At 34.6% G+C, this 288,358-nt stretch overlaps 7 protein-coding genes and 1 long non-coding RNA gene across 12 annotated transcripts; 4 read left to right on the top strand and 4 right to left on the bottom strand.

Annotated features, from left to right (window-relative positions):
• Window positions 1-29,040: 29,040 nt before the first annotated feature.
• Mon1 (vacuolar fusion protein MON1 homolog) lies at window positions 29,041-44,840 on the bottom strand. Its single transcript, XM_085942751.1, has 9 exons — window positions 44,417-44,840; window positions 42,367-42,539; window positions 38,921-39,121; window positions 36,214-36,384; window positions 34,854-34,926; window positions 34,345-34,520; window positions 33,008-33,128; window positions 32,299-32,667; window positions 29,041-29,934 (listed from the first exon to the last, which is right to left on the bottom strand). Exons 1-9 carry the CDS (start codon window positions 44,741-44,743, stop codon window positions 29,794-29,796), a joined length of 1,752 nt encoding a protein of 583 aa, XP_085798877.1. The 5' UTR covers window positions 44,744-44,840; the 3' UTR covers window positions 29,041-29,793.
• Window positions 44,841-57,788: 12,948 nt separating this feature from the next.
• Window positions 57,789-61,806, bottom strand: Prp38 (pre-mRNA processing factor 38). Its single transcript, XM_085942986.1, has 2 exons — window positions 61,116-61,806; window positions 57,789-59,252 (listed from the first exon to the last, which is right to left on the bottom strand). Exons 1-2 carry the CDS (start codon window positions 61,796-61,798, stop codon window positions 59,045-59,047), a joined length of 891 nt encoding a protein of 296 aa, XP_085799112.1. The 5' UTR covers window positions 61,799-61,806; the 3' UTR covers window positions 57,789-59,044.
• A 6,319-nt stretch (window positions 61,807-68,125) lies between these two features.
• Prosalpha5 (proteasome alpha5 subunit) lies at window positions 68,126-80,814 on the top strand. The gene is made up of 5 exons (XM_085942750.1): window positions 68,126-68,213; window positions 70,051-70,307; window positions 73,478-73,656; window positions 79,601-79,713; window positions 80,383-80,814. The coding sequence occupies exons 2-5, from the start codon at window positions 70,051-70,053 to the stop codon at window positions 80,563-80,565; spliced, it is 732 nt and encodes a 243-aa protein (XP_085798876.1). The 5' UTR covers window positions 68,126-68,213; the 3' UTR covers window positions 80,566-80,814.
• A 36,228-nt stretch (window positions 80,815-117,042) lies between these two features.
• LOC147075241 (putative methyltransferase-like protein 25) lies at window positions 117,043-131,526 on the top strand. Its single transcript, XM_085942901.1, has 10 exons — window positions 117,043-117,339; window positions 118,858-119,101; window positions 119,402-119,426; window positions 121,664-121,937; window positions 124,677-124,861; window positions 125,886-126,074; window positions 127,097-128,075; window positions 128,310-128,495; window positions 129,184-129,293; window positions 130,101-131,526. Exons 1-10 carry the CDS (start codon window positions 117,168-117,170, stop codon window positions 130,569-130,571), a joined length of 2,835 nt encoding a protein of 944 aa, XP_085799027.1. The 5' UTR covers window positions 117,043-117,167; the 3' UTR covers window positions 130,572-131,526.
• LOC147075239 (uncharacterized) lies at window positions 118,487-215,500 on the bottom strand. Its single transcript, XR_015070070.1, has 2 exons — window positions 212,369-215,500; window positions 118,487-118,523 (listed from the first exon to the last, which is right to left on the bottom strand). It is a non-coding gene; the product is annotated as an uncharacterized LOC147075239 (long non-coding RNA).
• On the bottom strand, window positions 135,305-145,829 carry HLH3B (Helix loop helix protein 3B). Its single transcript, XM_085943136.1, has 4 exons — window positions 145,398-145,829; window positions 137,646-137,835; window positions 136,819-136,976; window positions 135,305-136,137 (listed from the first exon to the last, which is right to left on the bottom strand). The coding sequence occupies exons 2-4, from the start codon at window positions 137,811-137,813 to the stop codon at window positions 135,393-135,395; spliced, it is 1,071 nt and encodes a 356-aa protein (XP_085799262.1). The 5' UTR covers window positions 137,814-137,835; window positions 145,398-145,829; the 3' UTR covers window positions 135,305-135,392.
• Window positions 165,062-239,399, top strand: LOC147075238 (uncharacterized). Of its 3 annotated transcripts, XM_085943131.1 has the most exons (15): window positions 165,062-165,197; window positions 167,343-167,519; window positions 200,999-201,164; window positions 202,677-202,764; window positions 205,539-205,720; window positions 210,913-211,085; window positions 220,050-220,162; window positions 224,528-224,696; window positions 228,113-228,381; window positions 229,744-229,944; window positions 232,176-232,305; window positions 232,411-232,535; window positions 234,411-234,643; window positions 236,732-236,915; window positions 238,684-239,399. In XM_085943131.1, the coding sequence occupies exons 2-15, from the start codon at window positions 167,423-167,425 to the stop codon at window positions 238,828-238,830; spliced, it is 2,277 nt and encodes a 758-aa protein (XP_085799257.1). In that variant the 5' UTR covers window positions 165,062-165,197; window positions 167,343-167,422; the 3' UTR covers window positions 238,831-239,399. The 3 variants fall into 3 exon arrangements, with proteins under 3 accessions (XP_085799257.1, XP_085799258.1, XP_085799259.1); XM_085943132.1 differs by lacking the exon at window positions 165,062-165,197 and having other exon boundaries at window positions 167,306-167,519; XM_085943133.1 differs by lacking the exons at window positions 165,062-165,197; window positions 167,343-167,519 and adding an exon at window positions 178,573-178,762.
• A 23,235-nt stretch (window positions 239,400-262,634) lies between these two features.
• LOC147075237 (spliceosome-associated protein CWC27 homolog) lies at window positions 262,635-281,214 on the top strand. Of its 3 annotated transcripts, XM_085943130.1 has the most exons (11): window positions 262,635-262,780; window positions 262,994-263,102; window positions 264,674-264,774; window positions 266,349-266,499; window positions 266,719-266,914; window positions 267,263-267,393; window positions 267,839-268,067; window positions 269,807-269,998; window positions 277,801-277,956; window positions 279,193-279,384; window positions 280,244-280,272. In XM_085943130.1, exons 1-10 carry the CDS (start codon window positions 262,739-262,741, stop codon window positions 279,365-279,367), a joined length of 1,482 nt encoding a protein of 493 aa, XP_085799256.1. In that variant the 5' UTR covers window positions 262,635-262,738; the 3' UTR covers window positions 279,368-279,384; window positions 280,244-280,272. The 3 variants fall into 3 exon arrangements, with proteins under 3 accessions (XP_085799256.1, XP_085799255.1, XP_085799254.1); XM_085943129.1 differs by having other exon boundaries at window positions 279,193-281,214; XM_085943128.1 differs by lacking the exons at window positions 277,801-277,956; window positions 279,193-279,384; window positions 280,244-280,272 and adding an exon at window positions 270,790-272,030.
• The last annotated feature ends 7,144 nt before the right edge of the window (window positions 281,215-288,358 follow it).

Genomic DNA, 288,358 nt, shown 5'->3' with positions numbered 1-288,358 from the left:
ATTCCGAGTGAATAACTCTTAAAAAGCTAATTTATTCATATTTTCTTAAATTCCGAGCAAGAAATATTAAACCAAGGACAAACGGAATAAATCGTTCGGCAAAATTGACACAAAAATAAAATAATATTGTTACCTACTTCTTACATTTTTAATTAGGTATGTTTGATTATAACTCAAATTTAAAGCGTAAATTTCAAAACTGTGTAATTTTATAGACGAATATAAAGTAGGTTGATTAATTATCAAATTGGCCTTTCATCCAGGGGCTCTGGGTTCGACCTCGGTGAATTCACAATATATTTATGTAATTGTCTCAAAGCTTTGTGTGATTATTTTATTTATTTTCAATTTATTTATTTTTAACATATTGTGGTCATTACAAATTATAAGTTTAAGACATTCACAACATGACATTTAGAAATAAATAAATATAAAACCGTATTACATAAAAAAGAGATAGATCAGTATAGAGGTAGATAGTAATTTATTAAACAGTAGAAATGTGTACATTCAAAAAATATAAATTATATAGGTACAAGGAAGTACACCGGATGAGTTAAGCAGACCCTATTTTAAGGAATTTATAAAACAACGTCCACCTATACTCATCCTCACGTAGGTGGAATATATCAACACCTGAAGCAGTTTCGTTGAACATAGTTATCGCCCTCCCAATTGGCATTACCAGTGGCAGGTTGGTTCTGCACCTTGGGAGAATAAACAACTGATGCTCTCTATTTCTAAGATAGTTATCAGGGACACACAGGTCAACACTTCCCAGAATGGTAGAGTTCTCATGTATACCTCGTATAAGTCGAAAAAAATACGTAGCTAAATAAAGATTTCTTCTAAATTGCAGACTGCAGTATGTAAGCATGCCTAAGAGAAAGTCAGTTGAATAAAGCCACGTATAGTATCCATACAACCTCAAGTAAAGGAGTCTCCATAATTTCTTCTGAACCCTCTCCACCATAAGGCCATACTTCAACAGATGCGGTGCCCAAACAATAGACCCACTCTCAAGTCTGCTTCGAACTAAAGAATTAAATAAAAGTTTTAATACCGTAACATCCGAAAAGACCCGGGAAGTACGCATGACGAAGCCCAACATTTTAAGCGCCTTGTTACAAATGGTAACTATATGGCTAATAAATGTGTTACACTACTTCCATTGGGCCTCGTGGCTTGTTGTTAGTTTTAAAAAAATATATATATAACTTATATAATTTATTATTTTGGAGGCTACAGATTTTATTGCCTCCAATCGAGAAGCCTACTCTACAACAAGAAAATCTGTATTCGAATATTTGAAAATATTCAAATTACATAATATCTATGTTGGTATAAAAATATTTACATCATATAGGTAATTGTTATGTTTTCGGCAACGGAAATCCTTACCAACGGGCCCCGATCCTTCATGTGGTCCAGTGGAAGGTTTATGTCAGTAATAAGACTCGATGGATGTTAATCTTCAGAGATGTTTATTCGTCAATACTCAATTTACAATTACATTGTGTATAAATAAAAGGGAAAGAACTCATTAGAGTTTGATCCGCAGTGAAACAACTCGGTGAGCAGAGCTGAATTATGTTTGAACAAGTTGAATGGTCCGAGTTGAATGAATCCAAGGATCATTTACAATAGTTTTAATATAAAATAGTAAGTAAGTAATATTAGTGACGCTTAGCTCATGTACAAGGGTTTATATGTGTGTAGTAACACAGCTAGAAAGTGTGGATAAATTGGGGTTGATCAATAATATAATATTGAGTAGGTACATTGTAATAGTCTAAATCACACCGATCGAATATTCTTAACAATAGTACATTATTAGTAACTCGATGAATCAAACAAAAGACAGTTTATTGTCATTGGGGAGATATTATACAGAGGGGAGTTACAGATCCATAACATAATTATAAAGGAACCCATGAAATGTAATCCATTATAAGAACTAAAATGCTTGTAAACTTTCGTTTAAAACAGTTGCGTATTTTAATCCTTTTCCACACATAAACATAATATTGTATGTGTTGATGTCAAAACTGCCCCTAATTATTGTTTAATGATATGTAATTTAAACTCGTGCCTCAGTAGTACCCACAGAACAGATAATAAATAGAATACCGATAGGCTATATTCAATACGCCGCATCTTGATGCAGGTTTTTGAATGTGTGAGTGTCCTACGAAAATGAAGCACGCATTATGCACGTGCAATAGTGTGTGTAATACACCAATGTTAAATGAGCGTAAATGGATAAACCGAGAGCAGTTTTCAGTATTCGACGTAAAATGTATTCTTGACATGTGTGTAAGTTTAACTCGGATTCTTTCTTACTCGAGTCGGTTACCTGCTATCGCCTTACCCGTAATGTATTTCAGTTCCCATTATTTCTGAGTTCCCTGGTAGTAGGTACATCAATAAATTATAATTATGATTAATATTACCCTCACAACAGAGAAGAAGAAGAAATAAAAACACATAAACAATGTTATACAATAAAATTAAATTTCAAAAACAAAATACACATCACATAATTGAAAATGTCTCTAGTCTTGCACCCCTCGCTAATGGTGCCTGATAAGGTTGCCACGAGGATACGGTATTGACCCAGAATAGATCATGGCTGCAACCACGTAGGTGATTGACATATGCATTTGAATTCAAATTCTTTAGAACGCCGGGATTGGAAACCATCCCTCGTGATAGCAGGCAAAAATGTCTCCAGAGCAGAAGTGACCTACGACAGTCAAGAGAGTGAAAAGCGAGCATGACTTGAAGAAAGGCATTCTGAAAAATGTCTTCTATATATCCACCAGTATAAGTTGTCCACTGAGTGAGGGCGCCACATGCTAACGTTTGACATACCATTGAATATGTTTTATACTGCGATAAGCTTAGTTCTAAATTCGAACACCTTACAATCATTTATAATGGTATATCACAACTACCTACAAACATATATATAGAATGGAAGGGGGAGCCACTTTCAAAAACTAGTCAATCGAGGGAATGGGACAACTGGACGCCAGGACAATTAGACGCCGTACTGTCGTATATACGTAAACAGAACGTAGACGGTACTGTTCGTTTATTAGGAATACAGCGTAAAACACATTTTGAAAATACCCGATATACTGGATTATTTGTTAGTTTGGGTTAGTTTAGGTTAGGTTAGGTTAGGTTAGGTTTGGTTCGGTTAACTTAACAAATAATCCAGTATATCTGCTATTTTCAAAATGCGTTTTCCGCTGTATTCCTGATAACCGAACAGTACCGTATTTTTTTGCGGATTGAGAATTACCATGCCTAAGGCTTTATATAAAAATTAAAAACTCCTTTTTCGTTGGAACTTAACATATGCACGATTAAATCATTATTTACATGTGCATATTTAAATTCTCATGAATTTATCATAATATAATAATTGAAATGTAAATAATAATATTAAATATTTATAACGTCTATTTCTTTTCGAATTGCGTGGCGTCCAGTTTTCCCGGCGCCAAATCGTCCTAGACCCCCAATCAAGACTCGCGACTGGACAGAATCTGACATTCGATTGACGTTTTCAAAATGGTTTCCATATGGTAGTTCGTAGTTCCATTTTTGACCGTTCTTTAGATAAATTTGTAGGACTGTACCAATATAAGCATGCGTACAATCGATTTGAAAATCGAACTGCTTTCAAAGTTACTAATTCGGAATGATTCATATTTAAAGTCCAAAGTATTTGATCTGCCATCATATCGTGGTCATTGATTTCACAATTAAATTTTTTTTTTTAAATACAATGTAAATCCAATGGTTCTCAAATTCTGCACGAATAACAAATCCAATTGAGTAACATCGTGGCTTTTTTCTTTTATTTATTCATTTATTATTAGCGAGAAGCAAAGGCGCTTTTCTACAGCACCGTGGAAATGCCCCAGCGATGCTGCATCTTAATTATTTTCCCGGCCATTTATCATTTTGCCCTAATGGCCAAATCGGGTGAGCGAGCGCAACAAACTCACTCGTGTTATGTTTTTTCCTGATTTTTTATCTCTTGTACAAGGGGTATTTTATAACATAAGAAATTAGTCGAGGCATTAAATGTCTGAGAGTACGTTAAATGAGGACATTCATAGAGTACATAACATAAATTCTTTGTATGGGATTCTTTAGATATTAATACAATACTTTATTTTTATATTTTCTTACTCTATTATCTATTGTATTGAGGTCTAGTAGATACCAATGGCGAAAACTTCATATTAGGCGACTATTATTTAAAGCCTAACTTCATAATCAACATAATATTTAATTACATATTAATTGACGTATTTAAACAATAACTTATATTCTATAAAAATAATTTTATTTGCCAATGACATCTGTCGTGTATATATAGAAGTATATTATAAAATATACAGATTACAGCACCATCTGCCAAAGGTTTAAAAAAATATGCCACAGCGTGCAATCTATCTTCAGTATTGTATGATTACGATTATTTTGTTAAGAATTCTGAATTATTTTATATAATTTCCAGGTCACGTGACCTCAGCCTCGCCTACCGAAATATATGCAATATGATAGGCTCGAAAGGCGAAGCCTAATACCTTTGCGGATAATATTATTGTCTCTGTCTGCAGCTTTGTCCAAAATGATTAATAATTAGATATTATGTAAAAAAATAAATTTATATTTACTAATGTCATTTGATCACATATTAATAAATATAATAGGTTGTTTTTATAAATAAAAATAATTTTAATTAATGATGTTTGATGTGCATAAGTGTTTAGGAAAAAACATAATTTAAACTCATCGCTCAATTTTGTATCGTCAGTGAGGTATTGAATTTTCATGGATTTAGTCTTAGTGTGTGTCGTTGTCATTAGTGTGTATTCATCAGTAGTAATATCGTATTATCTTGTTATTTCCCATAAGTATACCTGACAATAATTAGTGTGCTCTTTTTTCTCTGATCTCCACTCACAGTCTACCTCTTTCCAAAAGTCACCCTTCGTCACTGGCAGATAGACAAGTCGATTAATAATATTAAATAATTTACATCATTATTTGACAGCATTTTTAGCCATCAGTAAATTGAAGTATTTAATAAACTCTGTGTTACTACCCAAAAATATTGAAAACTTCTATAAGTGAGCATGAATGTATAAAATTGAAGCAAAAACAGAACCGCTGGTCCACATATGAAATTAGCTTCAAGTGACCTCGCTTTCCCGGTTCATTTACAAAGAACTTCATACTACTCCTATGACATTTATTAGCCAATTTCTAGGGCGTATAAAACACAAGCCGTCGCGATGATCACAATGAACATAAAAAATGGTCGCCATTTTGCGTGAATAAGAAAATCGGAATGGCAGCTGAACGATGTTAATATTTGTAGAGTTTACCAATTAACCATTATTCACATTTAAAAATCTTTAAAACCATCGAAATTGCGGTCATGTCGCAATCAACTTCATTCTTTTATCCTTCCCTCACTCAAGCTGCTGAAACATTTTGACACACGCAATAAAGATTCATCTTTCATCTTGTCAGCGTGACGTTTTACATAAAATTGTCTGTGCTGTCATAGGTTTTTTTCATAAATTCATAAAATATGATATTTTATATTTAATTCACCCAGTTTATCTCCTGAACATAATTATATCATGTTATATATTTATATTAGTAGAATTTTTTTATATAATTAGTGTGTATATCACTGTTTTCATTGTATTATATTTCTTATGTCATGTTGTGAACGTAATGAACATGTAATTTGTCACTCGTGTAGATAAATTAATTTTAATATAATCATTATAAATTTGTTTAATTTAATATGCGGTACGTCACTTAATGAGTTTTACCTCAATTAAGCTAATTTGACGATTATTCTCTTTATAATGTATGTAAAACAGCAGGTGGTGTATCTATCAAAGGGTACCTTTTTAGACTGGGTATTTCAGAAGTTCGAAAAGTCATAATGTCTCTTTCAAAGCTTCTGTTAATTTCCAGGCGTTGTCAACGTCTACGTAGAGACGCGTCAAGCGGAGGTATTATAGGTGCGAAACACCCGGGCGGCAGAATTGAGGAGGCGATAAAAATCCGAAAAATATTTTTAATTAATTTATTAAATATTACATGTTAATAAATTAGAACGCAAATCGAAGAAAAAAAGCGAATTATACAACTATTACCTACATTTAAATAACCGATGTATGACTAATATCTACAATATCGCAATTGGATACAAAATATCAAAAAGCATTGTTTCAAAGTCTCAATAAGATAGGATACTCAGATAGTAGATATCATAGTATATTAAATAAATTGTTTCTGCAAAAATATTATTCTTTCATGAATATGCTTCACAAATCGTATCAATCAGTATTTTTTATAAATTGAAGGGTTGAAAGTCTATAGGGTCTAAGTGCCAAAAATTATATAATAAGTTTTTTACTGCAATACAATCTATATGCCAAACCTAATGATATTCTGAAGGGTCTAAGTTCCTAATTCTACCATTTTTTTTCACACAAATACATTGAAATATGGGCGGGGTCAATGTACCCCTACATACCTCTCTACATAGAACGTTTTAATATTGTCCATGTTTAAATATTTTATCTTTAGAATTATGTAAACTTATCATGTACATACCTACAAACTTATCTAAAGAATGTGATGGGGGAGCCACTCTCGAAAACTACCCAATCAAGACTCGTAACTGGACAAAATCTGATATTCGAATGATATTTTCAAAATGGCGTCCTAAAGTAGTTCGAAATTCCATTTTTGGCCATTCTTTAGATGAGTTTGTAGGTCTGTACTGATGTTCTTCTGTAACTTTGTAAAAATAAAAATTTAAGTTTTCATATACGTATGGTTTTTTTTTGTTATGTCTCAGTTTCACATTTTTGGCACTTAGACCCTATAGACTTTCAACCCTTCAATTGTGCTTTCGTACTCCATAGAGACATGATGATCATTTCAAGTCGCTTCATTCAGAATGTTATATATTATTTATGTTATAATATAAATATTTTGATGACGATAAAATATTTTATTTCTTTATTCCGCTAAAAAATATTTTTCTAGTTGGGGCCGGCTATTTTGGTTTGCACCCGGGCGGCAGTCAAACTTGACGCGGCCCTGCATCTACGCATCACTGGTGACCTCGTCCTAGTAAGTCGTCGGTCTTTCCGTGAAGGAATTATTAAGCGCAAGTGATTTTTCAGATTTAGGCTCGCGACTCAGCCAGCAATAGACCAGGGCCATTAATAAAAATAAAACAGCAAAAAAAAACAGAAGAGAGTTTCTACTAGCAAAAGTAATATAGCGAAACTCAGCAGTGTGCGCAAACTATTTACTCACTCTTCGTCAGTGGAGTTCCGGACTTCCATGCATTCAGCGTTAAACTATAGCAGGGCCGCCGCTAGGAGTAGAGCCGCCATTATATGAAAATAAATATAGCCATATTTTTTTATAACTAACAAAGATCGTATAATAATACATGGTGAATTAATAAATTGGTTAACAATAATAATAATAATAAAAGTGTAAAGCAAAGTAACAATGAGAAAATGTGTAAAATTAGATGACATATAATTTATAAAATAATATTTATAAAATCATCTGTATCCTAAATTTCCCGGTACAATTTACATTTGTACGTAAAACATTTCACCGTGGTACAGTTCGCCATGAGCTTTCTTATCGGAAAGAGATGACCGTATACCTACTGCACGGTCTCCAATTTTATTAGATTCAATATGAACTTTATTTCAATTTTCATAGCTGATTTAGGCAAAATTCATGAATTCAAGAATGAAAACCTAACCTTACAAATAATCCAGTATATCGGCTAATTTCAAAATTTGTTTGCTGCTAGCTTCTTGTAAAGTGTAAACCGACAAGAACCGTGTTTTATTTAAACATGAATTTTATATCAGTACAACCCAAAGAAGTTTAACGGTCTTTAATATACGGCCATATATTTCAGATACAACATTTCACGGTGACGTGTGATACGGCCAACTGCATACGTACAAGTTACCGGACACACAGTTTCCTCAGTATATAAAATATCTCATCCATTCCACTGACTATCTTAAAAGAGTATCCAAAACAGCGACTGCATTACCTCTTTGGATTTCTATATTTATTCGCTGTCTCTGGTACTCAGTTGAACTGTACTCTCCTGTTTTATCAGTCAAGCGACAACCGATTCCAGCCACCGTTTTCAAAGCAGAGGGTCCGCAAAGCCTAAATGTCTCCAAACCCAGGATGTGACAAACGATAAAATTTGGTGAAAGACAGTCTTAGTGTGAGGCCTCAGTGCCAGCGTTCGGCACAGCGTTGAGTGTTTTGCGCAACTCAAACGTATAAACGTATAAATGTATAACCAAAAAAAGACATTGTCTACGAACATTTTCACACACGGTTATACGTTTGAGTTGCGCAAAACGCTCAACGCTGCGCCGAACGCTGCCACTCAGGACGTACACTTATGCTTTGTTAGGCTTAGCTAAAAGAACTGCTGAACCTCACGATTCAACTGATTTATTCAAGTGAGATGTCGCGAGTGTGACCACCACAGTGGCATCCTAAACCATACATTTCTATTCCCTCCATGGAATCATCGTGATACCATCAGGCCGCTAACCATTTTGTCGACAGACACCAAGAGGCTTCTGCCCTGGCGAAACTCCTGAAGATACCAAAAAAAATGACAAATCACATCATATTATATTGGAATATGCTTACTTATTGTATTTCAAAGTGGGTTACATTTAAGCATTATAGTCGAACTCGGCTTTACGATCACGGACGTATCGAGATCTCGGATGTAATGAGGAAACATTCTTTGACATTTTATTTTATGATTTTCTCCATACATTTATTCACTTTTATAACGACTACTTCTCGGGCATACCGAGCAAAAATATCATCATTGAAGTTAATCCCTCCAAACCAAAACCCGCCACGCACCACACGCGGTCTTAATCGGGCGTATCACGTGACCCTACATTGGCGATGTGAAGCATCTAGTTAAGTTTTAGGCCGGGAATGCCCTAGGAGGAGAGACCCAGGACTAGGGTTGCTACGCTCAGAGTGAGCTCTGACTGAATTTAGAGTTACTTTCTAATGCAAAGTGCCGGGGAGAGAAGAGCACAGGGAAATTATGAAAATAAAAATGATTCTAGTGTATATATAAAACAAAATAATGAAGCTAATCATACGGACAGTAAAAATTATGTGAAGAGATCTTCACGCCCGCAGTAAGACGCCGCAAATTTTTTAAATACAAGATAATTGGCCTTAGTAGCAACCAAATCGGGCGGCACGATGGGCCCAACAGCTGGTTGGACCGACCTGAGCATCTCCTCCCGTTCGGAGCACATTCTAAGACATTCCCAGAGGATGTGGTTGGCATCCTGAATCTCCCCTCCGCATGGACATGTCGGACGGCTTACAAGTCCAAGCTCAAAGAGCTTGCCAGCGAACCCACCGTGTCCAGTCACAAATTGACTGGTGTGATGGTCAGGAATCAGATATTTGGTTATCTAATATTTGGAAAAAAACATATATGTGTGCCGGCCCTTGGTTGATTCATCCCACCGTCGCTGCCAGGTCTTCCACGCCGCGTCAAGCGTCATGAGACGTATTGTCCCCTTCAACGAGGTTACTTTTTCAGCAACAAGCCGAGGAGGCGGGGCTAGGTGAAAGTCACCAACAGCGGCCTCCTCGCCTTTGAAGAGCATCGTTGACGCGCCGCTGACCTGTATGTGCAGATCTAGTGGGAAAATACCGACCAGGACCGGGAGCGCGGCCGTAGAAGTTGTTCGGTAGGCCTTGGTTATGGAAAGCAGTGCGCTGCGCTGTCCGCTTAAAAGAGTGCTTCTAAGTTTGACACTTTTTGGGATACACAAGCACCACGCACTAGCAGCGTAGGCGGCGATCCCCATATAAATGGCGCCATAGGCAATCTTAAGCGCCCTTCCTTTTAAGCCCCATCCATCACCAGCCATACGGCCCACCTTCTGGAAAGCCCTCCCAGCCTTATAGACTTGGGTAAAGGCATGATGATGTAAATTTAACATAGTGTCCATTTGGACACCCAGGTAGGTGACGATCTTTGACACTTTCACTCTCGTGTCACCGAAGCGGACTGTGGGTGGCCGCTTACAGTTTAGTCGTCCCGGTCCTTTCAGGACAATGGCTTCTGTCTTGGAAGGTGCGAAAGATAGTCTGCTTACTTTACCCCACGCCTCAATTGACTTTAAAGCTTCGCCAACGGCACTCTCAATCTTCGCCCTGCTGTCGGCCTCCACCAACAGCAGCGCATCGTCAGCGTAGGCGATGACAGTGCAATCGATTGGAAGCGGGATCCTAAGAAGATCGTCGAAGAGCACGTTCCAGAGGAGGGGCCTGAAGACAGAGCCCTGGGGGCAGCCCATGCTGGTGCGCCTCTCTATTGTGGTAGAACCAACACGAAACTCGATCGATCTATTCGTGAAATAACTCTGAATCGACGCGAACAAATTTCCTGGTAGTCTCTTGAGCCGAAGCTTTTGAAGTACGAGTATAAGAGGCCAGGATGCACTATCAAACGCACCTGCAATGTCCAGAAAAACTCCTAGGACGTATTTACGGCGAGAATTTTCAGCGATGGCAATCACGTTTCTTATGGCGTCTGTCGTTGATTTGCCTCTTCTGAATCCAAATTGCTTATCAGAAAGCGGCGCATGCTCTTCCAGGTGGGCTTCAATCCTGTAGCACAGAAGTTTCTCCAGCACCTTACCGAGAGCCGGCAAGAGTGTTAGAGGACGGTAGGCTTTGGGGCTTGACGGTTCTCGACCGCCGGCTTTGGGGGTTACCTTCAGTAATCCCCGCTTCCAGCAGTCGGGGAACGTGCCGCTCTTGATGCAGTCACTGAAAAGTTTGGTAATTTCTGGCGCGGCGATGGCCCATGTGCGTTTGACAAGTATATTGTCAATGCAATCCGGGCCTGGGGCCTTGCCAACAATCAACGTTCTAATGATGCGATTGATCTCCTGTTCAGAGGGCAACGATGAATGGTCCGTGTCGATAGGAAGAGAAGCCTTAAAGCGGACCATACTCATGGTGGTATCGTCCCTGGACTCATCATCCAGGGGGATGAGTGCCTCGAGCAGGACCGCAGCCGTTTCAGACTCGGTACTGGTGTATCCGCCACCCGGTTTCTCGATACCGCACAAGAGGCTCGTCGGTCTGAGACCAAGCTTTAATGCACGGTATGGAGGACCCCACGGGTCCGAACCCCCCTCGATGGTGACGAAGTTCCTCCAGTAGTCCTTCTTGGCTTGAGTAATTGCTTGCTTGAAACGACAAGAAAAATATCATCATAAATTTTCTTTGTTGTCGTGCTTGTCGATCGTTCAAAAACATTTTCGACGAAGAAACGAAGTTCTACGTAGTATCAAAACCCAGAAACTACAGTACATTATGAAAGGACAAAAGTACAGCATTCCCCAACTTGTCATTCAATGAAAGATCAATGGTAAGCGTAGCAGAGGACGGCGCCGCATTTCGTGACTTAAGAACCACTGTGATTGCTACGAGTGCAGTTCCACTGAACTGTTCCGGGTAGCAGACGACAAAGATAAGATCGCCTTGATGGTGGCTGACCTCCGCTAGGGGATGGCACAATAAGAAGAAGAACCAAATTTAAGTAACAAAGCAAACAACCTCTACTCGATATTATAATAAGGAACAATAATTTTACAATAAAAACATTTATTTATTATTGGGATGAGAACTGCTGATATTATTTTTAAGAAAATCAATAAAATGTTTTGTTAGGATTTTCAAATAAAAAAAATATCCACCCCTGTGTCCCACGCTTCTGTGTTTCCCAACTGTGAACGTTTTTCACAAAACGTCACTCGGTAACTGCCAACTTTCCTCTCGGAATGATAATTGGTTAAGTATGTATGTTATTCGTACCCAGACAATTTACCGCGTGGATAATTACACGCATAGATAGATTCACAATCTTTTTTCAAATAACTATATTTAAATTTACGACATAATACAATTTGTACGAAAAATGACGACAGTATCTAGTAGTCCATCGAGTCATTCATAATATGTGGAAGAGCTTTACATGATATATGTGTGAAAAGGGGTACATACGTACCTAATTTAATTAAAGTGGTTGGAGGAAGCCAGGACCCAGCGACGTCCCTATGCAAAGTGCTGCCCTTAAACAGACTTAGAATGCCGTTCCTTTTCATTTTTTATTCTAAACAGACAAATATGACAAATCTAACAAAAATCTTGAAAAAAATACATAGGTACATAATAAATTATCATCTACTAAGGTTTACAGAATTTTCACGAAACAAGCGGTTCATCATTAGTAATATCGTATTATCTTCTTACCTGACACTTATTAATTGTGCCCTAATACAGCCTACCTCTTTCCAAAAGTCACCCTTCGCCACTGCTCACTACTCTTCTTCTTCTTCCACCCTGTCACGACCCAGCAATGGGGCATAGAGCAAGCACAAGTTCGCGCTACTTCCCTCGGTCCATCGCCAACTCTTGCGCTTCCTACCATGTCAGACCTGCAGCACGTAGGTCACTCTTGTAGCACCGCTGCAGGGTGCGGTAGGGCCGGCCACAACGACTAAACCTTGAGGTTGTGTCACAAGGGTATGAAGTGTCGCACTCTTTGGCGGCACTCGGAACACGTGTCCCAGCCACGTAAAGCGTCTCTTCGTGATAACTTCAATCACCGAAGGCTGCTGTGTCTGCTCACGGACACGGGTGTTTGTAACGCGGTCGTACCAATGTACCCCTAAGATTCGGGAACATTAATTCGCAAAGCTCAAAAGCCGAAACTTTTGTTTGAGAAGCTTAGTAAGATGCCATGTCTCACAGCCAACTGTTCACTATGGATAGGGACATTTTGTGAAAATAGTAGTTGTAGAAGGAAGCAGAACCTACACCGGATTGTCGTGCTCCAAATGATGATACTAATGACAACAATAAAATTGTGCAATAATACATTTGAGAACCACTGCTTAACGGCAGAGAAGCGATATATAAAATAATCTTATCTCTAAATTTCTCGACAAAACAAATTGCAAGGCAGACGCGATCTTTTATAAATTGAGTCAAATTGTTTAGGACGGCCTGAAATTATTATTGTAGCAAAAATGTTGGCGTCCGCAAGCCGTTTTTCTAAAAGAAATGTCCCATAAAACGGACAGCCTGTATTTATATAATATATAACAAAGATCAGTGATTTAGAAACTGCCCAATGGATATAAATATTTTCCCTAACAATATCCAATAAAATATCTTTTTTCAGCCATAGATAAAAATGTCACAGTCTGTCGGATATGCTTTACGATAGATAATATTATCAGTACCCACATGGTGATCAAATAACAATCCATCGTCGATAATAATTATTATAAACGACGATAAATTATAATAATTTTTCCTTTACCATGGTGCAGAAATTTTCATGTAACGCTTTTTATTACAGGTTCCAATCTCGCTTACTGGATATTTTTTTAAACTAATTATTAGACAACCACCCCCAGGCACTCCTATAAGAGGAAGTCGACTAACCATGGAAATATGGGGTAGGAATAAGGACGAGGGTAGGTGAGATGGAAATGACAAGACTCATACAGGGTTGCGTGTACCCAGTTTATTCCCCCATAAATATTATTACAAAAACGAAAATATAACGGAAAAAATACTTTTAATAACAAATAACTACATTAGAAATAAACTGAGTTTACTTCAGCTAGTAACTTAATAAAAATGAGAAAGATTGGAAAAAAACAATGCTTCGCACATTTAACAAAGTAATTCCACCATGATCTCATACGTTTAACGGCAGTTTCATATTTGGCTGACTAATTAGATTTATGAAGCGGAAAGGCCATAAGTATACCATGATTATTTGCTTTACTATTTTAAATCTCGCTAATCCATTCATTAAGTCTTTACTATCAGAAACAGCAATCTCATATTAAATTCACATTATTATTTATATTACAATATTATTTACTCCATTAAACTTATGTATTTCCAAGAATAAACGTATGCAATATTAACAATAAATATCTTAATTGTATATATTTTTTTTATATTAATAATGGAAAAAATGTCAATCCCGGGATTGTCAAACTGTAATCCCGAAATCCCGGGATCAGAATTTTGGCTCAGGATTGGATTCCCTAGTTCTGTGGATGTGAAATTGTTTCGCCTGAGAGCTAACGTCGCGTCCAGCCTCATTAATGGAAGTTTATAGATATATAATTAGAGATTTTAATTAAAGTTAGGTAATACTATTGTCGACCAACGTACATACTCAAAATCAGTAAACGCGCCACTGAGTTTATTAATAATTGCATTTAACATGAATGCACAATACTACATACTTTATTAGTACTGATTTGTGATAGATTGAAATTGTTTACGATAAATTCAGAATATGATGTCTATGCGCAGGATATTTTACAAAAGCCCTTATCTTCTTTACAATGACATGAGGCCATTAGTAAGTCAGAGTATTCACCCAAAATATTCACTGGATGGTTAGCTTAATCTACTCATCTTTGAAGGGCAAGCTTTTAGATGTCTTCTTTTTGATTGATTTATTACGGAGGTATGTTTATAATCCTACAAATTCCACCCTAAAAGAAATGGTGTCAGAAGTACTTACACAATTACGTAGTTCAGTAGGATGGCTCACAAACGCAAAAAGTATTCCGGACAAAAAAGTTTGTTGACCACTCTCACTGTTGGATAGCATCTTTTCGTTTAATTTGACTCTTCATTTACGGAGATTTTTCAAATAAAAGACAAGAGAGATAAATTTCGCAGCGCAGATTCCACTGGCACTGCCGTTAGTTATATTTGCTCTACTTCAGTGACGTGCGTACAAATGAAATAATATTATCTTATTACAAATAAATAATAATACTAAATAGGTACGTAAAAAATATAAATGTTTTATTGCATACACAGGTACTTCATTCTTCTTCGTCGTGTCGGGTCTTCAATAGCTACGATGTGTCGCTCCGGAAATTGGCGAAGGCAACACCATTTTCCTCGGCTTGTAGGATCTCGTCGGAATTGCAGCTTACTGGGCAAGCCTTGCATGAAAAAAAGTGCTCCATGCTTTTCATTTCACCACACTCGCAGGTTTGGTCATTGGAGAACCCCCTCTTCACCATGTTGTCTCGAGTGCGCTCTACCATGGTTCTCAGTATGCTTAGGGCTTTCCATGTACGGTACCCGAAACTGGCTCCAGGTGGGAGATGCTCTGCTGGCTTTATCCAATCTTCGAGACCCTCAGAGGCAGGTTCGCTTCCCATGCGGATAGTCAATATTCTTCAGCTGTGAGGGTCAGAGGTATGGTTGTCGCCGTAAAGCTTCTTCTGGATTCATTATAACTGTAAATTGGATTAGCTTCAGAAACACACCTTTCAAAAAAATCGAAATAATAATGTATTTATCACATTTACTACTGACTAGATTATTACTTTTTAATTACCACATTTAAATAGCATGCTAATTATATTGATTTTCTACCTAATCGTTACGCGCTAGGTGCGTCTTTAGCGTCCGATGTATTAAGAATACAAAACATTGTGGATATAAGAAATCTAAATTCAAGACGTACACAACATGATAATCTTGTACTGAGAGGACAAACACGCTGTCCGATTACCGCGCAAGTCATTTAACTAATTCATACCTATTAGCAATTATTTAAGTGCTATCCAAACAGAGTTTTTAAGAACTACGCTATCTAATGTTTTCAAATCCTGTCAATAAAACAGCTTTATTTTTAACAAAGTCCTTTTTTGGGCTACACACTTAGTCCAACAATATTTTCCATTTTTTTTCACCGTCTGAAAAATAGGTTGTAGTCCAACTTAACGAAATGACATCCTGGTTATACTCACCGTGCCATTTTTTTTTTAAATTCGTGAACAGGAAAAGGTCACACGGGGTCAAGTCATGGGAATATTTATTTTTTTCCGACCATTTCCGATCCTAATAGGATCATATGGGCCTCCACAGAGTAGAGGTTTGTATTAACAGATTTTATTTTTTTTACGAGAAATGGATGTCAGCCACTTGCTCAACCTATTAGGTCCATACCCTGACTCACACACAAATTGAAAAACCATATGTGAACTTGCCAGACCCAGGATTCGAACCTGGGACCTACGACACTATAGGCCGATGCTTAAACCGCGCGGTCACCTTCATTAATATAATTTTTAGACCATGGCCGATCCTAATAAGAGCATAATATGGGGCTCCACAGAGTGGAGGTTTGTATTAACCGTTCCGTAATCACCCACATGGGAATATAGTGGATGAAAAATCAATCCTAACCCCGAAGGTTGATGTGTGGAACGGCGCGTTGTCCAACTCATGATATTCATGACCATAAACTTCTTCAAATAAAAATATTTTACAACAGTACATAAAAGTAACTTCTTCTCACATTGCTGCGGCAAATACGAAAGTGTATGATTCAGATGACTATCCATACCGTTAGAAAAGTCGTTTGAAAAATAATACTTGTCAGCCTGCAGTGATTTTATTTTATAAATTTTGACACCATCTCATAGACATTTAACAAACTTTTCAAACTGCCGTCGTATAGTTTGATACCTATATGGCGAGGACCAATGAAAAACAAGCATCTGCTAAGATAATAGATTCTTGGGTTTCTACCGCGTGTACTTCATCCTTCTTTCCTCGACGTTTCGGGCTCGTTGCAGAGGCCATTATCAATACGAGAGGGCATACAGACTAAAATACTACACAATGTCAGCAATTTCCCAGCACTCAATGGATACAGGACACAAATTTGACTTCGTAACCAAGATACTAAGTCGGAATAAGGGATATTGCTCGCGATTGGTAAAGGAGGCCATCGAAATCCATAGAAACCCTGAAAATATTAATAGAGATGATGAAAACGTCATGGCTTCCGGCACTTTCAGCAAAATCCAATATTCGATCCGGTATCTCTGGTCATAACGATTGACACATTACTCCAGTGACGTCCCGAGGGGGTAGGCAGATTGAGCGTCGCTTGGGGGCGGCAATTACTTAAAGGGCGGCAAATCGAGGAGAATCATTAGGTATATATGGAAAAGCTACATAAACTTAGTAATAACGGAAATATGTTTCTATTTAAAAAATCAGCTCATTGGTTGGAAGCAAAATGTATTAATTAGGTAGGTACTATAAAAGTTTTAACAGAACTTTATTTTTTTGTCGGGTTCGCGATGTCTAGTTTACTTCCGAAGATTCAAAACTCTCCAACTTCATAAAACTCCAGAGGCTAAACTGGGCAGGCCATGTCCATCACGGATACCGAAGAAGATCCTCGAAGGAAACCCAGGAGGGAAAAGGCCAGTGGGAAAGCCACGCACACGATGGGGTGATAATGTTACAAAAGATGCCAACCAGATACTAAAAATCAGGAACTGGAAAAGACGTGCGGAAGACCGTTCCGGCTGGAGGACAGCGGTGGAGGAGGCCAGGGCTCGACTTGAGCTGTAGCGCCATCGAAGAAGAAGTTTACTTCCGTTGTTCTTGGACGCCACGTTCTTGGTGAACAGCAATGACACATGCATACCTAATTTTAAATTTATCCAAATATATTTTCCAGTCACTCGCGAGTTTTGGAAGTTGTAAAATGTATTTTTAAATGTACCCATCTGAAACCGTAGACTCGCAATATTTTCTATTGAACCAGAGATGCCATTTAAATTAGATTTAGTGGTAGGTATATAATATCTTGTTAGTAATGTAACCATAGAACATATTTCTTAGATATTTGAGTCATAAAACTAAAGGATGATAAAAAGTTCTGTATAAAAAAGGTGGCGGCCTTAGATTATAGAAAAATGTGGCGGCATTTAGGCACTGCCTAGGGGCAGGATTTTGTGTAGGGACGTCACTGCATTACTCTGAGCAACGTTTGCTCTTAGCAAATCGAATTCCTGTTGGCATTCTTATTGTGATGTTTGCATCCATATACCTACACTACACTTCATCATAACACATATCTCTAGATAATGGCCTCTGCAACTATCCTCCTCATGACCTAAAATTACTTTTCGTTTACATACTTATAGTATTATTTAAATCAGACTTTGTACCGAGAAATTCGTTACATTTCAATAAATAAGTAAAATAAATGGATAGCTGACGCCTCAGTACCATAGCCTAGGCCAGAGGATATTAAACAGTGATTCAATCTAGGCACTAGCATTTTATGTTGAGCTGGCGCGCTGGTTCTGTGTTTGCGCACTGGTAAACGGACGGTTCGGATTGTCACTCTCGCGGTTTCGCGTGTGTTTTGCGATAAATGATGATGGCAAGTTCAGTATGGATGATAGATGCGACGTTCGCTCAAACCATATTAGATTTAGCACAACTAAGGTCGAACAGATGCGTTTTGAATCAGTCAATCTGTGCTTAACGCGGCTTCGGTCTTAGCTTTAACAAGCCTAGGCGCGTCCGCTGTGTTGAAGTAACTGAATGTAATTGCCTGTTCTACAATCACGGTCGACTTATGACCCGTAACCGCTGGTCACCCTGACTTGTGATAATATCTGGGGATTTGAGGTAGGTGGAAAAAAACGACCATAATTGCCCCAACCAGATAGGTACCGACGGATGGTAAGTGACAAATACGCAGACTATTTTTTTGACAAACAAGATGATTAATTAAAAAGGGTTAATTAATTGTTTAAAAAATATCCAGATAATTATTTGACAAGCCACTGGACATTGCTTACTTTCGAGAGGAAATTTACTGCTGGACTTTGTGGGGTAGACTTGGCTACATTCAAATGAAAAATGGCATTTTTTTTTTGTTTCTTTGCAAACTATTGTCCCCAGATTTAAAAGTGTGTCACATAATTTAAATGAACCTTCGCAGTTTTTATTTTGTTACACGCTCTATAGCTACCTATCTACTATCTTGCTGTCTGCTTTTAGTGAGCAGTCCTCCATTATCACAGACCGTGACGCTTTCCCACGGAATATTATAATCACGTTTCCCTCGAAAACTTTTGAAATAGGTTCTACTTTCTCTTTTACTTGTTTAATTGTATTAAATTTGGGTACTACCGTATTTCCCCATCAAGATGTTAACACTATTATGACCGAGGCATTGTTACAATAACGAGCTCTTTGTGTTACAAACAGGCGCAGTGACGTCCCGTGGGGGTTGACATATTGAGCGTCGCTTCGAGGCGGTAGTTACTCGAAGGACGGCAAATCGAGGAGAATCATTAGGTATATTATAGAGAAATAGGAACTTTTATTTAGTACCTAATAACTAAAATATTTTTCCATTAAAAAAATTCAGCTCACTGGTTAGAAACAAAATGTATTAATTAACATAAAAGGTTTAGCAGGACCGTATTTTTTGTCGGGTTCGCGATGTCTAGTTTACATCTGTTGTCCTTGATGACCAGCAATGACACGTGTAGATTTGCGAATTATATTTGAATTATAGGTATGTACCTATGTACTTACCGAATTATTAATAATTTATCCAAATATTTTTGCCAGTCACTCGCGAGTTTTGAAAGTTGTCAGGTGTATTTTTAAATGTATCTGAAACGGATGAAAGGATGATAAAAAATACTGGGATATAAAGGATGATAAATGGGGCGGCATTTTGTCTAGGGACGTCACTGAACAGGCGCGCACACAAGGGGGGTTCTCGGGTCCAAACATAGAAACAGAAAAAATATATTTAGGCAACTAGAATACCTATTACTTATCGTGTTGATATCAATATTACCACGCATATTTTCTAAAATACGGGATAGCACAGCGCGAACAATACAAACGGTGTTAATAATAATTAGAACCGTTAAGTGATGATAACCACTTGTGGATGCGATAGGTCACGGCAACATCTTACCAATGTTGTTCATCGTCAGAATCAATGTTCAGAGTGTCTGGTCATGGAGGATATACCCGGAAAACTGCAAGGGTCTGCGGTAGAAGCGATGAAGTAGCTGTGGAGTTAACATGTTTCTGTGTATGCGCCTGGCTCCAAGAACCTTGATTATAATTATCAGCAGTGCTACAACTAGGGTTACTAACTGTTTCAGTTTATCCGTGATCGTCCCGGAATTGAAACCTTTATCCGGAATACCGACCGGAGCTTACCTAGGATGCAAAATATCCCGGTTTAAAAAAACCAATAAGCGGAAATTCTTTAATTTACCAGGAAAAAATTTGGCTGGAAACCGGAATTTCGGGAAAATTTCCCGGAATTTTCTGCTAAAAAAAGTTAGAAACTTTAGCTACAACACACGATGGGTCCTGGTTTCCTTCAACTACAGTCTCCATCCGTCCTTATCGGTGGCTGCTTTTTAATTCGGTAGGTACCGCAATCTTTCGCCAGTCCTCGGAAGCTTTACTTAACCAGCGAATTTTTGGCCTGCGTCTTCTTCTGCACTCTGTTGAATTGTTCAAAATTGCTCTAGTTATAACCTTGCACTATGAAATTGATTAAAATCGCAATCTTGGATGACTAGTCAATAGTGAGCTACCAAAAAGTCAACGTTATGAACAAGTCAGATGAGCGACGTAGTGTTGGTAGACACAAGCTTCACTAGGTGTACAGAATCACCGTCGAGTATTCGTTCATACCATGGTTTCCTAAAGCCAACGCAACTGCCTTACTTTAGGCGCTGGAGGCATCTGGAGGGCGTTGCTGTGAAATAGGGAAGCGTTGAGGAGAAAAATAGTAATAATAATATGCTAATAATTTTACATATTCAAAGATTAATTTATTTAAAAGAGAAAAGGGTGTTTTTCCGCCACCTAAGATGGATTTAGTGCGGTCACGAGTCTTTACTAAAAACAAGAACCTACTGCAAATAGTTGATTTGAGGATGCTGTTGAAATTTATTTTTATATGGACTACGAGGATTAACAAATTAGTGGCACAACGCCAGGCTAATCTTTCTCATTAGTTAAATTTTTAGTGTAAATCAGTAAGACTGGTTTCCCATACCAAGGAATCCAGTTTTGTTTCCCGATGACGTCATCATAATACATCTAGCTATGTGATTTTCTCAAGAAGCTTTTGCGTGTTTCTGCCATAATTATTGTGCATTTTGAAATAGGTACAATCCAATTCTTCATTTTCGAGCTACGAAGTTGACCATATGAAATGACATCTTAAGTGGGGGGGGGTAATATTATAATGCAGGTGTAGTCAACCTTTTTATACCTACCGCCCACTTTTGTATCTCTGTTAGTAGTAAAATTTTCTAACCGCCCACCGGTTCCACAGCAATGGTGATTTATAAAGTAGGGATATAACTTTACTTTATAAAATTTATAAAGCAAGTTACAGCAAATTAAAGCATATAATAATAATAATTACTTACCAAATACTTTATGTCAAACGTTCGCTAATTTTCGCAGAATAAATCTTTATAAAACAACTTACTGTAGTTAAATCTATCTTTTTATACTTTGCATACACAGAAGCATGAAATCTGACGAAATTAAATTTTGAATGAAAACATAATGAAAATGTTTTTAAAACATTACACACTATATCGTCGTGGGTCCCAGGTTCGAATCCTGGGTCTGACACACAATTGTTTTTCAATTTGTATTGTTCAATAATCCAGTATATCGGCTATTTTCAAAATTTGATTGCCGCTGTCTTCCTGTAAACCGAAAAGAACTGTGTTTTATTTAGACATGAATTTTATTTCAGTACTATACGATCTAAAGAGGTTGGACCATATATTTGGCGAACTGTATACGTATAAATTTCTGGACAGGGTTAATACAAACCTCTACTCTGTGGAGCCCCATATTATGATCTTATTAGGATCGGCCATGGTCAAAAAATTATATGAATGAAGGTAGAGTTGGCTAACATCGACAGTGGGTATATTCTTACATCTCCTCCACATTGGTCACTACAAAACAACATGGGAATGGGAAAAAAATAATTAAACATCTTGATTGGAACATTATAATATGTATTGTATTTGAACAATGAATGCTACACGGTAGCAAATTTATTTACAACAGAATCTTTTATAAATCATTTTTTTACAATTTTCTTACAAGTATAATATATTCATAATAATATTATGAAATAACATGTGATTGATCTAGCTATTAATGTATTAATAATTAGTATGAATAATATTTTACATACATACAAACACTTTAACAATACTGAACATTTTTGACATGATTTGCAATCATAGCGATAAATTTGGAATATTTTTTATTTCGAGTACAAAATACTTTAAATTTGAATATACAATGATTTTTTAAAAGCATTTTCTTACATGGCTAAACAACATATCAACATTTATTCTAATCCCTTTTTTTGTATACATCAATTCACTTAAAGCAGAGGTCGTGGAACAGGGCTAAGTTACCCCAAAAATGGTGTAAATTTGAAAATTTTGGCGTTAATGAGGACCAAAAAATACGAATAATCTTTTTAGCCCTATATATTTACTTGAAAATAATAAACTGAATCGGTTGGACACGGCAGACAGTATCCAAATTGCTCTGACATCCAAAATCCACAATACTAATGTTATTTTACTAAAAATTAAATACATACACTATTTACCAAAACCGGAAGGTTTGAAGAAGTATTTATTTTGAATGTAATATTTCACTACTTCAATCAGTTTTATTAATATAGTATGTGTGCTTTTTAAATCTTTCATGAATTAATCTTGATTATTGGACTAGTAAATTGAAAAATTTATTACAAGGGCAATTTTTCCATTTTTAAGCATATACGGGGAGTAATATCACTTAAAACGAATGGATTTTGAGTAATATCCAAATACCTCTCTCAATTCGTGTCTTAATTAAAGTACAGTCGAGCTCGGTTATTACAATCACGGATATAGCGAGATCTCGGATGAAACGAGGAACATTCGTTGACATTTTAGTTTATGATTTTCTCCATACATTTATTCACTTTTATAACGAGCTCCTTTTCGGTTATACCGAGCTAAAATATCGTCAAAAATTTTCTTAAAACTGTTAACGTGTGAATCGTTTAAAAACATTTCGACCCTAAGCAATAAAATCCGACTGACAGGATGCCGCCGGGTTCGGATTACGTTTATGACACTAGTTAAGTGTCTAAGTACCTACCTAATTGGTGTTTATGCAGACAAGATTTGAAAAAAACATCCAAGGATTGTGAAGTCAGTAGGTACCTACCAGCGTTCATTACAATAAACAACTTCTTTTGTAGTTTATGAATGCCATGCTTGTTTCGGGGAAAAATTCTAATTGTGTATTTTTGTTTGAATTGCGACTTTTTGTGTTATGTGGCCACTCATTTAAAAATAACTATTCTCTTCTAGCAAATTCAGTCGGTCCCATCTTCCTCGTAATAACCAAGTTCGACTGTACAACATTATATAACTAGTAATTTTTTGGAAACAAATCTGTTAGTATAAAATGTATTTTCCTCATCAGCTAGAGTAATCACTATTAAATGAAAACCTCCCCATAGATGGTATTTGGACATAATACATGACACTATCTAGGAGGGTTGCTGTGTAGTTGTACCTGAGTTTTCCTTCCTGTATACAAAGATCTCTCATTTTGAGGCACCAGAATTTCACCTTTCACCTTTCTCTCTAAACCTCACTTAGATATAGACTGTCTGAATGAACCAGGAACAAAGCGTGGATGCTAGAGATGAGATTTGTTGGCTACTGTTTCTTGATCAGATAGTGTCTCAATATTTTATAGAAATATGTATTCAACTATAGAAAGGAAAAGGGGCATAATCCTCAGTTTTCTCAAAATAGGTTTTATCGCATAATAACGTTGTACACGACTAAATACACGTTGTGTCCAAAGCATGTAAGCTACAAATGCCGATTTATTATCTAAATTTAGCTAGCAATTAAAAAAAAAAGGGTGGAAGTGACGTGGGAAAAACGACTTAACCATCATTTTTGTAGGTTTTTTTTTTAACAGATTAGAGATATAAAAACCAAATTATTGATTATCATGCACTTCAAGGTTATGTCTATTTTGTATTTTAACTTTGACCGAAAACCATAACAAAGACATTTTTGTACCTCCTGTAAAACTTGATTTGTGTGGATTACGCGCTTTTTCCTTTTCACAATTGAATTATCTATTATTGGTATTAGTACACTTCAATGAAGCCATGGACAACCTATATAATAGCCTAAACCATTTTTTTGTACCTACTTTTTTGTACTTGCCAGAAACGGAATTTATATTTTAAATTATTCAAAATTTGTTAACTTCCATGTTGACCTAGATTGCTGGAGACTTTCACAGTTATTTAATATTTTTTCAGGTTATAACGTTGAGCCCAAATACCGAAAAAGATTCCACATAACCAGAGTGAGATAAATCCATACCGTGTGCATGTAACCTAAAGATACCGGTAAGCAAAAATCGATCCAAAAAAATATCAATATAACTCAATATCAAAGTTTACAATTTATTTCAGATAATTTTAAACAAAAAAACTAGTTCGTTTCTTCTGAAAAGTATCTAGAAATAAGATACAAGGTATTGCTTTTTAAGTGACGATATTTTTTAATACTTTTAATTCTTGAATAAAGATTTAATGTACTTTAATACCATATAATAATCTCTGATTAATAAGTAATTAAAAAGCTTGGCCTTTTTCAGGAGTTTTATAATTCCTATAGCTCTATAATTTTTTAAATTAATTTATAAACATTTTTTTTACCATTGCAAATTTTTTGTTTTAATAACCTTTTCTATGCCTCACGATATTACTATGGCAGTGTCTGACAGGCTGCAGATTGTTAACAACATACGTTAAATGTAGAGCGAAGCTACAATTACAATCAATGTAATACCAATAATTTGTTGCGTGGTATTTCATAATTATTGAAACAGATGTCACTGTGTTTAATTTTTTAGATTATGCGAATCAATCGACAATGGCTAGTATTAAAGTCGGACGAGATAACTCGGGAAATTTGTTTGTGCGGCCTGTCGATCACGGCCTCATAGAGCGAGAAAACTCACTGAAGGCATATCGGAAGTTTACATATTACTTATCATAAAGTTGTAATTACAAAATAATTACATTCAATACAGATACATGAATATTATTACAAATACAGCAATGCCACTTAACTCTAATACAATATTTTCCTTATAGTAAGTAACTTGGGGAGGCCTACATCGAGCAGGATAATATAATAAAATCATTACAGTACATTACTTTATATTTTAATAACTATATAACGTTAATAGGCTTGTTCCAGCAAACTTTATGAATGGTTTATTAATATTTCGTCGCTGTATATTAAATATCTCCTATGTGGTTTGAGTCATATTCTGAGATAATCGAAAAAACTGTTTTAAAAAACGATCGTAAATGATATATATTATGTTTTAACATTTTTTGTAGATCCTAATCATAAATTAAAATTGGATAATATATATTTTTTTTATAATACATCTATTATTTAATAGAAAAATCGTAGCTTTTTCCATGTTTTTATCACATAGGATTAATTCTATATGCACCGTGTTGAATACGTTGAATCATGTGTAACCATGCCGTGTTCACATAAGATTTTTTTAATACTGATCTATTGTGGCAGACGCTCACATAGGATTAATTACGGTGCATGATTTTGGATGCTCTCACATAGTATTAATTTAATATCGATTTTATTTGGAATCACCACATTTGAGGTATTTAATATAGTGACGATAATACAGATGGTAGAGAAAGAAAATGGACATCACGTCTTATCAATACCTAACTCATTTTCGTCAAAATCACCAAATAGGAGGTATTTAATATACGGCGACAATTTATCAATGCATATTTCCGGTCAAACAACTTGCCAAAGTAGCCAGCTAACAATAATTATTAAGGTTCAAATACATTATGATGTAGATCACGTACTGCCACATGCTCGTACGGCAACAAATTTAGTCTATGGTGTCGACATTCCACAGAATATTTTGAATGATCACTATCTTTATAAATTCAATGATGAAGAGTGCCAACTCTAATGTATTAGTATTTTGAATTATTATTCATTATTGATGCTAATTTCAATTAATTTTTATTAATTAATTTTTAATAATAAATTAAAATTAACAGAACCCAACCTGCAGACTATAGATAATAAACAATATTCTTATAGAAAATACATAGTACCAACCACTATACACAAAAAAACACATGTGCCGAAAATGTGTAGGCATGTAGAAAATGATAAAAAACGTTCATTGATTCATGCGGGTGTCGATGTAGCGCAGTACGCGTGAGGTGACCTCATTGTTATTCTGGTGATTTCGGTAGATTTTGTTAGCTGACAATGTTCGTTTAAATGTTCAAAATGTGCTACGGGATGGGAGCATCAGTCTGATAACATTTTAAATACCAAGAAAAATGATGTTTCACACTTTTTTCCCGTAACGGCAGCTTACTATGACAGCATGTGACAGCACATAACATTATCATAATATTATATTTGAACCTTTAGAGTCATCTTTATGGTAAAATCATATGACAGCTGATACAACGTCATATTCCGCTTTTTATATGTTTTCAGCAAAATCTAGTCATCCATAATTATTGACTTATACAAGGAAGGTCGCTCATGTAAAAATACAAAATATTAAAATTGATACGTTAGCAAAATAGGTCAAAGAGATGACCACGAATATGCGATAATCAGCCCAATTGCAATCTAGGTAGAACTTATTAATTATTAACTACATTCATACCGTATTTATCTTTGTAAAGAATAAAATTTGTATGAGTAGACCCAGATGTCTACGAACAGGATTGTTTACGAGGACCCTTTTATTCTTTAAATGCTGCATCTATTAGTAATTCAATGTTCGCAGTAATATTTGTCAAACTGTCCGGCATGTTGTGTACAGAAAAATTCCAAAATGGCTCAAACCTGTGGTACAGACCTATAAACTTATCTGAAGAATGGGATGGGGGAGCCACTGTCGAAAACTACCCAATCAAGACTCGTAACTGGACAAAATCCGACATTCAAATGACATTTTCAAAATGGCGTCCTATGGTAGTTCATAGTTCCATTTTTGGCCATTCTATAGATAATCTTGTAGGTCTGTATGTTTAGTTTTGGGAACAAACCTATTGACATTACATTGAAATGTTGCCATTATCACATATATTTTTACCCTACACAAAATTCTCTTGAGCAATGTTTTTTTTAATTAAAAGATTTTCTATAACTACTCCAATAGGCGATAAAATTTTAAAACAAAAAATGAAGAAGTTTAATTTAATGAAAATCTCTCAATAGAACATACCAATAGATAATTTACATAAAATCGAAACAATCAAATTTACCATCAATTTATTTGACCATTAAAATTCAATACTTTTACGTCATACCAGTCTTCTAGTTTAAAATACAGAATATCTGGATATTTATTTACATATTGTATTTATTATAACTTCTACAAATTATTTACAACACAACATAATGTTGAATGACAGCGCATTTGGTGCAATTCCATAATTATTTATTATTATAATCCTAAAACCTAAAAAAAACATGGAAGGATTTTTTTACCTTTCTGGCAAGGTACAATATTGGAAGACAGTAATATCTTCTCAATACAATGTAAAATTAACATAAGGTGCTGAGGGTTGAAAACAGGCGCAAGTGACTCTCCGACTATGCAAAGAGCCTACTGCGTGATAGTAAGGAGAAACTACTCGGTTTAAAGTGCGGTGATTCACATCTTCTCTTTCTCTCACTCCTGCTGGAGGCCATGAGTGATGCAATATGATTCAAATAATACGGCGGGGCCACACGAACTTCTTCACGGTTAAATTGAAAAGAACTGTCATGTAAACTGGTTCAGGAAACAATAATAAGAATGGGGAATGCTTCCTTTTCAAAATCTCAATGAATTCATTCTATGGTGCGATCGACCAAAATCCATCCAGCGATAGACGCATAGCGCATAATAGGGAACCTTATGAAATATTAGTATTAAAACACTTGTTGGCATTTCTGGAACAATTTTAGTGAGGTTAAGTAATTGATAGCCAAAATTAGTATTGGAAAAAAATGAATCCAAAATACATTGAAACATGGTAGCTTGTTTATAATAAATGAGCCATCATCATTGTTGATTTTATGACTATTCAATTAATTCGACAAATATATGATTGGCCTGTAAAAATGTTAGGAATAGAGACTGAAAACTTTAATGTGAGGCCTGGCGGCGGCGCTCGTGTTGATCTTATCTAAGGTTTTCGATTTCGAAGTATTGTGAGTATTGCCAGGATTAGAAGATATTATTTCCCACTTCCTTAAATACGTATTTATTTCCGCAAATTCCAAATAATGGTATACATTTTTTCCTAATTATTTAGGATAAATTTTATATGGCAACATTAACATTTTAAGTGTGTTTTGTAGCTATCATCGCGGCAACTCTTTCAATAACGTTGTTAAGAACCGAATGAGGTTTTTCTTCTTCACAGTAGGAGATAAGATGACTTATAAACTTCCTGCTGTCACTTTTCAAAACTTTTGCCATTATTAACACGTTTAAATGACTGATACCGCGCACTTATAAGAAACGTCAAATGCGTTCAAGGTGAGGGGAATGAATACTGAAACGCGAGAGGAGGGGATCTAGTTCTCCAAGCCGCCGCCCACCACCGTAAAGTTTTCGCACTGTACCTGCACATATCCTGCCAAATCCGTGATCTTAGCTAATATAAGAACAATTATGCTCCAATTCAATTCTGTCGAAGAATCTAGGTATATTCTCCAGAAGAAATTAAACAAATAATGTACTGAATATCTTCAAATATTATATTATAATATAATTTAGCGTGTTTTTATGTACTGTTCTGATTTTGTTTTTGAATACCTTGTAAATAAAACAGGTTTTATTATTTTTTTCTTTATGGGTCGTTCTATTTTGCCATAAATTATGAAATATGACATAATATATGCAAGTCTTTCGACAAAATTTTGGCATATTTTTTGAATACGTATTTCGGTTAATTTTTTCGGAAATGTTGTTACAATAGTTAAATTGTTGCTGGCTTGTTTGTGTAGACCCATTCCTTTAAGTAATCCTGAATAATTATTGATGCCACTAGATTTTGACATAATTTGTCCAGGAAATTCTTTGTGTAAAATTTCCATCATAGCGCAAACTATTAAAACCACATAATTATGCAGTGGGCCATGCAGAAAAAATTGCAGCATCATTCAACATCGATCAGTCACTCTACGGCGATAAAATGATAGATCATTAAAAATTAATTTTGGGCTTTCCGTTTCCCATAATCGGCTATTCGCGATTAGAAGAAATTATGGTCTTATTTTAATAACTATAACACGTTATTACAAAGTAAAATTCTCCATAATAAATTGCCAGCGTTTAGTGTGGATAAATAACAGTAAAATTAATCGCAATGTCTCCAACGAAATTGGCAGCAAAACAAAACATAAAACAGTACATAAAAAAACACGTGTTATTATCTAATTCAATATATCTCTGTGCACTATGTAATATAACTACATATTCGTTTATAGGACTGAAAAGTCTCTGAGTATTTTAATTTGTTCAATTGGTCTCTTCCGTGCTGACACTCCTGCTTATGGAGTGTTTGATGAGGTTGCCAAGAGATGGCACCCCAAATCTCGTATGCTAGAAGGTTGGCGCGTTCATAATAAATATCCGATCCTCTTCTTTCTTTATCCACTTGAGAAGTTTGTCTACGGCTGCAATTGCAGCATATTTTTCTATCAGAGGATCGAACGTGACGTATAATTCGAACCCTGAAGTAACCTGTAAGTAAGAAGAAATGTAGCAAACCAGTTAACTATTTTAATTATATATCTTTAGAAGCTAATTCTGAACAATCTGTATAATTTGTAGGAAAGATGTATACATATACGAGGGTGGGTCAATAATTCCTTAGAAAAAAGCATTAAAACCGTTTTTATTTTTGTATTTTTTTTTTATTTCTCAACATAATCTCCTTGGAGCTCAATACACTTGGTTAGACGTTTCTCAATTTTTTTTAAACCGTCAGAAAAATAAGTTTTCGGAAGGTCCTCAAAATAAGCATTTGTCCGATCGATGACTTCTTCATTTGAAAAAAAACGTTGTCCACTTAGCAATTTTTTAAAGTTTGGGAAAAGGAAAAAGTCACTGGGGGCTAAATCTGGCGAATACGGTGGGTGGTCGACCAATTCGAACTTCAATTCTTCAATTTTAGCCATTGATCGTAAACATGTGTGAACACGGGCATTGTCCTGATGAAAGAGGATTTTTTTCCTGTTTAAATGAGGCCGTTTTTCTTCAATTTCGTTTTTTAGCTGGTCCAATAAAGATGCATAATAATTCCCTGTTATTGTTTTTCCTTTTTCCAAATAGTCAACGAAAATAATTCCACGTGCATCCCAAAATACAGTAGCCATAACCTTACCAGCTGATTTTACGGTTTTCGCCTTCTTTGGACATGGTTCGCCTTTCGCAATCCACTGCTTTGACTGTTCTTTCGTCTCGGGAGTATAGTGGTGTATCCATGTTTCATCTACAGTCACAAAGCGACGAAACTATTGCGTTTATTGTCGACTGTGAGCAAACGCGGCACCCATCTTGCAGAAACTTTTTTCATGCCCAATTTGTCATGTAAAATAGAAATGACGCTACCTTTTGAGATCCCTGTAACCTCAATTATCTCACTCAACTTTAATCTTCGGTCACTTAACACCATATCGTGGATTTTATTGATCATTTCTGGTGTAGTCACCTCTACAGGACGTCCTGAGCGTGGTTCATCCTTTGTTGATGTACGACCACGTTTAAATTCATTTAACCAGTTATAAATAGTTGCAAGTGAAGGAACAGATATACCGTGAACTAAATCCAACTCATTTTTTATTTCCTTTGCTGTTAACCCTTTTATATTAAAATGTTTAATAACAGCTCTAAACTCAATTTTCTCCATTTTTGTAAACAAGCAAATTTTTTTTTTAAATGTACGAAAATAAAAAACAACAACCCGACCAATCTGATTGAAACTTCGCAGCATACTGAATCGGTAGTGCCGCTGCATGAAAACAAACCGCTTACAGTACTAGTCGCGCCACCTGTCGGCTTTTCTAAGGACTTATTGACCCACCCTCGTATCATTATGATGCCTTATGAATGAACCATGAGATAATGATATATTAAAGTTTAACAATTAATCCATCATAAAATAGAATTATGTTGAATAATGTGAAAAAGTGTTAGAAACTAGACAACAAATGTACCAAAATATGGTTTTATGGTAGATTTTCAAACAATGACATTTACAGTAATACTTTTTATAGTATTTTGGGGACGATGAGGTGTGTGGAGATAAAGTTGTAGTTGCTTGGAAGTTTCGAGGAGTTAGTTCATTTATCGATACAAGAACAAATAAATACAATAATAAAGATGACAGAGTATATGTTATAATCACGGGTACGGATCTATTGATGAGATTGATGTTATTGAGAGATTAATAGGACCGCAAGACTGGACTCGAGTGAATGACGGTTGACTGTATTGAGTGACGGACTCAAGTGGAGTAGTGAGTCGAGTGACGGACCCAAGATGAGTGGTGAATCATGGATCGTCCTTGCTATTTATACAAATGCAGTCCATACATTACAAGAGACATTGTCTTAATTAAATAAATCATAATAGACACTGTTGATCTAGGTTATGATTGAGGAAATGCTGACAATCGATTCCGCCACTCTGGTTTTGTTTTGACAACAAAACATAAATATAGAAGTGTGTCACCCTTGTAATGCTGAGTGGTATGATTGATATAGTACATATTAATATATTTTATCATGCCTTGACATGATATGACATGACTTTAAAAAATATCCTTTAATATTTGAATCAAAATAAATAATAACACAGTAAAACTTTGATTATCCGAACTAATTGGAAATGATGATAGTACAGATAATAATAAATCCGGATAATATAATATAATAAAACATCTATTTTACTTTCAGAATAAACCTTTTTAATGGCATGTTTTTAAAAAACCGTTGATTTTCACTAATTACGTATTATAAATGTAAGTACAGTTTTATTGCAAACATACCAAACTCATGATCAATCATTGAAGTTTTCTTTTAAGTAAATTAAATGAAATCATACCCAAGCAAGAATAGTCGTTTCCGAGTTCACCCTATAAATAAGCTGAGCAGGCCTCGCAGTGCAGTGTATCTGTCCACAAACCGTGCGATAGTCATCTAGGAAATTTGTATCAGGCAATTTCCAATTGTCAGGTTTATTGCCATCCTCGGATTTTAATGAATTCTTCTCGGCATCACAGATCTCCTGGGCTCTGCTCGTGTTGTGCTCCATGATATCGGAACTAAACAGTTGCGCCGTGGATCGGCATTTGTATATAAAATGTCGCATTTCCGGCACGCCGATGTGCCGTAACGGTTTGCTAGTTGGCAGAGTTCTGCTTTGTAGCATTGCCTCATTGATCGCTTCAAGACAATTTGTTCTCCGTAGTTTCTGAAACATTAAGTATTAGGTCACATGATTTGCTGCAAGTTATCGTTTGCTTTTATCGATACAAATATGACATGAATATTCTACAATTTCATGCATACAAAATCAAGTGCAGGGATAACACACTGAAAATTGGATAACTCCAAAAGCCAGCTATAAATATAAAGTCTCTAATACTATTACTGTGCGTCAAAACTGTCAAAAGTAATCTATACAATGAACCGTTTACAGCTGCCATCTTTTACAGAAATACACTACATACAGAATACTAATTTGACTAGACTAAGAACAATGTAGAATTGCAAATGACTGCTTCAAGTTATAATCCAAACTCTGGACATACCTCTGTAATGGTGTGCTTGGCTTGTGAAAGAATGTAGAAGGCGTCTCGCTGGACTGTAAGCAGCATCAGACACGCTTGGCAATCTTCCGACAAGTACGACACATGACCATGAAGGAACCCGCTGCAAAACATCAATAAAATAAAAATAATTACGCATTTTTTATTACGTATGTACATCACTTTGCCGATATATAAGCAATTTATGTCAAAAATTTTAAGCTATTTGTTTCCTAATCATTTAGGGCCCAATGCATAGTAGTACTTATTTAAGTCAGCTGATTTTCGGATAAATAAGAACTAATAACTGACAACACAACCGCTGGCAAAACATTAAAACATAACAAATAGCCGCTATCAAATAATTGCGTTTTGTAAACAGATATAGTAAATATAGTTTCAGACAAGTTTCAGGAAGATTGTATTGGTACTGATTATCTACACAAATACCGACCGAAAAGGAATGAATAATTTGCAAGATGTATTTAATCAATGGAGAATTTTTTCAATAATATTAATGAACACCATAATAAATAAAAAATAATGCTAGAGATAGTTCATCTGTAGTGCATTTATAATTAAAGCACTAATTAAAGCAATCAATAAATTATGTTTACATTAATTATTCAATTTACATTGTGCAGTTTTTTTACATTTACCATTGCATGTTGATTAAAACACATGGAAAATTATAATTTAAACACTTCTAATGCAGGAAGCCATGTTATCATGTTAGTCACAGTTTTTCTTATCTTTCATTCCACTTTTATCTATACATAGCATTCTTAACTAGTTAATTTTATATAATGTCAACATTCTATGCATTAGACCCCTAATATATTTGTTATTGGATAAATGATCATGATTCCATATTTTTATGTAAAGCAAAGTTTACATTAAATCACTATATTAGAGATTATATTAAAGAGATTACATGGGCCTTCACAGAGTGGAGGTTGTATTAACAGATTTTTGTTTTTACAAGCAATTTTGATGTTCACCACTTGCTCACGTATTGAGTCCAAACATACATTTTAAAATAAGATGTGAATTTGCCAGACCCACGATTTGAACCTGGGACCCACAACATTATAAGCTGACATGTTACCGCATGTCATCGTGAGCAAAAAAAAAAAGGTATTCTCAAATGAATGAAACAAATGTATTATCACACCCTCAGCAATCCTTATTTTTGTTTTTAATTATTATTAATTTTGTGTGTTTTATAATAATTGATGGTGTCTTATAATTGATAAAATATAATATAGTCTAATGACATGATATAATAATATGTATCAAAAAGATAAATAAAACAATTTATAATACAATTAATTAATTACCTTGGATCAAACTTGGGGAGACAAATAGGTGTCCAGCTTTCAGCTGTTTTGAAAGACTCTGAACTCTTGACAAGATTAAAGACCAGATGGATGTCTGAAGGATGGAGAGTGTACTTCTTCATTCGAACCAATGCAATCAGTTGATTGCCTGCCATTAGAATTGCAAATACCAGGTCCTACAATATAAAATATCATAAATAATTAATTCAAACAATTGAGTCCACATTCCATTTTCAAAATCTATCACATGATTACATCTGTCTGCTGTCTTATACAAAAGATTTTTTTGTAGGAAAGGAGCCAAACCATTTAAACAATGTATAAGTAAATGACAAACAACCATTCTATATAAACAGTAGTCTTTTAAGCTCTGCTGTGAGGGTAAATGGTATGATACTATTTTATTTTTACCATATCATACATACATTTACGGATAAAAATTACTGACTACATAATATTTTAAGAACAAAATAACAACATTAGTAGATAATGAAAAGATGACAACGAACCTTTATTTTACTACACGCCGACACTATTGCACTTGTTATATTGTCCCGCATGTTTGGAGCCAATGGTAAGCATCTAAAAATTAATACATGATAAATTATGTACCGGTAAATATTGTAGTGTTAAGGCAAGGGGGAGTGAGCCCAATTAACGGGTGGAGAGCGGTTTATATTTTCCAAATCAAGACAGACAGCATACAGTTTATAATATTTTGTCTATAAATTATCAATGTGAATTTCCATGAATTAAAATCAAGCGTCTCGTCTTGATAAGGGATGAGATTCGAATGCCGCAATATCGCGTTGAGGCGTTACCAGCTTTGAATTCTCAAAATATGTGGCCAGATAAAATATTTGTTACACTCCTTATAACTAATTTTGGACATTCATAAAGACTTAATTACATTGGCAGACGCGCAGACCTAACCCGATCCAACGATCCACGCCGACCGTCGTGGCCAACGTTTTTACACTATTTGCAATTACACGCAACGATTCAATTGCGTTGGTCCTTGTTTTTGATCGGTATAAATAAACATAGTGTTGCTATTATAAAAAATATAGGTTGACCGAAAACTATTTCTTCGATAGATTGGTGGCAATAGTATTCCCGCGCAAATTTATATCAAAACTGAGCTGTCAAACCTAGTGGCCGGTGTTCGGATATTTTCGTACGTTCTAAGCAATCTTCACTTGGATCGGGACGACGGAAAATAGAATTTATCCCACTTTACTCACGATCGCTCCCTGAAAACCATAGAGAATAGATTTTGACAGTCGTGGCAGACGATCAGACCAGACGCAATCTGCCAATGTAATTTGAGTTTAACACTATTTAAATAAAATCTAATATTAATATTTGTCTGCGTTGCAGCCAACTGCTTACCGTCAGAAGTCAGTCTTGGCCTAATCCCCAAAGGGGGTTAATTTAGTAGATATTAGTATGTAGGTTGATTCTATTAAGCTCACCCATCATCTATCCCGTCTTCTAGGGACACCTGATTCAATCACGAGGCGTAAAAAATTAGAACCATTTTAGGAGCAACAGTACAGTTTAGGAGCAACTAACTAATAAACAACTAAACTTAAGTGTGCTTACTGAATTTATTATAGTTTAATTTCATTATGTTAATAGCAGAGAAAACAGATCAAAATTACAGTCAAGCTGACTAAGAGAAGCAGTCTTTTCGCTCGATAGACCCAGCAGTTATTTGGACTGAGAAGAGTATCTTTTCTCTTTTGGTACACACTTTAGGACATTCCCAAAGAAAATGGTTAGCATCCTGTAAACACAGCTACGCACAGTAAAGTAAGGTGTGAGGAAAGAGGAAGAATAATTATGTAATTTATTATTTTTAGTTACCTTACAGCTCCTAGTAAAAAAGTCGGATCTCGTTCCATAAAATTAAGCAAATGATCTATTAATCTTTCAACACCGGAGAGGAGCTTCCTGAGATCATAATTACGTCTTTGTTCAAAAATCCTGGTCAATTGTGAAAGTGTCAATAGAGAGACAATTTGATTAAAAACATACCTGAAAATACAAAAAATGCATCTAAATATCTTAATTAAATAAGCAACAGGCAAAAACAGTTTCATAGTATTTGTGGACATTGAGAAAACCACCAGCACACTAGGATTTCTCTTAGGTATGCTTACATACTGCAGTCTGCAATTTAGAAGAGAACTTTATTTAGCTACGTATTTTTTTCGACTCATAAGAGATATAAATGAGAACTCTGCCATTCTGGGCAGTGTTGATCTGTGTGTTTGTGATAATTATCTTAGAAATAGAGAGGCATCAGTTGTTTATTCTCCCAAGGTGCAGAACCAACCTGCCACTGAAAATGCCAATTCGGAGGGCAATAACTATGTTCAACCAAATTGCTTCGGGTGTTGATATATTCCACTTGTGTGAGGTGAGTTTAGGTGGACATATATTTTCACTGCTTTTGTATGTTTATATTATATTCTCTTTTTATATCTTCATTTTTATCGCTTTTATTACTTTTTTTTTTTCTTCTTTATAATAATGTTTCATGTCATGTTGTGAAAGTCTTAAACTAATGGCCACAATATGTTAAAAATAAATTGAATTTAATTGAATTAATGTGGAAAAAACAAAAATATGGTTGTGTCAAGAGGACTGGACAGACCTCGTGATGCTTTCAGGACGCACAACTGTGCTTTTGAGAAGGTCAACAATTGTATGTACTTGTGAGACCTACAGTGAGAGTAGTCTAGAAATCTAAATTTAAAAAAAGAATTGTGCTAAGTTAAAAATGTTGCTTCGGTTTAATGAGGCTGCTACGTTCAAGGACATTGAACTGACACTTGAAATGCACCTTGTACAAAACACTAATAAGACAGTTGTCATGTATGGCTCGGAGATCTGGTGCATGACAAAAAACATGGATAGTGTTGTGCTCATTTGAATAGGACATGCTGCATGGTATCTTCAGACCCATCAATGACACACAGTTGGTGTGGAGACAAAGATACAATTACGAGCTGTATACTTTGTACGGGGGCCTGCACATTGTACACTCCTTCAAATTGGGCCGCCATAGATAGCTAGGCCATGTACACATGATGGACAAAGGAACCCGAGAGGTAAATAAAGACCAAGTCAGCCTCATGGCTTAACAGTAAAGAATATATCGAGTGCTTAAAGTCAGACAACGTTATCTACAAAAAAGGTTTTTTTTTTTTTTTGAGATAACGTTATTTTACATTTACGGCTACATGATAGTCAAACAACGCTGTGTCAATCTTTTCTAATTTATTATTAAATCGTCAGTAAAGTTTAACGCTAACTACATAAGTTACCCTTGTTTTCATGTTTTTTAAAAACTATCCCTATAAATTTTAACATCATCATAAGCAAGATAAATGTACAATACACAATAAATTATAAAATTAGGTTTTAAATAAACATTTCCCTTGTTGAGTAACAAGAATCTAAAATAACGATTTTTGGCTCTCCTGTAAAGTTGCACTTTTGTAGATAGTGTTGTTTGACACTAAGCCCTCGATATTGTCTATTCAATTCAAAACTATCCTAAACGCCAAATCATAAAATGTGCAGGAAAGCGAAATTTAGAAATTATGAACCTATACTTAATTCGATTCAAATCTGTAATATCGAAATATTAAAAAATCATTTTTTGTGTTTCAAATTACAATAAATTTTGGGGAATTTTTTCCAATTTCAAATTTATGAAAAATTCAATACATTGGCAAATAATGTCACTTAGGATACTTAAGAAGTGGCATGAAAATAATTGTTTCTTAAATTCAGTATAATCCTATGCATTTAGGTTTGCATGAGAAATAGCGACGCGATAAAAAAAATTCAAGGCATCACAGAGGATTTACTTTGGTCATTATAACGTACCCATATAATATAATGTTAACGTTCAAATTTTGCCACAAATTGATTACCAGCCAGCCCCACCATACTTTTTCGCCATACTAGCCTGCTTCACCATACTTTCATATAACCTGCCGCCCCTAGGAAATTTCATAGAGAATCGATTGATGTAAAAAAACGTATTTTGAAAAATTGGCGTTTAGGATAGTTTAGAATTGAATAGACGATAAATTTTGTATGACTTAGTGAGCTCGCACATAGATACTCAAAGCAATATAAACTTGTTGGTTGTATCTATGTGATTTAGTATTAATACACAAAATTATATATTACTTGTAGAATCATACACACTGAGTCGAAATACCATTGTTTATATTTTTTAACTTTATAATAAAACACTGCTTTATGCAGCCATCAAACATGTTTTTTTTTTTTTCGGCCATGTCCGATCCTACCGACCCTAATAGGATCATATGGGCCTCCACAGGGTGGAAGTTTGTATTAACATCATAAAATTGACATCATTACTAATGGCATTTTATTCGTGTTTGTACTTTTATCATGTATTAAAAAGGTTTGAAGATGCCTGGAGAGAAGAATAGCACATTTTTCGAAATTATTTTTATGTATTCTTTTAAGAATTGCATGAAAAAATACGCGATACAAAATAAACACAATGTTCTAATAAATTACTTACGTTAACTGTAAAACTAATTGTGTTTCATTCTCCTTGGTTTTAGAGACTGCCGCAAGAATTAATGGACCTTTCATTAAAAAAACCACTATACAGGAGGGCGTGTGAATAGACCTCATCGTGTCCTCTCCGGAATTGTGGACTACATTTACTAAAGCCTGAATTATCCCGCACAGCCCAGCCAATTTATCTTCATTGCCGTATCTAAAAAATACAGAAAATTAAACATATCGATAAGTCATTATTAAATCCATCGTGAACCTTTTAATTCAACTGTAAAGTAATGGTCTGTACGCTCAGTTATTAATTGATGGGTCAAATTGACAGAGCACACTGCAAGAGGCCGAGCGATGCGTAAACATTTGCTTTTCACACTACGCTGTGTGCAAAACACGAGCTTTTTACGCCACATAAGCATCGCATGACCACTAGCAGTGTACTTTTTGGCCCAAAGGTTTAAATCCGATGGCTAGGTTAAATTCATAATGTGTTTGATAATTTTTCCATTAATATGTTTACTTACCACAAACTAAATGTCGATAAACCTCTAGCTCTAAAAAAAAATGATAAACTACTTAGGTAACCCATAAGCCAGCCTTATCAATGGCACTCAAATCAAACGTGGCAACAACTACGTCTATGAATTAAGTTTTTTCATTTACTTGGTAGAATTCCACTATAGAATAATTACAAGATAAAAAGAACTTTTTATATACGTTTTTAAATTTTCTGTTGAATCATATAAACTTGACTTGACTAGCTTAACACATTGATCGCCAACTAGTTTTATATAAAATAGTTAAAAAATGATTATTTGTTTCTAAGGTATTATTTGATAGGTTATGAAAGAATATAATGTTTTTTTTTCATTTTGATGATTTTTTTACGTAAATATTGGTTTTTATGATGTGCCGGCCACATGTGTCCGTCGCGGCGCCAACAAGTTAATTTATTCTATTGCGCCGGGCCGGCCATTTCGCCGGTCAGCTGTCCATATGTGTTGACGAGAGCATGGTGCCATTTCGCGGTTGAATTATATTTAGATTTAGATAGTATAATAAACAGAAAAGGCACAAATACGGAATAAAAGTTTTCAAATTGGGTAGTATAACACCTGGATACACATAACTGGAAATATACGTATACATACCTTATAATCATTTTTGTAATTCTATTTTTTTATTATTTACATATTTTTTATAACTTACATTTTTATAATCTACTTAATTTTTATTTTTATATCAATAAAAACACATTTACAATTTAAAAGGAAAACTTTTTTTTACATTATGTACACTCTTTACATTAGTGAGCCTATATTTTGTGACTGGGAAGACATATTTTCAGGCCAAGTGGCAGTAATATACAGAAGGGCCATGCCGGTCACCGCGTATCGAAAAATGCACTGCGCGCGTGCCCGCCGGCGCTGTAGAACAACTCTAAGGCAGGTCTTCTTTGCCGGTCACCGGTGACCTCCATGGCCCCCTTAACGTAATCCAATGCCGGTCACCGGTGACCCCCATGGCGATCGACGTGTTAAACGATCAAAAAAATTTGTACTTGATAGAAATAATACTGAAATGTCATATTGACATGTCATATTGATTTCCATAGTAACCATTGATATACTACTGGATGAATCATATGCTTCTTAAAATGACGCCCGATTTTCAGCGACTCGGCCAGTGTTAAAACTTACTGTTTTAATATCAGCGGACTTAACTCGATATAAGCTCACTTAAAATTTGTCTCGAAAACGACCTTGCAATAATTATGAGTAAGCCCGATCTAGCTTGCATCTTACTCTAACTAATAGTCAGCGCATGACGACTTGCTCTATCCGCTCAGACATGAATTTTTGGTAGCTTGCAAGCTTTGGGTTGCAGACACCCTTAGGGTCACTATTCCAAGAATGCAAATTTAGTTTTACAGCCAGGGCAATACGGGTGAAATTCGGGAATCCATGTTAACGGTCTTAACGCATTATACCTACAAGAAAATATTATAAGACGATATTCGTAATCTTCTTTTGTGGTACATTTTTAAAATGACACTTGTATGGAAACTCCTCATCTAGTAGTATATCAATGATAGTAACGCACGTATATATTAATAATTTAGTTACTAGGACCCCAGACCCCTAGAAACCAATAATGATGTCGAAATAACTTTTCATCCAAAACAGAATTAACTGAAAATGAATTCAATTCTACTTAAAGATGGCTAAAAGTATTTAAAAAATGCATTGGCATTGTGTTCTGATATATTCTAAAAGTTTCAAATGTCTAGCTAGTCGGGAAGTTAGTTAAAAATCGATTGCAAGATTTTTACCGGACAAAGAACCACCGGATAAATAAGAATACGAGCTAAGAAAAACGTTGTAAAATGATGATATAAATATAATTGTAATAAATTCTACATGTTGATTTATCAGTTAAAAGTTAATTTAGTTGTCATAATATTATCAAAACTACTTGTACGTCTATCTTTGACAAAAAATTAACATCAAAAATTGTGTAAAATAATTGTCACGTACATTTGTATAAAGAGACTATTACCAAAACCGAACTGCCTAAATAGTATCTTCAAAAGTGACCTCTCATTGCACCTAAACGGTAAAATGTTCAATGTTGCCGCCAGTGTTAATCTAGTGTCACCTTCGAAAGGGGGGGGGGGCGTAGGATGATGCGCTGGACACCCCTGATGATGTAAGGTCACGGTGATCATCTGCTGGCATCTTCTTTCGGGGACATGTTTATTGATTGACAACGCAGAATTACAGGTGAAAACAGGGCGTTTTATGTTTGTTTTAGGGACTGGGGTAGCCTCCGAAAATTAAAGTAGGTAATAATAATACATAACAAATAACTCACAATCCTATCACTGAAAAATGACACAAAGACAGCCTTTACACCCTATGTACCTGGCTTATAGGTATATAAATAGACAACCAGACCTTTTCCAGGTATATGCTTTGAAAAGGGGCTGTGCATTTGTTGGCATTATTATTACTGCATTAAAATTACAGCTTGCTTGTATGTTTAAAATTGAATAAGGATAAAATTTATAATGACGCTAGGTTTTACTTTGCTTGCTTCTAGAATTAATGTAGGCATAAAAAAATGCAGGATTTTACATACATTAAGGGCTAGAATGATTTCATTTGTTGAAGTTGCAAAAGGATCACTATAAATTTTCATACATTTAAGCTTACGGGCTAGAAATTTGTCTCGCAGTCGATCTGCTCATGTTTGCATGAATCCGCCCAACGATGATTCAGGCCTCATGGCATTAGATCCTCTGAGGATGCCATGGTTTAGGCGGTAACAGTAGGCATATGAAACATAGACTCTTAATACACTTAAAAAGAATTAAGAATAGCGCAATATGGCATAGACAGGTGCATGTTGCAATGTGATTGAGGTTAGTTATATATAATTTATAATCACCTAGAATAGATTGGTTTCCCGGCATTACTGAGTATAAAAACATGTTTATCTTTTCCCAACCACTCCACGTTGTGAAGATAATCTTCTCCGTTCAAACTTGACTCAGGACTGCTGTTTTGCTTCTCTTCCGTTGACTGTAAGCTTACATCACTTAGGGCTCTCGGTAGGTCTGCCTGAAATATTGAGTGATGATGAAAAACAGCATTGTTTTAGTTCTGAAGACACTTGGGCCACATTAAAAATAATAAAAGAATTGTCTTCATTGAACTAAAAATACAAATTGGAGGTGGAATTGGTTAGTTTTTTAAATTTAAGCTTATTGAGATAATCCAAGGCCGTTGTTTAACGTTTAAAATTGTTTGTAGAAAATGGTGACTATTGCATAAATGGTAATAATTTGAATAAATTATGCAAATCAAAAATCTTCATTTATTGCAAACAGGTTACCGCATTGCATCAAAGATAATCAATACCTACCAATCAAGCACTACCGTCGCAATTCACAATTCAATGCCACAGCCTGAATATAGTCGGCCTTGAAATAATCATAATGCTAAACAAGTCATAGAGCTATTTTTTTTTATATAAGACAATTCGTCATACGACTCTGCCAGTCAGTGCAAATGATATACTAAAAATTATCGCATTTTCAATCGATCTATGCTCTGGACTTTGTTTTAACCGGATGGCTGCCAATGACGTCTTAAGACGTCCGACTTTTCCGTGAACGGAACGCCGCTCATACAAAAATGACGTCTCTGGACGTCCCGCTTTAAACGGGAAACGGTGGATAAATCGGGGGAGGTAAATCTATTATTTTAAACATATAAATATGTTGAACACACGAAGACATATATTGGGAATGTCGTCACATACTCGAATTGAAACAGAATTCGTTTTTACCACTTGAAACGTAAATTGATTTCCGGCAGTAAAAAGGTTATTAACAATCTATAGAATGAACAATGATAGAAACTTTGCATAGCAAAACTTAAAGTTTTTGAAATACGGTTAAAAAAAGTTGTGTATAAAAATAAAATTGTTATTAAATACTTAAATCATGAAATAAACAATTAATATACATAATTTCAAAACATCTGATGCATATACACACTAGAAAAATTCATTTTGTAGAAAAAAATGTGATACCCGACGGGATTTGAACCTGTATCTGCTGGATTCACGCCAGTATGGTTTTCCAATTAAGCTACCGGCATCTTAGTTAATTACGACAATATTAACTAGTGGTTGTTGAGATGTTTTCAAATTATGTATATTCAATATATAGAATGTTACATTCTCAAGTCATGTGTCTTATTCGTTGAATAAAAAATATTAATTTATTAAACAAAAATTATAGGACGAGTTGAAAAGTTTTTGTTTGTCACATACTTAAACATAACAGAGAATTCGAGAAATTCTGATGCCCTGGTTTAGCGAGTTGCGAGTATACAACGCAAGACTACATCCATAGGCTAATATCGCACACTGAGATCTTATATTATTTATATTATATAGATTATACTTACTACGTCCCTCGCTTCACGTTATTATGATTTGCTGTGATTGAAGTACCAACATTTTACGGAATATTAAACATCGACAATATACACAACTTTTAAACGCAATGAAATAAGCAATGGGGAATATTCGCACAACCCGCGATTTCAATTAATTCCATTTTTCAAAATTGTGGTGTTTTGACGTACTATACTTTTTTAATAGTATGCGGACGAAAATAGTACTTTTTTAACAGTATGCGAACCAAAATGTACTATAATTATAGTTCGGTTGGCAACACTGCGCTCACTGATAGATGACAGCGAGCGGTGGCGGAGAACCAGTAAAAAGACCCAAGTTAACTTATAGAGAGGCAGAGGCGTACAACTGTGGGGCTATAACACGTAAATAAATAGACAAGTTATACTTAAGTACGTGAGGAATTTAAAACGATTTTTTTTATTATTTCATATATTAAAATAGTCAAATTTTCGCCAAAAGCAGACTAAACTATTTGCTGTATGTATTTAAAAAAACAAAACAATCTTACGTCGTCATTTTTTGTTTCGGTTGTCGCTCCGTCCTCCTTGTTCTCTGGTATTATACTGTCAATACCATTGCAGTCTTTGACTTCACTGATTTCTTCCTGTATTTCACTGATTGTATTACTAATCCGCAGCATTCGATCATCTAAACTGGTACTCATTTCGTTGGCAAACTCCTCGAAAGAATCCGTCGTTACCAGCATACTCTCCTTGCAAGCTCCCGGCTCTATCGCAAGCTCCCCCTCTGGTACACATTCCTCTACTAAGATGGGCTTGCTATCGCTTTGCGTGGAATCCATTATCGTAGATAACGCTGGCGATTCCTTATCCATAACGATAGAGATAATAATTAATGAAAATTACTTATCAGATCTGTCACATTACTGTCGTACGTTAATTTTGACATTTCATTATAGTGTTTCTAGCAATAAAAATATTACTTTTTATAATGTTGCCATCATTGCCAATAAGTCCAATATCAAACCAATCTTGTACTTTAATTAATACAAAAGTGAAGAAGTCATTTTTTTATCATTTTTGAGTTAAGTATGCAGATTTAAATGGGTATTTACGTTCTCTTAATGCTGAAAATTTGGGAGTCCAATATCACATGGTTTTCAAAATACTTAAGATGAATCGGGGTAAGTGTAACTTTGGGGTAAGTGTAGCTACTAAGATATCTCAGTATCTACTACAAATAAATTGGATGATGCCTTCTATGGAAAGGTGATAGCAAAGTCACTGATTTATAAAAATAATCAGAAATGTTGTCGATAACATGTTTTTTGAGGTGACTACATGGATTATTCTCCAGACGACATTTTGAAGTCGACGAGTGAGACGGTAGCTGTTACTAAACTATTTTTTAAAACACGGAAATCTGCACATTATGGTTGTAAAATTTGGTGAGTATATATTGTGTTTTGATACCCTGATTCACGTGTTGTTATCGTTATACTTATTGATAAGCATTTTAAAGCTTTAATCGAGTAGACACACTTCCCCCACGAAAGTAAACGCGTGGGGTAAGTGCGCCTTTGTTTTATATCACACTTCCTCCTTATATTTTCTATGAATTCGCATAGTCATTATTTTAACTAGGTGATGGGACACGATCCATTATTTTTATCGATCGAAAAAATGATCGTATTTGTAAGTAGGTACTCGGAAGAGTGCATGTGTTTTAATTTAATACATAAGTTTTTTTTAAATAAGTGCTTATCTACCATAATATGATAATTAATGTGCATTTTCCCACATGTAAATATAAACGAAAGACAGATAAAGGAGCTAAGGACCAAGGAAAATTACAAAAAACAGTTAAATGTGTAAAAAAAAAATCTATTGACAGGATATGAAGCTGCGAGAAAATACGGGATCCACGATCTACAATTATTGCTCATGTTTTCGAAAGAAGAGAAGACAGTTTTAGCAGAAGTACAATATTACCCAAAGAGATTGAAACAGCTTTGGAAGAAAATTTGCATACCTACGTTGGAAAAGCATGTCTCACAAAAAAGTAGTCCTCGAATTAATTGGACAGTATATTAAAGAAAATAATATTAAGACACCCAGTGGCGCACCCAGGGGGGGCAAGGGGCCCTGGCACCCCCCAAAAACATTGAAAGCCTTTGCCATTGCTTAGACAAATAAAAACACGGCAAAAAAATTTCAAATTCACCAGCACCCTCTTTAGAAAAATTTCTTAGATATTAATTTCTAACACAAAAATTTCGAAACACTAATGACGGGTTTTTTTAGAAACCCAATCTCAAATGGAAATGTCATAAAATTCTTGGTGTCCACCCGAATTCCGTAGTGGTGTACACCCAAGAATAAGTTAAATGCAGTAATACTTTTTTTCGATTTCAAAATAATATTTTGGAACTTCACTCTTAAAAAATCCAAAATCAACGATAAAAATTCGGTGAAAAGAACGACTAGCCCATGGCTGACATGACCACCATGGGCTGACAGGGCTAGAGCCTGGGTGCCCGGGCTTAAGAGGGTCCGGCGTTGCGGCTCGTAAAATTGTGAGATAAACACACACCAAAAAATTTTTATATCATAAAAAAATCGCATGTGGCGCTATACTACTTCATCAAATTTTATGGCAATTCATAGAACTTAAGAATGAATAATTAATAATCTTTTTTCCAAAATTAAGGATGGATAACAAAGTATGGATGATTTTGTAAAACGTCTTCAGAATGATGATGATTGGTGTTGTAACACGGCATATTTAGCAGATGCTTTTAATTAAGTACTTTAAATAACATTAACACAAGCATTCAAGGAAAGACGATTTGTATTTTGAAATCTACTCACAAATTGACAAGATTTCGAAAAAAATAACTCTTTGGAAAAATCGAATAATAGGGGAAAATAAAGTAGATATGTTTTCTTCACTGAACGAAAACATTGCCGTGGGAATTATTACTGCTATAACAGAACATTTCAGTTTATTGAAAGAAAAGATTGCATATTATTTTCCTTGCTTAAATATAGAAAATTATGACTGAATACGAAATCCATTTGCTACGATTGATACATCGAGTTTTTAATTTTCGTACCAAGAGAAGATGAAGAATTGGTCACATTGTCAACGAATCGTACTTTGAAAATATTTTTTCTGAAATAACTATGGAGGAACTTTGGATTTTTGGCCAAGATGAATATCCAGGTCTCTACATGAGGGCACTGAAAATCTTGCTATAGTTTTCAACATCATATTTGTGCTCGGTTTCTCAACAATAACTAATATAAAAACTAAAAAACGAGAAAGTCTTATAATTTTAGATGAAGAATTGAAGGCCTAATCATTCTGAAATCTGCAAAATCCGACAAGCTCAGGTATCACATTAATTTTATTGACTTTCACATCAAATAAATTCCATTTTGTTAAGGGTAATTTTAGTTACAGTTTTTCCATATATATTATGTAAATATCTTTTCTTTAATATTTTTTTTACTGTTATGTAATCTGTTTAATTTGTAATAAAAGTTATGTCCGCATATTTTCTTTGTTTTCTGACCGTTTGATTTTGGTGCACCGCTTTTTTTTCTTATGATCAAAAGTGCACAGTGACTTCAAATAGGTTAAGAACCACTGCTCTAGACCAAGCGGATAGAACGGCCGATATTATTTGAGTAATGGTTTAGCATGCTAGGCGCACATGTCCAGCATGGTTGCTGTTAGTCACTTATAATCCGCCAGTCGCTGATGACACGTTCAGCGGTTATCGCCACTATGCCTCAAATTTAATAAAAATGTTTTTGAATCCTTGCCAACGAAACTTGTGACATTTTGACAACGCAACAATTTTCTTTGCTTATTAGATACGAGGATGGGTCAATAAGTCCTAGTTGCTTGTGGAAAATGGAGAAAATTGAGTTTAGAGCTGTTATTAAACATTTTAATATAAAAGGGTTAACAGCAAAGGAAATAAAAAATGAGTTGGATTTAGTTCACGGCATATCTGTTCCTTCACTTGCAACTATTTATAACTGGTTAAATGAATTTAAACGTGGTCGTACATCAACAAAGGATGAACCACGCTCAGGACGTCCTGTAGAGGTGACTACACCAGAAATGATCAATAAAATCCACGATATGGTGTTAAGTGACCGAAGATTAAAGTTGAGTGAGATAATTGAGGTTACAGGGATCTCAAAAGGTAGCGTCATTTCTATTTTACATGACAAATTGGGCATGAAAAAAGTTTCTGCAAGATGGGTGCCGCGTTTGCTCACAGTCGACAATAAACGCAATAGGGTGGTGGCCTCTAAAGCCCTGTTGTCGCTCATGCAACGCAATCCGGATGAATTTTTTCGTCGCTTTGTGACTATAGATGAAACATGGATACACCACTATACTCCCGAGACGAAAGAACAGTCAAAGCAGTGGATTGCGAAAGGCGAACCATGTCCAAAGAAGGCGAAAACCGTAAAATCAGCTGGTAAGGTTATGGCTACTGTATTTTGGGATGCACGTGGAATTATTTTCGTTGACTATTTGGAAAAAGGAAAAACAATAACAGGGAATTATTATGCATCTTTATTGGACCAGCTAAAAAACGAAATTGAAGAAAAACGGCCTCATTTAAACAGGAAAAAAATCCTCTTTCATCAGGACAATGCCCGTGTTCACACATGTTTACGATCAATGGCTAAAATTGAAGAATTGAAGTTCGAATTGGTCGACCACCCACCGTATTCGCCAGATTTAGCCCCCAGTGACTTTTTCCTTTTCCCAAACTGAAAAAAATGGCTAAGTGGACAACGTTTTTTTTCAAATGAAGAAGTCATCGATCGGACAAATGCTTATTTTGAGGACCTTCCGAAAACTTATTTTTCTGACGGTTTAAAAAAAATTGAGAAACGTCTAACCAAGTGTATTGAGCTCCAAGGAGATTATGTTGAGAAATAAAAAAAAATACAAAAATAAAAACTGTTTTAATGCTTTTTTCTAAGGAATTATTGACCCACCCTCGTACATAGACGATTAAATAAACAAAATTTGTGAACAATTCATTCAATTTGTTCCTGTAACAAGCACCACAGGAGAAAGCTTGTTGTTATGTTCAAAATGTACATAACTAACTTTCATACCGTTGGCAACCCCGATTATTATCTATGGTCACGTCGATGGAGCGTACGCAATTTAACAGATCGTCGCTATAGGATTTGTTTCCCGAATAGACCAAATGTCAATTTTACAGGAGACGAAAAACAAATTTCATTGTCGTATATTTTAATATCAGTAGATGTATCAATCATTCTTTCTACACTGTATGATTGCAACATTATCTAAGAATAGATTCCAAGAATAATAAACTGGTATAAATCATTAAATGCACAGAAAATGCGTTTTATTTACAAGTACTCACTGTGGATATTCGGGAAATTTTTAGCGCTCTCTCAGAATAATGGATATTCGGGACAAAACATGGACGTTCGGGATTTAAGACCGTAGCGTATTGCTGCACGGCCCACAGATTACTGAGTGGTCAAAAAGTACGCGCCTCAAATGTTATATTTATTTACACGATAATTGTTAATAATTACCTCTACTATTTAAATACTTAATGATCGTAATTACCCAAGTTTGTATGTAATAATAACATGCGGCAATCGCTTTTTCGATTTTTTTTTCGGATTAAGTAATTAAATAGTTTTTAAGTAATTAACTATTTTTTTATTGAACGAATAATTCACAAGATTTAAGAATGTACCATTTTAATAATTGAATATACTTACATAATTTTTTAAATCACTTCTGAGAAAATATATTATAAGGTATCTACTACTTCAATTACTAACCGACGTCACGGTCATTTCTCCAATATTTTATGATGGTACTTACTCGTACTTGCTAACAATTTTATATTAATACTTTTTCCAAAAAAAAAAAAAAAACTATTTATATATATATCCGTATATTATTATATCTATATATTTCTATAATTGACAATTAAACTTATTACAAACCACCAAATAAATATTATATATTTACCATTGTAAGGAATAACAACACAAAATAATAGCATGTATAAATTAATTACCATTAGCTGCTAATATTAGGTAGGTATCAATATCCTTAGTATATAATATCCACCAAATAAATAGTTACTAACATACATATTAAATTAAATTAACTATCAGCGCATTCAAAAATAAATAATAGCATCGCCTTTATTTTCATAGAAATACCTAGATTAAAAGTAAAATAAAGACAAACAATGTTTGATTAAAAATAATTTGAAATAATAATTATTTTTTACGTCATAGTAGTTGCCGGGTCATACTGTAGAATTCATATAACCGTTGGGATTTTGTGTCATTTATCAAAACAAAATGCAGTTATTTAGGTAAAAATACTCACTTCCACAACTCTACTGTAAGTTCAGGGCGAACTAGAGATGTATCAGCTATGAATGATCTCTTCAAATTTGATGAATTCACTATTAAAACAATAGTAATGTTAAAAACAATATCAATAAGACGAAATTTGAAAGAAGTCTCCGGACGGCCAAAAAATATGAAAGTGGGCGTGATTGTTTTAGAGCTAGACAGCATGAATGTGGAAGCGAGATGCACGGCGTGAGCGCGGTTTGATTGGCTAAAGTCATATTCGGGAAATAAACACTCAGCCAGAGATATATTTCGACCGAAATTAACTTGGATATTCAGGTACGAATAGTTGGACATTCGGGAGAACACCACGGAGTAATTGTAACTTAACATGGCGTATTCGGGTTTTTTAAAAAAATATCTCTGTTCCTAGATAAAAATATATTTGTTTTATAAATGATTTCGGTAGAGTTCGATAAAAGAAATTGAACTGCATTAAAATGTCGATTTCGACAAAAATGGATATTCGGGAAACAAATCCTATAGCGACGAGATGTCGCAGACGGAATTTCCGGCAACAACGGAGGTCGCGAGGTGTGGAACAAGCAACTTGGCTTTTTGATTCTGACTGTCGTCTAGTATAGTCGTGCTCCGCTTGAGTTTTACCCAACATTTATAATGGACGTCACTTAACGGAGCACGATGCAGCCGCAGTGTTTGAAGCCTCTGATCGTTCCAGTTTTTTTTTTTTAAACTATTATTTGATTCACAACTCTTCCAATGTTTCTTTTCAAACTTAGCTGCTTGTATTTATTTTAGTACTTATTTCCAAATTTCAGTATCGAGCCGCTTAATAACCTTTTATTATATTTCTACTTTCTTGCTTTTGCTATAATATAGTTTCTGTCAAGTATATAAATTGCTCTTTTATTTATTGTTCCCACTTTATTCCAAACTGTTAAATATTTATTATCTTTCACGGTCTTAAGATGGCGTAATATATATAAATAACTTTAATGTTGAAATGAAAAAGCGGCGAACTACATCGAAACAAACATTGAGGTGTAATGTTCCAGCCAGGGAACTCAGAAATAATGGGAACTGAAATACATAATGGGTAAGGCGATAGCAGGTAACCGACTCGAGTAAGGAAGAATCCGGGTTTAACTAACACACGTGTCAATAATACGTTTTACGTTGAATACTGAAAACTGCTCTCGCTTTATGCATTTACGCACATTTAATGTTGGTGTATTACACACACTATTGCACGTGAATAATGCGTGCTTCATTTTCGTAGGACACTCACACATTCAAAATCCTGCTTCACCATGCGGCGTATTGAATATGGCCTATCGATATTCTATTTATGATCTATTTTGTGGTTCCAGCTGATTCAGTAGAAGAGTATTTCAGAAGAAATATCTTTGTTCAATTTATTGACCAAATATTAAATCAGTTCAATGAACGTTTCATGCGACATCGCAAAGTACTGAAAATAGTTTATAACTCTTCCACCAAACGGAAAAGATGCTCCAACTGAAATAATTTCGTGAGCTGTGCGAATTTTATGACCGTGCTATGCCTTCTACAAATCTTGCAATTTTAAATGCCGAATTGAAATTATGGTAAAAAAAGTTCGATAAATTAAATGCAGTCACTCCCTGCAGAAATGCTGTTGATCAAAATGCGACAAAACGGTTGACCCAACATCTTTTAAAATATGTGAAACACTTATGGTCACAACATGCGTCAGTGAAAGATCATTTTTAACCTTACGCCTTTTAAAAACATACATAAAATATACATAAAACAAACCTTATATAAGGTGTACGTGGTACATACATAAGGTGACATACCATGACGTAGTCAAGATTAAATGGACTGGCCTTACTTTTTTATATACACAGAGAGATTAAAACACATTGACTGCTGACTAGATAATTACTTTTTAATTACAACATTTAAATAACATGCTAATTATATCGAATGACCACCTTAATCGTTACGCGCTGGGTGCGTCTTTAGCGTCCAATGTATTGAAGTAACCACGGCCGAAGTAATTATAATAATAACTTGATTTTGTTCTGTAAATAAAATTTTCAAATCCTACTAAATGTTTTTTTTTCATTTGCATGAAAACTATATTTAACCCTCCTACTTGCCCCCCCCCCCCCCCCCAATAATAAATCCTGGGTGCGCCACTGAACACACCGTTTAAAAACGAAGTACCCGGAAACAATTGGTTTATAGGTTTTATTAAAAGAAATAAGTCATCATTTAAATATGATGGTTTCTTAAGCCCTGACGGCTAAAATTATTAAACATGGAACATGCTTTGCCCACTAATTCTCTGAATGTTAGTTGTCCAAATTCGAAGGAAAATAAAATAAATTGCGGGGCGCGGGTCACACGTCGTTCCCGAAGCGCCGTTCACGGCCGACCAGTGTTGCCAAGTCAAAATTTTAATTTCAGTAGATTTTGACAAAAAATTCAGTAGATTTCATAAAATATCAGTAGATTTTGGAAAATGTCGTATATTAGATATGATTTAAAACTAATAAGAATAACAATAACTAATAATATTAATTTATTGTAAACAATGATGATATTAGTGAGTGCTCGTGGGTAGAGTTACAATGCTTTCTACGTCAATTTATAAGTGTAACACACCAAAAAAGATCGTGCGTAAATCATTTCAAGTTTATTGTCAAAAGAATCATCAGTTAATTTACAATTATGGAGAAACACAAATATCAGTAGATTTCTTGAATTTCGAAAAAAAATCAAAAATTCAGTATATTGGCAAAAAATATCAGTAGATTTACTGAAATTTCAGTAGACATGGCAATACTGCGGCCGACTGAAGCGGGAAGCCACTCCGGCCCGCGCCGCTCTACTTTCTTGACTTTATTTTTTTGTTTTCGTTACCGCTGCCTGTGCGATGTTTTCGTAACGAATCTGCCCGGGTGGTCAAGACAAAAACATGTCCCATGCTAAAAACTGCAAGCCAAAGAATATGTTCGCAAAAAAAATACGATCCTTTTGTAATCAATTGGTAATATAACTTGTCTTATTTAACAGTACAATCATCAACCTGAATTTAAAAGATTGTCCACAAAGCATATTATTTATAATGTTGACTGTCAACTTGACATAACAAGTTTTTCCCATGATTTTCAAAAAGTAAACTCCTTAGTGTCATCGGATTTCCGTCAACTACCTACGTTAATTAATAAAAAAAATACATTGTTTTTGTTTCGGGACATCACTAGCACTTCATTCATAGTATGACACACTTACCCCAAAAAAAATGTCTTAGTCCATTTTTGTTGAAATTCCATACTGTAGTTTTAACTCAAGACTCAATATCCATTAAATGAAATTTTACCTTTCTATGCATGTAATACGTTATGGTTTTGAACTACTTTTGGATTAAAGATGAATTTAGTGACACTTACCCCAATATTGGGGTAAGTGTAACAAACTGACTAGTGATCAAAAATCTTTAAAATGTCGTATCATAGTAAGATATACAGTGGGATCCTTCTGTACATATTAATTGTAATGCTTTTGTAGATCTTACGGTAAAGTTTTCAACTGTTTAAAACACACCTATTCATCATGAAACAGGTTGAAATTCATCTCATTGAATTATATGTCACACTTACCCCGACTCACCTTACTTCTAAAACGACGATTGTCCAATTGAGGCGTCTAATTACAAAAAGCGACAAGTCCACAATTCGATATTTGCGGGAAACAACGTTTTTATGTTTCAAGCTTCAATTATTTGTTTTAACGTATAAACTCTTAAATGTAATAAATATAGGCAAAATAAATTGGACGTAGCGCTACTTGTACCTCACTTTTTAATTTATTCCGCATAAGGCACATATTTCCGTGGCACTGTCATGAGTTTACCAGATGCTACAGCATGGGAGACGCCATTTACAATAGTGAATGTTCTCTCATTGGTTGACTTAAATACGCGCAAAATCAACCAAGCTTTAAATAATATGAAACACGGACTTGGCGCTTTTTGTAATAAATCGAGACTTAAAATATTTTTTTTCGTAAGGTTTTGTCGCGTTTTGGAATTTATAGATCAATACGTATTGTGTAAAATAATACAAAGAATACGTGCGTATTTTTTTCTCGATTTTGACGAAATGTGGACTTATCGCTTTTTGGAATTAGACGCCTCAATTATTATAGTTTAGAGCTGAAAGAATGGATGTCCAATTTAAGTAATTTTTTCGTTAGGCTAATAGCAAGAGGATTAATACTGCAAAAGTGCGGTCCAAAGTCCGACATACGGAGTTTTAGTCCGAACGCGAGTATTTTAACTAGATTAGCTGATTAACTATGTTAAAACTGCTCTCCTTCAAAATATTTAATGTGACTTCCAGACTTTTCACTCTAAGCGCTCAGCCGTAGTGGTTTGGCGGGCGCGGCGCGGCGGCGTGAAATGTTCGTAGACAGTGTCTTTTTTGGGGTATAATACACACGGCTATACGTTTGAGTTTCGCAAAACGCCCCCGCGCCGCGCCCGCCAAACCACTACAGCCGAGCACTGATACAGAACTAAAAACAAAACAAACTATTTTATGTGATTTCATTTATTTATTTGAGAAATAGTTTAGGTACCTACTTAGGTATATGTGAAAACTAATTTCCAATAATGTTAAAGTTATTTTTTTGTGAATTTTGATTATTACAATGTGCGATTAATTCCCACATTTAGAAAGATTTTTTTCTATTGGTTTTAATATATTTTCTCAGAAGTGTTTTTCAAAATTATGTATGTTCAATAATTAGAATGGTGCATTCTTAAATCTTGTGAATTATTTGTTGAATAAAAGATATGGTTAATTATAAATTATTAGCAAAGTAAATTACATCATAAAAATATTGGAGAAATCCGTGACGTCGGTTAGTAATTAAAGTAGTAGGTATCTACTTTGATTTAATAAACTAAAACCGATTGCCAAAGTAGCTTGATTAGGCCAATAGTCAAAATTTTTCGCAATTAGTATGTCACCTTGTATAGCATAGAGGATAATGCGCGGACAAGGCGTAAACCAAAAGATGCATGGTTGTGTGCAAGTGTGCAGAAGTAGGCTGCGGCAGGCTGTGGTTTTTGGGACAGTTGATTGTTCGGTCAGACCCTTTAAGGTGGTCTCCCGTGGGAGACCTTCATCTGGTATCAAAATCATACGTCGAAACAACTGCTCTCGGTTATGCATTGACGTTCATTTAATATTGGTGTCTTTTATTTTGTTAACTGTCAATTCATGGTGGAACTGCATTGTATTGTTGTTTTTATTTAATAAAACGCAATTTTTTTAATATAGTACTTATTCCACTTTAATTAATACATTAGGACCGGTTTCGTCCGCCTCAGTGGGACATTTTCAACTGATATGAAAATGTCCCACTGAGGCGGACGAAACCGGTCCTAATATATTAATTAAAGTGGAATAAGTACTATATAAAAAAAAATTGCGTTTTATTAAATAAAAACAACAATAATATTGGTGTATTAAGGCGATACTTCAGTGGGACGGCAAATAATTTTCAACTATAGGCGCGACGAAATTTTGGACTCGCTGGCAGTCTGAGATCGCTCTCAATCGAGTCACATCAATCAATCACGTCGAGGTGTCAATACGTCAATTTGTTTCGTGATGGCGACGGGGGTATTAATTCTTAAATCGTGTAAAGATGACTAAAAACGTTACCCATTTACTTTAAAAAGAAAACATGTCAATGAATATATTATTATTGTTACTAATAGAACAATAAACAGAACATTAAATGGACGCATGTTGGATTTATATGAGAAATTATATTTCGGTCGGCATGCGTCATTTGCACCCGCGACCCGCAATCCGCGCATCGCCTAGCCACGATCTTTTTAGACCATGCCTCAACTGAGGTATAACCTTAAGCCGGCGCTCCATTGGCACGCAAGTCAGACGATTTACAGTCAGTCAGACTTTTTTTTTCGCGTGGAGCACCCCAGATCTGCAGACTTTTTACCCGCAGACCAGGCTTGTTAGATTTCAAACATGTTTGATATTTTACTCTCCGAGTTGCCAGATGAGATATCCAGGGTTCCAGTGGCTAGCTCAAGCGTTGATCGAACCCCGGATTCACAAAAAAAGTTAAACGATTGGAGTGGAAATAAAACAAGGTCTTTTGTGTTCGTAACGTGTTCTTGTCTTATATTTTTTTTTTGAATTTTAGTTTCACAAATTTATATCTGGGTTTTTACAATAATTATAGTCGCAGGTCCGTACATATTGGAAATGGGACGCTTACTAACTTTCTTTTTTCTCTTTTTAAATTCCCCGTACCCACGCCGACCAGCAAAAAGGACTCTCGTGATTGGCCAAATTTTATCGCGTGATCCTTTTGATTTGACGAATCACGAGGACCACCTCGGCGCAGGTACGCGGAGATTTTAATGTTGCCGGCAAAATTTATTAGATTTAAATACTTATATTTTATACATTATATTTAGTCTTAAAATTATCTCTTTCATCCATCATCATTTATACTTTTTAAATCAAATTAAATTTATCTTAATTACACCTCCACCCAGTATATGATTTTCACACATCGGACGAAGGCCTTTACTTATGAATAAAAAAAAAATTACATAGTTGAGTAAGGAATCAGATTAGATGTTTTATGAAGCCGTTTCTAGAGGTCAGGGTTACGTTTCGACTTATGACTACTAAATGATTATTTTACACCGGGAGAAGCCCGCCTGTAACAGGGGTGTATCACAGACTTCGTCCATCGATCACTACGTAAATTCGATTAATACGCAATCATTCGGACCGAAAAAAAATCTGTAATTGTTTTAAATATATTTATTGATTGATTTGTCAATTTACACATTAGAAAATGAGAGATTTATCAATTATTTTTTTACTTGTATATATGAAATTCATAAAAGAAAACGTAAAACTTGTGTTGTTTTCATTGCTCTATTATTTTATGCAAGTCTACATATAAATAACACAAAATTGTAGGATTATCGGAAGACATTACAATAATCGCAACTTTTGACTTTTGACAGCTCGACTTTTTTATTCGTTTGTTGATCAGTAGCAGAGCATAGACAAGTCGGATGATTTATTGTCCTCAGACTTTTGGCTCGCCAACGGAGCGCTGGCATTACACACACTACTGCACATATTGATCATTTTCGTAAGACACTCACACATTCAAAACCCTGCATCAAAATTTACTGTATTGGTATATAGCCTATCGGATTTCTATTTATTACTTCTAAGAAATGTCCCCTTAAATTTTTCTATTGTGTTTAATTTACAGGGTCCAGTTACTTTCACTATAATAATTAAAGGGAACATTGCTTCTACAGTGTGCATGTCAATGAAATTTATTATTATGGAGGAACATAATAAAATAATGTAGGTACTGTTGGTTCGATTATGTGGTATGACGACAAGGATGTGAGAATAGAGGAAATATTAATAAATAGATAGGTCATTGAAAAACAGTTTTATTAATAGTCAATTAATATTCACACATCTTATCTTTTAATTTGTACAATGTATTTAACTTAACTATAATAGAAAGGAGGATGATGCTTCAATAACTCACCAAAATGAATTGAAATTTGAACATTACATTTAGATTATTTCAGCGAATTGAGAAGATAACCATGAATGATCTCACAATTTAATTGAATGATTATTGTAATTGGTTATTCTTTGGGTGTGCAAATATTAATATCTCTCTCATATTAAGCTTAGTCCAGACCTATATGCATCTGCCCCAAATGAATATTCAAAAAAATGTATAAAAATGTTTTTATTTATGATCATGTTTTTTTAAATATTGCCGTGGATGGAAAACATGGGAAAATCCATTGAAATATAAACGATCGTAAACATGGTAAGGTGGACCAATAGCTTAAGGCACAAGAGCAGTCACCTCGGTAGTGAAAAGATGTAAGGTTCAAATCCCACTTGGAATTATGTATTTTCAAGTGTGCACATATTGTAATACTTTCACTGGAAGTAGCACAACGCATGGTATTGTGGGGTGTTACGTAATAACCCTCGTAACATTATTTTTATCAATCTAAGTTACTCGAAATCATGATAAATTGTCGTCGTAGGTGTCAAGGTAGCCAGTCCACAAAATCATATTGCTGAGAAACAGGGGCGCAAAGATTTTGTGTGACAAAAAAAGTAAGATTTTTTTATTGAATTTTATTGTTTTTAAAGATATAACGGCGAAACTTTGAACATAGAATATACTTTGAGTTGTTATCTTTTTATTATTTCGAACAAATAACTAAAAAAAATAGTATCTTAGAAGTTATGTGTGTTATATCTCTTGACCACTGAATATTGAAATGTACAGTTGGCACACGTGTGAGGTAGTCAAACGAGTTTTGTGGCTTAAATCCATTGACCACTGCATCTTTGATGATTTTAAAATGTTTTTGTGTACTTTACTCATTTTCGCCAAATTTGTGGCTTGGCTCCCTTGACATCTACGGCGACGAAATATGCTAGGATGTATTCCAAGTATTAAGTACACATCTCGGCGAGTGTGAATATGTGCTAAGTTGCAAACAATTAATGTTTGTTTACTGGCTTTAGTGACAAAAATTTAAAACCATTTGTGGGCAGATGTATGCTTGAATGAATGTAACAAAATTATGAAAATCTTATTTGATATCTTGATAGAAGTATCGTTAAACTGTACTTAGTTATTAGTAAAGTTAATAGTTAATGCCGTCTGTCTCTCTCTCTTCTCCTGTGATCGATTTCATGTCTGTCTGGAATTGGTCGATGATGCCTGTCCCTCTCCCGTTCTCGTTCCCTTCTCCTATCTCTTTCTTTTTCTCTCAGCCTATCCCGGCTTCTGGATCTTTCTCTTTTGCGTTCTTTTTCGTCTTTTCTGTCAGATCTTCTGTCGCGTTCCTTTTCTTTTGACCTGAAAGAACCAAAATCATTTTACAAACTACATACATGCGTTATTCTACTAAATCAGTGTTTTTCAACCGATATGCAGCAGGTGCCCTCCTAATATGCTGCCAAATTTAATTTAAACAATATTAAAATTTCTTAAGCCGCACCCTTGACCACCTCTTACTAAACTTGAAACCAAAACCCAAAACCTAACACAACCTACAAATTTCTGGGTAACAGTAGGTTGTATTAGGTTTTGGTTCGTTTTTAGGTCTCACAAAAGACCACTAAAACCAAAACGATACTATCTCTATAAAATCAATTAGGTATGGAAAGTGCCGGCTCTAATTTATTTGTATTTGGAATTATTATTCATTGGTAACTTCAATTTATTTAAACAGTTTCGTAATGTGCGTTAAAATTACTTGCAATAGTGCATCCATAGATAATATTTTGAACAGAACCCAACCAGCAGACCATAGATAATAGATGTAAACACCAGACATCGATAATAATTTATAAAAAATCCACAGAAAAAAAATAACAAAGAGCACGCATTTTGACGTGAGTCAAAAATGTGTAGGCATGCAGAATATAATAAAAAATGTTCATTGAGTCATGCTGTTGGCAATTTAGTGTGATACGCGTGAGGTGACCTCATTGTTGTTCTGGCCATTTTGGTAATTTTTTTTAAGTGACAAGGGTCAAAATGTGCTACGGGATGGGAGCATCAATCTGATAACATTTTAAAAACCAAAAACAACATTAAATATTTTTTCCCGTAGCGGCAGCTTTCTGTGACAGCACATATCGTGATGACAATGAAGCTCTTCGTTAATAGGTATACAATCGCGAGTACTAAAAATGTTGGGTCTTGTGACTAGTTCTCCTCCCTCGTGCGCTGCCATCCTGTCAGTGAATGCAGTGTTGCCAACCGAATTATAATTATAGTACTTCGTCAGCTGAATGCAGAACTATTCTAACTTACATTTGAAATTTTTGAGAGAATTTTTTGAAACAACTTACTGAAATTATTTATTATCTTTATGGATAAATGGATACAAAATATTTCAAATGTGAGTTAGAATAGTTCTGCATTCAGCTGACGACGTGTACTATCATTTTGGTCCGTGTACTATTAAAAAGGTATAATACGTCCAAAATACCAAAATTTTGAATATCGGTAAAAATGTATTTTCATGTTAACGATTTAATTTCGACATTTAAATATATGCCAAAAGTACTAAAATTTCGATATTTCCTACTATGAGTTGGTGTAAAAAACTCGACGGAGGTAATAAGTCCTCGACTTGATTTAAAATGGAATTAATTGAATTCGCCGGTTAGCATTTTCGGGTTATAAGAGGTGTTTAAATAAAGGGCATCGGAATTTCTCGAATTCTTCGTTATGTTTATGTGAGAAACAAAAAAACTCTTACATTTTCAACACGTCCTATATTACCGAAATGGGCCTTTGGGCCGAAATACTATAATTTCTTGGACCGCGTACTATAATTCGATGACAAAAAGATACCAACACTATGATGGAATTCAACAATGGCGTCTGACAGCTTATGACGGCGGAGAACTAGTGACAACCACCAAAATGTTGAGGATGAAAGGCCATTGGGCTTGGTGCATCATATTTACCAATATAATATATCAGTGGCGAGGGGTGGAAGTAGGCTATTAAGATCTGACATAAATAGTGTGTCAGTCATACTTATCTGTTATCAATGAACTAAGAATACAAATTTCAGATGTTGCTGGTTAGTTTTATAAATTCAATACTCTAGTCTTTCCAAAACTCAGAGATGCCTCTGAAGTAATAATTGAAGAGAGAATTTATAGTACTTTAATTTACAATTTTTTTAAATAAAATGATTACCTTCTTCGCCTATCTCGATCGCTTTCCCTCAATCTGACGACTTTCTCGGCGACTCTCGACGGTTTCTGATTTACCTTTCTATCAGGATCCTTTAAATCGTCATCAGACTGATCATCATCCAGGTCATCGTCAAGCGCCGAAATCTTTGCCTCAAGCTCGTTGTTTTCCTCCAAAACGTGTCGCTTTTGAATTCTAGGCAGAATAATATCGCAGAGACGCTCCTCTCTCAGCAGTTCATCAATGAATTCATCCACATGGACGAGTTCAAATAGCGCGTTTCGATTTTGCCGCCTCAATTTGCGGTTATCGTTGAACAACGGCTCCAGATATTTATAGCAGTCAATAGAGCTACCAGTGAGCCGCATGTAGAACGCGCCTAGCGCCCTCACATATTTAAACTCTTCGTTTTTAATAAACTCGACCACTATCTCTTTCTCTGGTTGAATTTGGAGCATTTTTAATACAAGACACAGAAACGGTGTGGGGTGTATGTGACCGCCGTGTACACCGCCGATAAACCGTAATTCCATCGCTTTGTCGACGAGAAGCTCTGCGGTCAGGGCGAAACATTCTTCCTTCCAATATTTGCAGTCATAAATTCGAGATCTAATAATCTTTTCAATTAAATATTGCGGATTTGTACCGCGAACGGACTTCGCATCCTTCACGGTGCGATTCGCCATTTTTATGTTTTGAGTGTTTTGACATTTCAGGTTTGGTGTTGCTGTACTTGGAATTTATTGTCTATTATACATGTATATCATAACCTAAAAATAAATAATATATATTTAGTAATGCGGAATATATTCGCACAATTGAATAGACTGTTTTCACAAAGCGCTGACAACATTTAAAAAGATGTTCGTCACATCGGAAATGGATGATATTCACAAATCAACTACAACACTCAAATGATCGATTTGCACTAAGGAAAAAGTAGTCTTCACGTATGAATGTACTATTGTAACCAATTAATCGTAAAATAATACAAACACTATGAAAATTAGGTTCAACGATTTTAAACAATATTTTGGCAAAACATAAGTATGTATTAGGTACCTACTTTCAGATTCAAATAATACAATAAATACCAAATCTCTTTGATAAATACCTATTTAGAAAGTGACGTTAATTAAAACTTAGGTAATTGTGCCGCAGATGCCGTCATGAGCTTTTATGATTTTTGTTACGAAAACAGTTTATTTCAGTAGACAATTATAATAAATACATTTTTCTGTCGGCATATGGGTTTTTCGATCCAATAATTGTTAATTTAAAATTTGAAATGCTCATAGATTTTGATACTTCATTATCACAATCTAAGATTATATGATTAGGTACCTAATATTAGGTTGGGGTAGGTTAGGTTAGGTTAGGTTGGATTAGGTTAGGATAGGTCAGGTCAGGTTAGGTTGGGTTAGGTGAGGTTAAATTGGGTTAGGTTAGGTTAAGTTATATTAGGTTAGATTACGTTAGAATAGGTTAGGTTAGGTTTAGTTCAAAAATGATACTTATACAATCTCATAACGGCATCTGCGCCACATGTAAATGTGGCGCAGATGCAGAAATTTATATCGATGAACCGAAAAAGATATACCTAGGTGGTGTTATTTGGTTGTAGATTTACATCAAATAATATATGAACGATAGCAGCACGAATATACACATATTTATATTACTGCGTTAAACATTAATTATATTGACACCTAAGCATCATTTTTGCGATTGCCTTCTAATAAATTGTGTTGCTGCTACAATTATTAGTTTGACATTTGTGAATTTCTACCTTTTCTTTGTGACGAACAATTTTACAAATGTGTGCAGTTGTCAAAATTGAGTGAATTTATATTTACAATGAGTGATTTATGATTTTTGTTTTGTGAAACAAACTATTTTATGTGATTTCATCTATTTGTTTGTGAAATAATTTAATATATGTGAAAACTACTTTCCAAATGTTAAAGTTATTTTTTTTGTGAATTTTGATTATTGCATTATGCGATTAATTCCTACCCTTTTGTAATAGTTTGTCAATTTATGTCTACGGCCGTATGTTATAGCTTAACCACTGGGGAATGCCAAAAGAAATGGCGTTTTTCAAAAAAACACTACCTTATTCTTAGGTCAATAATTTTATTATTATAAAGCAATCATTATTCGTAAGAAGTTTATCACACTTGAATGGTCAAAGACATAGCTTATAATCAGTATCCTTAGAATTATCTTCAAATGTGTTAATCTTGACCATTTGTTGAATAATAAAATGCCTAATTCTTGTCAAATTTGGGATCACAGAGATTATCAATATAATTTTTTATCGTAAATGTTTCACTATAATAATGTCGATATAAATTATACCAATGGTTTTATTATATTATTATATTAATGCGTTTAAAAATTAATAAATGTAAAAAATCACTGCACATTTATGTACTGAAATATGATTATATTCTAAAACATTAGAGCGAGAGGTTTAAAAGAATACTATTTTATGTAATAAAAATACTTTATGCAGTCATCAAATGTTTATAATAAATATAAAAGATAATAAGCCTTCAAAATTACACAACTAAATTATCTACAACGTTTAAAGTATGTCCAGGATCATGCTTTGAAAATAGAAAAAAAGCTCAATTTTGACCCACGCTGAGCAAGTCCACCCTTAATAAAAAACTGGGGCGAAAATTTGTTACCTACTTGCAGCTAGGTACATCTTATATTTTAATTTTGATAGGATTGCAGTAACACCTTCCAATGATCATCCACAATATTAAAATGATACCTTTTATTCGAATTTGACTTTGACTATGAAGTCCTTGAGATAGGGTTTGCTCTTTCTTCTTCGCGTGAGGTTATATTCTACTAATTTATATTCCTTTTTCTTGTTGTTGGTCATTCCTCCCTTTTTATTTACTGGTCGTACCTGCGGGTCCATTTTTTATGTAGGAAATTTGGGACCCCTTTGTCTTCATTCTTGATTTGGATTTCTTACTGTTTAGATGTTGCATCTGACATTTAATTTCTAACTATCGAAAAAAATTATCTTGGAAAGGAAGCTCCTACAATTCACGTGTCTCCCGTTCGTGCTGTCAGCCGCTTCGATTATGTTTGCATTCCTGACCAATTGGGTCGCCGAACGTCTACGAAAGAATGGCTGAGAATATTCACCTTTTTCCTAGACGACTTCTTAGTAGCCAATCAATCCGAGAAACAGTCTCGGTTCAGGTGGAATACAGGATAACCTTCCTACAGTCTTTTGGGTGGTTAATAAATATAAAAAATCCTGTCTGATCCCAAGCCAACAATGAGGGTTCCTGGACATCACGTGGGACACACACAACAAGCGGAGGTTTCTGTCGCGGGAGAAGTGTGTAGCACTCCGTCACCATCTGCTAACGCAGGTACAAAAAGGCAGTTGGTCCCTCAGACAGGCACATATCCAATCCCTTCTGGAGCGACCCAACTGCACATCCTACCTCCACGAGGAAGGTCGCATTGCCGACGGCGACAATGCTCCAGTCATCAATATGGCCGAGGTCCCATCCTCGCCAATTGATGACAAACCCACCACAGGCCCAACAGAACATCAGGTGGTGGCTCTAGGCGATATGATCCTCAGAGTTGACACAACGCAGGTACAAAAAGGTAGTTGGTCCCTCAAACAGGCACATGTTCAATCCCATCTGGGGCGACTTAACTTTGCATCCTACCTCCACGAGGAAGGTTACATTGCCGACGGCTACAAATCTCTAGTCATCAATATTGTCGAGGTCCCATTCTCGCCAATATACGACAATACCACCATAGGCCAAACAGGACATCATGTGGTGGCTCCAGGTGATAGGATACTCAGAGTTGACACACAGAACGACATTCAATCACTTCCTGACGACAGACGCAGCCGACACAGGCTGGGGAGCCAACTGAATGAACACCACCTATCAGTACGTGGAAACAAGACCAGTTAGCATGGCATGGCATTCCAACAGGAAGGAAATGTTTGCAATTCAATCTCGGGTACAAGCAATCATAGGATTAGATCTGCTTCTGCAGACAGACAACAAAACAGTATTGGCTTACATCAACAACGAGGGCGGCACAAAATCTGTCACTCTCCTAAACCTATGCCAACAGATACTAGTATTTACCAGTCGAGCCAACATCACGTTACTGCACAATACCTCCGCAGAAATTACAACTGCGTGGCAGATCATCTCTCCCGCAGATAACTCATTCCCGAATGGCACCTCATCAACACCGTAACCACCCCCCTGTTTCAAAGATAGGGAGCTTCCGGGGTGGATTTATTCTCAAACGAAATAGCGCATGTCATTGCAACGTATGTCTCACGAGACGTTACAGACGCCTTCAGCCGAGTATAGGACTTCAGACTGGCGTGGATATTTCCCCCACCAAACTTACTTTCACGAGTCCTAGCGCACCTGAACTCAGCAAAAGGGAAGTACTTACTAGTGGCACCAAGCTGGAAACAATGCTTTTGGGGAGCACTTACATACGACACTAGTAGGTACGGAGACCAACCGTCCACCTCCAAGGATCCAGGACCTATCCCTTTAACTATGGATAATTTCGGGTGGGGTGAAATAACATCAAACTGAATGGTGGAAGAAAGGGCACTCCTTACTTCCAGATGGCGGCCTTCGACTCTAAAAACTTACAAACCAGCTTGGAACAAATGGAAGACAATGACAATATGGTGTACCTAATGGATCATTATAGCCCTCAACCGATGGAATTGGCCAGATACCTAGGCTACTTGCAAAACATGGAGGGTTTGTCGTACAACACCATCCTGGTGCATAAGTCAGCCATAGCCACATTTTGCAAACCGATTATCTTTGTAGATATCAGCATCAACGCGCTAGTATAACACAATATGTTACAGGCAATTTCGGTACATAAAACGAAACCCGTCAAACTACCGGTTTGGGATCCAGGACGAGTGGTAGATCATCTTAGGAAAACAACATCGGTGGAGTACAACCTATTCGAAACGTCTCGCAGGACAGCTACCTACTCGGCTGCTTCTCGCATCGGGACGAAGGGTTCATGACCTCACACTACTCAGTAATAGTAGACAATGGATTAGTGGATAAAGGTGACCACATAATTGTATGGTCAATGTTTGGCACAAAGACAGATACCGCCAAGCATCGTCAATCGGAATGGAAGCTAAGCGCTTCCACGTGTCAAAACATCAACCCAGTATTTTGGTTACGGAAACTCGTCTGCATGTCAAACCCAAGGAGAGAGGAAGGTGGGGATATTTCGGAATTATTTATATCTTCAAGAGGACCAGCAAAACCAGCCACCAGGACAGTCATAGGGAATTGGATAAGGTCAGTATTGTTGGAAGCAGGGGTACAAGAACCACCAGGCAGTGTCCGCTCAGTGGTGGCTTCCTTAAACTGTAAATATACCCAATAGATGATATCTTAAAGAGAGGTAACTGGCGCAGTGAGTCGACATTTCACGACAACTACCAGAGAACGATGGACACACCGACATCAGAAGGGGAAAAGAACCCATAACCTTCTTTATTCAACCATATACTGTCATTTTTATAGAAAAACGTTATACATACCAACGCCAATAACTTCAACTATAGTCTAAGTGCCTCAAGCAAGTCAAAAAAATACAGCAAAATAATTAAACCTGTCGACGATGTATGTCCGTTGGCGTGTTTTATTTATAATGGTGTAAGTAGCACTGCAGTGGTCAGCGGCATTCAATATAAAATAGCTGACGATAGTGTGTTGACACTTGCAAGTTCTTAATACCTAAAATTTTAGAAACTGCCGTGATTGCTTCATAGGTACTGTAAAACTACATTTTTCAAAAGGTCTGCTTCATGAAATTTTACTGCAATGACTCGGTATTTTGTAACTACAGGCGATACTACGTTTTGGTACTTAGAGCCTTATTTAATACACGTATTCAATTATTGTCACATACAGGAATTTGGCATACCCAACACCAGGTGATAACAAACAGATATCTCAAGGACTTCAAAGTCAAATTCGAATAATGAAAGGAGTTTTACCTACCAATAAAACTCTTATTATTCATGTTGACTTTGAAGTCCAGGTAACTTCTACCTGGTTCCTTGAGCCATATCATAATGAAGACAAAGGGGTCCCAAACTCCCTACATAAAAAATGGATGCGCGGGTATGCCCAGTAAATAAAAAGGAAGGAATGACCAACGACAAGAAAAAGGAAAATAAATTAGTAGAAAACCTCACGCGAAGAAGAAAGAGCAACCCTATCTCAAGGACTTCAAAGTCAACATGAATAATAAGAGTTTTATTGGTAGGTAAAACTCCTTTCAATATCAATGTAAACATATTGATTCTAGCAGATGTTTAGAATAGAATACCTAGTATCACTTCCCTCCATTTTGGTAAGAGAATTTCTCAACTGTCACTTTTTTTTTATCGTCTGTATTTGGGATGAAGGTGGATAATTAAGGCACCGGAATTGTGATGGAAGCGGCGAGTTTATTTACGTTTATTATACTATATGGTTACATTTTTTAATAATTTAATTCTACGGAGGGCGAAATGTACGCGTTCGCGATTTTGCTGCTTGTCGCGATCTGCGCGCCATCTTGAAAAAACATTCCCAACGGTTTTTTTTTCTTGGGCGACGTTGCATATCTCCAACGGTCAAAGACAATGTTGCCGGCCGACTTTTAACATTATTTATTTTCGTAATCAGCGCTTTATTATTTGTTGGCTTTGATACCGATTCGGGCGTCTCCAGATACACAAAGACATCCCCAAATGGGGACCATACGGGGGTGTCACACTAGGTATATTTTAATAATTTGTTGCCCTTAAAATACCTAAATGTCTTTCTTTACTGCCACTTAGTTTCACGTAATAAATTATTTGTATTATAGAGGTATTATATAGATATTACATAGATATCTTTATTTTTTACAACATATTTGTTCGTTGTCTATTCCGTAGCTTCGATTCTTTGACCATAAACTAAGATACTTCGTTTCTCGTTTGACTTTTCTAATTTCTGCTATTCATCGTTAGCAAGTTAAAGATTGAAAGTTGTAGTAAAGGTATATTATTTGTTTATATTATTAAAATTCACAATCATACATTATTAATGCTTTCGTTAACGTACATGTCGGCATGGCAAATTGTTGATCGCCTTTTCATTTATTTTGTAATTCCTGCAACATCATCTACCAATATTAACCTAGAAACGCTACCGGTGAATATAAAGTCAGTTTTAATCACCAATCATAATTAAAAATCTGTAATCCAAATATTACAGCATGTATTGTGTTTATAAACGGGAACTTGATGTCGCAGAATTCTGCAATATTTGAAGACTTATGAATCATTATTATAGTTTTCATAAAAAACAATACACTGGGCATTTTTTAGTATAATGGAGCTATTCATAAAACGAGTCGAAGAGAATGGACATTAACATCGCGAATAATAGGGTAATCGGGGCCTTTCAAAAACTCAGTTTGGAGATCTCTAGGAAGTAGATGTATAGACAGGAATAATTGTCTTTAATTAAGCAGATTTTTTGAAGGGTTCCTTAAAAAAACTTTCCGTTCCTATATTATATTGATAAATGACAGTTCTGTGCCAAACCAGCGTCAATGTGACATATTCCTATCCTTAAAAAACATGATTTGAAATTTAGTCGCCCTTCTTTTTTATTTATTTTCTTTATTATGACATGGCTTGTTGTCATGGACCCCACTTCCTTAAGCGGGCCCCCAGGCTAGGATGTTTGGCGCCCCCCCCCCCACCTATTGCTAAGGGTAAAGATAGTGTGACGCACTGCAGTAGCGTTCTCCATATGGCGTACGCGGTAAAATTAGTGTATTTTTAGCAATTTTTTGTAGTTTTAATATGTACATCCATTTGAATTATGTAGTTGTCGAGTATCGGCACACAGTTAAAAATTGCATCGTAAGACCAATTTTTTAAAATTATTAATATTATTGAAGCAACATAGCTTTTTTTTACTATTAGTGATCTGTGTTTATCTCACTTATCTGGTCGACTCATCACGCCGGGCCTCCAGGCTAGAGCCCTGTCAGCCCGCCCTTTGTGGGGGCCATGCTTGTTGTAATCAAAAAATGTTATAGGAAACATGAAGTTGGGGTATGAATATGATGAAAGTGAACCTCAAAGATTGGTCACTATGACTTGAGTGATATTAATTTAGCTGCAAGTCATTTCATGTTGCATATTCATTTGTATTAAACTTAACACTTGTGCTCAGGAATTTATATGCCATGACCGTCTTAGAACTGTTCCCTTTCCATCAATCTGACGAGTGTACTTTGTAGTTGTAGTAGCGGGAACCACGCTAATTGTCATAGCTGATTTTGGGCAAAATTCATGAATTCAAGAATGAAAACTCAAACTAACCCAACCTAACAAATAATCCAGTATATCGGCTATTTTCAAAATGTGTTTGCTGCTGGCTTCCCCATAACCGACTTATACCGTTATTTTTGTTATAATGCCGCAGATAACCGCATGACCACTTATCATTTCATGTCCTCATATCATGTCCATCTAGACAAATATATTAAATATCTTTTTCTGTCGGCGGAGATGCTTTTCGATCCAATAATTGTCAATTTTAATTTTAATATTTTCATACATTTCGATGCATCATTCCACTCACATCATACATCATTACACTTACATCATACACACTAAGATTAAGTTAAGTTAGGAAGGGTTTGGTCTAAAAAAAAAGTTATAAAATTTCATGAAGTCATCTGCAGCACTATAACCTTATTATTCGAAAGAGAAGTAAGGGGAGGGGGTATAGAGATGTACTAGAATGAGGTCATCTTTATTTCCTTAGATGAGTCGGTCACAATATAAGTAGATGTCACACTATTTAATTTGTTTCAGATGTTTCTCACACGTTCAGAATACGATAGAGGAGTAAACACCTTCAGCCCTGAGGGAAGGCTCTTCCAAGTGGAGTATGCCATCGAAGCCATCAAGCTTGGCTCCACAGCCATCGGAATCTCTACATCCGAAGGGGTTGTTCTCGCTGTCGAGAAGAGGATCACCTCTCCTTTGATGGAACCCACCACTATCGAAAAGATTGTTCAGGTCGATACACATATTGGATGTGCTGTATCAGGACTGATGGCGGATTCTAGGTGAGAAATATTATGCAGTTACTTATTTATTTTTTAATGGTGTCACTTGTTCTCCTTCGGTTCTCGGCACTTTAATTGCAATCCGATTTAAAAAATCAGTACCACATACTTATTATATACAATGTTATTGGCATAAATAAAACACTCGTTCATGATGGCTGAGCGGTTACAAATGCGCCGGCTTCAAATGTCAAGGGTCCCGAGTTCGAATCCCGGGTCTAGTGAAAAAATCTCATGATTTTCTATGTGTGTTTGGACCCAGAATATGGCCCTAATAGATTGAGCAAGTGACATAACTATTTCTTGTTAAAAAAAATCTGTTAATACAACCTCCTTCCTGTAGAGGCGAAAACTCGTATGATGTTATTAGGTTCAAATATGGTAAAAAAAAGGCAGTTACATATCTCGGAATCGTAGTAACCTCACAATTATCGCACCCTACTACATGCATACAAAATGTAAACAAATACACTGATGACGTCATTTATAAAGTTTATTCAAAATTTTATTGGTGAACCAGGTATTTTTTGATAAGTTTACAGTATACCAGAAAAATAAAACTGTGTTTGAAAATAACGGTATGATGGTCCACTGGATAGAAAAATGGACAATATACACAGCTATAATATTCTGAATTCTTAACGTTTTTTTTTTTATTGTCTCTACAATCAATATGTGGATCTGAGTTGCCCCACGAAGAGGTTTCTCAGCAGATTTTTGCTTTTATGAGAAATATATGTTGGACACTTGCTCTACCTATTACATTGGTCCATGGTCTGGATTCCAACACACATTGCAAAAACAACCTGTGAATTTTCCAGACCCAGAATTCGAATCCAAGCCCTCGACTTTATTTGCCATCACTTTACCGCTCGGCCATCGCGGGTTTTACTGAATATTTGTAAACTTTAACAAAATTGGAGAAAAGGGGCGGTATGACAACAGGTCATGGTCAAAATCTCTGTTTTAAAAACTAGTGTTGCTTAACCTTTTCTATGCCTCACGATATTACTACGGCAGTATCTGACGTCGCAGTTTTTTAACAACACACGTTGAATGTAAAGCGAAGCTCTTAATACAATTTCTGTAATACCGATAATTTGTGTCTTAGTATTTCATAATTATTCAAACAAATGTCAGTGTGTTTAATTTTTTTGATTATGCAAATCAATCGACAATGACTAGTAATTTGAGTTTAAAGTCAGGCAAAATTTGTATGTGTGGCCTATCGATCACAGCCTCATAGAGTGAGATAACTCGCTGAAGGCATAGAACTAATTAAGAAGATTATAATATTATATGATTACTAGCTGACCCGGCAAACGTTGTTCTGCCATATAAATTATTTCTAGTGAATATTTTGGTTGTTAAATAAAAAATAACGAATGTATCGTAAGTGTGTGTGGATGGGATCTATGACAGAAAGAGGAACGGAGCGCTGTAGATGATGACCACCGATAAAAACAAAAAAACACCAACCATTAATTTTCTCAATTCAAAATGAGTAATGATGTTCATAATGAATGAATTACCTGTGGCGGGATCTCATTGTTTAATATTTATGCAATATCCGTCTTGTTCCTTCCAGAAAATTAGCGGATATTGGAGAGCGTCGTATGAACGGTGTGTGTCAGCGATGAACTCCAGATTATTGTTTCTTCTTCGAATCACGATTTCTCGCGTCGATGTGCGGTCGCCAACCATGATTCCAGGAATGTCGTCAACAACAGGCGCATTGAATCGACGCACATGCTCTCCAGCTGGTGTTTTATCAGGATTGATGACAATAGCGTGATTGTCACTTTGCAATTCGTGCATGTGTGCTTTGAAGAATTTCAATAATTCATTGTACTCATTCGACGATGCGCCTGGCATTAGGCGAATTGAGGTTATTGTAGCCGCAACGTGCATCCACACGATTAATGTCCTCACCGCCCATGAATTAGATTTGTAAAAATTTATGTGGTTCGTTTGGCATTGGCAGCAATGAGCCTACTTTGTGGTATACTTGGCCTTTGATTTTTAACGTAGAATGGAATTGTTGACCATTTGCCGCAGTATTGTGAACTATTTCTGTTGCTCCGAACGAAGTCATTTGGAAGCATGAATTGAATGTGCGAATGGACTTCAGGAATAGGTTTGAATCTGGAACCGTTACGATGAGCAAGCCGTTCAATGGTTCTGGTGGTATCTCAATTTCTGGTAGTTGCACTTTTCCGGATGCGCAACACGTCCCGGCTGACTCATGTTTGAATTTGAGCGCTTGATAATGGGGACATTCATTGTCCATAGCACCAATCAGCACTTTCGGATGAGCGGAATATTCAATATCTGGCTCGTACTCGAATGCGAGACGAAAGAACAAAGCAGATGTAAATGCTCGATGTACTTGTTGGCGTTGTCAGTCATTTGCTCTGCGTGTGTTAACTACGAACCGGCGTGCTTGGCTCCGTTCCAATTGTCGTTGTTGATTTCGTTCAGCTCGTGCCTCTTGTGATTGAGATACACGCAATTGCGACATGCTCACACGCACGTTTTTGTTATATTGTTGGATTTGTTCGTCTGTTCTTTCTGCTCTACTATATCGCATGTTTGTTGCTTTATTCGTTCGACGGCCCAAATGGCCTCCCTTGCGTCTTGCTGGCATTGTGCACTGTAATACACGCACACAAAAATAGATAAAATAAATTGTCAAAATGACGCGACGCTTCTCTTGAATTCTTCTCGGACATAGCGCCATCTGTCATTCAACAACATAAATAATTTCGTTCTGTTTGAAATACGAACGACGGTTAAATTTGTTCATACAAAAATAATAAAATCGCGATTAAAAAATGGGAGGGTGGGGGTGGGAGGGTGAAAATTTGGAGTTATAGGTATTTTTTGATGCCAAATGATAAAAAAAATACAAAAAAAAATTGTCAAAAAAATAAAAGAAAAAATTTTCTGGATAGAGATACCCAAATCACTTAGCGGTATGAAATATACTTGTTGACCTATTCTCATACCTAACAAATATACATAAAAAAATTCATAAAAATCGGTCGAGCCCTTTCGGAGGAGCGCGACCACAAACATCGTGATACGAGATTTTTATATATATAGAGATAAGATATGTTCTTTGGGTTAGATTCATTATAGGTTCTAAAATATGGTCTTTTTATTTATAGAACATTGGTAGAGAGGGCACGTGTGGAATGTCAGAACCACTGGTTCATCTACAACGAGCGGATGACTGTTGAATCGTGTGCGCAGGCCGTCAGCAATCTGGCCATTCAGTTTGGGGACAGCGATGAAGACAGCGGCACTGCCATGTCACGACCCTTCGGTGTCGCCATCTTGTTTGCTGGTCAGTAAAAAAATTATTACTTACTTTGTTCATTTTCCATAACACATTTTTTGCGTGTTCAATCAGACATTTTTATTTTAATGCTTTGATCCCACTTTTCATTGTCATAGCAAACCAAATATGTATACATACTATTTATATGAACCTTGAAAGGAATACCATCGATGTATGGCTGATATTTTTTTACTCATAGTAGTGGTGCACAACTCGCAGCTCAGAAGCCGGATTATATTTTAAACCTCTGTGACAATTTTGGCGAAATCGTTTTTTGTATTTTCTGTTCTTTTAATTAAAACCTGGGAGAACACATCACGGTAGATGGCATTTTGCAGAGAGAGCTCGCTATCGGAAAGGGAATGGCTGGAGCAACATTCAACTCGATGCGTAGTGTCTGGGACTCACGATTGTACTCGGTCAAAACCAAATGCCGCCTTTCCGACGCTTGCATTCTGATGGTGCTGCTTTGCGGTAGCGAATCATTGCACCTTACGAAGGCTCAGAGCAACCGTATACTGAGCTTCAGAAACAGATGTTTGCGATGAATACTGGGTGTGTGGATGACTTTAGGAGCAACGAGGAGATAAGAGAATGCGCCAAGCAGCCTCTCATCACGCTAAGAGTGAAGAGGCGACGTTGGACCTGGCTCGGCCACGTGTTGCGGATGCCAGAAGAGAATTTCAACCTGGCTTGCCTGTTTTTCAAGCGAACCGGATTCCGGCGTCCTGGAAGGTCGTTAAATACTATCTATAGAGTGTGTATGGCGGAGCTACGGGCAATGTTCCCTGTAAGGTGTATACACTGACCAAAATGTGTCTGCACACATGTTTTGATCCCCCACACAGTCCTCACACAAAAATATTGTAAAAGAAAATTTCATTTGCATGCACGAAACTATCACATGCACAATTCTTCGACTCATTTCTCGGAAGGCGATGGTCAAGTGCGACTAACGACTAACAAGCATGCAAGTGAAATTTTACAAGTGGGATATTTATTTCAAAAATTATCATTGTTAGTGTTATTATTATATAAAATCACTGAAATTAATAAATATCTTAAAAATATGAGTTTTAATGAAACACATTAAATTGGGAGTTAATTTACCGTACCGGGTGACGGCCTCTCACTGACGGGTGACATCAATCCTAGTTACGCCACTGCTCAGATGTGTTGATGAGACCCGCACACAAAATAGAAAAATTAGAGGGAACGTTGGCTACGGGATGCTGGTTTGACCTGGAACGATGCAAGAAGACTGGCAAGCGACGGATTCTTGGAGACGCCTAGTGGTGTCCATATGCTCCAACTAAGGGACGGATATGGCCGAAGAAGAAGTTTTATATTACATGGCATAGTTGAGTAAAATCCCCAATGATTTATATGTGATTTATTGCACAACTTCTGACGGCACTTACCCACATACATCACCCACGTAGTATATTTTCTCCTTTCAAAGTTTCATAATTTTGACCACTATTCGTTTTTGACGTAATAATTAGTTTCATCAATGACATGCCTTTTTTAGAACATATAGATTCAAATTTTTTCAAGAGTAAAAAAATATTTATCGTAATAACAAATGGAAATGCCGCAAACGTCCGTAAGCACGAATTGCATGTACAATGCCGCAAACTTATCTGAAAATTGATGGGGGAACCACAGTCGAAAACTACCCAATCAAGACTCGCAACTGGACAGAATTTGACATTGGAATGGTGTCCATATGGGTTCTAGTTAGAGGTGAGTTGGAAATACTGTCACCAGTTTGTGTACTTAAGTTTCGGATGAAACTACCCATACTAAGTATTTGTGGCCCAATAAACTTGTTTCAAGAAACTTGAAACGTATTAGATGTTCGAATTCGAACGCATTCGATGATATCATCGCCGTGACTCGCCATTCCGTGATGCTGGTTGACTTTCAACGCTATTGATATTAAATGCGCGCGAGCGAGATATCATGATACACGTATGTTTAGCCGTGATATTATACTCAACTGTCATTGTTCTCCCTTTCTCCTCTGTTGTAAAGTTGGTATAGTGAAGGACAGAAATGGTCACATGTTCGTTTTATAGTAATACTATTTGAGTTCGCCTTAGTTTTAGTTTTAAGAGTTTTAGTTTCAGTTGAGTATGAGACTTTATCGAGTCCCGGAGTTCGACGCATGGTATGAGATCTCGCCGTCCGCTAGCTAGTTCGTAGTCTTGCTACGTATGAAATCATCACCTCGGACGTCGCGACTCGCGTATGTTTAGTAATACTACGGAATTAGTTTCAGTTGAGTATGACATTTACATCGAGTTGACGTCAGTCGCAAGTCCCGGAATAGCGGAGTTCTGATAACGCTAACTGACTACGCGTTTATCTGGTTTTGTCACGTCGAGTTTCTCGATTTTTTAGTGTTATAATTGGAATTTATAAACATAAACTGAATTCAAATTGTATGCATGATTGTATAAATGGATAATAATTATATTATACTTAATAAACAATTTGTGATTTCTTTTATTTTGTTAACTGTCAATTCATGGTGGAACTGCATTGTATTGTTGTTTTTATTTAATAAAACGCAATTTTTTTTATAGTACTTATTCCACTTTAATTAATATATTAGGACCGGTTAGTTGAAAATGTCCCTCTGAGGCGGACGAAACCGATCCTAATATATTAATTAAAGTGGAATAAGTACTATAAAAAAAATTGCGTTTTATTAAATAAAAACAATTTGTGTTAAAATGTGATACACCCCTGTTACAGGCGGGCTTCTCCCGGTGTAAAATAATCATTTAGTAGTCATAAGTCGAAACGTAACCCTGACCTCTAGAAACGGCTTCATAAAACATCTAATCTGATTCCTTGCTCAACTACGTAATTTTATTTTTTTTTATTCATGAGTAAAGGCCTTCGTCCGGTGCGTGAAAATCACTTACTGGGCGGAGGTGTAATTAAGATAGATTTTAAAGTATAAATGATGATGGATGAAAGAGATAATTTTAAGATTAAATATAAGTACTTATTCATATATAATAAATTTTGCCGCGCTTGCCGGCAACGTTCAAATTTCCACGCGCCTGCGCCGGGGTGGTCCTCATGATTCGTCAAATCAAAAACATCACGCGATAAAATTTAGCCAATCACGAGAGTCCTTTTTGTTGGACGGCGTGGGTACGCGAAGTTTGAAAAAGAAAAAGAAAGTAGTGAGCGTCTCTTTTCCAACATGTACGGACCTGCGAAACTTATTGTTAAAACAAAATATGTAAACGTGTAAAAAAAATGTAAAATATAAGAAGATTACCAAGTTAAGCACGAGACAGACGTGGTTTCATTTAATTTCTCCTCAATTTAAAATATCTTTTTTTGTGAATCCGGGGTTCGATGGACACCTGAGCTAGCCGCCGGAACCCCGGGTATCTCAAATGGCTACTAAAAGGTTAAGTTTCGTGTGGAATCGTTCCAAAGAAATAGTTACAAATTATGCCATCTGTAATATTTGTAAAATAAAAAATTCATACAAGTCAATGTCAAATTTGAAGAAATTTTTACAGCGCAAGCACCCAACTATTCATATTGAATTTGCCAGGCAAAATATAGCTCCACCTGTAAATGAAAATGCTTTACAGATAAATGAAACCAGTGCTTTTAATGCTTCAGTATTTTCTACTGAAACAGGAGTGACTAGTGCCATACTGCCGTATTCATACACTTTTGAACCGCACTCAACGTAGTAAGCGGTTTATCGGCCGAATAAGAAACCTATAAAAAATGAGATCCGCACAGGAATGCGCACGAAAATGAAACATGCGGTCCACCTCCTGTCAGTTTGACACATGACAGGAGCATACTTATATACGTAAAGAGTCGGCAAAAATGAATTCATTACAAGTTTTTTGTTGGTTAGAATTGTCATTATACTATAATATATGTAATACATATAATTATAATTAAGAACCCATCAATTTTGTAGATTCGGTAGAGCATTTGCGAACTTTAAACAGTAATTGTGCCGTTTAAAAAACACATCATGAATTTTAATCCATAGTCTAGATACAATGCTCCCGTGGTTCGATCACTCACTACAGACGTCATAAAAAATGCAGTATTTTCCATGGATAAGATGGATTTACGTAACATTACGATAAAATAGGTACTACATAATAATATCAGCCTACTAGTTACTGCTTTATTTAAGATATTATATATGCAATTGGAAGCAGTCTGCATTGTTTCAAAATATCACCTAAACTGAAATAAACAAGATTAAAATCTCAAACACACTGGTAAGACTGTCATAGGTTGATTGGTATAAATTATAAATGAAAATAATTAGATCCGTTTTCATTTCATTAGGACTTCATCCATTTCATTTCAGTACATTCGCAGTCAATAACACGTCATCTCATAACATAAATGAAGTTAGCTGCGAGACAAAAGTGTGGCCACTCGATTCTTAAATAAATATTTATATTGTTAGAAGTATAAAATAAATATGATGTCATAACTAATAAATTATTTTTAAGTACATGATAATTATTCATTTATGATTATTAAATTTATATGGTACCGTTTGGACATTTTTACACCAATTCACAATTTCAATATTTTAAATTAATTATCGGGGAATCAAAATTTAAAAATTGGTAACATTAGTCTCGGCATGACGAGTATTACGTCAGAGACGTGATGTCACTATTCAACTGATGCTATTTAGGTTTATGCATGCAAATTTGCATTAAATAGCTTGAATGCAGTTAGCTGTTATATGCATACGCCAGATAGTTTCAGCTGTACCTATCTCGAAAATGGGACTTTTCGAAAAGCGGATGTATTTTTAACGATTCTATTATAGCCGATATTTCAAATACTAGTATTTTGGAACAAGTTTCGATACTAAGTATTTTTTAATACTGGTAGTAAGTATACTTAGTCTTCAAAATCGACCAGTTTTCCCACCTCTAGTTCTAGTAATTCCATTTTTGACCATTATTCAGATACGTTGGTTGGACTGTATGTCGTGTACGGCATAGATATTATGGTATATCGATACGCGTGGTCAGTTTGGACTATCTACTGCCACCTATTGTTGGAATATCAAAGTAATATTTGGCGAGTGCATGTATAGTGTATGCCGCGTAATTTAAACCGATTTACCAAAAGACAGCATTATCTCGATGACGCTCATTTTCCGGATATGGTCTCAATTGTAAGTTTTGTATTCTGTGGTAAATCAGGAATGTTTTTAAATTTTGGTTTGTTGAGAATTTACAGGCATTTTGCTAAAATTTAAAAACATCCAAAAACATGTAATCTAATTTAGCACAGAATACCAACCGTACAAATAGCTGCCCTGAGATTTGATGTTATGTATTAGACGTATACGCGATACACGGATATAATGATGAATAAGCACTAAATAGTGCGTTTCAGAAATAAACAGTATTTTTCACTTTCTCTCTACTTCAGAGATGACATACGTTTTTCATTTATAATTGGATGCACCCAGTTTCAAATAGCTGTATCTCCTTATGGCTATACCTCAGTTGAGGCATGGTCTAAAAAGATCGTGGCTAGGCGATGCGCGGATTGCGGGTCGCGGGTGCAAATGACACATGCCGAACGCAATGTAATTTGTCATATAAATCCAACGTCCATTTAATGTTCTGTTTATTGTTCTATTAGTAACAATAATAATATATTCATTGACATGTTTTCTTTTTAAAGTAAATGGTTAACGTTTTTAGTCATCTTTACACGATTTAAGAATTAATACCCCCATCGCCATCACGAAACAAATTGACGTAGTCACACCTTGACCTCAGACTGCCAGCAAGTCCAAAATTTCGTCGCGCCTATAGTTGAAAATTATTTGCCGTTACACTGAAGTATCGCCTTAACGATTTACAATTCCATGTTCTAATGTAAAATTGTTTACTTATAATACTTTCAGGTATTGGCGTGAAAGGACCGCAATTGTACCATATGGATCCCAGTGGAACTTATGTCCAGTTTGATGCAAAAGCCATCGGTTCCGGTAGCGAAGGTGCTCAACAGAGCTTACAGGTAATGTTTTAAACCATATTTTCAATAAAAATAGTTTGTTAGCTTAGTGGTCCTAGTGCATGAAGTCACTAAAGTGGCACTATGGCTACACCTGAGTTCTTAGTGACGTATCAAACGTTGACTCATTTTTTTAATTAAAAATAACTTAAACGTCATCATATCAAATAAACAAATTGAATGGTTGAAGATTAAACAGGTACATATTTATGTGTGAGGCAAGATTGTTGTTTGAAGAAAAGTTGTTAGAATTTTATTCCTAATTTGGATAAAGTACATTCCATGGATTCATTTATATAAAATGTTGTCATTATTTTGACAGCAACGTGTCTAATTTGAATATTTTGTTTAATTATCTTATCCTCCTTCAAACACTTCCGATGTTATAGAAATATCAATATTTTACTCAACTTGATAATTGGCGCGCTTGTATTCATTCAATCCGCAGCACACATTTGAAAAATAGGTGGCCAAAATTAATTACCCCAAATTTTATTTTAAGAGTTTATTTTGTCGCCCAATGTATATAATTATTGGGAAATCCAGTATTTTTTTTTCTATTGCATGTTCACGATTAATTTTAAGTTTGAGCTGATATGATATTGGGTTTTTAGCATGTTATTCTATCTTTTACTAGCCAAACTGAAGTGAATTTCATTGCCATTATTCTAGGAAATGTTCCACAAATCAATGACACTGAAGGAAGCTATCACCTCGGCCCTTACAATTCTCAAGCAGGTGATGGAAGAGAGGCTTTCGGAAAACAATGTTGAAGTAGTCACACTGACTCCAGGAAATCTCTTCCACATGTTCACAAAAGAACAACTCACTGAAGTTATTAAGGATATTCCATAAATAGTAATAATATTATAAAGCATCTGGGGAGGAATTTTTTTTTGTTGTTGCAAGTAAGAAGAGTGTATGCATAAAATATTCGATTGAATTTTCCAAGGCTGTTTATTGAAGTCTAGATGATTTTTACAGCCAGTAAATAATTAATTTGAGGTATTGAAGAAGAAACTGAGTCCATCTTATTATTTTCGTTGCAACGTTGTCTTTTTAATATGTATTTTATATTATAATAATAAAAAAACCAAGTCAAAATTCTTGTTTTCTTAAAAATTTACCATTATTATTAATACATAGTGAATTACAGTCGAGCTCGGTTATTACGATAGTGAGATCTCGGATGTAACGAGGAAACATTCGTTGACATTTTAGTTTATGATTTTCTCCATACATTTATTCACTTTTATAAAGAGCTCCTTATCAGATATACAGAGCTAAAATATCAACAAAAATTTTCTTAGAACTTAATGTGTGGATCGTTTAAAAACATTTCGACCCTAAGCAATAAAATCTGACGGACAGGATGCCGCCGAGTTCGGATTACGTTTATGACGCTAGTTAAGTGTCTAAGTACCTACTTAATTGGTGTTTTCGCCGACAAGATTGAAGTATCCACACATATGGTTGAAAAAAAATCCAGGGTTTGTGAAGTAAGTACCTACCGGCGCTCATTACAATAAACAACTTCTTTTGTAGTTTATGAATGCCATGCTTGTTTCGGGGAAAAATTCCAATTACGTATTTTTGTTCGAACTGCGCTTTTCTGTGTTATGTGACTGCTCATTTAAAAATACCTATTGATACACCCCTGTTACAGGCGGGCTTCTCCCGGTGTAAAATAATCATTTAGTAGCTATAAGTCGAAACGTAACCCTGACCTCTAGAAACGGCTTCATAAAACATCTAATCTGATTCCTTGCTCAACCACGTAAGTATTTTTTATTCATAGGTAAAGGCCTTCGTCCGGTGTGTGAAAATCGCATATTGGGCGGAGGTGTAATTAAGATAAATTTAATTTAATTTAAAAAGTATAAATGATGATGGATGAAAGCGATAATTTTAAGACTAAATATAAGTATTCAAATATAATAAATTTTGCCGCGCATTGTGCGTGAAATCCTCGCGCGCCAGGGTTAGGCTCGTGATTCGCCGAATCAAAGATCATGCGATCAGATTTGGCCAATCGCGAGAGTCCTTTTTGCTGGACGGCGTAGGTACGAGGAATTTAAAAAGAAAGAAAAAAGGAGTAAGCGTCCTTTTTCCAATAGGATAGGACCTGCGACTATAATCGTAAAAACCCAGATATAAATTTGTGAAACTAAAAATCATAAGAAAATATAACACCACGTCACGAACACGAAAGACCGAGTTTTATTTATACTCCAACCGTTATTTTTTGTGAATCCGGGGTTCGATGGACACCTAAGCTAGCCGCTGGAACCCCGGGTATCTCACTATTCTCTGATATAACGAGCAAATTCAGTCGGTCCCATCTTCCTCGTAATAACCAAGTTCGACTGTATGACATAGATATGTCGTAGAAAATGGGAGCTAAACTGCAATAGCTTTGTTGGAAATCCGAGGTTATTCTTTATTAATCGAAATCCAGAAAACATCCAATGGAACATCGGCGAAGTTCAGTTTTAGTGTCCAGTCATTCTTCAATTCAACAAATTCCTCTTGAATTTGTAGGGAAAGCGCTTCTATAGAATATTCGGCGTCGGTTGCAAAAAGATACCGTATCCAGTCATATTACTCCATATTGATTGCATGAAAGTAATGATTAAATTTCTTTTGCAACACAGTTAAATGTTTTTGAGCGTGATCCAACATTAATTGCTTGTATGCATTTAATCGTGGTCTGGTAGGTCCTTTGATATATTTGTAGAGATCTTTGTCTTAACTCCTTCAGGCCAACGTTCAAGTTTATTATTGAATCTTTCTGATTTATCGGTGCTAATACATACAGATTTAATACAATATACCGCGGCACACTGGCTTAGAGCACGAAGTTATGAAAAAATCACAAAATGAAGAAGTAGAAGAGTGCATGTATTTTCATGTCGTTCATTCAAAAGCAATCATCTGGACAGCCAGTATCTGATTCATTATGTGAAAAGGCTAGATTTTTTAACACGAGAGTGAAAAGAGATTCAAATATGAAAACTAGTTCAGGTTGGCTCGAAAATTTAAATGGCGACATGGTATTAATGAACTGGAAATTCAGGCATAAGCTTTCAGCTGAGATACCTCCAGCAAACACTTTTAAGGACAAGTTAACCTTTAACTTAGTTTTTTGGAGAAAGAAGAATACGACGAAGAGATTGCTTGATGAGAGCTGATGAAACAGGTTTATTATACATAATTTTGAAAAACACTTCTATATATTATAACCAATAGAAAAAATCTTTTTGAAAAAAGTAAGCCACCCGGCTGGAATCGAACCAGCATCTCTTAGGTTTACGCCCCCCGTCCGCGCATTATCCTCTTATGCTGCGAGGCGACATACTAATTGCGACAAATTTTAACTATTGGCTTTTTAATACCTACTTATCAGCGCTCTTCTAAATCAAGCTACTTTGGCAATCAGTTTTTGTTTATTAAATCAAAGTAGGTACCTACTACTTCAATTACTAACCGACGTCACAGAATTATGTATGTTCAATAATTAGAATGGTACATTCTTAAATCTTGTGTATTATTTGTTGAATAAAAAAAATAGTTAATTAAAAACAGGTTTAAATTAGAAAAAAAACACCAAATCAAATCTTTCGCATCAAGACATGAAAATACTGCACCGGGTAGAAATTGCATTATATTGTGATGCAATCGACCCTGGATTCCAAATTTTGAGTGAGGAAATAATTGAAGAAATATCTGCCTCAGAGGAATAAGATCAAGACAAAGAGGAGATTCTCGAGAAAGGAATTATTCTTGATATGAAACCCCGTGAAAAGTAAAGAAAGACTGTTTTACAAATGGTGTTGGAGATTGTGTAAAAGGTGATGGAAGTATCTGCAGTTGGTTAGTTCTGGTAGTCTCGGCAGCATCCTTTTTTTTACAAAAACTGACATGGAGGTATGCAGAAGGGTGTGGATTTTTTCAGGTGATGACGTGTTGGCAGTGATTATTGTTAAATGAAACAAGATAAGGTATATCATAACTTCCCGCTTTGGAGATTTATTTAACATACAGTAATACAACAGTGACATTGAGACAAGAAGACTTAGGGCTTGAACAGACAGAGCGGTCAGGCGTTCGTTGTAGTGTATGGACTTCAGCAAAACTGTGCACACAGCAGGCAGTCAGACTGCGCCGGTCCACACACTACAAAGAACGCAGAACGCCTGACCGCTCTCTGTCTGTTCAAGCCCTTATGGTTACATTACACCAAGAGTTCAAACGCATAGCCATACTTATTAAAGTGAAATGGGAACGTGTCTTATAACACAACAATGAAATATTGAAAGACAAGAATATATTACTAATTACTTATTTATGTGGAACTTATTACTTAACTTATGGTTACATTACAACAAGGGCCCACATGCATAATACATCGTCGCTATAGGATTGGTTTGTCGAAATCAACCTTTTTATGCAAAATGATTTTTTGTATCTAAATGGACCAGAACCATTCTTTTCTTTAAATTGCTTTGTAATGAATACAGCATGCATATGCTGTAAAAACAACAAATTAAATACCTACATGTATTTAAATATAGGATAATGAAATTTGTTTTTGACGAAATTTGATGACATGTCAAAGGAAAAAGACATCTGGTATCGGTATAGAAAGTATTGATTCTTCACAAAGTATTGACACTTTTTGACATCCGTATCCATAAGTAGGTATACATAGAGCTTTAAAATGCCGAGACCTTCTTGAATAGACTGATAGAAGGGCCTCACAAGAAACCTACACTATTTGTCAACAAAATTTAATATACTAGCGCAAGGAAGCTAGGCTCCGTCATAAGATGATGATCCACCCCCTCCCCACTCAATTACAGGTATGTTTGGAAGCCCTAAGACCCGTCCAGCGTAGGCGCGTTCGGCAGAGCGTTGAGCGGCGTGCGCAACTCAAATGTATAAACGTATAACCAAACAAAAACATTGTCTACGAACATTTTCACACACGGTTACACGTTTGAGTTGCGCGCGACGCTCCGCCGAACACGCGTACGCTGGACGAGCGCTAAAAGTTAAACTAGGTAGCTTTAGAATGTTATCAGAATGAGACAAGGGCTCAAAGCCCAGGTGAAAACTAAACTTGTAGAAAATAGAAAACGGGGTATACCCCCTAGGGACTGGGCGAACAGATGTTATAAAATGATCCACATAAGATCATAATTTCTCAAGCCGAACATCCCGCTAAAGGATGAACTTTTTGTTTGTTGGACCCATAAGGACAATATTCGGAAGAGGGTTTTTCTTAATTGTTTTCCCTCGAAAGACTTGTTTGAAAAGCGAAGGTAAATGTAAATTCAACAGCTCAATACTTAGCTAGATTACATGTGGGAAAGGGCATTAATGTACTCACAAGACCCAACCCTAGAAATATTAGTCAGGAAACCGAGGTCTCCCTCTCGGACCTCACAAGGTCGCAGTTAAAAGAAAAGGTAGGAAAAAAAAGGTAATTGTGCCGCAGAGGTGGCCATGAGTTTTTATATTTTCTTTTTTACGAAAACAGTTTATTCTATGTAGACAATTATTATAATAAATAACTATTTCTGTCGGCGCTTCGGCTTTTAGATCGAATAATCGTTATTGAAAATTTGAAATTTTCATATATATTTTGATGCACCATTTTCACAAACTAAGATTACATGAAGTAATATTAGGTTGGAGTAGGTTAGGTTAGGTTTGGTTTGGTCTAAAAAGAAAGTTGTAAAATCTCATGGCCACCCCTGCAGCACATTTACCAAAAAAAAACCAAGTCACTAAAACAGAATATTATAGAATAGTACAAAAATCTTATCAAATATATCTATAATTAAATTTATATGTTAATATATTATTTTTTACTTTTATTCATATGAAATATGCACACCCAAAAAAAAAATCGTGTGATGTTATTCATTCACCATCAGCACTACTACTCTTGGCTACTTCCAGCAAATATCTCCGCTCTTGCATCTTCCGCAAATTGTATCCACTTCCTCAGCCACAGGAATAATGTCCCTCTTTCTCCAAAGAACAATCACTGACCCCTCTTCAAGTTAGTTACAGGCAATTGCATTTAGTAACCAAGGTAATAAACAACAAAATAATTCTAGCGCAACACATTCTACCTGCGGGTGGCTACAATGCAATAAAGGAGTTGGTCTACCAAAGAGGAGCTTTTTGGATGATTAGAATCCAGTAAAAATTTAAAAAACTTATTACATATTATAACAAACAATTTTTTAAGACTTATTCATAATAATTAAAATTAACCCTAATACGTAATATTTATTCCACATAATTTAATATCGACCAGGATCGTTTTCATTAATTTTCAATAGATATTTTCTTTTCTATAAAACGGACAGAGTGATTTGGGTAATATATTCCTGGCGATGATGTCAGTTCTACGGTACATCCATCGCTTCTTAATAGATCTTCATTAGTCAATGGAATGTTTAAATGATAACAGTTTTTTACGATAACATTCAATACGTCTACGTTGACATGTTCTATGTTTATCAAGTCAAGTGTCACCAATTTCTTCATATTCGGTCCTCCAAATAGTTTCATTAACGTTGATGACCTAAATGATTTGTTATTCTGCAAAAACACAGATTTCAAGTTCGGGAATCGAGACATATCTCTTAGAGTGAAAAAAGTCATCCTATTACATTCGAGCATAAGTTTGGATATTTTTCGGCATTTCATAGCATGCCACATTACGAAATCATCGTATGACTGGAACAAACCCAAAGTTGTTAAGTTGTTCCTTTGCTGTATCAACAATTTTATTATATTTTCTTGAGACACGGTGTCGGCCTTGCCTGAGTAAATAAAACTCTTTAGTTTTTTACACATAAGAAGCTTCTTAAAATTTCCATCACTCAAACCGACATCACAATTTAAAGTACTCAATAGGGGAAGCCGACTGAAATCAATATCACACTCAAATTCATCAGAATTGGATGTCTTTACGATAGTCAACTCTACCAAAGCAGCGAACGACTCAATTTGTCTACATACTCCATGATCTATGTGACATCCAATCAGAACAAGCTTAGTGAGTTTAGAACATTTGCCTAAAATGTATTCCCGGTGTTCAGTATTCTCAAGCTTATGAAATGTAATGAATTTGACAGATTTCAAATGGTTGCCATATCTACTTATAAAACTCGGGAAGGCGAGATCAGTATCATAATAAACAGGCCTCTGATCCCAAAGATTGAGACTTAAAGTGACGTCTTGCCACTGTTTACAAACTTTTTCTGCTTGCACAACAGAATCATACGGAAGGTAGCCGAAGATTTTCATTAACATTTCTGGTGGTAGACTGTTGATATGCATTGTGCTTCTTGATTGATTATTGCCCATAATTTTTGGTGGTGCAACGGTTTTTTAGCTGTTAATCCAATGTCGTCTTTATGTTTGAGAAATCTGAAAAGATAAAAAAATTATAAATTAAGTAGGTAAACTTAAAAAAAAGGTACTTATTTCAAAACAATAATAATGAATTCTTAAAATGGATAAAATGTTGAATTGTATAAGGGGAATTGCCTAGAAAAGAATAATTGCCTGAAAAATTATCTTATTGTAGGCTTTAAACTAAGGTTCCACAAACCAAAGAAAGACATTTGCGACCTGTGCGATAGACTTTGCTTTTTTTCGGATACATGCGGTGGGCAAAACCACAATATCACAGTGTGTGCAATGTTTTTAATGACACTAAAAATCTCACTGTACCAAAGGATTGATCATCGCTTTTTTGAACCCAGACACTCCCAAAAGGAGTGTGATTCAGTGCACCCCCGCAGATTGAGAGAACATCAAAGAATATCGATATCTTTAATACATCTGGTTGGCGAGCAGTGGTTTCGATATCATCAAAAGGTGGAAAGTACGCTGTCAATGAACTTGACACAACGGAATTTATTGCCAAAAAAAGATTGACTCAAATGGAGACCAGGGAAACTGGTTAAAAATTTCTTGGTTACAATACAGAAATGATGAACCAAATAATACTTCAAGTAAGAAAAATCTAGGCAGGAATTTCGCAGTATACCGATACAGCAGCACCTCAGTGCAAGACAGAACCCAATTGAATTTAATTTCATCCAGGCTTATTAATAGACCACAACCAAGCCAAAGAAAAAATCATTATTTAATGACGCTCTGTCAGAGCAGTGTAATAAGACAGCAACACCACCAGTTTTGTTATAATTTCATAAACTGTTCGTGGTGATATTCGTGAGAATAATAGTGAAAATGAATCAGACTGAAAATTTTATATCCTAAACAAAATATTATTTAGTGTACGTAGGTATTGTATCATACAAAGGCCCACCGTGGGGGTGCTACGTAGGATGCGCCTTCGTACACTATAGCTACATTTTTTTATATTTTTATGATTCAATTTATTCTTTTTTTCTTATATGGTTTGTATTAAATTTATAATCAAATAAATTTTTAACATTTATCATCAACCTGAACTGTCGATTCTACCTTTTTTAAAATGTCTTCCATGTTTGTAATCTTAACATAACATTGTGATTGTATTAATTTGTTTCTCTGTTTATTGAGATTCATGTTTTTCCATCTAAATAAAGTTTCTATTAATCTGTATGAACCAAAATTCCATAAGTATTATGATAAAATTATTTCGAACAGGTCTATTTTACCACGTTTTCCTTAGCTCGTATTCTTGTTTGTCCGGTGGTTGTTTATCCAGTACAAACCTTGCAATCGATTTTTAACTAACTTCCCGCCTAGCTAGACATTTGAAACTTTTAGAATATATCAGAACACGATGCCAATGCATTCTTTTAATATTCTTAGCCATCTTAAGTAGAATTGAATTCATTTTCAGTTACTTCTGTTTTGTATGAAAAGTTATTCGCCACCCCCCCCCCCCCCCCAATCTATCAAAAATTACGCGCCCGAATTCCGATAATCACCGGAACCCGAAGGGGTCAGCCCAGTCAAAGTGCAATGAAAGAGCCTTGCCCTAGGGCTAAGTAACCGCATTAAAACCACCACACGACATCTAGCAATGATTTTAAAAACTAAATAATTTTTGAAACTAGAAACAAGTATATTAATATGTAATTAATACAAATTAACAAAATTGTCAGTCTCTATTTGTTCCAGATAAATAAGTTTCAATGCAATAGTATGAATATACTTATTAATATGCCCACCACCGTAGAATTAAATTAGCAATAGACAATATTATACCACAAACCTGTACAAGGTACCTATTTAACTTGATTACATACAGTCGTATAATACAGAATAAAAGTTTATAATTTTGCATAGATTTAAATATCTATTATTATATTTAATATAAGTTATTTTTTCTTGTGAATTTTGATTATTGCAATGTGCGATTAATTCCCACCCATATATTATGTCGTATTCTTAATTCGACGAAAACAAATGAATATGACTAAAAAAGTGTGCACTATTGTTGTCGGATCGCTAATAGCATATTAAACTATTATGGTTTGATTTGGCAGGGTTTAATTAAATTTTAAAACTTAACCAGCACGATCTGCATATTGTATTCGCAGTTCAATGAAAACAAATAAAGTATAACTGACAAAGTTTAGTGTACACTATTTATGTCGAATCTTAATAGCCTACTTCCACCCCTCGCCACTATTACGTATTAGTTAGCATTATTAACAAACGTGTAAGTATATTTGCTGCATTTATATAGGTAGGTACCCAATTTCCAATAAAATCTATTTAGAAAATGGCAGATCCAAATTATCATACTTGTAAATTAGATCCATACCTACCCAAAGACCAATGCCTTACGGCTTACGCATTGGTTAACTGCTAATTATTAATTAATTGAATAATTATATAACAATAGACTACTGTAGAATTAAATTAACAATAGAAAATATATTACAAGCCTCAGATGTATAAATATTATTTATTTTGATTACCTACCTTCGTATGTTACGGATTAAAAGTTCATAATTTTGCGTAGATCTTAAATACCTACTTAGATATTATTTCTGTAGATTGCAAATTAACTTACAAATTATATCTACATATTGACATGAGTGGAAACCTGTATAAAAAACAAATCCGTTATACCCACACAGATTGTGGATAATATTTATTTTAGCAAGTACACATTTTTGTTTGAACTATAATAAGTGTGTTGGACTTCTATTAATTTTATGAATGGTCAAATCATACTTTACTACTACATTATTGTAAAAGGGTTACCGACACCGTTGTATAATCGTTACATTCGTTATTGGTAGTAGCTAGATATAAAATAATTAATGTGCATGTTGTTTTACCTATTTAATATTGTACATAATTAAATTGAATTTGTTTTGATTTTTATAAAACTTAATAAAAAATAATTGTCCAAGTTATAGATAATCTACGAGTAGGTACATACTACATTCTAATTTTATTCAATTACACCCAATTTCTAATAAAAATCTATCAAAAAATGACAAATCCAAACTGTCATACTAGTAAATTAGATCCTACAAACCTACTTATTTTTTCGAAAAACCGTTGGCAATGTATGCACGGAAAGATTTTATGAAACCTTCAACCTGAATGTACCTATAAAAAAGGTGCACAATCCAGTTGGCAAAGAAATAAGATTCGATCGCTTGCCTCGTCTCGTAACCATGAAACTATATGTTAAAAAATACGGTAGTTCGCGAACTAGGTAGGTAACTAGTTCGCCGGACTCGTTTTCATGAAACTACATATGAAAAAAATAGTCGAACTAAACTATGGCAGTGCTCTTCCCACCCACGTTTCTTCCTATACTGCGCGCGCACTCTCGCCAATCTAGTTCAACGGAACGACATATTCAGTTCGTTTGGCAGCGTGGCCTTCGCACCCACGTTTCTTCCTATACTGCGCGCGCACTCTAGTTCAACGGAACGAAATATTCAGTTCGTCTGGCAGCGTGTTCTTCGCACCCACGTTTCTTTCTATACTGCGCGCGCACTCTAGTTCAACGGAACGAAATATTCAGTTCGTCTGGCAGCGTGTCCTTCGCACCCACGTTTCTTCCTATACTACGCGCGCACTTTCGCGTATCTCGTTCGCCTCGAACGACATATTCAGTTCGCCTGGCAGCGTGTCCTTCGTACCCACGTTTCTTCCTATACTGCGTGCGAACTCTCGCGAATCTCGTTCGCCTCGAGCGACATAAGCGCCAGGTGACACGGGACCGATTTGTTCGCTGGTTCGATTAGTTTAAAAAGATACGTTCGTTCGAGAACGACGCATGTCTACTATTAAAAAAGTATAGTACGTCAAAAATACCACAATTAAAAAAATGCTGTCGGCACTTTATGAAAACAGTCTATTTAATTGTGTGAATATTCCCCATTGCTTAATTCATTGCTTTTAAAAGTTATCTAGGTATATTGCGATGTTTAAAGTTCCGTAAAATGTTCGTACTTCAATCACAGCAAATCGTAATAACGTGAAGCGAGGGACGGCGTATAATATAAATAATATAAGATCTCAGTGTGCGACATTAGTCTATGGACGTGGTTTTGCGTTGTATACCTACTCTAAAAAACTAACGTGACAGTTAATGACGGCGGCCGGTGTTAGCATTTTTCGGTCGTAAGAGGTGTTATAATTAAGCAGGGCATCGGAATTTCTCGAATTCTCCGTTATGTTTATGTGACAAACAAAAAACTTTCATTTTCTACACGTCCTATAATTTTTGCCGAAATACTATAATGGCTTGGACCGCGTGCTATAATTCGATGACAAAAAGATAGCTAAAATTCAAAATGGCGACTGACAAATTACGATGACGGAGAACCAGTAAAGCCGCGTTGACACGGTCCAAGTACGATCCAAGTAGACTTGGATAGGAATAATTAGTATGAAGATGTCTCATCCAAGTGACAGCTCCATACTATTTATTCCTATCCAAGTTAACCTGGATGCGTAGGACGCGGTCCAAGTAGCTTGGATAGGAATAATTAGTATGAAGATGTCTCATCCAAGTGACAGCTCCATACTATTTATTCCTATCCAAGTTAACCTGGATGCGTAGGACGCGGTCCAAGTAGCTTGGATAGGAATAATTAGTATGAAGATGTCTTATCCAAGTGACAGCTTCATACTATTTATTCCTATCCAAGTTAACTTGGATGAGTAGGACGCGGTCCAAGTAGCTTGGATAGGAATGATTAGTATGAAGATGTCTCATACGAGTGCACGATAGGAATAAATAGTATGAAGCTGTCACTTGGATGGCACTCGATCCAAGTGTACTTGGACCGTGTCAACGCGACTTTAAAAGCACCATTATTTCCGATACAACATTTCACGGTGCACTGTGATACGGCAAACTGCATACGTACAAATTGTACAGACAGGGGGAAAAGTTGGAATGAGGTTTGTACTTACTTGACTCACAGAAGACTTTGACTTCAAGGACACACAATTGATAGTTTCTGCACGAATCTTCAATAGAGCAATAATAATATTATTGTGAGTGTGAACGTGAGCAATATCAAACAATATTAGCAAACAACAATATGTCTGTGGCGGAATTGTATTTTTGTCTGAATGTGGACGCAACGTCGCAGCAGAAAAAAGCCAAAACGATAAAACGAATGTAAAAAGCCAAAAACAAAAGACGACAGCAGACGACACACATGAAATGACAGGACAGTGTTGCCATATGTTGAAAGTGGAATTATAGTACGGTGCCTTCAAAATTATAGTATTTCGGCCAAAAATATAGTACACGTTGAGTGACTAATTTTCTACATTTTCAAAAAATTAAACGTGGGGTAATTAACGTCTTGTTTTTTTAGATAAAATATCCATGAGGGGTAATTAACGTCTCGTTTTTTTAGACAAAATTCAAATGTTAAGTCAGTGGTTTCCAAACTTTATGTTACTACGCCTCCCTTTTAAAAAAAATCTAATCTTGGCGCCTCTCCCCCCCCCCCCTTATTTCGTTAAATAATACACACACCTTTTTAAATAGTCAACAATGTACATACTTATGAATACAAAAATGAAAAAGAATAAACAAGGTTTTACTACTTATATTACATTAATTTTTGACGAATGTGCTTGTTTATTAGCTCAATCAATTTCAATAGTACTAGTCAATCCAAATTCATATTCGTTCATTGACAAATGGATTCTATCATGGACCCCACATTCTGAAGCGGATCCTCCGGGTCAGGATTTTTCAACCATATATTAAATTTTGTTTTATAAACAATGCATTTGTTAACTGCAAACCTGTGGCTACATTAACTGTGTTAAACTTTTCGCGCCTCTCATTGCAACACTCCGCGATTCCCAGTTTGGAAATCGCTGTTAATTAACGTCACCTTTTTTTAGACATGTGGATTTTTTTTTGCTACTCACGGATTATTTTGGCGTTGTTTTTCTTCTTTTGGCAACTTTTTTTCCGATTTCTCAAAATTATAGTATTTTGTGCGTACTATACATGTTTTATATCGTACATAGTACGCAGAAGAAAATTATAGTACAAATACTATAATTATAGTACGGTTGGCAACACTGTGACAGGACGTCAGTGTTGCCATCTTTTCAAAGTGGAATTATAGTACAGAGCCTCCAAAATTATAGTATTTGGGGAAAAAATATAGTACGCGTTGTCATCTGTTGAAAATGTACCTACACTTTTTTGTTTCTCAGAAAAAAGTAACGGAGAATTTGAGAAACTCCGAGACCCCTTTTTATTTAGGTACCTCTACCTTCCGACCAAAAATGCTTAACGAAGAATTTTAGAAATTTCATTTTTAACCAAAGTCAAGGGATTATTTTTACGTTTTTCGAGATTTTTTTTCCAAGTTCTCCAAATCTTCTTATATTGCAAAATTATAGTACTTTTCACCAATTTATCGAACGGAAATATCGAAAGTTTAGTACTTTTTACATATTTTTTCCGATATTCAAAATTATAGTATTTTGGGCGTACTATACCTGTTTTATATCGTACATAGTACGCGGACCAAAATTATAGTACAAATACTATAATTATAGTACGGTTGGCAACACTGCAGGACGTACGTAGAATTCAGTGTTGCCATATTTTGAAACGTGGAATTATAGTACAGTGCCTTCAAAATTATAGTATTTCGGCTAAAAATATAGTACGCGCTGAGTGACCAATAATTTTCAGCATTTTCAAAAAATTAATTGTGGGGTAATTAACGTCTTGTTTTTTAGACAAAATATCCATGAAGGGTAATTAACGTCTCGTTTTTTGAGACAAAATTCATATGTTAAGTCAGTGGTTTCCAAACTTTATGTTACTACGCCTCCCTTTTAAAAAAATCTAATCTAGGCGCCTCCCCCCCCTTATTTCATTAAATAATACAGACACCTTTTTAAATAGTCAACAATGTACCTACTTACGAATACAAAAATGAAAAAAAAATAAACAAGGTTTTACTACTTATATTACATAAATTTTTGACGAATGTGCTTATTTATTAACACAATCAATTTCAATAGTTAAGTAGTCAATACAAATTCATCTTCGTTCATTGACAAATGGATTCTATCGTGGACCCCACATCCTGAAGCGGACCCCCCGGGTCAGGATTTTTCGACCACATATTACAAACACAATACAAACCGCGACTTTTTTTTGCCATTAATAAAATAATTTGAAAAGTGCATTAGCAAACTAACCATGAACTTAGTAAATAGATTTTTGTTTGCTTCAATATATCTGGCGTAGAAATCATTTAAAAGTGGAGACATGGCGAAATTTTTGTTTTTTGTCATTTTGATTTCCTAAGCTCCAATTTTTTATGAATGCCTTCACTTTGTCGTTTTAAATCAGTGAATGCATTAGTGGTCCTTAGATTGATTTATTCGCCTCTTTGTTTTTTAATTTCAACCAAATAGACAAGTTTAACAACAAAATATAATCAGATTACAGAAAACAATTAAATAATACTCTAATGCCAAAGCAAAGTTTAATGACAAATTCAATAAAACTGTAAATCAAGGAAAGATTTTTAATATAGTATAATAAAAGTACGTTTATAAATTTTTTGTATTTTATTTTCTGTAATATGTATTATAGTAATATATTTGGAATATTATTTATTTATCATACTAGGTACCTATGTAATATTATGTTTTGTATATTTGCATTTCTGTAATAAAAACAATATTTATATTAATTTTATGGCTTTTTTATTTCCATTATAACACATCGCAAAATTATAAAAAAGACACCACACCATTTAAAGTGGGGTTTAATTAAGGCGATGTCTTTGCCTAAATAACACATATAATGTGACTTTTACGCCATCTATTTATATTTAAAGGCATCTACCATGAATTTCTAAAAATCTGGTACTAAAATCTTTGGTCAATCCCAACCAGATGGCAGTAAGTTACCATAAGTAAATATAAAGTTGCCAGTATGATTAAATTGCTAGACAAAAATTCATTTACATATTATTTAAGAATATAATAATATATTCTACTATAATATTATTATATATATATACCTATTCAAATAATTATTAATTTATTATATCGTATTGACATTTTTATGATAGTATAATAGATATATTTTGTAGGTATATAATTTGATCAAATTCAATTACACAAAAAACGTTGTTTATGGAATTACCTTCACTTATTATAATATAAAAAAGTTCCACTAGTTATTTTGTAATATGTGACAATCTAATTCACTGTGAATTGACGCATATAATTTTAAATCGTCTGCCAAGAGTAAAAACTGGATTCCATTGATAACATTGACAATGTCATTAATGAATATAAGAAACATAATTGGGCCAAGATTTGATCCTTGGGGAACACCTGAATAAGTTTGTAAGACGTTAGATCTACACGTTGCATACTCCACATATTGACAGCGATGCGAAAAGTAAGATTTGAAAAAGTTGATAAAATTTATAGATCCACCTACTGCACTTAATTTGTTAATCAGAATATCATGATCTACCTGATCAAAAGCCTTTGACATATCTGTATAAATTACGTCCACTTGACAATTTACATTCAGCGAATGAGATATGTACTCAGTATACGTCATAAGGTTTGTAACTGTTGACCGAGCTGATCGTAATCCATGCTGAGCGTCAGTCAGTTGACAGTCTACATGTTTATAAATATACCTATGCAAAATAGACTCAAATAATTTAGCGAATATTTTTTTTAGTTAACTGTATAAGCTGGCGACCCCACAGAAAACCCGTCGCGACCCATAGGTTGGGAACCCGTGGTCTAAACAGTCATCTCGCTCGAAAGTTTAGCTTTGCCAAGAAAAGTGCTGTTAAAACATAGCACTTATTGTAACAATTACAACAATTCGATACAAACCTTCCTTAGATAGCGGCGGGAAGCGTCTTGCGTATAGAATCTAAGGAATAGACACGCTGGATCTAAACACATGTTTGTGAAAAATTGTTTAGGCTTAGGAATCAAGTTATAGAAAGTATTGAGAATACTAGACTTGTTGAAAATAAATCTTGGTGAATATCTTCACCTTGGAAGTGAATAGAGGTAATCCACACAAAATTCAAAAACGTTTTTATTTGATCAAACAATTTTTAATATACTTAAGATTATTATGGTGAAGAAAAATAATTGATTTTTTTACAGGAACATGTATTTCCATCAAATTTGCTAAACAATCTAATACACAAATGACATCCGTGAAGCTCTATTCACTTCCAAAGCAACGATATCAGGAAAACATGTAAAATAGTGAAACCATAGTGAAACGCATGCGTAGATTAGAAATGCTTTTTATTATCGCTCAAGTCCGACAATTCTAGGAATATATTCTGGAAGAATTGCCAAAGAAACCAAAATAACCACTAACTAAACTAACTATATATGGTATATAATTATAAAAAAAGTTCCACTAGTTATTTTCATTACTTATAACATTTTAGAATATAATCAATCATTGGTTACATTGTATAGCATTGTGAATTAATAATAATTATGACATATCGTTATAAGCATAGAACACACAAAAATCTGAAAACCATCGTAAAAATCCACGAAACAATAATTTTGGCATGCATAAACAGCTACAAAAGAAGTTGTTTATTGTAATGAAGTATATATTATAATAAGCAATATTATTGAAGTTAATCCCTCGAGCCATCACGTGGCCCAACATTGGTTGATGTGAAGCATCTAGTTCAGTTTTAGGCTGGGAATGCCCTAGGAAAAGATACCCAGGACTAAGGTTGCTACGCTCAAAGTGAGCTCTGACTGAGTTTAAAGAAGTTACTTTCTAATGCAAAGTTCCGGGGAGAGAAGAGCGCAAGGAAATTATTAAAATAAAAATGATTCTAGTGTATATATATAAAAAATAATGAAGCTTATCATACAAACAGCAAAAATTACGTGTCTTCACGCCCGCAGTAAGACGCCGCAAATTTTTTAAATGCAGGATAATTGGCCTTAGTAGCAACCAAGTCGGACGGCCCGATAGGCCCAACAGCTGTTTGGACCGACCTGAGCATCTCCTCCCGTTCGGAGCACATTCTAAGACATTCCCAGAGGATGTGGTTGGCATCCTGAATTACCCCTCCGCATGGACATGTCGGACGGCTTACAAGTCCAAGCTCAAAGAGCTTGCCAGCGAACCCACCGTGTCCAATCACAAATTGATCGGTGTGATGGTCAGGAGTCAGATATTCGCCATTTAATGTCTGGAAAAAATTTAAATGTGTGCCGGCCCTTGGTTGATTTATTCCACCGTCGCTGCCGGATCTTCTATGCCGCGTCAAGCGTCAATAGACGTATAGTCAGGTTACCTTTTCAGCAACAAGCCGAGGAGGCGGGGCAAGGCGAAAGTCACCAACAACGGCCTCCTCACCTTTGAGGAGCTTCGTTGACGCACCGCTGACCTGTATGTGCAGGTCAAGTGGAAGAATGCGGCCAAGACCGGAAGCGCGTCCGTTGAAGTTGATCGGTAGGCCTTTGTGATTTCTAAGAGCGCACTACGTAGTCTATCACTTTTATGGATACGCGAAATTCCATGTCCAAATGTCAAGGAAAACTCCTATGACATATTTATAGCGAGAATTATATCAGAAGTCATCATTAATTATATTTTTATTTTCTTCGCTTTAGTCTGCAAATTGTTTAATATAAACTCAGGTTCGCGAATTCTCATACCCCGTTGGATACGGCTATCAGCTAATTCTGGAAGAAGGCAATCATTATAAAAACTTATCAAACGCGGTAGAACACGTGTCTCAAACTGTGGATCTGGCAAAAGTCGTATGATTTCGATTCCACTGTCAGCATATACAATTAAATCACAGTATTTCTTCTTCACAATGTACAACTGTCCCTGTATTTGAAACCAGTAATTATGTGATTCTTTTAAGTGAAGTAAGGAGTTCACAATAGTTAAACATAATAATATATTTTTTGTAATGCCGCCTCTAAAATTGGTTTGGAACCGATGAACGGAAGACATTTAACCTCAATCAATCTATTTTCCCCAATTAAACCGTCGTGGATTTCTCCTAAAAATGGGAATTCCGTTCTTACAAAAAGACCACAAGGTATAACAGTGACTTTGTTTTTTGCTTCATATAAGGTAATAGCAGTGCGCTCATTCTTCCTGCCATACATTATATCCTTTGTCACAATATCACTTGGAAAAAGCATATTTTTAACAGTATTATGCCGTGGTGTCATATTTCTCATTTTGAAAATATTCCCAAACTTAGATGCTGTCAACCGCAGCGCTCGAAATGGAAAAGTTTACGAACCGGAGCGCTCGACAAATTTTCTGAAGATATTTACATAGTCATCAAATCGTATGCGTATTTTATAAAAATATGTGTGTCAGATTTTCTATTCTATGGCCTATCTAGATCAGACGGTCAACATATTTTTTCCACGAGACGGACCGATAATTTTACAAATTTCACGAGCCGGAACGGCGCTCCGGTGCGTTCCGTTCCATTTCGAGCCCTGGTCAACCGTTTATGCCTGGCATCAATCCACAAATAATTTTCACTTTGCCCTACTGTCGCCAACTGCTTACAATATGTAGGTATCGCAAGAAACCCCAGCCTGTAAAGATTCCATAATTTCCTTCATTTTCTCCTGTAAGTCCAACTGTGGAATATCTGAATCGGCAGCATGCGGGCCATATTCACAGTCAGCTTGGTTGCTTACAGGGACAGTTTGTTTTTTATACCTGGAAGTGAAATCTAAACGTCTCGCCTTAAGACGATTTTGACGTTTTAGCCGACTAATAACAACACTTTTAATTATTTGACTAGGAGACATACCGGTTATATTTTTATGCATACCTAAAATATGTGCTGACCCCAGCAAATGGGCTAGTCCAGCACCATAACATCTACCCGTATAACTACTGCCTCTGGAGAAATCAACTCTTTTTCCACCTGTCAATTTTCTCACCAATAACATATAAATTTCTGCCGAGTTTGTGGTAACATTCGTTACCAGTCTATCAGCTTTTTGAATTATTCCGTCTAGTTGGAGGCGTATACCTTTCATCATCAAAGATTTTTCCAAATATGGTACTTACATTGTTTACATCAGGATATGTCTTCTTGCAGTAATCTGCACGGCACTCAGAGTGTTCGCCAAATACATGATTGGGTCCATTTTTCAAATCCAACTTTAACTGAGTGATATTGCCTTCGCATCGTTTTATAGCGCATCGTGCTGCACTTTTGAGACGTTTAATCTCCTTCCGCAATAAACTTCGGCTTTTCGTATCGTATTTCACGTTATTAACCATCGTATAAAGTTTGCTAGTGTAGCATTTGACCATGTGATTCGCGCATTCCATTTATTTTATTTTATACCCAAACGGTGCTCTCTCACGCACCCTAGCAAATACACTTGGAATCACCATCCCCTATTAAAAATTTTACACATACATACTTGATGTTTGTCAAAAATATAATTTAGTCCCTCAACTATAATGGTTTGCTCCATGCCTGTCGATGGCCAGAAAAGGATATATTACACTCATGTTTCTTAGCTGGGTTTTTTTCATTGGCTGCCATGGTACAAATGTGGCAATATTTGTTCTTAACACCTAGATAAAGAAGTTTTCCTGTTCGTTTTCCGATGATGCATGCCACTCCGGATTTGGCAGAAAAACTATGGCCATAACTCCTTCTTGACCAACCTCCGTCAACAATGACCGTTATGTAGGGGTGTTTTTCACCAATTTCATTATTTTCCAAAGAGATGGAGCATTGGAGCAATAGGATTTTTCCCAGAGCACGAGCAGAGCCGGAGCACCGAAAATTTGTAGTGCTCAACTGCTCCGGATGTTTTTTTTATTATTAAAATTTCATACTAAAATCCAATGAAAATAGTATATTTTGACACTTTGCAACACTGGAATTATTTGAAATATGGCTACACTGCCGAGTGATAAATAATCTCACGTTTTTGACAGAAGAGGCAAATGATGAGAGACGATTTGCTGCCGGATTTTGTTTAATAGAATTAATGAAAATGACGATTATTTTAAAACTAGGTAGGTAAGTACTTATTTTTTTTTTTTAATTTGTATAATTAGTATAATACTTATAAAAACTTTTTATCTGGAGCGGAGCCGGAGCAGGTCCTGGAGCGGAGCAGCTCAAAAAAGGGTCCGCTCCAACGCCCTAATAGTACGCCCAAAATGCTAAAATTATGATATTTGCGTAGGTATTATAAATTGATGTAAGGTACCATAATTTCACATTATAAAAAAAATGGGAAAAAAATGCTCGAAAACGTAAAAAAAGCCATTGACTTCGGTTTAAAATAAAATTTCTTAAGCGTTTTTGGTCGGAAGAGATACCTAACTAATTAAAAAGCGGTGTCGGAATTTCTCAAATACTCCGTTATTTTTTTAGCGAGAAGCAAAAAACCCATACATTTTCAATATATGACAACGCGTACCTACTATAATATGTTTTGCCGAAACACTATAATTTCTTGGACCGCGTACTATAATTCAGTGAAAAAAAGATACTATTGCACGTGTGCGTCATTTCGAAACCTTATCTAAAAGTGAAACCACTATCTTGCTGCCCTTTACGATTGAGGTCAGAATTTTCATACTTGTTGAAACATGCGTTGTTATTTCCAAACCACAAATTAGATTTTTTAATAAAAATGTATTAGGTACTAATAATTGTGGGGTTCTAATGCAAAATTGACTATTTCTATTTTTGCACTTTTTCAGGAATCAACATTTTCTATGAGAGACATTTAGAAGTAAACTGCACGCACATACCTAGTTATTTAAGAAAAAAACCTTTTTTTTATTTGAATGACTATTTCCTGGATATTCCTATAAGATTGTATATATATGCCAATAGTATTTTATTATGTTGGAATTTAATAGGGACAGTTGGTAGTAAAATAAATACACAAAATTTACGAGGATAAGTTAGATATATTTTTATTAGGTAAAAATACAAAAAAAAAATGGTTTAATTATCATGAAAAAAATCAATGTCTTCAACCAACTCGTCAGTCGGCATTTCAAATTTGACGCAAGCCCCAAGATGTCATCATAAAATTCTTTCGCATTTGGAGGGATGGTGAAAAACTACATTAGCTTCATGACATCATCTTTTTTAGCCTTTTTGACAATAATGACTTATTTAATTTAATATTTGAATGGTAGGTATCATTTATAGTACTTACCTAGATATAGTTTTTTTTAATGGTAGCTCCAACACAAGAGCCAACATGCGTTTGTGACACACCAATAGCACCCAACAGTCGTGCTCAATTTTGTTTAAGACTTGGGTAGGTACCCACCTAGTATTTATGTTGTTCAATAAATCAGTGCTCCGCAACCTTTTCTCACCCATGGCACACCAAAGGTATTCCCAGAATTCCGCGGGACGCCACAGGTAAAACAATTTATACATCAAAATATGGACCCCACATGCTGAAGCGGGTCCCCTACCTATCGCTAAGGTTGACAGTGTGATACTCTAAAGTAGGTAGTCTTTTTCAAGTGGTGTTCGAGGTAAAATTAATGGTACCTATTCATTGTATGTTTAACTATTTTTTTTTTTATTAATACAAACACTCCCCAATCGCATATTTAAAAATATTAGTATTTGCGTAGTAATATAGCGCCGCAGGTGACTTTTTTTAAACCATTATATAAATTTGGAATTTGTGTTTATCTCACTTAACTGATTGATCTGCCACGCCTCCCTGAGCTTGGACCCCCAGACTAGAGCTCTGACGAAAGATAAACCCGAAGTTCTTATCACCCGTCAAGTATGACTGCTTATCATTTTTAATTATAAATTGAGTTGATACAAGTTGCTCACATAGGTATATGTCGTATAAAATGAGAGCTAAACTGCGATAGCCTCAACAGATATCCGAGGATATTCTTTATTAATCGAAATTCAGAAAATATCCAATGGAACATCGGCGAAATTCATTTTAGCGTCACGTCGTTCCTCAATTCAACAAAATTCCTCACGAATATAATTATAGTGGTTCTATAGAATTTCCGGCATTGGTTGCAAAAGGGTTTCGAATCCAGTCGTATTGATTGTATGAAAGTAATGATGAAATTTCTTTTGCAGAAAAGTTATAAGTTTTTGGGCCGGACCCAAAATTTATTGCTTGTTTTCAATGGTAGTGAATTTTATATCCCTATTTAATATCCTATGTATATCCTAATTTAATATCCCTATGTTAGTGAAGCCTATCAATATATTTTCATTCTGACCTTGCATTTTTTTTATTAATTTTATTCAGGTGCTCAAATATATTACCACCCATGATGCAAATTAGCTTTAAAATTTTATTTTATTAATTAAATTAATGCTTACGGGCCCTTATAATTAATTTTGTAATAAACGTGTTAATTTGCATTTGAAAATTAATTAGCAAAAACACAATTTTGTGCGGCCCGTAAGCTATGGGTTAAGTAAGTATTGCATTTTTTGACACAATGCGCCCCGGCACACCTAACATCGTCTCGTGGCATACCGGTTGCGGAGCACTGCAATAAATAACCTGTCATTAACTGATTTTTTTTAGTTTGTTGGTTATGTTCATATTTTCCATTTTGGGACTTTCTTCAACCAAACATCCATTCTAGTGTGCATAATAAAAAAATAATAATATCATCATTGTTAACGGTTTGATCACTATGGCTTGCCATTTTAATAACACTTTTACTGACGAATAAATAGAGACAATAATATGTTTTATGAATCTTACATTTCATAAACAAGGAATTAAGTAGGTAGGTAGGTACCTAGTCAATTTTGAAGAGAATCTTTTATGTAAGGAATTAGTGCACTATGAAATAAATCACGCTTAATGGAAAATAGTCAGTTTTGGAAAAAAACAGAATAATGTTCATACTGGAGATAAATAGTTCCTTTTGAATAAAATCGTAATTTTCAAAGAGCAAAATGACTCTAAGTGCGAGATCGGGTAGGGGAGTTCCAGTGATCTCTGCTGTAGGTCTGCGCTCCAAAAACTCCTAGTAAATATTTTCCTCTTGCCGTGTTCAGGTGTGCCAATACTTGTGGAATGAGATTCGGTGGCGGGAATATCCAGGCTAGTTTGAAGTTCCACTGTCGACTGAAGGCATCGTGGAACAGTGCAAGGGCATTGTTCGGATTTCGTGAGACATACGTTGCGACAACATGGGCTGTGTTGGACGCGAACAGGTCTACGTCTGGGAGTCCCCATCTTTGAAATAGGGGAGTTGTAGCCGCCATAACTAGGTGCCATTCTGGGATAATTTTGCTGCGTGAGAGATGGTCTGCCACGCAGTTGTATTTGCCTAGAAGGTATTGTGCAGTCAATGATATACTGGTCTGGTTGGCGATTTCCAGAATCTATCGGCTAAAGACTTAGTAGGGTTGCAGACTTTGTGCCCTCTTCGTTGTTGATGTAGGCCACCACAGTTTTGTTGTCGGTTTGTAAGAGTAATTCTGATCCCCTGAGCGTTTGCTCCCGGAGTTGTATGGCTAAGAGTACTGCATACAGCTCTCTTCGGTTGGAGTGCCACGTGGATTGGTTTTGTGTCATTTACCTGATAGGTGGTACTCGTCTAACTGCGCTCCCCAGCCTGAATCGGCTGCGTCTGTGGTGAGGAAGTGATTGTAGGTTGCCCTGTGAATCTTTCCTGAGGAGCCCACCGCTCGAATCCACCACATGATGTCCTCTCGAGCGTGTGGTGAAATCGATGTTGTTTGGTAAGGGTGTCTCCTTGATAATTGAGCGCTCGTACGTTGTAGACGTCGGCAATGCAACCTCCCCTGTGGAGTGACGAAAGTTGCAAGTTGAGTCGCCCGAGGAGGCGTTGGGCCTACGACTACGCCTAAACTTAGGTTGCTACGCTCAAAGTGAGCTCTGACTGAGTTTACTGAGTTTACTCTAATGCAAAGTGCCAGGGAGAGAAAAAGCACATGGAAATTACTAAAAAGAAAGTGAAGCTACTTGTTTATTAAATCAAAGAACGAAGCTAATCATACAGGCAGCAATATTTATGTGAAGAGGTCTTCACGCCCGTAGTAAGACGCCGCAAATTTTTTGAAAGCAAGATAATTGGCCTTAGTAGCAACCAAGTCGGACAGGCCGATGGGTCCAACAGCTGGTTGGACCGACCTGAGCATTTCCTCCCGTTCGGAGCACATACTCAGACACTCTCATAGGATGTGGTTGGCATCCTGTATTTCCCTTCCGCGTGGACATGTCGGACGGCTTGCAAGTCCAAGCTCGAAGAGCTTGCCAGCGAATCGACCATAACCAATCACAAATTGACTGGTGTAATGGTCTGCAGTCAGATATTTGGTAATCTCCAATCGCCACTGTATGTCTGGAAAAAACGTATATGTGTGCTGGCCCTTGGTCGATTCGTCCCACTTTCGCTGCCAGGTCTTAATGGTCGCATCGAGCGACATAAGTCTAATTCTGCGCTTCAATAATGCTAATCCGTCGCCAGCTAGCCGAGGAGGGGGGACGAGGTGAAAATCACCAACGTCGGCCTCCTCGCCCTTGAGGAGCAATATTGAAGCGCCGCTGGCCTGAATGTGCAGATCAAGTGGGAGAATGCCGACCAGGACCGGGAGCGCGTCAGTTGAGGTAGTACGGTAAGCCTTGGTAAAAGACAGAAGCGCGATGCGCTGTTCTCGTAAAAGAGAGATTCTAAGTTTGACACTTTTGGGAATGCGCGGGCACCAAGCACTGGCGGCATAAGCCGCGATTCCCATAAAAATGGTGCCGTAGGCGATCTTGAGCGTCCTTACTTTTAAGCCCCATCCTTCACCAGCCATGCGGCCGACCCTCCGGAAGGCCGCCCCAGCCTTGTGGACTTGGGTTTCGGCATGGTGTTGGAAATTTAACATTGTGTCTATTTTGACGCCTAGATAGGTGACGATCTTCGACACTTTCACTCTCGTGTCACCGAATCGGACTGTGGGTGGTCTCGAATAGCTAAGTCGTCTTGTTCCTTTGAGGACAATGGCTTCTGTCTTGGAAGGTGCAAATGATAGTCTAGTTAATCTACCCCAAGCCTCAATTGATGCTAAGGCTTCGCCAACAGTGCTCTCAATCTTCGCCCTGCTGTCGGTCTGGACCAGCAGCAGCGCATTGTCTGCGTAGGCGATGACAGTACATTAGGTTGGAAGCGGAATTCTAAGGAGATCGTCGAAGAGTACGTTCCAGAGAAGGGGCCCGAGGACTGAGCCCTGGAGACATCCCATGCTGGTGTTCCTCTCTATTGTGGTTGATCCAACTGGAAACTCGATCGATCTATTGGTGAAATAACTTTGAATTAACGCGTTCAAATTTCCTGGTAGTCTCTTCAGCTGGAGCTTTTGAAGTTTAAGAGGCCAGGACGCACTATCAAACGCATCTGCAATGTTCAGGAAAACTCCTAGGATGTATTTACGGCGGGAATTTTCAGCGATGGCAATCACGTTTCTTATGGCGTCTGTTGTTGATTTGCCTTTTCTGAATCCAAATTGCTTACCAGAAAACGGCGCATGCTCTTCTAGGTGGGCTTCAATCCTGTAGCACAAAAGTTTCTCCAGCACCTTACCGAGAGCCGGCAAGAGTGTTAGAGAACGGTAGGCTTTGGGGATTGACGATTCTCGACCGCCGGCTTTGGGGATTACCTTTAGTAAGCCCCGCTTCCAGCAGTCAGGTAACGTGCCGCTCTTGATGCAGTCACTGAAAAGTTTGGTAATTTCTGGCGCGGCGACGGCCTATGTGCGTTTGACAAGTATATTGTCAATGCAATCCGGGCCTGGGGCCTTGCTAACAATCAACGTTCTAATGATGCGATTGATCTCCTGTTCAGAGGGCAACGATGAGTGGTCCGTGTCGATAGGAAGAGAAGCCTCAAAGTGGACCATACTCATGGTGGCTCTGGACTTGTCATCCAGGGGGTGAGTGCCTTGAGCAAGACCGCAGCGTTTCAGACTCAGGTACTGGCCAGCCAGCCGGTTTCTCGATACCGCACAAGAGGCTCGTCGGTCTGAGACCAAGCTTTAATGCACGGTATGGAGGACCCCAAGCGTCAGAACCCCCCTCGATGGTGACGAAGTTCCTCCAGTAGTCCTTCTTGGCTTGAGTAATTGCTTTCTTGTAGTCGTATCGGGCGGACTTAGCCATGGATGCAAGAAGATCAATAGAGGCAGGTGGTTGCTTGAGTCGGCGCGCACGTTGATGGACCTTGCGTGCTTTCCTGAAAAAGTCGCCCAGGTTCGAAACTTGCTGCGTCCACCACGGCGGCTGGCTGGGTGGCTTGGGCTTGCAGCGTTTGAGTGAAGCTTCGGCTGCTCCGGTGATGTCTGCAATCAGTCGTGAAGCGGCCGAGTGCAGGTCCGGAAAACGGTATCTCGAAATCCTATCAAGCTTTTTGGAGAGCGCCTTTTTAAACTTATCCCAATTTCCGTCACGCGTTCTGAAACGCGTGGGCGGGAAAGGGGATACATCAGAGACGCCATCGTGCGAAGATTCATCGGCCACCTCAAAAGTGATCAACCGATGATCACTCATGGAGGCGCTCGCATAGACCCTCCAGCCCCTGATACGTCTCGCGATGGACTCAGTAGCAAGGGTGATGTCGATGTGAGTGCTTCCGGAGGGGGGACTGCGAGTTGGCGTCCACACAGATGATGATATCCCTGCCAGCAACTGCGCGGAGGATGCCGTCAAGCAGCGATACCACGTGTTCCTTTGTACTCTTAAAGCTGAAATAGGTGAAAATAACCACCACACTGCCTCCTCCGGGTAAGCTGATGTCTGCACACGCGACCAGCTCAGTCGATAGATGCGAGAGCGACAGCACGCCATTGCAAGGGTCAAGAGCGAATATACAGGCCTTTGGCTCTGTACAACTGGCGCTGACAACGAGGCCCGCGCACCTAAGTCCCTTTTCAGCGAGCCTGGGGTCCTTTTCAGAACCCCAGTGGTACGGTTCCTGCACCAGCGCCAGCGACATGCCGGCGGCCTGCATAACCTCAATCAACTCCGCAGAGCCGGCATCGCTCAAGTTCACGTTCAACTGGGCGAAGGTGGCCATCGCGCGGCAGTGTAGTCCACCATAGCCCTTTCGCGCAGCTCGGCGTGGAGTCTTGCAGGGCACTCGAGGCTATTGGTGGGATGGTCATGCGGCTGTTTGTGCTTGTAGCAGGCTACGCACTTGGGTGAGATCTCTTTGTGAGGTCAGTCTGCGCGATCGTGGCCAGAAGCAGTGCAGTGGCTGCATGTGGGTGTCTTTGAATTGCATCCCTTTTCCATATGGCCGTAAAGGCGGCACATGTTGCACTTCACTACCCCCACAAAGTCCTTCAATGGGAAGGATTCCCATCCCATATACAGCCTGTCCTCCGCCAAAATGGCAGACCAAATTGCACCAGCGACGAAAGCCACGAAGTGACATCTTCCGGTCATCGGGCCAGCTTTGTGGCTGAGCCGAATATCCCTGTACGCCGATTCCGGCAGACCAGTCTGCTCCTTGGTGGAGATGTAGATGGCTTCCCGGAGCTGGGGTTCTGTAAGGGTTGAAAGGAGATTAAAATTAATAACCCGAGGCTGGATTTTTCCGGCGAGCTCAGCTCGTAGGGCAGCCTCCGAGGTCTTCATGGCCTTAACGAGGGCCGTGGCCTCGACTTCGGAGCGGGGGTGAACAATAATTCCTCCGTTTCTCACGTTTCGGATCCCTGTAATTTGGACCCAGATTGATCTGGGGTCAAATGCCTTCTTCAGGAGGTCCTTTGTGGCTTCCGATGTTTTTTCCCCAGAGCCGGTTGGGAAAAATAGGACGCCCGGTCTGGGGGCTAGAGGCAGGAACGGGAAATGGCTGTTGACGGTGGCCGGAGGTGGAATGAGTATTGCGGAGGTGGCAATGGGAGGGCGGCTTCTTCTGCCGAGGGCTGTGGCCCACGATGTGGGCGCTGGCATCGTTGCGGTGATGGTGGTGTGGAAGTTTGTTGGTGCTGCCGGTTTTTGTGAATGAAGCGTCTTAAGGGTCTTGGTTTGCGTGTGCAGGTCTTTGATAGCCTTCTTTTGCATATTGAGGCCAATTGTCCTGTCTTTTAGTAGCCCCTCTAGGTGTTTAATCTTGGCTTCTTGGGCGATGGTCTTTTTTCTAGTTTTGCCATGGTCATGTTCTGCCTGCCTTATGCTTCTGAGAGGCTCAATAGGGCGTTATTGATGCGTTCCTTGGCTCCTGCTTGCTTGCCGCGGAATACAGGTAACGGAATCCTGTTGGATTTTTCCGCTGTTTCGGGCCTTGCGGGCGGCCGTAAAAAACTTACCGGAGAGTCGATGTTTGCCGTTGGCCTCTGCGGATTAGGTACCACTGCAGGCAGACCCTGTTGGGTCAAGATTGAAAAAATCTGCGATACCTTATTATCCAGTGACATTACTGACGCTCTCAGCTCACCCACTGGATCCTCCATCAGTAATTCCGACTCATTCGAATCAGTCTCCATCGCCAGTTCCTCCACGACGTTGCTGTCTTCATAACGATTCATGTTAATGCACAAATTTCACAATTTAACTGTACTTTCGTTAGACTCAAATTTTTCCGCTTGTAAACAAAGGAAAAACAATAAACTATTGAATAAGCAGAGACAAGCGATGCCACCAATAGAAGCGTCAGTCCTGCCTGCCTGCTTAATGCCAGCGCTCCATTGGCGAGCCAAAAGTCCGACGACAATAAGTCTTCAGATTTTTCTACGTTCTGCTACTGGCCAACAGACGTTCAACGAAACGAGTAGGTATATAATTAATTTGACGAGTAAAACAGTCGACTTTGACAGCATAGATAATATACGTATATCTGACAGTTAAATCGTGATGGCGTTAAATGATACCGACGTTTTATGTTTTTTGGGTTATTGGGTGGCAGATAATGTAATAACGAAGCAAAGGGTACACAAATACTGGGTGAAACATTGGATAAGGAAACGAACGACATTATCCCACACAAATTTAATACGAGAATTGCGTTTGCAACCGAGCGATTTCCGCAATTATTTGCGAATGTCGGAGGATGTATACACAGAACTGTATAATTTGGTCTCCCCATTTATTAAAAAAAAAAATACTATGATGAGGGAAGCTATTTCTCCTCATGATAGATTATGTGCAACCCTGCGATTTTTGGCTGCCGGCGGAACATTCACTGACTTGCATTATAGAACTGCGATTGGAAGACAAACTCTGGGCAAGATAATTCCCGAAACTTGCCAAGTCATCATTGACGTTTTGAAAGGAGAATATTTCAAGGTGTGTATTATATTATACGTCATCTAATAAAGTTGGGCAAATTTACAAATATATCATTAACAAGTAGACATTGGTTGGTCTTATAAAGTGAACGTTTAGTGGATTGTTTTACCTATATAAATCATAGACGGCAACATCATAAGAATGGCAGACAAGATGCATTTGAGATAGGTATATATATAGTCACAAATAAGGCCATCGTTGACATGCTAAATACTCAATAGACCATTAGAATGCTGTACCTAGCCAGGACTCTCCATATAGGCTGTAAGCAAGCTGCTTAATTATTCCTGTTGAATGTATTGTAATACTAGTCATATTCTTCGAAAAGCAAGCATGGAATTTGATTTCTAAATGAGGCCACATAATAATATAGGTTTGCTAACATAGCTCAAATACTTACCATTTGTTGTATCGCTTAAGCTAAGGTTTATAGGCATAAAAACAAACAAAAAAACAAATATTTTTACAAGATATTTATTCATACAAAAAACATTAATTTATTATACCGGCTTTTGTACATTTTTGCTTAATATACGATAAACTGGTTGAGTATGAACAGTAGTTGCTGGCATTATTTTGTCACTTTGTCCCATAAAGGCAACTTCATGCATCAGCTTCTCGGCCAGCAATCTTTGTCCCTGTGACATCGATCGTAGTTTCATGGCCATCATTTTGCCAAAAACATCAAATTCATCTTCAGTCTTGCTTAGTTTGTCGGTGATTAATTCTAACACTTTGTTGGCGCTATCATTCGATTTTTTTCGTTTGAACGATGGGGGTCTGGTGCTCTATTGAGATTCGACCTTGGAGTAGTCGACAACGTGGATGTTGAAGGCGAATATTCTATCTGTAAATAAAATGTTGATTATTTTTTGTTGCAGTTCCCTGATACGCACGAAGAAATGGAGACGATTGCAGAAGAATTTAATAGTAAATGGCAATTTCCAAATTGCCTGGGCGCAGTTGATGGGAAACACATTGCAATCGTGCCACCTGCAGGCGCCGGCTCCCACTTTTATAATTACAAACATTTCCACAGCATTGTTTTGATGGCGATTGCAAATGCTAATTATGAATTTATTTATGTTGATGTTGGAACAAATGGACGTATTTCTGATGGAGGCGTACTGAGAAAATCAGATTTTTTCAAACGTTTAGACGAAGGCAGATTAAAAATACCTGCACCAAAAAAACCTACTGCTAATTCTGATGCACTGCCATTTGTTTATATTGGCGATGAAGCCTTTGCATTACGTAACGATTTCATAAAGCCGTATTCACAAAAGCAATTAAATCACAGTAAAAGAATATATAATTATCGGACATGCAGAGCCAGGCGAATTATAGAAAATGTTTTTGGCATTTTAGCTGCTAGATTCCGCATTTTTCAAGCTCCAATAAACATGAAAATTGAAAATATCAATACAGTTGTATTAACTTGCTGTGTGCTGCACAACTTTCTTCGTCGCAAATCAACACATACTTATACTCCTTCTCATGACCTTGATAGGGAAAATCCTGAGACAGGTTTAATAGAGCTCGGACTGAGGTCACAGGACACCTTAGCGCCTTTGGAAGCAACGACTAATCGGAACTCGACTGCCAATGCTAAGAAAGCGCGAGGAGATTTCGAAAAATATTTTAATACTACCGGGGCTGTCACATGGCAAGAAAGTATGATAAGCAATAGATAAATTAAACCAATGTAACAATTTAGTTAAAATGTTTTACCTCAATACAATCTTCGTTGTTTAACGAGTTGGAGTAACTCTCATCAGGAGACATGTTTTCCAAATCGTCCACCATGCTGGATATTGAGCTCGATTCTATAAAACAAAATGTAAATTGTTAAAATACAACATAATACTCAAACTTGTTTTTTATTATCTCTCCCCTAAGTACCCATTCCTTCATACGGTTAATATTGATATTGGTATAATTGGTGTAATCCAGTATATCGGGTATTTTCAAAATGTGTTTTCCGCTGTATTCCTCATAACCAAACTGTACCATTAATTTTGATTGATGATTGACGATTTATTGATTGTCTCTGAAGGAACCTAACTCGAGCGATTTTTGATTTTATGATCATTTCTTTTCTTCTTCTTTCGACCATGTCCGATCATAATATGGACCTCCACGGAGTGGAGGTTTGTATTGACAGATTTTGTTTTTACGAGAAATGGATGTCAGCCACTTGCTCAACATATTAGGTCCATACTCTGACTCATACACAAATTGAAATTCAATGTGTACTTGTCAGACCCAGGATTTGAACCTGGGACCCGACCACGACTCAATAAGCCGCGCTTCCACCGCCATGATCGTACCTATATATTATTATTTCTTACCTACCTCAGCAAAGAATAAATAATTTTATTGTGACTAGAAATGATTCATAGCTGTATGTTTTAATTGCTTAATAGTAGCTAATCTAATGCGATGTCACTTTCAGAGATACGACAATGTCATAGTCTGCACGTGTATAATAAATAGCTTTAAAGCATTCCCTCGTACCTATATATTATTATTATTTATTACCTACCTCGGCAAAGAATAAGAAATTTTATTGTGACTAGAAATGATTCATAGCTGTATGTTTTAATTGCTTAATAGTAGCTAATCTAATGCGATGTCACTTTCAGAGCTAGGTACGACAATTTCATAATCTGCACGTGTATAATAAATAGCTTTAAAGCATTCCTACGTACCTTCCATTTGGTCGTTCAAGAACTCCAAATTTTTATAGTACCACAGTTTGGGTAGATAAACTGCGTCTGTGCCGGCTCCGCTTCGATATGATGTCCTTACTTTATTTCTCTCCTTTCTGTAACCCGACCTTAATGTCTGTATTTTCTTTTTAACATCGTCGACCCTTGCCTGCGGCTCCACCTTGATTAAAATCTCCAAAAGTTCCGCATACGCCAAGGACTTGGCATCACGATTCTTGTATAGTGGGCTGGTCGTCTTCCACAACGATGGGTTGTCTTTAAAACAACTAATAAAATCTTCCAAGAAACTTTTCGAATGCACTCGTAGATCTACCATTGTTGTTATCGATGTGAGATGTCCGAACACTTTGAATGACAGTAAAATAATGATGGCGCTGTCGTCCGTCGGCATAGATATAAATAATGTGACGGTAAAGCGTGGTGAACGTACGAATTTCAGCGGCTCGGCGAGTAAAATATCAAACATGTTTGAAATCCAACGAGCCTGGTCTGCGGATTAAAAAGTCCGCAGACCTGGGGTGCTCCACGCGAAAAAAAAGTCCGAAGACTGTAAATCGTCTGACTTGCGTGCCAATGGAGCGCCGGCATAACAAGATGAGCAATCAGAGAGATAAATAATCGAGAAGAAAAGGGGGTAAAAAGGGGCCAGCACAGAAGAACACAATCAAGGCAAAAATACGATCAACATCTCAAGGGACTTCAGAGTCAACAAGAATAATAAGAGTTTTAATGGTAGGTAAAACTCCTTTCATTATATTATTTATTAGGTAATGAAAAGTACATACAGGTATGAATACATGAAAATTTATCTGATGTTATATTTTTTCGAAGAACAAATTTAGTATAATAAAATTATCTGTTGTTGAATTCAAAAACTAATGAATTTCAACTGTGTTTTTTCACTCGTCTACAACTTATGCATAAGAGAGAAGACCATTTCTACCGGTGCATTAGTGCCAGGCAGACATAAAATATATTCAATAATTATACCAAAATTTTTGTGTTCCAAATTATTGGCGCGAAAGTGTTTCAACCCAACGACTTTCGGTTGAAAGTTGAAACAGTCCCAGTGTTCCATTCAGACACTTTTTGCGGTGTAAATTAATTAGAAAAAAGTGAATACTCATCAAATATTTCTGTATCTTGTGTATCACAAGTTTCATTCTTTTTGAAAACGGGTCATCTTGGCGTCCCAAAGCTGTGTTCGGGGACATCGGGACACGTCGCCTAAAAACGGGACTGTCCTGGGGAAAACGGGACGTCTGGTCACATTATGCATAATGGCAAGTAGTTCTAAAACAGTTCATGGGAATGCCGAGACATCATTCTAAAAGTATGGCAATTCTGCGATGATGAAAAAAGACAAAAATAATTGATTATTTCTATCGATAATGGAATTCAACGGCCAGCCGCCATGACAGGTAAAGATTTATTTTCAGTGTTACCAAGTTGCATTTATATTACAACGCAAGTAATTTCTTGTTTTTTTAGTTTTGTTCAAAGTTATGATACGTATAAAAAAAATATTAATGTCGGATAGCAATATAAATTAATACTTACTTATTATTTGTGTATGTAAACGGATTTATAAAGAAATTTAGTATATTAATTAAACTGACATTTACAAGTTTAAATTCTATAATATGACCTCGACTGGTTTTAGTTTTATCGCAAATGGTGCTGAGAGTGACAAAGACTCGGATGATAGTCTATCTGGAATTGAACCATTGTAATAGTTATAATAATTTCTACATTGTTTGTTTCATTTATGGTTATCGTGTTTTATTTAAAATTCCATTGATATTGATACTATTTTACTGTCTTTAGAGTTAATATAATTTATTTTTGCTTTTTTTATTATATTTTTTCCATGACTAAAATAAACACAATACTACTTTATATTTTCCACTTTCTGATTTTTCCAACTTTACATCTCTTCCTCGTGGTTATAAAAAAAGTAACACGTTTTTATTATGATTGTGTTAATTATTTATTTTTAATAATATTTGTACCAAAGAGATTGAAAGACTGTCTAATCTCTTTGATTTGTACCAATAAAAAATTATAAATAACCATTTTTTGTTAGTAATGGCAACATTCTCAATGTCATACTAGCGCCCTCGCTGAAATGCCAATTTATGATGGTGGATCTATACATACTTTTTGGAAATCGATATTACCACCGGTTTTTGTATGAAGGACTACGCTACCTTAGTATTGGTTTGTGACACAGACCACTTTTATCAAAAAAAACTTTTTCACGTAAAACGATCATTGAGTATTGTTATGTTACATATCCAGTGACAAAAGACCGAAAAATATTGAAATAAACTAGTTTTAAGTATATTTTTGTTCCAAATCCATAAAAATAATACAAAAGATTGCATTGGTTTGTTCCATATCCGGATATAGAACAAACCAATAGTATTAATTCGCTACGCTATATTATAAGTTGTATTGGTTTGTTCCATATCCTTTTCGACCAATGGCATTGCGCATTTTATCTGGAAGAATGTGGACAAAGAACAAAACAATACGTAATTTAGTGAGTTTTTTTAGTCATAGTTAACGTCATGCATAACGTTTGACTGGCTTTAATTTGTTTGTGATTCGTCTTGTATTATTATAAATAGATATTTTAAAGTAAATAATGGATTTTTCTCCACCTCCCCGTAGAATTTCTGATAACATTTGATTTGGAAAATGTTTTTTTCTCTTCCGAAGGCAAACGTATAATTTTTTTTATAAGTCTTAACTATCATATAGGTACTTAATAATTTTGTGGCCGGATAAAAATGTGTAGGTACCTAAAAATAAAAATTCCGTTATGTCAACTGCTCTCCTTGATATAGGTATTTTCAAATATTAACGTAAATGAACAAAAGTTTTCTGAACCTGGGCATGGAATATTACAAGAGGTAGATACTACTTATAGCATAATTGAACGTTTCCTAAGAAATTGGGAGGCTTATTCTCCATTTTCATTGATTCTGTAGGTACTAAGGTACTCGTATATTGAAAATTTCATCGAAAAAAAATGTTTTTTTTTTTAAAGTTTTACAGATGTTAGAGGCTGATTTTTTCGACTACCTCCCAAGCCATTGCAGCCTCTTATGCTTTTACCAATATTCAATTCACAAAATTAAAGCATTTAAAATACGAAAAACAATCTCTTCTGTCAAAATGTGAAAATGGATTTCAATGATGACTTCATTGAAATAAATTTGATTTGTCATAATATAATTATCCCTCCCAGTAGCTCTAGAAAAAAATGGGTTTCTCTTCCTATACAAAATAGTAATTGCAATATTTTACCTTAAATTCCTATTTAAAAAAAAAATTTGTTCCAACAGGAAACAAGAAAATCGTTGACATTAATTAGTCACAAAATGATAAGGATTTCTTCAAAGCATTATATGCATTGTATGCAATAAAAATTAAATTAACTTTTTTTTCTGGAAACGTTCAATTGCCTTATTTCCCTTTATATTTCATAGTTTTTCGATGATATTGTATTATAATTTACATTATGTCCTTTTTCAATCACTTACCAAGATTAAGTATTTTAATATTCTTATTGTAACAATTTTTCTTATCGCAATTAATGATAAATATAATGACCTATAATGTGTCTATTATTATTGACGAAAACACAGTAACAATGAAATATTACGTGCGTTGTAACACAAAAATAGGAAAAAATATTATCTTGGTTTGTTCCATATCCATAATTTGTTCCATATCCACAAAAACGAAAAACATTTTGCATTTTGTGGATATGGAACATAACAAAAACGTAAAATAAAGCATTACGGTGTATAAGTGCCATGTAAAATCACTATTTATAAGATATATAGCTGAATATAATAATATCCTAACAGAAAGTTTGTTTCTAAACCAAACGCAATCGTAGTAGTAAGCATGTGTACATGTAGTGCTCGTTTCCCGCTGATTATTGAAGTTATTTGAATTGGTCTGTGTCACAAACCAATAGTAGGCTAGCGACTAGTCTGACTTTGACAGCTGATGAATAACAGGATTGTATATTATTTATGAATAACACTGATAGTTAATATACCTATTTGATTTGAGAATTTTTTATAAATCAATTTGAAACGAGAAAGGGCGAACCAATATGTCAAGCAATCTGGGATCTTATTTTGACAGCTAAAAAGTGGACCACTCGTTGCAAAAAGTTATGCCGAGGCTTTATAAACCTAAAGATTGCGGTGACCGCGTACTGTAATTCGGTAACAAAAAGATGGCAACACCAGTGTTGCCAACCGTACTATAATTTTAGTATTTGTACTATAATTTTAGACCGCGTACTATGTACGATATAAAACAGGTATAGTACACCCAAAGTCCTATAATTTTGAATATCGGGAAAAATATGTAAAAAGTACTAAAATTTCGATATTTCCGTTCGATAAATTGGTGCAAAGTACTATAATTTCGCAATATAATAAGATTTGGAGGATACCTATTGAAAAAAATTGCTCGAAAAACGTAAACAAATCCCTTGATTTTGGTTTAAAATGAAATTTCTTGAATTCGTCGGTAAGCATTTTTCGTCGGAAGAGCTAAATAAAAAGGGGTCTCGGAGTTTCTCAAATTCTCGGTTATTTTTTTCTGAGAAACAAAAAACCTATACATTTTCAACAGATGATAACGCGTACTATATTTTTTTCCCAAGTACTATAATTTTGGAGACTCTGTACTATAACTCTACTTTAAAAAGATGGTAACACTGTGTCAAAGTGACGTTTAACTTTTTGTGTTTAAAGTTGAATTTTCAAGACTTCAAAGACGCGAAAGTTATCTACAAGTATATTAGTCTATGTTATCTACTTTTACGTATAAAATCGAATAACACTGTACATGAACTTTTGATTTTATGAAATGACAGACGATACAAAAGATATTAACGATATATTTGATGATATTGTATTCAGTGAGGAGAGGTTAATAGAAAAAGGTTATGACGAGGGTTTAAAAGCTGGCATAGCTGAGGGTAGCGTGGAAGGCCTCCATTTGGGTTACCATAGGGGAGCAGAAGTTGGAGCGGAACTGGGTGAATATCAATTGTTGTTGAAACTGTAGTTTTTAATTAGTTATGAAAACTGTAACCAAACTAAAACTGTCTTATATGAAAAACAAAAATCAAGTTGTACAATCTAGCCATTTGCTTACGTCATTTTATTTTCGTTTTGTGACTTTCCTATTATAATCCAATTCAATTTATAATTTTTCAAATGACTTATAATGTTATTGTGCCTATTTATACACGTGCGGGTTGTGAAAATCGGTAACTCATTTTTGGTCAAAAGCATGTAGGTACCAGTGGCGAAGACCCCATTATTGACTTATTTATATAATCACTTGATTATAATATATTCTATAAAATAATTTATTTTGCCAACGAGAGATGCCGTATGTGTAGGAATGTATTACACAGTAATTACAAAACAATCTGCAAGGGGTTTAAAAAATTTAACACAGCGCGCAATCTGTCTTGACGTAAATAAAAGTGGGATTATGTTTTAAATAATTCTCAATTTTTTTCATATGGACTTTACGTCACGTAGCCCGGCCCAGTCTATCGAATTGTATGAACTAAGGTAACCTCCGATCGCAGAGCCTAAAACTAAATAATCAATAATTAGATAATTTAAAAAAATAATTTCTATGGTGTTTAATCGAATATTAATAAATATAGACTGTTTTTAAAAATAAAAAGAACTTTTGAACTTTAAAAAGAGTTTTTGAAGTTTCATTAAATTAGTGTATCGTTGTAATTAGTGTGTACCTACCTATTCATATAGTATATTATACTATTTATATACCTTGTAATATCGTATTATCTTCTTATTTCTCGTAAGTAGCTAAACCTGACAAGTGTGTTCTTTTTATCAGATCTCCACATCCTTACCTCTTTCCAAAATTCACCCTTCGCCACTGGTAGATACCTGCTATGCGATAATTGCACAAGTAAAATCACTGTCATTTAAATGCACAATTCAACTCAGTTGTGATGATCACATAAGTAAAATGACAGAGAATTAAGACATATGCCCACGCGTATATAAATTATGTATGTACTTACTATCACTCCCCTCCATTTTTGTATGAGAATATTTCAACTGTCACTTTTATTTTTAGTTTCTGGTTTATCGTCTGCGTTTTAGGATTTGGAGGTAGATAATTGATACACCGGAATTATGATGGAAAGCGGCGAGTTTATTTACGTTTATTATACTATATGGTTACATTTTTTTATAATTTTATTCTACGGAGGGCGAAATGTACGCGTCGCGATTTTGCTGCTTGTCGCGATCTCCGCGCCATCTTGAAAAATCATTCCAAACGGTTTTTTTTTCTTGGGCGACGTTGCATATCTCCAACAGTCAAAGACAATGTTGCCGGCTCGGCTCTGTTATTATTATTTATTTTCGTAATCAGCGCTTTATTATTTGCTGGCTTCGATACCGATTCGGGCGTCTCCAGATACACAAAGACATCCCCAAATGGGGACCATACGGGGGTGTCACATTACATAATGATTAATTTTATTGTTTATTTTTGATAATAGGATACTATCTAGGAGTGGTGTCGGTGCATTTATCAGTTGAAGAAAAACAACCCGGCATCTATTCTGATAAAGTATCCAAGCAGTTGAAAAGGATTAAAGAATTAATTGACATTTTTCCTCGCACCAATTGCCCTGAAGTGGATATTGTCGGCCAGTTGGAACAGGTCCGAGGCATCTACAAAAGGGTTTGCTCCCTTCTCAAATTGGACGCGCCATACCAAAGTGGACCTGCTATTTCATTTTAGTCTAATAATCATTGACTTTTGTCGTTCAGGTGAGTTTTTAGTAAGTGAAACAATATTGCATATTTTATGTATCGTCGCCCTAGTATTGGTTTGTCCAAAGCGACAATATGTGAAATGTTCAGGAGACGAAAAACAAAGTTCTTTACCGTGTATTTCAATGCTTGAAGATATTTCATATTTATTTATTTATTTATTTATTTTACATATGTACTGAGAGATACATTATATCAGAATATATTAAAAGAGTAATCCAGCAACATTACTCATTTAATTTAGACAAATTTGTATTTATTTAACAGCAGATACTGCACTTTAGGAGCGATCGTTTCGAATTCTCACAAAATTAATATAAAAATTATAACATACTCAAATGTGTAATGAGGACGTGGTCAGTAAAGCTGGACAACGCTAATATTTGAAAAGGATAAGCGATCCGTTGACCAATCACATTAGACGGGCAGTATCTGCATAACAACCCTCGCTGTTTGGTCCACATGTTGGACAAACCAATACCGAATGATTGTTTTGTACTGTGATTTCTTGGACATTTTTGAAAAAATATCTGTTTCTAATGAAAAGTATAATATTTTTTCAAATGATTTCGGTGCGTTTATATAAGAGAAAACTGCATTAAAAAGTCAATTTCGTAAAAAATGGAGCTTCACAAAACCAATACTAGAGCGAAGTTGTTACTATGTTTAGTTTTTGATTGGTGAGTCACAGTTCGGGCCGCGTCCTATTAGTATTCACCTATTGGTTTTCAATTAAAATGCGTATTTAGAACTAATACAGTGCCGCACAACCCGTGTGTCCATCCGTCATTTATTGTTGCCCACTGACTAAATGCAGTATTTGAAAAATTTTATTAGCATATCCTAATAATTCACTAGACTAATATTTCAGTGCAATATAGTAAAATGCTTTCATTCATTAATTAAACTATCGACTATCTGGGTATGAATTATCTAGTTTGCTGATTAATTGAAATGGAGAAGGTTTCCATATTTTTATAAAAAAGTTTGCACAATAAAATCCCGATTTCTTCATTTTGAAGGGATGGGCAAAAAGAAATTAAATAGTGAGAAAACAATTCTTTTTTATTATTACAAAATCATTCAAATTGGTTTGGTGAATATTTTTGGCGTTTTTATATAAAATGCTTTCAATATTATAAATTGATTTGATGGTTTCGTCTTGTACGTCATCGCTACAACAATAGCTCGATGTACATCATAGCATCGTCTTGTATCTCCGATTGCGATCGGCCAAGTGGATTATGTCATTCTTTTTAAATGAGCTAGCACGCTAACATTCAAGCCGAAACGGAGAATGACAAAAAATACCGTGTGCCCGTTCGGGCTAAAGTTCAAAAAGTAAAAGATTGCCCGCCGATTCAGTATTGTACGATGCAGCCGTGTCTATAAAAAAGGAATGTGAATATGCGTCAACACCTACGCCTCAGACATGGCAGGCATATTTGTAGAAAGAAATCCACTTATGCGTCTGCAACATACTATTTTAATGATTTCCGTGTATTTATGTACATATGAACGTAATTAAATAATTATTATATTGTTGTTTTAATTTAATAAAACACAATTTGTTTTTTTTGTAAAAACTGGGAGTTGGGAGGGAGTTGAAAATGTCCCTCTGAGGCGGACGAAACCGGTCCTAATCTATTGATTAAAAGTGGAATAAGTACTACAAAAAAAAATGCGTTTTATTAAATTAAAACAACAATACAATGCAGTTCCACCATGAATTGACAGTTAACAAAATAAAAGAAATTAAATAATTAAATAAATTTTTAATTTTAATTGAATTTTGAATGCTTGTGTATTTAAGACTTGCTAAAATTGCTGGATATACAAACGTTAAACCGGGAATTAAATGTAGGTAGGTACTGAAATAAAATGGTACTGCAGAAACTAGCCATACATATTTGAAGTATGTAAACTGATGGTAAATGTAAACGGCTTTGAAAAGGTCAATGAAGAAAAAATTGAGGAGTGGTTAGAACGTAGTTTCGTTATATGGGTGATACAGACATCATTTCCACTATCTGTTAACTGGACCAGCACATCTATTCTATACACAGGACAGCAGCTATCGAGGGTAGTTTTTCATTTTTTGTATTGAAGTATTAGCACTTATTATAATAATTACAATAAGTTAGCCGTCTGAACAGTCAAAACTGTCTATCTCGCTCTAAAATTTAACACAGCCAAGAAAGTTACCCTCGATAGCTACCGATAGCGGCCGATAGCAGTCTTGTGTATAGAATAAATGCGCTGGAAGAGAATAAGGATGGATGCAAGTGAAGAATAAGAAATTATCAATTGCGATAGTTCATTTAATTCCTGATTTTACATTTTTGTGCCCATCGATATAGTGTAATCGGATCCAGAGCATGGGTATTTGTAATTTGCTCCCCTTTGTCTTCCCACCGTCAAAACACTTTTTTTCTATTAATTTAATTTTTAAAATGCTTCTCGTAAAATGCCATGCTATATTTTTATTTGCAGAATCGTGACACACAAATCCATAAATAACTATCCGCAATGTCTGAGATGAAAATAAGAATAATACAAAACCGAGTTGATGATATCCTCAAGTATTTGAAGCCGTTCAAAGCCTTGGCCAACTGTCACATGGTGGACTATGTGACGGACAATCATTTTGAGAAATTGATTCCTCAGGGTGTCGCCTCGGAAATAAGGCTGCATGGCGGGGAGGAAGCTGTCAGAGCATTTTGGACAATTCGAGATGAAATGTCACATACTGATGTTCGAAGAAATAGAACAGATACAGACAGTAGCAGTCAGAATAACATAGGTATTGAAAAAAATGATAATACAGTTAAATCTAATTGATATTACATTTTTTAAATCCATATTGAGACTATTCCTCTGTTTTGTATGAAGTTAACCAGTCTTTGTGTGCCTTCTGGCTTCTCTAATGTCAGTTTCTTTGTCAATGCATGACTTGTTCATCACATGGATATGACTATTCATGGTCGACCAATCTGATGCACTGTACAATATAATATGAGCTACTGTACAAAAAACATCCAGCTTATTGTATCTATGTCTCCACGTAGTTACATAAAAAAAGAAAGACATACGAATGTAGGTAACTAAGGAATGTCACAAAATCATAATATTTCTAATAAAATGAAATTGTAAGTACGAGAAGAATTCTGAATGATGTAAAGTTACCTACCTACCATATATATTATAAAACGTTTGTTATAAACTAATTACCCATTTACACGTGCATGGATATACTGCTGACAGTACTGTATTATCGCAGCCATAACAAGAAAGTGCACGTGTAAACACGTATTATCATGCAAGTTGCTAGAATGCATGCTTGGATCAAAAAAGTTCAAGGCTTCTGAAATTTCATGCGATAGTTGGACTGTGTGATATCTGTGCAGTAGAGTGGCGAACCTGCCGGAAGAAATACGAACTACACAGAATGGTACTATTTGAAAGGTCGTGAAAATTGGTTAACCACAAAATGAGTCTGCGCAGTATAGTTGATTTTTTTACCGGCAGATTCGCCACTATCGTTATACTGTGCATGCACACCGCCATGCAAGTACCAATTATTGCGAGAAGATTCAAAAGAAAACTTTTTTGATTCATGCATGCAATCTTGCAACTTGCACGATAATACGTGTTTACATGTGCATTTTTTTATTATGGCCGTGATTACGTACTGTCAGTGGTAAATCCATTCATATGTAAACAAGGTAATACCCCGATTCTGCATTTTTTCGCGACAATTGGACCGTGCCATATCTGCAGTAGAACGATAGTGGTGAACCTGCCAGCAAAAATATGAAGTACACCGCGCAGAGCATTTTGACGTTTACCAATTTTCACAACCTATCGAATATCACCATACAATGACAGCAACGTGTCTTGCTTACTCTTGCAGAATGAGATTGGCGAGACAGTCAGCACTATTTCGTGTATACAGTGATAGTTTAATTTACACACTATTGGTGCCAGTAAATCCATGTACTGGCGCTATAATGTCAAATGTAATAATTTGTTTCAATTCAATTGGAACATCACCCATTCTTAAAAAAATAAATTTTGTATCTTAAAAAAAATATGCGTACAAAATTACCATTCGGTTAAATGCTATACAAAGAGTGCATCATTCAGTCTCAATGCTATACTGCCATCTGTTATCTGTATGAAAGCTCATGGCGATAATGTATTCAGTAAACTGTATACGTACAGATTACCGCCTACGATACGCCTGACTGTGCATCATTGATGGGTTTGATGATACCTCACAGCACATTCTATTGAAATAAGCTGAGTATTATTTCCATGTTTTTGGTAATGCAGAAGATGTCCGGCCCTACATGGCAACCGGTCTTATTAGTGTTTCATTTAAATATTATGTTTTCGGCAACGGAAATCCTTACCCATGGGCTTCCGATCCTTCACGTGGTGCGGTGGAAGGTGTATGTCAGTAATAAGACTCGATGGATGTTAATCTTCAGTGATGTTTATTCATCATGGTCTCAAAGTACAGTTACATGGTCTAAAAATAAATGGGAAAGAACTCAGGAGAGTTCGATCCGCATTGAAACAACTCGCAGAGTAGAGCTGAGTTAACTTTGAACAAGTTGAATGATATTAGAATCATTTACAATGGTATAAATATGAAATAATAAGTAAGTAATACCTATTAGTGACGCTTATGTACAAGGGTTTGTATCTGTATAGTAACACAGCTAGATAGGGTGGATAAATTGGGGTTGATCAATAATATAATATTGAGTAGGTACATTGAAATAGTCAAAATCACACCGATTGAATATTCTTAACAATGGTACATAACTAGTAACTTAGGGTGTCGATGAATTAAACAAAAGATAATTTATTGTCATTGGGGAGATATCATAGAGAGGGGAGTTACAGATACTGACGTAAAATGCATTTCAAGTGTCATTGCACGACCTCGGTTGCATTATTGACCAATGACACGTAATCAGCAAGAAATCCAAGTGCAATTCTTCTTCTTATTGTGCCATCCCCTAGCGGAGTTCGGCCACCATCAAGGCGATCTTATCTTTGTCGTCTGCTACCCAGAACAGTTCAGTGAAGCTGCACTCTGCTACGCTTCCCATTGATCTTTCCTTGAATGACAAGTTGGGGAATGCTGTATTTTGGTCCTCTCATAATATGGCCGAGGTACTGTAGTTTCCTGGTTTTGATACTACGTAGAACTTCTCGGTCCTTCCCCATTCGATTGAGAACTTCAACAGTTGTCACCCGGTCAGTCCAAGGAAGCTTGAGGATGCGTCTATACAGCCACATCTCGAAAGCTTCAAGTCTCCGTGACATCTCTTGGTTTAGCATCCATACAATAAAATAACAAATTCGATTAATGTATTATTTAAATTTTTTGAGATAAAATTAATTCTTTCGGTAGAATCTTCTATGTGCCTGATATTATTTTTATGACCTACTTCTATGTCTCAATCTACTAAATCAGTAATACTGGTACAATAATATATTAAATAATATGTATTTAAATTTTTTCCAGGTATTAAAAAAAAGTTCAAAAATCTTTATTCGTTTATTTTGGAAGCCGACAGACATTGTATAAAACCCGACAGAGAGTTGTGCTATTCTGTAGAAGATTTTGAAAAAAAATTGAAAAACTTGGGAACAAATACGAAAGATTCACTAAAAATCACTGAATGTATGTCTGAAAAAAAAAGCCACGAGGTGAGTACATAGGTGTAAAATAAATGGCGCATTCGTTTCTTCTATATTTTTTTTAGTACAAAACACAATATATTTGAATGTCAATGATATTTAATGAGTTTTTCTTATATGATACAATATATTATAATATAATATATTGTATCATATAAGAATGTCCATAGGCCATAGACATAAAAAAAATTGACAGGTTAAAAAAATTGTGTGACATAAAAAATAAGCTGTTGATTGTTGAAAAGAGATCTAAAAACATGACTTTTTCTAAGTGCTGTGTTCACTTAATGCGGCTCAGCAAAGTCAAAAGGTTGAACACCTTTGACACAAAGCAAGAATCATACTGCTTTCGGCAGAGTTTTATTTTCACATAATTCCCTTTTGGTGAACATGCGGTTCTGTTTCTCTGTTCAGTATCAATAGCATTTTACAACTATGGTCCTATTTCCCATTTTACCACGTTTTTCTTAGTTCGTATTCTTGTTTGTCCGGTGGTTGTTTATCCAGTACAAATCTTGCAATCGATTTTTAACTAACTTCCCGACTAGCTAGACATTTGAAACTTTTAGAATATGTCAGAACACGATGCCAATGTATTCTTTTAATACTCTTAGCCATCTTAAGTAGAATTGAATTCATTTTCAGTTAATTCTGTTTTGTATGAAAAGTTATTTTGGAAGAAATCTGTAATCCAATCCACTATTATTGATTGCTAAGGGGGTGGTCCTAGCAACTAAATTATTAATATATACGTGTGTTTCTATGGAAATCAAAATGATATTTCAGTATTCTATATTTGTTTGTTTGTTTATTTGTTGCAAAATAGCAAAAAAATGATTTGTTGACAATTGCCTTATTTGTCCTAAATTATTAATACATGGAATTGTCAAGTTTATATGATTCAACAGAAAATTTAAAAACGTGGTATATAAAAAGTTCTTTTTATCTTGTAATTATTTTCATTTAACTTATCAATGTCTTGTCAATGATTTGATAATAGGGTTAATATATTAAATTCATGTTGCGTTATTAGGTGGAGGCTCTTTCCTCAATGTTGGCAACACTATCATCGTTGACTGGTGCGACACACACGATAGATCTTGGAGGTGGTAAGGGCTTTCTGTCGGGCACGCTGACCATGCTTTTCAGAATGAAAGTTCTCAACATAGACTGCTCTCCAGCTAATGCTCTTGGGGCGGAAGACCGGAACGCTAAAATGCAGGTTTGTTTTTTGAAAAGAATTTTTCTATGCACAGCAATTTCGGTGAAAAACAACCTCGGTGAGTCTTGAACTATCAACCTCTTGGTTAACAGCTGTGGTTCAGTGATGAGTGGAGTGCACACTAAACTTTGTCAGTCATAATTATTTGTTTTCATTGGACTAATAATACAATTTACAGATGGTGCTGGTTAGTTTTTAAAATTCAATTAAACCCCGCTAAACCAAACCATAATAGTTTAGGTATATTATGGGCGATTCGATAAAATATTAAGCCACATTTCGACCAAGCGAGCGAATGTTTGTTCTCCCCCCTCTCCAGTGAAATTCTTTTGACGTAAACGCTTTTTGTTGAGCGAGCATAAGAATTTTGATGAAGTAGGGGAAGAAACATTCGCTCGCTTGGTCTAAACGTGGTTTAACACAATTTTTCAGTCATACTTATTTGTTTTCGTTGAATTAAGAATACATTTATTATTACACATGGTGTTGTTTACTTTTTTAAAAGTCAATAAGCCTTGCCTTAACCAAACCATAATCGATAAAAAATATTCTTCTCTATAAAATATCTAAAATTTGTACGGTGTAATGGCATAATTTTAGATATTTTATAGATTGACGAATATTTTTTGACTATTATCTACCATGGCTTGGATTAATACATTAATAAATTAATAAATTAATACAAACACTATCTACCTACTCATTGTAGTCTTAGTTTAATGAAAATAAATACGTTTGCCTGACATAGTTTAGTATGCACTATGTATGTTGGATCTTAACAGCCTACCTCCACCCTTCGCCACTACTGTACGAGCCACCAATTGCACAATTGAGGTTGTAGTAATTATGAAAATTTTAGAGAATATTTAGTCCACACAACTACTTGACAGGGTGGTTAAGGTGGTTTCACCACATATGAACATGACGTGGTGAATATAAAGTGTAACAATGTTTTAAAAAATATGATCTAATTACAAATGAAAAAAGACATTGAAATATTATTAAATGTTTATTGTTTTTAGAAATTATGGCCTGGACTTCAGCATAAAGCCGAGCAACTCAAATTAGGAAAGATTGTAGAAAAAAAGGGCCGTGCGCACCGTAATAAAAAAATAAACAATAATCCAGAAAATCCATCTAATTCAGAAGAACTCGATCAATTAGTTGACGTGGTGTTCAAACCGAGACCTTGTTTTAAACCACTCCGGCGTCTTAAGAATCAAGATAACATTGAAAGTGATATAGTTGATTCTGAAAATAATGCTAAAAATTCAACTGATTTAATAGAAACCGATCAAAATGATAACTTTAAAGAGATACCAACAGGTGATTTAAATCAAGCAAAAATTGAAACTCCAGATAATAATGCTCAAAATTTAACTAACTGTATAGTTGATTCTAAAAATTATGTTAAAAATTCAATTCTTTCAATAGATTCTTCTCAAATAGAATTACTAGAAAATTCAAAAAGTGATGTACATCAAAATAAAATTGATGACCCCATGATCACTTCAAAATCTGAAAATGTTGCTCATGATAATAGTATGGATGATGTACAAAAAAGTTTAGAGGAATTTAAAAAATTGAATGTTGGATCAACAAGTAACGATCAGCATTCGCACAAATCAAAGGAATTTAATGTTGATTGTGTCAAATCTGATATAATAAGTTCATATCTTCAGGATCTAAAGAAATTAAAAAACTCTATAATCGATGCACAAAATTATGGTAAAAGTACAAGTATCCGAGAGAAATCTGCTGGGGAGCATTTGGAAGATAAAAAGAAATTAATTGACGCTATGAAGCAAAAGAGTTCACCTTTACCTGCGGTACCTGTCTTGCCTATGATGAATAATACCGCTAAAAAGAAGACGACGTGTCAGAATCCCCTTTATCGACACGTTACCAAGTTTATCACCGAAAGAACTGACCTCGTTGGATTAATTACAGAAAATTTTCACGATTCTCAAGAGGATGGGAGTATTAGGTTATGTCTGACAGGTAAATGTTATTGTTATTATTAATTTTGATATTATTCAATTTAAAATTCCACTATTTTCTGTTCTTTGATTGTTGTTACTCTGTAAAAACTATTGGTAAACTAACAATTGGTAGTTGCGACTCAAAAGGAGGGTCGCACGAACAGAGAAGAAATGATATATCACCTTGAAGAACAAACTAAAAGTATACTAATATACTAAGTATACAATTTTCTTGTTGTTTTGATTCTTTTAGGTTTACACACATGCGGTAACCTTGGCTCATCATCCTTGAGACTTTTCCAAAGATGTCCTTCAGCATCAGTATTGTGCGCAGTGCCGTGCTGTTACCATCTCATCACGGAGCAAACGGATTACCAAGCTCTCTCGCAGGAGCCCATCGATGGAAGACCTGGCTTTCCAATGTCAATTTATCTTAGAGGTATGAATATTAATTTTAATGATTCAAGTAGTGTTACATAATTTTTTGTCTCGAGGCACATATCTATCTATTATGTATGTAGAAACATATTTGTACCAAATGGGATTTAAACCTGGCACCTATGTGTATCTACATACAATAATGATATGTAATCATGAATAAAAATAATAATGGTGCTAATAGCCACTTACACATATAGATTTACTGCTGGCAGTACTTATTGTCGCGACCATAAAAATAAAATGCAAATGTAAACACATATGCATGGATTAAAAAAGTTTAGCGGCTTCTGAATTTTCACGCAAACTTGCGTGACATGTGCACATACGCGGTAGAAAGATCATGGCTACCCTGGCGGTAAACTATACGAAATTGACTGTGCAGCACACAACTACAACAAACACTTTTCTCTGACACTTGACACTCTGAAACAGTGTTGCGATAGTTTTACATGCTATTTCTGGCAGTAAATCGAGGCATGTGTATGGACACTATTACTGTCAATTATAGCTGGCGGACATTGTATTATGTAGGTATTGAAACTGCGACCAATGCCTTCAGAGATCGGTATTCCATCAACTAACCCATCATGGGTGCAAATATTAAATGTGTCTTAATATTTGTATAACACGTTTTGCATCGGCAACTTATTATTAAATTTCTTATAAAGTGAATCTTTAAATTTCAGGTATTAATATAGGTCGTAATGCTCGGATGCTTGCTTCCCAATCAGTAGATCGAGTCTGTGCTAATCGAGAGTTACCATCAATGTCTCTGTATTACAGAGCATTACTTCAGGTATGCTACAACAGATGTCAATGATGTTTGTGCCTTATTTGTCTATAATATTTGGTATTTACCTAATATTTTTTACTTTTATAAGAACTAATAAACCAGTGCAGCTATTCTTAACAGTTAACACTTTAGCACGTTTCCGTTAGTTTTATTGGTTCAAATTAACACGGAAGCCATTCCATACATAATGTGGTTATCAGCGGCTATCGGCGGTCATCTACAATAATTGGAAACTCGTAATACGGCGAAAATTTTAAGTTGGTAGACATGTACGTGAAATACGTCTCTATTCAATCAAATTCGGGTATGTTCATGCCGGCGTATTTATGTTTTTTCCACCCGAACCTCGAAATGCTTGAAATTTTTTATTGAAACGTCAAACATAACATAACACAACAATTTTATTAGGCATTTGGTAAAACAAATATTATGTTACTACTAGTCACTCGATATATGACATCTCGCGAGTAACAACAAATTGAGGCAGCGGACGTGACCCATGACATAGACTATTTTTCAAAATCTTGATTTTCAATAATATGTAATTGATGTACTCTATCTCACTCTAAAAGTTAACACAGCCAAGAAAGGGACTGTTAAAACATAGCACTTTTTGACAGTTCAGACGGTTAACTTATTGTAATAATTAACTTCCTGAATACATAAAGTGATAAATGTTTTATATATATCACATTTAGGTCTTTTTGGACATTAAGTGATATGTTAGAATAGCCTTGCAGGTGTCTAATTATTCAATGTCACAAGTCATAATCTTAAAGAATTTCTCCTCAGATATATTTTATTTTTCAGGTTGTTTTAAGAAGAATTCACGGTTTTAAGATCCCAGAAGGCAGAATGAAGAAGATTGGAGTAAAATGCAGTGATTTCAACGATTACATTAAGAAAGCTATGATAATATTACAATTTGATGTAAATATGGCTCAAATCCACAACTGGGATGAATTTCTCGACCAGTATCAGCCCCAATCGGATAATTTTATGATATTTTACCTCTTGAGGATGTGTTTGGCACCTGTGATTGAGAGTTTAATCCTACTCGATAGACTAATGTTTCTGGCCGAAAACGGGTTTGCGAACCAGCTAGGCGACTGTTTTATCGTCAAGATGTTTGATCCGGTTATTTCCCCTAGATGTCACTCTCTGGTCGCGTACAGAAAAAAACGTATCATGTTCAATAACACTAGAATAAGCTCAGCAATCACAGACCTGCTTAAAAGTATTTTAAAAGACAGTAGCATTCATTTAAAATCAATCTTTTAGTTTGTTTAAAACATTGGAAGTTATTTGTTTCAAAGTCAGCAACCTCCATTTTTTTTTTTTTTTGATATTATTCCTAATTCTGATTTTGTAAATAATTCACCATCGTAAGTATATTCATAAAATATCAAACCCAGCTCCGTTTATTAGTTTAATAGAATTAAACGGGTTCATTTTAAAGTCGTCTATAATCCGCAGTCACTATTTTTTATGTATATCACGACCATTGATATACTACTGGATGAATCGTATGCTTCTTAAAATGACGCCCGATTTTCAGCGAGTCGGCCTTTGTTAAAACTTACTGAGTAAGCCCGGTCTAGCTTGCATCTTACTCTAACTAATAGTCAGCGCATGACGACTTGCTCTGTCTGTTTTGCGTTGCAGCACCCTTAGGTTCACTATTCCAAGAACGCAAATTTAGTTTTACAGCCAGGGCAATACGGGTGAAATTCGGGAATCCATGTTAACGGTCTTAACGCATTATACCTACAAGGAAATATTATAAGACGATATTCGTTATATCTTTTGTGGTACATTTTTAAAATGACACTTGTATGGGAACTGCTCATCTAGTAGTATATCAATGATCACGACTAAATCAAACATTTTTTTTTATTAATTTTAATGACATTCAGGACATATTATTTCACTATTCGCTTTTTCTGATTGTTTACTAAATAATATGTTTGTAAAAAGAAAATATTCTATTTGTAGTCCTAAATGTGCTTGACAGTTTTTTGTGATAATCTCAAAATGGTTGAATAAAATGGAGGTTACCGACTTTGAAACTAGCAGCTTCATTTGTTACCAGTCCATTTAATTTCTTCATCTTATCCATGGACGAACAGTTTTTTGTTTTTTATCTATGTTTTCAAGTCTTTTTTTTTTTCATATAATATGATGAATTGTTAAATTTGTTCTGTATCTGATTTATAAATACTATGTGAATTGTTATAATTTATTGATTTATTTATCAATCCTATAAGGCTCTAGGCCTTGTCCTATATCACTTTCTATGTTTTATCCATGCTTCATATTTTTGTAACGAATTTCAAAGAGTGTCCGAAAATAGTCATACAGAAATGGCAGTTTTGTGTTATATAGCCATGCCATAACATCCACCTCAAGGGTTGCAGAGGGTAAGAAAAGTTGGAGAAGGCTGATCCATAATTCCATAGTACGTATTCCTGGAGTGATAATGGTCTGCAGTCTTTTAAGCGTAAATACAATTTTACGTCCCACCACAAGCGATTTATAAAAGGACTTCAGCAGAAGTGAAGAACTTCGAATTAGATCACTAGTACAAACAACTAACTAATAATACACAGTTGATTGTGTAAATCAGTGTTTCTCAACCACTGAAAATAGGACGTTTTGTGGACCGCTAACGCAGAAATAAAAAAAATATTATTAAATAATATAAAATAAATTACGATCTGAAATTTCCGGCATTGCTCGGCCAGATAAAAAGGTAATTAATGAAAAAAGACATTAAAATTTGTGAAGTTTTCAAATTCAAAATAAAAATGTAATTTTGTTTATTATTTAAATTTTATAATATAAATACATATGTAATAATAGAAATTCTGGAATTTTGAGAAGTTGTTTATGAACGCAAAATCAGTTGCTGCTCTTTGCTATAATACTTGATATATGTGGCTTCAGCCTTGTTTCAGAGAGACGAAACACTGCATTACCATCCATTTGGTTTCTCCATTTTATTTTTATGACTGACATGGCCGAAAAAGTCTTGAAATGAGGACAACATTATTATTTTGTTATTTCGTCACCTAAAACTATTCATTTATTTTAAAAATAAAAACACAATGCGCAAACACTTGCAGGTGCACGGGTTTTGAAAAGTTTATTGGAATTTTCAGCATATGCATTTGGACGCCAAAAATTCGCAAACCACCACAAAATTTCTGTGGACCTCCGGTTGAGAAACACTAAATGACTTGGAATTATTGCGATATTAAATTAAACAATTTGAATTTATTTGAGTAATGCTATTTATTATTGTACAATTAATTTAAAAATTGATTTCAACTCAAACATGTTGAAGAAAACCCTCTTCTATAAAGATGAAAGTGAAGCGAAAAGAGGACCCCTGCGCTTTTATTTCAATGTACCCACCATGAATGGAAAGTATCGCCTCGAGATTATCGAATTGTAATTTTTCTTTGTGACTAATTTATTAACAATTCAATAATCCTGGTACGATACATTCCACTTGCAGTGGTTTCATTGAATTTCATAGGCACTGGTCTACTAATCTTAAATGACACTTATAACAAACTGCAACTTGCTTCAGCCATTTTGTAATAGTAACCACAGAAGGCTCCATCTGGCAAAAAATAGGTTTCTTCAACATCCTTGTTTCAACCATTATTAAAGACATCTAAGTACATGATTAATATCAATATGGCAGTGAAAGCGAATCTCATTATTAAAATGGATACATGAGAAGCATAATATGTCAGACATTAGCACATTAATTTGTAATAATCACCATTTTTACTATGTAGGTAGAGTGTATTATTCAACTGTATAAAAGAATATGTATTATACAGCACCCACTGTAGATGTGTTATTAAATCGACGGTACTGGCGTGAACATAGATTTGTAAAAATGACCCTTATTACAATGTAGGTAGAGTTCATTTTTCAACCAAAATCACCTGTATTTATCGATTAACGAGTGTCAGTTTAAATGGCCAGTTTTTATACTTGTAGAGTGATTATAAGTATAATATATTTACCGTAATTAAATCATAATTCTCCAATAACAAAATAATCACGATGATATGTTATCTGCAAACTGTTTTTGTTCAGATTGGCGACAAAATATTTTTTGTAAGACTTAAGCCTCATTCATTAGGAGACAAAATGTCCCGCAACATGACGCGCAACATAGAGTCTATATGACGCTGCAACGTTGCACACTGTCCCCCAACACTGCACGCAACATAGTGCGACATTTTTACCTGACGCGGGACATGTTGCATGTTGTCGCTTGACAAATGAAACTTAAATGTTGGTGAGTGTAGACGGGTGTGTAACATGTCGGTCAACAAGAGTAATATGTAGTAAGTAGTTCCGCACCTACTGCCTTTCTTTCTCTTACATTTCGATATACTACTCGTTAGAATAAATATGTGGCTGTCATCAGATTCCCAGATCCCAATTATAAAATTATTTATTAAATATTCATTTTTCACGTACAATCAGTCAGCGGATTTGCGATTTCATAACATTACGAATTAATATTATTTCATAGTGTAAATATGTATAAATAGCGGGTCAGAATCGATTGGATATCTCACTCGATTACAAGTTTCCGTCAAAGACACATCGCACCGAACTACCGTTATATTTATTATATTGCATCGATTGTACCATTGTAGTTATTTGAAACAGTAAATAAATTCTCGCCTCCTCCATCATCACGAACTACTATCGTATCTCATCTGCAATACCTATCCTCCGCCGAACTAAGGAATACAACAAATATGTATGCAGTACTGACCAACACAACCTCCTCGAGTGAAATTTCTGCTACAACTGGTGTGACTCCTGGTGTGTACAAGTAAAATGTTCCGCGACATTGTTCCTGAGACATCGACGTAGATGTTGAGCGTCATGTCCCGCGACATGTTGCTCCATTTGTCCTCTAGTAACCCACGATGGTCATGCGGCTTAAGCGTCGACCTATAACGTCGTGGGTACCAGGTTCTAATCCTGGGTCTGGCAATTACACATATTATTTTTCAATTTGTGTATGAGTCAGAGTATGGACCTAATACGGTGAGCAAGAGGCTGACATCTATTTCTCGTAAAAACAAAATCTGTTAATACAAACCTCTACTGTGTGGAGGCCCATATGATCTAATTAGGATCGGACATGGTCGAAAAAAAAAAAAAAATACATGGCTTTAAGAGTAAATTTCTTTTGGTCTTAATTCAATACATTTTCAGAATTTACGAGCATGCTTTATTTGACATGGGGAATGTATGTTGTAAGACCTTTACAAATAATTGGGAAACTAAACTGATTTGTCTCAAAACAATCTATAGAACTTCAATAACATGTTTTGACAAACTGTGTTGATAATGTCGTCGGTCCCTATTAAAAAAGTCGGATCTGCAAAATGCTATTTTTCAGTACGAGCAATCAAAGATGTTTCATCAAATATCCTTTGTGACCTATTGCTTGCCATAATGAATAAAAATACGTGTTATAGAAACTTTTCTAAACGTTTATAAAAACATACGTCTGTCCGGTGAACATAGCAGCAACTGTCAGATCCGACGCATCTTGCTCACCCACGCCCAGCCAACAATGTCGGTTGGTAAGAACCGACATTGTTATTCGGACACTCACGGTAGATCCGTCATTTTTAACTTAAATATCTCGAAATTTTTCAAACAAACAAAAAAACTGTGATTGTGGTATAAATGTTTAAAGTATTTAAATAACTTTTACGTAATAATCCGAAAATGACAAAATTTCAGATCCGACTCTTTTAATAGGGACCGACGATGTAATAGGATATCTCCCAAGCACTCTTGCATATTGTAATTTACATCGTTACAATATCTTCTCTTCTTTGGTTTTCTCAATATTCTGTATTTAAATTAATGTTAAATATAATATTTATATTTACAATTGCTTAACTTTTTAAAGTATTTTTGCAAAGTTGATCAACACTACTGCAACATAATATTAATCTCAATTGTAATTATTTATTCATTTTTGCATTAGATATGTAGCAATATTATTACATTCTTGATTGTAGACACTGTTTTAAACATGTTTATTCATTTAACATCACCGTGAGAACATTCTTTTTTGGTTGGATAATCTGTGCCCTCTTCGATTTCAGTTTTAATATGTTTTACAGTTTTTTGTCCCGGAATGATTTCTCTTTTTAGAGTCTGCACCAGCGCCGCCATATTGGCACTGTTTCTGAAATCGTTAATTTCATTTTGTGTTTTCCGGCTTGCTCCAGGAGGCGCAATCATCAACAGATTATTGCCATTCCGATCAAATATCAATCCCGTATTAATATTCAAACACCCTTCAGATATTTTATGGCTGTTTGTATTTAGAGAAACGTATGGATTCCCTCTTACCGGTAAAGCAGTTTTCTGTATTTCGTTCGAAAAATATTTTCTATCGGTAAAACAGTTATCTTCATTGTCATTCTTTTTTATAAAGCTTTGATTGGCTGCACATAGATGTCTATCATTCTTTATACTTTTTAAATTTAAATTGTGGCTGTTAGATGTTACATTTTTATTGTCGTTTACGAATACATCATCACGGCTTATTACTGCATTTCTACGTAGCCTCGCACGAGTTCTTAGTTGTGTTTGCTTAATGCTCGTGAATTGGCTTTGATTATAGTTCACAGGACTCGCTGAAAAGAATCTAGCCGTGTTATTGTTGTTGATATTTTCACATTTGATTGTCACCGAGTCACTTGAATTTGTCCTTGAAGGTGCATGTTGACCATTCGCAGAATTCTGCCACTCCAGTACATTGCAGAGCAGCCGAATGTATCTGTAAAAACAGTGATAATAGTTATACATTAAAATAGTTAAGATAGTCTAAACTAGTGGTTCTGAAACATTTTATTATTATGGTGGTCAAGGGTCCCTTGAAAAACATACCAGTTTGTCGGATGGGTGAGCCAGTTATTCACCAGACAGTTTCTCAAATCTTGTTGTTAAATTAGTAAACACAAGTACCCTCATTTCCTCCTGTTCCTCATTGGAATTTAAGTGATATGGTTTATTATTCACAGCTAACCGCAAATTCTATTGTGAAAATAACGATCAAATTCTAATGTATACGATCAGGGAAGAGCAGTATGCAGTTCTAAAATTTAGGTGTCACCTGAAGAAAATATGCACCGAAACATGTAAATCTAACATTGTATTCGTGCATCAGTGCATTGAATCAAGATTTCCAGGAATTGTTAAAGTTATCTATCGAATATGCTGCAGTGTCGAGGCGCTCTTTATGAATTGAGAGCTTTCGTGTCTGTCAATAATTTTCCTACACATTTGTTGTAAAATATTAAGTTGTTTTTTTTAAGTTTTTGAAGGATTGAATTACTAATGTTATTTGAGAATATGTATGGACATTATTCTTAGATTATCATAAGAATGAATTTGAAATGATTATGAATTGAATTGAATATGATGAAATGATTATCAAAATAAATATCTTGTATTTTACCTGATAGACATTCGAAGAATCTCATTCTTGGATAGTTTCTTGTCTGGCGGATGAGTTGGCACAAGACTGCGGAGCTCTGCGAAAGCCCCAGAGACATTCTGCTGGCGCCATCTCTCGCGGCAGTTTGTAAACAACTTTCTTGTGGGTCGTGTTGTGACCTAAAGGAAAAAAAAATATTATCACACCATATTATGTAAAGATATTTTATACATTTACAATAATATGTGACTGAACTGAAAAAAATTATGTACTTAAACATATTTGTTATATCATGGGGTTGCTGTCAAAAGTATTGGTAAGTTGATAATTTTGTTATTCAGAGTTAACACCTGGGTTATGTGTCTGTATATAAATATGTATGATAGAAAAAAAAAATAAGGTCATCCGATATAGAACATGGACATAAAGCACAAAGAAATTAGCATTATGTCTGATTTTAGAAGGCATGTCAAACTTCAAATTGAAATTACTCCATAATATGCCCAACTAGCACGTTTCCATGCCACTACTATAATATCCACCACTATAAGTTGTCCGCTGAGTAAGGGCGCCACATGTTAACATTCGACATACCATTCAATACTTTTTATACTGTGATGAGCTTAGTTCTAAATTCTAACACCTGACAATTTATATATATTATTATCTACCTACAGTATTTTTTTGATTTCTCTTACGTTACGAGTCCATGTTTCACAGACTTACGTGAGCACTGGCCACACATTGAACATACAGGTGCAGCACTCTCGGGTATGGCATAAGTATTTACTGGATAAATAAAGAATATACTGAAGTTATATTCACCACTTTGCTCTACTGCTACTTACCTGATGTCCATTAGGCAAGTTCCCCCCTGACTTTGGTACCTTGGAGTCGTTCTCATCATCGCTGTCCTGGAGAGAAAATTCGTCGGAAAGCATCTCGCTGCAGTTCTCGTCTCCCGAGGAACTGGACTCCTGATCGGTGCCCGGTGCAGCCATTTCAGGTACCAGCATCTGAAGATTATGGCCCGTGGACCTGGAGAGAATTGAAATAAGTCAGCATTAGAGGTTGTGATCGAGAAATAATAAAAATATCACGCCTACTATGCAGGCGAAGACACGAAACTGTGAATTTAAAGTGTAGTGCTATTTATTGCTAATACTTCGAATGCAATAATATTATGCTAAACTGTTTGTAAAACATGTTTCATTTATTAAAAAAGGCAATAATTATGTTAATTAACATGAACGACAATATGAAATCGAAAATAGGTACCTACATATTCACTTATTGTGGATAGGTTACAGTCATGGTTACCATGGTATTCGAAGCTACGCAATAACTACCATCGGAACTCGCCATTTAGTGTTGCGGCCTGACTATAGACGGCCTTAGAGATACCTAGTGGCAGAACATGAAGCAATTTGTTATTTAAGTAAGTATATTTTAATTTAATCCGCCAGGAGATAGGTACAGTATAAAAATATTATTTTCTAATAATCATCGTAAGTACCTACCTATATCTTTTTTAAATTTAAATATCTAATATAGTACTTACTTCATGGCTCCTCAATCCCGAAGCGGGCCCCCCTACCTATCGCTTTTTTAGCGATTTTGTGTATTTTTAATACACCCACTTTTATTTAAATATTGACAATAATCAAGAATTGCATCGCACAACCACATATTATTAAATGTTATTATGTTCGAAGTTAAACAGCGCCGCAGGCGTCATTTTTTTACGATTAGAGCAATTTTGTGATGTGTGTTTATCTCACTTGGCTGGTCGATTTGCCACACCGGGCTCCCCTTAGCCCGGGCCCCTTATCTATACTTACTTATCCACAATAACAAACTATTTTATTAGTTATTTGAGAACCGGAATAAAATTACGGAACAACAGTTCCACTTTTTTACTTTAAATATTATGTTTGTATTCTGGAAGCTCTGGAGTTTTTTTATCGTCGAAAAAAGGAATTTATGTGTTATCGAAATATTTAGTTGTGTGGACAAAACAATGCATTTATTTTCAAACAATTGTTTTGATAAAATAATAACCCATTATAATTTTATCCTGGGAGTTTTTCATGACTCCTGAGGTCACGTGGGCTCTTTATCACGAGAGGAAGCTGTGGAGTATTGAGGCACATTTCAACATGACTATTTTGTTTTGCAATTTGAATGAAACTCGAAATGGAGAATTTTACGAACCGGAGCGCTCGGTATTTTTATGAAAATATTAACATAGTTATCTAATTTTATGTGTTTTATAAAAATGAGTGTGTGATTTTTTGTTATATTATGGCCATTCTAGCTCAAATGGTAGAATTATTTTTCTCATGAGACGGAACGACAATGTTGCCGATTTTACGACCCGAAACGGTGCTCCGGTGCGTTCCGGTCCATTTCGAGTCCTGATGTAGGTACGTCCTATTTACCTACATAAGTTATGTTTATTAATAGTACACACATTCAATAAAATTGAAGTGTTAATTGCCGCATATTTTATTATATATTATTATGTACATGCAGGTATTATTAAATATTATTATAAGCTTAGCATGGCCCTCACAAGACTGGGGCTGATAGGGTTGTAGCCTGGGGGTCCGGCCTTAAAGTGACCCGGTGTGGCGTGTCGGGTCAGCCAGATAAGTAGTATTAACAGAAGACAACAGTTTTAACAACTGTAACTTATACACATTCATACTTTGCTTCAGATGAATTAACATTTAAGAATGTATGTTTGCAAGAGGTACCAACTATGTATTTTTCATTTTTTGATTATCGTGTGTATATAGTTAGTTGCTGAATAAAACAGTAATTGTGGGCTGCCATATTTTTTGATGTAAACATGAAATTTTAGGTCTTTGTGTGAAACATTTTTTATATCATATTTGAGAAAACTGGTTTGACGATATCTATTTATTCTATTACCTACATCGCGAAATCTTTCTTGCATGTTCCCTTTTTCATTGTTATTTTGTGATCTTTTCACGTTATCCTACTGAATCTGATTCTGCTGATAGTTTACTAGGTTCCGTAGGATATCCTATTGGGAAACGCTGCAAAGTATCACACTGCCATCTACCTTAACGATGGGTAGGGAGTGCAAAGATCCTGGCCTGGGGGCTGGCTTAAGGATGTGGGGCCATGAAGCTTACATACGATACACCATGCCCCCCACATCCTGAAGCGGCCCCCCTACCTATCAGTAAGGTTAAAGGTAGTGTGACGCTCTATAGTAGCCTTTTCCAAATGGTTTTCGAGGTAAAATTAAGGGTATTCAGTGTATTTAGCATTTTTTGTGTTCATGAATACATCCACTTGAATGTCGATTATCGAGACAATAATCAAAATTGCATCGCATGACTTTTTTTCTATTAGTGCAAATTTTTGATGTGTGTTTATCTCACTTATCTGGTCGACCCGCCACGCCGGGCTCCTAGGCTAGAGCCATATCAGCCCCCCAATCTCGAGATTCGGGATTTCCAGAAAAGAATTCTCGAGAATTCTCGAGATATCGGGAAATTTAAAAAAAAGCCTGTAAAAATCCTAAAATCAGTGTTAAAACAGACAAATTCCAAATTTTTTTTATTTATGTAACAAGACAAACAAAATAGGAGTAGGAAAACAAAAGTAATTAAAAACATTACTTAAATGGAATTTCAAAAAACACAGACTGTCAATCGCTGCGTTTGCAAAAATTGCGCTCATTTTGAGTGGACGTTGGCTTAATTGTGTTTATTGCCCTGATCAGTCTTTGAACGTTTTGTATTTTCTGTCCACTTTTTTCATATAGAAAATCGTTTTTTCAATTAATATTTGATTATAAAGAAATTCCGAATCCCGAGAAAAGATTCTCGAGATCCGGGATTTCCCGAAATGTTAAAAATTTCAATTCTCGAGATTCGGCATGGAAAATCTCGAAAATTTCTCGAGAATTCCCGTCAGGAAATTCCCGAAACCCAACTCTAGTCCCTGGGTAAAGTGCCGGTCTTAAGCGGATTCAGTTACGAATTGTCTAAAATTCGTTAGGTATGTACCTACTCGTATCTATTTACCTATTTTATTATTTATTTTAGGCTATCTTAAACAGACAAATATACAACAACAAAAAATACGAACAAACCATGTACCTACTGAGAATTATAACATTTCCACGAATCCTACCCTCAAGAAACAGTGGTTTTCGGTATGTAGTTGTAGAGGTCTTTGGTGTTGACATGTAGAGGCATCCTTGTTAAAAATTTCAATACTTTGTATTCGTTCCATTGCTCGAAATGAACTGGAGTGCACCGTAGCGCCGTTCCGGTACATGAAATCCCCAAAATTATCGCTCCGTCTCGTAAAACAAATAAGTTGACCATCTGAGGAGCTAGATAGCCCATATAACAAAAATCGAACACACTTGTTATTTATAGAATATACATACAATTAAATAACTGTGTTAATATTTTCGGAAAATTATTTGGCGGTCCGGTTCGTAAAATTTTCCTTTTCTAACGCTGATTCGTTCCTCCATTAGCCGCCCTTTATAATGCGCCGCCCCTATGCAACGCATGTCCTGACTACCCCCACACCATTGATAAACGCTGTATTAAAAATATTTAAAATTGGTAGGTACTTATGCCTCATTTTATGATTAAAAATTAAAAACAGTGTATAATTGAATGGTGTTTTTATGAAAACTGAGTTATTTTAACAACCAATTGGTTCCTTGTGCATCTGCAACCGCTACTGCGTGGAGGGTGGGGGCGCCGTAAAATGAAAAAGTTTATAAACTACCGCTATATGATAAATGAATGGTCTTATTAATTCCGAAATTCTCAATGTTATTGTTGGAACAAAGTTGTTATCAGCATGAAATTAATGTCAGGGTGTAAGTGAGTGAATGAACGTTTCCTGTCAGCTGTGAGTTGTTTTTCTGTTGATACAGAGCTGTATATAGGTAGTGTTTATACCTACCTACCGTTAGGTCCTTCCTTTGCTCTCGTCTAGACTCTAGAGTATACCGTCAGCTACTGGTGAAGACTTAATAGCGTAGAGCAGTGCTCCGCAACCTTTTCTCACCCACGGTAGACTAAGGGTCTTCCCGGAATTATGCGGCACACGTAAAACAATTTATATACCAAAACATGAACCCCACATCCTGAAAAACCTAACCGGAAAAAACGATTTTCTTCGGTTCGGTAGATGTTCAAACACGCGCGTTAACATGATCTTCCTCCCTACTTCAGTTAAAGTTTGTCAATTTATGGCTACGGCCGTATGTTGTAGCCTAACCACTGGGAAATGCCAATAGAAATGACGTATTTCAAAAAATACTAGCTTATTCTTAGGTGAATAATTATTGTATAAAAATCATTATTCGTAGGATGTTTTATCACATTTGAATGGTCAAAGACATAGCTTATAATCAGTATCTTTAGAATTATTTTCAAATGTGGTAATCTTGCCCATTTTTGAATAATAAAATGCCTAATACTTGTCAAATTTGGGGTCACAGAGATTATAAACATAATTTTTTATCGTAAATATTTCATTATAATATTGTCAACATAAATTTTACTAATGGTTTTATAAATGCGTTTAAAAATTAATAAAACTAAAAAATCTTAACACCACTGCACATTCAGTACATCTGAATTATGACTATATTCTAAAACATTAGATCGAGAGGTTTAAAAGAATACTATTTTATGTAATAAATATACTTTATGCAGTGATAAAATGTTTAAAATAAATATAAAGGATAATAAGGCTTCAAAATTTTATAAATAGATTATCTACAACGATTAAGGAATGTTCAGGCTAATGCTTTGAAAATACCATAAAATCTCCATTTTGACCTACGTTGGGCATGTGGGCCGTTAACTCCTTCCAATTTATCAGAGCACGTCAATATATTTTCATTCTGACCTTTCATTGTTTTATTAAGTTCATGCAGGTGCTCAATATTACCAGCCATGTTCGCAAATTTGGCTAGTAAGTATTGTATAACATACAATTTTTTTTTTTGGAAGCGCACCGCGGTACACCGGTTGCGGAGCACTGGCTTAGAGTACACGTTTTATAACTTACACTGATACGCCTTTTTGCCTTATTTTCTCGCATAAAATTAGATGAAATGATATTCATTTGTATTAATAGAATTTAGTAAGTAATATTTAAATAAATAGATAATATATGTAAAAGGGGTATTTTTAGAATATATTACACCATTTTTATCCTAGAGTCGGAGTGCAAAGTTATGAACCATAGGTATATTCTACCTACCTTTGTCCTTGACTCGTGAAATAATGTTCATATGAGAATTTTATAAACATAACACACATCAATCCACCAATGAGGAAACTTACAGTAATAGCTCGAAATCGCTGTATATTTATGGTGTTACAACATTAAATTTGTATCGATCTCAGTTTCCATGGATTATTAATGTATTCTCAGAAGATATAAGTTTAAATTTGAATGATTGTGACGTCACCCTTTTTACTATCCCGTTTCCCTCAAACACTTTCCTCACATATAGCAGACCCCCCCCCCCGCGTCATTAAATCGTGATGTCAGCAAATCAGCTAGTTAAGACTATTTACCTCAGTTGAGGCATGGTCGAAAAAAGATCGTGGCTAGGCGATGCACCGAACGGAATATAATTTGTCATATAAATCCAACATGCGTCCATTTAATGTTCTTTTTATTGTTCTATTAGTAACAATAATAATATATTCATTGACATGCTTTCTTTTTAAAGTAAATGGGTAACGTTTTTAGTCATCTTCACACGATTTAAGAATTAATACCCCCGTCGCCATCACGAAACAAATTGACGTATTCACACCTCGACGTTCGCTCTCAGACTGCCAGCGAGTCCAAAATTTCGTCGCGCCTATAGTTGAAAATTATTTTCCGTTTCACTGAAGTATCGCCTTAAGAGTGACACAACGTGGCATGTAAACGTGCATGTTGGGCGTAATGCCGAAATACCACAGAATAGACCAGTTGATAAGGAAGCAAGCGATAGAAACAATGTTTCCAAACTATTTAACCCAGATAGGTATTATAGAATTTCCCACTCTGACACCTACAATTTCCCACTTAAAATCAAAAGATTACAAATAAGTAACTCACATAAAATAAAACCAACCAGACATAACATGTTTAATTGTATTTTTTTACAATATACATAATAAATATTATCCGTTTATATGGAACAAATTTACTTTGCGAGTGAGGTTGATATTTTCCTTTTCTGTTTTCTGTGTCTAAGATTTTCCTACGATTGGGGAACACTGCGCTAAATTGATGGAATTGAAATTTGTGTTAATGTTAATGCATTTGTGTGGGATAGCAAATGTGGACGAGGGTGGAGTATATAGAATCAGGTATAATGATGAATAATTGTACTGCATGTACCTCATGGCCCTCACATCCTGAAGCGGACACCCACAAAGAGGGGGCTGACAGGGCTCTAGCCTTGGGGCCCGGGCATAGGAGGGGCCCGGCGTAGCGAGTCGACCGGCAGATTGAGATAAAAACACATAACAGATTTGCTCTAATAGTTAAAAAAATTCGCCTATGTTAAAATTACAGTTTTAAAATATGTAATTATGCGATACAATTTAATGTGGTATGATGAAAAGTTGGGAAAAGCTACTAAAGATAAATCACACTGTGTGGCCTTGGTGATAAAGGGCCCGTCAAAGATCATGGCCTGGGGGCCCGCTTCATCATGTGGGGGCCATGCCCCAGGCCACGATGTTTGGCGACCTCTCAACATATCGCTAAAGATATTCTACAGTAGTGTTTCCGAAATGGTATTTCACGGAACTCCAGGGTTCCGTGTAAAATAAACGGTATTCCGTGTATTTAAAAATAAATCCACTTGAATTGTAGACACTTAGGCATCACTATTATGAAGCACTGATCGCGACCCCCTTTTGTGATAGCTGTTACCTAGCGACCCTTCGCCATATTGGATAAATAGCCATTTTTATTAGTCAGGAAATATACTAAGAATAATTAGTAATTCAAATAAAAATCTACATGTGAAATAGTGCCGCAGGCGACTTTTTTACTATTATAGTAAATTTGTGGTGTATATCACATAAATATAACTGGTTGACCTGCCACGCCGGGCTCCCAGGCTAGAGCCCTGTCAGCCCCCTTGTGGGGGCCATGATGAACCTTCTATGATTTGAAATACACAACCGTTATAAAACTCTTGAGAATTGGGCAGACCATCTTCAAAGTATCCCACGGATACGCTTACCAAAAATGATCATCATTGGAAACCCAGGATGATGTAGAAGTAAATAAAATTAAAATACGATGCGATGACACCTCGAAATAGGAAACAGATGGGCCACATCGTTCATAGAACAGTTCATCTGACAAAATCATATCATCCAGTATTACCTAAGAGATGATTAGGTATAAAAAGTGAGGTGTTCATCTAGCAGCTAGTTCTAGCTGTTGATCAAGAGTGGACAAGATAATAATGATACACCCACAATTCAATTCTTTCAAGGGAAGGGGGGGGGGGAGCATTTATGATTTTATTATATAATTTAAAATAGATTGAAAGTCGATTTTACCTTCTCTAGTAGATTTTCTTTTGCGGCCTTCTATCAACAAAAAAATATTTCGTCGGTCAATATTTGACGTTTCGATCTCATTGCACCAAGTTCAAATCACAGAAGAAACCACGTCCATAAATTATATTCACATAAACTTATAACGCAGAGATATTATCCTGTATTTCAAATAAATATTTTTTTAGCTGTACGCGGAATATCCTGCGACCACTTTCGCGGAAGTCAAAACTGAAACTGAATGCGTAATACTAAAATAGTGAAATGATAGCAGTTTTGGAATAAAATCATTTAAATTACACACTCCCATCGATTTGATTCCACCTATGCCAGGGGCTGAAAGTTTAAGGGTAGGTTTTAGACCAATCGTATTATTCGAGGGGAGGTTTCATTGTAGCACAACGCCTTTTATCGATCGCGAAACAAATTTCATCTGACTACACATTTAAACATTTTATATTATCATGTGGATAGATATCCCTACTATTATTCTGGCTGGTGTCGCTATATTTGTCCTTGATAGTACTATAACCCAGAGGTTTCCAAAATGTGCGCTTCGGCGTCCTGGTGCGCCTAGGATATTCGATTTAAAATCCATGCAATCTTAAATTAAATAAATGCGCTGATGCACGGCCATGATGATAAATTTTTGAAAAACACAAATCTCAGCTTATCGATTGGTTATAAAAACACTTTCAATATTATCACATCGATTCAACGTCTATTCAGAGCAGTGACGTCCCGTGGGGGTAGGCAGATTAAGTGTCGCTTGGGGCGGCAGTTACTCGAAGGGCGGCAAATCGATGAGAATCGTTTGGTATATAATATAGAAATAGCAAACTAAACTTATTAATAACGAAAATATCTTTCCATTAAAAAAAATTCAGCTCACTGGTTGGAAACAAAGTGTATTAATTGACATAAAAAGTTTAACAGGACTGTAATTTTTTGTCGAGTTCGCGATGTCTAGTTTACTTCCGTTGCCCTTGAACGTCCTTGGTGACCGACATATATTCATATGAAACGACACATGCACGGATGATAAAAAATACTGTAAGTATACAAAAATGGGGCGGCATTTTGGCGCTGTCCAGGGGCGGCATTTTGTCTATGGACGTCACTGATTCAGAGTCCAGTTTCCATCTAATTTTACGTAGGGACAAGAAGAGACAGCGTCAAGAGTAGTTGCCAACAGAGTCATCATCATAATCATCGTCTCTACAATACATCGTGTGTCTTGGACGCTTCCAGGATATACCTATTATCTCCTTCTGTTTGTCGCAAACTCCCTTGATCACCTCACTCTGTACCTATCTCTTTCAACAAAGTCCAACTACTGTAATCTAGGTCCCCAGAACCTCATTTTTCTTGTCTGTTGAAATAGAGCCTCTTTATTGGTTAGGTGTATTTGATTGATGCAGGATTGGTACCGATGTTACCACTACATCTATGTCATTGGCGTACCTATCCGATGAAAAGCACGGCTTTATTGTATACCTGTAGGCTGTGTTATTTGGATTTGAGAGTCTCTGACGACTTTTCCAGTCCTACATTGAGTCGCAGACAGGCAAAAGCATCTGAGACCATCATATTATATACGCAACACAACCGAGAGATCCACCCGTGTGCCAATCCAAAATTTCCATCCCCACGCGTATTTATGGAAATATAAACGAAAAGAAAATAAATGTTATGTAATTCATCTAATATAACAAGACATAGGTATCTCAATTTTTTATATAATATTATGTGCTTATTAAAAGTATACCTAACTATCTGAATTACATACCACCTAATCGACAAAAATGATCTGAATGTATATGAATGACAGTGGCTGGCAGTGACGTCCCTAGATAAAATGCCGCCCCTAGGCAGCGCCAAAAAGGCCGCCTCATTTTTTACAACGTTTTTATTAGGTCGTATTCTTATTTGTCCGGTGGTTGTTTGTCCGGTACAAATCTTGCAATCGATTTTTAATTAACTTGCCGACTAGCTAGACATTTGAAACTTTTAGAATACATCAGAACACGATGCCAATGCATTTTTTTAAAAATACTTTTAGTAGAATTAAATTAATTTTCAGTTAATTCTGTTTTGTATGAAAAGTTATTTCGGAAGAAATCCGTAATCCAATCCACTATTATTAGTTGCTAGAAAATTATTAATATATACGTGCGTTACTATGAAAATCAATATGAGTGTCAAAATGACATTTCAGTATTAATTCTATCAAATACAATTTTTTTTGATCGTTTAAGCTAGTCAAGTCAAGTTTATATGATTCAACAGAAAATTTAAAAACATTGTATATAAAAAGTTCTTTTTATCTTGCAATTATTATACAGTATTTTTATCATCCTTTCATGAGTAAAATATTTAAGAAATGTATATTTTGTATGGATACCTACATTACTAACAAAATATATACCACTAAATCTAATTTAAATGTCATCTCTGCTTCAGTAGACAGTATTTTTATTCCACGGTCCACGAGTCCACGGTTTCCAAAACTGAAAACTGACAACTGAAAACAAAAATCACCTGACAAATTCCAAAACTCACGAGTGATTGGCAAAAATATTTGGATAAATTTTAAATTTGGTAAGTATGTATGTACCTACCTACCTATAATTAGCAAATCTGCACGTATAATTGCTGGTCATCAAGGACGTGACGTCCAAGTACAACGGAAGTAAGCTAGACATCGTGAACCCGACAAAAAAAATACAGTCCTGTTAAACCTTGTAGGTATGTTAATTAATACATTTTGTTTCCAACCAGTGAGCTGAGTTTTTTAATGGAACGATATTTCCGTTATTATTAAGTTTAGGTAGCTATTTCTATATATACCTAATGATTCTTCTCGATTTGCCGCCCTTCGAGTAACTGCCGCCCTCAAGCGACGCTCAATCTGCCTACCCCCACGGGACGTCACTGGTGGCTGGACATTTATATAAGTATTTAATACATTTTTAAGAAACCCAGCATTGAGGCTTTTATCTTGTGATTCTGATTACCCATTATTTGCCATATAGTCTGGAAGTGGAAGTAGAATGACAACTAAGTCTTGGAAAGTGGTTAGTCGGGTCTAAGATCAGAGAGGACAAGGAAGAACTCCATTAAGATAGTAGGTATCCGGATCAAATCAAGAATTCCACGGGCTTTCCAGTCACACATACAGAATGTCGTGTATAGAACAGATTAATAAATGGAATTGTGTTGCAACTTTCAATACACCAATATTAAATGAGTCTCAATGCATAAACCGAGAGCAGTTGTCAGTATTCGACGTAGTATGACGTATTCTTGATACGTGCTTAAGCTTATTCCATATTCTTCCACACTTGAGATCGGTTACCTGCTTCTCCACACCCGTTACGTATTTCAGTTCCCATTATTTCTGAGTTCTCTGATCTCGTGAATGCTTTTGAATTCCGAGAGAAGGGGAGCCAAGCCGTGGAAAAGAGTGGCCAATGTCCAAAGTCATGAAATAAGAGGAGTATAATACGTATTATGTTACAGTTTCCTGTGATGGAATCTAGCTCACGATAACGTTTCAGCAATTTCAAAATGTTGCGGCCGTACACAAGACAATTAGATTTTATTGAATGTTTGAGTTCATGTTATTGAAATGATTCTCTGTGTGAGAGTTGCTTCGTAGACACGTCAGAATTTATCGTTGCCTCTTATCGGATTCTCGTGGGAACAATACTTTGGCATCCAATTGAAAATGTCAACATATTGAGATAAAAAACAACATTGTAATAATTAGGTATGTGTAATATAGTGTTACATTTGTCACATTATATTCAGGGCCGGACCGTGACTAGGGCGACCTCGGCGACAGAGCGGGGCGCCGAGATTTAAGGGACGGAAAATTTTGGAATACATGTATTTATTTAAATTCCACAATATATGGGCAGAATAAAAAATATCATAGACACATTTTATACTGCTTACAGATGAAACAATTATTCGTAATCCATATTCCCTGCTTCTTTGCACAGTGGTAGGCACAGAACAGATTAATAGAATTCCGAAAAATACAGTACATTTTGACGCAGGGTTTTGAATGTATGAGTCTCCTACGAAATTACCCACGCATTTTAGACGTGCAATATTGTGTGTTGCAACCTTCATCATCATCATCATCATCAGGGGTGCGACAACCCGGTGTGGGTCTTGGCCTCCTCCAACAGCTCCCTCCACCTGTCTCTATCCAGTGTGGTCGCTTTCCAATTTGGTACCTCCAGAATACGGCAGTCACTGGCAGCTCCATCCAACCAGCGAATCTTTGGCCTGCCTCTTCTTCTACGCCCTATTGGATCGCTGGACATCACTGTCTTTGCCGGTTCATTGTCATTCATACGGTGCACATGACCTAGCCATCGCACTCTACCAATCTTAATTGATTGAACTGCGCTGCAATCTTCGTACAGCCCGTAGAGCTGAGCATTATATCTTCTCCTCCAATTGGTGCCGTCCCTGATCGGTCTATATATACGGCGGAGAATTTTTCTTTCAAAAATGTTCAGCGCTCGTTCATTTCGCAGAGTTAATTTCTAAGTTTCCGAGCGTAGGTGAGCACTGGCTTTACAAGTGTCTTGTAAAGAGTGCTTTTAGTTCGGCAACCTTCAATATGCCAGTATTAAGTGAGCGTCATTGCATAAATCGAGAGCAGTTGTCAGTATTCGACGTATGATTTTATTCATGATTATGACGTTTATCTCGTATTCTTCCGCACTCGAGAGCGGTTGCCTGCTTCTCCACACCCGTTAGGTATTTCAGTTCCCATTATTTCTGAGTTCCCCGGCAGTAGGTGACGAAAAACATTGTTTGAATAATATTTAAAATATACCTAGGTACATCCTTATATTTCGGGGGTTTAGGATCATAAGGGCGAAACTTCAAAAATGGCTGTTTTGAGTTAAATATTGCATTGTCTTGCTAGAACGCAGTTCTGTTATTTATTATATTATTATTGATATAATGCTTATAATCATCCCATACTAATAATACAATAATTATTGGTTTTATAAATTTTTACCTTTTGATCAGCGAAGCAAAAAATATAAAAAAACAATTCTCTATTTATTTGAGCAAACGTAATAAACTAAATTTTTATAATATATCTACACGACTTAATACGATGTAATACCTAATATGATCCTTTAACGAATTAACATTAAATAAGTGTTTATCTTTGAGGTTTAATAAAAAAAAACCTGTTTTTATATACTTTATTTAAATAATCAAAAATGTCTCAAATTGCAAGCTTTTCCGCTAGGTGCCTCTGTAGGGCTATTCTAACATATCACTAACTACAAAATCAATAAAAAAATATGAATATGAAATGTCGTATTCAGGCAGTTGGGAAGTGATCTTTTTTTAACACGGCTACCCATCACAGCGTTACCGCGAGCTGTGAATGTCGTTAAGTAGACAGTTAACACATCTTACTTGATTCCAAATGCATCCGATTAGCATCTCTAATTGAAAAAAAAAAACGTCCACGCAATGCCGTGTGTTTACAGTTAGCATTGCAGATTAGATAACCGCCTTGTGGAATTGCTCCGAGGGATATACGTTTTGGAGCAATAAAAATAACGGAGACGTGTTAAATATTTAGAATAACCCTGCTGGTATTACTAGTACTACAATCACTGCTAGCCTTTTAATTACCACATTTGAATAACACGTTACTTAAATCTAATTACTCCAAACGCGCCAGTCGCGGTGTTAGCACTAAATGAGTAAATAACGATTCTTCGTTTATTTTTTTCTGTTATTTTTGTGCTGTGATTAATATTCATTATGATGTTCTAACTATAGGTAGGTAATTATGTCTTCTGTTGGTAGCCAAAATTTTACGGATATCAGCACTCGAAATAGAGAATTTTACGAACCGGAGCGCTTGGTAATTTTATGAAAATATTAACACAGTTATCTAATTTTATGTGTTTTATAAAAAATGAGTGATTTTTTGTTATATTATGGTCATTCTAGCTCAAATGGTAAAATTATTTTTTCCATGAGACGGAACGACAATGTTGCCGATTTTACGACCCGGAACGGCGCTCCGGTGCGTTCCGGTCCATTTCGAGCCCTGACGGGTATAGAAAGGAAAATAAAGTGGCGGTGTAACAACATTGATAACATGCACAATGTCAAGTGGTACTCTATTACCAATATGACCATGTTATGAAAATAACCGTTAATATTGTTTTTAATTCTATTTTGTGGTTTATCTGTAACCAACGAGTTCATTATCATGGGGTAATTTTATCTCGTAGTTAGCAGCACTGTGTCGAGATAATCAATTATTGTCCGGATTTTGATAATTTAATTATTTATAGGTATGTCAGTACATATTCTGATATTATTGGGTTGTTACCAGTGCACACTAAACTTTGTCAACCATACGTAGGTATTTGTTTTCGTTGAAATAAGACTACAATTTATATACGGTGGTTAGTTTTTAAAATTCAATTAAACCCTGAGAAACCAAGTCATAATAAATAACTACCAAAAAATTTGGTACTTGTCTATCTATAAAATATCTAAAAGTATGCAATTAAATCATACATAACTTTGGATATTTTATAGATAGAATAATATTTTTTTATCTATTACAGTTTGGCTTAGGCAGGGCTTAATGAATTTAAAAAAGAACCAACATTATGTGTAATATGTATTCATAATCCAACGAAAACAAATAAGCATGAATGAAAAAATATGTAGAATTTTGTCGTAACACCCAAAGTATACCAAAACTATTATGGTTTGGTTTAGGCAGGGTTTAATTGATTTTTAAAAACTAACCAACACCACCTGTAAATTGTAGCTAGTCTTAGTTTAATAACAACAAATACGTATGACGAACAAGTTTAATATGCATTATTTATTTATATAAGTATTTATCTAAACAGCCTACCTCAATCCTTCGCTACTGGTTGGGACAATGTATTCATGATTTGGAACATCTCGAAAACCATTACATTTTTTTTAGGTTGGTACACATTTATACATAATGTGACGTGAACCCACAATCATCGCTACAGACATACATGGTGTGCTTTCAAATTTAAAATTATATAGCAATATCGAAAAGTATAGAATATTTACAAATTATTGTATTTAAGGGGGGACATGCTCAGCGTAGGTCAAAATGGAGCATTTGTTATATTTTCAAAGCATGATCCTGGACATACCTTAAACGTTGTAGATAATCTATTTATATAATTTTGAAGCCTTATTATCCTTTATATTTATTTTAAACATTTCATAACTGCATAAAGTATTTTTATTACATAAAATAGTATTCTTTTGAACCTCTCGCTCTAATATCTTAGAATATAGTCATATTTCGGTACATAACTGTGCAGTGGTGTTAAGATTTTTTACATTTATTAATTTTTAAACGCATTTATAAAACCATTAGTATAATTTTAGTAAAATATTTACGATAAAAAATTATATTGATAATCTCCGTGATCCCAAATTTGACAAGAATTTGGCATTTTATTATCCAAAAAATCGGCAAGATTAACACATTTGAAGATAATTCTAAATATATTAATTATAAGCTATGTCTTTGACCATTCAAGTGTGATAAACATCCTATGAATAATGATTGCTTTATAATAATTATTGATCTAAGAATAAGGTAGTGTTTTTTTGAAATACGCCATTGACAAATCTTCAATATAATAATATTGACAAACCTATCAACAAGATTGTGCAATATGCGAAACTATATAATATTGCGCGATATTGTTGATAGTTTGGTTGTTATTTTGAAGCCTAGTGTAAATAATAATATAATTTTTGAATGGCAGAATATAATTATTATTATATAGAGCAATTTGTGGAATATTAATAATTCGTTTATTGTGAATGTCGCCACAACTATTGAGTGCAATATTGGAATTTTAAAGCTCACCACAAACTCTGACACAACAGATCTTTACACCAACCACATACCTCGATTTATTATAGGTGCATATATAATTTATTGAATATACATAATTTGAAAACATCTCAAGTATTTACCTACTAGAAAAAATATTTTTGTTTAGACACCCGACGTGACTGGAACGGGAACCTGTAACCGCTGGATTCGCGCCAGTGTGCTTTTCCAATTAAACTACAGCCATCTTGCTTAATTACGACAAATTTCAAACGATGTATGTTCAATATAATATAGAATGTTACATTCCAAAAAATGTTCCCTCTAATTTTTATATTGTGTGTGCGGATCATTAACGCATCTGAGCAGTGGCGTAACTAGGGTTGGTGTCACCCGGTGTGGTAAATTTACACCCCCCCCCCCCCTTACAAACGCTTACATACATTTTTTTGTTAAAACTTATATTTTTAAGGTACGAGTATTTATTAATTTCAGTGATTTTATATACCTAATAATAACACTAACAACGATAATTTTTGAAGTAAATAAAAAAAATAGGAAATTAAGTACAAAAAGTATTCGTTGACAAAACATATTAAATACTAAACATACAGAACTTTTTTTAAAATTTCTATTACATCTATATAATATTTGTATGTTGGGTTGTTTTTGTTCAATGTACCTAAACACTTTTATTCAAAATAAACATGTTATTTTCGCACACTTTGGCACGCGATAGAACGGGACGGATATAGTGATCCCACTCGACGTACAATTTCACTTGCGTGCTCGCGTTAGTCGCACTTGACCTTCGCCTTCCGAGAAATGAGTCGAAGAATTGTGCATGTGACGGTTTCGTGCATTCGAGAAGAACTAAAATCTGGCAAAGGAAATTTTCTTTTACAATATTTTTGTGTGAAGACTGTGCGGGGGATGAAAACATGTGTGCGGATACATTTTGTTAGTTGTAGAAAACATTTATTCTCAAATCTTGTGAATTAGTTTATATAATTTCCATCAGACTTGCTGGTATCTGGTCTTTTTTAACACGCATTTCATTAATTTGCAGCAGTGCCCAGATGTCCGTTGTTCTGATTGGCCATCATCCAGTATTCAGTTGGCGTCGTTTATTCGACGGCGTCCATTCCATGGCGCTGAATCGTTCTAGTGGGTAACTAGACCCCGCGAACATCTCGAAACAAAGAGCATATTATGCTCATAATCATAACAACTTGAGTTAATTTAATAAATGGTAATTTATTGTTTACTTTGGAAACCTCGTCCGTTCACATTAATCGAATTAACAATTTTAAATGACTTTAGAATTTAGCATACTAATAGCTGATTATTATCAAACACACTTACACACTTACACACTTAACTTAGAAAATAACACTATCATTATTTTTTTTATTTGATGAAAAGTTGTGCAAAAGTGTATTCCTATCATATTTAAAATGCATAGGTAATTGAAGATGTCATATTTTTTTATATTTTCCGCTAAAGTTCAGAGCATATCAAGTTGTTATGATCATAGGCTAATAGGTTATCGTAAATTTTATACTTTTACAAATACAATTACTTAGAACAAAATTAATTCTAATTCTTCTTATATATCCGTTACTTAAATGAAGTAAATAGATACTACTTTATGTATTCCTGAATTTCTGAATCCGCGAATATGCCCGACGGCTATTGATAACACTACCACTCGGTTATGGTGTCTATAAAAAGAGATTTATTTAATGAAATCTTTCACCTAATTGCTGCTCTTAGTCGGCAGTCATGATCTTTAGGTCGACAGTCAGTCTACAGTCATGTTCTTTCCCAACATGGGCGCACGAATTTGAATATTTTGGGGGGAAATGTGCAAATCATTAATATTTGGTATATTTTTTTTGTTAAAAAACGCATTTTCGAAAATATTCATTTGATATTGCAACCAAGACTTTCCGAGAAAATTACATTCCCATCATAATATTTAGTTGAATGCGGCGCTTTAGCGCTGTAAATGATTTGTTACAGAAAAAAAGAAATCGTTTTTGGAGATTTAAGATTAAAATTGACTAGATTAGTACCTCACATAAAAACTCTTTGCAGATCACATCAAACACAAGGATCACACTAATTTTCTTCCAAGTTGTACATCTAATATAATATACATAGGTAGGGACTTACTTACTTACGAAAGTTAAATTAAACATAGTTCTTGCCTATGTACATTTTTTATTTGAAACAATTCATTTTATTTCAGAATTTCTAGTTAACTATGAAATTCTGATAGGTGGGGTGGGCGGTAGATTTTTGAAGCGTTGAAGTGGGGCACGGCACAAATAAGGTTGGGAAACACTGGTCTATAGGGATGCCTCAAGAAATATTTGGTACCTATTAATTGACAAATGATTTGTAAAGGAAGACAAAATTGAATGCTTATTCATAATATTATGAAGATAAATGATACATCATAATGGCCAAAATATCATTCCTACAAAGGTTACACATTGTTCAGATCATGCCTCCACGTCCTGAAGCGAGCCCCCAGGCAATCATGTTTCGCCGACCCCCTACCCATGGCAGTGTGATATCCTAAAGTAGTGTTCTCTAAATACCTAGTATTCCGCGGAACCCTAAATTAAGACCATTCCATGTATTTTTAGCGATTTTTTGTATTTTTAGACAAATCCACTTGAATTATTCAGTCGTTGGCACTCGGCATTATAATTATTATGAAGCACTCATAGCGACCCCTTTTGTGGTAGCTAAGTAACATACGACACTTCGCCATTTTACTCGTCAGAAAACACACTAAAAATAATTATAATATATTATGTATATTATATATACGTGAATTATCATTTAATTATATCAATTGTGATATTATATCTCATTCTTTTGCAAGGCTACAAATTTTTAAATGTTTTTTTTACTATTAGAGAAAAATTGTGGTGTGTGTTTATCTCACTTAACTGTTCGACCCACTACGCCGGGTACCCTCTAAACTCGGTAAACCCTTTAAGCTCTAAGTCGGGGCAGACGATCGGCATGAGAGTTCACTGTACAGATGGAGACATCGTAACCTTGATGGTAAAATAGTGTGGGAAGCTTTCGGCAAACACAAGAATGTGAATAACTTTCTTGGAGGCGGTCAAAGCTCACCTGGGGTTGTAAAAAAGATATTAAGGTATGTACATATTATTTTCAAACGAATTTTATTTATCGTATTAAATAAACGTTGTAATATACTTGTATTTGCAAAGAAATGTCAAAGGAATACGATTTATAAAAAAAGGATGAGAACATTATTTTGTTTCGAAAAAGGCCAGAGAAAATTGGTGAGTCAGAATTATAATTATAATAAGGTAGACATTGTAATATAATATGTCAATATAATTTGTCTTTATCTTGTCTGATAGTCGCGTAATAGTACGAATATACAGTTCGGTTTTATCTCCATTCGCGAAGTCGGTTCTGTCAGAGTAAGGCATCGAGGTTATTCAGTACATTTTATATGGAATTAAGAAAATTTCGCGAGTGTCATATTTCTAGGTTAATAATTATTTTTGATAAAGAAATTAATGATTTAGTGAAATAATAAAATTGATATTAAGTATATAATATTATTTAAAAATCTAAACTGTGCTAAACAGAGTGATTTTGGATAAGTATGTATGAAAAATAATTTAAAACCAATCCCTGCAATAACATAATAGTTCATACCATTTTTTTTTAAATTTTATTGTTTGTACCTAGTGTCATCTTTGTATGTTGGTAGGCATGTGGGTATACTGTGTATAGAGAAAATGATGTCACCTGATTCCTAAGAAACAGCTAGGTATATTAGAGAATCAGGTACCAACAAAATTCATGAAATCAAGAATGAAAACCTAACCTAACATAAAAAAATCCAGTATATCGGCAATTTTAAAAATTTGTTTTCCGCTGGCTTCCTTGTAAACGTAAACCGACAATAACCAAGAATCACAATCTAAAACGTACCTATTAAATCTGGTGTAATTTTGAAAAGATTATGTTCTCCAATTATTTTATGCCTTTATTTGGCTGGTACCAAATTGATGAGGATTTTCTTGAAAATATTGATTTAAAATTAAAGAGATTTATAGCCCTTATACACTGGCACAATCGACGGCATACGCATGTGTCCCAAAAAGTGGTGCCACCAGCGCTCGAAATGGACCGGAACTCACTGGAGCGTAGCTCCGGTTCGTGAATTCCCCGAGGATGGCGTTCCTGTTCGTTAAAACCCCGAGGATAGCGTACCGGTTCGTAAAATCTTCAAGCCTCCTACTTAATATTATTACGTTCCAGTTCGGATTTATTTAACATTGAGGAAAAATTAATTGATAAAAAAATATAAAACATATACTAATATAAATTAATATTTTTATTATTAAAAAATAGTTTTATTTGCTTAGAATCCCTGGACTACCAATGACCCGTTCGTTTATTTATGTACATACCTACTTAAGTTTTTTTTGAAATAGTGAGTGTAAGACAACATATTTGAGAAATAACCTTTTTTCAAGACAATACTGTATGGGTATGGCCTTCAAAATGCACCAATAGACCTTTTCGCGACAATGGTGATAAAACAATAAAATTGTATACGGGTAAGATTTATTGCCTTGTCTCATTTATGTACAATAATGTATATTAAAAAAAAAAATGATGATTGTAATGTAGGTAAGGGTCGAAGCTATTTTACATTGGAATGTGGGTACATATTATTGTAGTATTAATTTATCCAACGAGAAACTTATTTTTTTTGCAAGTTCCGACACAATATTTCAATAAAGTTAAGGTACGTGCCAAAATATAGTGAGTTAATAACGTTATAATCAACACTGGAACTTTTATATTTTCAATTGAAACACATTAAATACGTACCTTATTCTTTAATCTAAGACTTGTCCATATCTTTAATGTGCAAAACATAAAGTTTTTGCAAAAAAACATAGTAAAAATAATGTCAATAAAACTATGTGCCCTACCTAAAGTATCAACAACTGAGATAGGTATACTATATCTGTCCTACCGAGAGTTGAAATTCTTGACCATGTTTATGATCAATACAGCAGTGATAGCAATTGTTTTTGTAATAAAACTTTAAATTTTATATAAATTTGAATTGATGAAGTTCAGTGGAAATACTTTGCAGTGAAAAACTAAGTAGGTACCGTGAGAAATGGAATATTGACTTAAATAATTCAAAAAAATATATTCAAATTTGATTTTTTATTATGGGCACTTCTGAATTGATTATAACCGCTGTATGGCAAAGATGAGTTTTGGTCCAATACAATAATTAAATTACAATTATCATGTGCTATATGAGACACAGATGAATCGCGTACGTTTTCATCGACCTAATCTACTGTAATATTAATAGATTCAGTTAAAGGCTTATTTTGTTTTATTACGCCAAAGAAGTATAACTTCTAACGCGCGTACATAAGTACACACACACACCGATTTTTTTCTAATAATATGTACTTACACTTCTGAAGTTGTTTAAAATGATTGATATTTACTAAATAATGTTAGATTCGGAAATTTTGCGTAGTACATATTTTTAAAATTAATTTATTAAAAACCATGCCCTTGCTTTTTCATATACGATGATTAATGATTATATATTTGTATGTTACCACTGATGATGAAAAAAGTACATTATGTAAAACTCAGATTTTTTTTATATTACAGGTATTATTATATCTAATATTACACATTTTTGGACAATTATCTAGCGTTCCTGTTCGTGAAATTGTCCATTTAGAGCACTGGGTGCCACTTTTTCATCACGTCTAATAATATAATATGTAAATATGAAACCCGGCGGTTGTGGCAAGAGTTTGTAGTGGTTCTCAACGCGTCAATGTGTAAGGGCTCTTACAGAAAATGAGATGTCACAAAACCAACAAAATAAAAAGCATTTTTTGCTGAGAATAAAATAACACATAAGAATATTACTATACTGAAATAAACAATTTTCAAGTTGTTCAAAAATTATGTAATTTAGATTGGGGGTTAAAGATTTTGTGACAAAATATTGTGATGGACTGATAATATTGTTTTTCTCTGCATGTTTTTCATATTTATTATGTCTGATACTATGTTGATCACGTTGGGTATAATAAATTATACTTGTTATTTTAAGTAAATCGTGGGATAGTTTTGACAATGTTTGCATATTTTTGTAAGTGATTTTTAATAGATTATTGAAGATACTATTCCACTAAATTGATCGATATGTAGATACAATACCACGTGCATTATGTAAATAAGTACACACTATACAAATTGTACCGATCAGCGTTTCCGAAATAGAGTTCTTTGAAATAACATTAAATAATCTTCTACGAGGGTTGATGGCTTTGTAAGATTATATTGTTGACAAAGGGATTGAAGAATAATAGACAACAATAATTCGATCGCGCAAAGTCAACCATTGCAGTCCCGAAAAATTTGTATTATGTAAAGATATTAAAATCATCACTCGGTCCTGTAGTTGTACTCACCGGTTACATGTAAATTGTACATACTCATTATGCAGTTCACAGTACCACAGTTAACTGTGAGCAGTTGTCTTTTCTTCTTGGCCGTGCACTCATGGCTGAGGATCGTGACCACATTTAAATTTCGCCATCCTTTGAGCGACCAAGACTTTCCATCCTTCTCGATCTTCCGCTTCTCTCAGGGCAGAATGGATGGTGCCCCCAGTCAGCTCTTTCACTTGGTCGCTCCATCGCGCAGACGCTCTTCCTCTGCTTCGCCTTCCCTGGAGGCTACCCAAAACTACCAGTCTCTCCAGGTTGTCCGGTCCGCGCCTGACAATAATATGTCCAGAATTCTTCTCAGACATATCGTCGAGAGCCGTTCCTTTATCTTCAGTCTCTGGATGATTCACTGGTTCGTTCTGTGCTCCATCAAAGAAATACAGTTTGCAGAAATGCAGGTTTCATATAATACTTTAAACGTAACATTTTGGCGGACAGGAGCGTCCAAGTGTAACTCTGTCTAACAAAAGAGGGTTATTAGTGAACTGCCATTCGGCGTATCCGTTTATACTGTTGTCTATGCCCCAGAAATGAGCATAGACAACAGTATGATAGTTGTTGTGGTTGATAAAACAATTTTTACGTATAAACACTAATAAAATTAAAGTTTTAAAAATAATAAAACAGGCCAAACTAAACCATAGAAGTCCTGTTTGTTATGACGTGGTGTGGAATGCTCATTCGATTGTATAATTGTGTATTTATTTTAATTATTAACATATTTTCCGACCGATACTTAACGACAGTTAATAGCATTAAAGTGCACCACTAATCATAAAAATCACCAATTAATTCATTGCAAAATATTTAATTTGGGGTTTTGTAACTTACGTACAACTTACTTCACGGTAAAATAATCCATGAACAATGCGATCTCACTGCTATACGGTCATCTGTTTTCGGTACAACACCTCACAGTGAACTGCATAAAAATATTTTTCCTGTCACGGTATTCACCAGTCCAGGCTCCAGCGTTACCAAGAGGTAAACAAGCCTATTACGTTTGAACTTCGGCAAGAGTAGTTGTTACACTTGTTACATGTCATATTTTTTGAATTTTCTATTAACAAAAATTTCACGGAAACTCAAAAACACGCGTAACTTACATTATAATATTATAGTTGGTTAAATCACTATCAAAAGTATTTGTGTCTCGTTTTTTAAAATAGAATTTTTAATTTGAGCTGTGGGGAAAATTTTCTTTATTTTGCCTACGACACATTTATATAATGTATGTCGCTAAAATAATATTCCGTTATGTTGTACAAAATATAAAAGGGTGCTGTGACTAAAATTGACCAGGAAACACTGGTGTAGATAAATATATATGTAGTTATATGTAGAGTTGGGTTTCGGGAATTCTTGAGAAATTTTCGGGATTTTCCATCCCGAATCTCGAGAATGGAAATTTTTAACATTTCGGGAAATTCCGGATCTCGAGAATCTTTTCTCGGGATTCGGGATTTCTTTATTATCAAATATTGATTGAAGAAACGATTTTATATATGGAAAAAGTGGACAGAAAACACAAAATTCAAGGACTGATCGGGGCATTTAACACAATTAAGCCAACGTCGAATCAAAATGAGCGCAATTTTTGCAACATCAGGGAATTTTGTGTCTCAAAAGTGTACGCGATTTTCAGACGCAGCGATTGACAGTCTGTGTTTTTTGAAATTCTATTTTATTAAGTAATGTTTTAAATTATTTTTGTTTTCCTACTTCTATTTTGTTTGTCTTCTTGCATAAATAAAAAAATAATATTTTTTTTGGAATTTGTCTGTTTTTACACAGATTTTTACAAGTTTTTTTGAAATATCCCGATTTCTCGACAATTCTTTTGTGAAAATCCCGAATCTCGAAAATTCAAAATTTCATCATTTCGGGAAATCCCGAATCTCGAGATTGAGATACTACCCAACTCTAGTTATATGTTGGTAGTTAGATATAATATGTAGGTACCTACGTTTAGCGCGGTAGTAACAGAATAATAAGTGAATTTTAATCATGATACCTAACTGCCTACTCGGAAATTTCCTCTGAGACAAAACTCTTCGGGATATCCTCAGTGGCTTACCAACGAAAGAATATTACATTAGTGGGGATATTTTATATAATTAAATTGATAAATATAAAAAATGAATAAAGGATAGTGATGTCATAAACGTAGATAATGTGGTAAGGCGTCTACGCTGTATTACGGGTCTACGGCTTTAGTATATACGAATAGTAATACAAAAAACTATTAAGGTTTATGTTACGTTATAGAAATATGTAACTACTCTGTACGTTTGACAATTGATAAATCATCATCATCCATCCAAATCCATCGACATTCAAATTCAAATAATTATTAATTATTAATTTAAGACGTTCACAACATGACATTTAAAAACAAAGAAAAATTATTAAAACAGTATAATATAAAAGTTATTAAACAGTAGAAAAGTTCAACAGAACATTCCAAATATTGTATTATATTTAATAATTTTGTGTGTTAAAAAGAAAATTATTCATTATATAGAAATTGGGGTTAACAATAGGTACATACGTACCTATACCTTTTTGAATAATATGAAAAGTTTATGTCTAAAGTAAAAAGCCGTTGAAGATGATGGAAAATATTTTGTAGGTACCGAATTAAAATAACAATTAACTTTAAGATCTATTTAAGTACACAATAATTTATGATGTTTATATATTAAATTTTATAATATTCAATAAATAAGATGAATCTTAAATTAACAAAATTTAATAAAATAATTTATATTTAAAACATAAATTTTAGGTATACCAAATAATATAAGGTAGTGTCAATTCCCTCCATTTTCGAAAGTGAAAACACGCTGTCACTTTTATTCTTTGTGGTTTTTTGTCTGGATTCAGGACTTGGAGGTGGACAAATAACACACCGGAATTGCGATCAGAAACAGCGAGGTTTATTTAAGGTAATATATTCTAAATGGTTACATTTTTATACAAATTCTTTTCACTTTAATTTTGGCGGATAGCAAGGTTAACACTGCTTACTGCGTTGCTGTCAAAAATGCTTCTCTCGCGCTAAAACAAACGGCCGCTTACGAGCGGTACAAAATGCGGCGTTGCCGTTCGTATTTTTTTGTAACGGCATTCAGACAATGTTGCCGGTCAGATATTTAACATTATTTAATTATTTTCGCAATCAACCCTTACTATTTGTTGGTTTGATACTGACTCGGGCCTCTCCAGATACACAGAGACATCCCCAAATGGGGATTTAGTTTTATTGAATGAGGGTATCTTTGCACCAATGATAAATATAATAATGTGTAAAAAGAGACAATTATTTGGCATATTATTAAACTGTGTGTTCGCTCCTGTCACTACCTTTCATAGAACATTTTCAAATGTGAACATATAGTGGGCTATTTTTTTTGCTTAGCAGCTGGGAAATATTATGATAAACATATGACATTTGATTCAGAAGGCTCTATGCAGGGAACTCAGAAATAATGGGAATTAAAATACCTAACGGGTAAGGAGAAGCAGGCAACCGATCTAAAATAAATTTGAACACGTGTCAAGAATACATCATACGTCGAATACTGACAACTGCTCTCGGTTTATGCATTGACGCTCATTTAATATTGGTGTATTACACACACTATTGCACGTCTCGTGGTTCATTTTCGTAGGACACTCACATTAAAAAAAACCCTACCTCAAAATTTACTGTATTGGTATAAAACCTATCGGAATTATATTTATTATCTGTTCTGTGGCTCTATGAAACAGCTGTGTTTACGATATATTTTTACCTTTCAACGCCCGCCTATTGGTCTGCCAATAATATTGGTATGAGGCGGTGTGTAGCGATAGGTTTTATTTAACCATTGATCAGGTAACTTCATGAATGCCCCAAACTGAGAGTTCTCAATTTTCCATTTTGGAACATAGGGGCAGGGCGTGTTCAGTGGAGATGGCAAAATAAAAGCTCATCGTATGCATACATTATCATCGCAATTCCATTGTATACATCCAGGGATGGCCAGTGCGTCGATCGCGGACATAATACTATATGTATTGTACCTAATATTTATTGTTCAAAAGGGTCATAGCTTTTTAAATTGTAAATTAAATTCGTGGTAAAGCTTTACAAAGAAGGCAATTTCGATCATTATTAGAAAATGCGATGTGGTCCTGAAAGCCAAAGCTTTAAGTTTAAGTCTTGATAATTTTTTGAGCCTAATTTGTGAAAACAAATATGGAAAATTGCAGTGTATTTAACTTGCTTTTTTGGTTCTACATATCTGTGTGAATCGACTTTTTCTTGAATGCAATCAAAACGAAGCATCGTCACGATTGACTAATTAAATGATAATTTGACTGCGTGCTTACGTCTAGTGGTAACTTCATATCACGTACAATACGAAAAAAATCCTGAAACTATGCAATGCAAAGTTTCGGATGAAAATAAAAAAATATTTTCAAGATTTCTAATATTCGATATACAGGTAAAATGTGTAACTATGTGGAAATAACAGTTAATATGAACTTACATCTTTTTAGAAGCGAAATACATAATCATTATATTATTGTCGTCAATTCGATTTTTTCGTATCGTTGTTTTTTATATGTATAAAATATCTGTTTTCAAAATACATCAATACATATTATTTGAATTATAAAAATTGGGTTTTTATTTTTATTGTTCTCGCATGATATAATTACAAGAGATATCAGTCGCTCGCCATATTTTTATTTATTAACTAGTCGATTCTAGAAACAGCAGCAAGAGAGGTGCTGTTAGAATATAGCAATAATTGCAACAATTACAACCAACTTATTGTAATTGTTGCAATAAGTGCTAATACTTTGATACAAACCTAACCTAAGTTTGATAATATTTATCACTTTAGCGGTCGATAAGTATGGAATAGACCCACTTATACAATATAATCAATGCGGTGCCACTGTTTGCATACGATTAAAAAAACATGTTGATTGTATTAATTCGAAAGAGATGGCGCTAAATGCATCCAATGTCCACATAATAATAATAATAATAGATAACACGTGGAGCAACATTTTTAAAATACATTTCTCCGCTGTTTGAAATGTCATTCGCTTTTCACGCTCTGTGTTCAATGGCCTTGTAATCAGCTATAATGTAAATACGTTAAAAAATAACACGCAATGATTAACGGTGTATGTGTTGTTTGAAGTGAATTTTAATGTATTAATAAATTAGTAATGTGTATTGTTCGCTACATTTTTTCAAATTAGTTCCACATTTGCAGCTAACATGTGACAAAGTGAATAAATAATAATATTTGACGTGTGAGTCAGTGCTATTATTTTAATAATCGAATACAATTATTAGTAGATACCTAGCTGTCGATAAAATCGCATTTTGTTTTACCAAATGGAATCTTGTTCAAATAAAAAATGTATGATGTTTACAATGATTTTTATATCATCTTGGCAATATTTTTAATTAAGGAAAGTGTATTTAATAATTTGAAAATTGTTTGATTTTTTAAATAATTGTACTCTTCTTCATGTTGGCTTTATAATAGACTGCTCGAAATGGACAGGAGCGCACCGGAGCGCCGTTCCTGTTCGTGAAATCGGTAAACTTATCGCTCTGTCTCGTGGAAAAAAATAATTTGACTGTCTGAACTAGATTGGTCACACTTATTTTTACCATGTTTTTATTAGCTCGTATTCTTGTTTGTCTCGTACAGATTTTTTCTTGTTTGTCCAAGATTTTTAACTAACTTCCCGACTAGCTAGACATTTGAAACTTTTAGAATATATCAGAACACGACGGGAATGCATTTTTTTAATACTTTCTGCCATCTTTAAGCAGAATTGAATTCATTTTTTGTTAATTCTGTTTTGTATGTTTCGGGAAAAAAAATCGTTAAAAGTAATATTTACTACTCACTATTATTGGTCGCTAAGTGGGTTCTAGCAACTAAATTATTAATATATACGTGCGTTACCATGGAAATCAATATGGAATGTCAAAATGACATTTCTGTATTCTATATTTATTAATACATAGAATTGTCAAGTTTATATGATTCAACATAAAATTTAAAAACGTGGTATATAAAAAGTTCTTTTTATCTTGTAGTTATTTTTATGAAATACACTTAAAGTTTTACAACATTTACTAGGTATGCAAATATCTTCAAAAAACTCTTGAGCGCTCCGGTTCGTAAACTTTTCCATTTCAACAGCTATTAAAAAACAAAATAATACACACACTGGGGTCGTCCATAAATAACGTAACACGATTTTAAGTATCTTCGATCCCTCACCTCTATCGTTCTTACACGTCTTCGCAAAATCTTGTAGCCATGTTTATTAATCCTATCCACAGACAATATTAATAAATAGAATTCAGATATGCTATGCCCCAATACACTACATTGTGAAGCAGGGTTTTGAATGTGTGAGTGTCCTACGAAAATGAAACACATATTATATATGTGCAATAGTGTGTGTTGCAGTCTTCAAATACATTAATATTAAATAAGCATCAGTGCTTAAACCGAGAGCAGTTGTCAGAACGAAGAAGAGTTTATCTCATATTCTTCCACACTCGAGATCGGTTGCCTATTACACCACACTCGTTAGGTATTTCAGTTCCCATTAATTCTGTGTTTCCTGATCCCACCATTTGTTAAAAGTGGTCGGTTTCAATATTATAATGTTCTTACGGAATACCTATTTTATTATCAAAAATAAAGAGTTCATAATTAATTGTTGGTTTTGTGAGGTCGCATGTTCTATAATTCCCATCCCCCTTTACCACAAATCGTTACATTATAATATACCCTTCCACTGTATATCGTGACGTCATTGAGTAGCTTAGTATCAAAGTGGGACATAAGCCATTTACAAATTTTTACAGGAGATTCACAAAAACGTGTGAAAAGTGTCCGTATTTCATATAACATACAAACTTTAAACACAAAAATCTCTATGAAAACTACCGTTTTTAATACTTTTGGTAAATTTTTTGAAAAGAGCATCACTTGAACTACCATAATCAATTAAAACATAAATTTAGTGGGAGGTGGCATTTGTCCCACTTTGATACCAATGTACTCACTTAAATACCTACGCATAAAATAATATAACATAGTGTCATCCATATAATATATGGATGACACTATGTTATATTATTTTATGCGTAGGCATTTAAGTATAAAAAATAATACATATATTATTAATTGGTGTCAAAACCCACAATTAATTGTCCTATTGATATAATTATTATCATGTAAATCTACACTCACAGACGATTTGCGAAATAATAAAAATTATGTGTTCCAGTAATTGTAATATCGTAATATGTTTTGAATAAACTATTTTTTGAGTATAAAATTTTTGTGACACGCTGTACAAATATTTTTTTTTAAAGTTACAAATGTGATAATATAATAAAAATATTAACTCCATTTAAAATAGGTGTTAAGTGAAAATAAATATTACTCCGTCATAGCGCTGTACAGGACAGCGCAAAAACAAGTGTTCTAAAGGTGAACTAAATGGAATGTTCTCAAAAATATCAGGATACGAACAGTTCGATTGAATTAACCACTGTTCATAATAGCATAGACCTCGAAAGCTGCCCATTAAATGGAGGTAAGACCAATTAATATATATTTATTAAATTATTGTACATTATTATTATTTTGGTGGTTTGATGAACCCATAAACATGGCCCCCACATCATGAAGCGGGTCTCGAAATCGGGCCAGGATGTTTGGCAGGCCCCCTTACCTATCGCTATGCTAAGGACAGTGTGATATTCTACAGTAGTGTGTGCCAAATGGTATAAGGTAAAATTAAGGGTATTCCATGTATTCTTAGCGATTTTTTTGTATTATAAATAAATCCACTTGAATTATTGATCGTCATTCGTCATCATAATTATCATGAAACTTAACATTGATTGCGACTCCCTTTTCTGATAGCCAAGTAACATGCGTCTCTTTGCCATATTGGATAAATAGCCATTTTATTAATCAGGGAACACAATAAAAATAATTACAAAATAAAATTCTACATGACGTGAACTATCATTTAATTATATCAATCATCCGGTGGCGAAGGGTGGAGGTAGCCTGTTAAGATCCGACATAAATAGTGCACACTAAACTTTGTTAGTCATACCACTCCATCCTTATAATATTAAATTTTTGGTGGATTTGGTGTGCCACGAAACTAATTCCCCTTCTCCAGTGTGCCGTCAGGTTAAAGAGTTTGGCAGACACTGCTCTATAGCAACTTTCTTTCTTCTATTTCTATCTTATTAACGTGGATTATGACTCTAGTGGTGTATTAGTATATTACACTTATTTACTATTCTCCTTCTTGGTCGTACACTTATGGCTGAGGATTGTGACCACATTTGAATTTCGCCATCCTTTGAGCGACCAAGACTTTCCATTCTTCTCGATCTTCCGCTTGTCTCAGGGCAGAATGGACGGTGCTCCCAGTCAGCTCTTTCACTTGGTCGCTCCAGCGCGCAGACGCTTTTCCTCTGCTTCGCCTTCCCTGGAGGTCACCCAAAACTACCAGTCTCCCCAGGTTCTACGGTCCGCGCCTGACATTAATATGTCCAAAAAACTGCAGAATTCTTCTCAGACATATTGTCGAGAGCCGTTCCTTTATATTCAGTCTCTGGATGATTGACTGGTTGTGCTCCGTCCAAGAAATACGAAGCATTCGGAGGCAACACCACATCTAAAAGGCATCATTTTTGTGGCAATCGAAATTCCCCATGTCATCGCATTTTTTGCAATCTGTGTGTGCCTTCTTATTTTCGCTTCCCATCCGCCCTTTCCACTGATGGTCGATCCCAGATATCCTACAAACTCGTCGACTGTTTCGAGGTTTTGGAGTGTACTTGCTGTTGGTAGAAGGTTATCCCGTTCAACAACCATTAACTTGGTCTTATTCCTATTAATAAGGAGGCCGTATTTGCGACTCTCTTCTTCTACCCGGTATAGCAGTGAATTCTCTTTCATCAGCAGCGATTATTGTAGTATCATCTGCGAATCTTAAGTTGTTTATTTTCTGGCCACCAGTACTTATTACTATTAGGTTTAGGTACCAGTTATTCATTATGTATTAAAAGATAACACTACTTTTATTCAAAGTGTTCAGTGAAATTAACTATGCAACAATGTTGTAACAAAGAAAACTGTCAGTGCCAGCTTATTGTTGACATTGTTGTCAAAACTTTATTTTTCTTTATCTCTATCAAACGTGCCGGTACGGCAACACTTGCTGCTACTACGAATTACAGATTCAACACATTGCAATCTGAATATGGACATATTTTAATTAAAGATGTATTAAGAATTAATTTATGGAATCGTATAGGATGGTTTTTATTTATTTATAACGTAGAAACACTTTGGGCTCTTATTGGTCGCCAGCACAGAACAGATAATAAATAGAATACCAATAGGCTATATTCAATACGCCGCATATTGATGCAGAGTTTTTTAATGTATGAGTGTCCTACGAAAATGAAGCACGCATTATGCACGTGCAATAGTGTGTCTAATACACCACCATTAAATGAGCGTAAATGCATAAGCCGAGAGCAGTTTTCAGTATTCGACGTACAAAGCATTCTTTACACGTGTGTAAGTTTAACCCGGATTCTTCCTTACTCGAGTCGGTTACCTGCTATCGCTTTACCCGTTAGATATTTCAGTTCCCATTATTTCTGAGTTCCCTGGTCGCCAGTTATAGTATGCTTTAGTTATAAAATAGAAACACTTCCGGTTTTAGTATTTATTCCGAGTTAACATAGATTAATCAACAATAACAGAGAATACTTCAAACGGTACGCGAAAACAGATTAACAGGATAAGATGACTCGCTCGACCAAATAACCAGATAACATGCCAAAGGATTAGTTCAGTTCAGGTAGGTATCACGTAGAAACCACACTTATCACTAGAAACGAATTTCGATAGTGTAAGGTGCTTAGTCTCAAAACAGAGGACATGTATCAAAAAAGTGTACAGTTATAAAAAGTATAAATACTCTAGTAGGGAGTCGTTGGAAAACAAGTGGGTAATAATAAATATTATATCGAAATTGATAGCACAACACCAGTCTCATTCTTCTCGTTAGTTGTCATTTTTAATTTTAGTGATTTTGATTGGAATGTGTAGTAAGAGATGCAGCATCCCTGAAGGTGACGGTCTCGCATTGGGTCGTGGTGATTACTAATATTAATTGTGTGCAATTTAGTGTATTCTGTCGATTTTCATTATAATGAATAGCTTTATGTTTTTAGTTCAAAGTTGTTGTATTTCCAAACTAGGCATTTGAAATTGAAAAAATATACAAATACCTATAGTTAGATGAACATTTTAATGAAATACACACAAAAAATACACTTAAATACACGCGCTGAAAAATATCTTTGAGAAGGACCGGTGGGCAGAACAGTTGACAACAATAATTACTACCTCATTCATTAAACTATTTTTTATTCAAAGAATAATTCACAAGATGTAAGAATGTAACATTCTTTTATTAAACATACATAATTTGAAAACACTTCTGAGAAATATTGTAAGTATTTTGAATCAAAGTATTAAATTACCTTAATTACTAAGTGACAGGATCACTCCAAATTTTTGTAATGACGTAAGTACACTTGTTATACTTGCACTTGCTGATAATTTAATAAACTATTGTTTTTATTCAACGAATAATTCATGCAACATACTTACATAATTTTAAAACACTTCCGAGTATGTTCAATACCTCTTTTACTAGTTGATTAGAAATCTTTTTATGTCTTTAACCATTTAATTAGTGTTATATTATACATATTAATAGCAATTATATAATTGGTTTATTTTAATAAATTAAAAGAACATATTTTATGAAAATAGTCCTTCGCGGAGATGTTATAGAAATGATAGTGGCTATCGCAAATAACTATAATTTCATAACCCCCTCAAACACAGATATAACTAGACTTCATTAAGTAATAAATTAAATAAAACTGACACTAGGTAAAAGTAAGTACTATTTTTCATAGACTGATAGAAAGATGTCATCTGGATGTTGCGGTGTTAAGATGGTTAGATACGGTTGATTTTTTCCATTGTCATTTCGAGATATCTCTCTTCTACGTTTTTGTCAACACCATTGCCCCTGAAACAAAGATCGCTATGAACACGCTTTTTTGCTAATGAATCATAAAGTGAACTTGAATATTTTATGAATAAAAATAACCGAAAAAGTCAAACGTAGTAATGCTGTTGTAATAATGTTGTAATATTATTATGTACATATTTTATTTATTAAGGGGGTACATGCTCAACGTAGGTTATAAAGCAATAATTATTATAAAGCAATCATTATTCGTAGGATGTTTATCACAATTGAATGGTCAAAGAGAGCTTATAATTAGTATCTTTAGAATTATCTTCAAATGTATTAATCTTGCCCATTTTTTGAATAATAAAATGCCTAATTCTTGTCAAATTTGGGATCACAGAGATTACCAATATGATTTTTTAACGTAAACTAACGTAACGTAACTATAATAATGTCGATATAAATTATACTGATGGTTTTATAAATGCGTTTAAAAATTAATAAATGTAAAAAATCTTAACACCACTGCACATATATGTACTGAAATATGACTATATTCTAAAACATTAGAGCGAGAGGTTTAAAAGAATACTATTTTATGTAATAAAAATACTTTATGCAGTCACCAAATGTTTAAAATAAATATAAAGGATAATAAGGCTTCAAAATTATATAAATAGATTATCTACAACGTTTAAGGTATGTCCAGGATCATGCTTTGAAAATAGAAAAAAACTCCATTTTGACCCACGCTGAGCACGTCCGCCCTTAAGGAAAACAAACAGTTACATTGATCACAAATGTATAAAAATAGATTAAAAAATATTGAATATTGCAACCAGCAAAGTTTTCATATATAAATTATAATATAGGTTAAGAGTGGGTTTACCAGAAATGTGATTCATTTTTCAGTCGAAGAAAGTTCACAGAGCGAGGAGCACGTCATTTTAAATCAAATTTACAACAAAATCCCTGGTCATCGAAGATTTTATTTTAAAAACATAATAATTCTTATTGTCGGTAGAGCAATTCATAAGTGAAACGGCAAATAATTTTCAACAGTATGTGGAATCAAATTTCGCAGTCGTCGCCAATCGGAGACTGACAGTCGAGGTATGAGCACGAATTTGTTTTGTGATGGCGTCAGAGGAATATATTCTTAAATCGTATAAAGATGACTAAAAAACGTTCCGCATGTACTTGAAAAAGAATACATGTCAATGAATATACTATTATTATTACGAATATAATAATAAACATAACATTAAAAGGACACATGTTGGATTTTTATGACAAATTATATTTCGTTCGGCACGCGTCATTTGCACAATCCGCGCATCGCCTAGTCACGATATTTTTAGACCATGCCTAAGACCTACCATGCCATGAAGAGCCTTAAGTATAACAAGATAGAAAGTAAGAAATTAAGAAGAATATAAACTATTAAGAAATTACATAAGAAAAATGAGGAAGAATATTGAATAATTATAGACAAAAAAGTAATATTTTTTTTAATATTATCATAATATTATGTGTGCTAAGAATTATTGAAATGTATACATAATATTATGAATAGGTAATCTAAGATATAACAAAAAGCGAATAATAAGAAAGGAAAAAATATACATTTAAAATTCGATTAATGTCAAATTATACAAAATTTTGGATGTGAGACGTTTGAAAAGATCAACGGTAGTTATATAAACAGGGCCGGTCAGTGACTCTTTAGCGCCCCGGGTAAACGATTTTCCGGTGAACACCCTCTTCCCACGAGGTACTTAATATACGTTTATAAGGAGAAATAGGGGGATACTGTTGAAAAATAATAGTAACATACTACATTGTTTTTAATTCAACGAATAATTCACAAGAGTTAAGAATCTAAATTATATTTATTGAACATACATAATTTTGAAAACACTTCTGAGAAATTATATAACCCATAGAAAAAAATACGACACCCGACAGGAATCGGGCCTGCGTCTCTCAGATTCGCGCCCACGCACATCGACCAGATTGCTATAGGCATCCTATTTAATTGCGACAAATTTAAACTAATGGCTCTTACAATATGGTCATATATTTTCTCAAGTGTTTTAAAGATTGTATCTGCCTATTTCTCGGCCGGACACGCAAAAACTAATTTGGTATTCATTATAATTATTATCATGGTACAAATTTAATAATTATGAAGGCTACATTTAATAGGGTAAAGGCATGATGTCACTAAATTTGCGAAATGTAGATTTAGATGCCACATAGTGGCAAATTTTGTGTACTTTCAAATCTAGCAACACTATAAAGCAAAAAAACTTCGAATCATAAGATATTCCAGTTGATTCCTATTTGATATACAGGTTAAAAAGGATGGTTATCGACTTTTTCTTACCAGTACCTGAATTCATGAAATTACCATTATCATTCTAATTAAGATTATCATTCTTGTGCAAGTACTTCATAATGGTGCTTAAATAAATAAATAATTCACAAAAATACTTTTATTATTAATTTTATTTATGTCATCTTATTATGATAATAATCAGTGCAGTCCATTTTTGAATTGTAAATTTAAGGAGTTAGCCTAATTTTTTTATATCTTCAAATGTAAAAGAGTTCTATAGTTTTGGCTTTATTAGATGCTAGTATTGTAAATAAATTAACCTACACCAATACATAAAAAAACAAAGTGAAAGAAGAGTGTCAATATGAGTGTTGCAATCTTCGTCTCCTGAACATTTTAACAAAACTGACAAACCCTCCTTTTCCCCTGTATCATTCATATATTATATTAACCATAGAATAACAAAAGAAAATATTCGCTCCGTGGATATGTTCTTTATGAGCAGCTATTCAAAACTGAGTCAAAACTAGTTTTTTTTTTACTAAGAAAATCTAATGAATGAATGATGAGACGTGCAATTTTATATAAGACAATGAAAAAAAATGTGCAGTAGTATCTTAATAATTAACCAATATTAAGATATCTATTATCTACAAACATAAAAAAAGAGCAATAAATATATTTTTTTAAAGTCAAAGATAGGCGTTTAGATTAACACCGATTCAGATCAGTCTCAATTTTATCTAAGTGGAACAGACATTGTTATCAAATAAGAATATCGTATTTCAAATAAATTATACATATTTTTAAAATTCGCACAAATTACTGTTTAGAATTGATAGTCTCGGCCATTTTTCTTTCGTACAAGTGTTTTTGCAAAACGTATACCACCCCTTATAATGTCTGAATATCAAATATTTAATTGCATCAATTTACTCGTCTCAAGTAGCTTGAATTAATGATAAAAGATTGTAGATAATAATTTTCAAACTATTTTGCTAGATATGTATAGATAAATGAGAAAGTTAGGGTACTGCGAAGCTATTGTTATCAGTCACTGTATCGGTGTTATCACATGCCGTGTCTGTCATTAAGCATCTATACAGATCATAGATAAGGCAACTGCATTATAATAATTAATGTAACATTAACATACTCACTCGATATTCTGTGCAGTATCTAATTTAGTATAAATAGTCAAAGTGCAATGGCATATTATTGGTGGGCAACGAGACGGTCGAACATCGCATTAACTACCTATCTAAAGCAATACCAGCATAAACTACAACGTTGCGCAGTGAAATCTATTGAATTTACCTCTCCGCTTTGAGGATTAGGCCGTAATCGGCGTCTGGCAGTCTTATAACGTGGACTGGCTTCAATTTAGTTAAAAATAGGATATATTTTTGTAATATACACACTGGCTTAGGTACACATCTGTTTACTGGAAGCCAGGCGGGAACAGCGGCAATTTTCATGAATTTAAGAATGATAACCTAACCCTAACCTAACAAAATAATTCACTATATCGGCTATTTTCAAAATTTGTTTGCCGCTGGCTTCCATTAAATAGCAAGAACCAAAAATTATTGTAACAAAACGATTACCTGCTGAGAGTGACATGGTAAAATCCGAGAAGGCAAAGCCGTAGCAATCTGCCTGCACAATCATACAGTACACCACTGAGAACGGAGAACCAATCCGTACCATACTCATCCTGGTCTTATCACTGGCGTATCACGGGATCCTACGTTTGACTGTGAAGCATCAATATTTTTTATGACTGGGATTGTTTCGGGAACATTTACTCAAGACTTGTGTCATCACGCGCCTAAGTGTGCTTTAACTGACTTTAAATTGTTTCTTTTTTAATGTGCTCATGAGAGAGAGGATAAAAAAGTAATATAAAACAATGATAACTCAAAACTGACGGATATTATATGTGGAGCGACGTTTTCGTTCATAGAAGGAGCTGCAAAATTTTAAAATGCAATAAATTTGGCCTTTATCGGAAATCCGATGTGCCTAGCAGCTGGGTGGACCGACTTGGACAGCGTTTTTCTTACCGTACATATTTTAGGAGGTTGTGGTTTGAATTCTGTATTTCTCCGCCACATGTACATGTTATACGAGTAACAAGATTTAGCTCATAGATCTTGCAAACGAAGCTATTTCCTCTCATGAAATGACTGGTATAATGGTCCAGATTCAAAGTGGTTATCTCTATTCGTCATTTAGTATTTGAAAAAAAAACTTATCTCTGTGCTTGTCTTTGGTAGATATATTCAATTTTTATGCCAGGTCTTCAACGCCGCATCCAGCGTCATTAGACGGATAGTCCGCTTCTTCATGAATACATTTTCATCATCAAGACGAGTAGGTGGCGTAAGATAACAGTCACCGACGTCCGCTTCCTTGCATTTGAGGAGTATCATGGATGCACCGCGTACCTGAATGTGCAAATCGAGGGGGAGGACCCCAGCCAAGACAGGGAGCGCATCTGTTAAAGATATACAGTAGGTCTTTGTGAACAACATCGCACTGAAATCCTCACTTTAAAGAGATCCACTGATTCCAACACTTTTTCAGACACGCTTATAGCGTATACCATACTCTTGCATTGTATGCAGTGATAGGTCATTTTAAGTGTCCTTATTCTTAGCCAGGCAGACGACCAACTGCATGGAAGTGGATTGCGATTTTCGCAAGACGATCGAATTTGCAATGTAGTATATTCTTGGGTTTTCACCGTGTCTCCTTCTTCCTTCTTTACTCGACGTTTCGGGCTCGTTGCAGAGGCCATTATCATATCTCTTGATAATGGCCTCTGCAACGAGCCCGAAACGTCGAGTAAAGAAGGAAGAAGGAGACACGGTGAAAACCCAAGAATATACTACGATAAAAAACAACCGTGAAAGCCTCAAACATTATACGAATTTGCAATGTTTTTATTTTGAACGCTGCGTATGGATACATGCAAAAGTTAACTTGCAGCCATGGGGCTCACACCGTGAAGCGGGCCCCCCTACCTATCGCCAAGGATAAAGGCAGTGTGACGCTCTACAGTAGCGTTTTCCAAATGGTGTACGCCGAAAAAATAATGGGTATACATATTTAGTCTTTTATTGTATATTTTAATACATCCATTTGAATTATGGAGATATCGAGTTTTGATACACAATTAAAATTTTTATCATACAACCACATATTTTTAAATAATAATATTGCTGAAGGAAAATAGCGCCGCAGGCGACTTTATTACTATTAAATCAAATTTGTGATGTGTGTTTATCTCACTTTTCTGGTCGACTCGCCTCGCCGGGCCCCTCCTGAGACCGGCCCCCCAGGCTAGAGCCCTGTTAGCCCCTCTTGTGGGGACTATGCTTGCAGCAGACCCAGATGTATATGAGTAAGGTCGTTTATTAGAGCCCTTCTGTAATTCAGATGTTGCGTCTACTAAATACGTAATCACATTTTATTTACAACGTACGTGTACCTTTTAACTCTCGCTGGGAGCAGTATACTATCTATCTTACACTTAGCATGTAATTAAGAGTACATTTTGGTTATTGTGGACAGCTTCCATAAAAAATGACGCATTTATTTCTCTAATATGCGTTTGACAGACACTAGCAGATTTTTTGAAGGATCTCAAAACAGGTATGTAATGGGCCGGGCACATATATTATTATTATGCGTATAACACTATTATGACTTTATTGGCAAACGAGTAAAGTGCAATATTTTTTAATATCTCTTATAAAAAAAAACACGCAATTGTGCCGAAATGGGGTGATTGTCAACTTAGAACCGTCATCATCATTATCAACATCATAACAGCTCACCCAGCCGGCCAATGTCAAATTAGCAATCGTACAGTTGGTGTCGATAAGGCACCAATCCCATATGCTTAACGCTATCTAGTTCGAAGACAAGAAAAATCTGTCTTGACGAAACACGTTGAAAAAAATCTTTTCCATATAGATGGAACCTGAATGTATGAAATTGGAGATGTAAAGTGGCTGGTTGGAGAAATAATTAAAAGCAGGCCTAGCCTAATAGACACTCTGCCGCCCCCTTGCGAAATCACTTAAAAGTCACCCCTCCCGCTAGATTAAAATACACACAAATATTTTTTTATACGACTGTGGTATTTAATTTATAAAAAAAAACATACCGCAATGTTGATCAAAATCGTCAGAAGCGCAATAACCCGATGTCGGTCCGGTTTCCTCTAAACTCTCTCCACCCGTCCAGCGACGATTTTATTTGACACAGATGGCGCAATCGACTCGAAAGAAGAAATAAAAAGGGGCATTGAAACTGTTTAAACCTGTCATAAAATTATTAAATCGTACGAAAATCTCAGAAGATGCGTATTTCTCACAAATATTACCCAACATAGGTATTATAAAATCCCTCAACTAACATAAAAAAGGTATTTTACAGAACTACACACACAAATATGTACCTGTATACAAAAAAGTTAATCACTAATAATTTGAGACTGTTAGTTTCAAAGTGGGTAACCTCCGTATTCTGCCATTTAGAGATAATCGCAAAAAAATGTTAGGCACATTTAAATCTGTAAGTAAAATATTTTATATTTGCAAATATATTAGTAAACACTTAAAAAAGTTTGAAGTTAGTCGTCAAATATAAAAAAACGACTGATGAATACAAGCGACATTGCAATCAATTTTCGGTATAATTATATTAAACCATCGAACAGAACTGGATTTAATATTTGCAGAATTAGAATCAAGAAAAATATAAAAAAAGTAAAAATGGAGGTTACCGAATTTGAAATTAATAACCTCATATTATTATGTGTCATCTTCAATTATTTGTAAAGGGAAGAAATACATTGTTATATTATTTTTTACTACGTATCGTGGGGATCTCAAATTTCTTAAGCCCGTTTCTGTACCTATCCCTTATCATCGTAGCCGCTGTTCATATTAGGTATAGCATGAAATAAATATATGACAGTCAATGGTAGTATTTAACCAGCGAATTGAGGCTATTGAATTGCTCGATATTACTCTTTGGGAGTCCCAGCCCACCATTAAATTCATCGATTAATCTTTAAGTGTAAGGTATTATTATTTGTTACATTCGTTCTCCCATTCGTATTGTCCGGTCGGCTTGGCCAAGCGGTTCAGCTCATAAATTCTACTATAATAATATAAAGAGCAAAGTGCCTTAAATTTTTCCGTCACAAGTGTTTATTTCATTGCCAAAACCGGTCATGTTCTATCGGCCCGCGAAAATGTCCATTCGATATCATTGTTGACGAAATAGGAAGTCAATTTCGGTAACATGATTCGATGATTATTTTGTATCGCGTGACCCATCTGTAGTGTTTTAGTTATTTTAAAAAAAAAAAATATTATGTCAGAAGATGGTGAGTTTTTAAGTTAAAAATAACTATAATTTATTTGGATTCGAATAATTCAGGTGCTGAGTATTTTATTAATATAATTAGTAATACCGGTGTAAATCAACCTGAAAGTTGTATCAGGCCATTATACGAAACTGTACAATTTGATCGTAGTTATTGCTAATAATTCGAGTGCAATATGGGAAACTGTTTGTAGAAAATGATGATTGTTTCATATTGGAATCAATGGTGTGGTGGGGTTCTCTTATCTTTTCAAGACGATTTGGAAATTTTGCGTAGTAAATTTATCATCATTGTTAATTTAAAAATCCTTTTAACATTAGTGACAGAAAAAAGTTTCTTTCCTTGGACAAATTTAGTGAGTAGACATTATAAAAATATTAAATATATTTTGAGTAGGTAATATTATAATATTTTAGTGGTAATTTTTGTCAACGCTAATGCACTTAAGTAAATATTATATATATTATTTAAATTTGATAAATATTTATTTTAACGTAAATATTATAAAATGATTTTTCGGTAGTGTTCGGTTATCAGGAATACAGCGGAAAACACACTTTGAAAATACCCGATTTACTGGATTATTTATTAGTTTGGGTTATATTAGGTTAGGTTGGGTTAGGTTTGGTTTGGTTAGGTTAACCAAATAAATAATCCAGTTTATCGGCTATTTTCAAAATGTGTTTTCCGCTGTATTCCTGATAACCGAACAGTACCGATTTTTCTAACTATGTAGGTATTCGAAGAACGTTTATTTGGAATCTTGTTGGTGCGGAAATTAAATCATTACGGGTAGGGAATATTAAAATATTATAGTGAGTCAGCGCTTCCAGAATTTTTTATTTAGCAATACACCACTGATTGAAATGTATGGTACCTAATACGTTAATTGATTTGAACGAAATATAAATATAATCGAGAATATTCATTTACAACGAACATGCTACCTCACTGCAGTAAAAAAAATAATCAATAATTAAGAGGCCATCCATAGACTGTAACCGTATGCGGCTTAGATCCGTGTGCCATACTAAACTTATGATTTATGTTCATGGAAATATATTTTCACAAATTATGTGATAAGCATCTGATCGTATCCGTTTACATTTACAAACTTAATAAAAATATATTTTCATGAACAGAAATCATGATTTTAGTTTGGCACACGGTTCTAAACCTCATACGGTTTCAGTTTATGAATGGCCTCTAATACTATCATCGTAACTCGTCATTCACTCCCGGCTTGTTTAAATTCAGCATTACTACGATAATAAACTCAATTTTAACCTTTTATAAAGCGAAAAATGCGATAAATTTGTTAAAAAGTATCAACGTTTAAAAAATACGCATATTTTTTTTACAAACTGAGTGGAAAAATTCAATCAAACTGTAAAAAAATCTTGACAAATTACCATTTTTACGACTCAGCGAAGGCTTATTGTACCATAACTATTTGGCAATGGTGCTCCAAAAGTATCAGTGTTTCGGCCCCTAATTCCGCCAGTGATTGTAGGTAGGTATATACTGCATAACTGTTTTCATCATTCTGTAAATGAGGCCTTGTTCTCAGAAATGTTAACGAAATATTAATATTTCTCTAACGTTAATCTATGTTAATATCTAAAATTATTGTTGTTTTTTGTTTTTGAAGGAGGAAAAGTCAAACCAAAACATTCAAATTAGGTACCTATATATGGCTTCTATTAAATTAATAACGACATTTTATACACCATGTCCATGGCATATTGGCATATACCTACTCGAATATTTAAAATAATCTTTTCATATAAAGAAGTTATATATTATTTAAATCCTGTTTCACGCATAAATATTTATGTGTTGATGTGAAAGCTGATCTTAACTATTTCTTTTTTAATATTATTATATGTTAATAATTCTCAGAACTTCAATTATTTAGAATAAAAAGGTCCAAATATCATACAACTCGAATTAATTTTAATTTACATGGAGACGCATTTGGATTTAAACATAATTTAACATAAAGAAAAATATGATACTTACTTCACTCAGTTATGCTCCAGCATTGGAAAATATAACAAGAATGAGTTAGCGCAATTTTTCTTGTTCCAGGACAACTTCCCGCATCTCTTGTCATTTCATACCTGCAGCCTGTTGTAGTGCGTAGATTGTTGTTGTACTAAGCTGCCGGATGGTGCGAGTTTCAACCAGTGCGGCTTAGTCAAAAGCTACATACGTTTAAAATAGTAAATATGGCTAAGGCTGTGTTGGTTAAATCTTGAGGAACCTCTGACTCAGAAGACGGTGACATACTTTGGCAACCTGTCACGCTTAAGCAGATTTAAAATACATCCCCATACTAGGTATTTTAGACGCAAATTGTATGAGAATTCATTAATTTTCCTGCTCGACAAGGAGAAGATCATATTATGGGCCTTGTTGAACAGATTATTGGTTTTACTAGAAATTTATATCATTGCTCAATCTATTAGGACCATATTCTGGGTCCAAATACACATTGAAAAAAAAAAACAATTTGAATGTGTCATATTCAGAATATGAATCCGTGGCTGAAATGGATACGCGTAAATAAAATCATTAAAATATGATAAGCCCGCCAAAAAATCAACTAGACCCAGTCTGAAGCAATATGTATATATACTTATGTTACGCCGAATGTGTGATATTGCGTATTACATGAAATCGGCAAAATTTTGCCTATTTCATGAAAAATGCAATCCCGTTGCATTATTCATGAATTAGGCAAAATATCTGCCGAGTTCCTGAATTCGGCAGTAATTTTTCTGCCTAGTTCATGCATTGGGAAAATTAGATAGTAGCGCTCCGGTGGTGTTTTTCCAACTAAACCAAATGTGTCAAATAACCTCAAAATAGACATTCGGTTGAATTCAGAATTACAAACCTAACCAAATAATAGTAATATTATATTATGTCAAATTATAACTAATAAAACCATCCGTATTAAATTTACTTTTTCTACTGTCATGTTGACAGTTTAAGAATTTCATACCCTGCCGAATTCACGCACTCGGCAGATAATTTGCCTAATTCATGTAATACGCAATTTCACACATTAGATGTAACATATATACCATCACTCACAAACATTGTCTACCCATTTGCCTCGTAGGCCAAAATTTTGTTCAATCAATCTACTCTGAACAGTTATATTATTGGCATTCTATCCTTATTTTGTCGATTCTTTAGAATAATAGTAATTAACTATTATATTTGAAAACAATGTAACTATTAGAAGAGTGTTAGATACAAATCTCTGGGTACATCAATTACCTTAAAATATTTCAATGATGTGCCGTAACTGAAACACTTTTTTTTTTACTCTATTAATAAAATACATCTTTGCAAATTCTCGCAGAACCCCTGGCATTGGTCTTGAATCCGTACATAACTTACTTTATCTTCAGCTTAATCTAAATTTTGATTTTGACGTCCTTGAACTCTTTTTACGTATTTTATAAATGAAGTTAGTGGTCTCATTAGGTACCATATTTAAATTACAAAGATGGTACTACATAGCCGATCCTTGATAGAAATTGAAACCTCACGTAGCGTAGGAATTATTAGGAATTATTCGCTACAAGGACATTTCGATTGATAAATTTAATTTGTCAACTGCAAAGTGATATATTTTTGAAAGTTTGAAATACAGTCGGTTCAAGTTTTTTTGTCTGTTTTCAAAATTCAGTATTTATAATAAGAATAATGTTTCTGAAAGCGTGTGAATAAGGAAATAATTTAATTAATGTTTTTGAAAGATTATTTTCCTTATTGTGATTTCTCTTAATGTATTAGAGGTTGGGCCAAGGCTAACTATATAATATAATATGTACCTAGTGAAATTGAATTACAAATTACGATGGTAGTGCTAGTTATTGATTATCTTCGAATGCAATGCAGTGACCTGTTCGCAATAAATGAAGATGTTTGATTGCATATCAACAGCTGCTTAAAATCGTGTCCGGAAACTGTGAAACCGTGAAATGTAGTATCGGAAATAAATGGAAGTATATTAATGCTTTCGCTGCTGAAGAGATAATGAGATTTTAATTGCCCCCTTTAAAATGCACGTTAATTACATCGATCGGCCGCCTGGTCATTACGCGCCGTGTGCGTCTTCCGCGTCCAAAGTATTAAAGACCGTCCAACCTCTTTAGGTCGTATAGTACTGACATAAAATTCAGGTCTAGATAAAACACGGTTCTTGTTAGTTCACACTTTACAAAAAGCCAGCAGCAAACAATTTTTGAAAATAGCCGATATACTTGATTATTTGTTAGGTTAGGTTAGGTTAGGTCAGGTCAAAATTCGTGAATTCAAGAATGAAAAATTCTTGAATTAACGAATTTTGCCAAAATCAGCTATGGAAATTGAATTAATGTTCATCTTGAATCTAATAAAATTGGAGACCGTATAGTACGGTCATCTCTTTCGGGTAGAAAGCTCACGGCAAACTGTGCCACGGTGAAATGTTTTACATACAATGATTTGACTTTTTCCATCTCCACCCGCCATGTATATGCAGCCTCGGTCTGTGCACGGCTGCCTTTCATGACGCTATAAACGTGTCAGAATGAAAAGATTTTAGTGCCACACTTCTTTGTCCCGAAGCGATGTTGCACGGGACTGATGTAGCAACCATGAACCTTAGTCCTTAAAGAAAGAGTTTTAGAAAATAAAAAGAATCTTGACTTGCTCTGTTGTCATTTATCTTCAATGACATGAAGTGTCCTTTATACCCGTGTACTGAAACTCTGCCGAAACAGATGAGTCAGGAGTTGAAAGTGATGAATCTAAGAAGGGATCGGAATTATTCCGTCCTCCATATGAAGCAGCAAATTTTTCAAATGCCTTAAAGTTGGCCTTGGTTGATATCAAGTCAGCGTGGCCAATCGGGTCCGTGTGTGGACGGATCCTGGTAAACAGCTGCGCTCGATCGGATCCCATCAACGGGCAGTCCCAGAGGACGTGTCCAGCGCCACATGCGGGATGTGCACTACGGCCCATCTCCTATCAAACGAAAACCATCCAACTTGGCTACGAAGTCACCATGGCTGGTCAGGAACTTCCTTACCCAGTGTGTTGGTCTTAGTTGTCTCATCTGAAGCCTGCAGGACACATCTGGAAAAAACAGATACGTTTGTCATCCCTTGGTGGATGCCGATCACCTCGACTGCCATGTATCGAGTGCTGTCTTGTAGACTGACGTGCTAACAGTATGCCTGTAAGGTACGTCTTCAAATATCGGCGGAGGTGTCAGATGGACGCCCTCAATGGTAGTGTTGATCGCTCTCAAGAGAAGGGAGACCGATCCTCGTACAATTTAACCGTTTACGATATTGCATTCAAAATATGAGCAACAACCAGCACTAATATGGAAGTTTACAGTTTCATGACTCGTCGGTGTTTTGTAAAAAGGGCGAATTAACCAAAATGCTACTTTACAGGAGGAGGATTTTTAACTTTTAACATTTATTTGTTTTTTACCTGTAGATGATTATAAATATCTAACAAGTTTATAATAAAGCTTAGAAAGAATACTGTCATTATAATAGGTATTATTATATAATATTTTAAAAGGCTCAATATGTCACATTTGCTTTTTATTTCGTAATTTAATTTAATTTAATTTTAGTCGATTATCGTTTTTAAGTACTTTCCTGTGAAGATAAAAATTCGCCGTTTTTACACAACAAAGCTAGTGAGGTACATATTGTATTTTCATTAAAATCTCGATTTCGCCAAAATGGTTGATTCGCCCTTTTTACAAAACACCGACGAGTCACGGCCTGACTATATGGGGCCTTGGATTGGGTCATAATCACTGCCATCTTTTCTGTAGGACAATCACAGAATAAATAATGGATACTAATATTTTTATTACCCAACGCGGTGACTGTAAAATGTTGACATTTCGATTTAAACCTTGACTATTCATTAAACGATTAAACGATCAATAATATATATTTTTTGCATGAATCTTCCAATAATAAGTATATTTAACAACAATAGATTCCGTTCAATACTACCAACATATTCATAAGTAAGTAAATTCTAACTTTTGACATAAAATAAATTCTCCCACTTTATTAGGGAGGCACTAAACTGTGATGGCCCACTAATCTGTTCTGTGCCTGAAATTAGGGATTGCAATAGCGAATGAAAATACTAATACTGGTAATTCGATATTTCCTATTGAATACCAGTAGTCGTGAAATATATGGAAAAAACAAAAGTATCTACCAATATATAATTTATCTTTAAAATTGAATTGGAACAGTGATGTCCCTAGATAAAATGCCGCCTCTAGGCAGCGCCAAAATGCCGCCCCATTTTTTATACAGTATTTATACTATCCTTTCATAAGTCCAATATCTAAGAAATGTTTTGTATGGATACATTACTAACAAAATATCAGACTGTAATTATTCGCAAATATGCACGTGTTAAGGACGTGGAAGAGCAACGGAAGTAAACTAGATATCGCGTACCCGACAAAACCAATGAGCTGAATCTTTTAATGGAAAGATATTTGCGTTATTATTAAGTATAGGTAGCTATTTATATGTATTCCAAATGATTCTCCTTGATTTGCCGCCCTTCGAGCAACTGCTGCCCCCAAGCGACGCTCAATTTGCTTACCCCCACGGGAAGTCACTGAATGTGAACGGAATTCAACCAGACATCGCGTAACCCGACAAAAAATATAGCCATGTTAAACCTTGTATGTTAATTGATACATTCTGTTTCCACTTTCAATACCGAATATATCGGTATTATGTGATTTTTGAAACCGGTATTTCGGTATCGAAAAATACAAGGATACCGGTTTTGAAATACCGGTATTGCAATCCCTACCAGAAATGTACCCTTGGCGTGGGAGGGTCAGGTAGCCTGTGGTCAACCGTGTCCGGAAAATTGCACGAATACAGTTCACCGTAAACGAATGACCGTATAACATTCAGGTCATGATAGACGAGAAGAGTGAAAGGTGGTTTATTAAATCCAGAAATACAATACAGCATTATATATTTATTCAATATAATACCGGTCAGCATATATCTGTAGTGTACAAGAGATGATATCTGAGTCAAATAATTTTATTATTATCAAATTTGAGTGATCGAAAAAAAAATGAGAGACCTTAAATTCTCAGAATTGTTCCAACCAGGTAAATGCGACTACAAGCTTTACCGCTAATTTAGACAGCGTCATATTATTATAAGTCTTCAGCCCAAATGTTATTATAATATTTTACCTACAATTTATTTCATGCAAGTTAATTAATTCTTACACATGACATACAATTAAAATTACATCAAATACACGACAACTTAGAGATAAATTTTACATTATGACCTGACATAAAAATCTTAATTCAAATTACACGAACTATGAAAAAGTAATTATAAAAAAATTAAATACAAATTATAATACTGTTATTAAATGTATAACTAATTTTGCAGCCAACTATGAGTATGTTGATAAAAGATAAACAGAATCTGGTTTAAAACTTTTTCTTACATATAAAATGTATCCACTTAAAACCCAATGTTTACGGGCTCTTTTAATTAATTTTTTAATTAACTTGTTAATTTGAATTTGAAAAGCAATCAGCAAAAACACAATTTTGTGCGGCCCGTAAGCATTGGGTTAAGAGGTGACACCATTTAAGGGTGTCAGTACCTATGTAATATTTGGTATTTTTCAACTGTGTTTCAATTGCTTATCAATGAAATTAATTGTTCGTTTAAGTTTAAACCCAACAACACTATCATAATATAATGTAATATTTTTGTATCTATCCATTGTTAATAATTATCACATTCACTGCTGACCAGATAATTAGTAATTAATTACCACATTTAAATATCTTTATATAAATATATCATATCATATCATAAAATTATATCTAATGGCTAACTAATGGTTACGCGCCTAGCGCGTCTTTAGCACTGGAAGACTTAAGGGACTTGGAGGCCCAAGGCACAGACAGATTTTTGAGCCCACAGTAAAAAATAAATAAAAAAACTTAAGTTCTTACCTCCAACGTGCCTAGAAAATATTTCAACGTATCTCTTTTGTAGGATCACATGAAAATGATGACCCAGTAGCGCACCCAGGGGGTGGCCAAGGGGCCTTGGCCCCCCCCAAAAACATTGAAATCGAAAGCCAATAGATTAGACAAATAAAAACACGGCAAAACCCACCCAAACATGAAAATTATCAGAATGATTTTAACCATTGAAATTGAAAGCCAATAAACCTTTGGGCTTAAACAAATAAAAACACTGGCAAAAAAATGATTTGTAATTCTCCAGCACCCTTTTTAGAACAATTTCTTAGATTTTAATTTCTAACACAAAAATTTCGAAACACTAATGTCAAGTTTTTTTAGAAACCCAATCCCTAATGGAACTGTCAAAAAAATTCTCGGTGTCCACTCGAATTCCGGAGTGGTGTAGGTCATTGATAGGGAGGGCTGACAGGGCTCTAGCCTGGGGGCCCGGGCTGTGGAGGGCCCGGCGTGTCGGGTTGACCAGATAAGTGAGATAAACACACATCATAAATTAGCTTTAATAGTAAAAAAAGTCGCCTGCGGTGCCGCTATTATACTTCATAGCCATGAACATTTTCAATTACTTATATAATTGTGCAATATATTTTTTGATTATTATGTGTCGATACTCGACAGCTTCATTATTAATGTGGATGTATTGAAAATCGCCAATAATTCACTGTATAACTACCCTTAATTTCAACTAAAACACAATTTGAAAAACGTTAATGTAGTGTTTCACACTGCCTTTAATCTTAGCGGTAGGTAGGGGGCCCGCCAAACATCCTAGCCTGAGGGCCCGTTTCAGCATGTGGGGACCATGGTGTAGGTACACCGAGTGCAATAGACAACGAGAAATTAGGCTGTGAAGAAGAAAAAGAGCCTATGGGACTAATTTACTTTCTCCTCCTTGGGCCCCCCCCCAATATTAAATCCTGGGTGCGCCACTGTGATGACCCATAATAATATCAGTGGATAGGTATGTTATGGACCTATTTTATGTCAGTTGGGCCTTTGGGAATATTTCATAGCCAATTCGTGAGATCTTTAAAATTTCGTCGAAAGGCGAAACCCGGGTCTCAAAAAACGACTTAAATAGAATAGTACAGAGCTTGAATCCATTAGAATTTAGATATTTTATACATATAAAAAATAACGATACATGAACATCGAATTAACGACAATAATAAGTAATATTATTATGTCTTTCACTTCTAAAAAAATTAAGTAGGTAGGTACACATTAACTGTAATTTCGATATAGTTACACGATTTACATATATATCGAATAAATTAGAAATTTTGTAGTAGCCAAGTAATATGCGACCCTTCGCCAGGAAACATACTTAAAATAAATTCTATACAATATGAATTACCATTTAATTACTTTTATTATTATCAATAATCATATCACATCAAATTTCATCGCACAGCCATGTATTTTAAAATTTTCATAACCCTTGAGGAAAATAGAGCCGGAGGCGACTTTTTTACTATTCGAGCAAATTTGTGGTTTGTGTTTTTCTTACTTAACTGGTCGACCCGCTACGCCGAGCTCCCAATAGACTCCCCCCTTGTGGGAGCCATGCCTGCTGGTATATAATGCAATGATAACTGATAAAAGTGGGTACTGTTTCATCATTTTTACATAAAGTAATAAACGCAACATGATTCCCAACCATAGCAGGAGCTCCATCAGTCATTACCGATACTAGTTAGGAATAGGAAATCGACTACGATTAATATAAGTACGACTTAAATGTATTAAAATATATTATCGTTTCTTTTGATTCGTTCCTCCATTGGTAAAACTGTTAATAATTCTTCTGAAGCAAACATATCTTTAAAAACCAATCGAATAATGCTACTTTCCCCATTCTGCTGAGAAACAAATAATTTATGTATTCTGTAGTATGAATATCCCCAACTATAAAGGCAAGCTATTTTTGAATTGGTTTTATTCAATGATTATAGAAAATATGACGATTGAATTTTTACAACATTAGACCTATCAATTGGCCCACATAATTAATATGCATAATTGGGAACCTCAGAAACATACTTACTTAAAAAAATGTCAGGCCGAATGGAAATAGTAAATATATTTTTTTGTGATTTTACCGAGGCTTTGACTGCGACTCGCTGTCATATCGCCTCTTCTCTTCTAGAAGGGGATCCGTCGATCAGGTCCTCCTTCCTATTCTGTTAAATAACTTTACAATTTTGCCTAGCTCTTCCGTCTTACCCACCGCCAGGACACCTTTCAATTCGTCGACATTCTCATAGATATCCGCAATTTGCAGCTGTATTCTGTGAAGTTCATATTTAGGGCATTGTAGTGCTATATGTACAATGTCCTCTAAAACATGACATTCATCGCAGAGCTGCGATTCGCTTCTTCCCATGAGGACATCAAATCTTTTGTCCATGGTGTGCCCTGTTCTTAGCTTCAGTATTAACTTAAGCTCATTCCTCGTCAAAGAAGACTCTACAAATCAGGGCACCTCTCGTGGTTATGGTAGAATAGACTTACTCCGTTTCCCCTTTTCAAATGATGCCCTATGGTGAAAATCTATCCACATACTTTGGCACATTTTCTTTATAGCCTCATTCCAGTCCAGGTTTTCTGGTATCAATAGTAAATATTGTGGCATATTATTTGATTTAGAATTATCAAGTTAATTGTCTTTCACAAGATATTTGGCAAATTATTGTATGAATGTAAAAAGACGAAAATAATGTGGGTCAAAGTTAGACTGATGTTTTAAAGACATATTTTGAATACCTAATTTTTTTCCATGCGCATCTCACCATGCCATAATGATAATTTTCCTCTACTCATGTTATGTTAAGGACCTTCGTAACGTTTTCTTGCATAATTTAAACAACCATGCTAGTTCGTATGCACTGCTGATGTTATAATTATTTCAAAACGTACATACAAAGTTATACTAACAGAGAATTACGTATGAGTGAAGAGCAATATTATTGTAAAGGCGTTGTAATGCTGAACCATTTTAACACGAGTGAATGTAAAAATTTGAAAGTCTATAATAGTTACTAACAACGCATAGTTGTGCAATATCCGTGTAATCTACCGACTCGTCAAATTGCAAGGATAGGAATTAACATTTATTTTATTAATGTTTTCCTGTAGAAGTTCTTCCAAGTTCTCATCACTTGTGTTCTTCGCATGAGTATATTTCTTGATAATGATATGTAAGAGAAGAGATAAGAACTACCTAGCGGATTGTAAGAGCTGAAACGTCTAGTAGTTTTGACTCGTTTGAACAAGAAATAGTACCTACAATATATTATTATATCCGCGATCGACCAAAAATACCTTCGCGATCGACGCACTGGCCATCCCTGATAATATATATTATAAAATGCCACTTAAGCTGTACGTATTTTAATCTTATAGTGGTGGGCAGTTCAATGCCTTCACGGGGATAAAGAGTCAACAAAGCCATGATGCATGCAATATTTTTTGTTTTTTCAGCCTCGACAGCCGATAGTCCATCTTCCAGATCATTCGATTACCAAAAACATAATATCGTCACTGTTCTGGCAGAAGACACTAATTCGAAAAAATGACATATTGAGTTAGTTATACCAAAATGTTCCTTATTTCAAACTTTTCCGTCTGGAAACCTTCTTAATAAATAAACAGTATTTATTTTAAAGTGATCCTTTTTACGATTACTTAATAAACTCGCATGATAGACCATTTCAATTATTTTAACAACTTCAAAGTCAAATTACTCAAAACTAGTATTCTCCAGTTAGTGTGTTCTGCCAGAACATAGACGATATTATAATGATGATTCATTTATTATAGGCTTTTCACGATCTTTACTCTATTTTCACTTTCTTTAATTGTAATGATTTTATATGTTTCACTCTTATACAGGTACATGTACGCACCATTGGCGAAGGGTGGATGTAGGATGTTAAGATCAGCCATAAATATTCCACACTAAACTTTGTCAGTCATACGTAGGTATTTGTATTCATTAAAATAAGACTACAATTTACAGATGGTATTGGTTAGTTTTTTAATTTCAATTCAGAAACCAAGCCATAATAAATAATAGTCAAAAAATACTCACCTATCTATAAAATATATAAAATTATGCAATTAAGTCATACATAACTTTGGATATTTTATAGATAGAATGATATTTATTATATATTATAGTTTGAAAAAAAAAGAACCAACAATATGTGTGTATTCTTAACCCAACGAAAACAAATAAGTATGAATGAAAAAATGTGCACAATTTTGTCGTATCGCCCAAAGTATACCAAAACTATTATGGTTTGGTTTAGGCAGGGCCTAATTGATTTTTAAAAACTAACCAACAGTTTTGTAAATTGTAAATTGTAGCCTTAGTTCAATAAAAACAAATACGTATGGCTAACAAAGTTTAATGTGCACTATTTATTGCTGATCTTAACAGCCTACCTCCACCCTTCGCTACTGGTACGTACACTATTTATTTATTCAAAGAATAATTGAAAAGATTTCACAATTTTAAAACACTACTGACAAATATAATATAACCAATTGAAAAAAATAGTTTATTAAATTATTAGCAAGTGCAAGTACGTTATAACTAAAATTTTAAGAAATTTTGAAGAGAAGAGACACAAGTTAGTAATTGTGGTAATATTAATACTTTGTTTTAAAATACAAAGGCCGATTGCTAGAAAGTAACGCAATATAGAAAGCGCTTCAGAGGATATTGTAAAAACACTAGTTAACTTTGTCGCAATTAGATTAGTTATTTAAAATATGTAATAACCAGTGACGTCCCGTGGGGGTAGCCAGATTGAGCGTCGCTTGGGGGCGGCAGTTACTCGAAAGGCGGCAAATCGTTGAAAATCATTTGGAATATATATATAAATATCTACATAAACTTAGTAATAACGAAAATATCTTTCCATTAAAAAATTCAGCTCACCGCGATATCTAGTTTACTTCCGTTGCCCTTCAACGTTTTTGGTGACCAAAAACGACACGTGCAGATTTGTGAATAACTAGTCTGATATTATGTTAATAATGCATCCATACAACACATTTCTTAGACATTGGACTCATGAAGGATGTTAAAAATAATGCATAAAAAGATGAGGGGGAATTTTTGCGCTGCCTAGGGGCGGCATTTTATTTAAGGACGTCACTGGTAATAGCGTACGATAAACTCATATACTTATATGAACTTTTTAAAAAGGAAACACCTTATTATCCCAGTATCTTAAAACGTAAAATTTGATTTTATCAAAACATACAAAACTGGACATAATACAACAAACTGTGCATAGTATCACCTCTTTTAGAAGGAAATTAAGTACATCGCACATCCAAATTAATACGCACTTAGTTTGCTCTTATGCGATTTAGGAAATAACAACGAAGTAGTTAGCATATTGCAAAATCAATTTAAAGTGTGTTTAGTCTGTAGGTATTTGCCAAAAATGTTTGTTTTTAAAAATACTGTATATACCTCACAATAGGCGAAATTGGACAGTAAGCAACCAGGGCCACTTAACACTATTTAGCGGTCGGCTAATTTAATTTAAATTTTAGTAACTTAGGATATTTTGGAAAACGTTTTATATCATTTACCTTGTTGATGCGTACTTATTTTATAATTGTTATTATCATTTAATATTACATACAACCTTTTTATTGAATATCTGTGATTTCGAAATATTTTCTTTTTTCCAGCGTTTTGACTATTTACATCAGCGGTGCATAACAATTTCCATTCTATAATAATTGTTTGTTAGTGGGCAAAAATGTTTCAAAATATATTTTTTAAATATTTTAATTAATAACGTTTACGCGTGCATGGATTTACTGCTGACGGATTATTGCGCAAGCCGCAAGATTGCATGCATGGATAAAAAAAATCAGTAGCTTCTGAATTTTCACGCGATAGTGTTGTAACTTGTGCGATTTCAGCGTAGTATAACGATAGAGGCGAATCTGCCGGAAAAAATAAGAACTATACCGCGTAGAGTATTTTGACGTTTACCAAATTTTTATAATCAGCCCCATAAAATGATAACAATGCGTCTCACCTAAGCTTGAAGAATGATATTGACGAAACAGTCGGCATATTTACGTGTAAACAGTTATTATCGCGATAGTTGAATTTACGCACTATTTGTGCCAGTAAATCTATGTACGTGTACAGGCGCTATTATACTAGACTAGACTATATTTAATTATTTTTAATTTAATAGTTACATATAAAATACTCCACTCTGCATTAGGTACGTAGAAAAATAATCTTATTTAAAAAAATCGCTGTATGGTATTCTGTCAGTGACGATTCAGATTATATTCTATGCTATTGCATATAACTAAAACATAGACTATTTTGATCGATGAAGCACTTGTCATTTTTAGGCCGCATGCATCACTGGGATGCATCACTGCTTTACATGATGCATAAGAAGACAATATAGTTTTTTATTAGTGTCTCTCTGTTTTTTTTGACCATGTCCGATCTAATAAAATCATTTTCGTTTTTATGATAAATCAATGTTACCCACTTGCTCAACCTATTAGGTCAATACCTATGGACCTGGCCTATGGATTCCAATCCCGGGATCCCGAGTTATTTTCGTAACCTATGAATCCCGGGATTGATAAACATTATCCTGAAACTATCGTGATTGATTTTTTATCAATTTTTATGGAAAATAAAATAAAATAAAAACGAAAATATAACAGAAAAATACTTTTAATAATAAATCACTACATTAGAAATAAAGTGAGTTTGAATGAAGTTTGATTTATACGCATGTGTAAGTTGCCGATTCATTTTATTTTTTCACATAAATTAATAAAAATGAGAAAGATTGGAAAAAAACAATGCTTCGCACTTTTAACAAAGTAATTCTACCATGATCTCATACGTTTTACGGCAGTTTCATATTTGGCTGACTAATTAGATTTATGAAGCGGAAAGGCCATAAGTACACCATGATTATTTGCTTTACTGTTTTAAATCTCGCTAATCCATTCATTAAGTCTTTATTATCAGAAACAGCAATCTCATATTACATTCACATTCACATTAATATTTATATAACAATACTATTTATTCCATTAACCTTATGTATTTCCAAGATTGAACGATATACAATATTAACAATTATACTAGATTTATTTTTGACCGACTTTATCAATGGTATTTGCAAATATAAAAATATTCTATTAACAATGGAAAAAAAATGCCAATCCCGGGATTGTCAAATTGTAATCCCGAAATCCTGGGATCAGAATTTTGGCACGGGACTAACCTACTCTGACCCATACGCAAATTGAATTGAAAATCAATATGTGTACTTGCCAGACCCAGGATTCGAACCTAGGACCCACGACGCTATAGATAGACCAAGATCGTGGGATGTCTCCTTGTTTGTTCTGTTATAACAAATTACGTTTTTTAAATAAAATGTCTCATTTTAATAGACATTTCTCGGAAATTTGTATAATCGATAAAACCAATTAGCTTCAGAAAAACGCGTTATGAACATATTATTTGTTTTCATAACTGAGTACAATTGAATTTAGGTACCTACCCATGTAGGTACATTTTATTGAATTTGAAACATACATATTTTTACTTCCGCTAAAATCATTATGATAAATTTAGGAAAATTAGTGTTCGACCTTTGTTTCTAAAGTTGTTTTTGTTAGGTAGGACAATGATAAAGTAACAAAGAATTGGATCTTTGTTTTTTGGCGCGTTACCAAATATTCAAAATTACAATCTGAAACTAACATTTTCTATTTTATTATTTAACCTTAAGTCCGGTAGCACGTTGAAAATCGTCTTGTTCTTAAGAGAAATTTCTCGGTCGTCGCCAATCGGAGACTGACAGTCGAGGTGTGAGCACAACAATTTGTTTTGTGATGGCGTCGGAGGAATATATTGTTAAATCACGTAAAGATGACTAAAAAACGTCCCGCACGTAATTGAAAAAGAAAACATGTCAATGAATATACTATTATTATTATGAATATAATAATAAACATAACATTAAAAGGACGTATGTTGAATTTTTATGACTCGCGTCATTTACACAATCTGCGCATCGCCTAGTCACGATCTTTTTAGATGCCTCAGCTGAAGTATAGCCTTAACAAGAACATGGCAGATTATCAATGCCAGAAAATGGTAGGGGAAATGGGTGAAATGAAGATTTCTGATGACCAACCGGGAGAGCGCAAAGCGGGGGTGTTCAGGGTGCAAACATCCGGGCGGCAGAATTTAAAGGTTCTAAGAACCAGTTTACAGCAAAAAGAACCTAGTAATAAAGGTACTAACACACCCTTAATAGCACGACACAAATCCGGCTAACTCACTTCTTAGTGCACGTACCATGGGGTGGTTATAAATGTTTGTAGTTTATAGTAAATGGATATAATGTAAATTAAAATCTTGAAGAAAATATTAAAAATTTGTTTATTTATTTATTTTCTTATAAACACGGTTTTTTTATCATTTCAAACATTACAGGGTTACTACATTTAATTTTTATTAACTCTATATAAAACGGATTATTTATTTAGGAACTTATTTTTTTGATATTCAATTAATAATTCTTATTTATTTAGTTATTAACTGGCACGCCATAAAGGAGCGTGGGCTTTATACTATATTGCTAGAGGAGCCGAATCGAACTCAACTATCTTGTTAGAAGAGAGCGAAATCGAACTGATCACACTACTTCTATTTGGGGAGAGGACCTATTTTTTAAAGCCTGTCCCCCTTCAGAGGCACCACCTAATTAGCAGTGCGATCGCGCGTATTATTCCTTAACATTTAATTTGTTATAAACTCTTATTCTAATCTATAAACAACTAGGTAAAATTATTTAAAACATAATTACGGAAGAAAGCTACGCAGGAAGTTAAGTATTTAAGAAGTTATTTCAATTTCCAAATTATAAAAACATTGCGAAGAAAAAATTTATATAGGGATCTTCCGCCGAAAAATTTTCTTTCTTTGTTTCGAATCGGTGTGAGCGGTGCACACACACTATCAAAATAGTCCCGATTCACGCATATTGAGTGATTGACAGAATACGCAGTGCAGTGCGTGTATTATTTTAAATTTACAGATTTTATTTGAACACGTTATTTATTTTAAATTATAAAATGCAGCTACTGAATTTAATTATACAAAACAAAACTACTGAGTTTAATAGTAACCCTCTTCGGTAATTTTGCTATACATATTATTATATTTTAATGAATGCTTATATTTATTTATCGTAGTTCTCATTCTCTCCGGCATTCATCTCCTTTATAGTATATCGATTTTACATCTTCCTCACATACGAGTATACATAATTATTAATAAGATATTTCTTTATTTAAAACTTACGTGCTAGGTACATATCATATTATTTGAAAACATAATTAAACAATTTAAATATTTACTTAATCTATTGACTCCATTCGTCACCTCGCATACTTGTTTCAATTTACCAAATTCTTCCCACCTAGTGTACACCAGTGCATACACAGGGCGAGGACTTAAACTGAAATAGAAAGATAGATTGACGATTTTCCAAGGGATTTTAGTTACGAGTTTTATAAAGCCGCCGGGGTAAAGATTAGGTGACAATGTTTGGGCCATCAAATATATATTATAATATCATAGATATTTAAACGGTATTTTATGTTCGTGTTAGTACCTACAATAATTCAAGTAAAAACAATTAGTTAGTTTGTTCGTTATGAGCTTGTTTCAGTGAGAGTAAAAAAGTCGTCTGCGGGCAATTTTCTTCAAAATTATTGAATATTATTTTATAAAATCTTCATTATTGTATAAAGCTTCCGTGTTCCATCAGGCAGGATTTAAAGTTCATGAGAACCAGTTAACAGAAAAAAGAACCGATTAATAAAGGTACCTACAATAATTCAAGTAAAAACAATTCGTTCATTATGAGCTTATTTCAGTGATAGTAAAAAAGTCGTCTGCGGCGCATTTTTCTTCAATATCATTGAATATTATTTTTTAAATCTTCATTATTTTATAAAGGCTTCCGTGCTCCATTAATACATATGATGGATCGTTATAAGTTGCTTTGATTTAATTCAGAGTTTTGAAAACACTTTTGAAAATATATTACCTATATCCAATAGAAAAAAATCTTTTGAAAAAAGTAAGATACCCCGCAGGCTTGGATTAAAGAATTAAAGAAATCGGGAATCGCGCCCACGCACATTGACCACAATGCTAAAGGAGTCATACTTAATTACGACACATTTTAACTAATGGCTTTTAATACTCACTGAAGCGTTTTCTAAATTGAGCTACATTGGCGTTCGGCTTCTGTATTTTAAATCAAAGTAGGTATTACTTTAATTGCTAACCGACATCATGGATCACTCCAAGATTTTTTGTTGTAACTTACTTGAACTTGCTAATAATTTTTAATTAACTATTTATTCAACCATTTATTTTTTATTCAACCAATAATCCACAAGATTTAAGAATGTAACATTCTATTTATTGAACATACACAATTTTAAAAACACTAATGAGAAAATATATAATAACCAATAATTATTAATTCAGAGTATTATAATACTTTATAGGAAAATATGACATAATTTTTTATATGAACATTTTGATGACAATACAATATTTTGTATTGCAATATTTCAATATATTTTTTTTTTAATTTGGGGGAGGGGGGGGGTTCTGGGACTGTAACCATTGAATATCCAACGCGACGTAGAAGAGGATTTTTAGACCGAATGGATGAAAAGATTTTTACGTGAAATGGTGATTATATACTTTTGGAAAAAGGCAGAATAGTAGAAAAGAAAGCAGGATAGGAAAAGTGCTCAATATGAATATTTTCTCCAGCCTGATTCAACCTTAAAGCCTGCCACACATACCTACTGCGTTTTGCGATCGATTCGTGACTCTCGAACGCAGCTGTGTCTCGCCAACCGCGATGGCGTAGTACTCAAGTAATTTTAACGTAAGCACATGTAGAAACTGTTAAAATTAATTGAAATTAGCATAAATAATGAACAATAATTCAAAATACTAATACATTAGAGTTGGCACTCTCCATCATTGAATTTACAGAGTTGGTGATCGTTCAAAATATTCTGCAAAATGACAAAACCGTAGGCTAAATTTGTCGCCGTGACAGCGGACAGTAAACGACGTGCATATCAATACAATCACAACTTAAATGTATTCCATTAAAAAAAGTTACACGGTGAATATTGACTTCTAGGCATGTAATTATTGCATGCATCGTACTGTTTATGAAATCTTAAAAGTATTTGACCGTGAGACAACCCTATTTATCTTATATATAAATGTAGTTTTTTTTTATTAGATGTATCAAAATTATCTTATAATACGAGTATGTTATAAACGGGCCAACAAAGTAATCTATCGCTAATTTTGTCGTCAAAACCAGATTTATCTGAAACATTTATTGACATATTAATTTAATTACGTACGACAAACCATAAATGTCTTAAATCAATCGTAGAAGATAATAGTATTAAGTAGAGCCCATAAATTACATAGTATGGATCACTACATTAAATTTATGCCGTCATAAATCATGAAATGTTAACGTGGCAAAACACACTAAAGATAGTCAGCCATTTAATCATTAAAATGTCAAAAATGTCACATACTAATAATAATTAGCATCGACACATTTTTATGTTTATAGTTAATACGAAAAAAATAGATACTTAAATAATAATATTTTGCCGACTGCCGTAACCAGATAAAATAATTCGAATTAGCAATTTGCCGTCTTATGGCCAAATGCAGGAATGTCAACGTAAAATTTAGCATAACTAAGACGTTCTTATAAGAATAATAATAATATAATATACCTACGTCGATTATTTCGGTGGCTTAATGTTAAGCGTTGCTTAAGGTCACTTAAGTATTTAAGTATGATGTCAGGGTGTTTCTTCATGATCCGATCCGAACGTTCAAAATCCGTGATTCGTGATGGCGGTCCGCACAACGATCTTGGATCACAGATGTTGTGCGGACAAGCAGTGTCTGCCTATATATGCGAAGGATTCCATATGAGGCGTATATTATCAAAACCTGCTTAACTCCACGAACACAATTGTTGCAAAATATAAGAAAAGATAAAATTAATGAATAAAGAAGTAGATTATAACACGTCACCTGCCGGGTTTTAATTGGACGAAAAATCAAAATGGCGGTTTTTATCTCTGATGTCATTGGTTGTATAGATATGAGTCTATTTTGAAACTAAACCATTAAGGATTTGAGCACGATTTGATACTGAACATGATTTTCAACATGAATTATCTCTGTATTTAAAGCAGTTACGCAAGCGAATGAATATTTATTCTATAGGTATTGCCATAGAGAACAGTTTGGCATCAAAATTTGAAAAAACTCGAAAATGGTCGTTAGGTATCTTTTGATAATACGGTGCTCATATCGTCAATTCAGATTTAGTGGTGAAGGGTGGAGGTAGGCTGTTAATATTCGTCATAAATAGTGCACACTAAACTTTGTCAGTTATACGTATTTGTTGTCATTAAAATACGACTACAATTTACAGATGGTGTTGGTTAGTTTTTAAAATTCAATTAAACCCTGCGAAAACCAATTCATAATGGATAATAGTCAAAAAAATACTGATCTATCTATAAAATATCTAAAATTATACAAGTACATCATACATAACTTTGGATATTTTATAGATAAAATAATATTTTTTTATCTATTACCTATAGTTTGGCAGAGATTAATGAATAAATGAACGAAAATGAAACACATTACAGACGTGCAATAGTTGTAATGTTGCAGCCTTCATATACACCAATATTGAATGAGCGTCAGTGTATACACCGAGAGCAGTTGTCAGAACGAGGGACAAGCTTAGAATGACGTATTGACACGTGCTTAAGTGGATCTCATATTCTTCCACACTCGAGATCAGTTGCCTGTTACTCAACACCCGTTAGGTATTTTAGTTCCCATTAATTTTGTGTTCCTTGGTCCAATCTCTAAATTGAAAAACAATATGTGTATTTGCCAGACCCAGGATTCGAACCAGTGACCCACGACGTTATAAAATACCAGTAATACCTATAATGTTTAAAAAGCTGACGCGACGATCTAATCCTTTTAATCATTGTAAATTATATTTTTGTTAACTACAAACTACCAGGTTAATAACCCGAAAAAAAGAAAGGTAAACAATTATTAATAAAGCATTACAATATTATATCTGGCCTTTGTAATCTTATCGTGGACTCTCAGTAGCTAAGGAAACTGATAATATGTACATAAGTATTTAAAAATATAATTTCTATTTATAGATTCCCAGTTTTAATAGTGTTATAAAATTATTCAAACAATGACGTCCTGTGGGAATAAGCATTTAATGCACTGTAAAGAGGCGGCAAATTTACGGATCCGAAAATTGCGTTCCGGTTCGAGAATTATCAGAACGAAAATAAATTCATATTTTAGACATATTGTCTTGGAGTTATATATGTTACGCCGAATGTGTGAAATTCGTATTACATAAAATCAGCAAAAGTTTGCCTATTTCATGAAAAATGCAAGACCGTTGCATTTCCGGGTACATTCCTCATACCCAGACACTCCGAACTTTGAGTCTAGCTATGAACACTTGACCAGCATCTAGGCTAACTAACGGGTGCTCACATATGAGTGCATCAAAAATTCCCGTGGGCTTACAGTCATAGCTAATAGTCCGTTTATGTCGTTAGCGCAGTATTGTCATTTCAACATGTGGCATCAGAATATTATACCAAACATTGGATATCTCAGATAGTTACACCAATTTGTGAACTCATAGGCCTCGTGTGTCGTAGAATACCGAAAAGAGAGGGGCCAATCCGTTAAGAAGGCTGTTCGACAGCCATATCACCTGGGTCACGATCCTCAGTGTTGAGGTCATGATAAAGAAGAAGAAGAACTAAATGTTCATTCACCTAAAATAAATAATATGTATTTTTTCGTTCCTGGATGTGTTCAGTATTAGTTGGATAATATGAAAAAACCTAGTTCACATTTAAATGAGTATTACAACTATTATAAGTAAACATTATATTTTTATCTACAGGGTCAGAGAAAGGCCTTGGTCAAAGACGTCCATCGCAATGGCGTCGCCAGGATTCTACAAGCAGCGGAAACCTCGATGGATTGAGAGGACCATTGAAGGCTTTACGGCTACTGGTACTTGTGGCCCTCCTTCCATCACTGTTGATTGCTGTACCTCTGTACTTGAGGTTTGTACATGTCTATATGTTTCTTTTGTTAGAGTTTTTGCCAAGTACAGAGTATATATCGATTGAAAGACAACTGACAGAGAAACTGTTCAATTAATTATTGTCCATTATGGAAAAATAGTACCATAAGGTGTTATAACGTTCTCGGCATTTACTACTCTTGAAATTAACTTAAATTTTATGACTACACTATTTCGTTGCACTTTGGTTTATAAACACACTTTACATTAAGTATATTTTAGATTTTTTTTAAAACAATATTTTGGCTAAATTAATTTAAAGTTTGAATAGAATTTTTTCAAACGAAATATCAAGAACCCGTGATTCCTTGTCCATTCAAATACATAAAAATTATTAATTTTTAATCAGTTTAGGTCACTTGGTCCATTCATTATCGGAACATCAATATACCAGTAGTCCCAGAAGTACCTGACCTGACGTATAGATAGCAGTTATTGTTTAAAAATAGTGACCATGATAGAAAGTACCTACCTTATAAAGCCTAAGTTTGAAGTTTGACGACGCTACGTTGTTCAGTAATTATTTGTCAGCCATCAACAGTGAACGCTCTCAGTGAATTTGTAAACATGGACAAAATTGGTCATATTTATGTGATACAACACTTTCATTTGAAAGGCTTCCGTCCTACCAATATCAAAGCGGCGCTAGATTCTACTCTGGGGGTGTCTGCTCCTTTGTTTACAATATTAACATATTGGGTGGCTGACGAAAGAACAGTCAAAACAATCGACTGCAAGGGTAGAATTGGCTCTAAAGAAGGTGAAGACAGTTCCATCTGCAGGCAAGGTCATGGCGTCAGTTTTTTGGGATGCGGGTGGGGTAATTTTCATTGATTATCTTCAGAAAGGAAAATCAATCAACGGCGTGTATTATGCAAACTTATTGCAGCGTTTGAGTTATGAAATCAAGAAAAAAACAACCGCATTTGGCGAAAAAGAAAGTTTCGTTTCATCAGGACAATTCATCAGTTCACACATCCGTTATCGCGATGGCCAAAATCAATGAGTTAAAGTTCGAATCGCTTCCTCACGCACCCTATTCGCCAGATTTAGCCCCCTCGGATTATTTTCCGTTTCCAAACTTGAAAAAATGGCTCAGGGGTAAAAGATTTGCCAACAATGAAGAGGTTGAGTCGGCGATTGATGGCTATTTTGAGGAGCTCGACGATTCTCACTATAAACAGGGTATCAAAGCTATTGAACATCGCTGGAAAAAGTTTATCGACCTAAAAGAAGACTACATAGAGAAATAAAAAAAAATCCCAATTTTTTTATGTTTTCTTTCTTAGGTCGGGTACTTCTGAGACCACCCTCGTACCTACACCGAAATTTTGAGACGAGGAGGTGTGTTTATCAAACTACTGTGGTTGAAATTACAAAATATTATAATATCTACCTATACAAAGTTTTCTTTAATAATAAATATTATGATCATGTTATTATTTATTTTGATTTAAATCTTTCGAAATGTTGATAAAATTTCTCTTTGTAGGTATCATGTCTTTTCGGGTCAGTTGTATCCAGTTGGAATGAGCGACATGAGGCTAATTGATAAAAAAGTCTCAACAACATGGTGTCAAGTAAGTATTTTAGTCAATAACAATATTTATTATTATATATAATATATTATATCATTATCATATTATATAGAAAAATAATATCGACTGAGGATATTTAACCTTTCTATTACGATGCTGGTAAATTCTGTCCATTCCGGTGATGTAACCCCGGGTTACCGTGCGAGATCGACAATATTACAATAGTTACAGGGAAATGCTTATTTTATCAACATATATAAGTTAAATAAGGTTTCAACATCGTTATTTGCTATTTGCTTTATACATAAAATTATCAAAAAGGCTTCAAAACTTTACTATAGTATAGTCATACCAGTATTTCTACACATTCTTACAGCCTATAAGTAATAATACTAATATTGTAATATACGTGAGGATGAGTATAGGTGGACGTTATTTTATAAATTCTTAAAATAGGGTCTGCTTAACTCAGCGTACTTCCTTGTACCTATATATTTTTTTTGTATTTACACATTTATACTGTAGAATAACTTAATACTGATATATCTATTTTGTTATGTACCTAATATTGTTTTAATAATATTTCGTTGCTTCTAAATGTCATGTTGTGAACGTTTTAAACTTATTTGTAATGTCCACAATATGTAAAATAAATGAATTGAATTGTAATCATGCCGAATTTTCATATCTTTGTCTAACAATTAAGCATGGCTGATTTTTAGAAAGCGATGCCCTTTATGCAATGTGCAATATATTTATGACAGTTAAATGAAATCTGACGGATATCTATCAATTATATGTATTTACTGGATAATGCTATCCATTTTGAAAATAATAACAATTTAATTAGATTTTATATTGCTGATTCTCGAGATGCATATTAACTGAAATATTTGCAGTTTAATGGCCATGGTTACCTAAGATGACATTACAGTATCGGAAGGGTTAATGGAATTTCAATTTAAATTATAATTGATTTAAGTTTTGTATTATCCCGTTTGAGTATTTTTTATTATGTTCAATTAAAATGTCTGCATAAAGGCTAGGTGAACTACCTGTATATAGGTACGTATTAGGCAGGTACCTTCTTAAATCCTGACAGTTTGTTCCACCTTTGATGCATTCGATTTTTCACAGTACACAACAGTAGGGGCTTAGACTATAGATACATCTAGACGCCGCCCGTTGCATTGCTAAATGAAGCCGCGTGCCTTGCGTTTGGTTTGTGAGCGAGCGAACGCATTCGTCTACAAATGTCCGAGACCATAGACCATTTCGCTAGTGCTCGCCCAAAGTGCTCGCACTAGACGCTCAGAATTAAAATGTAATTTCCTATTTTTTTACGTTATATAGTATTTTTAAGCGGTCAAAATGCAACCATTAGATAAACATATCCATAATTGAAGTTATTTTAAAGAAACACTAGGTCACTGATATTAAAATATAAAATAAAATACAAATAAATTATCACGAACATGTATCAACTTACTTATGAAACGTAATACTACCATCTTCTTGCTTATCAGTACGGCTACCAAATTTTAAGACAACACACAAAACCATCTTTTCTACTTAATTAACCAAAAATATTTACCACTGACTTTATGTTTAACACAAAAAATATCAATTTTAGCAACACGAGCTCGTAAGTTATCGACGCTATGTGAAGCGTTTCGCCCCGATTTGATGGCGATACTTTTGGAAAATGGCTTGTAGCTAGTAGACCTTTTATCTTACTCTAGCGCGTGTCGCAGAGATTGTAAGGGTGCCGAATACTTTCTCACTCGCACTAATGCATCGTTTTTGTTCAGGCCTTGAGTAGGGGCCGTTTATATAAATGGTGTCACGCTCTAGGGGGGGGGGGGGGATATAATGTGATAATTTGTAACAAGGGAGGAGGGGGGGAGGGTGTTAGAGAAAATGTGACGTCACTAAGTAAACATTAAAGGATCTGAAAACACAATAGTGAGGATCGGGGAATCAAGGATAAATATTTAAAAAAATATCTGTGACGTAACACAGACAAGATAGTAAAACGTTATGTGGCATTGGGGGGGGGGGGGGGGGTAATGTTAAAAATAGCCAAAAGTGTGACGTCATATATCGTGAACGTAAATTTAGTGACATGTCTCATCACCTAGTCCTATTATTTAGAAGTTATTACATCTCAATAAGCTTTCTAAATTAGATTAATAGAAGACATCTAAATTAAAATATTAAAATATAGATAAGTATCATGATATATCCAAATTTCCAACTTTTATACTTCCTTTTTTGCTTATAAATATGCCATTATAAATCGTCCGGTGTTCGAATTTAGAACGAAGCTCATCGCAGTATAAAAAATATTGAATGTTATTATGTCAAATGTTAGCATGTGGCGCCCTCACTCAGCGGATAACTTGTATTGGCTATAATAATAATGTTTTCACGTTTATTATATAAACGAGAATTATCTGTACTCGGTATCAGTGTTCATTTCCCATTGATGAGTGTATATATATAACATTGCCTGAAGATGCCGATAGGCGAAGCCCTGGCCGAAAAAATACTCAAATGGAATAGTACAAAAATATTAATTAGAATTATTACGTAGGTTAACAATGGAAAATTTATCGTTTATGTCACCTGCAAAATAAATGTTACGTATTTCTAAAGTTTGTCTTTACGACGCGCTATGACAAATTTCGACGAGATATCATTCTCTCTATATTTGTGCGCTCAACTGTTGGCGGCCAATTTATATTCGAAGAATTTTTGGCGGTCAAAGAACCATGCTTATATAAATAAAAAAACGAATTGTATTTATATTTTAGAAGCAACTCCTACACTCAAATGCAACGTTCAACGCGTTTCTGGTGGACTCTCAACCCTCGCTGGCGGATGAACTGGTTCCTGTCAGCATGACGAGGCAGTTAACACTCGAAGATGACATGAAAGAGTACTGGGGATTCTATCTTCTCCAAGGGTCCATTGTAACTGTCTCCACGTGTGTCAGGTGAGATTTTAATGCCTACTTAAATAGACTGGAGAGTTAAGATCAGTGGCAAAGGGTGGAGGCAGGCTGTTAAAGTGCAAATTATACTTTGATAGTCATACGTATTTGTTTTTATTGAACTAAGACTACAATTTACTAATGGTGTTGGTTAGTTTTTAAAAATAAATTAAACCCTGCCTAAACCAAACCATACTAGTTTTGGTAAAAATTGTGCACAATTTTTCATTCATACTTATTTGTTTTCGTTGGATTAAGGATATATACTTTTTACACATATTGTAGGTTCATTTTTTTTTTAAATTCAATGCCCTGCCTAACCAAACTATAATAGATAAAAAATATTATTCTATCTATAAAATATCCAAAATTATGTATGATTTAAATGCATAATTTTAGACATTTTATAGATAGATAAGTATTTTTTGACTATTATCTATTATGGTTTGATTTTCGCAGGATTTATTTGAATCTTAAAAACTAGCCAACATCATCTGTAAATTGTAGTCTTAGTTCAATGAAAACAAATACGTATGACTGACAAAGTGTATTTTGCACTATTTATGGCGAACCTTAACAGCCTACCTCCACTCTTTTCCACTGGTTAAGATAGTGACCCGGAAGCGAAAACTTTTTAACTGAATAATAAAATATTTAAACGTTAAAAACTTCACTATTTTTCGTATACCACCTACGCATGAGCAACTCTCACATTACAAATAAGATGCTTGATGGATTCCAAAGAAGAAAGGGATGAATCGAAATATCGTCACTTAGCTGGAGAGACTTTGTGTAAAGGTACTCCAGGCATCTGTTGATGATTGAAGAGTAGTGGCAGACCGGCTGTCATGGAGAAGAAATATTGAGTGGTCACGACTAGATTTTAGACCGTAGCTTCCACTAAAGAAGAATAATATAAGAATCTGTGGACATTACCAGGGCTCGAAATGGACCGGAGCGCAGCAGGTTATCTTTCTGTCTCATTGAAAAAATAATTTGACCGTCTGAACTAGATATGCCACATAGCATAAAATTTGATAACTATGTTAATATCGTCAGAAAAATGTCGAGCGATCCGGTTCGTAAACTTTTCCATTTCGAGCGCTGGACGTTACACATACTTATAATAACGTACATACCTAATTCACCGGTGTTTTATCAGACGAGAACATAGAAAAATGGTTTGGGGTGGTCCATTTTGGAAATTATACATAATATTTTTTTCTTGATTTTAAGACGGGGGAGGGTCAGCAAATTCTAGTTAGTGCCACTCACTTGCACTACCCCGCCTACTATATATTATATAATACTTACTGCACTTTTCCGGGTAAATTCATAATACCCAGACATTTCAAAATTTGAGTCTAACGGTAAATACTTAACCTGCAAGTATTACTAAGTTCACCCACGTGCCATTGCGAACTTTCGCATCCATAAGGCATAACAGTAATAATTATTGGGATCGTTAGTGTCCATTTGTGCTATCGGCGCTGTCTTGTCTTTTAAATATGCCGCATCCCAGATATTTGTAGCAATTTATGAGTGCTACGAGCTTTCAAGTATTCACAGTAGGAGTGTCGTAGAATGTCGAGTTGAGTCAAATCATCAGGATCACGATTCTGTCATGAAGTCCAGACGAAATAATTGCCATTTACCAAAATAATTTGTATTTTTTTCGTCTCTGGAGGTGGGGTCTGTACCTGAAACCCACCCCCTGAGTGCGTGCCTGTGTTTTATGGATATTTTATTGCAGACATGAAGACGTATTTGATATTTTCTTTATTCTGCCTTCCAATAGATAACGCAAGAAAAATAAATATTATTTCAAGTACATGGGTATCTATATTATCACAAAGCGGCAAGACTTTGTTGTTTTATTGCCAGGATCAAATTGCTTAGTTTCCATAGATTAGGTATTAATTTATTATTAATTAGTAATACTTAGTATTATAAGTAGTTATATAATGAATCATATGTAAGCGTTTTACTCGAGACTATCATGGTGGACAGCTTTGAGACTAAAGCGCGAAATATATTATGGTGCATGTCGTGGACTATCACGAGACGTCACAGTAAGCTGCCGCTACGGAAAGAACGTGTGTAATGTCGTTTTGCTTGGTGTTTATAATGTTATCAAACTGTTGGTGCCATCCCGTAGCATATTTTGAACCTTAAATTAATGTGGTAATTAAAAGGTAATTAAATAACACGTTAATTATATCGAATGGCCAAGTATTACAAACACGCCAGTCGCGGTGTTAGCACTAAATGAGTTAAACGAACATTGTCTATTGGCAAAATCTGCCGAAATCACCAAAACAACAATGATGTCACCTCACGTTGAACTGCACTACATCGACACCTGCATGACGTTTTGAATATTTTTTATCATATTCCACATGTATACACATTTTCGAATCATGTCAAAATCACGTTTTTTGTTTTTAGTTGTTGGCACTATGTATTTTCTATAAGAATATTTTGTCTATTATCTATGGTCTGCAGGTTGGGTTCAGCTCAAAATATTATCTATGGGTATAATATCCCAAGTAATTTTAATGTACGTGCACGTAGAAACTGTTAAAATTAATTGAAATTAGCATGCATCATTAATAATAATTCAAAATACTAATACATTAGAGTTGGCAGTCTCTATAATTGAATTTATAGAGGTGGTGATCGTCCAAAATATTCTGCAAAATGACGAAACCATAGACTAAATTTGTCGCCGTGACAACGTGACAGTGGCGTGAGATGTATCTCAATTTGATGATCACAACTTAAGCGCCTTTATTCACGCCATAAACGCTGACATTCGCGTGAGCCCGGAAAAGCGACGCCACCTTTTCTTTAAGTAGTATACGTCAGATTTAAATCTCTGTAATTTGGAAGCCTTTGTGTGCAGCGGGCATTTGTAGCGTTAATGTGTATGGACGCTAAGTATGTACGTTCATTTATTAATCTTATCATGACGCTCATAATATATCTTATTTGCTCCCATTAAAATATCTTATTTACTTAAATAACCCTGAGATTTGCGAATAATTAAGACATATTTTTAAAAATATTTTGATAAAACTACAGACATATAATTTGTGTTTCGTACATTACAGACATATAATCGTGTTTTTAACACGATTAAAAATCATGTTTACATGAACCATATTAAATTAAGCATGTTTTATTAAGAGAATTGAGGTAAATTACAATGTCCACTTGATAGCAAGGCAAAATTAAGAAGCTGAAGATTAAAGGAGTACAAGTGATAATATATTATAGAAAACTTAATCAGGGCTTTAAATTGATGGGAGCGCACTGGAACGCAGTTCCATTTCGTGAAATTCCCGAGATTATTGCTCCATCTAGTGGAAAAATAAATATTGTATTCCGGTTCGTGAATTATTTATTATAAAGCAATACAATTCATTTACTTTTCTATATTAGGTATTCATTTATCTTTATATCTCATCTATATATAAAATTAGATAAGTATATTATATATATCGCTATTTTTGAAAAATTATCGAGCGCTCCGGCTTATAAAATTTTCCGTTTCTAGCACTGAATTAAAAAGTGAAGTAAAATACTAGTTAGGCGAGTTTTCACATCACCACATAATACCTATTTAGTTGTGAAAATGGATTCAAACGTGCAACTGCATTGTATGAAAAGTTATAAGCATTTTGTTTTATCATGACACTAAGTTGCATGAATTTGTGTATAAAATGTCGTTACTATTTTGATAGCAACGTGTAAAATTTGAATATTTTTTTTTAATTGTGGGTATTATTTCAAATATTAAAAATGTAATATAATGAGAAAAATATTGTAAGCAGCTATTTAATTTTTTTTCTTTAACTTTATAGCTATAATATATATTAAATTCACTCAACCTGGTGACACATGCGCGTGAATCCTATTAATCCATAGCCCACCAATAAGCGTGATTGTTTTTTTTACCAGGATTGGTTATTAACCATTATCAACCTATTGGCTCTATACCCTGGATCATAACTCACGGCATATTGATTAGGAAAAAAACTGTATGAAATGTGGATAAGAACTACAGTGCGACATTTTTATCAAGTCATCTACGTCACAGCGCTGCACGCGCTGATACTGTTACATCACGGTTTTTTTGCATTGATACTATTACGTCACGTGCTCTTTGTGTTTTGGACATACATAGCAAATATTCTATCACTGGCACTATTGAGAGGAGCTTCTTTTCTGTTTCTCCTCCTCACAATACTTCTACATTCGAAATAATGCTCTTCGTCTGCTTTTGCAAAGTTTTAGAAATTTTAATGTAAATAAAATTCCACGCGGTATTGAATACACACTGAATTATGGGCGTGGAGAATGTATATAGTAGCGGGGTTAGTAAATACGGAGTGCTGGTTTTAGTTCCAGAAATGCTCATGGTTACGTAGACTCACTGACAGGTTTGGAGACCCCCTGAAAAAATTGTGTCCATGCAATAAACTACTATCCTTATTTATAGTTACGTTGCCAGGATTATTGTACACATTGAAAAAAAAACATATATTTTGAAGATGTTCATACTTTTTAGAGCGACCGTTTCATCTGCTTCGTACAAAGCCCCTGCTGGAATTCGTTTTGTCTTTCAATAACTTATCTAACCGTGTCCGGAAACTTGTACGTATGTAGTTCGCCGTATCACACTTCACCGCGAACTGTTGTATCAGATATGGCCGTATATTAATATTTTGGACGCGGAAGACGCACACGGTGCGTAATGACCAGGCGGCCGATCGATGTAATTAACGTGCATTTTAAAGGGGGCAATTAAAATCTCATTATCTATTCAGCAGCGAAAGCGTTAAAGAGCGTCCAACCTCTTTGGGTCGTATAGTAGTGACATAAAATTCATGTCTAAATAAAACAAGGTTCTTGTCGGTTTACACTTTACAGGAAGCCGGCAGCAAACAAATTTTGAAAATAGCCGATATACTGGATTATTTGTTAGGTTTGGTTTTCATTCTTGAATTTATGAATTTTGCACAAAATCAGCCATGAAAATTAAATTAAAGTTCATATTTAATTTAATAAAATTGGAGACCGTCTAGTATACGGTCATCTCTTTCCGATAAAAAAGCTCACGGCAAACTGTGCTACAGTGAAATGTTTTACGTACAATTTACATGTAACCTTATCAAACACCGTTTTTTCAGATGGCCAGGCGCATCGCTGATCATGATCCGTGGCCACAAGCATCTCCAGGAGTGTGCGTACATTGGAGACGATTCCTCGGAAGAGTTGGAGGAGATTATCAAGGCGAACGGGGGAAAATTGGACGAAGCCACTCTCAAGAAACTGATGGCGGATTCACCCACAAATAAACCTGGTAATAAATCCTTACTAAATAATATTATAATATGTACATTTTTATATAAAATAATATGGTGTATAACAGGGTTGGCGAATATTTTTACGTACGCGTATCAAATTTTCCTAAATATTAGTTTTCGACTGGCTGACGTGCCGAGCTGTTTTTAAAGAGGAGAAAAATGAAAGAATAGTTTTTACAGTCTTTAATATACGGCCATATATTTCCGATACAACATTTAATGGTGAAGTATGATACGGCGAACTTCATACCTACAAGTTTCCGGACATGCTAAAAAAGGTCACTATTTATTTAAAGACGGCCGCTCTACGCGCTACGCCGGTGTGGGTTCAATATGTATGTGGTGATGTGAAAACTGCTCTTATCTCATTTTTAATTATAATATAATTAAATATGAGATAAGAACGTATTGTGCCACTTGTACTCTTTTAATTCTCAGCACCTCAATTATTGAAATATTATATAAATCGGTATAATTCCAAAGAAATACAATCATTCATGATATTCTTATCTTTATTATTATTAGAGATGATTAAATGCAACATATATATGACATTTCGCTATAATATATACCTATACTTACCTATATTTAGTAGATATCTGTACATGTTTAAGTGACGTAAAATTTTCCATTCAAATCTTAATATGTGTATATTACCATCATAGTTGCAATATTTTGCAATAACTATTTACTATATAGATGCAGTGTATAAATGATTTTTTTGCCTTTGTAGTCGATAGATAAAATTAATATACGCAAACATTTTTTGTAGTATCTAATTATTTCTCTACTGTTATAAAAATGTTATGGAACGGTGGGATCAACTTCATTTAAATATACCTTTTATATTCAATCTGTCTTTATTAGAATGTAATATATTTATAATAGATTAGGTTTTAGTCTTGTTAACAGTCTGACTTGATACATTGATTGTAGAGGTGAGTTGGAAATACTGTCACCAGTTTGTGTACTCAAGTTTCGGATGAAACTACCCATACTCAGTATGTGTGGCCCAATAAACTTATTCCAAAAAACTTGTGATGATACCATCGCGAGTCGCTGTTCTGTGCGCTCGCCAGTTGGTAGACATTCAAGATTATTGACATTAAACGCGTACGAACTATCACTCCCCTCCATTTTGATATGTGTGGATTTTTCTCAACTGTCACTTTTATTTTTAGTTTTCTTTTTTTATCGTCTGTATTTGGGATGAAGGTGGATAATTGACACACTGGAATGGTTTCGGAAACGACGAGGTTTATTTGGTGTTAATATATACTATATGGTTACATTTTTTATCATTTAATTCTACGGAGCGCAAAATGTACGCGTTCGCGATTTTGCTGCTTGTCGCGATCTGAGCGCAAAAAAAAAAAAAAACCGTTGGACTCGCGAGCTGTGCACAATGCGACGTTGCCATACGTGTTTTTTTTTTTTTTGGACAATGTTGCCGGTCAGATATTATTTATTAGTGGTATTATACATTATTTAATTATTTTCGCAATCAGCCGTTATTATTTGTTGGCTTTGATACCGATTCGGGCGTCTCCAGGTACATAAAGACACACCCAAATGGGGACCATACGGGGGCGTCACAAGCGCACCTCTCTGGAAAGGCCCGAATGGGGTCGGGCCAACTAAGGGCTGATTACGATAGCGTGTGTAACTGGACAGTGCGGTGGCTTGATAAGGGGTGGTTGCGTCTCTAGACGTTGAAGGATCGAAGCCCCACCGGTACGTCGGCGGCCGGAGAGACTCGGATGCAGCACTGTAGCATAGTGGTTCGCGGTTCCCGGGCCCACCGTAAAGCTGCTGAGAGAGGAGGGCGTCGCGCCCAGCCCTCTCAACACCCTCGGACCGTCGGCAACCAGAGAGTTTCGGATGCAGCACTACGCCGCTTTGTGGGCGTAGTGGTTCGCGGCTCCCAGGCCTACCGTACGGGCGGATGCTGAGAGAGGACGTCGCACCCAGCTTTCCCAACAGCGACCGTCCGAAAATCAGTCGATCCCTCACGAAAGTGCATACCGGCGCATTACTTGACCCCCTTTTTTGCTCGCTTGCCCTGCCGCGGCTATCGAATTACACGCACTGCACTGATATTATACTAATATAATATGCGAAAACTTAATTTTATACTTAAAATGGCTTTAGAGTTTATAAAAATAATTTTTAAAAATATATCAGGGCCCGAAATGGACCGGAATGCCATTCTGCCTCATACAACTGCTCCGGGTTGTAAAATTTTCCACTTCGAGCACTGAAATAACTTAATATACATCGCTTCCAAACACAAAACACTTAAAACTAACTAATCTATGATGCTAATGGCTGAGGATGCTGCTTGGCTGCTTTCCGCTGATGGAGGCTGCTTTGCTCAGCTGAAGAAGGCCGCTTTGTAGCTCTCTTCATCATGGTGCATCTGGGCCAGGGCTGATTGCAAGGCTCACAGACACGCTGCTGTTGACGAAGAGGGCTCAAGCAGCTGATGATGCAGGGCATTTGATGCCGTTTTCCCTCGTTGGAGCCAGGGTCTTGCCCGATACACTCGTCCGTGGGCCAAGTTCGCTGGCGGATGCAGTTGGTCGGGAGTACATCGGGAGCCATGACTTCGCAATCCGGGTGTTTCTGCTCTTTTCTTCACTGGCTTGGCTTTGGCAGCATCCTATTTCTACTGCTTATTATTATACTTTGTTGAGCGCCACCAGAGGCAAGCCTCTGGATGTTTCTTCCTCGCCGTTTCCTATTCCGGTGTTTGGATCTCAGGGTTGTGTGTCCGGGTGAAAGAAATTCCACCTGCTTCTTGATTCCAGACGATCAAAATCAAGAAGCGTAGCCCCACGTTGGGCGCCACTTATCACTCCCCTCCATTTTGATATGTGTGGATTTTTCTCAACTGTCACTTTTATTTTTAGTTTTCTTTTTTTATCGTCTGTATTTGGGATGAAGGTGGATAATTGACACACTGGAATGGTTTCGGAAACGACGAGGTTAATTTGGTGTTAATATATACTATATGGTTACATTTTTTATCATTTAATTCTACGGAGCGCAAAATGTACGCGTTCGCGATTTTGCTGCTTGTCGCGATCTGAGCGCCAAAAAAAAAAAAACCGTTGGACTCGCGAGCTGTGCACAATGCGACGTTGCCATACGTGTTTTTTTTTTTTTTGGACAATGTTGCCGGTCAGATATTATTTATTAGTGGTATTATACATTATTTAATTATTTTCGCAATCAGCCGTTATTATTTGTTGGCTTTGATACCGATTCGGGCGTCTCCAGGTACATAAAGACACACCCAAATGGGGACCATACGGGGGCGTCACAAAACGTAATATCACTAATAGCACTTGAATATAGGTATATTTTAATTTATTAGTCTATTGAAGAATAGTATGAATAATAGGTCATAAATTTTGTGTCGCAGCACAGTGGTGAGATTACGCACAGGCTTAGGCTTGTTATATGACCGCTCAAAACATGTTTAAAATTTAAAAAAATCACTGTTATTCATTTTTGTTAACAAGAATATTGTTACCTAATAGAAAAACAACTCATAAATTTAAAATGTGTATTACTATTGGACAAGTGGAGCTCAGCGTAATTTTAGCGATTCTATTGAAGCCGATATACAGTCTGAGTTCCCTGAGCTGATACGTATTTCAAATACTAATATGGAGTTGGTTTTAGTTTCAGTTAAGTATGAAACTTTTACACACTTCAAACGCTCTATATAGTATTCCAAATACTAGTTTGGACTATTTTGGAACGAGTTGCTATACTAAGTATTTTTTTATACTGGTAGTAAGTATACTTAGTCTTCAAAATCGACCAGTTTTCCTATCTCTAATTGATTGAATGCAGTCGATCCTTCCTTCGTCCTTCTTTACGTCCTTCTTTACGGTTGAGTTAAAACTGAATTGAAAATCTATTTTGATTCTATATAAAACAGACATTATTAATATTACGTATGGCATTTTCAGACATTTAGTTTGATAAGAAAAGTGAATACCTACAAAACAATATCCGTTAGAAGGCAGTTTGAAACAACACAAACATAGATTCCTCCAAATCAACCCGCCCCACACCACACTATGAAATATAATACATTTTGTTCAAGTTGTCGAATGACAATATAAGAATAATATAATGATTGATCACTGCCAGTTTTAATTCTGCCACATTCTGGTACGGTGACGAGTTTGGTGGGTACATGGTTTCGTCATTACGCAGAATATTTTGAATGATCACTATCTCTATAAATTCAATGACGGAGAGTGCCAACTCTAATTTATTAGTATTTTGAATTATCATCCATTATTCATGATAATTTCAATTAATTTTAACAGTTTCTTACGTGTACGTACATTAAAATTACTTGCGACATTGCATCCATAGATAATATTTTGAACAGAAGCCAACCTGCAGACCATTTTTTTTGACCATATCCGATCCTAATAGGATCATATTGGCCTCTACAGAGTAGAGGTTTATATTAACAGATTTTGTTTTTTACGAGAAATGGATGTCAGCCACTTGCTCAACCTATTAGGTCCATACCCTGACTCACACACAAATTAAAAAACAATATGTGTACTTGCCAGACCCAGGATTCGAACCTGGGACCCACGGCGTTATAGTCCAACGCATGACCCCCACATCTTGAAGCGGGCCCCCAAGCTAGAATCTTCGGCGGGCCCCCCTACCTATCGCTAAGGTTAAAGTCACTATGACAATCTACAGTTGTGTAATATAGTTAGTGTTCAAGGTAAAATTTAAGGTATTTTATAGCGATTTTTTTGTATTTTTAGGTAATACACCCATTTAAAATGCGGAGTTGTCGAATATCGATAAAAAAACAATCGAAAATTCGCACAAGTACATTCTTTGAAATTTTAGCACGCTTAAAGTGAAATAGCGCCGCAGGTGACATTTTTCACTATTAGTGCAATAATTTTGTGATGTATGTTTATCTCACTTGGCTGGTCGATCCGCCATGCCGGGCCCCCAGGCTAGAGCCCTGTCAGCCCCCCTTGTGGGGGCCATGGTAAAACGCTTAAGCCGCGCGGCCACCGTGGGCGCAGACCATAGATAATAGATAATAATTTAATAGCAAATCGATAGAGAAAACCACTAAAAATAAAAAACACGTGATTTAGACATGAGTCAAAAATGTGTAGGTATATAGAAAATGATTGAAAAAACGTTCACTGAGTCATGTAGGTGTCGATGTAGCGCGGTAAGCGTGAGGTGACCTCATTGTTGTTCTGGTGATTTTGGCAGATTTTGATAACTGACTATGTTCGTTTAATTAAAGGTTCAAAATTTGCTACGGTATGGGAGCATCAGTCTGATAACATTTTAAATACCAAGAAAAACGACATTGCCAATTTTCCCGTAGCGGCAACTTAATGTGACAGCACATAACGTGATCATAATGTATTTGAACTTCTTTAGACATGAATAATAATATACACGTATGACGACTGTACCCACCTGTGTATTACAAAGTGATATCACTATAATATAATATTATTGTTTAATTGCATTATTTTAAAATAAACTTGTTATCTCTGGTGTCTGCCTACATATTATTACTTGACAATAGCCCAGATAATAACTGTACATACACTATTATTATGCACTTCAAAAGAATGAAGTCGAGAACGTAAATACATACATAACTATTTACTTTGATAATGTAAATTGTAATTGTTTGCTTACACTTGAACAATATGGTATCCTGTATTTGATTAATGTTTGGCAGGTATTTGAATAAATCCTGAAGCAGTATTTTTTTTTTTTTTTTTAATTTTTTGTCTCATCATCCGAGTCGATACACAGCTATATGTAAGCCTGCCCTATCTTTTCAACTCTTTTTAACCTCTAGTTATTCATTGCCTCATATTTCCGCCTAACTTGATTGTTTTAGTAAGTTCTAGGTACCTAAGTAGCTTTGGTTTTTTTAAATTACTTATTCTATTCATAAAAAATATATTAATGTACTTAATATACGTACTCTTCTAACCTTAGACTATAGATACATATAGATGCCACCCGTTGCATTGCTAAATGAAGCTGCGTACCGTACGTTTGGTTTGTGGGCGAGCTAACGCATTCGTACACAAATATATGAGACCATAGACCATTTCGCTAGTACTCGCCAAAAGTGCTCGCACTAGACGCTCAGAATTAAAATATAATTTTCTATTTTTTTTACGTTATATAGTATTTTTAAGCGGTCAAAATGCATCCATTCGGTAAAGATATCCATAATTTAAGTTATTTTAAAGAAACAGGTCACTGATATTAAAATATATAATAATATACAAATAAATTATCACGAACATATATCAACTACCTATGAAACGTAATACCATCTTTTTGCTTATAAGTACGGCTGCCACATTTTAATACAACACACAGAACATCTTTTCTACTTAATTAACTAAAAATATTTACCACTAACTATATGTTTAACACAAAATATATCAATTTTAGCAATACGCGCTCGCAGGTTATCGACGCTTAGTTAAGCAACAAATTAAGATTTGGCGGCAACACTACAGCAAATCATCTCACACATCTGTAAACCTTTTACCTTACTCTAGCGCGTGTCGCAGAGATTATAAGGGTGCCGAATACTTTCTCACTCTTACTTATGCATCATTTTTGTTCAGGCCTTGCTTCTAACCCTACAACAGGCCGTGAGGTTCAATGATTGTAGTGTAGTGAAATGGTACTCTAGTATAAGAAGCAAAACGATCACAATGTAAACATTCAGGCTTTGATTAAATCGCAAATATGTTGTGACCTCACCGGTTATCGAATCAGGAGCATCTAGAGCCTTAGGCCATCCGCTCACGAGAATACTCAAAAAAGACGCGACTGAAACTAAAATTCCAGCCAGTATCAAGAAAAACGACATTACCACTTTTTCCCGTAAAGCAACATAATGTGACAGCACATAACGTGATTCCAGTCAGTATCTAGCTAATGTGTTTCAATGGTGGCTCGTTGACGCTAAAACTGGAATCTGTCTGAATGTTGAGAAATACTCCTGCCTGTATAATTATATCCTGCCAGAATATTTCCGTAAAGATATTACGGAAAAACTTAGAATACGAGATTATTATTGTAAATGGGTTTCAGTTGTTTATGAGTTCCATCAGCAACCAGTTTGTCGGATTTTAGTTTGTCCGTGTGCGAAGGGCCTTCAGCACGATGGTCGCTTCATAATAGGTATATGACGTTACGATCTAAGGGGAGAAAGGGTTTGATATAATGCAGTGATTATTTTTGTGATAATATAGGGATTAGTTGGGGTTGTAGAAAATATCACGTCACAAAACAAAAAACAGGAAGTGTAATATCAAAAAGTCATTTTTAACGAATGAAGAGGGGTGGTTCAAAAATTTTACATAATTTAGACAAAGGATAGTGATAATTGTGTGACGTCATAATATGTTCGAAGACCCCTCTAGTGGCTCTCAAGGCTATATTTCAGTTGAGGCATGGTCTAAAAAGATCGTGGCTAGGCGATGCGCGGATTGTGCAAATGACGCGTGCTGAACGAAATATAATTTGTCATAAAAATCCAACATGCGTCCATTTAATGTTATGTTTATTGTTATATTACTAATAATAATAGTATATTCATTGACATGTTTTCTTTTTTAAGTACATACGTAAAGTTTTTTAGTCATCTTTACACGATTTAAGAATATTTTCATCCGACGCCATGACAAAAAAAAATCTACGCGCGGACACCTCGACTGTCGGTCTCCGATTGGCGACTAGTGAGAAATTTAGTCGCACCTACTGTTGAAAATTATTTGCCGTTTCACTGAAGTACGCTCTTAAGTATGACTACATATCCAGCTCATTGACATTTCATCATCTTGCGACCTCTATCACATAGCGTAGGTATTCTTGTCCGCTTCCTGATCAATTGGAATAGGTTTGTTTTGGTCTTTCCGCGTTATGCCTAACACACACCTTTCTATTACTAATGGTCTGTTTCACATGCATACGTGAGCATTGATAGCATATTATTATATTGGCCCAATATGAGGTCACTTTTAAAGATTATCTACAGATGCTTTGTTTCTGCGAAATAACTCGTCATAAATACATCCGTCAATATACATTTTTTATTGTCCAAGATAGACGAAGTTGTTGACACGCTTGTCTTGATTTTCATTGATATTGAGGTTGATTGGGTCAATAAACCAGTTTATAACCATTGTTGTCTTCGAGACACGTATCTAGTATTTTTACTTTTAGTATTTATCTGTCATTCTTTTGTTTTTTTTTTTGTTTAATAAAATATAATTTTATAAATCGAACTACATATTTTTATTAGCTCGTATTCTTGTTTGCCCAGTACAAATTTTTTCTTGTTCGTCCAATACAATTATATCTTGTTTGTCCAATACAAATTTTGCAATCGATTTTTAATTAACTTCCCGACTAGCTAGACATTTGAAACTTTTAGAATATATCAGAACACGATGCATTCTTTTAATACTTTTAGCCATCTTTAAGCAGAATTGAATTCATTTTCAGTTAATTCTGTTTTGTATGGAAAATTATTTCGGAAAAAATACGTAAAAAATAAAACACTATTATTGGTTGGTAAGGGGGTCCTAGCAACCAAATTATTTATATATATTTGCGTTACTATGGAAATCAATATGAAATGTCAAAATGACATTTCAATATTCTATATTTATTCAATATTTCTATCAAGTACAAAAAACAGTATTTATTAATACATAGAGTTGTCAAGTTTATATGATTCAACAGAAAATTTAAAAACGTGGTAAGTATATAAAAAGTTCTTTTTATTTTGTAATTATTTATTTCAACATTACTAGATAAGTAGCGTGATGTAAGAAATAATAGTCTTATTATTATCATTATTGTTTAAATAATTATTTAATAATAACTGTTATCAGGAAACATGACGAGGCACTCATTGGGAGTTCTATTTCGAGATCCTCGACCACCAGCGCTGAACCCCCGAGCACAGGTTCATGATAGCGGAGAGAAAGACACTCCAGATCCTCAGGTAGGTTTTTTAGTGTATGGTATCTATTTATTGTGCCAGTGACGTCCCTAGTTAAAGCGCCGCCATAAACATGGCCTAAATGTACACTACCATTTTTAGTTTTAAATTGTTCTTTATCCTTATATTAAGGTGAATTTTACGAACAGTATAATGAAACTCTTTGAACTTCTGACAAACACGTAAGTATAACAGAAAAGCACTATAATATGTAAAAATCGACTGATAACCACAAAACTTATTCTCGAAAGATCGTATTCTTTCACGAGCCCCTCCTAAGCAGTGCATAACCTGACTAGACACACGGGACGCCACTATGCCTACATATAAAGTGCAACATCGTTTTTGTTATAATTTTATGATATTAACTGGTAATTTTTAGTTCAGACATTGAATTATTATACCCCGTTTACACGTACATGGATTTACTGTTAACAGTAAGTATTATCGCGGCCATAACAGGAAAATGTATGGGTAAACATGTATTATCCTGCAATTGCAAGCTTGCATCCATGACTCAAAAAAAGTTTGGAAGCTTCTGAATTTTCATGCGAAAGTAAGAATTTTTTCGATCTGCGCCTACGCAGTAGAACGATAGTGGCGAACAAAAAAAAAACGAACTATACCTACTCATTTTGAGGTTAACCGATTTTCACTACCTGTCAAATAGTACCATAAAATGACAACATTGCGTCTCGCTCACTCTTAAAGAATGAAATTCGACAGTCAGCAAGTTCACCTATAAACAGCTATTGTCATGATAGATTAAGATACGCACTATTGCTGTAAGTAAATCCATGCACGTGTACAGGCGCTATTAGTTTAATAACACTTAGTCTATACAATTTCTATATGATATTGCCAAAATTGAGAATGTCCTATTGAAGTAGACGAACCCGGTTCTGATCGTTATTCAATTATGTGAAATAAATAATACAGTTTAATTATAACTAGGGAATCCAATCCCGAGCCAAAATTCTGATCTCAGGATTTCGGGATTACAATTTGACAAACCCGGGATCCCGGGACTGGTCCCGGGATTGGCATTTTTTCCATTGTTAATATATTTTTTTATATTTACAAATAACATTGAAAAAATCGGTCAAAAATAAATCTAGTATAATTTGTACTATTTTAGACATTTATTGTTAATATAGTATATTACGATCAATCTTGGAAATACACAAGTTTAATGGAGTAAATAATATTGTAATATAAATAATAATGTGAATTTAATATGAGAATGCTGTTTTAATGTTAGAAAGACTTAATGAATGGGTTAGCGAGATTTAAAATAGTAAAGCAAATCATGGTGTACTTACGGCCTTTCCGCTTCATAAATCTAATTATTCAGCCAAATATGAAACTGCCGTAAAACGTATGAGATCATGGTGGAATTACTTTGTTAATAGTGCGAGAAAATTTACAAACACGTTTGAAATCTAACAAACCAGCTATAGTATACCGCGATTTTGAGATGATCCACTGGAATTACTCGCCAATGGATCGATTGAATTAGTGTTCGGGTTAATAAGTGAATAAACAATGGCCCCTAATGGAGGCTAACAAGGCGGCCCGAGCTAGTGAGATAAACACACATCACAATTTGCTTTAACAGTAAAAAAAAGTCGCCTGCATACTTCATGACTATTATCATCTGAAATTATATGATTGTGCGGTGTAATTTTTGATTAGGTATTGTGTATCGATACTCGACAACTCCATGATTAAAGTGTATTAAATAACTACAAGATAAAAAGAACTTTTTATATACAACGTTTTTAAATTTTCTGTTGAATTATTACGCTCAATATGCCCAAACTTGTACTTGAGATGAAGTAAATAAAAAACAAACAAACAAACAAATATAGAATACTGAAATGTCATTTTGACATTTCATTTAGATTTCCATAGTAACGCACGTATATAATAATAATTTAGTTGCCAGGACCACCCCCTTAGCAACCAATAATAGTCTTTTACTTTTAACGGATTTTTCTGAAATAACTTTCCATACAAAATATAATTAACTGAAAATGAATTCAATTCTGCTTAAAGATGGCTAAAAGTATTAAAAGAATGCATTGGCATCGTGTTCTGATATATTCTAAAAGTTTCAAATGTCTAGCTAGCCGGGGAGTTAGTTAAAAATGGATTGCAAGATTTTTACAGGACAAACAACCACCGGACAAACAAGAATACGTGCTAATAAAAAAGTTGTAAAAAATAAAAATCGCTAATAATACACCAAATAGGTATCTTTAATTTGACTTGAAACAATTTTAAAAACGTTAATGTAGTGCGTCACACTACCTTTAACCTTAAAGATAGGTAGGGGGCCCGCCAAAGATCCTAGCCTGAGGGTCCGCTTCAGGATGTGGGGGCCATGGAATAAACCTTCGTTGAAAGATATGCTGAATTCAATTTTCTATGTCTTTACAATTACGATCCATTTTTTTTGAATTCTCTGTTATCTCATAACAATTTCAGAGAACCATGGTAAAATATTTTTTGGCGATGTTTTTCTACGTAATGTTGATTGATCTTGGCCTACTTTTGTACTGATTTAAAATATATGTATCCATTTTCGATAATTTATAGTACACTACTGATAGCTATCACAAATATTTGTCCTATTTAAACAATAATTATTCACTAATTAAATTTAATTTATTTTGAGAAAGTATGCATACAGATAATAAAATTAGAAAACAAACTGATAAAATACGTATACTTAATGGGCCTTTAGCAATATCATAAAACTCAATTTAATCAGACAGACACACCAATTTTAATCATATAATTATTAAAAACATCTACAATGTATTTAGTAAAATATTTTTATCATGACGATTTACAATGGAGATTAATTTAATAAACAGATAAGAAAATAATATGGCAGTAGCTTTAGAGAAATTTGACATTTTCTTTTTATTGTGGGTATCAGACAACTATTAAACTGATAATTTTAAATCTGTCACTAATCTAGGATTATACACACTGTTGCGGTTTATTTTTCGTTATTGTGTATAACACAATAAAACATACAAAATATTAAATAAACGGTAGACATGGGGAGTGTAATATAAATATTATATATATATATATATATAAATATAAGATTCGACATACATGCACACTAATATAAAGACAGTATATAGCACACTGATATAAAGACAGTATTCGAAGCATGCAGTTTTACATATTATTTTTCTGGCTATTTACATTTTTAAATGTTTTAGTTAATCAATTCGAATCTGTAATCATTAAAAAGAATAATTACAACATAAAAAGAACTTTTTATATACCTACCACGTTTTTAAATTTTCTGTTGAATCATATAAACTTGACAATTCTATGTATAAATAAATACCTTTTTTGTACTTACTTGATAGAAATAGTGAATAAATATAGAATACTGAAATGTCATTTTGACATTTCATATTGATTTCCTTAGTAACGCACGTATTATTATAATTAAGTTGCTAGGCAACCAATAATAGTGCGTAGTAAATATTACTTTTAACGAATTATTTCCGAAACATACAAAACAGAATTAACTGAAAATGAATTCAATTCTGGTTAAAGATGGCCAAAAGTATTAAAAGAATGCATTGTCGTCGTGTTCTGATATATTCTAAAAGTTTCAAATGTCTAGCTAGTCGGAAAGTTAGTTAAAAATCTTAGACAAACAAGAAAAAATCTGTACCGGACAAACAAGAATACGAGCTAATAAAAACGTGGTAAAAATACTAACATATTTTTTAAAAAGAAATAATCATTTACATTAAAAAAAACTGTTATAAAATGTGCGTTCGTTGAACAGCCTCCTGTTATTAGTATCTAGTTATTTTTATAATAATAAAAAAGTATTTTATTTAAGTTATTTTGAAGACCATAAAGATATGTTTTTGAATACTTAATGGTTGTATTGTAGTTTATATTTAATTTTAAAATTTTCTAAGTAGGTATAACTGCAAATCTTTTTTTTTATTTATATGCTTCGAATTGAGCGTCAGTATGGTTATATTATTGACCTGTAAATGATAATTATTAAAATATAACTATGATATACGATATAATTAAAGATACCTACCTACATACACTTATTTAAAACCGTAGAACAAGATAATATACATTCTAATAAGAGGAGGCTGTTCGACGAGCGCAGATTTTATAAAGATTTTTTTAATAAGTGTAAGTTTATCTTAGAAAGAAACAAATATTTATTTTACTTTTATATACTGCTAATACCACTATCCAGGCTCATTTTTAAGATCGGCAGTTTATTTATTCCATTTCAGAGTATAAGACAGGCAGAACGGATATTATAATTAAACTGTAATATGTTTTATTGATCTGATTTAGGTCCTGAAACTAATCCTGGACCAGCTCCGCGCGAAGCAGGAAAAATCGAAGAAGCCCAGACCTCCGAATCACGGGAAACCTGGTCACATCATCAATGTTGCTCAGCTCACTCATCGTCACAGGGATACCAACGTCAACGAGGATGAAAAGCAATGGCTTACTTTTAAAGGTGATACATTATGAGATAATTAAAAATAACCAAGTTGGTTAGAGGACCATGGGCGACGGCGCAGGTGTCAGTTTGGCGAACGGAACGACCACTCACACAAAATACAAGATATGTTTTGAGACGATTTTTAGTACCTTTGTTCTCTGTGTCGCTTACAATTTTTTTTGTTGTCTATTTTATTGGGTTTTTTTTAGAGACAAATCGGATCGAAATTTATTCATTTATATTTTTTAATAACTTAGGTACCAGTGGCGCGGGGTGGAGGTAGACTGTTAAGATCCGACATTAATAGTGCAAACTTTGTCAGTCACACTTATTTGTTTTCATTGAACTAAGAATACAATTTGCCCATAATAGTTTAGATACCTATACTATGGGCGATCCGACAAAATAGTGCACATTTTTTCACTCATACTTATTTGTTTCGTTGAATCAAGGACACATAATATTACAGATGGTGTTAGTTAGTTTTTAAAATGAATTAATCCCTGCCTGAACCAAACCATTATATAAATAAAAGATCTTCTTCTATCTATAAAATATCCAAAATCGTGTTTGATTTAATGGCATAATTTCGATATTTTATAGATATAAGAACATTTTGTTACTATTATCTCTTATAGCTTGGTTTACTCAGGGCTTAATTAAATTTAAAAACAACCAACCAACACTATCTGCAATTGGTAGTCTTACTTTAATGAAAACAAAAAATACGTAACGCTTAGGTGGCCATTCGATATAATTAACATGCTATTTAAATGTGGTAATTAAAAAGTAATTATCTAGTCAGCAGTCAATGTGTTCAGCCTACCTCTACCTTTCGCCACTGTTGGGTACCAAAAAGTAAGGATTGCAATACTAAATGAAAATGTCAACACCGGTTTTTCGGTCTTTCTTATTGAATACCGGTATTTCTTCTAAAACAAAAGTAGGTGCTTATTAATAAATATAGCTATTAAAATCTTTTAAAAATATTATTTTATAGTAAAAACCTACATACCTACCTATAGGTATTATGTTGACATTAAAATATATGTATTGATCATAATTATTGTAGAACTAGTGATTTTTTGCAAATATTTTGAATATATTGATAATTTTAAGTAAAGCCCTCAAGAGTTCATCAAGTGCAAATAAGTCCGGCTGCAGGAAAAGCTTCTTAAATTCAACGCTTGTACAGTCATCAATAATTATATAATAATTGAACATTTTTGTCACGGATGTTTTATTTTTCGAATTATGATAATTCACCGCGACAATTACTTATATAAATATATTTGATGAAATTTGTTTTATTATTTTTTCACCTCTGTTGGATTCACTCAATATATTTGCATTTTTGCAGCACATAACTTATAATTTATTTTCAAAAACATAAACCAGTGTGCTTACCAATAAGTAAAGAATGTACAGATATCTTGCTCAGTTTTTATAAGTAGATATCACTTAAAAGTCAGTTGAGTTATTGACAATAGAAATTACCATTTTTCAAAATTAATGAAATATTATCACTAACTTATAAATTAATGATTTAAACATATTTTTCGTATTGTTCGAGAAACAACGAGGAAGCATAAAATGAATTTAAAAAATAATAATCTCCTGTATTGGTTATTATTTCTGATACTCAATGAATATTTAAAAGAAACACCCAATTCGATCGTTCAGTTGCCATAACGTGTGTGCAGATACATGGTTATTTAACTTAGATAACGTCATAATGTCAATATTTGATACAGATTATAGGTGCCTATTTATATTCGTGGAGCTGTGCTCTGATTGCCCAGACAGACCCTAAGTAAATTGTATTATTTGGGTTTATTTATGATAATTAAATAATCACTCTTAATGCTATTATTTATTTAAATTAAAGTAGGTATATATATTAAGTGGCTATTTGAATAATAATAAATATTTTATCTCTGCTCCATTGTATGAACTTTTACGAAGATACATATTAGTCAGACGTGGAAAACGCCTTTTTTATGTCTCGAACGGACAACTTTAAACAAAATTTATATTAAAATAATAACAAAAAATGGCATTGAACCTTCTCTGGTGGCTTTTAAACGTATCCTTAAAAGGGGTCGCATCAATGATTTATACCCTCTACAAGTCTACAAACATAAAACCTTATTCGAAAAGCGTGTTCCCATAAAATGTTTATAAATAACATTTGCTTTAGATATGCAAAGTTTAGGATCACTGACCCGTGTTGTATCTACCTTGATGCATCTCAGCGCCATCTTAAGATACAAAGCCTAACCATTTTTTTTTGCACAAGAATATTTCTCAAACGAGTGGTCCCACTGTTCAGTCGTCAAAATCAGATCCCAGATTATCTGATATAATGATTTGCATAACCACGTAATTATAAGCATTTTCTCGTTTCGATTTTCGAAAATTTAAATTATACTACTTAATAATTAACTATTTATTTTATTCAAACGAATCATTCACAAGATTTAAGAATATATCATTCTGATTATTGAACATTATAATTATATATTAAAAAATATTGGAGAAATTACACGACGTCGGTTAGTAATCTAAAGTAATAGTAAATAGTTACCTACTTTGATTTAATAAACAAAAATCGATTGCCAAAGTAGCTTGATTTCGAAGAGCGCTGATGAGTAGGTATTAAAGTGACCAATAGTTAAAATTTGTCGCTATTAGTATGTCACACCGTAGCATATTGGATAAATGCGACGATTGGGGCGTTTCCCCGTGGAGATGCAGGGTTAGATTCCCGGCCGGGTGGCTTACTTTTTTCAAAAAAGATTTTTTCTATTGGTTATAATATACTCTCTCAGAAAGTGTTTTTCTAAATTATATAATATACTACTTAACTTTCAATATATTTTATTGAAACAACGTGTTTTATAATATTAATACTATCGACCGATGGTACTAGATAGAATTTGATAGTAGTTTGCGTGCTAAAGAACTCGATAGTAAATGCGAGTTATAGATAAAAGCATCTAGAAAAAAAAATCCCTTAACGTGGTCTATTACCTGGAAGTTGGATACTACCTTATGTCGGTTGGAAGGGAAGGTTTACTCGAGATTATCTGTCCGTCAATTGGATCGGTCGGCTATTAATTGCGATCTGGTTTCGTGCGGACCAATTCTTTAGCGCATGGTAAATTTGTGGCATCATTCGGCGAGTTCGTAGGTTTCTTCTCAATTATGTTTGACTGAAGTTCTATCAGAGATAAAAAATAAACATTTGCACACTTTACTGCACACCATTCACAACAAGGGTATTGTAAAGGTCTTTTTGACGTTGCCAGCTCAACTTAAGAAGATCGGAGCTTTTCGTTAGCTACGGTATATATATAAAAGGATGCAAATGATTTATAGTAGAGAATACATATTGTATATTAATTAAATACTTATTTTTTTATATATAGATTTGGAAAACAAGTCAAATGAAACGGCTGGGACCGTCAACAAAACAATAACTGCCAAAGAATATCACACTGATATGAGATCTGAAAATCAGACAGAAGCTGAAATTTTAATCGATAATGATAATAATACCAACAATTCAACGGATTTTGAAGTAGAATATGAATTTCAAGTGACGGAGAATCAGATAAATGCCATAAGAGAAACTTTACTTCCACAATACGCAATAGAAAACCAGACCATTGCTGAGGATCTAGACTCTCAACGTCAGGTATGCTCAAGTATTTTATTATCATGCGAGGTATATTCGAGAAAAATCTCTTATAGATCTTTTAACTAACTCATCTCTACGTACTTATTATGTAGGTACCTACAACGATCTTTGATTCATCCACGATTTTTTGTGTGTTTTCTAACTACTGGTTTCTTTTGTGGTTTTTCAACGTTGTGTCCAACATGCATCTGTTTTGTATTCTATTCTACCAATTATATTTGTTATCTTTCTTGTTTTTTAGTCGTATGTACCTATTTCAAAATATTATATTAATAATACACCATTTCTTTTATTCAATGAATAATTCACAATATTTTGAGAATATAACATTCCATATATTGAACATACATAACTTGAAAACACTTCAGATATATACCCACTCGGAAAAATCATATTTGAAAAGAAGCTCGATGTGATTTGAGCCCGTATAACCATTCGTGTCGCGCCAATCTGTACATTAACCAATTATACTACGAGCCTCCTATCTAATTATTACAATTTAAACTAGTCGGTCATAAATGAAATGCTTATCAAATTGCGTTATTATTGACTATCGGTTTTTGTGTATTAAATTAATCAAGGTATTTTTTTCAAATATGATTTTTTCTAGTAGGTATATCTGAGGTGTTTTCAAGTTATGTATGTTCAAGATTATATTTTTCTTCCACATTGTGACCAACAAGCATCTTTATTGTATCTATTTTTATTGTGTATTTTTTGGTAATTTGTTTCTCTTCATATTTTCCAATCTCCAAAAAGTATGTAATATAATTCGTGTATCTTACGATGTAGGTAACCCAATTTATCAAGGTGACTTCTAATTTCAAAATAAAATAGAACAATGTGAAGTCTTTTTTTATTAAAATATAAAACCATGACACAATCTTTAATGATATTTCAGAAAAGGCATAAATCATCACTCCGAATTTTGCACACACAAGACAAATAAAAAAATGGTACAATATCGGCAAATAGTTCCTCTGGAATAGTACAATGATAGCCTGAAAACACACACCAATTCATTAGACTTCTATAAAAAAAATTGGTTAGCTATTTATTAACCAACTCTTGTAAACTCAATAATATTCAATAATATTGTATGCAAATCATCATCTACTATCTGGTTATGCATGTAGTATGTAATCCTTTCCTGGTAACCTAGAAATAATTCTCTTGAAACGCAGTCTTTACAAAAATGCATCCGGAAAATTGACCGCCATTTTCCGAAAATGGCGACAGTAGCACTTTTTGGTTGGTATGTTTTTACAGGGCACTAGCATAATGCATAATATACAAAATCTACCCTTTATTTTAGGGAAATTATTACCTTAACTCAAATACGAATGTCAAATATTTTAGGAAGAAAATATATTGGAAGCGATTGAAGATGACGAGGAAGTTCAGCAGACTTCAAGCGAGATTCTTGAGGACATCTTTACGAAGTTGACAAGCTTAGGAAACAGGGGGAAGAACATTTTGAATATCTTGAATGAAAGACTCGTCGTTGAAGAGAAGAAAGAGGTTGACAGTGGTTCTTTAGAGAGCTTACGGGGTCCTCAAGTAAGATTTTGTCAACTATTTTCTATGTGGGTATAGATTTTTTACTTTACGAAGGTGCACCCCACTCTGCTCAACATGATGCGTACTGCCAACGTTCAAAATATGATAAATATCTCATTTTTAATTGTTATGCGCTCGCAATCGGCGGGTGAGGACATGCCTTCGTGAGATGAAAAAATAATACCCACCTACTTCATTGATTTAAATAAGTAGGTATCACTGATAGGTACGTATTTTTATATACTGACCTTACATATTATAATTCATTTGGAATCCATCTGTAAGTATGTATCTATATTTGTCTATAAAATGTCTATGATTTTTCGCCTATTTTCCGAGTACTCATAAACTTTTGATTATGTACTAGTTAGGGATTGCGATACCGGTATCCCAGTATTTTAAGGTACCGAAATACCGGTTTTAAAAATCAGATAATATCGATATATTCGGCACTGAAAGTGGAAACAAAATGTTTTAAAGGCTTAACAAGACTGTATTTTTTGTCGGGTTACGCGATGTCTGGTTTACTTCCATGGCCCTCCATAGTTATTACTTCGTGGTGACAAACAATAACACATGCTACAAAATATAAATATTTTAAATAGATTTTTACACATAATATATTTTATTGGTAGATACTTCTTTTTTCCAATTATTTTATGAATACAGGTATTGGTATTTTCATTCGGTATTGCAATCCCTAGTACTAGTGTATTTTTTTATAAACTCAGAATTCAATATAGGTACTTACTCGTCAATGCTAAATCCGCATGATAGTTTTTGGACATTGATACAATGGATAAATAAATACATGTCCTCATCTATTGATGTGACGTTTTTTTTGTGATTTTACCGAGGCTTTGACTGCGACTCGCTGTCATATCGCCTCTTCTCTTCTAGAAGGGGATCCGTCGATCAGGTCCTCACTCATATTCTGTTAAATAACTTTACAATTTTGCCTAGCTCTTCCGTCTTACCCCGAACGCCAGGACACCCTTCAATTCGTCGACATTCTCATAGATATCCGCAATTCGCAGCTGTACTCTGTGAAGTTCATATTTAAGGCATTGTAGTGCCATATGTACAATGTCCTCTAAAACATGACATTCACCGCAGAGTTGCAATTCGCTTCTTCCCATGAGGACATCACATCTTTTGCCCATTGTGTGCCCTGTTCTTAGCCTCAGTATTAACTTAAGCTCATTCCTCTTCAAAGGAGACTCTACAAATCAGGGCACCTCTCGTGGTGATGGTAGAATAGACTTACTCCATTTCCCTTTTTCTAATGATGCCCTATGGTGAAAATCTATCTACATACTTTGGCCCATTTTCTTTATAGCCTCATTCCAGTCCAGGTTTTCTGGTATTCAAAAAATGTGACGTATTTACGATAGGCATATCATAAGTTTATATTTGAAATGTACCTAGGTTCCTCAATCTTAATTTAACTTATTTTGAGATAGTTATTGTAAAATCGTACTAGCTTGAAATAACATTTTATTGAATTGTAAAGAAGCAATATATTATATCCTACCTAATGATAGACTAAATAATCGTAGTATATTATGTATATCGTGGCGAATATATAATATTATATACCTATCGAAAATTTTGCAATTTAATCAATACCTTTATTGTAAGCCAATTACAAACTCCAGAATAAAGTTATAGCGAATATACTTTACGAATTGTGTGTAAACAATAAATTCAATATAGGTATGTTGTGTGGGTTGACAAAATACTAATTTGTAAATGTGCAATTTAATGAAACTACGGCTTTATTCAAAAATTTTAGAGCAAAAATAATACTACACCCGATCCTCTTTTTGCACGGGGGATACGTTTCAAAGACTATCGTGCAAAACAAAACCGTGTAAAAAAATATACGGTGCCCAAACAAAAATGGTGGATAGGTTCCATTACTATACATACGTTTTTTTTAACCGTGTTAAATACAGTGTAAATAAGAGATGATAAAAAATAATCTGTACTTTTTTTAAACCGTGTTATTTCAAAACCGTGCAAAAAGAGGATCGGGTGTACTATAAATTATAAAATAGATATAATATCGTGAAACGTTGTTTTATAGTATAACGAAAATTAAGTGACCGTCATTATTATACTAACTTTTCTACAAGTTGACCCTAATAAAATCTTGTTAATTTTAGAACTATTTAAGTTACTTTCCCCGTTAGCGATAATATATTTTTAAATGTAATAATTTATTACAGAGTGACGCAATTTCTAAAAGCAGTTCAAATGAAACGATGTCCTCGGAGGAAGATATAGCTGACAAGAAAATCGATACTCTCAAAAAACTTCTTTTAGAGATTATGGCCGATCAGAAAAGATCAGAAAAACGTGAGAAAATTATATATTTTAACATAATTTTCTATCTAAATTAAATAAAAAATATAACCATTATATTGATTGGTCTTTGAATCATTATTGATGTTTTCGTTTTAGATAAAAGACTGAGGAAACCCAAAGAAGATGCGGCAGCACGAAAAAAACGGGAGCTGTACCTAAAGCCTGCTCTTATCAAAGATCTCAATGAACACGACGAGAAAGGAAACGCCGCCATTGAGGAGGTACGTTTTCCACACGAATGAACAACTAAATATATTAGACATCTACTATTTGAGGGGTGTATTTTCAAAGTGAACTTATTCCACCTCAACATATTTTTGGTAAACTTCAAAAAACTATTTAAAGTGTTGATGTTACATAATATGTTTTTAGAATTAGAATAAATTACTTTTGTAACTAACGCCAACTTTGAAGATGATTTTTCTACTGGATAGAATGCGATTAGGTTCTTCCACACAAAAAATATTAGTTCAAAATTATATCCTTTAAATTTTGGCATTCATAACTCATTTTCGTCAGCTAGTGGAATAAGTTCACTTTGAAAATACTCTCCTCATTTGTACCTATTGGTTGCCAAATTTGTGAACCACCAAAGGTACCAACGGTAATTTTATTATATATCGTGTAACATCTCTTTTCTGAGTTACAGTTGACTTTACAGATAGACACTAAGTGAGATTTAAATTTGACGGGTCAGCATATTTATATACACCTAATAAATAATGCACATACATTCTAATGAATTTAAGTTTTGTACTATTCCATTTGAGTCGATTTTTGCGACCCGGGTTTCGCCTTTCGGCATCTTCGGGCACTATGTGCACTCACCAACAGGTAAATACACAATGACAACGAACACATTAATAATTCTAACTTATATAATAAATTAATACAATAAAATAGGTACAAGATTTATCACCTACTTATTAGTCAAGGATCACAATAAAAATATAACAAACAAATTATGAATAGTTTACGTATTTGTAAAAAAACCTTTATAACTAATACCATTATAAATAGGCATATACATCGTCAACCCCTAATAATTATTCGTTATCATTGTATATTTACCTATTGGTGAGTGCATATAGTGCCTGAAGATACGGAAAGGTGAAAACCGGGTCGCAAAAAACGACTCAAATGGAATAGTACAAAACTTAAATCCATTAGAATTTAAATTCAAATTATATCAAAAGTACCTTTGGTCGATAGTATTAATAGAATAATGCATAGGTATGTATTTATTTTCATTTCAATTTACCATCCATATGGATATTACACAGCTACATACAAAATGAGGTACCGACTTGTTGATCACTCTGGATATACTTAGGGACATGCTCAGCGTAGGTCAAAGTGGAGCTTTTGTTCTATTTTCAAAGCATGATCCTGGACATACCTTAAACGTTGTAGATAATCTATTTATACAATTTTGAAGCCTTAATATCCGTTATGTTTATTTTAAACATTTGCGTTTAAAAATTATTAAATGTAAAAAATCTTAACACCACTGCACATTTATGTACTGAAATATGACCATATTCTAAAACATTAGAATGTTTTTTAAACGCAAATGTTTAAAATAAATATAACGGATAATAAGGTTTCAAAATTATAAAAATAGATAATCTACAAAGTTTAAGGTATGTCCAGGATCATGCTTTGAAAATAGAAAAAAAGCTCCATTTTGACCCACGCTGAGCACGTCCGCTCTTAAACCGTCAATAGCTTCTTCGTACTTATGTATATATTTTTAGTGAATCCAGAGACTTCAAAAATGTTACACAGATACTAAAGAGAGGGTTACATCAAGCGGGGATATTGGGGTGCGAAGCAACCGGGTGACAGGGCTTAGGGGGTGGCAACAAGTTGAAAAAGAACAATTTTTAATGATTTTATTTTAAAATATATTATATTAGATCCCACAAACTGTGTTATATATGATTTTCCAACGTAGGTTGCCGTCTACCGAAGGGCTGCTCATACCATGGGGTGCCAAATGGCTCGTTTATTTCACTAATAGCAAAATAGATCGTAAATATTAATATTTAATAATAAAGATGTTTTAATACAAATATCGATATTACTTCACCTAGGGTTTCGAGCCTGACGGAATAGCAGACCACCACGTCGTGGTGAACGAGACCACAGCCAACGACATGTCGCGATCGGAGTTCTGGTCATCCTTCTCCTCGAGCGAAGAGGCTTTACTTGAGTGCGACGGTCTTATTTTGAACCTACCGCTGACTCCTCATCACCAGTGCGACGCGTCGGCTGGATCAGCTGGAGACCACGATGAAATTGCCAGAGCTAATACTATTACTTACAGGTAGTCATTCTTGTTCAATGTTTGTAAAAATGGCAGAAAATGCCGTCCGGGAATACTAATTAGTGAATTTATAATGCTTAAAATATGCATTGATTAATAAAAGCACAGTATGAGAGGCTTAACTTAACATAGGCGTTGAAATTAGTTACTATATTTTAAAATTTATAATATTTTATTGTTTTAGAAGTAAGCAACTTTCTATCATAATGTTAGTTCATTAACTATCAAATCAAACTCCTTTTGCTATTGCAATGGTGTTAACACTAATAATTATTATCAATCAATATCGACGCATCTATACTATATACAAGGCTGCTATCGGCGGCTGTCGAGGATAATTTATCATATTTATGTATTAAGGTATTATAATTTTTACAATAAGTTAGCCATTTAAAATGTCAAAACTATCTTATCTCGCTCTAAAAATTGACACTGCCAAGAGAAGTGTTGTTAAAACATAGCACCTTTTGACAGTTCAGACGGTTAACATATTGTAACAATTAACCAACTCAATACATAAATATGATAAACTACCTTCGATAGCCGCCGATAGCAGCCTTATGTATAGAAAAAGATGCGCAGCAGGGCTATTCTAAATAGTACCATTTAAAACATTTTAAAAAAATCGGTTAGGTACATGTTAAAACACGCGCGTTAACATGATCTTACTCCCTAATTCATTTATAGTTTGTCAATTTATGACTACGGCCGTATGTTGTAGCTTAGCCACTGGGAAATGCCAATATAAATGGCGTATTTCAAAAAAATACTACCTTATTCTTAGGTCAATAATTGTTATAAAGCAAACATTTTTCATAGAATGTTTATCACATTTGAATGGTCAAAGACATAGCTTATAATCAGTATCTTTTAAGTTATCTTTAAATGTGTAAATCTTGCCCATTTTTGAATAATGAAATGCCTAATTCTTGTAAAATTTGGGATCACAGAGATTATCAATAAATTTTTTATTGTAAATATTTCACTATAATAATGTCGACATAAATTTTACAAATGGTTTTATAAATGCTTTTAAAAATTTATAAATATAAAAAATCTTATCACCACTTCACATGGACGTACTGAAATATGACTATATTCTAAAACATTAGAGCAAGAGGTTTAAAAGAATACTATTTTATGTAATAAAAATATTTTATGCAGTCATCAAATGTTAAAAATAAATATAAAGGATAATACTAAGGCTTCAAAATTATGTCAATAGATTATCTACAACGTTTAAGGAATATCCAGGACCATGCTTTGAAAATAGCACAAAAGCTCCACTTTGACGAGCGCTGAGCATGTGGGCCGTTAATCACCTTTTTATTGATTTTGGAGTTATTATGATTTTATGAATGGGAAATGGGCAATTTTTCAGAATAAATAATATGATTGTCTGAGACGTTACTTAATCACATCTAAAAATGTGTTTAAAAATATTAACTGACTTAATAAGAATAGTAAGTATAGACTTACCAATATCGGTTTTTCAGCGAGCTTTTTTTACTCGCCATGGGCATAATTATTTGAATCGTTCCCCAGTATGCGTATTATAACGCTAATGCGTTCTCATCCTTTGTAGAATGAGATTTGTATGGCGGCGACGGGATGGGACCGAGTAAACCCCAGCGAAAAATAGACGCTATAGCTGTCTTAATTTGTACATTCACTCTATTTAATTAAATTAATTATTTTAATACCGCGTAATCATCATTGTGTCATTACACAATTTACAATCATTGCTTTATTTATTTGTATAATAATAATAAATATCTCTGTAAAATAGCTATCCGTTTTATGCACAAAAATAATAATTAAATAAGTACCTAGTTCATTTAACCATGTAATGAAGTAGGAATATTATGTCCAATAATAAAAATATCTGACGTGAATTTTTGAAATGATAATATGGATGTGGGGATGATCCCTACGAACCCTTAAGGTACAGCTACATGGAGAAATTCTGTTAGTCCTGACAAAAAAAATCAAACCTGGTTGGTGATTGGTAAACGTCAATAAACCAATAAGCTAAAAAAATATTTCTTTTATTATTATTAAATAATTTATATATATCTCTCTCAATAGGGTTCCAACAAACGGGTACTATTTCTTCGTATTCAATAGTGAAAATGAAGTCCAGGAAAATTACATCAGAGTCAAGTTCGACATGCAGAAGACAATTTACAACTTGACGAAAGGGACCGTGATGGAGTGCAAGAATTCCACCGATAAATGCTCGATGCCGCTGGCTTTCTTTAGTGGAGAAAAGGTAAGGAAATATTACTATATATTCTAAGAATAGCTTTTAAAAACAATTCAGTACCTAAGCTTTCTAGCTTCACATAACGCATTCATATCATTAAGTATTTACATAATTTGTGACATAAAATGAATTCATTGAGTAAATATAAAAACATTAAAGTTACATTGAAATTATGTCAAAACCATATAATGACAAAACTTCCTCCACTATTATTTTATGCATCGCGGTAAGTTATAAGCAGTTACAATAACATTGTCATATTAAGTATAGGTCACTTTACAGCGAGAGTGCACAATGTACCCCAAGGCCTGAACAAAAACGAACCATAAGTACGAGTGAGTAAGCAAGCATTCGGCATGCTTATATCTCCGCAATATGCGTTAGACCATGGTTTCCCAAACTATGGGTCGCGAGCGAATATTGAGTGGGCCTTCGCCACTGTATACATGAATTTAAAAAAATAGAAAGTGATAAATTTGATATTTCATTCAGCTATTTATAATTCTTAAAAATTGAAATAAACTTAAGTTACGGAAAATATTGTGATAAAATAATAATAATTTGAATTGCCAATGCACTACAGATGGCTTGATTCGTTGGATTTGTAACCCATTTCAAGACGACTTACCAACTAGTATGTCAACAAAAGCAAGTGAAGAACTCATTGATTTATCAGAAGATACGTCACAGAAAAATAGTTTCAATCGTAAACAGTTAATGAAATTCTGGCTCTCAGTTGCTGATAATTATCCTTGCATGTTCGATGAAGCTATGAAAATCTTCCTCCTCTTTACTACCTCATATCTATATGAGGTCGGATTTTCGGCTATGGTTAACATTAAAACTAAATACCGAAATAAATTGGATATATCAAACTCACTGCGATTAAAAGTAACTAAAGTTGAAGTTGATGCTAAAACTGTAATGAAGAAAAATAAGAAACAAATACATCCTTCCCATTGAAATGACTTTGTAAAAATACCTTGCAGGTGTAGGTATTTAAGTAATAATTTTTTTATATTTAAGTTGTGTTTCTTATTTCAACAGTTTTTCATTCATATTGGTAACACTTATAATTTTTTTTTTTTTATTTCAATTAGAACAAAATAAGACAGCATTAAGTAGTTCCACGACTCGCCACTAGGGAATCTGAGCATTACCAATATTTATACCCTCTTTTCTCTAAGACAGCTAAGAGGTGGGTCCCAAGATTGGAAATTTTTGTTAGATGAGTCGGGGCCCAGTCAACTTTGGGAACCACTGCGTTAGACTATTAAAATAAAATTTCTACGGCTGAATTAAATATTTTTTGTAAACGTCGCCGGTAGATATGAATTTGACTGATTACATTCATTTAAAAACTGCGAGCAAGTGTTGCTGAAATTTATTGTTTTTGTGTTAAATATAATGTTAGTGGTGATTATTTTTAGTTATTTTAGTAGAACATAATATGGTTAACTATGTTGTGTTTAAATTTGGTAGCCGTAATGAGAAGCAACATGATGGTATAATGTTTCATGGTTAAGTTGATAAAGTTGGTTGATTAAATCGAGGTTTTACTGTGTGTTATACGCAAGAAACACGGCTTCATTTTACCAAACAATAGCCGCTCTCTGTATATCATTACTCTGAGGTGTACCCTCTTCCCCCCTTCGCGCCCCGCCTACCCCGATGAAATTCCGAAAATTTCCATTCCGACGATCCAGCACTATATTTTGTACGAGGTCTATTAATTAAATAAATAATTTTAACATTCCATTTTATTGTTTAACAGGTCATTCTTGAAGTTCCAGTAAGAGATAACGACTCCTTATGGAATGAAGAATTTGTGGTGATATCTGAATGCGAGCCTCGTACCTCCATCTACATTGTGTGCGTCGTAGCAGTTCCTGTCCTAGTAATTTTCATGGCATTCCAGTAACAATTAGCATGATATTCCATGGGATTTATTTGTTTTACCAAATATTTTTGATTATATGCATTGACAATAATGCTATTCCAATATGTCGGTACGCAAGTAATTCGATGCTTAAGGCCAGCATATTGAGGAAGGAATGTGAATATTTTCTGAAACGTTCCATCATAGTGCAATATTAAATTATATTCGAAATATTCACTAAATTAGAAAAAAAGCTTGATGTCAAGATACGACTAAGCTATAAATTTTACATACATAATTTATGAAAACACTTTTGAAAAAGTAAGACACCCTGCAGGAATCGAACCTGCATATCTCGGGTATTGCGTCCATGCACATATAACCACTATGCAAAAGGAGTCATACTTAATTGTGACAAATTTTAACTAACTTATGCTTTCCAAATTGAGCTACTATTGAGGATCGGCTTTTTAGCTCATTAGTACCCCAAATACTTTTTTCAAAAATGGTTTTTTCTATTGGTAATAATTATATTTTCTCAAAAGTGTTTTCAAAATTATTTATGTTCAATAATTAAAATGTTACATTCTTAAATCTTGTGAATTATTCGTTGAATAAAAAAAGATTAATTATAAAATTTACATTAAACGTCACGCCGACAAGTTGAATGTTGGCAATCTTTTTGCGAGTGTTAAAAGTGTTTTGGCTGTTTGAGTGAGGAAACGGCTAAACAAGAAGTTGAGTGTATGTATTACAGAATATATTTTTTGGACTCCCCCGTAAAGTTTCATGCTTTTGTGCGGCAGTTAGGTTCGGCATCTTGAATCTGTAAGATATAATTATTACCTATTGGTAAGCATGGTGAGAGCTTCTTTGCGAGTATTTTTTCGATAGCGCTTGTTGAGTTTGCGAGATGTTATCTCGATTTTAGATCGTGAGTACCACGTTAACACTATTTTAATTAAGATAATGTTTCATGTACTTATATGTTTTGTTTTTAAAAACATAATATAAACATATTCGGGAAATTACTAAATTAGGGGCCAGGAGTTTTATTTTCCGCAAATTACTGTGTATATTTCAAGTGTTTATTTTATATAATAATATGTCGACGTTGCTAATACGTTTGTTTCCTCAACTAAATTTTGAAAAATTTTTACAGTTTAATTATCGTATATTATGTTTAATAGATTTATGTATGTATTGTACGCATACGGTGTGTAAGCACTACGATTTGCAATCATGAAATTTCTGGTATTCGGATATTACTTTATAATTCAGCGGCGAAGGGTGGAGGTAGGCTGTTAAGATCCGACATAGATAGTGAACACTAAACTTTGTCAGTCAAACGTATTTGTTTTCATTGAACTAAGATTACAATGTGTAGATAGTGTTTGTTAGTTTTTATTAAATTCGATAAAACCCTACGAAATCTAAGTCATAGTGGATAATATTAAAAAAATATTCGTTTATCTATAAAATATCTAAAATTATGCCATTAAACCATAGATATTCAACGAAAACAAATAAGCATGACTGAAAGAGTGTGCATATTTTTTGTCGGATCGCCCGTAACGTTAACTATTATGGTTTGGTTTAGGCACTGTTTAATTAAATTTGAAAACTAACCTGCACCATCTGCAAATTGTATTCTTCTTCTTCTTTCCGACCATGTCCGATCCTAATAGGATCATATGGGCCTCCACAGAGTAGAGGTTTGTATTAACAGATTTTTTTGTCGTTTTTTTTTACGAGAAATGGATGTCAGCCACTTGCTCAACCTATTAGGTCCATACCCTGACTCACACACAAATTGAAAAACAATATGTGTACTTGCCAGATCCCGCATTCGAACCTGGGGCCCACGGCGTGATAGTCCAACGCTTAAATTGTCGCACTCTTCTATCTATATAATAATATCCAAAATTATGTACGGTTCAATGGCATAATTTTAGATATCTTATAGATATAGATAGACTAATTAGATTATAGATAAACTAATATTTTTCGACAAATTATCTACTATGGCTTGGATTAGGCAGGGTTTAATTGGATTTAAAAAACTAAAAACACTATCTACGAATTGTATTAAGTATTAGTTAAATGAAAACAAATCAGTATGACCGACAAAGTTTAATGTGCTCTATTTATATCGAATCTTAACAGCCTACCTCCACCCCTCGCCACAGTTTTATATATGATTTGATTTAAGAAGATATGTTTTAATAAACGAATAAAATGTAATTAAAAAAGTCGGATTGCTTATAAATAAAAATAATGTTGAAATCTCAAAACAAAAATCATTTCGGAATCGGGAATAATCAAGAGAATATTACTAAATGTGAGATTTCTTATAGTAATGATTGTATTATATGTTATCAATATATTATAACTGTTAATTTATAATAATAATATATACTTCGTGATACTAAAATAAGTTATGTGATATAATTATAATATTATAAAATTAATTAAATAGGTATAAAATTATTAGGTACCTATGTGAATATTTTAAACGTTTTGTTTATTTAATATTGAGGGTAATCATTGGTATATTTATATTTTAATTCAATTACCTACATAAATGGTTATATTATTTTTTTAACTACTGTATTGTACTGCTCAAACTTAAAAATAAATGCCATAAAATCTAGTTATAGTAATGTAGGTAAATAATACACGCTGTATTTTTATAACTTTCTTATTAATAAGTATGTCTGTAAGTTTGACTGAAATATTTGAAGAGAATCTATAAAATGTACTTAGGTATTTATATAGGACGTTAGTTAGTCCGGTAACCGGACAAAACAGAGCATGAATAAACAGAACGGTGACAAAAGAGGACAGCCAGTGGAAAAATAAACCATTCATTTCTGTCGTATCTATTTATTAATAATTAAGTAAATATTTATAAAACTTAAGTTTATAAAAGAAATATACATAAATATTTAATATTAATTATAATCCCTACATGCTGGCCATTCGGCGTAAAAACCTCGATTTACCTGTTTGGTTTTGATAATCATGCACAACTCCACAGAATTATTAAACTCATTATTTCGTTGTACCTAGTCGCCCAAGCATTTTGAATATAAAATTGGATGGATTAAGAGCATACATAAGTGAAACGGCAAATAATTTTCGACAGTAGGTGGGACAAAATTTCACACTCGTTGCCAATCGGAGACCGACAGCGAGGTGTAAGCACGTCAATTTGTTTTGTGATGGCGTTGGAGGAATATATTCTTAAATCGTATAAAGATGACTAAAAAACGATACGCATGTACTTGAAAAAGAAAACACGTCAATGAATATACTATTATTATTACTAATATAACAATAAACATAACATTAAATGGACGCATGTTGAATTTTTATGACAGATTATATTTCGTTCGGCTCGCGTCATTTGCACAATCCGCGCATCGCCTAGTTACGATATTTTTAGACCATGCCTCAGCTGAAGTATAGCCTTAAGACGAGATAGGTATACTTAGCTTGTCAGCAACACCGAGTTGAGTCCCGTTGAGTATCTAATTTAATTTTTACGGCGTATTGAAAACCTGACGTGTTATTAAAAATATGTACAGCATAAGATTACAGAGATAAGAAAATTTTAATATTTTAAATGTTACATTTTTCCTGAAATGTCATAGTTCTGCTCTGTTTTGTCACCGTTCTGTTTCTTCATGTTTTGTTATAACATGTTCTGTTTATTCATGGAACTGTTCTATCTAATTAATCTATTCTAATTTATAAAATGTAATATAATACCGCCATGTTGAGTCGGCTCTAAGGACAAGTGCAGACATAATCACTAACCACAGCCATCGGTGTTTTCCCTGTAGGAGTATGGGATCAAATATGAGATATGCTCATAAAAGTATGCAGTGACATAGTCCTGATAGGTTTTTAGGTAAATTATAAATTCTATTATAATTCGACTGTTAAAAGGAAAAAGGACTTAACCCACACAAATCATATTTTACAGGAGGCACAAAAACGTTTTTGTGTATGGCTTTCGGTACAAAATATACAATAGACAAACCTTCAGTGAACGAATATAATTATTTTGTTTATGTTTCCAATCTGATATTAATTATTCAGCTAATTAAATTAAAACCAATTAAAACGATAGTTAAGTCTTTTTCTCATTTCAATTCCTTCTTTAAAAAAAAAATAATAATCTAAATTTAGATAATCCTTCGGCATTTGTTGCTAACATCCTTTGGACACAGCATGTATTTTTCCAATGTTATTATCCAATAAAACCTATTTTGAAAAAACTGAGGGTTAACTATTTTTTCTTTCTGCAGTCGATATTATATTAATAAGTAAATTGTATCGAGCTACTTTGATCATTGATTAAAGTAAAAATAACTTGGTCATTTAGTCAATTTTGAACATTTCAGACTGTTGTGAATTTCAAAGATGACGAGAAGGTCTTTTGCTTTCAATCTACTCAATTATAAAGCAGCTAATGCTGTGTATGTGGATGATACATGCAAATAATGTAATGCATGCAAACTGCAGTGCATGGTATCTATCGGTGGCTGTGGTCAGTGATAGTCTGCGCGTGACCTAAGAATTGATGTACCTACCATAATTTGCTCAAAATTTTTACACAATGTATTTTGACTATGCTGGAATTACTATGTTCACTATTTAATATAATATATTTTTTTACAATAAAAATGTTGTTAAAATATTGTGTTTTATTTTACTTCAAAAAGTTGAAGTTTGCATATATGTAATATAGAACATAACAAGATAAGTGTGGCGCAATATTTGATTCTATTTCCTCCATAAATAATTTCAATTGTGATAAAAGTAACACTGTCGCATATCTTTGTTGTAAATTGAATGTAAATAAAAGTCGCCTGCGGTGCAAATGTTTTTGGTATTCATTGACATATTTTAAAAATATGCTTGGGTGATAGTACCTACATATATATTTAAAAAAAATATTATTGTTTAACGGTAATTTAGCACTTTTGTCTGACTGGTTATCTTTTATATTTAAATTTCACCGTTTTTGTGGGTTATTATTTTATAAAGGAACTTTATTTGGCAACATTGACTGTGCTGTGACTAGAGTTGGATTTCGGGAATTTCCCGACGGGAATTCTCGAGAATTTTTCATGATTTTCCATCCCGAATCTCGAGAATTGTAATTTTTAACATTACGGTAAATCCCGGATCTCGAGAATCTTTTTTCGGGATTCGGGATTTCTTTATTAGCAAATATTAAATAACGATTTTCTATATGAAAAAAGTGGACAGAAACACAAAACGTTCAAAGACTGATCGGGGCATTTAACACAATTAAGCCAACGTCGAGTCAAAATGAGCGCAATTTTTGCAACATCAGGGAATTTCGTGTCTCAAAAGCGTACGCGATTGTCAGACGCGGCGATTGACAGTCTGTGTTTTTTGAAAATCCATTTAATAAGTAATGTTTTGAATTATTTTAGTTTTCCAACTTCTATTTTGTTTGTCTTCTTACACAAATAAAAAAAAATCATATTTTTTTGGAATTTGTCTGTTTTTACACTGATTTTAGGATTTGTACAGGTTTTTTTTAAATTTCCCGATATCTCGAGAATTCTTTTCTGGAAATCTCGAATCTCGAGATTGAGATTTTCTCGGGAAATACCCAACTCTAGCTGTGACTGCTTGTAACCGTGTATGTTGATTGCACGATCTATCAAGAGTATTCCATCCGTATATTATAACTTATAACCATAGATAATATACGATTATAACATAACGTCAAAATAAGTCGCCATAGATGACGATTAAAACAAGAGTTCATAGTCGCCATCTTTCAATGTGCCAACGGACAGAATATGTCATTTTCTATGACTACCAATTATTCACCTCACACTAAAAACGTAATGGGATCACCATTAAAATATTATATTATATATAATTATTATAGTATATAGTAAATATTATAGTAAGTACATATATATACCTTATTTTCACCAGGAGCAAGTTTATACCCAGAAATGGAATGGCAGGCACACTTTTATCCAATGAAATGAGATATATATTTGAAAAATAAGTATTCCATAGTACGATTTTTTAAATAATAATTCCTAGTCACTGTATTAATGAAGTATTAAATAATATGTGAAAACAGTGATAAATTTAATGAAACATATAACATGTAAATAGGTTTTATGGGGATGCAACCTATGCAAAAAAATATATAAGAAAAAATAATGACATTTTAATGAATGGGATCTTTGGCATTGGATTTCTTCAACCAATTTTTCATAGTTATGAATGTATACAGATATTTCTATTCTTAAACAGTCATTTAGATTCACATCAGCGCATTCTATTATGCTCATCGTTGAAAAAAACAATAATTAATAAGTCCATTGTCCCGCCTACGCCTGCGTTCGCAGGGTTGGGAATCCCTGATACAATATATAATATCAATGTGATACTCTCTAGTTATAGTCAAAACTCTTTGTTCTGGTTATTTTTTCAAGCGAAGTATGATGGCGCATTTCACTTGAAAAAGCCGAGGTAAGCGAGACATTCTTCGGTAAGACACGAAAATGTTATAATTTTAAAAGTTTGCTGTGACTTGAAAAAATGTTGGGAATCGCTGATCCAAAAGTTTCCATCAAATATTATTATCCAATAATGATAATTATGTACTCAATTTTAAGAAATCCAGGACGATGAAAAATCGCGAGTTAATCTGATTGAAAAGCGTAATTATTTTTTCGCATCTTTTCCGAGGATATAATAATTAATCTCGAAAATTTGTCCAAGGCGATTAAGCAGCATTAAAAATATTTTATGGTGATTATAAAGTACTAGAGCTTTCGCTGATACTTAAGAAAAGTGAAAGCTTTCAAAACAATCAAGAAAAGGGTGAATGTCGTTTTTTTTAAATTTAGGATTACGAAAAACGAGACATAAAGTCAATGGGTAAGTTAGAAATAAATAATTATCAAATTTTATTGATAATTTCAATTAATTGTCGTATATATTTATTTTAATTAGTATGTGACGTCAAAGAACTCATAATATTATAGCACTTTTAAACGTGCTTGGATTTACTGCTGACAGTAGGTACGTATTATCGCGGCCATAACAAGAATAATAACAAGATAAAAATAACTTTTTATATACTTACTTACAACGTTTTTAAATTTTCTGTTGAATCATATAAACTTGACTTGACTAGCTTAAACGATAAAAAAAATTGTACTTGATGGAAATAATACTGAAATGTCATTTTGACATTAATATTGATTTCCATAGTAACGCACGTATATATTAATAATTTAGTTGCTTAGACTTTAGACCCCTAGCAACCAATAATAGTGGATTGGATTACGGATTTCTTCCAAAATAACTTTTCATGCAAAACAGAAATAACTGAAAATGAATTCAATTCTACTTAAAGATGGCTAAAAGTATTAAAAAAATGCATTGGCATCGTGTTCTGATATATTCTAAAAGTTTCAAATTTCTAGCTAGTCGGGAAGTTAGTTAAAAATCGATTGCAATATTTGTACCGGACAAAGAACCACCGGACAAATAAGAATACGAGCTAAGAAAAACGTTGTAATAAAATGCACATGTAAACACGTATTCCTATCGTGCAAGTCGCAATATTGCGGTATAAAAAGGTCAGCGGCTTCAGAATTCACGCGATTATTGGAACTTGTGCGATATCTGCACCTGCGCAGTAGAACGATAGTGGCGAACCTACCAGAAAAATACGTACTACACCACGCGGAGTATTTTGACGGTTATCAATTTTCACAACCCATCAAATTACACACTACAATGACAACAACGCGTCTCGCTTACGCTTGAATAATGAGATTGGCGAGACAGTGAGCACTTTTGCGTGTAAACAGTTATTATCGCGATAGTTTAATTAAAATTTTACGTCGATGTTATGCCTATTTCCAGTTATTAATATTACAACATTATAAATAATTATAAAGTATAGGGCTTTTATTTTGATAATTTTTTTGATTCAAAAAATAAATAGAAATAAAATTTTAAATAGTTCCATTTGTCAGCTCCATAAAGCTCCATTTCCAGCTAAATAAAAGACAAACGAAAGCTAGCTTTATGCAATATTCAAATAGATCGTGTGAATTAATATTTTAATCCAACCTAATAACCTATCTACCCATAGTGATGTGGTGAATGTTGAATAACAATTTGTTCCCTATAATCTAAATAATATTCTAAATAATCAAAACGTACGACTTTTATTGTCGGTCACATAAAAAGCTGCTTAGAGAGGGGTGACTGAAAACAGAATCGTCAAAACATTATTTAGTTGATACGACCGGCCGGCGGGTGCGTGGATGCATTGATGCTTAAATGATACAATAAATAGGTTCTCAAATTTAATATTTATATTGTCAGAGGAGATGAATGCGTGGTAAGCGAGCAGGGTTTAATTTAAATACATAAATAAATTTCACGAAATTTCGTTTCCAATCGAATGGGAAAACATTGATAAGTTCTGCGTAGTATTAAAACTAAGGAAAAGGGGAAAAAACTACAGCATTTTACAACTAATTATACAAGATATTATCACCGGTGTACGCAGCAGTGGAAGAAGCTCTACCAAACTATTATAACGGGCAGCAGTCGTTGAGGTTAGGTCGCTTTATAGTGACATGCCTCTTATCGAGGATGGCACAAGAAGAAAGATTATTGCTATGTTATTGCATTTTATTAAATCTTAATAAAGTAGGTAATTCTTTGTGACCACCATCTTTTTTATATAAATGAGAAGTATTTTACAACTTGGTTTTTCTAGAATGAATAATTTTCTTTTTAACAAGATAGAAATAGTTCGATTTACCCAATTTTTAAAACTAAATAATTCACGACTTAAAGAATTTTATTTATAAAGCTCTATTAGGGAACTTTAAGTTTAAGGCATTTTATGACTGAAATCTGCCCTCTGAAAATATGCGAGATTGGCTAACCTAATCATTGGTCCATACTTCCATACGTTGGTTAGGTGTTATGTATCCCGTAGTTTCTCACACAATTCTGAACTTTTCAAACCATTGTCATTGGTCTGATTAAAAATTCAGTTTTGTATAGATTAAAATATGTTTAAAGCTTCGATTTGACAATAAATTTCTATGCCTCCCCCTTATAACAAGAGATACAAGATTTTTTCATCAAATCTTCATATTAAACTAGGCAATGCAAAACAAAATAGCACCGAATGATTTTTTTTAAATTGTCGAGATAATTAACTATTTTTTTATTCAACGAATAATTCACAAGATTTAAGAATGTAATATTCTAAGTTTCGAATATATACATAATTTTGAAAACACTTCTGAGAAAATGTATTATAACCAATAGAAAAATCTATTTGAAAAAAATGTTCGTTGAATAAAAAAATAATTAATTAAAAATTATTACCAAGTTCAAGTAAGTTACAACACTAAATATCTTGGAATAATCCGTGACGTCGGTTAGTAATCAAAGCATGGCCCCCATATCCTGAAGCGGGCCCCCAGGCTAGGATCTTTGGCGGGCCCCCTATCTATCGCTAAGGATAAAAGCAGTGTGACACTCTACAGTAGCGTTTTTCAAATGGTGTACGCGGTAAAATGAATGTTTTTTTTTTTTTTTTAATATATTTTAATATATCCATTTGAATTATGGGGTTGTCATAACACATAGTTGTAAATAAAAACATTACTGGAGGAAAATAGCAAATCTGTGATTTGTGTTTATCTCATTTATCTGAACAACTCGCCTCGCAGGGCCCCTCCTGAGCCCGGGCCCCCAGGCTAGAGCCATGTCAGCCCCCCTTGTGGGGGCCATGATTCAAAGTAATACCTAGGTTGATTTAAAATACAAGAACCGATAGCCAATCGTAGCTCAATTTAGAAAGTAGGTCAGAAAGTATTATACGAGCCAATAGTTAAAATTTGTCAGAATTAGTATGGCAGCTTTAGCATAGTGGTCTATGTTTCTTCGGGCGCGATACCCGAGAGATGTAGATTTGAGTCTTACCATTTTCAAAAAGATTTTTTCTATTGGCTATAATACATTTTCTCAGAAGTGTTTTCAAAATTATGTATAGGTAGGTATGTTTAACGAATTAATTTTATTCCATGGGAATGAATGTTTTTAAAAAATCCTTTATTTAAATTTTGACAGTATCAAAAACATGTACGATGTAACCCAAAAATGTTGGCATTCACTTTATCAAGATTAAGTGTATGGGTAGATATACCTACCACCCATTCTTCACAATATAATAAGCTTCATAATAAATTCATCCCTATAAGCGGCCACAAGTCAGCACGCGCCCTAAATCCAATAAAATTGATTCAGGAAACTCATCCTGCCGGAATTATTTTCGTATTTGATGCAACACACGTGCCGATGTCACTCTCGTGAAATAATAAAACATTCAAAACGAAATCAGGACTGCGCGGATTGATGAATATTTTTGCCCAGGAAAACGGTAATAATTATTAAAGATGTAAATTTAATTACAGACCTAAAAACTTATCTATATAATAGATGGGGGAGCCACTGTCGAAAACTACCCAATCAAGACTCGCATATGGAGAGAATCTGACATTCGAATGACATTTTTAAAATGGCTTCCATATGGTAGTTCGTAGTTCCATTTTTGACCGTTCTGTATTTGATTGTAATAGTGTTCTTCCCAAAATGAAGCCTTCGTTTCCGAAATTATTATTCTCAGTTCCGGCCAGTCCTGCGCGATGAGTAGCTCCAACGCGTCTTTCCACACTCCATCGATCCAGCGGAGCTGTGTAGTGTTAGGTGAGAATTATATTCCGAACTGGTGTGATTGAATTTGAGTTAAGGTGCATTATACATATTATTTGTTGTATGGGGTTCCTCCAGCGCTCGAAATGGAAAATTTTACAAACCGGAGCGCCAAATAATTTTCATAAAATATTAAAATACTTAGTTATCTAATTTTATAAATATTTTATAAAAATGAGTTAGATTTTTTGTTGTATGCCATACTAGCTTAGATGGTCAAATTATTTTTTCCACGAGACGGAGCGATAATTTTGGGGATTTCACGAACAGCACCGCGATTTCCTAACTATCGACTCGTGTGTCAGCCGACGACATGACGTAATTGTGACGTCAGTCAATACACGCTCGAGGCATGCCGCCCAGCACACAGTGCTCACCATAGATATTATTATGATGAAACACCTATATGTGTATGGTGAAAATAAATAACGCCACTGTCTGACCAGCGTTATTTTCTCGAATGCTATTATCACTCTGGTAGTACGTCACAATGATGTCATATGACGTCATGTCGACCGGGCGGCTTGCACTCACAAGTTCTAACATAGGGCCCCAGAAGCTGCGCTCCGGTGCGTTTCGGTCCCTTTCGAGTGCTGGGTTCCTCATTCGATTCCCAGTGAGTCACAATTAATACATCTCTGTGATTTTATCAAGCTTTTGTGTTTCTGTGATTATTTAACTACTACTACTACTACTACTACACTACTTACGATAATCGGGCTTAGTGGCCTCTTGTAATGTTTTAAAAATCTCCAGGCACTTCTTCTGCTTCTTCTCAGGTAGACTTTCTGCTGAGATTAATAAAATATGATAAGCAATATTATGCTTGTATTATGTACCTAAGTAGAATCTACACTATTACTTGGTTATCTACAATGATAACATGAACATAACATTGAAAATACATATTAGCTGTCTTAAATTTATTCTATCTATGTATGGTCAAAGGAAGTGTTTAATTTGATTAAATAAATACTAATTAGATTAGGTCAAAAATCTTGAAGAAACCATTTTTGGCGGTTCTGCCGGTGTGCCAAATGAAACATTCAGTGGTTTACTTGTCAAAATCGGTGAACCAATTCCAGTTTGACGTAAATGAGATTTTTCTTTTTTCAATCTCTATCTATAGGATTAGGAGATGGTTTTCTTTAAAATCTTTGGATAAGGCTACATTGATTTTTTTTGCTGAGAATTAAGGATTTGTAATGATATTGAACAGAAAAAAATATTTTATGGGTTTATTATGTTGAATTTATTTATAATATAAAGATAGTTTTAATATAAGTACGAATTATTATTAAAATACAAAGTAAGTAGGTAATTAATTATAATATATTATAAAACTGGATAAAACAGAGATTGGCCAAATTAAATATTCATCAACCTTATTAAAGATATGGACCTATTAACAAGAGTATCATTAATAGTAACCATAGTAAAAATCTACATTCATGTCAATGGAATACAATATAAAAACGTACTAACTTATACCCTACCATTATGTTTAAAATAAAAGGCAAATTAATACCTCGATTGAACTCTGTAACACTTTATTTAGTTCAAATACAAAGTCAAGCGCTGTAATAGGCACCTCAATTTTTACTGTTACATGCGTCGATAAAAAACGAGGGAAATAAATTCATATTAGGGGCAGTTTATCTTATTATCCCAGTAGAATATGCAGGTTAGTGTCCGAGAGGGTGCAAAGTTTTATTTTAGTAATTTTTTTCTTATTTAGTTATTATTTGAACAAATATTGCATTATTCTTTGGGAACCTCGAGTGTACCTACATTCAGAGGCGCGTTTCCCTAACACAACATGACGCAACCGATGTGTGAGAAAATTTAGAAGGGGGTCTCCGAAGAGTTAAAACAAGACACCATCAAAGATTCCGTAGTTTTGTAGAGTCGTAGAGATATTTTCGCCTGGGGCGCTGATGTCGCATCCTATAAAATGAATGGATGTAGGTATATATAGAAATATATTCAGAAGGTTTTGATTAAATATACTTACCTTCATTATTGTAATTCAAATAGGTACTTCCGTTCTATTCGATTGTAAATTTAATATAACGTCTATTCAATTCTAAACTATCCTAAACGCCAAGTCATAAAATGTGTAGGAAAGCGAAATTTAGAAATTATGAACCTATACTTAATTCGATATAGTTCTGTAATATCGAAATATTAAAAAATCATTTTTTGTGTTTTAAATTACAATAAATTTTGGGGAATTTTTTCCAATTTCAAATTTATGAAAAATTCAATACATTGGCATAATTATAATGTCACTTAGGACACTTAAGAAGTGGCATGAAAATAATTGTTTCTTAAATTCAATATAATCCTATGCATTTAGGTATACACAGAAATGTTGGAAATTTCATAGAGAATCGATTGATGTAAAAAAACGTATATCGAAAAATTGGCGTTTAGGATAGTTTAGAATTGAATAGACGATAAATTCATAAAAACTATTTTCCAAATAAGTACTAAATTGGCACCTAGTTATTCTGAAAGAAGACTGTTTCAATTAAACCATGTTTGTATAATTTGATTAAGTATAGTATAGTTTGGATGCATGGATTTATCTGGAAAATTAAAATTAGACTGTTCATTTTTTATCGTGGAGAGTCTCAAAATCAGTCAGAGCGCAAGGCTCCTATAAACGTGCCACTGCCTAGTATTTAGCGGGTCCGCGGGAAGACATTTTTTTTTATTAGAACGTTATATTTACTGTTATTATGAAATCGTTCTTTTACTGAGAAGATTTTAAAACTATAAAATGGTCAAAACTGAAACCTTGATACATTTTAGACGTGTGGACATCTTAGCCAGCCCCCTTTCCCATTTCTTAGCCGGCTCTCACATCAAAACTCGTCTCGTCTGCCACACAGCAATAAATCAAACCTTCTAAGAACGTCGAATCGGTGTTGTATATGAAGACCGCGCACATCTACCTAGCGAGAGTCGCACGTAATCTCTCGAAACGTACTTATAGATATTCGGATCTGGCGATCGGCGAGCCGGTATAGTAATGACCAATTCGTATGTGTTCGTATTCGTTCTGGCGTCTTCGACACGCAGCCCGCAGTCGCATTCTACCAATCTGTGGAGTTCCATTTGGCAACGTGTATTTTGTGAATAATGATGACGTCACATCGATGTATTCGACACGTTGCAGACGGATGAGTTTGTTTGTGAGAGCCGGCTTACTTTAGTAATCTGTGAAAAATACCAACAAACACTGAAATGTCTTCAATTTTTCACGGGAAGGAGTGTTTCCGTAATCATTTGGTTGGCAACACTGACGCAATGTTGAACTAGTGCGCTAGCACTTTTATCCGAAATTCGGCCATCTTGAAACTGGTTAGGGTAAACCAATGCGCACGCTATGCATGCTCTGCAATGCGTTCATCAAGCGAACAAAAAAATGTACGAATGTAAAAGTAGCCAATAGGTATGTCATGCGCAGAAAGCAGGCGCGTACATTTTATATAATATGTGGATTGATCGTAAGGAAAGAATGACATACTACAGCGCCATCTTTGGATTAATAAAGCCTGAGCATATCTTTTTGCACAAGCAACGAGTGGTTCACTGTTCAGCTGTAAAAATCAGATCCCAAATTGCTTGACATATTGATTCGCCCTCTCTCGTTTCAAATTTAATTATAAAAAATTAAATCAAATATACTTATTAACTATCAGTGTTATTTATAAATAATATACATTCATGTTATTCATCAGCTGTCAAAGTCAGACTAGTCCTTCACACCAAAATCAGTGGTAATATCGATTTCCAAAAAAATATGTACCTAGCATTGATCTATGCATTACATTTGTAGAAGGTTTTTTAATGCTAGTGTATTATTTATCATGTAACTCATCTGTCCAAATCAAACCATTCCCTGTGTAAACACGACAGACGTCTCAGTATGAGCGCTCTATAGAACAATAACAGGCAATGACAGGTCATCCATAGACAACAACGGGAGGGGCGGAAAAAGTAGGAAAAGTCGTTGTGAATGTATCGGCTTTCTACTTCAGTCGGCAATGCATACTACCAAACGGCCTACGTCTTGCGTATGCTCGAGTAAACGCGTATTTTCACAATGTCCCTTCTCGATACAGACGATGTTGTGCAATGTTATTGGTTGTACACTAGGTTATAAATAAGTTATCATAACAAATGTTGTGAAAATTCCTTCTTCATTATTGCTATCAGTTAAAAATAGCTAGACATTGTGTTTCTACATAATCATAATATAATATACGCGATGTTTAAACAATATACCTACTTAACACAACTAGGTGATTACTGATTTGACTCACTGTTATTTTATTTTATATACGAATTTCACTCGAAACACAAATTAGTAACGAGCAGTGACGTCCCGTGGGGGTAGGCAGATTGAGCATCGCTTGGGGGCGGCAGTTACTCGAAGGGCGGCAAATCGAGGAGGATCATTAGGTACCTATATGTAGAAATAGGTAGGTACATAAACTTAGTAATACCAGAAATATCTTTCCATTAAAAAAATCAGCTCACTGGTTGGAAACAAAATGTATCAATTAACATAAAAGACAGGACTGTATCGTTCGCGATGTCTAGTTTACTTAAGTTGTCCTTGGACGTCACGTCCTTCGTGACCAACAATGACACGTGCAGATTTGCGAATTATATTTCAGTTATTACTTAAGTAGGTACCTAATTATTTTATCCAAATATTTTTGCCAGTCACTCGCGAGTTTTGAAAGTTATCAGGTGTTATTTTTAAATGTAGGTTTCTGAAACCGTGGACTCGTAATATTGTCTATTGAAATAAAGATGGCATTTAAATTAAATTTAGTGGTGTATATTTTGTTAGTAATGATTCCATATAACACATTTCTTATAATATTGGAGTCATGAAAGGATGATAAAAAATAATATATAAAAAAAAATAGTGCTGCATTATGGCGCTGCCTAGAGGCGGCATTTTGTCTAGGGACGTCACTGATAACGAGTGTAATAAATAGAAAAGGATAAGTTTTTTTTACTAAAATACGCGACAGAAGTTATAATGCCCTATTCCTTTCCAAAATAATATAATCGATAAAAAATGTGTTTTATCTGAAATTTTCACATAGGTATCTCTATACCAACACAAATTACAAATCTACTCCATTCTCCCTCTCCTCTTGGTGATTGAATGGAACACGTTCGAGGGAGATTTGGGGAGGGTACGCGCGTGTCAAGCGAGTGGCGCTTCGAGATAAGGTTACTAAGTTAGCTTAGCGCCCTGTTTCGCCTCGTTTCGCCCCATTCCCCCACTTGCTACCGACTACGTTTATAATATAGCATTATCCCTACTGAGTAAATATCTAGGTAGGTATATAAACCAGTGGTATTCAAAGTTTTATTGGTACTCTGGGATCCATGCAGGGCTCGAAATGGACCGGAGCGCCGTTCCTGTTCGTGAAATCGGTAAAGTTATCGCTCCGTCTCGTGGAAAAAATAATTTGACCGTCTGAGCTAGATATGCCATATAATAGAAAATCTAACACTCGTATTTTTATGAAATACACATAAAATTTGATAACTATGTAAATAACTTTAGAAAACTGTCGAGCGCTCCGGTTCGTAAACTTTTCCATTTCGAGCGCTGGATCCATGGCCATCAGATCCTGAAGCGGGCCCCCAGGCTACGATATTTTACGGGCTAAGGTTAAGAGCAGTGTAATGTTCTATAGTAGTGTTTCCTAAATGATACTCCGCGGAACCCTGAACGCGGAATGTGAAAATGAAAATAAAGGGTATTCCGTTTATTTTTTTAGAAATTTTTGGAATTTTAAATAAATTAGCTGGAACTGTCGGCTCTCAGCATCATATCATGAAGCACTGATCGCGACCCTCTTTTGTGATAGCCAAGTTACATGTGACCCTTCGCCATGTTGGATAAATAGTCGTTTTTATTAGTCAGGAAACACACTAAAAGTAATTATAATATAAAACTATTCTCGTCTTATAGCTGTGTCTATCTCACTTAACTGGTTGACCTGCCACGCCGGGCCCCTCCGAAGCCCGGGCCCCCAGGCTAGAGTCCTGTCAGCCCCCCCTTTGTGGGGGCCATGTTGGGATCACCCAGTTTATTGGAAGGAAAAGATGAAAATGCTAATCTCATAGTTTGTGACCTATTATGAGACCATTATATTGGTCTCATAATATTGGTCTCATTATGTGGGTCTCGAGTTCGAATCCTGGGTCTGGAAAGTACACATATTGTTTTTCAGTTTGTGTGTGAGTCAGGGTATGGACCTAATAAGTTGAGCAAGTGGCTGACATCCATTTCTCGTAAAAAACAAAATCTGTTAATACAAACCTCTACTCAGACCACAGAGTAGATGTGGAGGCCCATATGATCCTATTAGGATCGGACATGGTCAAAAAAATATGTATATATGTAACACCCACGACGGCCGCGCGGCTTAAGCGTCGATCTATAGCGTCGTGGGTCCCAGGTTCGAATATTGGGTCTGACAAGTACCTACACAATATTGTTGTTCAATTTGTGTATGAGTCAGCGTATGGACCTAATAGGTTGAGCAAGTGACTGGCCCATGATAGAAGGATATTGAAATAAAATTTCTCAGTAAAAAGAGATACCTACTTAAATTATTATGGATCACACTCTCGCCGAGACGTTTCGCTGAGCCATTCGACGAGACTTTCCCGGACACGAATCAGGGCTCGAATTGGACTGGAGCGCATCAGATCCCAGTTCCGGTTTATGACATCTTAGAGATTATCGCTCCGTCTCGTGGATAAATTAATTTGACCATCTGAGCTAGGTAGGCCATATAACAAAAATCTAACAAATTTATTTGTTTTTATAAAATATAGATACTTACATACCCTAAATATATATGTTTAAATTTTCGGAAAATTATTGAGCGCTAAGATTCGTAAAATTTTCCATGAGACGTGAAAAATAGCACGGTGTATGACGATCACATCAATGTACATAAAGGTTTTGATATTACATATAATGATACACTAGTAAACTAGTTGGAATTGGAGGAGGGAACGTAATCGATTAAATTGATATTAAAATGTAGAAAATCAGAGTATGTTGATTGCGTAATAAATAGAAAATGTAGGTTTATGTGGATTTTTTGGTAGATGTTTACATAGTTTTACTAAGACAATTTTGTTTAAAATATAATATTTTTATGGGAGGGCTCAAATTGGTCCTGCGTGTAGGGCCCCTGAATTGTTAAATTCGTCCCTGGGCGCCGGATGCTGTTTAAAATTAATATGAAAAAATTGTGGATAATTATGTCATCTTAGTGTAATACGCTGCTGCAGGATCGTAATGATTTAGTCTATAATTAGTATTGCGCCAGTTTGTGATCAACAATACCTAGGTACAGTCCGACAACCTTATCTAAAGAACGGTCAAAAATGGAACTACGAACTACCACATGGACGCCATTTTGAAAACGTTATTCGAATGTCAGATTCTGTCCAGTTGCGAGTCTTGCTTGGGTAGTTTTCGACAGTGGCTCCCCCATCCCATTCTTCAGGTAAGTTTGTAGGTCGTACCTACTTCCTTCTCGATATGGAAAATGTTTTTGAACAGCGCCTACCGTAACTAAGCAACTGCTTTCGAAAATACTTTTAAGATGATAGATAATAATAATATTATTATGGAGAAGTTAACACAGTTGCACAATAAAAAATAAAGAAAATAATTTAGGTTGGATTCTGTATCTAGAGTTGATGATTTTATTTTTTCTTATAGGTGCAAGCACCTATTTAGCGGATTCGCGTTGAAATTGTATTGTGGAAACTGACAAAAAAATAATGTCGTCATGTTTTCGAGTTTTTTTATACTTTTATTGAAAGTAGTGGCCCGTGGTTTCGTGAAATGCGAAATTTTTTATAATGTGGAATGCCCAGACTGCCGACATTTAATTTGATAGCCGGTAATGTTTGAAATGAGTTTCAAAGAAACGATTTTTTACCTACGTGTTTGAATACTTTGTTTACGGACATACTATCGGTAAAGGATTGCATTCGCGAAAATCCTAAATCGTTTTGGGATTATATAAAATCATTAAGAAAGGATGGTGGATTTGCCAATTCGATGACTTGGAAGGGCGAAGAGGTGACTGGACATAGGCAGAAGCATTTGCTGGTCATTTCAGGTCCGTCTACGCAAGTAGTATTCCGAATCTGGATGTCGCCTCAACGTCAAGAAAACGATCATGCGGTGCCAATGACATTATATATAAATATGTCATTGTGCGGTGCCCAATCCGTTGACATCATCCCAATTGATGAGGTGACGTGTTTAGATTTATTAAAAAACTTAAGAATATGCGCTCTTTGGGACCGGATAATGTCCCTACATTTTTTTTAAAGGGGTGTGTGTGATTTTGTCAAAGGCCCACTTGCATATATAATCTTACAATGGAGACAGGTATCTTTCCGGAAATATGGAAGATGTCGAAGGTGACTCCAATTCATAAGAGTGGTACAGAGTCGTCAGTGGAAAACTACAGGCCGGTAGCTGTTCTCTCTGCACCAGCAAAAGTTCTGGAGATGATCATGCACAGCATGATTTCTCCAAAAATTGATTCATTTAGAATGAATGAACAGCATGGATTTAGAGCAGGCCGATCAACGGAAACCAACCTGATGGTATTCACTGATTATGTGTCGTCAGTACTAGAATAGATAGAAGCAGCCAGGTTGACTGTTCTTGCGATGATTTCTCGAAGGCTTTTGACAGAGTCGATCACGATATTCTAATGGAAAAACACCAACTAATTGGATTGTCTGATCGATTTCTCAGGTTATTCGGAAGTTATTTTAAGAATCGTCAACAATACGTATCGTACGGCCTTTATCAGTAACAGACATTTGAAACATTTTCTGGTGTGCCTCAGGGCTCAAACTTGGGGTCATTGCTGTTCACGATTTTTATAAATGACATAGCATTGGTAATTAAAAATGCTATGTTTTTGTTGTTTGCTGACGACTTGAAACTCTTCATGGAAGTTGTCACCTTGGACGATTGTCGTCAACTCCAACTTGATATAGATAATATATTAGATTGGGGCAGGCGTAACAAACTGGACTTCAATATTGATAAATGCAATGTTTTAAAGGGGTATTGTTTACGAGTCTCACGAGTATTGTTTTTCCAGTACTCGATGCATGGCAGAGTTCTTTCGCGAATATCATCTGTAAGAGATCTTGGAATTACGTTTGACGGTAAACTGACGTTTAGTGGTCATATAGATACCATTTGTAAAAAGGCGATAAAGATGTTGGGCTTTGTCTTCCCGGGTCTCTTCGGATGTTACGGTACTAAAAATTCTCTATAACTCCTTAGTTAGAAGCAGACTTGAGAGTGGGTCTATCGTTTGGGCCCCGCATCAGTTGAAGTACGGTCTTATGGTGGAGAGTCCAAAAGAAATTTTTAAGACTCCTTTACTTTCGGCTGTATGGATATTATCCGTGGCTCTATCCGACTAATTTTCTCTTAGGGATGTTTACATACTGTAGCTTAAAATTTAGAAGGGATCTTTATTTAGCTACATATTTTTTCAGACTTATACGCGGCGTAAATGTGAACTCTGCCATTCTTGGTGGTTTTGGCTTGTGTGTCTCTGATAATTACCTTAGGAATCGAGGGCATCCGTTGTTTGTTCTCCCACGGTGCAGAACTAACCTGCCATTAGTAATGCCAATTGGGAGGGCAGTAACCATGTTTAATGAAATCGCATCGGATATTGATATATTCCATTTACGTGAGGGTGAATTTGGGTGGACGTTGTTTTATAAGTTTTTAAGATAGGGTCTATCAAAGTTCACTTTGTGTGCTTCCATCTACTTTTATTTTGTTATTTGTTTTCTTATTTTATTTCTTATTTTATTACTTATTGTATTATTAACTCACAGTTCTCTGTATTTTTATTCTTAAAAAATATTAACACTTATTTTATGTCATGTCGTAAACGCTTTGAATTTATAATTTGTTATGTTCATTATAATATGTAAAATAAATAAATTTGATTTGATTTGAAAAACTAGGCAGTACAAAATATTTAATTGGTATGAACGTGGCATAAAATAGGTACCCTCATAATATCTATTAAATATGCATTTACAAGTCAGTTGGAAGGTAACAATCAGTACCTAACAATTTGAATATTTTAACCTTTTCTTTTACGATTCCTTAATTTTTGTTTTTAACCATGGAAGTAGGTTTACCTACCTACCTACCAAAGACATTGCAAGTATCTAACTACTTATTTAAAAACAATTACTTATGTCTTTCTAGTATTATGTACACATTATTATAGTATATTATCAAACTACCTACCTACTAAAATGCTCAAATAAAAGGCAATCAATTTGGATTGGATAATGACCTCTTTGGTACCTATGAAGTTTGACTAATGGATAATTGAATTATTTTATTTACGACATTTTCACAGAGGCAACATTATTGTTTATTTTGGCCTGGCAATGTATGAAATATCTATTCTGGCAACAAGTGACAGCCACCAGCATAAGATAAGATACTTATAGATTCGCAAGAGACGAACAAAATTATTCCCGCTAAACAGCGCCATCTCTGAGCTGTACCTGAACTACGATCGAAAAAGCCCGCCAATTTTGAAAATATATTTTAATTAAAAATTGGATTATAAAATAACATACACTCAATTATTATCGAAGTTATATATTTTTATTTTCCGTACTTATTTCTACAGTCATATTTAAAGTGAGTATGTCATTAAGACAAACCCGATATTAAATATAATTGTGGAAATAAGTAAGAAAAATTAAAATATATAATTACATAATAATTAAGTGTATGTTATTTTATAATTCAAAGTCTTCAAGTAAATAATAGCAGTGAAAATAATAAAAGACGATTATTTAAATTACTTCATATATTATATTCTTCACATACATAAATTGGAACATCTCAGACACAAACCTATTGAAAACATATTCATAATATTATGTAGGTATTATACAAATAATATGGATAGTATTTATGTCGGGTTGAACAGGCAAACAGCTTGTAACTCTTTTGATGCATCAGCTGTAGCGCGTAGTCGAGTCAGGTCCATTTGGATGTGATGAGAAGATGCATGAACGGCCGCATTCTTGAACTCCTTGTTACTAGAAAAAAATGTAAACAAATAATAATAACTCACTTCGTAAGAAAGGTGATCATGGTAAATACTAAGAGAAGAAAAAGCGAGACTTGAAAACGCAAGTACTAAACGATTAAAGAATACGTAAAAACTATTCGCCGGTACGTACGTATTACATTAAATAAAATGCACAAATTAATGATGCAATCGCTAAACCGTAGACATTATAAAAAAGGCCATCTTTACCTATCTTAATGTTTTTGAAATTCCACAGCTTAGTGGCCAAAACCGGCCAATGCCGCCCCTCTGAATTGGATCTGACTAAAGGCTGCCCGGACCATTTTCTTGAACTCCTTGTTACTAGAAAAATATGTAAACAAATAATAATAACTCACTTCGTAAGAAAGTTGATCATGGTAAATACTAAGAGAAGAAAAAGCGAGACTTGAAAACGCAAGTACTAAACGATTAAAGAATACGTAAATACTAATTGCCAGTACGTACGTATTACATTAAATTCTTTTTTCTTTTTCTTTCGACCACGTCCGATCCTAATAGGATCATATGGGCCTCCACAGAGTGGAGGTTTGTATTGACAGATTACGAGAAATGGATGTCAGCCATTTGCTCAACCTATTAGGTCCATACCCTGACACACACACAAATTGAAAAACAATATGTGTACTTGCCAGACCCAGGATTCGAACCTGGGACCCATGGCGTTATAGTCCAACGGTTAAGCCGCGCGGCCACCGTGGGCGTTACATTAAATAAAATGTACAAATTAATAATTCTATCGCTAAAACGTAGACATTATAAAAAAGGCCATCTTTACTTATCTTAATGTTTTTGAAATTCCACAGCTTAGTGTTGACCGTTGACGGTGGTTTGCCTAAGAGTTTAAGTTTTCTATTCGCGATTAAACGGATCCATTGCCGTCGTTCATGATCTGCCTTCGGTAGGATGTAACAAGGCACACCCTTCACCTCACAGCCAGGCACCCAACAACTTCGAGGCATCTGAAATTTTTGGAATGACAATAGGATCATCATGTAGTTAACCTATAATTGGTTTGAAGTACACTTTTCATGGACTATTTTTTTATGACATAACATAACGAATAAAAGAGAATGATTACATAATTTATTAACATGCTTTAAACGACAGTTACGTGTGATAACTCAATGAATTTTTTTGGTTTAGTGAAATCTAATGACTCTAATGCTTGATTGAATTCTTAATATTAAGATAACAGTTACTGGCTATCGTTTTTATATCAGGATAAAATTAATGCATATAAGACGATGTTTCGTATTTGTAAGAATAGAATATCAGTCTGGAAGTCTATTGGTTTATATTCGTAAAATTATTACAATAGTCAGTATGCCAAATGGTTTGTCATGTAAGTATAATAAACACAATGCCAAAATACATACCGATATAATATTAATTCAGGGCAGTCGAATACTATAATCACAGATAACTATAATAACACAATTTAATTGATTGTATTGATAAGTAATATGTAGATATCATAAGATTTTTTAGAGCTGAAATAGTGAAAACGTATATCTTTGAGTGAAATGACAGTTTGACGTTTGACAGTTATTTTTAAATAACTTCAGTTGCTAGAGTATGGTATTTGCAAAGACTTCATACTAATCAAATCCGTTAATTTGATTGGCTTTCACTAATCTGAGCATCGTACTAGCAAATCATAGGGATGGGCAAAATTAGAGATGGGCGAACGATTTTTTGTTAATTTACGGCCGTCATACAGCCATCTATGAGCTGTACATGGTACTATAGGCTGATCAGCGGGTATAATTTTTGTATGGCTCTTTCGCCCCCCTGAGCACCCAAGCACCGCCATCTCGCTGTCAAAAAAATAGTAAAATATGTTTATATCGAACCGTCAAATCGTATGACAAATAATAGTTTTAATCCAACACATAAAAATGAGTAATATTTATATTCAAGAGCCACCCGCTCTTGGCAAAGTAAGTATTATCACAATTATTTACGCCAAAGTAACATTTAACACATATTTTGGAAAGATTACATTTAGAGGTTATCTGTCATGTGAAAATTTAAATATGAAAATCAATTAGATGTATTGTACATATAGGTATTTAAAATATAATCCTAGTAATTGTAGTGTTTTTTTCTATTTAAATGGTTTATGAATTGAATATTTTTCGATGTTTATTTAGGTTCTCTTGAAAACGTCAGTGGGTGATATTGATTTGGAATTATGGACGAAGGAAGCCCCAAAGGCGTGCAGAAACTTCATTCAATTGTGTATGGAGGGATATTACAACGGTAAAAACATTCGGAATATTTAATTTTTAATGACAATATATTTATTTATCAATGATATTATATTATAGGAATACTAAAAACTTTTCAAGAAAACCTTTTCTATGTAGCGTAATTTCAACTGGCAAAAATAGCGGTATTGTGCTATCATTATACGACAAGTATTATATGTAATCAATGCTTTGAAAAGAGGTGATTCGAGGCATTGTTTTTCTTAATAAATACGGTGTCAACACCTCAACAATTTCGGATATAAAATGTGAACAGATGTGTGAGGTTGGCAGCTCAGATTGTAAAGTCACAAAATGAAGAAGTAGAAGGGTGTAGTTTCGTGTGGTTCATTGCAAGCATATCTTTAGTGAGAAGACGTGGAAACACTGCAGCAGGGAATTAAACCAGTTCAGTCACTAAATGCAGACTCCCAATATATTTTATTGGGAAATCAAAGAATACCAGATGTTTTAAATATATAAGAAATATATAGCATATAATATGATGACAAGTAAAATTTCTTCCAATAAGTGTCACATCTATAATACAACTTAGATCCTTCGAGAACTAAGGCGGGCCTCATAGTGCAGCGAGTAAGGCGCTGGTCTTTCATCTGGAGGTCCCGAATTCAACTCTACACTCTATATTAATGTAATTTTTCCAAAGCCTGGGTGTTTGTGATTTTTTGCCTTCTATTTTACTAAATACTCTACTGTTATTGAGCCTTATAGCCTGCTGCGGTGTAAATAAGAATATATAATTCGATACCACAGTTCAATAGGGAAACAACTCAAAATTTAAAGGTTTTGAGTTAAGAATGCCATTCGATGTAGAATAATCTTCCCTTTATAATTCAGCAAAAAAATGATCAAAAATTTCTTTAATGTGTCATAAAATCGAATAACCCTTTCAGAGATTAATCAGTAATTCCGTTATATAATCAAATTTATTGGTTAATTCTTTATTAAAATGTCCAATTTCATTGTGCATTGATTAATTCCACTAAATAAAATATAAAAAAAATGTACACTTTCATCGAAATCAAGGCTTTAAAATTAAAATGAGAATTACTGCAAAAAATTCAAACGCCATTATCTTGGAACAAGTTATATGAGTTGTTCCCCTATTGAACTGGGGTATCGAATTATGTATATTACAGGGTTGGCGAATCTATGGCACATACGCAAATTTAACTGGCACATGAACGATTTACAAATTCAATTTTTCATGCATAGTATTCTCGGACTCTCTTATATTTATATTTAATATTTCCGTAACACCCATATATTTTTAATCTGGCAGGCAACAAAGTTTGTTAGGTTATGTTGTTATTAGTTTCGTGACATATTCAAATCATATTAATCCAGGTAACCAAGTCGCCACTGTATTTCTATACAGAGCGTATACTTCATCACAAAAATTAAATCGTCCGTTTTGAACCATCCAGTCCACAGAATCCTCCATATCTTCAAATGAACAGCCACAACCACGAGTGTGTCAATACCCTGTAATAGTTCCCTGGAAACTAACAAACATGTGTATTAGTCAAGTATTAATTTATTATATATTGTGTTTATTTTTAGGAACCATATTCCACCGCCTAGTGCCAGATTTTATAGTCCAAGGCGGAGATCCAAAGGGTGATGGAACTGGAGGGGAGTCTGCCTACGGTGGCACTTTTAAGGTATGTATTTATTTATTCTTATACCCACACACCGATGGTAAAACATACTTCTTTGGCCATATCGAGGGCTTAATGTCAAACAACACTATCTACAAAAGTGCAACTTTACAGGAGAGCCAAAAATCGTTTTTTTAGATTCTTGTAACTCAACAAGGGAAATGTTTATTTAAAACCTAATGTTCATATTTTATAATTTGTTTTGTATTGTACATTTAATTGCTTCTGATGATGTTAAAATTTATAGTAATAGTTTTAAAAAAATATGAAAGCAAGGGTAACTTATGTAGTTAACGTTAAACTTTACTGACGATTTAAGAAGAAATTAGAAAAGATTGACATAACGTTGTTTGACTATCATGTAGCCGAAAATGTAAAATAACGTTATCTCAAAAAAAAAAACACTTTTGTAGATAACATTGTTTGACTTTAAGCACTCGATATCTGCTCCTCAATTGAAGTATATGGATATCATACGGTCGCTTCAAGAATCTCTGTTGCTTTCTAGTCTCCTTGTATCCTCCCAGGTTATGCCAGCATCCCATTGCTCTGCTGTATACACTCTGTGAATGATATTTAGTGACCTTTCAAGATGCCGTAGTCTTCAATAAAAATTCTTTTTAGTATGTGGCCAAACCGGGTCCAACGTCACTTCTTCACTCTCAATGTGTTGAGAGGCTGCACGGTCGGCTCTCTTATTTTCTTATTACTACTAAAGTTATACCACCGCATACCTGTTATCCATCGCGAGCATCTGTTCAAGAAGCTCAGTATACAATTATTGCTCTGAGCCTTTGTAAGGTGCCGTGACTCACTATCGTAAACCAGCACCGTCAGAATGCAAGTATCGATTAGGCGACATTTTGTTTTAATTGAGTACAGTCGTGAGTCCCGGACATATCCGCATCGATGCCATGCCAATTTGAATCGTGTCCGGAAACTTGTATATATGCAGTTCGCCGTATCACACTTCACTGTGAAATGGTGTATCCCAAATATATGGCCGTATATTAAAGACCGTCCAACCTTCTTTGGGTCATATAAGTACTTAGTACTAACAAAATTCATGTCTAAATAAAACACGGTTCTTGTTGGTTTACACTTGACAGGAAGCCAGCAGCAAACAAATTTAAAAAATAGCTAATATACTCTAGTATATCTGTCTATCTGTCTATCTGTCAGTTTAGGTTAGGTTTTCATTCTCGAATTCATGAATTTTGCTAAAATCAGCTATAAAAATTGAATCTAATAAAATTGGAGACTGTATAGTATACGGTCCTTTCCGATATAAAGCTCACGGTGAACTGTGCCATGGTGAAATGTTTTACATACAATTTACATGTAACCATTTGGATAGCGAGCCTGTTGTGAAGTACCACCTTCTATTATGTGCACCCCCTGGTATTTAAAAACTTGATGTTTTGCTCGTTGATAATCATTGGGGAATCTGGATCTGCATGACAATATTGCCTTACCATACTTTTCTACAAGTTGTTCTGTCTGGTTCCAAAAGTCTGAAGAAAGGAAAAGTTTTAATACATATATAAATTTTCTAATATCATACATTATATTTGCAGGAGGAATTCCATTCAAGACTTCGGTTCAACAGACGTGGTCTGGTGGCGATGGCCAATGCAGGAAAAGACGATAATGGATCGCAATTTTTCTTCACGCTTAACGCCACTCCTGAACTTCAGAATAAACACACCATTTTTGCGAAAGTCACCGGTAATGATCTATTACAGTAGAGTCTTTTTTCTCTTCAAATGATTTTATATAACTATCACTTAGTTTGCTATGTTGCTAGGCTAGTTGGGTCACTATTGACTTTTCAATTCTTTTCTATAGCATAGAGTAGGGGTTTTTAAACACCGTGTTACAGGGGTGCTGCTGAATATTCAAATTTAGATGCAAATGAAATTTGTGAAATAATAAATATTTTTCTAGGTGAAACTATCTTCAATATGATAAAGCTGGCTGAAGGACTAACTGACCAAGACGATAGACCTCTCTACCCTCACAAGATTATCAGTAGTCAAGTTCTGGTGGATCCATATGGAGACATTGTACCTAGAGTTAGTGATAAGTCCAAAAAGTCTGAGGAAGGTGGGAAGAAGAAGAAGAAAGATAAAACTGGGGTGAAGTGAGTTCAGAATATTATGTATTAATATTTTTGACATCACTTATTTTATGTCATAATGTGAAAAGTTTAAAGTGGTACATATATGGTTGAACTATTTTCAAAGTCTTCAAACAAAAGAGTCAAAGCAATGCCTGTGAATTATTAAATTCCGCACAGAAACAGAAGTTCATATCCAAAGTCGTCTAAAACTCAAACTTCTTTTGGTTTTCCTGAAAAGTAGTGGATCAGACTTTTCTATATTTTTTTTTCACACATAAATTTAATCACTACTTACCCGTTTTCCAGCTTAATTTCATAATTATAATATAACATCTGGACAAAATTTAATAAAACCCTGTTTTTTCTTAGAAATTTTGGCCTGCTATCTTTCGGTGTGGAAGCCGAGGAAGAAGAAGATCAATCAACAGAGTTCCGTGGGAAACCAAAATCCACCCATGATGTTTTGGACGATCCAAAACTTAGTCGATTGACAGCGTTAGGTATGTTTGAATATTTTGTTGACCCATAGGCATCTGTGTCGGTGGTATATTTGTCCTCATCACATTATAAATTATAACTGTAAAAATTCCACTATAATATTAAATAGTTTTTTCATTGGTTCTACAAACCGTTATAAATTTTGGCTATGTCACAAAGAGGCTACTAACTAATTTTTTATTTATTAAAAATGGATGTTAATCACTTCCAAATACAATTTGAAAAACAATGTAGTTCGTATTTCGTCCGGCAGGTTCGCCACTGCATGCACATCTGCCATGCAAGTACCAATTATTGCATGAAAATTCAAAAGCTTCTGAACATTTTGATCCGTGCATGCAGTTTTGCAACTTACGTGTTATACTTCATAACTAGAAAATGCACGTATAAACGGGGTATAATACTTGATGAGATAATCCATCACTGACGATATTTATTCTGATTCAGATGTTGAGAATGATGACGAGGGTGCCAGCAGCTCTAGCAAAGTGATGGACGAGGCCACAATAGCTGCCGTTAATAGTATCAGAGACAAACTTCAAGCCAAAACCAGAGGTGACCCTAAGAAAGGTTCCATTGATAATAAGGCGCCGGAGAAGTCTGATGAAAAGAGCGATGAAGAAATTGAGGAGTATTATCTGGGGAAGGACCGGATAGAAGCAAGGAAAAAACAAGCGTAAGAAACCAAATAATTGACATGGTTTTTTTAAAAATCTGTTGATATATTAATTTTTTTTTTAATAATTACAATTTCAATCAATGCGTGCATTATTGTGGTTATCATAATCAGCTGGGGTCAATTAATTGTTGGGTAAAGGTCTTTTTCCACTCCTCCCTGTCTTAGGATTTTTTTCATGTATTTCCATCAAACATTCAAGTCATAGAACCAGTACTTACGTTGTAGGGCAGCTGTGTGGTACTTAGTGCCTTATAGCGCCTGTACACGTGCATGGATTTATTCGCACCGATAGTGTGTATTGTAAACTATCGCGATAGTAACTGTTTACACGTAAAAGTGCTGACTGTCTCACCAACCTCATTCTTCAAGAGTAAACGAGACGCGATGTTGTCATTTTATGGTACTATTTGATAGGTCATGAAAATCGGTTAACCTCAAAGTGAGTCTGTGCGCGGTATAGTTCGTTTTTTTACCAGCAGATTCGCCACTATCGTTCTACTACACATATCGTAGTCCAATTGTCGTGTGAAAATTCAGAAGTTTCTGAACTTTTTTAATCTGTGCGTGCAATCTTGCAATTTGCATGATAATACGTGTTTATACATGCATTTTTTTGTTATGGCTGCGATAATACGTACCGTCAGTAGTAATCCATGCATGACAGTATTTTTCCAGCAGTTATTCAATCACTGAACAACATGTCCAGCCCTATGTCATTTTGGGAGTGTCGTGACCATGGCCCCCACAAGGGGGAGACTGGCAGGGCTGTAGCCTAGGGGCCCGGGTATAAGAGGGACCCGGCGTGGAGAGTTGACCAGCTAAGTGAGATTAACACACATCAAAAGTTTACTCTAATAGTAAAAAAAAGTTACTACTACGTTACTTTACTTCAGGACTGTTAAATGTTTTAAATATGTGGTTGTGCATTGCAGTTTGGTGTGATATGATGATCGATGTACTTAAATGATAATTCTCATGTAGAATTTAGGAAACACTGCTGTAGAGCATCACACTGGCCTTAACCTTAGCGATAGGTAGGTGGGCCCGCCAAAGATCCTTTCATGGAGGCCCGCTTCAGGATGTGGGGGCCATGGTCGTGACATATATCACATTAAATACATTCGTGTGCTTCCGTTATTTTGCTCCTCTATATTATAGAAGAATATTATTTATCTTTTATCTACATATTATTATTATTATGGCTTAGTTTTTAGGCAGGGTTTAATTGAATTTTCAAAACTAACACCGTCTGCAAATCGTATTCTTAGTTCAATGAAAACAAATAAATATGTCTGACAAAGTTTAGTGCGCACTATTTATGTCGGATCTCCACAGTCTACCTCTACCTCTACTGGATGGAAATCTTTGGCCGCATTTAAAGGCCTACGAGGTCGCAGGTTCCCCACCCCAGCTCTAGTGTAATGTATTGATAAAATTAAATTAACCGATGAGCAACATACTGTATTGTCTCAAATGTAACATAAATATTAAAAGGACAAATTAAATTATATTTTAAACCCGCAGAACAAAACCTTTTACAGACAGACGATGCACTAATTAACTTTTTTTCATAGAGATCAAATATAATGCTAATATTTTTTTACAGAAAAATATTTTAGGCACATTACATTATCTTCAGTGCAATACAGTAATTAAATCAATGGATGAGTTCCAGTATGTCTGACGTTACCATTTTATTTTATATTATAATAGAATTCTTTATTGTTGATTTTCAGTGAAGAAATCCGCGGCCAAATCAGAGACCTAAAACGTGAGATGAGCGGAAAGAAAGCGAGTGAAAGTGAAAAAGCTGCCGAAGACAAACCCGAGGAGAAGAAGCCAGAGAACGAGATTATCCAAGACTTTGAGCTGCAGCAGGAGAAGTACAGAAAGATGAAGGAGGATGTCCCCAAAAAAGGAGCTTCTAGGTGAGCATTTTGTTTGATTTATTTAATTACAGGTTATTTTCGTAATGTCACAAAACTAAACAATCATTTAAAAAGGGTGTTTTATTAAATGAGGATATGCAAAATCAGGCGGTTGTTTAATTGTTAACGGTGTAAGGTTGTTTAGAGAGGTGTTTCTCAAACTTACAACATGCTAGTACTTATACCTTTAAAGAAATAGATTTTACCAGCATACCTCACTTTCACGACGATGCGAGTCAGTTTCCAGTTGATAATCCAATTCCTACCCAACAATTACTTTACCATCTTCGTGTCATTTATGTCATTTTATATTTATATTTAAACAACCTCCGCATTCAACGTGATTCTGATGTGTTAGATTAATGTATTATGTTGTAGTATTGAATCTACATACGTGTTAGTGCTATGCTGATACTGCAACAAGTGTCCCACAAAACATTGTCGAGGATTATTGATACAGTGAAAAACCAATGTATTGGAATTATATATTGTGCTATTTTGTATCAATTGATAATTATTGGCGTACGTCATGTATTCTGCCAACATAAGCTGTAACAAAGAGAATTCTTATTGACCTTTCAAGAATATCAAAAGAAAAACAAAATAATTTTATGACAATATATTTTGTACCATGACAAGATAGACATGGCAATAAATAGTAACCTGCGGGGATATTAATAAAATGTCTTATAAATTAATAAGATTTATTAAAAAGCCTCAACAACTAACTAGATAAGCGGATTTGGTAAATCATCAAATGACAGATAATTTTTTACCATTTCTTGTTGCAGGCACAACCTGTCAACTGCTAAACCGACTGAAAGAAAGCCATGGGTAAAAAACCTGTATGAAAACACAGGTCATTACCCGGATAACTACACAGACGTGAGGTTTTTGGAACAGATGAGAAAGAACGTTAACGTTCAGAAAGTTACGTTCATCGAATGTTGCCTCGGATCGTGCAGGCTGACCCACAAAGTTTCCACATGCGTGTTATTCAGCGTGCTGTTTACTTACCTGTACAACGAATGGGCCACAATCGAAACAGTGTTCGGTGCGTCGTGTGCTTTATCCTTTGTGGGATATTTGACATTTTTGATAGCGAGATATAATTTTAAGAAGAGTAACAATGAAATTAAACCTACAGTTAATAAAAATTGCATTCCTTCACCAAATATAATAGATAAGTCTGTGGTTGATAAAGAAGAAAACGTTTTTATCGATAAAATGTTTGAAAACAGTATAAAAAACAGTTTGAAAAAAAGTGCAAAAAAGAAGTATTCTGACATTTCTTCTGAATTTAATAATACTGTGAAAAAGAATGTTAAAACAATTGACAATTCAATTACATGTCTTGTCTATGGTGATTTAAAAACTGTATTAATTTTTTTAGTCTTTGGTTATATTGTTTCTCCTACTCTTCACACATTGACAGATACGGTCAGTACTGATACGATATTTGCGACAGCGGCCTGCATGATGATTGTCCATATAATATTTTCCGACTACGGTGTATCTGTTGCGATAGTTTCCAATTCTCTATCGATAAACGCCGCCATCTTCGCCTCAATTTGTCTAGCTTCTAGACTTTCAAATGCATTCCACGCTTTCGTTTTAATATCCGTGGCCGTCCAGTGTTTTGTTTTATCGCCGATTTTAATTAATTTGATTCTTCAAACGCATTTCGCCATTGTTTTTTTCATATTGACAACACTCGCGGCTTTCGCTTCTCTGTGGAGTGTTTCTATGACCCTATTTTACTTTTTTATGTTGTCTGTACTGTTTATTAATGTGTACTGTCCATTGTTGTTTGTGAGGTGGCAAAAATATAAAGATAATATTTACGGGCCGTGGGACGAAGCCGTAGTCCATGATTCTGATGATATTGAAGAATGTATTGGATTAAGTAAAGCCAGTTGACGGTTGCATTTACCTATCAATAAAAATATAGTTAGATCATAGTATTAATAATTAGTTTTAATTGAAAATCAAATGGTATTGTAATTTTTATTTTTGATTTATGACTGAAATGATAACCAAATATTTATATAAACAAATGAAAAGCACATTAAATAATATATTAGATTATATCTTAGGTAACGATATCAAATGGGAGAATGTTTTATCATTCATTTGTCACGTTAAATCTTTAGTTTATATACCATCTTGAGAGATGGCTAATTTTATTCATTCTCAAAACATTACGTCTACAAATCAAACGCATGTTATTTATTATCAATCCTAGATGGATATTTTTAAATATGTATATAATTATTATTATGTGGTAGCGGGGAATTATTTTTAGCGGTAGCGGGGAGTTATTCGTTTTCGTTGGATTAAATATACATATTACACATATTGTTGGTTAATTTTTTTAATTCATTAAGCCCTGACTACACCAAACTATAATAAATAAAAAATATTATTCTATTTACAAAATATTCAAAGTTATGTATGATTTAATTGCATACTTTTAGATATTTTAGAAATAGACATGTATTTTTTGACTATTATCTATTATGGCTTGGTTTCTAATGGTTTAATTGAATTTTAAAAACTAACTAACACTATCTGTAAATTGTAGTCTTATTTCAATGAAAACAAATATGTATGTCTGAAAAAGTTTAATGTGCACTGTTTATGGCGGATCTTAACAGCCTACCTCCACCCTTCGCCACTGGGTTCCACTGTATGATCTTCCATAGTTTTTATCCTATCTCGATTTATTATTAAAATTATTTATCCTGTCCACTACATATTATAAATATTTATCGCCTTTTTGCATTCCATATTAATATTTTTTTACGTGGAAATCACCACTCTTATGTTTATTGATTAATGCATATTATATAATTATTATGTACTATGGTTTTATAACTTTAGTTGTTATACTACATACATGAAACAATTGTGCATATATGAGGTACCTATTTCTAAACTTCGATAACCTTTCAATTCAAAATTTGTGTGTAAACACATTTTTGTTTTCCATGCATAAATGTTTGATTTCAATGTTAGTTTCTTTTTCTATGGTATGCAATTTTCAAATAAGAACAATATGCGTATTTTTATTGTCTAATTAATATAGCTCACATATCATATCTGGATCATTAATTTGTATCTTTTCAATTTATCAGTGTCTTTCTGTCTGTCATTAGTCATTGTCATTACTATGACATAACATTTTTTTAAAACATTTTTTTTCGTATGCTTTTGACGGATTTTGGATATTATAGAATTGTAAGAAATGTAAAATTACATTACCTGAAGGAACGGCTCTTAACAATATGTTTGAGACGCAATCTGCAGTTTTCAGACAAATCGTTCAGTACCGACCAGATAACCTGAAGAGACTGGTGGTTTTGGGTAGCCTCCAGTAAAGGCGACCTAAAGGAAGAGCGTCGGCGCGCTAGAGCAACCTGATCTGAGAGAAGCAGACGATCGAGAGGGATGGAAAGTCTTGGTCGCTTAAAAGATGACAGAATTTCAAGGTGGTCATGATCCTCAGTCTCGAGGGAGCGACTAAGAAGTAGAGAGAATACATAATATGCACATATTTTTTGTTAAATTCTGATCATATGTGGATATCCATTTTTGGAAATAGACACCTCATTTGTACATTAGCATTTACATACCTGCGAGGCCATTCTAACAACACTTAACACCCGAAAAGTGATAAATGTGAAAAATATATCACATTTATCACTATACGTATTCAGGCAGTTAATTATCATAAGAAGTTGCTATCTTTTAACACCACCTCTCTTGACTGTGTTAACTTTTAGAGCAAGATAGAGTATGTCAATTACATATTGAAAATTGAGATGCGAGATGCGACTATTTTGAAAAATAATCTACATCACGGGTCACGGCCGCCGCCTCAATTTATAGTTCCCGCAAGCTGTCAAATATCGAGTGGCGAGTAGTAACATACTTTTTTAAATACATACTACAATGACATGACTAATAAATATGTAAGTTATGTTGATATGTTCAATTTTTGTTTGACGTTTCAATATAAAATTTTGGGGTTTGGGTGTAAAAACCATAGATACACCTGCATGAGCATACCCGAATTTGACCGAGCTTCGCAAATAAGAGACGTATTTCAACTTAAATTTTCACCGTATTACGAACTTACCAATTATTGTAGATAATCGCTGATAACCGCCTTGTGTATGGAAACTTGCTAAAGTGTTAACTTTTAAGAATAGCTTTGTTGGTCATATCATAGAACTATCTATATTTAGTATTATTATTTTTAAGAATGAACATAAAATTACCATGTCATTAATTAATGTATTCACATTATAAATATATATATACACTCGATCCTCTTTTTGCACTGAGGATACGTTTCAAAGACTACCGTGCAAAACAAAACCATGTAAAAAAAAATAAGGTGCCCAAACAAAAAAGGTAGATAGGTTCCATTACTTGAAATCAACTCAAAATATGAAATTCTTAAACTCAAAAATAAATCGAATTTATTTATTATTTATACCTACATAAAAATACATAATTTTCGATTTAATTTAAATTTAGCGAGAAATATATTCATTCAGTGTCGCTACTTTTGACAATAAACGTGCCCGTTTACTGCTGTTTTTCTCTGGCGAAAGATCACTCTCATCGATGGAAATATTTAATGACGCTGGCACCGAAGCACGCGGTGTGTCCCTCGTATCGAACCCGAAGTAACTGACTAGTGGCGCCATGTATGTACGTATGTATGTCTGGGCGGCATCCGGTGACAACATATGTATGCGCCAGTGGCGTGCGGTCAATTGCAACGCAATTTTTTGATAAATATGTATACACATACGTATTTTAATTCTTTTTAGTTTCTTTGAACCGTGTTAAAGCAAAAAAATCAGTGTAAATAAAAAGTAATCGGTACTTTTTTTAAACTGTGCAAAAAAAAGCTGTGCAAAAAGAGGATCGGGTGTATATAGTTATTACTGAATATAATTCATTCTGCTACCTAATAGATGTAAGCTTTTTTTTATTATGAAATTTTAATCAGCCAATGAATAAATTTATTTTCAACTATGTTGTCTAGTAATTTTTCACCTGTCAATACTTCATCCCTTCCACAATCCCCATTTGAGCTTTTCTCTATATCAATGCTTGTTTGTTCTTTGGAATAAATGTCCTGTCCATTACTATTTCAATTTTTCTTTAACGAAAGAAAATGTAAAATACTTGAGTCGCATTCTTCAATGAAAGTTACGTGTGATTAAAAATTAGCCAGAGACGCATAGAAAAATATAATATAATTGATGATTATCTCAGTATTAACTCAACATCTCATCAAAGGAAAATCATCATTTCTTCTTCAAGACGTCGCATATAGACTACCATATTATGGAGATATCATAACGTATGTACCAGTGGTGAGGGGTGAAGGTAGGCCGTTGAGAGCCGACATAAATAGTGCACACTAAACAGTCAAACATATTTGTTTTCATTAAGGCCATGCATTAGTTGAGACACGATCTAAAAAGATCGTTGCTAGGCGATGTGCGGATTGCGGGTCGCGGGTGCAAAAGACGCCTGTCAAACGAAATATTATTTCTCATATAAATCCAACATACGTCCATTTTATGTTCTGTTTATTATTCTATTAGTAACAATAATAATATATTCATTGACATGTTTTCTTTTTAAAGTAAATGGGTAACGTTTTTAGTCATCTTTACACGATTTTAGAATTAATTGGCCCGTCGCCATCACGCAGCAAAGTGACGTATGTCTGACTCCACGTTCTCTCAATGAATGCGAAGCGAGTACAAAATTTCGTCGCGCGTACAGTTGAAAATTATTTGGCGTTTCACTGATGCGTCACCTTAAACCAAGACTACACTGTGGAGATAGTGTTTGTTAGTTTTTAAAATTTAATTATACCCTGCATAATCCAAGCCATAGTAGATAATAGTAAAAATATATTCGTTTCTATAAAATACCTAAAATTATACCATTAAACCATACATCATTTTAGATATTTTGTTAATAGAAGAAATTTGCACCATCACTATCATAATATGCAATATGTATTCTTAATTCAACGAAAACAAATAAGTATGGCTGATGAAGTGTGCACTATTTTTGTCGGATCGCCCATAGCAAACCTAAACTATTATGGTTTGGTTTAGGCAGGGTTTAATTGAATTTTAAAAACTTACCTGCACCATGTGCAAATTGTATTCTTAGTTCAATGAAAACAAATAAGTATGAATGACAATGTTTAGTATGCTCTATTTATGTCGAATCTTAACAGTTTACCACCATCCCTCATGACTGCCGTGTAAGCTATTTCGCATAGGGTTTATGCAGTGATGTCTCATGTGAGTAGGCAGATCATGCACTGCTTAGGAGCTATGTATGAAGTGGAATCGTGGGCATTAAAAATACTAGACATTGAGATATGGTGCTACCAATGCTGCAAATACTTATGATGTCCTACACGGGGCACAGAATCAATACGAGTCATCAGAAAGTGACTGTCATCTGTTTCCATGCGTCACATTCTGAGAATCTTCAGGTAAACTTCGCCATGGTCCAGATAGCTTCGAAAGGTTAATTTTTTTGAGCAGTATGTCCGGTAAAAGGGACATTGGGTGAATACCGATGAGGTGAAGACATTTATTGGAAAACTGATAGCATCCACAATAAGCTGATCCATAATTCTGTAGTACTTATTCCAGAATGAACAAGATTCTCATTAGGGTGACGACGAGAAAGAGAAAATTTTAGGCAAAACATGTTGGTTAATTTTTTTAATTTCATTAAGCCTTGCTTATACCAAATCATAGTCGTTAAAAAATAATTGTTTATAAATATAAAATAATATTTTTTATCTATTATAGTTTGGTTTAGGCAGCACTTAATGAATTTTAAAAAACTAATCACCACCATGTAATATGTATTCTTAATTCAACGAAAACAATTAAGTATGACTGAAAAGTGTGCACTATTTTTGTCGGATCGCCCATAGCACACTGAAACTGTTATGGTTTGGTATGCAAGGTTTGATTGATTTTTAAAAACTAACCAGCACCATTTGCAATTTTACAACGTTTTTATTAGGTCGTATTCTAATTTGTCCGGTACAAATCTTGCAATCAATTTTTAACTAACTTCCCGACTAGCTAGACATTTGAAACTTTTAGAATATATCAGAACACGATGCCAATGCATTTTTTTAATATTTTTAGCCATTTTTAAGTAGAATTAAATTAATTTTCAGTTAATTCTGTTTTGTATGAAAAGTTATTTCGGAAGAAATCCGTAATCCAATCCACTATTATTGGTTGCTAGGGTCCTAACAACTAAATTATTAATATATACGTGCGTTACTATGGAAATCAATATGAGTGTCAAAATGACATTTCAGTATTATTTCTATCAAATACAATTTTGTTTGATCGTTTAAGCTAGTCAAGTCAAGTTTATATGATTCAACAGAAAATTTAAAAACGTACATGAAAAGTTCTTTTTATCTTGTAATTATGTATTCTTAGCTCTGCCTATACCTAACTATAATTGATAAAGAATATCTTCTATCTATAAAATATCTAAAATAATATATATAAATTAATATTTTTTGACTTTATCGACTATGGTTTGGATTAGTCAGGGCTTAATTGATTTTTTAAAACTAACAAACACTATCTACACATTGTAGTTTTAGTTCAATGAAAACAAATATGATTGACTGACAAACTGCTACACAGGTACCTATGTTATATAATTTATTATATCAATGATTTTTTCAAATTGTATGCATTATTGAATTACAGAGAGCAGTTCACACTAGCCCTATTAAACAAATTTAAAAAGAAATTATCAACTATGAAAGAGAAACTTCACGAAGAGAATGAAGGCGATGAAGAATCATCAACAAACACGCCAAAACCTCCGGTTGACGATTTAGATGCAATAAACAGTGATGATTGGTGAGTGTCAACCAAAAATTTTGACTATACGTAGAAGGATTTCTACTATGAACTTTTTGTATTATTTTTTTATGGTAATTCAAAAATATTCTTGGTTGCCATAAAAAAATTAATATTCCATACATTGCCAGCATTAACACATAGCAACATAAACAATATGTGCAGCTTTTTTGACATTTTGTACAAGTACTACTCTGCCCTTCTAAGGAAGAAGGCAGTAACTAACTCTCATACACTTACGAGATAAATGACATAATGTGTTTTTTCTCAAACTTCAGTACTGTGAATTAATAAAAAACGGTGGTAATTTTTATTAGTAGGATGTTAAAATACAAACAAAGTAATAATAAACAAGCAGTAACTGCAATGAATGGGTGCAATTACTGCCTTTTTGCTAAAAAAAAATGTATTATTTTAGAAGATGTCTATTTTTTCACTAAGGATTTTAACAGTATTTTAGTGATAATACTGATTTTACAATGAACAGAATATATAGCTTTCAAAATTACCTAACGGATGACATTCATAACTCAATTTCAAAAATTTTGCTAGTTACTGCCTTCTTCCTTAGAAGGGCAGTTAACTGTATGTATGATGCACTGTTACATATTTGTGATTGCACATCTATTTTACGTTTGTTAGCACAAATGCAAGATGTTTTTTAGAAACTCAGTGTAGCCTTGGCGAATAAATATTAGCACAAATATGATTCCTGAATCAATATAATTGGTTCATATATTCCAACCTATTGAAACTTTGTAGAACAGTCGATCTAAATAAAGTAAATTTAATCTCAAAGTGATTGTAATGAAATGAGTAGGTACTAACAAAGTGCCCTTTGGCTCTGGACGAATGGTAAGGAAATGCAGGAGAGAGTGTTTTTGGTGAGAGGGTGGTTGCTTCAGGAGTAACACTGTTTTGGAGAACTGATTTATTGAAGCACAATAGAAATGACGAAGATGTGTATAATATTTGTTTGATTATGCGGCACGTGTGTGGGAAATGTATTTGCTGAAGAACGCGTCTTCTTAATTCGACTGGGAGGCTGGAACCGAATTCAAACACTATTCAGTTCAAATTAGGATGAATGACATCTGGAAATAATTAACTGAATTGTGTGACAAATGGGTTTTTACATGCTTGCCCAGGTGTTAGGGGGATCCAGAAGAGTGCCGTCATAAAAAGGGGGTGTTAGTACCTACCTATGTTGTTAATGCAGTATCGGTTTATTTAAAGGTTGGCGCATGAGCTTCATTTTGAAAATCAAGGAGGAGTCCTCGCGAAAGATGCTTCAACCAAAGGCGATGACTGGTTCGACATCTACGATCCTAGGAATCCTCTCAACAAAAGAAAACGGGAGCAGGGCGGTAAGGGAGGACCACAATCGAGTAAAACGCAGAAGAAATTCTGAAAAATTGATTTGCCAAAGTTAAGTAACAATATTATTAAATTCAGATATATCTGAATTTGGTGTACTATCAACCAATTCATCAGTGATTTTTACCAACCGTATAAACTTCACTTGTGCTCTGTATGACATAATATTATTATCTATCTTTGTAACGTATGTGGCATTCAGTGGCGAAGTGTTTACCTTTTGGGTAAACATTTTGGGTAAATGATTACAATAAATTCAGAATTAACTGAATTTGATCATTTTTTCAATCAGTCTTTTTTAATATTATGTTCTGTTTGAAATATTATTTTTGTATAGATATTCTTTAATTCGTAATTTTTGTGTTAAATTCACCATCGTGGGGTGGGGTTACTGCCAAAAGTTGGTAAGTATTCGAAATCATGTTATGCACATCTTTTTTTTCTAGCATACATTTATATACCGACACATAATCCGTTGTTAACCCTAAATATCTAAATTATCGATTTATCAACTATTGGCAGTAACCCCACGAATATAGATATTGATCATAGAAACAATATCTATATGAAGTGAATGCAAAGTGATAACCCATTTTATAAATATAAATTCTGATTCATTGTTAATTGTAAGTGCAGAACTAGTGATGTTCACATGATTACATGCCAATAATTTCATGATATTTAAAAATGTCACTAGTTTCTCACTCTATTATTTCATTAGTTACGATATACGGAATAATAAATCAATTTGCACTGTTCATATCAGTTGCATTGTATGTATTATATTTAAATTAATTTTCATTAGTGAAGGTAAACGTTTAAAAACTGTTGAGTATTGAATCTTCGCCACTGATACGTTAAGTCGTATGTGTAACCGAGATTTATTGAGTTGTTTGTAACTTTTTCGCAGCATTATACCTCGTTTACTCATGCATGGATTTACTGCTGACAGTATCGCGGCCATAAGACAAAAATGCACGTGTAAACACGTATTATCGTACAAATTGCAAGATTACATGCATGGATTAAAAAAGTTCAGTAACTTCTGAATTTTCATGCGACAATTGGACTGTGTGATATCTGCGCCTCTGCTGTAGAACGATAGTGTTGAACCTGCCGGTAAAAAAACGAACTACACCACGCAGAGACTCAGTTTGAGGTTAATCGATTTTCATGACCTGTCAAATAGTACCATAAAATGACATCGCGTCTCGCTTGCTCTTGAAGAATGAGATTGGTGAGACAGTCAGCACTTTTACACCGGCTCTCACATCTAAACTCGTTTCATCTGAAACTTGTCGAATATGTTGATGTGACATCTTCGTTATTCACAAAACATACGTTATCTTATGGACCTTCGCACACTGCTGGAATAAAACATTTTATTTTGAAAAAAACATCTGAAGGCACATGCAACTATTTTCACCTGACATGCAGTGCAGGTATAATCCCAAAATGTTGCACTTCGTCATTCATTTTGGCTTGGCGAGTGACGTCACTGTCCTCGCACGACTTTGCTATACACACAAGAAAGATGCATGTTGCGCTCAGTTTTGATTTATGGCTATTATCCCAGTTGAGACGATTTTCAATGTGCGACTGGGCTATATGTAAACAGTTATTATTGCGATAGCTTAAAATACACACTATTGGTGCAAGGAAATCCACGCATGTGTAGAGGCGCTATTACTTATAATTTGGTGTTCTTAAATGACAAGATCCCATTATTTTGAAAAATCATTGAAATGTCAGTTTAAAAGTAGTAGTACTGAATGGTTGAAACTTTGTGACATGCATATTATATATTTTTAAATGAATTATGTGTTGTTGAAATCTCATGTGTTTCAGTAGGGAAAATATAAAAACACAGTCCAAACATCATACTTTTTTATTATTACGTACACATAAATTGCTTTACATTTTTATTAATATTATCTAATATTAAATTAAGGTATTATTAATTTATTTGTATACAGAGTCCTTATATGTAATTATTTTAGTTTAATCGTCATTTATGAAGTATTTAAAATTGTTTTTTAATAACTGCAGTACGTATTTTATAGACATTAGGTAGGTATAATATCATTACAAAATTATAGCAAACTAAAATCCGACATGTCTTAAATATACTTAATTGGTTTACGTTTGAAACTTAATTGAAGAGACTTCTGGAATAATATTATTTTGCAGTATTATATAAGTCTGACAAGAATACAAAAAAAGTCAATACTTCATTTGATTCTATTAATTTATATTCATTACATTGACGGATATTTCGGTATCCAAACCTGGTCACCACATTAATTTGATCTGATGATTTTCTGTTCCTATCCAAAAGGAGTCGTCCATATAAATGATGTCATGTCCTAAGGGGTGGATAGGGTTTGATATAATGTGATGATTTTGACAAAAGAGGTTGTAGAAAATGTAACATCTCAAAACTCATAAACATTGTATTTAATCCGTCATTTTAAACAAATTCGAGGAAGAGATTAAAAATGTGACGTAATCAACCGGTTCTATACTTATAAGGCCGTGATCGACAGGCCGCACATACTAATTTCGCGAGTTATCTCGCCTGACTTTAAACTCAAATTACTAGCCATTGTCGATTAATTTGCATAATCTAAAAAATTAAACACACAGTGAAATCTGTTTGAATAATTATGAAATACTAAGCTACAAATTATCGGTATTACAGCGATTGTAGTAAAAGCTTCGCTCTACATTCATCGTGTGTCGTTAAAAATCTGCAGCCTGTCAGATACTGCCATAGTAATATCATGAGGCATAGAAAAGGTTAAGATTGGAGATGAAAGTTTTTGTGACAATGTCTGCCGGGGGCAGGGGAGGGGGTAAAATATCAAAATTTATATGTCATTTATGGACGATCCCAAAGGTTCATTGTTTTAGACAGTATTTTAATTAAAAAAATAGATTTTAAAAATAATTTAGATAAGATAAAACAGTGTAGGTAAGTGGTCTAAAAACAAACCACTCTGGTTGATTATAGTAAATTAAATGGAGACAGGTAATATTTGGGATAACATGCCTATATTTGGTGACTGTATTTGTATATATCTTAAAGTTATTAAATCTGAAGGAATGTTTGTAATTAATATGTTCAATAATACAAGATACAAAATAAAATTGATTTACTTAAACATATTGGATATATAACGTTTTAAATTAATAGTACGAGATTATTTGAAATGTTTTTAAAACATTTCTGCTTATTTTAAATACTCCTTTTTATCGACAATAATGTGTAGTAATATTCGTTTTAAATGTATGAACAATCATTTGCTTCGTTTATATATATTTTGATACGCACCTGCAATGCTGGTTGATAAAGTTTTTATAATGTAATGCATGCAGTGTCTACATTTGACAATTGGCAGAGTATCGTTTTGTTTGTCCCAAATTCACTTGTTTTATTTTCTGTTTTTTTGAATTTAGAAAATGAACTTAATTTGGTTGAACGAAAGGCTTACAACCATTTCTCATACTCAGTAAAATCTGTTAAGAAAGGTATTAGGGTGGTGTACAATATCTGATTATGATGTAAAAGTAAATTATCATATTCGATCCTAAGTGGAGCTTATGGGAGCCCACAGAGTGGAGGTTATATTATTAATAATTTTTTTTTAACGATGAACAGTTGTCAAACATTTTCCCGATCCATTTGTTTCTTGCACTGAATCAAATACACATTTAAAAAAAACAACATGCAGTTTTTGACACGTAACGGGATCAAACCCGTGACAAGCATCTTCAGAGACGGCCACTCTACCAACTAGGCCGTTGTGGATGAAAAATGATGATAAATATTACTGAACCGCTTGGCAGATGAACTAAGCCAATTCTTGCAATCGACCATACAAGGATGTGCGATACCTTATACAAAAAAATGTGTTCAAGAGCCATAGAGGATTGTAGAGCTAATAATAATGATTTATAATGCACTGTACAATATTAAAAATGCATTATGGAATGTTTAGAAAAAATGCATACATACGTAACTTATCCTGAAAAATATAGTCAAAAATCAGAATCAAAATTAGAATTCTCCAAGATTTTATAATATTCAGAGCTATAATGAAAAACTTTTCTGTTTTTAATAACACACATATTTTTGTTCTACACTTTTTTAAATTCCACAACAAACGATTGAATTGTAATAAATTATAAAAAATATATCAATGGATAGTTCAACTTTTGATTTCATTCAAATCTAGTAAAGCCTCAATTACATTGAGCTTCTTTACGAGCTGTTTATTGGCGAATTTACAATCTGCTTGTAAAGTCGCCCAGTGTAATCATCGAATAAGCTAATAAGCAGGTTGTAAACACTGTACTGAGAAAAGTTGACAGCCGGTCAACTTTACACGCTACACACCGGTGTGTGGGCCTACTACGTCTGCTGGAGGTTGGTACTGCGCAGTAGAGCGCAGTACCAACCTCCCGGTAAAAAAACGAACTACGTTCCGTCAAAATAGTCGCTGGCTTGTGGCTTCTCAGCGAATGGAAAGTTTTGTGTGTAATCATCAAATCGCAGTAGCTGAATCGCCCGCTTTTAAATTCGCCAATAAACAGCTTGTAAAGAAGCTCAATGTAATTGAGGCTTTAGGAACATTTAAAAAAAAAAGATTTTTATATAATATACGTTCATATTACATTGCCTTATTTATTCATCTGGATTTTATTACATTTAATAATTAAAAAAAAATAATATATAAACATTGGCTGATTTTTTTGACTATTAGTGTTTATTTTTTTAATCATGTATTTTTAGCCATTGTAGATATTTATTTTAATACAGGAGTAGGAAGACAATTAGGTAGGTATATAAAATTTTATGTTGGATATTAAAATATTTTTTAAAAGCTTTTTATCAATTCGTATACAATCTCGTATTCTGGTTTGCAAGTCTCTTGGGTTAGATATTATGATTCATGTATCATTTATGGATACTTATTTAAAAAAAATCATGGGTTTGTATCGTATTTTGGAATTGGTTTCTTTGCAGTTTAATTCAACATTTTTTATTTTAAACGCCTTAGAATATTCATATTATTTAAAATCTTTCAAAATAATTGAGAAACTCTCATAAATTATTTCATGGCTTCCTGTTAAAATATGGTTAAATCTGAAATAAAAAAACTATCTTCATGTTTTAAACATAGGTAGCATATTATCATTAATAGTAGATCGGTGGTAAAATTCTGAACTACACTATTTTGATACATATTTTGACAGGTCAAGTAGACGGTGGCGCCATTTGACATTTCTGATTTAATTATTAGACTACCTATTTTAATAGAGTAGCTCAATGATCAAAACATGATTTTAATGAATAATACTTCCATAATTTATTTGTAAAGATCAGAACTGGTTTAAATAACATTTAGACTAGTTCTGTTCTTATTATTAAGTTTATATTGGAGTTTGATTACAGTGAAATAGTGTTATGTAAAAAGGATCCAACATAAAAAAGTATTCAGTTAACAAGATTTAAAGATTTTGCACATATTATGAGGTTATTAGTTTCAAAGTACCTAGGTAATTTTTTCTACATACTTTTTAATCATCCGTTGGTCAATTTAATAAAATTAAGACGCCATTTTTTATATTTCATGGCTAACTTTAAAAATGATTTTTTATTAATTTTAATGACATTAAGGACATTTTTATCTCACTGTTTGGTTTTTCTTATTGTATACTTATATGTTTGCAAAAAGAAAATATTCAATTTGCAGTCCTAAATGTGCTTTACTGACTTTGAAACTAACAGCTTCATTTTTTTACTGTCATCATTTGGTTGATTTTGATAAAATTATATTGACAGTGTGTTATGATTTTTTAGTCTTTGGAAAAAAAATGTTGAATCACATAAATGGCTATAAAAATTAAAAGAAAAATGGCCAACCGGATTTTATTAATAAAAAATTTTGTCTTATTTTAAGACAAATGTGTGTCAGTAGTACAATATAATGCTATTATTATTAAATATTTTCCAACAAATGAATGATTATTTTAGTATTTGTTATCAAGTTTGTCATTTTTTTAGAGGTTTTCTGAAATGTAAAAAAAATATGCATTCTGCTTAAGGGTAGTTCATGTGATTAAAATATTTTATGGTACAATAAATTTTAATGAGGAAGCCATCTTATAAGATTAATTTAACGATATTGTCAAATTATATTTCCAAAAGCACACATTTAGTAAAAATTTAAATTTCCCACCGTAAATTGGTTACTCTAAAAATTGTTTACGTTCTATTACCCCGTTACATACTTAAATATTTTTTATCCTACGTATTATTGTATAGCTGGTAAAATCACATTAAAAGTTTGAAATATTACAATATATACTTAATCAGTACCTAAAGAATTCTTTTAAAATTTATTGTTTTGACGTATACACACTTTTAGTAATATGCAAAAATTCTTATTCCGTAATATACATTAATTATTAATCGTAACACTTCATCAAATAATCCACATTCAATACACTTATGTTCAATAAAGATAGATTCACTTATATCATTACAATTTATCAATCGTCCATTTTATAAAACTGTACGTTTTGACTATCAATGTTCATATTAACACAACAGATTTCTAATATTAATAATGATTTTATTAACATTTTTATTGTATATATAAATGTATTATTATTTCATGGGTGAATAATAATGTTATCAATGATCGGTTGTATTGGATACAGGCCTTAGGCGACTCGCCCACAGAGAATCAATTAGTACAAGAGCAAAATATCAATATCTCCCACATTCAATTTTTGATAGTGACCTCGCACACACCCGTGATATTCTTATATTGCATCTTATTTTTCAAACGTCTGAAAAGTTATCATCACACATCCGGTGCAATAACGTCATAAGTGCAAAACACACTTTTTTCAGGAGGAGCATTTAAAGATTGTGAACTTGATAGAGTCACATGGTTTCATGATTTGACAAATGGGTCCTTTGACGGAAACTATAAGAACTACACTTATGACATTGACGCACCAGGTGCAGAGACCTATTAGGCATGTTTTTTGACACTAATCTCATTTTTGATTTTTTAGCACTTGTGATGTTGAGACACTGGCTTAAGCGTTGGTCTATAGCATCGTGGGTCCCGGGTTCAAATCCTGGGTCTGACAAGTACACATATTGTTTTTCAATTTGTGTATGAGTCAGAGTATGGACCTAATAGGTCGAGCAAGTGGCTGACATCCATTTCTTATAAAAACAAAAATCTGTTAATACAAACCTCCACTCTGTGGAGGCCCATATGATCCTATTAGGATTGGACATGGTCGAAGAAGATGTTGTTGCACCGGATGTGCGAATTATGTAAAATGTTATAATAGATAAGAAAGTAATAGCATTGTACCATGTTCATACATATCAATTTTTATGTTTGATCCTGTCGTCATGTTACAACATGTAATGAAAATGGTGCGGCGCTGTTAATTTTGTTGGTAGCATGACAAATCTTTTTTAACACCCAGTCTAGACCAAGGTACAGTAATTTGTGAACAAATAAATATTGTAAATAAACTGTTTGAAAGTTGTATCAAAACTGGTTCCGAACATTTAATATAAGGATCTAGAACCAAAAACAGCAGTTTCCATTTTTTTTTCAAATGCTAGCAAGTCAATAAAAATGTCTTATTTCCCTGTTATAAGTATGATTTCTAAAAAAGTATTATAAAATACTTTTTTGAGAAATTACACATATAAGAAAAATATACTTAAAATTATCTATGCCTCACAATATTACAATGGCACTATCGGACAGGCCGCAGATTTTTAACGACACATGTTTAATGTAGAGTGAAGCTCTTATTAAAATCGCTGTAATACCGGTAATTTATGGCTAAGTATTTCATAATTATTCAAACAAATGTCAATGTGCTTATTTTTTTGATTATGCAAATCAATCGACGGTGGCTAATAATTTGAGTTTAAAGTCGGACGAGATAACTCGCGAAATTTGTATGTGTGGCCTGTCGATTACGCCCTCATAGAGCGAGAAAACTCGCTGAAGGCATAGAATTGGTTAAGACATTTTTAATGACTTCGAACATGTCCGATCCTAATAAGATCATATTAATTATGGGCCTTCACAGAGTAGAAGTTTGTATTAACAGATTTTTGTTTTTACGAGAAATGGATGTCAGCCACTTGCTCAACCTATTAGGTCCATACTCTGACTCATACACAAATTGAAAAACAATATGTGTATTTGCCAGACCCAGGATTCTAACCTGGGTCCCACGACGTTATAGGCCGATGCTTAAGCCACGCGGCCATCGTGGGTGTTAATGTTAATAACTCACCAACATTACACGAAAATGGAAACTACCATTTTTATTTCTAAGACCTTCAATTATGTTCTGACACTAATGTCCATGTATTTTTGGATTCATACGCCGATTGAATACATTGTTCTTGTACAAATAATGTTCTTGGACACGCAATTTTGTATTTTGTGGATGTCAACTAAATTATATGGTTGAAATTGATTTGTGGTTGCATTGAGTATGTATGTGCAAGCTCATTTAGTGTTCAATAATTGGGTGGATTAATAATGACTGCAGAACCAAATAAAAATTGGGTAGAATATACAATTAACTAAAAAATTTAATGAGATGTTGGGATAAGAATTTGAAATCTAATTAAAGTGACTCAATCATGGAACTGAACTTAATCGGTTGGGTTCTCTCAGCATGTCTATATCAATCATCGTAGTTTGCAATCAAAGATATATTATTCTTTTAGAAGAAAGTTGAAGGAAACTGGAAATATGGTGATACATTTTGTAGTTATGTATGTTGTCTTTGGGTACCCAGGATTGTACCCACTGGTACAATAGTAGTAGCATGCGCGCAATTGTATACATACAGAGATTACGCGCTGAACATAAAGGATTTCGCTGCTGTAGTGTCGATGGGCTTAATAGCATTTTATCTTGGTGACGTGATACCTGGTAATTCCACCGTTGAGGTGCTC

Source organism: Rhyacophila brunnea, unplaced genomic scaffold (assembly GCF_057557595.1).
Source record: "Rhyacophila brunnea isolate RB1 unplaced genomic scaffold, BYU_Rbru_1.0 scaffold_15, whole genome shotgun sequence".
Taxonomy (NCBI): Eukaryota; Metazoa; Arthropoda; class Insecta; order Trichoptera; family Rhyacophilidae; genus Rhyacophila; species Rhyacophila brunnea.
The sequence above is the reverse complement of the archived record's forward strand: the minus strand, read 5'-3'. Positions and strand labels throughout refer to the sequence as shown.

Excerpts from the sequence above, each read along its gene's own strand:
- Prosalpha5 (XM_085942750.1), top strand. The coding sequence starts at position 70,051 with ATGTTTCTCACACGTTCAGAATACGATAGAGGAGTAAACACCTTCAGC. Across the intron at positions 73,657-79,600 it reads TGTCGCCATCTTGTTTGCTG|GTATTGGCGTGAAAGGACCG; the intron begins GTCAGTAAAAAA and ends TAATACTTTCAG. Across the intron at positions 79,714-80,382 it reads GTGCTCAACAGAGCTTACAG|GAAATGTTCCACAAATCAAT; the intron begins GTAATGTTTTAA and ends CCATTATTCTAG.
- Mon1 (XM_085942751.1), bottom strand. The coding sequence starts at position 44,743 with ATGGATAAGGAATCGCCAGCGTTATCTACGATAATGGATTCCACGCAA. Across the intron at positions 33,129-34,344 it reads CTCCCCAAGTTTGATCCAAG|CGGGTTCCTTCATGGTCATG; the intron begins GTAATTAATTAA and ends GATGTTTTGCAG. Across the intron at positions 32,668-33,007 it reads CCAAGCACACCATTACAGAG|AAACTACGGAGAACAAATTG; the intron begins GTATGTCCAGAG and ends TTAATGTTTCAG.
- HLH3B (XM_085943136.1), bottom strand. The coding sequence starts at position 137,813 with ATGCTGGTACCTGAAATGGCTGCACCGGGCACCGATCAGGAGTCCAGT. Across the intron at positions 136,977-137,645 it reads ACTTGCCTAATGGACATCAG|GTCACAACACGACCCACAAG; the intron begins GTAAGTAGCAGT and ends TTTTTCCTTTAG. Across the intron at positions 136,138-136,818 it reads ATTCTTCGAATGTCTATCAG|ATACATTCGGCTGCTCTGCA; the intron begins GTAAAATACAAG and ends CTGTTTTTACAG.
- LOC147075241 (XM_085942901.1), top strand. The coding sequence starts at position 117,168 with ATGACAGACGATACAAAAGATATTAACGATATATTTGATGATATTGTA. Across the intron at positions 119,427-121,663 it reads ACTGCACTTTAGGAGCGATC|ATGTCTGAGATGAAAATAAG; the intron begins GTTTCGAATTCT and ends TAACTATCCGCA. Across the intron at positions 128,076-128,309 it reads TATTAGGTTATGTCTGACAG|GTTTACACACATGCGGTAAC; the intron begins GTAAATGTTATT and ends TGATTCTTTTAG.
- LOC147075238 (XM_085943131.1), top strand. The coding sequence starts at position 167,423 with ATGGAATGTTCTCAAAAATATCAGGATACGAACAGTTCGATTGAATTA. Across the intron at positions 201,165-202,676 it reads GCTGTACCTCTGTACTTGAG|GTATCATGTCTTTTCGGGTC; the intron begins GTTTGTACATGT and ends TTCTCTTTGTAG. Across the intron at positions 234,644-236,731 it reads GCTAATACTATTACTTACAG|GGTTCCAACAAACGGGTACT; the intron begins GTAGTCATTCTT and ends CTCTCTCAATAG.
- LOC147075237 (XM_085943128.1), top strand. The coding sequence starts at position 262,739 with ATGAGTAATATTTATATTCAAGAGCCACCCGCTCTTGGCAAA. Across the intron at positions 262,781-262,993 it reads AGCCACCCGCTCTTGGCAAA|GTTCTCTTGAAAACGTCAGT; the intron begins GTAAGTATTATC and ends ATGTTTATTTAG. Across the intron at positions 267,394-267,838 it reads TAGTCGATTGACAGCGTTAG|ATGTTGAGAATGATGACGAG; the intron begins GTATGTTTGAAT and ends ATTCTGATTCAG.
- Prp38 (XM_085942986.1), bottom strand. The coding sequence starts at position 61,798 with ATGGCGAATCGCACCGTGAAGGATGCGAAGTCCGTTCGCGGTACAAAT. Across the intron at positions 59,253-61,115 it reads GATCGAGATAGGCGAAGAAG|GTCAAAAGAAAAGGAACGCG; the intron begins GTAATCATTTTA and ends TGGTTCTTTCAG.